Source organism: Tamandua tetradactyla, chromosome 18 (assembly GCF_023851605.1).
Source record: "Tamandua tetradactyla isolate mTamTet1 chromosome 18, mTamTet1.pri, whole genome shotgun sequence".
NCBI classification, from domain to species: Eukaryota; Metazoa; Chordata; class Mammalia; order Pilosa; family Myrmecophagidae; genus Tamandua; species Tamandua tetradactyla.
Window position 1 is genome coordinate 9,472,037 of NC_135344.1, and position 288,358 is coordinate 9,760,394.

The window sequence follows — 288,358 nt, forward strand, 5'->3', positions numbered from 1 at the left end:
GATTCACTACCTCATCACAAATCAATTGTCCATAAACAAGAAGGTCTATTTCTGAGCACTCTACTCAATTCCATTACTCAGCATATCTATCTTTATGCCTGTAGCATACTGTTTTGACTACTGTTGCTTCTCATTATCTTCTCATAATCTTCTCATTATCTTCCTTAGTTTTGCAGGGTCGGTAATTATGTCCCCCCTCCCATTTCTGATTTTGTTTATTTGCATCCCCTCTCATTTTTATTTTGTCAGCCTACCTAATGGTCCTTCGATTTTATTGATTCTTTCAAAGAGCTAACTTCTTTTTTTTTAATTTTCTCTATTTTTCATGTTCTCAATTACATTTATTCCTGCTCTAATATTTTTTCATTTATTTTCTTCTGTTTGTTTTGGGGTTAGTTTGCTGATCTTCCTCTAGTTCCTCTGGTGAATAGGTAATTCCTCAATTTTTGCCCCTTCTTTTTCAATATCGGTGTTTAGAGCAATACATTTGGTTATCAGCACTGCCTTTGCAGTGTCCAGAAGTTTGATACATTGTGATCTCATTTTAATTTGCCCCAAGATATTTACTGATTTCTCTTGTAATTTCTTCCAAGACCGCTTGGTAATTTAAGAATGTGCTGTTCATCCTCCATATATTTGTGAATTTTCCATCATTCTGCCTGTTACTGATTTCCAACTTCATTACATTATGATCTGAGAAAGAGTTTTGTATAATTTCAGTATTTTAAAATTTATGGAGACCTCAGTTGTGACCCAATATGTGGTGTGTCCCGGAGAATGATCCATGAGCATTTAAGAAAAGCAGTATCCTCCTGCTGTGGGGTGTAATGTTCTGCAAATGTCTATTTAGTTCATTTATCATATTTTTCAAGATCTCTGTTTCCTTGCTGATCCTCCTTCTAGATATTCTGTCCATTGCTGAAAGTGGTATATTGAAATCTCCAACTATTACTATAGATGTGTCAACTTCTCCCTTCATTGTTTCGGTGATTTCCCCATACTTTGGGGCACCCAGGTTTGGTGCATAAATATTTGAGATTGCTGTGTCTTCTTGTTGAACTGCCCCTTTCATTAATACATAGTGACACTCTTTGTCTCTCTCAATTGTTTTACACTTGAATTCTAATTTATATTGATTAGTATATACTGAATTAGTATAGTGACCACTGCACTTTCTGGTTGTTGTTTGTGTGAAATATCTTTTTCCAGTCTTTCACTGTCAATCTATTTTTGTGCTTGGATCTAACGTAGATCCCTTGTAGACATCACATAGATGGATCTTGTTTTTTAATCCATCTGCCAGTCTATATCTTTTGGCTGGAGAGTTTAATCCATTGGCATTTAATTTTATTACTGTAAAAGCAGTATTTTTCATCCATTATATCTTTTGAATTGTATATGTCACACCTTGTTTTTTCTCTTTTTACCCTTTTAGTTACCCTTACTGATAATCCTCATTTCTACATCCCTCTTCAAACCTCTCTCTACTGTTTTTGTCCCAATCTGCTTGAAGTGCTCCCTTTAGAACTTCTAGTAGAGCAGATCTCTTATTCACAAACTGTCTCACTGTTTGTTTATCTATAAATATTTTGAGTTCACATTTACTTTTGCAGAACAGTTTTTCCAGACATAGACTTCCTGGTTGGCAGTTTTTCTATTTCAGTATGGTAAATAAATCACACTACTTCCATCTTGCCTCCATGATTTCTGCAGAGAAATCTGCTCTTAGTGCTATCAAGTGTCCCCTGTATGCAATAGATCACTTTTCTCTTGCTGCTTTCAGAATCCCCTCTTTGTCTTTGATATTTGATAATCTGGTTAATAAGTGTCTTAGAGTAGGTATATTTGAATCTATTCTGTTTTGTGGTATGCTGTGCTTCTCTGACCTGTAATTTTATGTCTTTCATAACAGTTGGGAAATTTTCAGCAATTATTTCCTCCATTATTCTTTCTGCCCCCTTTCCCTTCTCTTCTCCTTCTGGGAACCCATAACACATATATTTGCGTGATTCATATTGTCACTCAATTCCCTGAGGACCTGCTTATATATTTTCTCTATCTGTTCTTTTGTTTGTAAATTTCAGATGTCCTGTCCTTCAGTTAATTAATCCTTTCTTCAGCTTCTTCAAATCTGCTATTGTGTGTCTCCATTGTGTTTTTCCACCCTTCTGTTGTACTTCACACACCCTTAAGGCCATTTGTTATTGCAAGCTTTTGAGTTCTTCTGTATGGTCACACAGTATCTCCTTTATATATTTCATCTATTTTGTAATATTTTCTTCCAACTCATTGAATCAATTCAGAAGATTTGTTGGAACATTTTTAATTAGTTAGTTCAAGTTCAGTATCTCATTTGAAATGTTAGTTTGTTCCTTTGATTGAGCCATAACTTCATGCTTCTTAGTATGACTCCTAATTTGTTGCTGGTGCCTAAGCATCTGATTTTCTTGATTCATTTATTCTGGACGTCATTTTCTCTCCTTGTCTTAAGATTTTCTTGCTTGTTGGCTTTGTTCTCTATCTCTTCTTTGACATTTGGTTCAATTTATTCTAGACTGCTAGCATAGCTTCTGTTTATCTGACCAGAAATTTTCAGCTCTTGTTTTTCTGATTCTTGCCCTGCCTGTATGAAAGTTTTTTTTGAGATTGTCCTCTTTTGTGTGTGCACAGGTGTTTCATCTTCAGGAAAAAGCTCTCTTTTCCCTTTTCCTCCTCAGGGAATGTTGATCTGCAGTTTGTTTATTATTGTTTTGTGTTGTGTTTTTTGCCTCTATATGTTTTTAACCCTCCTTTCTTTACCTCTAGGAACTTTTGCCTGGAGGTCTGGCTCTGGGAAGATGGTCTCCTCAGATAGGATCGACACCAATCAAAATCTGGGAAAATGAGATTTTCCCAGACAAGACAGGCCCAGAACTCACAAAGAGGGTGTAATCGGTACAAAGGTTCTCTGGTGATGAGATCTAGTAAGGTGCCCATCTTTCCTGTGAAGCTTCTTACTTCTGTGCTTTTCTCGTCTGGACCAGCAGTTGGTATGTGTCAGCCCACTGCTCCCTGCCCCAGTATAAAGTGGTATACTGCCTTTATTTCTTAGCAAACCCTCTCCCTTCCAGAGGCATGGTTTAGACAGAGGCTGAAGCTGAAGGCAGGCTTAAACTGTTTCTATTTTCCAGCTTCTGGAGTCTGAATTCTTTAAATAACAGTCCTCACTTGTGCTGGGCCTTTTCCCCCCCTCTTTGTTTCTTTTCCTTTGTGTGTGAGGATGGAGAACCACTCTCCAGCCCCCTGCTCCCTGCAGGCTAGAAAAGTTACATGTCTCACCAGCCACCTTCTTTCTTCACCCTGCTGGGAATGTGTTTGAGACAGGTAGGCCTTCAGTTTTTGTAGGTTGAAAGTGCTGCTGGTATACCAGTCCCAGGGGTTTAAATTCTCTGAATTTGAGCCACCACTTGTGCTGGATGCTGATCCCCCCTTTTGTTGGAGAAGATACCCTTTAGGGAACCATCTTCTTCACCTGATTAGTTTATTTGTCTCTCAGTAACTCCTTAATTCCACCCTTGTCTGGGGCAGAGCTGAAAACTGAGAATTCCTGCTTTCTTTAATGGGCTGCTAAAAAGTAATTAAAAAAACGAAAGGAAAGAATCAGAACTGGTCCTCTGCCCCCTGGGTTCCTCAATCAGGAGCCAGAGTTCGTATCCAGCTCTATGTGCCCTTTTTTCAGTTTTCTGAGCTCAGCCAACTCGAGACTGTTTCTTTTTCAACAGTCCCACCTCTTCATTGCTAGAGAGAGACTTCCTTCTTTCTTTCATGCTTGCCTTGTAGTTTTATATTTGCTCCGATCTTATATTCAGAAGTCTAAATTTGTTAATAAAATCTGTGATTGGAGATTGGTTAAGCTCTCTCTCCCTTGTCTTAGTAGAGAAGATTTCTGTTTCCAACTAAGGGAGAATCTGAATCAATCTTCAGTGCCAGTGGGGGAGGGGCACCAGCTTTCACATAATGAAAGAATTTACTTACAAATCTGTTGCTCTGATTTCAGCCCTTTCACCCATTCCAGGATGGGTTTCGATGTGTGTCTTCAAGGAAGTTCCCAAAAAGCAGGTCAGAGCGTTCCTGGTTATTTACTAGCTGCCCTTGAGAATGAACCAAATCCCACACTCCCCATGCCACCATCTTGCCCCAACTCCTATTCACTTTTCCTAAACTCTTTATGGAAATAATCTGGTGTATGCAAAACACATGCTGTTTGAATAAATACCATGAAGTGGGTTGACTTAAACAATGGGAATTTACTCACTTATGGCTTTGAGGTTGGGGAAGTATCTAAATCAAAGCAATTTGAAGGTAATGCTTTCTTCCCAGAGACTGGCATTCTGGACCAGTGATCTTTGGTCTCTCTGTCACATGGCAAGTCACATGGCAGCATCTCTTGGACTTTTCCAGGTTCCATTTCAGCTTCTTGCTTCCTGTGAGCTTCTCTCTCTCTCACAAAGGGCTCCAATAATAGGCTTAAGACTCATCCTCACCTAAAGCAGCCTCATCAAAAGGTCCTATGTCCAGTGGGTTCACAACCACAAGAACGGATTATATTTAAGAACACATTTTTATGGGTACATACAGCTTCAAGCCACCACACTTTCTTTCCAGGTTCTGGAATTTTGGTATGTGCTAGGCAGAAGGTGTCTATGTGACCAGCCCCAAGTGAAAATCCTGGACACTGAGTCTCTGTGAGCTTCACTGGCAGACAACATTTGACATGTGTTTTCACAGCTCGTTGCTGGGTGAAGCACTGCACCTTGTGCACCTCCACTTGGAGAGAGCTCTTGGAAGCTTGTGTCTGGTTTCCTTTGGACCTTGCCCTATGTGCCTTTTTTCTTTGATGATTTTGTTTTATGTCATTGTGTTATGACAAATTATAGCTATATGCTGAGTCCTTTTGAGTCCTCCTAATAAGTCATCAAATCTAGAGGGGTCTTGGGGGCTACCCCACACAAAGACCCCTAAGTTCTCTATATTAAACCTCAAGTGCTGCTAAATTAATTTTTGAAGTTTGATACTATATTTATAATTTTTAAGTACTAAAAAAACCTGCTATAACTGTGGATTCACTTCTGTATAGTCCTATATTGCATATGTAGCATTCCCATGACCATTATTGCATATATGCTCAGCTGGAAACAATTGGAAGCTTTGTGAACAAGGAATGAAGGTTTGCCAGATAAATTAAACGTATTGTAATTTCTTAAAATAGGAAATATGTAAAACAAGGAGCAAGAGCCATGGTTAAGGATAAGATTAGATATAGCTCTTTATAAGAGCATAAGTGTCTTATTCCCTATATCAAGTTATTCTTTTAAAATTCTGCAAATATTTTCTTTACTGTTAAAACTTTAAATAATGTAACCATGTAGACTGATTTATAATTTATTTTCAAGGTACCCTCAATTCTGCATGCAATTTTCAGGATTATATTTTTCCATCTCTTAACTTAGATTGTATATTCTATCTTTATTTTCATAACTATACTGAAAAGAAAGCTCTTTCATTCAATAAATTACTCTGCTGGCAACAAACACTCTGTATCTTTTGAAGTCTTCACTTAGCTACAAATTTGAACTTTGATTATTGAGTGATTAAGAGACAAAAAATTACATTGTAAGAGATTTGACAAAAGTTTTTTAGTTATAATTTTCCTGAAAAAAGACCACATTTTCAAGAGAAAGGTGCTTCAAGTACTGACAGTTATCTCAATCTTAACAGTCTTAGTTTTCCAGAGGGGCGTTAGCCTCACATGTATTGCCTCACAGTTTTGAATGGTAGAAGTCTAAAATCAAGATGTACAGAAGGCCATGCTTTCTCCCAGAGTTGATAGCCTTCTGGTGAGAATAATCCTCTGTCACATTATTATTTTTCTCCTCTCTGGCTTCTTCTGACTTTCAGCTTCTTCCTGTAATTTTCTCTGACTGACTCCCACCACATTTCCTCTTTCTTTAAAGCCTCCAATCACACAAATTAAGACCCACACCATTCTTTAGGCCCTTCTGGCTTCTTCTGGGGCATTTTCTTTCTTCAAGCATCTTTGCTTTCCCCGAATATCTCCCACTATATGGACTCCAGTAAATTGATTAATATCTGCTTTGAATGGACAGGGTCACATCTCCATGGAAGCAACCTAATCCAAAGTCCCCACCCAACATTGGTGCACCCCTACAAGATTTGAGTAAAAGAACGACTTTTCTGTAATATCACATCATTTTAAACCAGCACATTCCACCCTCTGGACCCTCAAAAGACATGTTCCTTCCATATACAAAATTAATTCCACGACAATATCACAAAAATCTTAAACCACTGCAGTAATGATACAGATACAATACAGTAAAAAACTGTACAAAGTCTCATCAAAATCAGTCACAGGCATGGTTTGTCCTAAGGCAAAATTCTCCTCTGGCTGTGGACCTGTGAAACTCAGAACAAATAATCTGCTTCTAATATACAAAGGAGGGACAGTCATAGGATAAGCATCCCATTTCTATAAGGAGAAATTGGAAAGAAAACAGAGGTCACCAGATCCAAATTATTCTGAACTCCTGCAGGGAATACTTCATTAGATTTCAAAGTCTGAGAGTCATTTATAGAATGGGGCTTAAAAGAGCACCAGTCCCACCCTTTCTAAGGACTTCTGCAGTGGCCTTATCCTCTGCAAATGCTGGGGTGAGGGTTATAACACTGGGGAACATTGGCCAGAACACTTTGTTCCTCAAGCATCTAGGTGGCATCCAGACACTGCCATCTCTGGGACACATGCTCATCCCTTTCAGAATAGTAGGGTGGTAGCCAGGCTCTCTTTAATCCCCCAGGAATGTGTTCCACCCTCTCTGGGATGACTGAGGTGGCAACACTCTTCCAGAACAATGAAGCAGAAGGCCTGCCTGTAGGGAGAACTACCCTTTCCACTTGTATGGCTGGGGCCACTCTCCTGGTCCTAGATTTCTAGGCTCCAGACTTTAGCTTCCATGGTTCAACCTTTGAAGTCATTTATCATTCAGTCTTTCCATTTTCTGTCCCTTTTAGTCCAGACTGGCAGTGGTTCCATTCATACAAATCTAACAAAAAAATTATTGGCTTGGTACGTAGCATACAGGGGTCCTAACTGTCAGAACATAGGACTTTTCACAAATCCTATCTATATAACCTCATTTCCAATCCTGGCTTTGTCTGAAATGACTGCTTTTTTCTGTGTTTGGTTAATTCCTCACATGGGACACTATTCTTTGGGGTCTCACTTTCTGGAAGCCTGGAATTTTCGAGACCATCAATTTCTGGTTTCCTTGTACAAACAGTTGAGTTCAAAATGTATCCCTTTCCTGTCACATTTTTACTATAAGCTGCAAGGAGAAGCCAGACTGCATTTTCCACATTTAGTTTGGACATCTCTTCAGCTAAGTATCACAGCTCATTGCTTTCAAATTCTAACTTCCATCCAACACCAGGACTCAACTTTTCCAAGTTCTCTGCCACTTTAATACAAAGGTTGCCTTTCTTCCAGTTTGCAGTGACACATTCATCATTTCTGCCTAAGGCCTCACCGGGTTTATCTTTAAAGCCCATATTTTTACCAACAGACTCTTCAAAGCAATCTAGGCTTTCTCCACCTAGCTCCTCACAATTCTTCCTGAATCTTCTCCTTATCCATATGTGCCAATTTGAAGTTAGTATTTACCCCAGAAAAGCCATGTTTTAATGTTGGTACAATCTTGTCTGGTCAGGGCCACCGTTTATTTTAATCCTTATTCAACCCTGCAGGCTGGAAACGTTGGATTAGATTCGTTTTCAGAGATGTGACACACCTAATTGTGGGTTTTACCTTTGATTAGCTGGAAATGTACCTCCACCCCTTTGAGGTGGGTCTTGATTAGCTTACTGGAGTTCTTTAAAAGAGAAAACATTATGGAAAGAGTGAGAAATAAAAGAAACGACAGATGTGACATAACCAGCAGAAACGTCAGAGGAGCGTTGATAGGCAGAGAACAGAGACACAGATGTTTGGAGATGCTTGGAGTCCAGCAGATGCCACCATATGATGTTAAGCAAGCCAGAATCTGGAGAGAGCCAAGGGATATCAAGTGATATAAGCCATCCCTAGAGAAGCAAAGTGAGGGACCCACACAGGAACAGAGACTGGAAGCAATGGAAACCAAGAGCAAGGAAGCAGAAGATGCCAGCCACATGACTACCCCTCTGACAGAGGTGTTCCTGACCCATTGGCCTTTCTTGATTAAGGCTTTCAGCATTTTTGGTATAAGAAAATCACAGCACATCTGATATCAAAATCTGTTGCAGTTTGCTAAAGCTGCAGGAATGCAATATACCAGAAATGGATTGGTTTTTACAAAGGGGATTTATTAAGTTACAAGTTCCAATCCTAAAGCTATTGAAATGTCCAAATTAAGGCATCAACAAAAGGATACCATCACTAAAGAACAGCCAATGGCCCCTGGGTTCCTCTGTCACATGGGAAGGCACATACCAACATCTGCTAGCCTTTCTCTCCTATGTTGGTTTCAATATGGCACTCAGCTCCTGTGGTTCTTTCTGGCTTCTGCTGGGGTATTTTCTTTCTTCAAGCAACTGTGCTTTCCCCAAAATGACTTCCTCTTAAGGGACTCTAGTACATTGAATAAGACGCACCTGGAATGTGTAGGGTCACATCTCCATGGAAACAAACTAGCCAAAATTTCCCACCCAAGAATTGGTGTGCCCTTGCAAGACTGGATTAAAATAGCATGCCTTTTCTAAGTATAAAACAGTTTCAAACTGCACATTGTATTCGGTTGGTAGACAGATGTGCACGTTAACTCTACTCTGGCTTCCTTACAGATGTTACCCTTAGATTCACTTCTCCCTTGTGAGAAATAAATGAATGCTATAGTCCTGCCCTCTTAGGGTCACTGTGAGAATTAGAGGTCTCAGTATTATTATATAAAATATTCAACATTTAAATTTGGAAACCACTTAAGAGTCAGTTTGAGTGAAGTATAATGATTTAATTCAGCATTGGGTTCAGACCAATTTACATTTGAATTTTGAGGCTGTTGTCTGTGATATGATTCTAAGTAAGTTCTTAAGTCTCTCTCTAATTTCAGTCTTTTTTCTACAAACGGTCATCAAAATATTTACCCCACAGGTGTTTTGTCATAAGAACTAAGATTGTATATGCTTATGCCATTTGGGTGGTGGATTGAAGCTGTCATTGTTATTCACGTTTTCTCATAATGATGCATCTGACAGTGCTCTCAGCACCACATTTAAAGTGGAATAATCATTTCCTACTTAAAGCTGAGCACACCAAACCCTAGACCATTTTTGCTAAGTAAAAACCATGAGAATCAAAGTGATTTTTTCACTTTGTTCATTTATCTAAGATTTAGTTCTCATCAAATTAAAAATAGTAATGATATTTAACTATGTGAAGATGATGTAAAGTTTACAGAACTTCAGCTTTGTGCACACTTGAAATGCTTATGAGAGTAAGCACATGTCATCTAAGAAAGATGCTTGAGCTGACTCAGAGAGCTATAACTTATAAGAGGAGATTACGTAAGATCAGAGAAAAATATATCTGTTGATACTGCATTTAATTTCCTACTTGGAAAATTTTTCTTTTATCAGTTTTACTTCAACTAAACCCACAAACTTTGGGCCTTCCATAAATTATAACACACACATATTTTTGCATTAAAAAAGGGAAGTGAAAAATAAAATAGGATGCTTTCTGAGCAACTGTGTTTCAATAAATATGTAAAATGACATTTACACGTGTAAATGACTCATGTATGAATGTATGACCTATGCAAAACTCCATTTGAAAGAAAATGTCATTTTTTTCCTCTTTGGACTTTATATTAATTTCCAGTTGCTAAAACAAATACCACACCCTGGGTTGACTTAAACAAGAGGAATTTATTGGCTCATAGTTTTGAGGTTAAGAAAAGTCCAAAATGGAGGCATCAGTCAAGTCATGCTTCTTCCCAGAAAACTGGCACTCCGGGGCTGGCTGCCTACAATCCTTGGTCCTTGGCTTTTTGTCACTTGGGAATACATGTGGCAGCAGCTCCTGTTTCTCCTCCTGGTTCCATTGACTTCCAGCAAGTTGGTAGATTTCTCTCATTGTTGAGCACAACCTCTTTTGTGGATTGTAGCTGTAATCAGCTAATGGTACAAACAACTGACTAATGGTTTAATCCAAGAAATGCCCTCACAGTAAGAATCATGATAGTGCTTGTTTGAACAAACAACTGTACACCACACCCTAACCAAGCTGACCCACGAATGTAACCATCAGAGATACGATGCTCCCTCACCTCACATTTTCTAAGAAATACAACTCTGAAAATGTAATCTCTCTATAGTATTATTTTCCTTTTTCCCAACTTACCCATCTCACACAGACTTTAAATATACAGTTTATTTCAAATGTAAAGTATATCAACCTATTCATCATATAATTTTAATGAATAATTTATCATTTTTTCATAAATTTGAAGCAATCATCACCATACCATAACTTATACTACGTTTTCCATAAAGAAGAGCTCTAGTTTAAGAAGTAAAATCAATGAACAACTAGAATTTCCTTACTAACCAACATTAATATTTTTTTAATCTTCATATTTGATTGGCCATCAGTCAGCAATAACTACTAACTCTTTAAGCTTCACATTAATACAGTGTAGCACAGAGGGGAAAAAAGTAGCTAAGGATTCCTGAGAATTATTTTATATCTTGGTTCTGTCAAAGAGTAATATCAACACCCTTTATAATCAAATGGTGCTTGTGAACATCTGTGTATATATGTGCGAAATATGAGAATTTACCTTGATATTCTGTTAAGTAACTTCTAATTAAAAATAGCTAGTGTTTAAGATATAGGAAACACTGAATAAATAATTTAATTTATTACCATAAGTCCAAGAATTTAAGCTTTCTTTTCTTCGTAGTTGCTTGGTCATGTAATTATAGTATTTAGGCAATCATTCACATGTTCTAAGAACTCTCTTTTAATAAGGAAAATAATTGATAATAAAAAAATCAGCCATGGATATCTTCTTAGGAATTTCTAAATTCTTGCTTATCTTTATGTGTACCCAATTTCAATAAAGAATATAATTGTTCTCATGCATTTTATTTCCTCAAAATAACTTCGTTTTATTATCTCACATTTCGTTACATAATATCTAGTTTGCATTTTATACTGGTTTATAAAATATTGCCAGGCTATTATACATTATACAATTTTGAGGTAAACTGTTCTGGAAATGATTCACAATTCCTATTTTCCTAATGCTAATTGAATGCAATATTTAGAGTACTTAGCATTTTTTTATATGAATCAGTAGTCAGCAGTTGAGAGGCAATAATTTCCCTTGGTATTATGGTCAAAATCCTACTCAAGATTTCTAAAATTTGTCAGTCAAATGGAAATTTAGTACATTTTTATGTGGAATTGATATTTGTCCTATTTTATTCTTTCATCATGCATTTTACTTCAAAATGCAATTATCATATATAGTAAACTAAACAGGAATAAGAATGGTGAATATTGAGAATATTTTTCATTATTTTTCAAAATAAATGTCTCAAGTTTTACTTCTAGTCTCAAAAACTAGCTTGTATTAGACTCACTTTCCCACCAATGACACTAGGAAGAGCCACAAAAAATAATTGCAAGAATCCTTTAAAAAGCTAAAAGCACTGTCAAGGCAGCACTGCCTTGAAGAACTAGCTCAATGGTGGAAAGTCCATTGTGGGGTGGCCACCTTTGCCCCCAGCTTTGCTCTTGAGGCATCTGCCAATCTTGAGCTGCAGCAGAAATTCTGACTGGTCACAAGAGGCTGAGGGCAAGGTGCAAAAAGTAATGAATTCAGCATTATTCAAGGAGGGAGACTTGGTGAGGATATAAGGCTTTATTTTGGATCCAATAATGGCTCTGATGTAAGAATAAAAGGCAACCTGAATAAACTAATGTTTCAGTGTGCTAAAGCTACCAGAATGCAATATATCAAAAATGGGTTGACTTTTTCAATAGAGATTTACTGTCAGAAATTTACAGTTCTACAGCCATGTAAATGTCCAAATTAAGGCATCAAAGGAAGATACCTTTTCTGAAGAAAGGCTGCTGGCATCTGGGATTCCTCTGTCACATGAGATGATGCACGGCGACATCTGCTGTTCCTTATCTCCTGGTTCTGGTTTCAAATTGGCTCTCTCTATGCCTCTGTGGGGACTTCTTCCCTCTCCTGGGCCATTTTTTTTTTCTAAGCTCTTTGAGATTTCACTGTGCTTTATCCTCTTCACAAAGGACTCCAGTGAAGGATTGAGACCTTCTCTTCTAGTTTGCTAGCTGCCAGAATGCAATATACCAGGAACAAAATGTCTTATAAAAGGGAGAATTTGTTAAGTTGCAAGTTTGCAGCTCTAAGACTGTGAGAGTGTCCCAATTAAAGCAAGTCTATAAATTAAGGCAGCAACAATGCTTGAATGAAGGCAGCCTTCATCCAAGAAAGGCCAATGAAGTTGAGGGTTTCTCTCTCAACTGGAAAGGCCCAAGCAAAGCCTGCTTTCTCTCCAGGCTTCTTGTTTCATGAAGCTCCCTGAGAGGCATTTTCCTTCATCTCCAGAGGTCTCTGGTGGCATGGGCTCTTTGTTTCATGGCTCTTAACAAAATGCTTGTTTTTTAAAAGGATTCCAACAAACTAATCAAGACCCACCTGGAATGAACGGAGTCACATCTCCCTCTATTCAAAGGCTGATACCAACAATTGGGTGAGTCATAACTCTGTGGGGATATCTAATCAAGTTTCCAACATACAGTGCTGAATAGGGTTTAAAAGAAATCTTGCTCCACAAGATTGGATCAGGATTAAAAAATGGCTTTTCCAGCACACCTACCTTGAATGGGCTGGGTCACATCTCAATTGAAATAGCCTAATGAAATAGTTCCATTTACAATAGGTTTGCCCCCATGAGAACAGATTAAAAGAACATAGTCTCTTCTGGGATACATAACAAATTCAAACCAGCACAACTGGTTCTCACATATATTGAACATGAAGTTCAAATAGTTCAATCTTTACTTGAAACAAATTTCCTGGTTTTATTCTAAATGCTTTCTAGGACTATAACTTCTTTGGATGAAAATAACATAATCCAGATTCTTACATATCCTTAAAACTTTCAGATATAGCCTTTCATTCAATTAGAAGTAACTATGCATTAAAAATAAAAATCAAAAGATAAAATTGAGTAGAAATATGTCCATGAGACCTATTTACTACTGTGATTAACCATGAATTTTAAAATAATCATGAGCAATACAGAATATCTGGAGAGATTTTGACACTATGCTAAATGACCAAGTAGAAACTGTACAAAAGAAAAATGTGAAAACTCATAAAGTGAATAAATAACTTTAATGTTATTGTAGACACAGCTGGAGAAAGAAATAGTAAACTAGAAGACAGGTTGAGGAGATAACAGACATGAAGATTGTTTTTTTTTTTTTTTTTTTTTTTTTTTTTTTTTTTTTTTTTTTTTTTTTTTTTTAAATTATTTTTTTAATTTTTTTTATTAATCAAAAAAAAGAAAAGAAATTAACACAACATTTAGAAATCATTCCATTCTACAAATGCACTCAGTAATTCTTAGTATCATCACATAGATGTATGATCATCATTTCTTAGTACATTTGCATCGATTTAGGAAAAGAACTAGCAAAACAGCAGAAAAAGATATAGAATGTTAATATAGAGAAGAGAATTAAAATAATAATACTAATAAAATATATATATATAAAAAGGAAAAAGAAAAAAACAAAAACAAAAGATACAAACACACAAACAAACAAACAAAAAACCATATTTCAGGTGCAGCTTCATTCAGTGTTCCAACCTAGTTACATTACACTTAGGTATTATTGTGCTGTCCATTTTTGAGTTTTTGTATCTAGTCCTGTTGCACAGTCTGTATCCCTTCAGCTCCAATTGCCCATTATCTTACCCTGTTTCTAACTCCTGCTGGTCTCTGTTACCAATGATATATTCCAAGCTGATTCTCGAATGTCGGTTCACATCAGTGGGACCTTACAGTATTTATCCTTTAGTTTTGGGCTAGACTCACTCAGCATAATGTTCTCTAGGTCCATCCATGTTATTACATGCTTCATAAGTTTAGTCTGTCTTAAAGCTGCATAATATTCCATTGTAGGTATACGCCACAGTTTGTCTAGCCACTCGTCTGTTGATGGACATTTTGGCTGTTTCCATCTCTTTGCAATTGTAGATAATGCTGCTATAAACACTGGTGTGCAAATGTCCGTCTGTGTCTTTGCCCTTAAGTCCTTTGAGTAGATACCTAGCAGTGGTATTGCTGGGCCGTAATCCATTCTGCCATTCTATGTCTTTTGATTGGGAAATTCAGTCCATTAACTTTTAGTGTTATTACTGTTTGGATAATATTTTCCTCTACCATTTTGGCTTTTGTATTATATATATCATACCTGATTTTCCTTCTTTCTACACTTTACTCCATACCTCTCTCTTCTGTCTTTTCGTTTCTGACTCTAGTGCTGCCTTTAGTATTTCTTGCAGAGCTGGTCTCTTGGTCACAAATTCTCTCAGTGACTTTTTGTCTATAAATGTTTTAATTTCTCCCTCATTTTTGAAGGACAATTTTGCTGGATATAGGAGTCTTGGTTGGCAGTTTTTCTCTTTTAGTGATTTAAATATATCATCCCACTGTCTTCTAGCTTCCATGGTTTCTGCTGAGAAATCTACACATAGTCTTATTGGGTTTCCCTTGTATGTGACAGATTGTTTTTCTCTTGCTGCTTTCAAGATCCTCTCTTTCTCTTTGACCTCTGACATTCTAACTAGTAAATGTCTTGGAGAACGCCTATTTGGGTCTATTCTCTTTGGGGTGCGCTGCACTTCTTGGATCTGTATATTTAGGTCTTTCATAAGAGTTGGGAAATTTTCAGTGATAATTTCTTCCATTAGTTTTTCTCCTCCTTTTCCCTTCTCTTCTCCTTCTGGGACACCCACAACACGTATATTTGTGCGCTTCATATTGTCATTCAGTTCCCTGATTCCCTGCTCAAGTTTTTCCATTCTTTTCCCTATAGTTTCTGTTTCTTTTTGGAATTCAGATGTTCCATCCTCCAGTTCACTAATTGTAGCTTCTGTCTCTTTAGATCTACCATTGTAGGTATCCATTGTTTTTTCCATTTTTTCTTCTTTGTCCTTCACTCCCACAAGTTCTGTGATTTGTTTTTTCAGATTTTCTATTTCTTCTTTTTGTTCAGCCCATATCTTCTTCATGTCCTCCCTCAATTTATTGATTTGGTTTTTGAAGAGTTTTTCCATTTCTGTTCGTATATTCAGCATTAGTTGTCTCAGCTCCTGTATCTCATTTGAACTATTGGTTTGTTCCTTTGATTGGGCCATATCTTCAATTTTCCGAGCGTCATCCATTATTTTCTGCTGGTGTCTGGGCATTTGATCAGATCTCCCTGGGTGTGGGACCCAGCTGGTTGAAAGGTTTTTCTGTGGAATCTCTGGGCTCTGTTTTTCTTTTCCTGCCCAGTAGGTGGCGCTCGTGGCGGTCGTTTGTCTGCGGGGCAGTCGGCCCGGGAAACCGCGTGTGGAGGCGGGGGTCGCTGGCCGTGGCTTGGGGGAGTGCCGGTCCAAATTGCCCAGCTGGCCCGAGACGCCAAGCGTGACGGGAGGGCCCCGCTATCCAATGTTCCCAGTCAGACCGGGGAGCCACGTGCGTGGAGGGGACCCCAGACGCCAGCCACCCCAGCTGGGAAAACGTGCACCCCTCGGGTATCTCACAGCAGTGGATTCTCCCTACCCGTTCAGTCATTCCAGAATGGGGTACGCTGTCTTTTTGGTCTCTGTCGTGACTCCGGGAGCTGTTTCGTATTGTTTCTGTTTCTTTAGTTGCTTTTCGGGAGGAGGAACTAAGACCCGCACGTCTTACTAAGCTGCCATCTTCTCCGGAAGTCCAAGATTGTTTTTTAAAGCTTGAATTATACAGAAATAAATGGAAGACACAAACTGGTTGTAATGAAAAGGTCTGAAACAATGGTGGGGGAGGAGAGGGGGGATGGAATGGAATGGAAACAGTACTTGAAGACATAATGCTGAGATTTTTTTTAATTAAATTAAAAACTGCAATAAAAGTGAGTTTTTTATTTCTACTGATAAACAATAATTAGAAAGTAAAGCTTTTTAAATGGGATAAAAAATCAAATATCTAGTCTTATAGTGAAATATGCTTAAGCCTTCATACAGAAAACTGTAAAATCTTATGGCAATTAAGATTTTCATTGTCTGAAAGAAATGAAAGACTGTAGGTTGTAATGATCAATTCTCCAGAAATTTAGCTATAGATTCAATGTAATCCCAATCAAAATTACAGCAGGATTATTTGTATGTTTGTGAAATTTGAAAAGCAAATTTTAAAATATATATAGACATGCAAAGGCCAATGATACCTGTGACACTTTTGGAAAAGAATAACATATTTGATATTGTACCCTGTATATTATTAATAATGTAACATTATAGCAATTAAAGCCTTGTGTTTTTATGCAAGGATAAAGAAATAAAGCAATGGTACACAATGCAAACTATAGAAAAGTTTATCCAGATACTGACACATGACTTTTGACAAAGTTGACAAAAAAGTACAGAGAAGAAAAAACTGGTCTTTTCACTATAAGAAGCTGAATCAATTGGATATCTATTGGAAAAGTATGGGTCTTGATTCCTATATCACAGCATACATAACATATCAAGCATATCACGTTAGATTTCAAATCTAAACATGAACAACAAAACAATAGACATTTAAAAATGATATGTTAAAAGATCTTTGAGAACTTAGGATGCCAATAATTTCCTACATGGACATTAAAAATACTAGCTTTAATGTTATTGCACATACAATAACCATTAAGGAAAAGGTTGATGAATTGGGCTACACTAAAATTAAGATGTTTCACATCAAAATACACTACTTAGGCAATGAAAATTGTGGAGTAGCAGAAATATTTGAAATTTGTATATCCAACAAAATATTCTTATGCCAAAAAATATAAAGAATTTACACACACAAATAAATAAACAACACAGACCACCATAGAAATTTGGGCAATGTATTTGAAAAAATACTACAGAAAAGAGGATACTCAAATGGACAATAAATCTATTAAAAGATGCTTAACCTCATTTAGTAATCAAGGAAAGAAAAAGAAAACCACAATGTGATATCAGTACACAGTGGCTACAATATCTAAATCTAATACCAGTTGTTGGTGAGGATGTGGGGCAGTGGGCGACTCTTCCCACTGTGCAGTGGGAAAGTAAATTGGTGCATCCACTTTGAGCAACTCTTGTGAATCATCTCCTAAAAGTGAATATAGGTATAATCTATCAACTAGCTATTCTTCTCTTAGGTAAATATCTAAGAGAAATGCATGCACTTGCACACCAAAGGGCAAATACAACTAAATTCATGCCATCATTGTTAAAAGTAGCCAAACATTGGAAATAAGCCATCTGCCTACAAGCAGAAAAATAGATATTATAGACACTGGGTATATTTACATGAAGGAATGCTAGAAAATGATGCAAAATTAGCAATTCCCTATATGGCTGTCTTTTGCAAAGATGGGATAGGGTAAAAAGCCAGAAAGAAAGAACGCATATGGCATGTGGGGAACTTTTGGGGTGTGACATGCCACATCTCCTCAGGCCACCTGCTTTCAGCACAATGACAGAGGATAGTTCCTTGCAATGGCCAGCTCCCACTGTGGGGTTCTCCATGTGTGATGTCTCAGGCATTGCCCATTGCAGTCTCCTCCTTGTCCAATATGGACATGAAGAGGATTGCAAACGCTCAGGACAACATTCAGCAAAGGCCAGATGGGGGTCCCATGGATAGATAGCTTGTCTCCCAGTCGATCCAGTTCTGTGGTTCTGTCTGCATAATTAGAGCCCCAGTTGCCCAATGAGGTAATCAACTCAGGAACAGAATCTTAGCTTTTCGTTGTAGCTGTTGGTGTCCTACCATACCCTCTCTACTGCCTCACTCTGCTCGCTAGCGTCTCCTCTAAACAAACTGTCTTTAACCAACTTCCTCACACCTGCTTTTTTGTTTGTATGCCAGGGAGGAAGAGCCCAAACCAAGACCATGCAATTCCATCATAATGATTACAAATTAGTGCATGTATTTGGAAACCGGAATTTCTAACTGGCTTTAGGTAAGGGATAGGGTAGTGAGATAAGTTCCCATCCTGGAATTTTGATATACTGAAGTCACTGGATTTTCCTTTTATGGCTCTTCAGTACTATTTGAGTTGATAAATCATCATTTGATAAGGAACTGGTACTGAAGATTCAAAATGAGTGTCTTACTTTGGAACAATAACCTCTATGTGATATCCATAGTCAGTTATTCCTACTTAATGCAACCATATAAGGCTAATCCTATTTATTTCAGCATGTTGTTATTGAGAATCTACTTTGTGAAATAATAAGATTCACTTACTAATGCCTACCTTTCGTATTTCTGGTATTGTTAGGGGTACAGTGATAAGTTTAAGTTTTCAAAATACCTTAAAATTTCGCTTTACCCCTCAGAGCTTACAGAAGTTTCCAATACTGTCTACAATTACATAAACCCTTCTGATAATGAGTTCTAAACCTCTATAAAAATATGCAATCCTGTGTCAATGTCTCAGATACTTAGATTTTTGAGGCATTAGGTTGTTTTTTCCTAAAACCAGACTCTTATTTTCCTCTTCTTCCTCTTCAATTTTGCAGCATTCAATTTACCCTTCTAGAATGCCCTCTTCTACAAATCTCAACACTCCCCTCATTGAAAGTTTCTTTAAGTTAAGGATTGTGTGTTTATCCACACTTTCTCTTGATATCAAGCATGCTGCTATTGCTTCCTTCTGTCTTTCCATCCACTCCCCCCTCATTCATCCATAGTACCTGCTTTGAGCTCAATGTCAAGTGCAGCAGTCTTGGAGTCAGGGTTTTAGGCCTCCTGGATCTGACAATTGCCTGCTCCAGAGATTTTGAGGAGCCACAGCCTCTCTGACTTTCAGTTTCCTCATTTTTATTTTGTGAGTAATATTTGCCCTGCCTAAAACATGGGGCTATCATGGGAAGGTCAATCAAATACATTGATTTTTTTTAATTATAAAGGTAATATATAATCAGATTAAAAGTGACTACTAAAGAGCAAGACAAATTGCTTGAAACCTTTCACGACATCCATATAGTTTACAGTCATGTTCTCATAGATCTGTTGAATTTTAATTCTTTAACTAAAATGTGAAATGTTGAAGTTCAGGTTAAAATAATTAAATATACCAGCAATGCTTACAACAGAGACATACTATTGTCCTTTAAATAAAAATGAACTCTAGTGATGTCTATAGAACATCTTGGGTGTAATTGCACATTAGAAAATAAAAAAGAGAATATATAAAGTGAAAATGAAGAGCCTTGAATGAATTCCAGGAGAAAGCACTTGAAAATATGAGAAATACCCAAGACTTGATACCTAAGATATACATGCCCATGCTAGTCACCTTGACCTAGCACTTATGTGATTATGCTCCTGAAATAAAGCCTTCAAAATAAGTGGACTCAACAACTTAAAAAAGAAATTTTATATTATCATGCTGAATTAGCTCTTAAGTAAATCTAAATTAATATTATGAACAAATAAAAATATAATTAGTTAATTTCAGTCAATTTCAATTGATTAAATAATTTGCAGTTGATGAGGTTAACATCATTTCTCATTTCATGCTGTTACGTCATGTTCTATGCACAATTTTTTGCTGCACCTTTGTATTTTAATAACATGGAGTTATTCTAATGAATCTACTTTTATTTATAAATTAGAAATTGTATTTCCAATTTATCAAATAACTAAATTTTAAGTGACATTCAGTAAAATGAAATGTGATTATTTCTACATTCTGTTTACATTTTCAACAATATGGAGTTTCTGCTTTGTGGGTATTTTTAAAAATTTCTTAGTAGGGTAAAGGTTAAAATACTTCCTTAAACTCTGTCAAGTATGATTTATTTGTGACTCTACAAAGATCTCAATTGAGAAGTTATGAAATATGATGCATGTTATGGATTTCTAAGATTTACCCAAAACATTAGAAAATGTGCAGGACACTTTTTTCTGGTGCCTCTCCTTTCCTCATCTGACAACATTTTAATGCCTGTCCTGCTCCAAGAATTTCAGGCTGAGCAAATCCCCCTTCTGTGGCTTACCTGGACTCCCCTTACTTGAGACTCTTGCTTCTCTGCCTTTTATCTCAAACTTGTCCTCATCCTTCTAAATCTGCATGATAGCTTATAGCTTATTTAATGTAAGAGCTTCTTACAACTTTTAGAGGAAATTAGGTTTGTAATGCACTTTTTAAAATTAAATTTCAACGTTTTAAACATCCTGCTCCCTGAAAATATAGAGTAGCATATGAAAAAAAATGCTCTAACATGTGCTTTTAATGTTAGAGCATTATCAGCCTTACCACTTCTGGGACCTTGTTCTCATAAACCTATTTTAATAAACATTCAGTGAACTTCAGTTAATGGGTGTGCCACCTTGCATTTTATTCTTGACTGCTATTATTATCAGTAAGATGCTAGGTTATTCCACTGTTAGGTTATCAATTTATGGTAAGCATTGAATGAAACAATCATGAGAGTAAAAAAATTGACCTTTGATTTGGTCAAATCAAATGAAAGTTTGTACTACCTCAAGTCTGCTTTGGCTACTGGTTAGTGTTATATACTGAACTTCTCAAAAGTTCTTATAGAACACTGCAGAAATTGTACATGTCTAGAACACCAGAAAAAATTAGTGGAACTTATTCCTTTTTTGCACTTATTCTCACAACAGGTGGTACCATACTTAGCATAATTTCAGGGGCCTTATCAACCAAAAATATCTTATTTCTCATTTTTTTCCTGGATATTCCTAGAAAAATAATGCCTCACTCCTTTGATTAAGGGTTTCAGATTCTCTGTACAAACTACTACGTGTGAGCAGACAAGGAGAGGAATAGATAGCATATATACTTTGTAGACACTGAATTGGATTTGGGATGCAGTAACACAGTATTGAAATTTCACTTCCTTCTGACTAGGCATTCCCAGTATGTCTAGGCCAAACCAATTTATGGAGAAAAAAAACAGAAAGCCTCTTTTAAGCGCTTACTTTAATTGTAAAATTAGTGTTGAATTTTCCATTTCTTCCACATGTTTTCTTATCCATTACACACATAGAGCTAAATGGAGAATTCGGCATCATTTTTTTAGTCCTAGCAAAAATAGTGATATTAAAGTGATTATCATAAAAATCTAATTCCAGTGATTTGGGGAATCAATTTTGTATTTATTATATTTATTCAATGATGTATTTATTTCTCTAGGTTGAATTTTATTTGGGGAGCTCTGTGCAAATTAAAGTATGTTACATTTTAATACTAAATATATACCCATACGGAAGACCCCAATTCAAAATGATTCATTGTCAATTATAGCAGGAAACTAGTCCTGTCATCCTGTTTTCAAGAAGCTGACATGATTATTTTTTAAGGTTGTGGTATTTTGAATTGAAATTGAAGAGATGTGGAACTCTTAAGTATGTACATTAATATTCCACAAGTGTTCTTGATGAGATATAGTGCAGTTTATTCAAATTCTTAAATGCTGAAACCTTTTTTATTTGTTCATCTAAAATCACATCCAAATGCCTTGAAATTATGCCCTTGAAATACTTGCTGAATGATTCCAAGTAAGTGATCTCTTTTCTAATAAAAAAGTGAGTGGATTTTTGGACTTGATATGAAAAAAGTGGGTCCTGTTAAACCTGCTGGAGGTGAATGGAGTGTATCACGGAGATGTAGCTTTTAGTCAGTTCATCAGGGCTGACTTTGGTTGCTAGACTGTAGAACCCAACTTAGGCTCATCCTCCAAGAATTCTCTGCACTAACCATACAGTGAGATCCCATGGCTTCTCTCTGGTGGTAGCCATGAAGCTTTCTCCATATCATAGGACCCTCTGCCACGGATGCAGGGTGATGCTACAGCATTTGGGGAAAGGACGTGCTTTCCCTCCAAAACTTAGATGTTTCATTCTTCCCATCTCCTTTCCATCACCATGGAGCTCAAATGAGATAACCCCGCCTATAGCCCTAAGACTGGGTCACCACTCACTACCCAGCCCATGTTAGCAAAAAGTAGTAGCTCTTGAGTTACTAATTAAGTTCTTAAGCTACAAGATGTGAGGGCAACTCAAAATGGTTGAATTAGGAAATGTTTTGGATGCCCTGTCTTTGCAGAGACCTTTCAGCCTCTTAGGAATGATGCATGTCTGAAGATGGGACATTTCAGAAAATAATTTTTGAGAATAAAAACCCTCAAGAGACTTGTTCTCCTTTTCATTTTCACTGAACTTCGAGAGTTGTGCTTCCCTCAGAAAAAAAGTACTTGGCAAAGAATCTTATTAAGGGCATTGTAATGGCCATGCCCTGCCACACCACCAGGGCAGCATCCAGATTTACTGGGTTAAGGCAGGTTAGAGAGAATGAGCTGCCCAGCAGTGACGATGATGCCAACTGTTTGAAACCGTTTTCTCATAGGAGTTAAGTCCACTCTGCAAGCTGCTGCTCTCTTCCTGATACTTATTGCAGCAGAGTCGTTTACTCGCCTTTAAACCATAATTCTAAAAGAAGTCATCGTTGCTTTCCAGCATGGGAAAGCGTAGTCTCTGGCTGCTCTGCTGTCCTAGCAACCATCGTGGAGGATAAAGGGAGCGAATCCAGAGAAAATGGAATTGGTTTCCAGAACCAAGGCCTCTTTCTTCCACAGACCAGGTGATCCTAGGCAAAAGCAGAAACTGAAGGCGATAACTTCAAAGCCCAACTTTCAAATCTTCTAAAAGCAAAAGTGAGCTTTTATAGGTCAGCAGAGAATGGTTCAGTCTTCCTTTGCGTGTAACGTGCACTGGCAGTGTCAGCATCACTGGGGAACTCCTTAGGACAGCGCATTTTGGGGCCCCGCCCCAGACCCACTAAATCACAATTGCTGGGGGTGGGGACCCCCGCCTGTGCTTTCAGGGGCTCTCTGACTGATTCTGCTGCAAGCTAAACTGTGAGAACCCCTGGCCTAGAACAGTAGACCATGCTCTTTGGTGTAAGCAAGGCCTGGATTTAAACCTCAGCTCTGTCAGTCTCTGGAAATGCTGGAAGTATCCTAGTATGGGTAAAGAGAATGGAAAGTGTTTGGCACCCAAGGACAGTTAACAACAGTCAGTTGTGTGAGTGCCACAGACCCTGAGAATGCCACCAACCCACCCATCCTAAAGGGGTCATAATTTCCTAAAGTGCATCGTAGTGAGTTTTTCCCAATCTACCAGGCATAGTCCCTGAAAAAGGGCATGGAGCTGCAGATCCACAACCCCTAGAGCAAGGCATGTCCACACAATTAGGGGGAGGGGGCAGGGACAGTTCTTTCTTTACTACCTTCATCAGACGAAGAGCGCTGCTGATGTTCACATTTCCGTGGGATGAGTTTTTGAGCTCACTCGAGCTGCGCTGCCTTCTCTCAGACAGTGCTTGAAATGGCATTTTTCTGCGGATGGATATTTAATGCACTGTAAACGTTCAGTATTCTCTCATATTCTGATATGCCCACTGAACCACCCATTTAGTCGAATTAGTAAGTATTTAGGATTTGTGCATGAGCCTGGAAGCTTAACAGCTATTTGTACTATTAATTTTAGAAGCAAACAGAATTTATATTCAGAAACAGATGACCTTTTCAGAGGCAGGACATTCGGGAGTCAAGGCCTGGGCCCTGTCACTAGGAGAGTGTTCCCAGGTCAACCTCACATCCCTCTTGGATCTGAACAAAGGGTCCCCTATCCGAAAAGCTTTCCCTCTTATTCTAACTGATATTTAATGTCTTCTTTTCCTACCCCTTCCTCCTCTTTATTTTTCTTTACAGAACTTATCAATATCTGATCTATTAAATATCTATTGCTGAAATTCTAAGCTCTACAAGGCAAGGATTTTGCCTGTCTGTTCTCTGCCATACCCCAGCAGTTGGAAGAATGCCCAAACGTAGGAGCTGCTCAACAAATGTTTGTTGGTTAGATTAATGAATTAGTCTCCTTGTTACTTACATCAATATATGATATTATCAATATGTAACTTCTTCATTTTGAAAAAAGCATAATGCCATTTAAATTCTCTCTGTTTTGAACAAGACAATTCCAGAAGTTTTACATTATTGGAAACTTCCTAATAGGCTATAAGCTGAAACATTAAGAATTCCTTCTCTAATTAGAATTTAGCATGGTAGCCACATTTCCTTTTTGTCCCAAGACACATACATTTGTTTCTGTGAGTTCTTTTATTATTCAACATTTGAAAACTAGAAATAAAAACACATGATGTTGGTGTGCGAGGGCAGTTCAGTGGTAGAATTCTTGACTGCCATACCAGAGACCCGGGTTTGATTCCTGACCCATGCACTTCCCAAACAAACAAAAGAAAACCACAAAAACAAATGAACAAAAATTCAATAAATGGTGCTGCAATAACGGATACTCACATGGAAAAAAAACTGAAATGTGACCCCGCCATATGGCATACAAAGAAAAAAAATGACGTCATATGGAAGTACAAAGGAAGGATGCTGTTTAACTTTATACAGTAAATTTCTATTTGGAATAATAAAGAAGTCAGGAATGCACAGATTCTGTGAAAAGAAATGACTAAGCGAATCTGCAGAGAAACAAGTGAAAGATCATTTGCTTTTACAACCGCTGGGCGAAGCAGCCAACTGAAGTCCAGAGCAAGAAAAGAAAGACAAGACAGAGCAGGAGGGCTCTGTCCAGGGGCTAGAAGCTCCCAAAGGAGTTTCATGTGAAGGGGTCCATCTCAGAGAGGCCCGGGACAGACAGACATCCTTGGCTTATTCAGAAACATATCCTTATTCTGTTGCATACAAAATGAAAATGACCAAAGCCTACTATGCAGTCAAGTATTTCAAGAAAGAAGAAGAAAATATCAAGGGTTCGATTTTTAGTTTTGCAGATTGAAAAAGAAAAATTAAAACTATTTTAAAGGAAAAATGAGAAGAAAATAAAGGCAAGAGTTTCTGATTTTATGTCAGGAAAGGAGCAAATGGAGCTTAATTCTCATTCTTAGAATGGGTTATGTAGAAATTGGTCGTTAAGTTGTCTTCTTCCTTGATTCTATCATTTTGGTTTCAAGGTATCATGACTATCAGAATGGGGATGGGTGTGGGAGAGGCTCCTGGTGGCATCTTTCACAGGTCCCGGCCTCACCAAGAGCTCTGTTGTGGCATTTAGGGGACAGGTCAGGCCAGTAAGCTCCTGTATCAGGAGTCAGAGCATCCCCCCAGCACCCTGAGCCACCAGATTTTAGGCAAGACCTGCCAGACAGAGCTTGGAATGTTTTTGGGGGGAAGACCGAGGACATCTCAGCCTCTGATTCAGATTCACAGTTCTGCAAAGCTTTGGAGCTGGGGAGGACCTGCCCCTGCTGTCCTCCAAACCCAGTCCTGTCTCTCCTGTAGGGCAAGTTTAGATGGCACCTTTCTCAGCCTCAGGGGAAACAGCGCTTATCCCATAATCTCTCTAGAATTAAGTGAGATAGCCTGCAAAAAGCACTGAGCTCGGTGCTTAGCCGAGAGAGCCTCTCTCCTGAAACAACTGAAGGGTTGGACAGGACACATGCAGTCATGGTCCCCTGGACGCTGGCTGTGAGGCAGCTGAGGGCAGAGCCTTGGAGAGGGACAACAAGCCAGGTGGGCGAGCTCTTACCCAGGGAAATCTCCAGACCCTTTTGTGGCCTGGGGAGACTGGACACAGCTCAGTGGGGTCTCTGAGGTGAAGACAGGGGGAGCTGGCTGGCTGGGGAGGCCACCTGGGCAGCCGGCAGGGAGGTCCCTGTGAGATCCAGCCGCGTGCAGAGACCTGGGACAGGCAGGGAAACTAGGCGGCCTGGCACCAGCACTCTGCGGAGCTCCCAGGGAAGTGGGGACTGCGTCCGCCCCACAGGCCCGAGCAGAGCCTCGCATTCTCAGGATGCTGTAACTTCTCCCAAGTGCTGGCTCAGTGCTGGGAGGCAGGGAACCCCTCCCCCCCTCCCCGGCCCATGGTCGCTCTGACCCCAGCTAACAAAGCTGAAAAGCAAGTCTCAGACACATCAAAACATTTCTTGGTAATGTACCTGCACACCGGGGAAAAGCTGAAGAACATTTACAAGGATATATGCCAGTTTTCTGTAGCTGTACTAACAAATTATCACAAACATGGGGGCTTAAAACAGCAAATTTATTCTCTCATAGTTCTGGAAGGGGGAGGTCCAAAATCCAGGTGCCAGGGAGGCCGTGTTCCCTCCGAAGGCTCTGGGGGAGATTTCCTTCCATGCCTCTTCCTAGCATCTGGTATTCCCAGCAATCCCTGGGATGCTAATCGAAGGGGGTGGATTTTCTGCCCCACGGGCTCAAATGACCAATTCCTGAGACACCGGGGTTTCAAAGAAAGAAAAAGTTCATTGCTAGTCACGAAGCTAGAGATGAGACCGCCTAAAATTCTGCCTCCGCAAGCTGCATAAATTCTGCTAGTTTTGTACTTGCCAAACGGTGGGCAGGCATTGGGATAATAAGCACAATGACTGAGATGAAGAGGCTAGAGATAAGCTCACTGTTGAGCATGCGCAGATTGATTACACACTTAGCCACAGAATGTAAGTAAACGGCAGCCTTAATAAGGTGATGGGTGTGATTTTTAGTATTATACTGAGTATAGCCTCACTCAAAGCTGAAAGTTTAAGCTGCTGCATGTGTCAGGCAGGCCAGTTTTGATCAGATCCAGCTTCAGTTATCAAGATAGCTTGGAATTATTCCTGGACTGACTCAAGGCCCTACATTAATAAACATTAGGGGCTATCTTTGGTGATCACAAACTGTAAAGTTGAAAAACAGGATAAAGGGTGTATAAGTGAGGGTTGTCACAAAGCTTTTACAATCTCAAGATAAAGGCTATGTTATAGTATCATTATAAGAGATCAAGGCAGCTGAGTTACAGTTCAATAATTTCAGGTATTTCCCTCTGGCTATTCTTATACACTAGAGAGTAAAAAACAAAAATCTATATAATGATTCAGTAATCATAATTGTCCCCTAATCCTTCATTGCACTTGGAGTTCCTTGGCATGTCCCTGCATCACTCCAGTTTCTGCCTCCACTGTTACATGACCTTCCTTCTTTTCTTCCCTTCCCATAAGAACATCAGCCATTGGGTTTAGAGCTCATCTTAATCCAATAAGACCTCACCTGAATTTAACTAACAAATCAGCAGCAACCCCATTTCCAAATAAGGTCAGATTCTGAGTTTCCTGGTGGACAAGAATTTGGGGGATATGCTATTCAATGCACTACAATGTATGAAAACAACCAACATCCACTAAAGTACAATTCACTAAGTGCCATCTGAAAGTCCTAATTAGGGAACGTTTTCACATCACTTTGTTCGCGCAAAATCATGTTGATATGATAGTCATTAAAGCATCTATCTCCTCTGTTTGTAAATGTAACATGCATCTACATAGTGAGACATCAGTCCTTCACAGCTGTAATCCATTGCCTATGAAAGGCCCATTGCATTCACTCTCATTTGTGGATTGTACTTGTCTACAGAAATTTTTATGCAAGCTTCTCATTGACAAATCCTTCAATAAAATTTAAAAAGTGTTTTGACTGGCAGGTTCATTGAATGCAGCAAGTTGATTAACAATATTATTTATTCTCAGATTCATCTGGCTTGAAAGTAATTATTTGTCTGTAAAAGAATAATTTGAATGCCATATTACAGCTTTTCATCCTCAGCAAGTAGCAATCACATTCTCTTGATGGTGCTGAATAAAGTAGATCCATGAAAGGAAAGTTCATATAATTTCCAGAAACTTGTGACAGTCCAATAGGCAGGCTGTTATCTGTGAGGCACTTATCTATGGAGAATATGGAGAACACACCAATGCAAATCAACATGCAAACACTTTGTCAATCATAATTTATTTCTGTTTGAATTATTTTCAACTTTTATGAAATTAGCAAGATGTATTTTGAAGAAAAGCTGCCATTAGATGCATTATATAGATGGATTAAAATTGAAGGTGAATTCACACTCCAGAATTAATAGTCAAGAAGTAATAATCTGGATCTTTGTAAGTAAAATAGAAATTCAACAGTTCTTTTATATATTTTAGAAATATTTTCTAAAAGTGAGGAGACAAGTGAGAACATATAATCATCTTCTATAATAATATTTGATTGCAACTACACATTTAAAGTTGACTTTTGGTTGTTCCCTTTTAGTCTCTTTCAATGTCATCCTAATAGCCACTCCCAGTAAGTCCATCCTGCTAAAACCATGTACAGAGAAGGACTCTCTTGCCACCCAAAGCTGTTAGCTTGTTGCCAGATCTGTCAGTGCGATGTTTCCAAGGAGATAGTTAACTTGCATTTAGTTTTCATGTCTCTTTTATTTTTCCCAAATCTACAGAAGTCCTCTTAATTTTTTTCTTTACGGCAATAATAATTTTGTTTTAACTCCAGGCTGGTTCTCTAGCAGAACCCCTCACTTTCTGGATTCTCTGTAATACTGTAGCCCTCATTTTTTAGAACACAGGTAAAAAAAACATTGTGAGCAAAAATACTACGGCTGATATCGTCCCATATACTTTGTACTTATGTATTCCCAAATCACTTAATCTATTCATTGCTACAGTGTATTGTAAATGCTGCTGACCAACTAGTGAGTTAAACCGTCATGCCATAATTTGATCATTCATTCATGCACAAAGATCAAAGAATCATGCCTTTTACAAGTATTTAAATATCTCATCAAAAGCATGATTACTTATATAAGTAATTTTTCTTAAATCAAGAATTTTTCTGTCGCTGTAACTCTCCATTGATGCCAAATTCACAAAGCAGAGAATGAATGACGTACTTGCGATGAGTGTTGAGTGTAGCAGGTGCCAGGCAGAGTTTGATTAACATCTCTTAACTGCCTTCAACAAGATAAACAGATGACTTTATGTTTTTTTTTCTTATCTATATAGTGTTTTGACTCTAAAATCTTTATCAGGATTTGTATAAACTTCTGTAGAACACTCAGTTGATTTTGTAAGCATGTTAGGGACCTAGAGGCCTCATGGGTTGCTATTTTAACATCTTATCATTTCATTAGCCTTTCAGATTTTTCAGTGATATTTATATCTTAGCTATTCTTCTCAATGGAAAAAGCATTTATTTCCCTTCTATCGAAATATCATTGTACATTCCTAAAGGATGTGAGTCTCATTGATTTCTTCCCCTTTCTTCCAATGAACTCATCAGTGTAGAGTGCTGTTATGTCTCATTATGACTATAATTCTTGTTCTTTCTATCATTTTGTGCATTTTGTTACTACTTGGCATTACTTTAATATCACATGATATTTTTTTGCATGGGCAGGCACAGGAAACAAATAATATCGAATGATTTTTGACATTCATAAATCTAACAAAAAATTTTCCACTGAAAATTTTCTACACTTCACCCTAGCAGTTTGGTAGGGTCCATTTGTTTTCAATACCTCTAAACACTTCCAATTTCACTAGTGCACGACCAACAAGAATTATAGTATACTTCGTATTTTCCTTCAAAAGGAGAGCAAAATTACAAAGTATTTGATGATATCTTTGTCAAATAATCATTTTTCTGAGAAATAAAAATAAATTGAAAGTGCTCTGTACCATGTGTACGTTAATATATTCATACATAGAAGTGAACCAAGACACTTTGAATGAGAATTAATTTTGCAATTATCAATATGTAATTTTTATTTAATCAGTAGTGAACTTATATAGTTGATACATCTATTGAGTATGTTTTTGCTGAAATGGAGTCTTTGAAAGGAATACAGTTTTTTGAGTTGTAGAAAATAAAATACTAGCTTTAAAGGGAATGGTCCTTATTCGCTAAAGCCACCGCATTAAAACATTTGAAGCAATTAGAAGATGATACACTATGAAAACGTTCTAGAAATAAGTGACATCTTGACTAATTAATATTAAGATATTAATCTACCCTTTAAAGGATTTATAATGTGGACAGGAACTTTTCCCTGATAGAAATTCACCGGTAGGTTGTGTCTACGGAGATGGGATCAGGAAGCGTTGGAAGACTAAATATAACTAAGAATAACCTGCAGAATCAAGAATTACTCTCTACCAAGGGTTAAAGAGTAGGATAATTTTGGACATGAAACCCAAGGAAAAACAGCTAATTTAATCTTACAACAAAAATTCACGGTATAAATTGGCAACAGCCAATACTCAAGGTACCTGTGCCCGTTAAGAACAAACTGAGTAAAATTATATTATGAGATTATTTTGTCATTAGCAGAACTATTTGCATATATTACAGACGATTTTTATTTTTCTAAAATTAATTTTGTCAAAACACATTTTAGCCTCTAAAAGCTAAGGCCCAACCTGAAATGTTATGAAAGAAAGGATATCTCAGAAATCATACTTTTAGTTTAGTATCTGTTCATTCCCATTCTCTGTTCTTTTTGAATACCGTGGACAGAGGATAAAGCTCATTTTCGTGTTGTTACTAATATTACCTAACTTGAGTTTGATTCCATTCCTCCTTTCTAGAATGGACCATTCCATCAGAAATCATCGTGAATTCAAAGTCCATTCAGAGTTAAAACCATATGATAAGTGACAGTAGCATTAATTTATCAAAGTAATAGCTTCATAAGTGACGCAAGGTAATAATTGTTAATATAATGTTCAGTGGCATATTTCAACACAATAAAATTATTCCACTCAAAGAATGGCAAAATTTAGAATATTCTTCTATGTTAAATGAATTTTAATAATAGTTTTCCAGTCTTGTGGGGGGGGGGGTCAAAGCATAAAATAACCATGTGAAATCAGAAATATGTTGAGAGAATTTTTCCAATTTCATTATTATGTGGTCAAAGAAACCACTACTTTGCTTTCTTCTCTTTAAAGTTCAAACCCGGAGGAATAAACTGATTCCTAAATGCACATTATTATTGTCCTTTTCCATAAATTAAAATCATAGGTTTTTTCCATTTCCCCTTGGTTCCCAGGAAACTTAAACTCAAAATATATATACATATACATGTAATTTTTTCAAACAATTTTCGGTTTTATGTAAAATTTTGTAAAATGTGGATATTTGATCATTTTATATTGATTGTTTAGATGTGTTTATATTTATTGATGCATTTTAGGTGATATTTCTTTAAGTTGCTTCCATCTTTAAAAAAATAGTCATGTTTAAAAACGTTACATGATGTTACATTTGTTCTATCAATTTAGTTAAAATACATTTTTCCTAGGGCATCAAGAATGTTCAATATATATCAGAAAGAGAGGTGGCATTGTACAGATTTCATTATCTCTGTTTAAAAGCTTGAGTTGATTTGTTTTTAGACTCATAATACTGAGAAAATTAAAAATATGAAAGTAGCCCCTTGAACAAGTTAAATACAAATCCCCGATGTGTACCCCCATCTGACTACTCTGTGGGTTTTGTGTGTGTGTGTGATGTCTCCATCTGAATATCTAATAGGTATTTCAAACTCAGTTTTTGAAATGTAAAGAGAACTCTCAAAATTCCTTCTCTAAGTCTGTTTTTCTCCCAGTCTTCTCCAGTTTACAATCCAATCAGTTCTGCAAGACTAAATACCTAGTGGTTTTCTTTGAATTCTCTCCACTCAGTTCTTTTTCCCTAATCTTGCCTTCACCTCCCCTCTCCCTCCCTCTCTCCTTCTCCTGTACTTCCTTCACCTCCTCCTTCTTTTTCTACTCACACCATACTCCCTGCACCTAACACCAAATCAAATCAAGCAGTAAGACTTTTTAAGTCTGCCTCCAAAATACATCTTAAAAGAGTTAGCTTCTCCCCATATGAGCTGCTACTGCCTTAGTCAATTATTGAGCAACAAAAAATGTATTTTGTTCAGCAAACATTTGTTGAAGAGGCTCAACATGCGAAGCATTGTATTTGTGCTTGGGACTGGCCTGTGAGTTCTCTGGAGAATTTTAATCCATTTCTTTTGATTAATGTTTTCGTGTTTAAGAAAATTTGCATTGATATAACAATGATAACAGACCGTAAAATAGGTGACCCTAAGAAAAATGAAATTAAAAAAAAGTGTCATATGCAGCACTTAATGAAAATTATGTAAATGTTGTTAGAGCATGAAACATATCTCCTTGCATTCTAATTCTCTGGGAATTATTTTGCAGGAAAATTCTGAATATTCAATATTTTCATTATCATACATTGAATACGATGATATGAAAAAAATGACTGTTGACAGCAAAAGGTAAGGAAACTATTGTAGCAAAAACTAAACCCCTTTAAAGATTTTTTATTAAGCAAAAGCAGAGTTCAGTGAAAGTTCTTCAATTCTTTATTTATGTTAGTTTTATTAAGCAAAATTGCTCAATTAATGGAGAGAATTTCAATGCCCACTTTTTCATTTTTATTTTGTTTTATTTATTTTTAATCTGAAAGAGAATTTTGTAGTTTAAATAAAAAAGAAACAATTTGGGAAACTCTGCTTAATGCTTGCTCATGACAAATCAGGGCTGAAGAAATGAGCTTTTAGTTACTTATTTTTTGTATATATGTATATACAAAATACATATTTCATGTATATATGAAAGATGGGTAACTATTTTTGAAAGTCCAATGAGACTGCCTCCAGGGATAGTGCAAAGATCAATAAAAGTAAATGGTTAAGAGTTCTCCCCTGTCATGCCAGAGACCTAAGTTCGATTCCTGGTGCCTGCCCATGCAAAAAAAAAAAAAAAAGTAAATGGTTAGTATAGAGTCTCACATGAAATAAACACTTAATAAATAGATTATAATAAATACAGTCTGTTACTATTTTTTAAATGAACCTTAACCAGCATATGTGGTTAATCCAAATGCTCCTTTTTAGTGCTCTCACTGGCATTTTTCTATATGCAACCTGTTGTTGCATATGACTCAGTGTTTAAAGTTATTTTCAAATAAATCATGTAATTTGTATCATGCATCAATGTGAATGTTATATTGGATATTTTCAGAGAATATCTTATTAAATTAGCTATGAATTTAAAGATGTGCTTTTAGGTATAAAATAATGAATAATACACTTGATATTCAAAATAACATGAAAGATTACAGTGTTCAACTTTGAGTAATGGAGAAATAAATAATTTGGACTAATGTTCCCAGTAATACAAACTAGAAATAGTGATCAAACTATTTTCTAAAAAATCAATTTGAAGTGACCCCCAACTTTACAATAGAAATACTCAATTTAAAATAACATTACAAAATATATTCAATAGTTAAAAATAAAACAATGTTGCATAATATACTCAAGAATTAAGACACAAGTTTGAGAAACTTGCAGGAAACTAGAAAATAAATTTTAAGTGTGTAATATTGAACAAACACAATATTTGAAATTAAGAAATAAGTGGATGGGTTTAGCAGAGTTTAGACATGGCTAAGGAGAGAACTAGTTGAATGAAGTAGCAGTAAGAAGAAACTATTCAAACTGAAGCATAGAGAGACAAAGGGAAAATATATACACAAAGGAAACTGTACCATGGTAAATGTAGAGGATATAGTAATAAGAATAACAAAAGATCTACCTATTTATCTATCATCCAATCATTAATCAAAACAGACCCCAACAGGATTAAAATAATGAAACCAATATACTATTTGCAAATGTAATAGTTAAGAACTTTATTAAATTGGCAAAATATATCATGATACAGTTTGAATAATCGTGGCAAAATGCTAACATGAGAAATATAAAGAAAATTACATGTAGACAATCATAGTAAAATTTTTAAAAACCAAAGACATAGACAAAAAATTTGAATGCTGCTAGTGTAAAAAAAAAAGCTATATTTTCCAAGCAGCAAGAATACAGCTGACAGCTGACTTCTCAGCAGGGGAAAAAAAATGAATCTAAAAGAAAAGAGAGTAGAATCTTTAAAATGAAGGTGAAATAAATACATTTGCAGATAAAACTGAGAGCTTTGATTAATAGCAGGTCTTCATTAAAAGAAATATGAGAGTATTTTTCAGAAAGAAAGCAAATGAATAGGAGATACATGAAGAGATCAAAAGCAAAGAAAGAGATGTGTGGATGTAAATCTAAATAGATATTTACTTATGAAATAATAACAGCAATAATGGTATCTTGTAGAGTTCAAAATACTTATGGAATTAAAATGCATAAGAAATTTTTAAGTTAACTGAAATTAGTCCATTTAACTTACTGTATTAATTGATTTAATTTAAAAGATGTGAACTGATTTTAAAGAGTTCTTAGGTTTTTGTATTGTCGGGAAAAAATAATTTAAAGTAGGGTTTCAAAAGTCAGGGAACTGTGCTTGAATTTAGGATAAGATTAAAGAATACTAAAAAAAAGTATAACTAATAAGCTAAACATATGGAAAAATGAATTATGAAAAGAAATCAATCCAAAAGATGACTATACATTTCAAAAAGTCATTATAGTCAAGTCTAAGATGGGCAAGCGCTAATATTAAGATTTGGAATCTTTTCAATCACTGCAATGAATTCAGGTGTGTGAATTTTTTTCACACATTTTCAAAGAAACAAAAGAGCTTTGTCTGTTAGGAAGGTTATGCTGAAAACATGAATATTAATAACCTCACCTTTTGCCTCTCAAAGTGTGATCCATGGACAATCGTTACCATCATCACCCAGAAGCTTATTGCAAATGAAAGATCCGGGGTTTCCCGCTGGCCTCCTAAAGAGGAATTACATTATCTGACCAATTACCTTCAAGTCCAGAATCCCTTCCTGAGCCACTGCATTCAAGACAGCAGTTGATGTTACTTCTAATAAAACAGTCTTAGCTACAGCTGTTGGGAAACTCAGTAGAGTCAAGAGCAGCTAGAACAGGCCAGCAGAGCTTCTACTGTACTCAGTTATTCTAGGTGTAGTCTCTTCCTCCATTTGGTACCTGGTGCTTTTCAGTCTCTTTATTGTTTCTTTTGAGAATAGAGGCTCTTTATTTCCAGCTAGCCCAATGATTTAAGACTTCCTTTATTGTTACTGTATTCTGTTTCTTATTTAGAAAATCTTTCCTTACCTTGAGAGCACAAATGATTTTTTCATGAATCCCAAATGAGAATCTTTATCATTTTTCTTTTTACATTTAAATCTCATTTTCACGACAAGGTACAGGTCTCCTCAAGAGTAGGAACAAACAAGTACAGGTATAAGTAAAGCTGTTTCTGTCTGAGAGTTGTCCAATATTTCCAACTAGTTGCCATTTCTCATTCCCCATGGCTGACATGCTAACACTTCTGTAGAGACTACAGAGCGATGGGCAGTGCTTTACATGGTTTAGGTGACTTCATTCAGTCATCCACACAACAACATGAGAGGCAAAAGTTATTATCATCCAGTCTTACAGACGAGGGTTGTAACAGCAGTTTCTATCATGGCTGTCCTCTTCTACTGCACTTTTGATGTTTGGTGGCAGGGGTAGGGTGGGAGGTTTCTTATAATATGTATATATTCTAGTCCATGGATGGCTGTACCACTTGGACTGGTTGAAGAGACTGTTCAAAACCCAAAATTCATGAATCAGATGCAGAAATTGGATGGAAACTTGGATTTCCTCCCTTGGAGGTAATATGTTCCTTAGTATAGAAACAGATGGCCAGAGAGATGGAATTTGGCAGAAATGAGCTTCTATCCATCAATATTTATTTAACCTTCCATGACTTTTGCTGGGAAGCAGTTGCTTACCCAGGGCACATTTTCCAGCCATTTGTACTTCTACAAATGTTGTGTAGACTCATCCACAAAAACCTCCCAGATGATTCTCTATATTCTTTCTCCCCCTGATATTGGCTGAACGTCAACCCCAGGGTGGCCTTGGAAGACATCTGTTGATGATGGCAGAGCTTCCATTAGCAGGACAACCTATATGACTGCGTGAAGCAGGGACAATCTCACTCCCTGGATATCAATTATATTTGGTTTGAGCAAGAAATACATTTCAATGTCGTCAGGCTGCTGAGATTTCAAAGTTGTCTTTTATAGAAGCTACTGTTTTGCCTTAATTAATGCACTCGTTTAATGGTAGTAGTGATGGGGGAAATATAGATTACTCAAATCCTTTTGTATGTCCTTTTTACCAACATCAGTGGTGTTCAAAATGGAAAAGGCAGGGCCAACAAAACTGGAAGCAAAATGAAGGTTAAAAATATAGGAAACTAAGGATTCTGAATGAGACTAAAGATTCAGAATGAAACTTATGAAAGTATCAAAGACAGTTATCCAAAGAGTGAAATAAAAAAATATTAAATTACTCAAATATTGAATATTTCAAAATTCAAATATTCAAAAGAGGTAAAACATAGTTCACTCGCTATTACCTCAACTTCCAGTGAAACTCTAAAAAAATTAAATGATAATTTAGAAACACTTAGAAAGAGATGAAGTTTTCAGTGAAGAGATATCAAAGCTTGCCCAGAAGAAATTATTTAAAATTAGTTTTATTTCTTTTTAAACTAGGGATGCAAACTAGAAGATGAAAAGAAAGCACTCATTAGAGTCCACGATGAAAGGCATGATGCAACATTTCCAAATAACTGCTTGTGGATAAGAAGTAGAAATTTCAGCCCCTGGTTTAATTTTGTCCCTCTGCTTTCCTTCCACCTCAGAGATGACGTCATAATTCCTATGGTGATAAATTTGGTGGGACTTAGGCCCGTCGCCCACCTAGCTTAAGGGTCACTTACCTAATGGACTTTTACTTTGTCCCTCCAGTTTCCTGGCAGCCAACTGGGGACCTGGCACCTGTCCTGCCTTGGATCACAGTTACATCTTTATTTTCCTCTCAAGTAAGCAGTGGCTCTCAGATTTTCATACCTATTTTCCATATGTGTTATCTTACTCATTCTGTAAGTCAGAGACTCTGGCCCAAACTTATTGCCTCCCAGTTATTTTGTGTATCTTGTTCTTTATTGTTGGAGCCATGTCTTATAGTGGACATAGTTCTTCCTGGGCCTAACTAGGTTTTAGATTTAAGCATAGGCACAAAACACTCTAATTTCCTGTAGTCATGCTCCATTCCCCGTATCAAAAACCAGGCACGCTTAGATTTTTCTGAAGAGTTTACGCCAGCTTTTGAGTATTTCCCCTTATCCTATGTCCTTCCATGCCTGCCTGAGACCCTCATTCAATTACTGCAAACCCTGCTTGTGCTCCATTCCCTGCTTTCCTACAACAGTCTGCTGAATTCCCATTCTCTCCATTTTCCTGCCTCTTCTGCAAACCTCTAAGCCTTATGATCTCTATGTATTAAACTTGAAATATAATATATATGTAGGCTTTAATAAATATACAGGCTTCAAATGGCAGATAGTAGGGTTAATTAGGAGAATAAGAATCTCATAAGATTGATGTTTAATATGTGTGGGCATCAGCCAGGGATGGGATTATAGAGGACTCTGTCCTTGGACATGCTTTTAGCGATATTTTTTCATTTACCTGACTGGATGTGAAATGTTAGTAAATAAAAGAAGATATTGATGGCACTAAGCTAGGATGTTCTCACATGGAATGATGGTGACAGTGTTTACAATGAACTTGGAGAGGATATTAAAAAACACCAAACTGAGAAATATAAAACACAATCTGGGAAACAGCCCTGTCTCATATCTAAGGTGTGTGTACACGTACATGTTGGAGAAAGAGGTCTGTGCAGAATTTAAGATGGTAGATTCTGAAGTTAGATAGATCTGTGTTCAAATCAATGAAATGCCACTATGAGCTTTGGACCTGGTCCAATTCTTTGTTTCTGAAGTCTGCTTCCTTTTCTTAAAAGGAAATGTGTGCAGTTAAAATGGAATAATATGCATGGATGATCTAGCAGAGCATGTAGCACTAGGTAAACACTGAGGAAATATGCATTACTGCTGTCACCACCATCACTATCATTGAATGGAAGGGAGTGGAATCAAAAGCAGTTTAGTGGATTTTTTTTTTTAAATCCTGGGAATGATCATTAATCACTAGCACTATATGAGCTATAATGGGATTTAGCAGCTAAATGAGGAAAATCAATTTTTAACTACCTTATCAGAAATAAACCCCCCCAGGACAAAGTTAGTAGGCAGCACTTGTTGTCCCGTGTGCCTCCCCCCACCCCCCACCCCGCACCCTTCAAACGTACCAGTGCCAGCGAATCACCTGGAACTCTTTCTCGGTCGGACCCCAATTCCACGCGGGTGGGTGCAGTCCAGGCTCCGGTGACGCGATGGGGTTGGCAGGGGCGCAGCACCCACCTAGAGCAGCCCCCAGGCTGTATTTCATGCTGGACACCAAACTTTAGGGGGAATATGGACAAAGCAGACCTAGTTTTCAGGGAAATGTTCGTGAAGTAAAAAAGATTAGAGATTTCATCATATGACAGGAGAAATAATAGAAGGACCTGGACAGAAAAACCTGGGAGTTAATTTCACTTGTTTGAGTTATATGAAAAGCTTTAAAATAATTATTGAGTCTTAAGTAAACTGGTTCTTTTCTCCTGTCTTCCACATTTTCAAGGAGTACAGGTCCTTACAAATACTGATTTGGGATATGCAAAGTCCATACAGAAAGAAACTGCTTGTTATTTGCTCAGTTTCCCTAATATTCTCTTGTTAAAGACCCAACATTAATTCAAAAATATTTATTAATCAACTAAGTTTATATATGCAATATTATGTTTGAGTAATAAATAATACAGTGTGCATTCAAAAATTGACAAGTAGACAAGATTCATAAATGCCTGCCTATGATTTAATAAATAAAACTAAGTGAATGAAACAAACTGATTTACTAAAGAGCTACCATAATAAATAGAATGTTTAAAGAAAATCAAAACTACAAAATATGTTAAAGCCTGAATTAGCAAACTAAATTTAACGAAAAATGTCCATAAGTTTCTATGAGTCAGATACAGAGCCAAATTCCACATCACGTTTAATTTGTTGTTCAGAATAATTGATGCCATGTATTGTTTCTGAAACAGTCTTAGTAATTGTATTATTATAATGTATTGCTGGATATAAATCTACAGGATATATTGCTATACCTGGAAATAGTATTTTGGAAACAAATGATCTGATAACCTTAGTTATTTTAAATTATTCTAAATGAAACAACTCCAAGCTTCAAGACCACTGCCTTTACTCGGATGTTATTACATCTTGACATTTATTTCTGCTTCTTTGCCAGAATCACTTTTAAATAGATTATTAGTGGCATGAATAATTGTACTTTACTTTCATATTGCTTTGCCAAAGGGGCAGAATCTCTGTTCTAACTTCAAGCAAGTGTAATAGATAATGTTGGGTACATTCTTCCAATGTTTCCATATTGCCAGAAATAGTCAGCAACTGGTAAGGGGGCTAAGAAAGGGGGCCATCAAAGTTTTGACACAGTCAGCATTCTCTCTCTCCAAAAACAATGGCCAACTCAAACCTCAGGAAGAGAGGTGAAGGCAAGTCTATGGAAGAGCTTAAGACATGTAGGTATCATGCCGTGACTGATATATTGGAAATAAAATATTTATCTCATTTATGCTAATATTTAAATTTTAAATCAAATACTAAACTAAATACTGCTGCTCTAGCCATCTTTAAAAAAATCTAAGAAAAGTCTTAATAGCCAAGGTATTGATAAAGGTGTGGCAATTATTGGGTATGCAGTTCTAGTTAGCATTATTGATGCACTAGATACTGTTCTTGATTGTGATGAGGGTAGCTCCATAAAAATGGTGAAAATTGGGAAATTAAGAACTTTAAATGCTTTTTTTGAAATGGAATCTTTTACTTCTGAGTAATTCTGAGATAAAAGGAACATACCACATTTAATAAGGAGAAAAAAATACACTCTGAAATATAATCATGGCAGCTTCCAAAATAGGTTGGTGTGCGTGTGTGTGTGTGTGTGTTTGTTCTATTTTGATTCAAAATAACTGTGGACACATTTGTATTCTTTTCTTGGACTTCATACCTCATTATTCTAGAGTCAGGTGAATCCCTGCGGCTTGTCTCAGCTTTATTTAGTGGTGTACAGCCTGAAATGATGGGTCAGAGAAAGGCTTGTAACTGCAGAAGACGCACAGTGGCTGAAGAGCTTGACTGTGAATCAGGTTGATTATGGATTATATTTGGGGCTCTATGAAGATAGAAATGCACACTTTAAGCTGTTTTAGCACTCTGTAACCCATGTGATGGTGGATATAATGCAGGCTGGCTCAGAGTAAGAACCACAAATAGCTAGCTTAAAGAAACACAGGAATGAACCAAGATGGAATAATAGAGGCCTCTGCGTGCAGTGAAGGGTGAATAGAAAGTCTCCTGAATTCCTTCTTCCAGAGCACCTTTGAAATATGAAGACAGCTTAGGTAAGCTTACGTTTCAAATAATGCCCATTTCAGCCTAATCTGGAGAGATCCAGTAAGTAAGGTGGGCAACAGAAATAATGTTAACTCTTTTCAAGTACATCTTAAAGGGACAAAGGAACAGCAGAAATTGTTTGGTTAAAATGTGCTGTCTATTCTTTTAAGAGAATAAATGTAACACCTTTCAGAGTAACACAACTCACCTTTAAATATGCTATTATATGCAGAGTGAAGAAGTCGCTAGATATTTCTTTAAAAGGTATCTATTATATACACCTGAGCTTTTTGTTTTATTTTAGTTTGAAATTGTCACATTCTGGAGCGGTATTTGTTCCATATGCCTTGGGTTTGGCCCCTCCTTTGTAAACGTGGATACACAGAGTCCTCAAGGGTGAAAGAGGACTGCAAATGGCAAATGGCTTATGAACTGGCCCCCAGGAAGCTCAGCGTGCCTTTGCACATACAAACAGATGTTAAGCTTCTGTCTCAGGACTGAAACTTTACCATTTTCACGGTGTAAAACTGACTAGTTTGGCACTGCTATCTTAGTTGAAGAATTTATCATGACTATCTAATAGAAACCAAAGATTTTTCACTTCTAAAATTAGACGGATTTCTGTAATCAGACTGAATGATAAAGATGTATTTTCTCCTTTTGTGTTATAATTTAAAAGTCCTATTTATTAAAATTTTGACAACAGTCCAGCTTATTAAAGGTAGAGGCATAGGTGAAAAGGCTCTTCAAATACAGAAAAACTTTTGAAAGTGTAACATCAATGTGTAGATTTTTGGTTTACTGCTGACTCTTTTTAAATGTTTTAGCTATAACTACGACTTTTCCGTAATAGAAAGTGCTATGTGGCAATAATATTTTATTTTTAACATATACTTATTTTGCAGACAACCAACAGATTTTTTTTCCTCTGGATTCCACCTAATTTTCAAAATTCAATTCTTAGATTTTAAATAAAAATACCTAAATATAATTAAAAAGAAAAATGATTGAAAGGGAAGTTTCAAGAACACAACAAGGATGATGATAAAAATAAATTCTACTAAAGAGTTTAAAAAATTCTTGGGAATTCCTTGCAGAAATTATTGTTAACATTTTAAGGTTTGGCTGCCTATTTTCCTGTCTGCTTTGTTTTATTTGTTTCTATATAACATCATTGGTGTGATCATATCTATGAACACATAGACATTTTTAATATGCCTGTGAGATTTTATTTACCAGAAATCACAATATTCTAAATGTAATGTAGCCTTTTAGATTGGAATCCCAAAATAGGAAAAGAAAAGAAAAGGACGTTAGTGGAAAAAACAGTGACATCCAGGTAAGGCCTGGAGTTGACTTACTCGTAATGTACCCACGTGGGTTCCCAAGTGGAGAAAAAAGTGACATGGCAATGTAAGATGTTTACATCTGTGGAGTCAGGTGATGGACATGTGGAAACTCTGTACTATTTTTGCTACTTCACTGTAAAGCTTACACTATTCCTATAGATAAAGGTTATTAAAAATCATAATACCTCAACATATATTTTTGGACCCCAATTATGGCAATTGTAATTATATACATTGATCACCTGTCTTTGCTTTTAATAATGGATAGTAGAAATATTAATTGCAATTAAATTTGTATATGTTTGCAATGCTTCCCTTACAACAAAAAGCATTAAAAATGACAATTTGTTTTTTTCTGCAAAATTGTGCCATCCTAGTGATAGAAATTCAAACGAGTTTATTAATTATGAGGATTCATTTTCATGCTTTCATTTGTTTAAGAAATAGTATTTTCTATTTAATGTCTCTTACCATACTGATTTTTGAGTCCATAAGGCATACATTGCAAGGCAATAAACATTTATAAATGTTATCCTATAATAAAGTAGACTAATCCATACCTCAGATTCTAGAATTAGGATCATCAATTCTGATACTCCACAGCTATGTGAACGTTCATAAAAATCATCTGACTTCCATTATGATGATGGGTTATGATATTTCCTTTCCTTAGAACAGATATTGTGCCATAGAATGATCTATGTGCTACTTCCACCCACTAAACAAATAAAAATCGTCAAGGTTTGTCACAGGTAATACTCTCTATGTGCCAGACGTTAAAGAGATAAATCTGTTATGTGGATTCTGAATTGTTAATAGCCATCATGCATAAAACTCACTGCCTGCTGGGGAACAAAGAAAAAAGTTACATGTTTAGTGAATCTGCAGCCAAAACACTTAAAAAATGTCTACTTTCACTGACCACCTTGTCCAAAGATAAAGGATAACTGAGAGACATTTACTTAAGTCCTGGACATGGAGCAATAAAATATGAGCTGAAAGCTTGAGGAACTAGAGTATTTTATGGACTTTTAAACTGCCAGAAGCCAAAGACTTCATGATGTCACAAACAAACAGAGAAACAGACTTTGGATGGAGGAGAAAGAGTTCAACTCAACTTGAGATTTGCAACACACAGTCCAAGGCAGAGGAGAGGCCGAGACCGTGATTCCTCTCCTCCCACACGGTGGAGTGGAAGTCAGGCCGTGAAGGAATCATCAATATACAACACAGCTGGTAAAAGCATGCCGTGTGCTCAGGTGCCATGAGAGCTCAGTGGAGGAGAACTCAGAGGGAAGCGCCTGCAAAAGATTCTGTTGTAGGTGGAATTGTTTAGAAGGGAGAACTGGGGCTCCAGAGAAAAGAAAAATGACTTCAGTTTCTTCATTTCCTTATGGAAACTCTAGTACCCAGAAGGTGCTCCGTAAATATTCCATGAATTAAGTTAGATTAAAAATTGATTGATTCATCCAATACATTCACAAAGAAACTACCATGTGCAAGGCACTACTTACATCATTAAATTAGTACACTTCATGCTTCCTGAAGCTTGTATCCTAGTGGGGGAGAGAGAGATAAGTAACAAATAAATAAGTAAGTGTGCAACATGTCAAATAGTTCAAAGGACTCCCAGGCAAAGGTAAAATAGGGTGAAAGAGATAAGAAACATTAAGAGGAGAAATGCCAGTAGGATGTATTATCAGGATCCAGGAGAGGTAGGGAGAGCCAGAGACAGATAGAAGGAGGCTGGTGAGCAGTGGAAGCACGCAGCCTTGAAAGAGTTGGTCACCAAGTGGAGAGGATACAAGAGACTGGCGGCCTGGGAGACAGGTGAGGTGTGGAGGATCTGAGGAAGGAAGGACATAGGAAGTGTCTGAACCATGCTGGGACTCCTTCAGCCATCTGGGTGGTAGATGGAGAAACAGAAATGATCTCAAGGGCATGGCACCTCTTCTTTTTAAAGGTCGCCTCCTCTTAGTCCAGGAAGAAACCTCAAAGAAAACCACAAGGGCCAGCCAGGAAGAGAGAAGAGCCAAGAAGTGACGTCCTACAGGAAGCAGGAATCAACTCTGTGGATACTGGTGATTGGTCAAATGCAATGGGGACAAGAATAGAAGGAGAATGAAAATAAAGAGGAAGAGAGGTAAGGAAAAGAGAGCTCTTAAAAGAATCCTTTGACTTTAAGGCAGTCTGTTCCTTTCTGTCCTAATACAACACTAGTTTATTTATCAGAAGCACGCATCTTGTTCATTCTCAACTTATTCAAAGCAGTTACTTAAAATTGGAGATTACCTTCAAAAGTTGATGTAACAACTCCCGTTTCTTATAAAAGCATAAGGAACTTTCAAGCAGTTAAAACACCGATTTATACGACACTGTAATAGTCATGTTTAAGATTCTGAGTTTATTCCTCACACTTGATATTAACTAGTTTCTTAAACTTTTAGAAACGTTAAATTGTTAACAAACATTCACCAATACAGCATAATTTTAGAAGAATTTGTGTGGCAAACCCCAAGGAGTCAACATTTCACTTGATTTTAAAACATCTTTCATTTGGAATAAAATAAACACAGATCAGAATAAATTGGAAGATACTCACATTTAAAAACAAATACATCAAAAATTAAATCTCAAGGGCAAGGACGCCGCCAGCTCGCCTGCGCGTTCCTTCAGTGCAGTTAGTGTGCGTGCGTGAGTGGGAGGTGGCAGGCCTCGGACTCAGGCCTTCGCTGCTGACTGTTCCCAGTGCGTCGTCTTCGGTTATGAACCGGTTTGGTACCCGGTTGGTGGGAGCCACGGCAGCTCTGGCGCCGCCGCCGAAAACCCGCAGCAGTGAAAACCTCGACAAAATTGATATGTCTTTGGATGATATAATCAAATTGAATCGAAAAGAGGGAAAGAAGCAAAATTTTCCAAGACTAAATAGGAGACTCCAACAAAATGGTGCCCGGCAATTTAGGATGAGAATACGATGGGGAATCCAACAGAATTCTGGTTTTGGTAAGAAAAGCTTGAATCGTAGAGGAAGAGTCATGTCTGGAAAGAGACGTCCTTACGGGATTATCACTGGTTTTGCAGCTAGGAAAGCAAGTGGAATTCAAAAAGGAATTAGTCCTATGAATCGACCACCTCTAAGTGACAAGAATATAGAGTGGTATTTTCCTGTGTTAAAAAGGAAGGCAAACCTTCTGAGACAAAATGAAGTACAGAGGAAACCAGTTGCTGTTCTCAAGAGACCTCACCATTTAAACAGAAAGAATAATATTCCAGCCAATTTTACCAGAAGTGGAAATAAATTAAGCCATCAGAAAGACACACGTCAGGCAACTTTTCTTTTCAGAAGAGGCCTGAAGGTTCAGGCCCAGTTGAACACAGAACAACTGCTAGACGATGTAGTAGCAAAGAGAACTCGCCAATGGCGGACTTCTACAACTAATGGAGGAATTTTAACTGTCTCCATTGACAATCCTGGAGCAGTGCAGTGCCCAGTAACTCAGAAACCACGATTAAGTCGTACTGCTGTACCCTCATTCTTGGCAAAGCGGGAACAATCTGATATAAAGAAGGTTCCTAAAGGTGTACCCCTACAATTTGACATAAATAGTGTTGGAAAACAGACAGGGATGACTTCGAATGAGCGATTTGGGATCCTGAAAGAACAAAGAGCCACTTTCACATTCAACAGAGGAGGAAGCCGCTTTGTAACCGTGGGATAGATCCCATGTCAAAGGGACTTTTTGAATGACAGCTCTATTTGAAAAGTTGAATTGCTTGAAGAGTTTGTCATAGAAATTCAAGAAACTTTATTGCAAAATATTTGCAAGGCTAAATAACTCTTTATTTTTATTTGTGAAGTTTTTTTAAAACATGTATAAAATAATGCCCTGAAAGAATAACAGGGACTATATACCTATCTGTTCTTAAAGTTTTCATGGTTAGTTCAGCAGAACAACCCTCTGTTTGAGTTCTTTGGTTCCTCATGCAGCAGAAGAAAGAAAAAGATAGAAATCGATTATTTTTGTGATAGTGCTATTTAGAATTTCATCTCCTTTGCCTATTGTTTAGATTTTGCCACGGTAAATCTTGGTCTTTGGAAATATGAGTAGGGTCCCTTCATTGCTGTCACTTATACTTTAATAGTTTTGATGTAATATGTGCAGTTGCCTTTTCTTCAGTAAAAATGTTTTTTAAAAATTTCATTAGAATTCCAGTTTGGGGTTTTAAGATTCAGGGGAATATCTGTAACTCAGTTCTTTTTTTTTTTTCAGCTAGTGTTAGGTTAATTCCTCAGAATGATAATAAATCTTCAGTGAAAAACTTCTAATATGAAATATGGCTCTAGGCATTAGTCTCAGTTTAAGATGTTGATGTTAAAAGACTGTAAATGCATGTTTACAAAGTTATCTGATAGAGCCTTGTAGGAGAAGGTCCAATGTAAAAAAATCTCATAATTTGTGTTTAGTAAATGAAGAAAGCTTGAAAGAAAGTAGCAGGTTGAGGAACAGGTAACTGAGTGAAAAACTTTAAAATCCAGGTAGAGGCATTCTGTTTGGATGTAGTATAATCTTGGTCCAATGTCCACAAAGTATTTTTCAAATAATATTTAAAAGAACTATAATTATTACATAGATTGAGTCCCTTAGATATTTTGGTAGTAAAATTAATAACCATAAAGACCTATACTTCTTTCTTATTCAAAAAGTTGATTTTAAAACCTTTTGAGTTTGCCAAATTAAGCAGTATCCTATTCCAAAAAGAAAAATATACTTGTCTATGTCACAAAGGAAAGTAATGCAAAAGTGAAAAGAGAGTTGCAATATAACCTTGCTTTATACCTCTCACTTTGATTTAATTTATGGTATAAAGTTCAGGAATTTGTGGGGAGGATACAATTTGGTTTTTACCCCTACTGGCGTGGTACAAGGAGTTAGTCTTTTATGCCAAGATCTTAGAGTCCTCTGATAGTTGTATACTAGAAGTTATGGCATAATGCCAAAATGCAGCAAAATATTCTAGCTAGAAGTTATAAATTTGGTCATTACGAAGCTTGATCTTTTGGTTTTCTCTAAATGTGTGTTAGTTTCTCTAGGGTATAATATTAGTGTTTACTTTTCCTATTAAAAAAACATTTAGTTTAAAAAAAAATTAAATCTCCCTTACCCACAATCCCAGCTAAAACATGTAACTCCATTTTGCTTTTGATTTTTGAACTTGTTCTGCATTTCAGCATTTCAAAAGAATAGGAGACGGGAAGTCCTTTTAATACAGAAAGCACATGAATTTTCAAAATCAATGACTGTGAAGTGTGGGGAGATCCTAACTAACGCGTTCGTGTCAGGCTGTTTCTCTTTTTCTGTTTATGAAATCTTTTGAAAGGAGATGCTAAGTATAAACACTGTCTTATATGCTCATGTATGACTTTCCTGCAGCTGCTGTATCAAATAACCACGATCTTCGTGTCTTAAAACAATGGCACTTCATTCTCTTCCCAGTTCTGGAAGCCAGACTTGTGAAATCCAGGTGCTGGCAGGGCCGGTGCCCCTGGGGACTCGGAGAGAGCCCACCCCGGCCTCTCTGCTGCCTTCTGCTGATCGCAGTCCTGATACCCGTGGCTGCTTCTGCCTCCACAGTCACGCTACCTTCTCTCTAAACCATCTCTAACTTCTCTTTCTCTGTCTCGTATAAATGGGGCCCAGCCTCATCTTGATATCTTTACCTTAATTATATTTGCAAAGATGCTTATTGCAAATAACGTCACATTTTGCGTTTGGCATGAATGGGGGATGGTGGTGGAGGCACTTTTCAAACCAATACAGCTCCCATTAATATCAGTTCTTATTTTGAGAGATTTCTTGCTAGCTTCATTTGCCCCATTTAATGATTTCTTACACCTCTTTCATAATCCTCCTTTGACTAGGGTTATTATCCTCTAAGTTTATCAATAAGTTAGTTTTAAACAATAATATGCCTTTTCCTATGACTCTCTCAGGACCAGGGAAACTCTTTAGTAAGAATATAAATAGTGAGTAGCAGTCTATTTGTATTTACAATTGTTTCAATTAAACAACTTGTTATTCTGCATCTCAGAAGTACTTATTTATTGTGCTGCTTATCAATGTTATTGTTGTGATGTTTGGTCCATAAGAAACAGAATAGATAAAACTAAACACTATTTTACATAACTCGAGAAAAATGTTTTGTAGAAATTGAGCTATAATTGTTATATACAAGAACATATTTTTCACTTAAGCATAAATATCTGAACTGGAAAATTTTGTATACTTTAGGCTAGAATAAAGATAAAATCAAAGTAAAAAATTGAGCTTTCTTTAACATTAATAGTTTAGTGATGCTAAATTTTATTCTGACCAGGACTTAAAATATCATTGATTCCTCTATTGCAAATTCTCCTCTTTGGAGTTAAGGAACTTTCATCTATGAACAAGCATCTCTCTTGTTAACAAAAAATTTGAGGAAATGAGAGTTTCATGAACTAAGAATAGAATGAGTTTATTCTATTCTATCCTGAGAAGGATGTCAGCCTCTCTCTGTTTGCAAGTCATTGCCATAAAAATTATATAAATACCTTGTTTTGTTTCATTTATTGGATAAAATAGAGTCTTGAGTAACTAAGCACTCTGAACGTTTTCTTTCATACCAACACTTTTAAGGGTCAATCCATTCATAACAAGGTGGACATACGCATTTTACTTAGAGACTTGTCCTGTAGGTAAAATTTGAGTTTCATCAATAATAGAATAAACATATTTAGGAGTAAACTGTTTATTAAAGGATGTAGCTATGAATTATATTTGATGCATTTTTAAAACTTTTAAATGACCACATACGTTTCAATAACTCTCTAGTCTCAGTTGAATTTTCATTATAGTCTTCATGAATACATGCTGTTGTCTTATATACTATATGATATATTGATATAAATATAGGGAGATTATTGAATTTAATTATCAATACTTACATAGTAGCATTGTTGCCAAATGCTAATAGAGTTGTAAAGTGACCAACAAATTTTAAGATAAGAACATAACATATATTTGCTGCAAATTGTAATGATGTTAACTACTGTTTTTAACCTCTTTCATTTCCATAATTATAGTTCACATTCACCTCTTCCCTGTATAATAATCTGAAGAATAGCTTTATACTGCTCTGATGGAGTATAACTTTGATGTTATGTACTATTATGTAAATACAAATTTTCACTTTATTATCGGACCACACTGCAGCAAACATGAAATAATTAGTAGGATTGTTATATTGAAATGTGAATAATAACACTTCATGTTTAGGGGCTGTTATTAAAACAGACTAATGAAAGGAAAACTAAATAAAGTAATCATCAGCTTAGTCAACTTGGTCATTTTATTACAAGAAAACAACTTCACTTTTATTCATTACACCATAAGGCATCTAGTTGTTTACCTAAATTGATGCTTGAAAATTAGAAAACAATTTGTAGTCCTCGTGTCAATGAATGCTGATCCTCTCTGACCTCATATCTCACACCTCCACTTTACCTTCATCATGTAGTACAATGTTTATTTTGATTAAGTTACTTATCTTTATTAGTCCTTACTTTCTGCATTGAGAATGCAAGGATGACCTAAAAAAGCATTTGACGTCTTTCTAGTAAAGATGTGAAAATGAATAAGATAGGATGCTGTGAGAATGAATGTAACTGCCTGTAGAAAGAATCTTTTAAGCTTTATGAGACAAAGATCCCTGCGTTTTGCAGATTAGATGTTTATTTTAATCAATCTTTCAATTAGAGAGGCAAGCATTGAAAAGTTAGTACAAAAGACAATTGCTAAAATTTTTTATATTGAGCATTTTGAGCTCCATTTTGGGCACGCAGTTTCTGGGTAGGGTGAAAAGCAGCAATGAAAGGTTTTTTGGAATAACTGTATCCGTCTGTTCTTCACCTGCTATCTACTCTCCATGCCTGCCCAAAATAACCTTACTGCTTTAAAGGTTAATGACTTAAAAAGACCAACCATCTGATGACAGCAAAGTTCTATGAACAGATGCAACATGATTGTTCTTTAATGAAAACTAAATATGGTCTCCATATCCTGACTGTATTCTTTTGGGGTAAGGAGACTTTGTTCTCAATTTAAAACCAAATACTATTATCAATATCCCTTGGAAATTCTACTTAATTAAAATGCTCTAGTCATAAAATCTAACAAATGGAAAACTTAGTTAGGTTTTTCAATTAACTGCATTTAATTAGAATTACATAATATGGAGTGGATCTGCTTGTAGAGCTTATCCTAATCAAAGAGGTTGTGGGTTGGTCAAAATAAAGAGAACGTTTTTAAAAGTAATAGATATAAATAGGATAAAATACACTCCTTTCCAAATTAGGCCCTCATCTAGCTGACGAAATGAAGGAGAAAGCCTCACGTCCTTGTTGAGTCTAAGTGTCAGGAATGCATCCCTGGGGTGCGTCTGCTAGTGACAACACCTGTGTACACCTGTGTACACCTGTGTACCTGTAGCCCAGCTTTGGCCCAGACCGCAAAGAACCATTGTGTCTGCACCCATCACCACCCCATGTTCCCAGGCTGCTGCCGAGCCTCTGACTTGAGAAGGGAGAAGGGAAAACCTGACACGCAAGTTATATGATTTCTGAATTTTATTTTCTTCAGTTTAAAAAGGAAAAAAATACTCTCTACCAGTGTCCCATGTAGGAAGAACTTAACGCAATCTTTTAAAAAGAAAGAATAAAAGGTGTTTCACTAGGGAAAGTATGTGAGCAAGGTCTGCCATCTGCTCATCCATTTGAGGTCCTTGTCACTCATTTTCATGGGTGTCAACAACTCTAATGTATGAGCCTCCTCCCCCACCGCGAGTGGACTTGTGGACTTGCTCCTGTGTGATTACGGCTGGGAGAGCAGCCACTGCACACAATGTCCTGAGACTGTCTGGACAGTCCACATCTATCACTGTAGATTAACCTTCATATGTTTACATGAGAAAGCTTCCCAGGGCTCAGAAAAAAATTGACTTTTAGAATAAGATCTCTTTGTTGTTGCTGTCCAAATGAATACACTAACCTATACAAACCAACAAGATCTCACACAGTATTCAAGGTTACATGTGGTTATGGTGTTCAAGTAAACTGACCATGCAAGTAAACTTAAATTATGTGCTGCCCAAATGTAAATTTTGCACCAAATGAACATTTCTCTCTTTGGTCTTGCCCAGAAGTTGAAGTTAGAAAATGTGGGACATATCATCCTTTACCCAAAATTCTTCTTTACCTTAGTCCTATCCAGATCAGCGTCATTCATATCGCTAGATAAAGTCTGATCACTTTTTCAGCTTTTTTAACAGTTGCTGTATGGACTAAAGCTGACTTTTATAGCTTCAGTGCTCTAACTCTGAGTCTCATGTGTCACATAAATATCTGAAGTCTCAGTGAATGACCAGGTTATGTACAAACAGCTCAGTATCTCAGAATTTAGAAATTTCAGTTACAACTCCTAAATATATGTGACTGCTATAAGAGTTTCCCATCTAAGAACCTTTACAATAGGCTCCAACCTGATAACCCATGCTCTCAACCTCAGTTCTCTGAGTTCGCATATTATAGTAAATTCATATGAGTGAGGGAGGCATGATAATATTTGTCTTTCTGTTTCTGACATTTTATTCAACATACTGTCCTTAAGGTTCCATCACCTAATTATCTCACAACTGCAGTCCTTCTTGCAGGAGCTCAGTAGTCAGTTGCATGTATACACCATAAGTCCCCCTTCCATTCCTCAGTCGTTGTACCCTTAGGCCACCTCCATCCGTTGTGAATCACAAACACTGCTCCCATAAGCACCAGTGTGAAAACATCCATTCATATCCTCACTCACTCAGTGATCCTCCAGGTGTATACTGAGCAACACAATTGCAGAATCATATGGCAACCCCACCCCCAGCCTCTTGTGGAACCATCACACTGCCCTCCAAGGGGCTGCACCTCTCAGCTTCCCTACCGATAGTGAATAAGTACAATTCTTTCTTCCCATTTTCTCCAGCACTTGCTACTCTTTGTTCATTTTTAAGCAATTTTATTCGCACATCATACAATCCAACCTAGAGAAATGAACAAGCCTTCACTACCATAATCTATATGAAGACAATTCCTTTTCTTCTGCATAGAATCCATACCCCACCCCCATACCCGCTGACTTGTTGACATTTAGTTTTGGCATAATGCCTTGGTTACATTCAGTGGAAGCGTATTACAATGTAACTGTTGACTATAGACCCTAGCTTGCATCGATTGTACTTTTTCCTGTATACCATCCATTTTCAACCCCTTGCAATGTTGACATTCATTTGTTCTCCCTCATGAAAAAATGTTTTTGCACTTGTACGCTTAATTACCATCATTGTCCAATCTAAGCATTCTTAAATTATACTGTCTCATATTTGTTCTCTAACTTTCCTGCTGGTTTCAAATGTGCCCCCAGCCCTTCTCCCACCACCATATTCACACTCAGCTTCATTCAGTGTACTTATATTATTGTGGTACCATCAGGTAGTATTGTGTTATCCATTTCTGAAATTTTACAATCAGTCCTGTTGCACAGTCTGTATTTCTTCTGCACCAAATGCTCAGTCTCTACCCTCTATCTCCTGATAACCTATGCTCATAATTTTAACTCTAAAAATTCACTCATTAATATTAGTTCGTATTAATGAGACCATACACCATTTGTCCTTTTATTTCTGGCTAATTTCAGTCAGCATAATTGTCCACAAGTTTCATCTATATTATTACATGCTTCATGACTTATTCCATCATGTGTACACACCACAGCTTGTTTAGTCACTCGTGCGTTGATGTGATGGATATTTGGGCTGTTTCCATCTCTCGGCAATCATAAATAATGCTGCTATAAACATTGGTGTGCAGATGTCCATTTGTGACCTTATGTTCAGGTCCTCTGAATATATACCTAGTAAAAGGACTGCTGCATCATATGGTAATTCTGCACTTAGTGTCCTGAGGAATGCCAAGCTGCCTTTCAGAGAGGTTGTACCATTTTACATTCCCACCAACAGTGGATAAGTGTGCCTCTCTCTTCACATCCTCTCCAGGACTTGTCATTTTCTGATTTTCTGATTTTTTCTTTAGAATGGCCATTCTAGTGGGTGTCACATGATATCTCATTGTGGTTTTGATTTGCATGTAACAGCCAGTGAAGTTGAGCATCTTTTGATGTGCCTTTTAGCCATTTACATTTCCTCTTCTAAGAAAGTGTTCATATCTTTTGCTCATTTCTTAATTGTGTTATTCATTTTTTTATCGTTGAGTTGAAGGATCTCTTTACATATTCTGAATATTAAACCCTTATCTGATATGTGGTTTCCAGTCTCCTATTGTATAGGCCGCCTTTGTACTTTCCTAACAAAATTGTTTGATGCACGAAAGTGTCTAATTTTGAGGAGATCCCATTTATCTATTTCTTTTTCCAATGTTCGTGCTTTGAGTGTAAGGTCTAGAAAACACTCCTATTACAAGATTTATAAATTATTTCCCTACATTTTCTTCTATCAGTTTTAAGGTCTTACCTCTAATGTTTAGTCTTTGATACATTTTGAGTTAATTTTTTAAAAAAATTTTATTGTATAATATACATATATACAAGGCAAAGAAAGAAAAAGCAAGACTTTTCAAAGCACTCTTCAACAAGTAGTTACAGGATGAATCCCAGAGTTTGGTATGGGTTACAATTCCAGAATTTTAGGCTTTTGCTTCTGGTTGCTCTAAGATACTGGAGACTAAAAGAAATCAATATAATGATTCAGCAATCATACTTGTTTGTTAAATCCTACCTTCTCTGTGTAACCCCACCATCACTTTTGATCTTTCTCCCAGTCTTTAGAGGTATTTGGGCTATGCCCATTCTACCTTTTTCATGTTGGAAGGTCTGTCAATAATAAGGGGTCAGGAGATGGAACTAGCTGATGTTTTGGAAAGGCTGGGCCTTCTAGGTTTCAGGACTTATCTGGTCCAGGGACCCATCTGGAGGAAAGTTACCCTAGTGCATGGAACCTTTGTAGAATCTTATATACTGCCCTAAGTGTTCTTTAGGATTGGGTGGAATGGCTTTGGTTGGGATTTAGAAAACTAAGATACATAGCTATGACTAGATGAAGCTTGCATAACAATAGCCTCCAGAGTAGCTTCAAGAATCTATTTGAACTCTCCCAGCCACTGATACTTTATTAGTTATACTTCTGTTCCCCCTTTTGGTGAGGATTGCATTGTAGATCCCGTGGTGCCAGGGCCAGGCTCATCCCTGGGCGTCATCTCCCATCCGGCCAAGGAGACTTTCATTCCTGGATGTCATATCCCACGCAGAGGGGAGGACAATGGTTTCACTTGCAGGGCTGGGCTTAGAGAGAGAGAGAGAAGCCACATTTGAACAACGAAAGAGGTCCTCCAGCGGTAACTCTTAGGCACATTTATAGGTAAGCTAAGCTTCTCCACTACCTACATTAGCTTCACAAGAGCAAGCCTCAAGATCAAGGGCTTGGCCTATTGATGTTGGTGTCCCTAATGTTTGACACAGTATCATGGTTTCCCCAGTGGTAAAGTTTAATAGTTCCATATTTTTTCTTCCACCCCTCAAGGAACTTTGCCAATACATTTTGATTATTTACTTAATATATTCTGGGATATATCCAGGCATAGCATTAAGCTATACAGGATTAAAGGCCCTCCCTGTGTTTCAGCTGTTTAAATGAGATATCTAGACAGATTGAGTTAGACTATGTGCTACTGAAAATTTAGGTTCTGAACAAAATGACCTTCTACTTTTGGTCCCAAAGAATAGGTGAGGTTCTAAAATATAGACAATGTTTTCCTTACCCCTGTGTTCTGAATTAACTTAATCTTGACCTGATCACCTTTGTTCTTATCTTGAATACCAGGCTATACATATATGAAACAGCCTCTAAAAATCCAGACACAATAATTACCACTCAAGATAAAATATGACTGCTGCAAGAGCTTACAATCTAGGCCCCTGTTTTCTGATAAGTGTTTTCTAAAGGAGACCATACAATAATTGCTCTTTTGCTTCTTGCTTATTTTGCCTCACCAAATGTCTCACAGGTTCATTCACAAGGTTGCATGCCTCACAACTTTGCTCCTTTTCGTAGCAGCACAACATTCAATCATACACACACACACACACACACAATCCATCATTTGCCAGTCTGCTTCTCAGTCAGTGCATCCTGTAGCCACCTTCATTCATTAGGCATCATGTATAATGTCCAAAGTCCACATTCCATCACTCTCAATTTTAGATAATTTCATTGTTCCCAAGAGAAAGATAGCTAATAAACACACCCTTACCAAATAGGAAATCTAAACCTCCCCTTAACTCTTGTCCTCCTCTCATTATTTACCCCTGGTGTTGCTGTGGTGCTACTGATGTTTTCCTATTGAACACAGCCCATAGCATACAATAGCAGTTTCCCCCCATACCCTGAACGTAAACACTCTTTGTACAAGAATCATACCTTTGAAGTAGTTCATACAAGAACTTATTTGTATTTGTAGTGTTAATCCATGGGACTCAAAGGTCTATGCAACCCCTTTCAATCATGTTTACCTTCAATATGGTAATATTACTTATAGACCCACTAGAGAACCACCTTCACTTCTATCTATTCCCTTACCTTTGAGTTCAACCTCATTAGCTAAACGTTCACCATCTCTAGTTTCTGTATATCTCATTTTGAATTAATTTTTATATACAGCATGAGCTATGGATCCTCTTTCTTTCTTTTGCATATGGATGTCCAGTTCTCTAAGCACCACCTATTGAAGAAGCTGCTCTGTCCGAGGTGGGTTGGCTTGACTGCCTTATCAAAGATCAATTGACCATAGATAAGAGGGTCGATCTCTGAACACTCATTTCAATTCCATAGATCAGTATCTTTATGCCAGTACCATGCTGTTTTGACCACTGTAGCTTCACAATATGCTTTAAAATCAGGTAGTGTGAGACCTTCCACTTCATTCTTATCTCTCAATATTTTTACCTATTTGGGACATTCTGTCCTTCCAAATAAATTTGGTTATTAGTTTTGCTATTTCTGCAAAGTAAGTTTGTTAGGATTTTATTTGGTATTGCATTGAATCTATAAAACAATTTGTATAGAATTGAAATAGTAACTATATTTAGTCTTCCAATCTATGAACATGGTATGATCTTCCATTTATTTAAGTCTTACATGATTTCTCTTAGCAATGTCTTATAGCTTTTTGTGTAGGTCTTTTGTATCTTTAGTTGAATTTATTCCTAAATATTTTATTCTTTTTGTTGGTATTGTAAAGTGGAATTTTTTTCTTGATTTCCTTCTCACTGTGCTCATCACTAGTGTACAGAGACACTACTGATTTTTGCATGTTGATCTTGTACCCTGCCACTTTGCTGTACTCATTTATTAGCTCTAGTAGCTTTGCTGTAGATTTTTCAGGTTTTCGACCTATAGTATCATGTCATCTGTAAACAATGAAAGTTTTACTTTCCCCTTTCCGGTTTGGATGCCTTTTACTTCTTTTTCTTAACTAATTGCTCTGGCTAGAACTTCCAGCACAACGTTGAATAATAACAGTGACAGTGGGCATCCATATCTTGTTCCTCATCTTAGACAGATAGCTTTCAGTTTTTCCCCATTGAGGATGACTTTAGCTGCGGGTTTTTCATTTATTCCCTTTATCAGGCTGAGGTAGTTCCCTTCTGTTCCTAACTTTTGAAGTGTTGCCATCAAGAAAGGATGTTGAATTTTGTCAAATGCCTTTTCTTCAACAATTGATGAATTCATGTGTTTTCCTCTTTGACTTGTAGATATGGTATATTATATTAATTGATTCTCTTGTGTTGAACCAGCCTTGTATACCTGGAATAAGTCCCACTTGGCTATGGTGTATAATTCTTTCAATGAGCTGCTGGATCCAATTTGCGGGTATTTTGTTGAGGATATTTGCATCTATTTTCTTTAAAGAGATTGACCTGTTATTTTCTTTTCTTGACATCATCTGGCTTTGGTATTAGTGCGATGCTGGCTTCCTAGAATGAGTTAGGTAGCTTTTCCCCCTCTTTAAATTTTTTAAGAGTTTGAGCAGGATTGGTACTAATTATTTTCTTGAATACTTGGTAGGATTCACATGTAAAGCCATGTGGTCCTGGACATTTCTTTCTGGGAGCTTCTTGATGACTGATTCAGTCTCTTTCCTTGTGATTGGTTTGTTGACATTATTTATTTCTTCTCAAGTCAATGTTGGTTGTTCATGCCTTTCTAGGAAGTGGTCTATTTCATCTACATTGTTTAGTTTATTAACATATAGTTACTCATAGTATCCTATATTTCTGCAGGGTCGGTGGTTATGTCTTCTTTTTCATTTTTGATTTTATTTATTTGCATCCGTTCTCTCTCTTGCTCTCTTTTTTTTTTTTTTTGTTAGCCTAGCTAAGAGTCAATGGTTTTATTGATTTTCTCAAAGAACCAACTTCTAGTTTTACTGATTTCTCAATTGTGTTCATGTTCTCAATTTCATTTTATTTCTGCTCTAATCTTCATCATTTCTTTCCTTTTGTATATTTTGGGGTCAGTTTGCTGTTCTTTCTACTAGTTCTTCCAAATGAACAGTTAATTCCTTGATTTTTTTCTTTCTCTCTTTTTAAAAATATAGGCATTTAAGGCAATACATTTCCCTTTCAGCACTGCTTTTGCTGCATCCCTAAAATTTTGATATGTTCTGTTTTCATTTTAATTTGCCTGGAGATATTTATTGATTTCTCCTGTAATTTCTTCCTTGACCCAGTTTAATAGTGTATTGTTCAGCCTTTATATATTTGTGAATTTTTGTGGCCCTCTGCCTGTTATTTTTTTTAAATATTTTTACTGACAAATCTTCACACACATACAGTTCCTACACGGTGTACAATCTATGGCTCACAATATCATTACATAGTTGTGTATTCATCACCATGATCATTTTTTAGAACATTTGCAACACTCCAGAAAAAGAAAAAAAAAAGAAAAGAAAAAAAATCAAACATCCCATCCCCTTACCCCTCCCTCTCATCGACAACTAGTATTTCCATCTACCCAATTTATTTTACTCCTTATTGCCCCTATTATTTATTTAATTTTTATCCCTATTTTTTACTCATCTGTCCATGCCCTGGATAAAAGGAGCATCAGACACAAAGTTTTCACTATCACATAGTTACATTGTAAAAGTTCTTTATACAATTGTCTTCAAGAATCAAGGCTACTGAAACACAGCTCTACAGTTTCAGGCACTTCCCTCCAGTCACTCCAATACACCATAAACTAAAAAGGGATATCTATATAATATAATAACCTCCAGAATAGGCTCTTGACTCTGAAATTTCTCTGCCTCTGAAGCTTTATTTTGCCTCATTTCTCTCTTCCCCCCTTTTGGTCGAAAGTGTTTTCTCAATCCCTTGATGCCAAGTCCCAGTTCATTCCAGGAGTTCTGTTGCATGTTGTCAGGGAGATTTACACCCCTGGGAGTCATGTCCCACAGAGTGGGGAGGGCGGTGAGTTCACCTGCCAAGTTGGCTTAAAGAGAGAGGCCACATCTGAGCAACAAATGAGGTTCTCTGGGTGTGACTCTTAGGTATAATTATAAGTAGGCTTAACCTATCCTTTGCAGAAATAAGTTTCATAGTGGTGAACCCCAAGACTGAGGGCTCAGTCCATTGATCTGGTTGTCCCCACTTGTGAGAATATCAGAAATTCTTCAAATGGGGAAGTTTAGTATTTCCTCCTTTCTCCCCAGTCTCCCAAGGGGACTTTGCAAGTACTTTTTTTTATTCCCTGCCCATATTACTCTGGAATATATCAGGCTATCACACTAACCTGAACAAACCATCAAAACCTAACCTATTGTTTGTCCTATTCAAGATTCCATGTATTTATTGTGTTCAACTAAACTGACCATACAAGTTAAATTAGATAATGCACTACTCAAAAATATAAATTTTGCACCAAAATAAATCTTTCTCTTTGGTTTCACACATAAGCTGAGGCTTTAAGATATGGATGTCATCATCCTTTACCCTGTATTCTAACCTACCTTAGTCCTATCCAGATCAGCTTCATTCATATCTCTAGTCGAAGTTTGGTCATTTTTTGAACTTTTCAAACATTTCCTGTATAGCTTTCATAACTTCAGAGCTCTAACTCTGAGTCTTAGGTGTCACATAAATACCCAAAGTTTTTGGTAACAGCCAGGTTATATACAAACAGCTCATTATCTCAGAATTTAGAAATAGTAGTATAACTCCTAAATAGATGCTACTGCTAAAAGAATTTGTAAGCTAAGACCATTTACAATAGGCCCCAATCTGATAAGCCATGTTCTCTGAGTTTGCATATTAAAGTTAATCCATGTGAGTGAGGCAAGATATTTGTCTTTTTGTTTCTGACATTTCATTCAATATACAGTTGTTAAGGTTCATTCACCTAGTTGCATGCCTCACAACTTCATGCCTTCTTGTGGCTGCTCAGTAGTCTGTTTTATGTCTCATTTTGGCAATATACTGGAGGGGCTGCCTTTGGCCTCCTAGTGATAACCTCATGTTTTTTTCTGATATAACAAGTTGAGTAGCACCTGATGGCTTCCATCTCTGTTGCCCATAGGGTTGGCTTATTCTGTTGATCATCTGCATAACTTTCAGTGGATCAGTTTGCTTTGGCAGCAAATGATAAATTTATCATTTATCAGTATGATAATTGTGACCTACTGACCAACTGGTCTCTATTGTTTTAAGGTTCTGTCATCCCCATGTTACCAGTGACTCTGATTCTGTAATACCTCTCTTGCCATCAACCTTGGCAGAGGAAGGAGAGCCATCACTGGACGTTGAGAGCGTCCATTCCCTTTGATGACAGTGAATGACATTTCCTTGAAGTGCCGCTGCCGATCACAACCCTCTGCAAATCCTTCAGCCTGATCCAATATATCCACCCCAGCCCACTTACCTGTCCCTCTTTTTTCCCACCTGTAATCCTAGCATTTCAACTTGACCTATCATTGACAATGCAACGTTCCAAGAAAGGACGAAGTTTGTGAGGGCTGAAAAGAGGGTAATTAACTGAAAATCCGCATATACATTATGGATGGCCCTATCCCATCTTTGCATGCAGAATTCTGCAGGTCTGGTGTCAGTCCTCCAACCCATTCCTCATGCAGGGGATTTGAGGTTTCTTTCCTGGAAAACAAAGCTTTCTCATAGAATATCAATGTCAATGCCATAGTCTGGCATTTGCTTATCCATCAGCATAATTACAAATGTAATTATGTAATTGCATCTAGTTTATTTCTAATTATGTAATTAGGCATCTAGTTTATTTCCAATCATTCTAATGCAAATATGACAATGGACAAGTCATAAATTTACTCAGACTTCCCATTATCTTTCAATCACCTTATTCTTAAAAGTGCAAACAAGGCATGGACAAGCAAACACGTGAGGAAGTATACAGTTTGAAATGCACACTGAGGTTCCTAGAAAACTGAATAAATAGTAAACTTTATACCAAGGCACATTCTCATCAGATTTAAATAATGAGAAATAAAGAGAATATTATGAACGCTTCCAGAAATTACAAGGCAATGTATTTACACAAGAAAGAGTGTCAGAATATTTTTATACATTTTACTATTAGTAATAGACTCTGGAAGGTAATGAGTAAATACTTTCAAAATATTGAGGGAAAATATTTTCAATTTAGATTTTTATACCTCACCAAACTATCAATTAAATGAAGTCTAAATACAAGACTTTCTAGAATTGGAACCCAGAAAGTGGACTCTACTTACAGGCTATTTTCAGAATTTCCAAGAGAATGTGTCCGAGCCAAACAGAGAATTAAACAACAACAACAAAAAAAGTTAGATACTATGTATCAATTAGGTTCTTGTTAATTCTAAATAACTGGAAACCAAATACAAACCAACAAAAGCAATAAAAACAAACAAATGAAATGGGGTGGGAGTTCTTTACTCATTTGTGGAATATTAAAATTTCTGGACAAAGTTAGTTAGTTTTGGTCTCAAATGACACCATCCACAACTGAGTATTTCCATCTTTTGACTCGGTTTTCTCTCTTCCACTTGCTGCCGTGATCCCGTCTCTCTTGTTCTGACTGCAGTGCACTAGATCCGGGCACATGTCCCCTCGGCTTCATGTCCGTGGACTTGGGTCCCACAGAAAGCAAGTCCTAGCTCAAGGCCTGACTCTTCTTGGCCAGAACCGGTCTATGGAGTAAACCTGGAGCAAGAAGACTTAGCTGGATTAAATGAATTAAACTGTCCAGAGTCTGCCTCTGGTTCCGAAAAGGGGGGATCTAACCCCACAGAAATGACATGAGCAACTGATAGGACAAAAGTGATTTCCCCAGAGAAATCATGGATAGAGTGAGGACTGAGAATGGTTGCTGGGAGAGCAACAAAAGACAAATGTCCACCACATGTAAGAACCAAGAAGTAGTGTATCTATTTGCAAAATAATGAAGTCAGTGAAAATCTCACTGTTTAGAGGCCTATCAGATCAGTCAGAAGCTGGAGAACAGAACATTCAGGTTAGAGATCACCAGGGGGAAGAAAAGTCTCCTTAGGAAATCTTCTAGATCAAATTTAAAAAATTAAACCGAAAGAATCTTATTATAGAGAGGACATATCAATAAGAAAAAAAGAAGTTAGAAATTCAAGTGAAAAGCACAATGTGTCAGTGAAAGAAATGTAATCATGGTTCTCAGACTTTATAGTGAACACTATTTACATGATCATACTGTAAAAAATAAATATTCATTTTTATTTAAGCAAATATACTACGTGTTACCCTGAAGGGTAAAACAGAGGTGGTAGCATGTGTTGAAAGATAGCTGAGTACTTAGATCTCATTGCAAAAAGTGAATAGCGTGCAACTTAGAGAAATCAAGATAGAGCAGTCTATGCAATCTTAGAAACAGCTGAAGGAAGAAACATCTGCTGCCTCAAAGGGAAAGAGGCAAAAGCTAAAAGAAGATGTGATGTTTCTCCATAAAAAGTATTTCAAGATTATTTTATCTTTACATATATGCATGTTTGTGTTGATAAAATTAAATTATTATTTATAAATTTATATATATTTAATATTATAAATACTATTTTTATCTTATTTTTAAGATAAGTTCAAAGTGTGTCTACTGGTGCAAGGTGAGCTGCAGAACTAATCTTTCAAGTGAAGAATTACCCAATGCTATACTACGTCCTTGAAAGTCAAAGTCAATTTTCATTTCCCTTGGATTTGCCTTTCTGAACAAATTATGTCCAAGAAAGAATTTGGAACCAAAATACCTATTTTCCTTCTTGCCTTTTAATCATGCCACATTGTCAGAATGGGCTGCTCTCATCACTGCTCTGAAGTTTGTACAGTTCAGGTTTCGTTACAATCAATCAACAAGGAAACATTGAAAATGGTATGGAGGAAAAGGGCTTTGAGTCACCAGCTCTGTGCAGCCCCTGCATGGATTCTTCCAGGGCCCGTGAGGTGAAATGAATGCTCAGTCCTAACTTCCTCCATTTCACACGCGGATCAGAAGTTTTTCTCAGGCGATGGTGCCAGGACGGGAAAATAAAACATATCGAAATGAGTTAATCTGGTACTCTTCACTTTACTAAAGTTTAAATGTACAAAACCAACAACCTTGAATGACAATATAGGCAGGTATTACATCGCAAAAAGGAGCAAACGGCTTGACGGTGCATATGAAAGAGGGTGGAGAGGGCTGCTTCCATTCTGCCCAGGTGGCTCCTGAAAGCCTCAAAGCCTGTTTCAGTGTCTCCTTCTCCTCCACCTGCTCTGTTACTCCCAGCAAGTCCCTGCAGCACAGGACTTGTGGAAAATTCAGTTCATAACAATGGTTTCACTATTTGGAGGTTCTTGAAACTGATGGAAGGAAAGCAGAAGGGGATCAGAGATGGTGGGACTTCTGGAATTACTAGCCATAATTAATGCATTTGTATTTTGTTTTCCTGATACCTAATCTGCTCTACTGAGGGTGCCGTGGGTTACTTTGGCAAGACACCAGTATTCTGGAACTGTTTTTCATCACTGAAGATTATATTTCAATGAAAAGAAAAATCTAGAGACTATTTTAAAAATGGCATAATCACTTTCTAAATTCCAGTGCATATTGAATTAAAATTATGGTGAATTTTATTGAAAAATAAAGCGACTTAATATTGGCTTATGTTATTCACTTACTGAAAATTCTGGAGTAATTTCATCAACAGCCAGGCTCTTTCCATCTTTCCACCAGGTCTGCCTACTGGCTTTAGTTTAGTCCCTCATGGTCCAAGCGGCCAAGGAACCTCTCATTTACACGTCCTGGAAGCAGGTCTTTATAAGGATTTATGTGAGAATGCTTGTAAATACCAACATTTTGCCTCAAAATAATAATTAATGGATAATATAATTTCATGACTCAGTATTGCGTTTCCTTATACAAACAAAGCAACTATTTATCAACAACCAATCAGCTACAAGGCTTAAAAATGATGTATTGTCTTAAAATAATAAAATGCTAGAATTCTTATTTATCTTAAGAATGGCCCGTCAATGTCACCATCTCACATACATAAGTATATTTCGAACAGTTTCAACTTTATTGATTTGAGGTCAGAAGAAATAAAAGTTTTATTATTTGTGTTTTAAAAAGAATCCTTCCATGTATTAAGTGATTTGCTTTGCTTACACTGCTGACTTATAATAGCCCAATTTTAGCTGATGCATTTGCACATGAACAAAATGAACATGAACCATAGAGCAGGCTTTGACAGCTCAGAGAGAGATGGTGGAGGCAGAAGGGCTGAGCTGTCAGGGCTCACTGAGATAACCTTTCTTTGAGAGGATTATCATTTTGAAGATTTCCATTTGTAAGTAAAAAAAAAAAGTCAGCAGTCATGGCTTTAGCCATAGAGAAGTATACTCTCCCTGTTTTTTTGTGTGTAACAAGATGTTTAGGGAAAGAAAGCCTTCAGATACATTTCTGGGGTCATATCTCCTGTTCTCCTGGCTTTTGTCCACAATACACCTAGTACATCTTCCGATTCCCAATCGCCAGAGACTGGGACATTAGTTTTAAAACCTGCTGTGATAGTGGCAGGGTCACATAACAATAAGCCATTTATTTTTCTGAGTAGGCTTCTCTATCTCTTTTCTCTTGTAAGATCAAGATAAACTTTTCCCAGCATCACTGCCAGTGGTTAAGACACCACCATAGTCAATTTAAATCTTCTGTGAACCAAATTCTGAATGAAGGAGTGAATATCTTCTCAACGGCTGTGGTTGGGTTCACACAGCGATGGGTGTAGTTGATGCTGGATTAGAAGCTATCAGTGAATGCATGCATGCACCTTTGAATGTACCACATTCCATGCATACACTAAAACCTATGTTTACAATGAATGCATTCACCCTTTCCCCAAAGGGAGAACATCCCCATCTTCTCATTTTTTTAAAGTTTCAGTCAAGTCTAGGATTTCGTGGTCATGTGAAGTTTGCCCATCAAATCCAGAATTCTCTTTATAACTTTCTTTTGCAAGGGGAATGAAGCCAGTTATCCACATCTGATGCACCTAATGTGCAATGGTAGAGAAGGAATAGGGCAATGCAGTAGAAACTACCATGCATTAGTCGGAGAATGTAAAACAATGTGTGGGGAGTATTGGTCCATTGAAGACAGCAGCTCCTGTCTTAAAGGACTGGTGAGGGGAAAGGGAGCTCATTGTTCAGTCCCTCCGTGGGACTCCTTTCCCCTGGCCAGGGTTGGACTAAGGAACGGACATCTGATTATTGCCAAGGCGAGGTCAGGGGAGTGTCTCAGGAGCTTCTGCCCAAACTTTCCCTCACTGACAAAATCAGAAGTATATGATGAAACTGACTCTCTTCTGCTGAAATTTGTGTCAAGAAGCTACAACTAAAACTGCTACAGACATCATTTAATGAACATATTTTTTCTTTTAATACATTTTGCTTTCTATTATTACATGTAATATGTTAATTATAGAAAAGTTAGGCAGTACATGCAAGCAAAAGCAATACGTATAACCACAACCAATTTGGGGCTCCAGCTTTCCTTGTCTGTCTGACCATCTGCTGCGTCTCTGTTCTCTCTCTCAGGTATATGAAAGACACTCTGCTACCAAAGCGCTCTCTTAATATATTCTGATCATTACTATGTGACATTAAATATCCTCTAATTTATATAACTGCCAAGTCAGCATTTATTGGACACATTCTATAAGGAATGAGAGGAATTGTGCCTCTACTTGACTTTTAAGTTTACTGCTCACCCAAATCTAGAAATATACTATTATAAATCCCACTTTGTAAAGGAGAGAAATGAGGCTCAATTGGAGCCATTTTGCAATCATGAGAAAGGTAAGGCAATATGCAGAATTTGAGGAGGGAAGACCTGGGCAGAATTGGGAATTTGAGAGTGCCATCAGATCACTGGATGAACCAACCTTGGAGTTACACTACCTCTGGACTTCTTCTGATGTGATATATAAACTGTTCTTTATTTAAAACCTAGTTGATTTAAGGCCTTTTGTTCTTGCAGCCAAAGGCAATAACAGAGACTCTCACTGATAGAGTCAAAAGGTAGTCACAATTAGAATCATAAGTTCCTAGACCTCAGAAATTACACTGATAATTAAGAAACTGGAATCACCAAATTGCTTAGATCTCTTCCAGTCTGTTGATATGGATCAACTTTTTCTGTGCAATGGCTCAAGGATCAGAGAAAAGAAAATAGAACCAAACGAGACAGATGATGGGGGATGAGTTTTATATAGATAATATCAGTCCAGAATTTCCAAGACAAGTTGTGAAAGTAGAAAATAGAGGAAAGGAGGGGGTGAAGTGGATAAGAGGAAGGAAATTATCAAATGGCAGTATAAGAGGTTTGTCCAGAACTAAAAATCAAGGATTTGGGTTTTCAGATTAAAAGGGATGCCAAGTACCTGCACGGTAAAAGAAAATGTGAATGTTCTGAAAGCCAAAAAAAAAGAGGAAAAGAAAATTATGTACAAAGTTTAAGAAATTGACATGGCATCTGTTTTTTTAATAACTGGCACTACAATGAAAAGGAAGCCAGTTTTCTCATGGGATATAACTACTAATGCAGGATTATGAACTTAGCCGAATTATCAATTGGAAGTCGAATAGATATAGTCATTTTCAGACATAGAAGTTATCCAAAAACTCACTTAACCCTTGACCATTTTATCAGAAATAGTTTAAACTATAGTTTAGAAACTTAGTTCTTCAGTTTAGAAGAAAGGCAACAGACTGATTTACCTGTCATTTGATGAAGACAAAAGGGTTTTTCTTTAACACCATGGAGCAGAATAGCACTTTTTATGATAAATAATTTACCAAGCCATTCTGATCAATAATAACACCTTCATGCTTTTCTTTTTTTGGCTTTAAGTTATTGGCCACATATATTTAAAAGTGGGTAATAGCTACCAGTTAGAGGCTTCGTAAAACATTGAGAATCATGTGAACATGTAGGCAAAATGTCCTAATCCTTGAAAATCAGCTCCTCTATGAACATTTGTAAAAACTTTAGTCTGGCCCTGAGATCTCTCTTTAAATCTCTCCTGGGATATATGGGGTTTTATTTATTTCAGGATGGGTTAGGATAACAACAATAATTTGATCTTGACGTGATTTCCTACGTTTCCTCTACTGATAAATTTGCTAACCTGTGTATGGATCTTAGCAGGATCTAATGAAGAGACTGGATTCTTCAAAGTTTTCCAAAACGAGGAACAGCCAAACTCGATTTCATACTATTTTTCACCTATGTCTTCTTAACTCTTCTTTAAAAAGATTACTTGAGAGAGCTGCTAACAAATTCTATCCTGCAGAGTAATGAAGGAAATGGGATTTTCTCTTCAGTAAAATGTGGGTATCATTACATAAACTCACTGACTTATTTATATTTATAGACAGTCTCATGGTGAGTCATGTTGAGGGAATTGATAAATTTTGATTTAAGATATCTCTAAAATGCATGGAGCAGAAGTATTTATTAAATAATTACAATGAAAAGGTAAGAGTTGAATGAGTTTGAATGTCTCAGACTCAAACCCCTAGTAATGGATTAGGAGAAGCAAAATTTGTATGTAATATACACTGGACAAACAGAAGTTTTCTCCAGAATAAAGGCAAATGGTGCAGAAAGAAATTTGAAGACTGTTTAAGTTGTCTCAAATTAATTTTCTAAAATAAATAGAATTCAAGATACATCAGTGGTATATATTTTACACTGGTTAAGCAAAGGGAAGACATATTGTATTTGAATGCTTTTTCAAATGTTCAGTCTTTCATTTGTTTTCTTCATATTCAGCTTGCAGGGATGAGCTTTAATTTTACATTCAGTATCCCAGAAGAGCAGATTTTCTTTCCAAGCAGCTCTATCCATATGTATGTAGTTTTGAATCCTGAGTTGTGTGCTTAAAATAAAAGAATATGAGTCAAAAGTTTATACCAAGAATACACCGTTAAAAAAAAAAGCTCATTGCTAAGGGTAATAGAACAATGCACTCCATCTTTAAAGTAATATATCTGTTTTCTAGTGAAAGGCAAATCTTTCATTTCAAAAAGATAGATAGGATGGTATTTGAATCTAAATTCTAGATGGGTACAAATAAGGTACTGAAATTTCAACATGTAAATATTTCATTATAAAGAATGCCAATAGCTCCTTTATCCATCCATCCTTCCATCCATCCACCCATCTATCTATCTATCTATCTATCTATCTATCTATCTATCTATCTATCTATCTATCCATCTATCTATCTATCTATCTATCCATCTATCTATTAATCCTAACATCATTCTATTTCATTTATTGAATGTTTTTTCTATTTTTTTAAGACCAAAATTTCTAGGAAGTAATAATTTTGGTCTTTAAAAATCTCTATTATTATGTTTTTGCTCAGTTGCATTGTCCTGACCTTCTTCTATCACTCCCTTATAAATCTGTTTATTCAAACCAAAGTTTTCTTTAAAAAGAAAAGATAACTAAAAAAGGACAGCTTTATATGCAAACCATTCTTCCTTGGAGGATTTTGTCACTTGAAAAATCATTTGGGAGAAATCCTAAGAAAGATAAATGTTTATTTACTAAGGCGACTGTCATGAATACACATTTGCAACAAATAGTATATTTGGCATTAATTTCACCATCCATCTGTATTATCTGGAATTAATATATGCTGTAAGGCTCCGACAGCTGTGACAATGATTACAAGAATGTTTCTTATTGTCAGAGTTAAGAAAAATTTTCAGATTGGGTATAAAGTTTCAGGTGGAAACCATGGTAGCTATCTGAATGTCATAAGAAAAACCTTATCCACATCTTGAAATAAAATTGGTTTGCAGGGTAAAACGAGACAATGGGGCATCAGTTGAATAGACATTGTACTCAGTGTGCAAAAATATGACTAGCTCTATTTTCTTATTTCCAAACTCACCTCTCAAGCTCTCAAAGAGAGGAAAACATAATTATTTTCTCAACTGAAGGTAACACAATTGTTTAAAACTCAGTTCTCCTCCCCTACCCTCATTGATTCCAGACAACAATTAGGTTCAAGATTCAACATGATCCAAGCGGGGAAATTCTGTTCCTGTTCAGAGAATCTCAGAGTTATTAACAGTATCTGAGACTAGATCACAAGGTGCTAGATGAGGGTGGAGGGATGGGGGTCAAAACATCAATAGCAAAAAAATAGATTTTTAATACGGAACACATTCTTATGACTCAGAATTTAGTGCTTCATTAAGGTCACCTGAAGCAAATACTAAGACACCACTAAATGTCGCCCTGAAACTTTGAGAACACAGGCTTATCTCTGGTGGAGATACTGGTATGGCATCCTAATGTAGCATCCACAAGACCCATCTTCAGGTTCTGCTAACAATTCATTCAAACTCAAAACAGGGACAGAACCTCTCCAGACAGCTCTGCTGAGACCTGAACCTGGTAAATGGTCCAGAGTAAAAGGAAGGGAAGTGAGAGTAGGTGGCAAAGTGGCTCAGCATCATCTTAAATGCCATCTACCTGAGGATAGGTATTCATACTTTGGAAAAAATTCTGCAACTTATGGCGCCTATGGCAAATACTGCAGGTAACTCAATTTGATTCAATTCAATTCTGACTCTTAAGGACCAGACTGCCCACACTTCTGAAAAACTGGCTACAAATTCAAGGTTCCCACCACCTGCCCAGGGTCAGTATTTTGCTAGAATATTTCGAAGAACTCCCTGACAGAACTATACTTACATTTATAGTTTTATTATGGCAAATGAATAAAAATGAGATCCAGCCATAAAAAGAGGCACATAGGCCAAAGTCTGGAAGGATCTCCGATGCAAGTTTTTGCTTTCTCCACGTGGAGTCAGAACACATTACTCTCTCAGCACAGAGATATGTCTTCTCAATCATGGACAGTCTTTGAGATCCCCAAGTTTCTATGGCATTTCATTTAGTGGGCATGATTGGTTGACCTCAATCTCCAGCCCTCCTTTCCTCTCAGGAAGTCAGGCTATCATTTGGTGGGTCTTTCTGTTATGGGCAGTCCCCCACCCTAAGGCTGCAAGTCACTGGTCCCATCTGATCATTTATTAGCAAAGGAACCACCAGATGTGTTCCCAGGCACCCAGGAATAACAAAAGATTCGCATCTCCAGAAATTCCAAAGATTTAGAGGTTCCCTTCCAGGAGCCAAGAAGAAGGTTGAGCCTCTTTTTAGAGGCCCAATTCATTACTCTAAAGGCAATTGTATGGTTTTGAGGCAAGGGAGGCTGCTATCCACTAGCAAGATCACAGTTCTCAAGGACCTCCAGCAAGATGTCTCCACCACAGGTGTCAAGGTCCCACCCCTTCCCTGTAGGGCACTGACTTTTTATTAAAATAGAGACCCTGGAGATGTCGCATCAACCAGCACACCCTGCTCCACCTATTTTCTATCCTAACTTTCCACAGGTGAAAGCCTCAGCAGTTATGCTGCTGCAACATGTGGAGGCAGCAGTATCCTAAGCCCAAGCAAGGAGAACTTGCTTGCCCTGGACCCCTGAGCGGCATTTTCAGAATTCCACCCAAAGAGTCACACCCTTCAAAGGCTTCAGGAAGCACCAATGGTTTTACTTGGCTTTCTCCAGAAACAAACCCTGGCAGAGGAATCTGATTTAAGAAGTTTATTTGGGAGATTCTTCTAGGAAACACCTGAAGGGAGTGGGAAGGAAAGACAGTTGTGTTAAGAGGGCGTCATTAAGCAAGCCCTATGGTGGCAGCTAGTCCTTATTCCTGCCGGAACTCCGGAAGTCAGGACAAAGCCCACACTTCAGAATAGTACTTTGTAATGGGTGAGGGTGACCAGCTCTCTGCACTCCTTAGAAAGCTGCTTTGTGGACAGATGGGGGTGCTTATACTTCTCCCTGCTGCAAGCCTGGGCAGAACGGGCTCGGACAGCCAGGGAAAGACCTTTGAGAAATATCTGCCGTAGCTGACAGTTGGAGATTAGGTTTTGGGAAAATGTAATTAAAAATAAAATCTTCTCCCAACCCAGAAAACATCTCCATGATTGTAGAAAATAAATAAATACTGAATAAGCATTAAACCAGAATGCAATGCATCACATGCAATTCACAAGGAGATTGGAAACTGAAAGAGTGCTTTCTCTTTCCATGTGGCCAGGCAGCAACAGCCCATTATAAACACATTCTCAAGATGTTTTGGAGCTAGGCTTACAATTTGGAGCAAGGAATCCCCCAGAAGTTATGCTAGTCTCTTCTCAGGAAACTTGTGTGTAGGGGGCTCCTTCCTTGATTACATGTCAAAAGGAAAAGAGAGAACTTAAAATCACAAAGATACTAAGAGATGGGAGGGAGGAGGAAGTGTCTTCCATTATGGTCAACAAAGAAAATGGGGCCCTTTGAGTATTATTTTGCATTTGCCCTTAGATAGACCAGGGTGCACTGACAGGTGTGGCCTAAGGGAATAAGGGTGGGGCATCTAACTCCTGAGTCCACTAAATAAAGCCTTATTTAATAAAGGAGCCTACAAAATCTGGCCCTGATATAAGGTCATACTAGCCTCATGAAATGAGTTTTATGTCTTTTCCTAATTTATTTTTTCTGAAACAACTTGTATGAAAAATGAATGACCATTTCCGTAAAGGTAAAACCTGTCATAAAGCAAAATGCAGGTGAGCTATCATATTGTCCAGGAACTACTTATGTACTCATTTGTTCATTCACCCATCCATTCGTCCATCCATTCATTCATTTATGTGCTTGCTTTCCTAGGGTAAGAGTCTGTGAACAGGATTAGCAAGTCAAATGATTTAATGTTTATGGATAGGTTCAATAGTTTCTACTCTCTCTTCAGAAATGTCTGAATTGTATATTTTTCTACAAGTATACCCATTTGGTCTGGTTTTTAAAGTCTGTTCATATATTTTTTCGTGAAATTCATCTGCTTTGGTTTTTTCTTGCTAACTTCTCCCTATTTCATTCTTTTTATATTTATATGGCTCACATTTTCTTCATTGTTTCTGAGCAATCTTGCTAGAACTTTTATTAATTTCATCTTTCAAATAATGAGAATTTGGTTTTAATTGTAACAGCCCTCACTAAATTCTAGATTTTGTTCTTTCCCTCCCAATTTCAACTTTCTCCAAGTCATTTGTTACACAGAAATAGTTTTATTACTATCACTGTTGTTGTTTAAGTTTCCTGACATGTGACATTAAGATATTTGGATATTAGTTTCTAATATTAATATATTGGTAAGACATGATTTGTGTTTACTTTTTAATATGTCTTCTTTTTTTTGCCTAGGCTTAATTTGTTTTTAATAACTATTTCATAATAGTAGAAATTTAAATTCAACAAAATAAATGCATTTTAAACTCATATGCCTTTTCTTAAATATTTATTTCACGTACCATGTACCAAAGCTTGTTTCACGATTCAAATTGCATTTCATAAATTGGATTTAAGTACTGTTCTATATTAACATTGAGGGTTATTTGCAACATGCAAATCTTGGCTTTATTGTTTTCCATATCCTCTGCATAACACTCAACAAATCATAATAACAACATGGTATGCCCTAAACAGCCAAAAGCTTGTAAATTTAGGTGACACTATTAATTTATTTAATTGAAGAAAAAGAAAATGCTTACTAACCTGTAAGCAAGTAAATTCAGAGCTGATTTATCAATTTTAAGTGTTTTTGTTTGCTTTCAATAAAGGATGTTGATATGAAATACATAGATTTACTCATCAGCTGAACCTGTGTTTTCCAAGTATCATTTAACTCCCCTTTTCAATTACGGAAGGTGACTCTCCTTTTCACACATATAGATAGCAACAAGTGGTTATCTTCGCATGGTACTTGGTATGAAGACTTTAAAAGTGATGCACTTTCAATCATAGGATTTCTCTTTATAATTGTTCCTTTAGTTTATGTTGGTTTGTAGATAACTAGCTGTTAATCAGTTTGATGATTACAAAAAAAATTTAATGTATTTTTAAAGCCACTGTCAATCAAATATTAAACACAATGAAAACATTTCTCTAAATTTTAAAAATTAGAGAAATTTTAATTAGAGAATTTATAAATTGGTGGATCATAGAATTATTTTACCTGCTCGCCATTTCCTCCCAAAAGAGATACTACATTATTTCCAGAGCACAGTTCCACTTAATGTGAAACTACATGAATAATATCTGTCTGTAAGTACTAGTAACATATTGCTTAAATAATTTCATGTTATGGACATTGTTGTCACTGAAAACTAATATTCTTGTGATTTTCAACTATTTAAAACGGTCTACTTCCCAGGAAACTGCTTTTGATTTTCCCCTATGCAAGATCATGAAATTTACTCTCCGGTTTTTAAAAGCAAGATTTAAAAGCTTTTAATGTATTTTATTTTAAGAAGATTTTGTACTCTATCAGGATATACTACAGACTACTGAAGAAAAATGATCTCATCAATCTTGTTTAAAGTCAGTTTTATATTAGAGTATTATAGTTCATTTTCAAAAGTAGTCTAGTATTTGGCAATAATTTAATTATTAATAAATATCATTATAAACACATATTGATGTATATATTCATAATAAAATATATGCGGAATCTTATATTTCAGAATTATGCAGCTAAAAAAGTCATTATTTAGAAATACAACATTAATGCAATAAGGAATGTGTCAGAAGTGCTGATTTACTTGGTATCTTTTTGTAACAGCACCTCTTCTTAATGCAGAGCTGAAGAGGATGTCAGCACGGCAGATGAATGAATGAATGAACTAAGGAGGCTTCATGGGACCAGGAGCTTTATTATGTTCTGAAGTAAACTATCTGCATGTAGACAAATGTTACATTTTTAAATCAGAAGAGCAAAGGTAGAAATCCTACACCAACTTCTTTTAGAGTTTTGGAAATACTTCTCATCCTTCATTATCGTGCTCACACACATTTGGTGGGAGCCAAAAAGGATACCGGCGACAGTGAATGGGTTCAAGTGGCTTTAATTCTGCCTTATCTTCTACAGGGGACCCTATTTCTATATTAATCTTGAAGAGCTGTGACAAAGCACCTTCCTCCAGGATGAGCGCGTTAAACTTATAAAAGCTATTTTACAAGTTTACAAGCTGGCCCTTCCAATATAATCACAGCAGGACATTTGACCATATGTGTTCAGGATCTTCCTTTCCAAGGGCTGAGCTTTTCTCATATGTTGGTTTTTCTCAGAAAGAAAGAAAAGTCTCATGTGTCCCCGTTCAGGAGGTAGCATTACTCAGCAAGTGATGTTTTGGAACTCAAAAAATGAGAAGGCAGCTTGCCAAGGAAGCAGGATGTGGTTGGTGGATGGTTGAAAGTGTGCGCGCATGTGTGTGCAAGAAAATGAATGGAATCTTCAAAGAAAAGGTGACACTGGCCCTTAGGGAGGGATTAGTAGGCAGAGGGAAAGCCTCTGCATTGCCCTGACTCAGTCTCTTTGTTAGCAAATCCTGGTGAGGACCTCAGAGAGCCTCAGTCTCCCACTGCCTTCCTGCTGGTTCACAATTCCTCCCACATTTCTGAGGTTTGAGCAGAAATTCAGTCCCTCAGCACCAACAGCTACCAGGTGGGCACCAGGCACCAAATCTTAAAGAAGCCACTGTTACCAGAATCGGGATTTCAGACATGCCTGGCAAACAAAGATATACTGGCCGCTAGGGAAGGACGGTGGAATGAGAGATGGACAAAAAGTATGATGGATCCCGTTCAGGGATTTCCTGAACCTCGCCCCCTTCTGATGCCAGGAGGACATGCAAAGCTCTGTGGCAGCAACTTCTTTGTCCAGATTACAAATCTGTGTTCTGGGAACCGACCTGGGCAAACAGGAGGGAAGAGGTTAGAAATACTTAAGTAGATGGGTTTAACATAAGACCAATTGTTCATTCTTCTATCTGTACATAGTGCTTGAGAGACTCGCCCTTAATTTCCTTAAGACAGCTTAAACATTCACTCCCTCATTGAAGAATCCTGTCATTTTTTAAAGAAGACGTATTCTTAGACATAAAAAATAATTACCATCTCATCTGAAGAAAGACTTCAATATCCAGCTGGCAGTCACTGACCAGTTCTCAAGGACCCTGGTCACCTGGTCCACAGGTGACCAGGATCCAAGAAAAGGACATATAGTCATCCTTCCTTATCGGCTCACCCATCTATTAACCGGTCGGTCCTGCCATTCTGGACATTTTTGCTTCTTTTTAGTCGAGAAACCTGCTTTTCAACCCCACTGTCCCCACCCCCACTCCCTCCACGCTGGCACAGAAATTGCTCCTGGGTCGCAAGACACCCGACCTGGGGACCTCTTGCCTGCTCGGCTCCGTCCTTTTCCAAGTACGCCCGCCCGTGGGCAGATACCCTCCGGCTTTCCAAGACGCCCCTCCCGCTTCTTCCTCCGCATGTCCCTTTCTCTCTTTTTTTCTTGGGGTGGGGGTGGGTGCTCTAGCTCTTCTCACAGTCTTCTTGCTCCGGCGGAGTTGGCGCTCTGCGTGCGCTCGGGGTCTTCCCCCACCGCGCGCCCCGCCCTGCCTAACCCTCTGCTAGTAACTGGACACGCGCACCCCCCCCCCCCCACGCACGCACACACACCGCTCCAGAGCCGTTTCCCCTTCAGCCCGCCGTCGAGGACTTACAGCCACCGGGGGCCAAGGAACCACTAGCCTGGTGGAAGGCGTCTCAGAGGAGGCGTCCGGGCCCGGGCATCCCCCCCGGACCCAGAGTGATTCCGCACCTCACCTCAGTGGCAGGAGCCCCTGGCCGGCACCGCACACGCGCCCGCGCACCCACGTGGGCGTCCCGGCGCCGCCGCAGCAGGTGCGGGGAAGGGCGTGCTGGGCCGGGAGCCGGGTCTCCTTTCCCCTCTCACAGCCCTCGCCACCCTCCTCGGCTCCCGGAGGCCACCCGGGTCCCCAGAGCCCTGCGTGGAGCGCTCTGTGGCCCCCCTCGCTCCTCCTTGCCCCTCTCCTCGCCGCCATCATCCCCAACCGGAGCCCCAGTCTCGGCCGAGGAGCGGGGTCCTGCGGCTGAGGGACGGGGGCACCCAGGACCCCCAAGGCGGTGGCCGGGCAGCGACGGCCCCTGAGTCCCGGGGCTTCGGGCTGGCGCGGCGGGGGTGGGCGCGCAGAGCGGCCGCGGCGGCTGGGGGCGGGGAGGGGGGCGGCGAGCAGGAGGTGGGGGGGACGGGGGCGGGGAGGGAGGACGCCCCCACGCCCGCCCACGCCCGCGCTCCAGCCCTGCTCCCCGCCGCCTGCGCTGCCTGCCGGGGCGTCTTCATTTCTTCGCAGTTGGCGTTGCTGGGGCTTTTCCGGCGCGGTTCCCTGCGCAGCTCGGCTTTCCTCCCCGAGTTTACCGCGCCGCGCGTGCTCGCGTGTGCGTGGGGGCGGCGGCGGGAGGGGGGCGCTCTGTGGTTCCGATGGGGCTTTAAAATACCTGGAGGAGGGGGAAGGCAGCCGCGGGGAACCGGCGTTTTCGCAGGAGCGGCGGGATTGGGGCAGCCTCCGCCTCGCGCCCCGGGATTAGCCGCGAAACTTTTACTGCCGCCGGGTCCTCGGCGCGCGGGGGCCTCAGGGCCCCCAGGCGGGGCAGCGAGTCGATGGCGAAGCCTTCGCCCCGGGGCCGAGGCAGCCCCGTTCCCTTTAGACAGAAGGGAGGTAACGGGCGGGAGCAGGATTTCTAGCCCTTCCGAAGTGAACGACCCGCCCCCACCCCGCCCAAGAGGGCTTTTTTGCACCTGCTGGCCCTCCCCCTCGCTCGCCTGGGAGGCGGCCCTTGGCAGCCCCAGCTCGGGATCCGCCCGCTGCCCGCTCGCCCCCTCGCCCCCTAGACTGGCCGAGTGACGGCTTCCAGCCTGGTCCTCCCCCTTCCCCTCCCCTCCTCCCCCAGGATCCGAGCGGGTGCGATGTCCTTGCCGCCGCCACCCCATTGTGCCGCGCGCCAGCCCGGGGGCCGCCGGGCCACGCGGAGCCGCTCGGGCGCACCTCGGCGCGGGGCCACCCGGAGGGTCGCGCGGCCTCCGGCTCGGACGGCGGCTCCCGCCTGCTAACCCGGCCAGCCTCCCGCTCCCGGCCCCTCCCTGCCCGCGCCGCCCCCCGCGCTCCTCTCCGTCACCCCCGAGCCCTCCTCCCAGACGCCCACCCAGCCGCTCCTCTCTCCGCAAGATCGCAGAGGTGGCGCGCAGCCCGGCGAGCCGATGACGGACCCCTTCCTCCGGTCTTCAATGCCTCAGCGGAAGATCCCCAAGGGCTGGAGAGAGGAGGGCTGCTGCTGGGCATCCTCCCCGCGGGGCGGCTCCGACCTGCTGCTGGTCGTGGATGAAACTGGGGACTGAGCGAGCCGCCGCCACCGCCGCTGTCGCCCGCTCCGTCGCTGCCGTCGGTCGGGACTGGCCTCCGCCCTCTGGCCCGCCTGCCGCCGGGCCCCGGGTTCCGGCCCCGGCCCCGGCCCCGGCCCCGGGCGCCCGCCGCCGCCCGCCCGCCCGCTGCCCGCGCGCCGCGTCCTCCTGCCAGCTGCGGCGGCGGCGGTGATGCAGAGGAGGAGGGAGCTGCCCGCCGCGGCGCTGGTGGCGGCGCCCGGCGCCCGGGACTGAGCGAGCGTCATGGTGGGGAGGCGGGCTGCGCGGCGCTGACAGCCGGCGAGGCCCGGGGCGCGGCGGGGCCGGCGCTGGCTGCCGGGTGGGTTCCGACCGCTTCGTCTCCGCTCGCCCTGCTCGCTCGCTGCCCTGCGTTTGGCTCCCGGTCTGCCTGTTTGGATCCTCTCGACTCCGTCCTCTCCGCCCCCACTGGAAGTTGTCCCGTCTCTAGATGGAATTGGCGGAGCTCGGAGCCTCTGGTGTAAGGAACAGACATGATCCATGGACGCGGTTTGTTCCACAGTGAGTACCCGCCGCCGCGCTCCGGCCGGGCCCCCGCAGTCCCCGCAGTCCCCGGGAGTCTCTGGGGCAGATGGAAACTTTCTAGATTGCAGCAGGATAGAGCGGGGCGTGGGGACGGCGCACGGGCAGCCGGTGTCTGTCCCCCGGTGTGGCCGGGGGAGATAGGCTCTGCCCCTGCCCGAAGCCGCCCGGGCTGACAGTGGCCGGGGGCCCCGGGATGGGCACGTGCGGAGAAGGCGGAGACCTGGGCCCCAGGGAGGGCGCGGGTGGAAGGACCGAGAGCACGGGGGTGGGGGGTTGGTTGGGAAGACAAAGTAGCCCGGCTTCGGGCGGGGGGGCGTTTGGGACCGCAGAGACCCCACCTTGCCCCCCACCCCACCTCAGCGGGTACTCTTAGGGACACCTGAAGCCCAGGCTGAGGCGGAGGGCCCGTGCGAACCCCAACTCTGTCCTGGCCAGTAGACGGATGTTGCTTTATGAGAGTGGAGAACCAGGCGCGGAAGGGATTGGAGACAAATGACACCGAAAGTCATCAAGTAAAAGACAGCATAAGTCAGAAAACCGCCCTGGGTGGTGGAAATTTGACACCACAAAGCGAGGATTCGCGTGTGACTCGTGTGCCACGCAGCTGAGGGACCCGGCTTTGCTGGGGTGTTAATCATAGTACACGTTCTGTAGTGGGAGCCCATGGAGACAGGCAAGCAGAGTAGGGGAAAATGCCAAACACATCCTGATGTTGGTCGCTGTGCACCTGCGTGCTTGAGTGCATAGGATTTTGGCACGTTAGAATGTGATTTTTTTTTCTATTAATACACGCACGCAAATAATAACAAGAACAACCAACCGACGTCTGAATGTGAAAGCAGACGACCAGGCTAAAGTACAGTGTACTGTAACTGAGCTTATCTTCCCAAGTACTGATATCAAGACCCCAATACTTTCTTGGAATAATCTTTAAGGGTAAGTTTTTCGGTTCCTTTTAGTGGAGGACGAAAATGTGACATATCCTCCTTCCCTCGAGTTCATTTTAAGTGTAAATATGATTATAGACTGGATAGAATCTGTTGTAATTGAACAACAAGGTAATTAAAGTAAAACCGAAGAGTAAAAAGTCTGAGATCATGAAGACTAAAACACTAATATCTTTCTGGTTCTTGGTCTTGTAAAAATGTTGGATACATCGAGAATATGAAAGTAATATAGAAGTTCAGGTTATGGTGATCTTAGCAGATTTACCAAGTTACAGATCAGTACTTCCTTTTGACTGTAAAAAAAAAACTACTAAGGAGCGGGCGACGGTGGTTCAGCAGGTAAGAATGCTCGCCTACCATGCCAGAGGACCCGGGTTCGATTCGCCGTGCCTGCCCATGTTAAAAAAAAAAAAAAAACAACTACTAAGAAATGCTTACAAAATGACCTTTCTCAAAATAACAATCAATTTCCGGATAACACTAAATAGTAAATCAAAGGTAAGGCTAGAAGAGATTAATTTCATAGCTTAGAAAGCATGGTTCAGCACTTAATGCCTCCAGTGCAAATTAATGTTGCCCCTCCCCCACTAGAGGATTTGCTAAGAATGCATTTTCTAAACTATTACTACACTGCCAGTGTGTCCCTATCAATCATGGAGCCCTTTCTCCTTGTTTGCTTTTCCCTTTTCCTCCTGTTACGTGCTATCCCTGCCTCTTCCTTTAGAGGTACCAGCAAAGCCATTTCCAAAGGGCACCTTAGAAAAAGTATAGTCCCGGCACCGCACCACACTGAGCGTCACCTCTGAGACTTGAAGTATGATTAGCGTGAAGAGTTTGGGTCTCCCCGATTCTGGACTTGCACTGCTCCCTTTAGGGATTCTTAAGCTTTCCTGTCCTGTGCATTTTGGATCAGTTTTTGCATGCCTGACGTTGACGTGGAACAGTTACCAACAATAAAAGTTATCTGTTTTGATATCATTTTAGCTTTAAATTCTGTTATTGGATTTGACCATTTCAGTTAGGCTAATATTTTCTCTCTGTACTTTTTCTCTTCTGTTTCAGTTGTAGCAAGTTTAGTCATTCTCCATTTATCCGGGGCAACCAAGAAAGGAACAGGTACGTTCTTTTGGTGAGAAGGGAGTGGAAGACCTTTAATTATTTTACGTTCCCTCATTTGCCCATACGCTTAATATTCCAGAATATCTGTATAGTTTTTAGAGTGTGCCATTGATTGGTTTTTGACTAAGGAAACATTTAGAAATTAATTTTCTAATGGATTACAAAAATGTCCTCTCTAGCTTTAGTCTGATAGAAAATTGAATGATGGCTGTCTTTTTTTAAAAATGTACCTGCAGAGAAGCAAACCACCTCAGAAACACAGAAGTCAGTGCAGTGTGGAACCTGGACAAAACATGCAGAGGGAGGTGTCTTTACTTCCCCGAACTATCCCAGCAAGTACCCCCCTGACCGCGAGTGTGTCTACATCATAGAAGGTAAGGACAGAGCGTGCCAGAGAGCACCAGGCCAAATCCTGGGCCACCTCTAGGCTTTGGAAGGAAAATACAATTACAGACGTTATAAAAATTGGTTTTAGAGACCAGGGATACATATTTCTGAGTGGAGCAAATAACTGTAAAATCTGGAATTGAGCTAATAATTGACTTTATTAGTAATGGGCTATGAACAAGTGTATTCTGGGAAATCAAAGAAAATCAACAACTTTAAAACTTTATTTTGTAATTAATTTAATTGACCTAGAGTTCTAAAATAATGGCATGGAGGTATAGTTGGCATAGTATACCTAAGGAGAAACCGTTTTTGAAACTAGTATTTTAGAAATTAAACAATTTTGAAAATGACATGTATTTGTAAACTTTTCTTTAGTCATGTAAAGCACAGAGCTTATTTAATATCAGAGAACTCTATAAGAATGTTTTACAAACATCAATCTGGGTGACCATTGCTTTAGTTTTGGCTAACAAGTGACATTATCGTATTTGGATGTCAAAGTCAGGATTCCAAATTATGACTCTTCTTTTCATCATTTTATCCCAACTTGAAGAATAAACACTACTGGAAAAGAGATTTACTTTTCTTTGAACCTTTCCCTCTCTCCTTATAGGCATCTGTTTATTAAGTATGACATTTTTAAATATGTTGAGAATTTCGTCTAGTGGTAGATGACTTCAATCTGTGTTAGTACCTAACAACCAAAAACTTGCAAACCTCCTCTCTGCCTCCCCATGCACACGCAGAGAAAGCAGCCTTAAAGAAAAATATATGTATGCCTGTTATTTGCTTATTAATAACGTGTGTCTTTCAAAGAGAAAGGCTTTCTAAGCCATTTTCAACAATCTGTTTAGAAATGATTCATTTGAGATTTAAAGGTGAAATTATTAAATCGCTACTGTTCGTGTGTTATGCAGTATGACTAAATTTTTCTTCTAAACTCAATCCCAGTTTCTAAAGAAAGGTTTTATGGTTTTAGGAAGGGATGAATAGATTACACTATAATGAAATGTAAACTTTTATTTTTTAAATGTGACAATAACATAAAGTTTTTTTTTATTTTGGTAGACTTTTTAAAAAATGGTGTTTTGAAGCAATGGTAGTTTAAAACTCCAAATTATTATAAAGTAAAACGAACCATATATCTTAATTTGGAAGGATTAACTCAGAAGCAAATATCTACCTGTTAATTATGTTTTCATGCTTATTATTTAGTATTGTTAGTATTTGATTTTAATGTTATGTGCATATTCCCACTCATTCCTTGATATAGGAGGACAAAATTTAAAATGGGAAAATAGAGGTTTTACTCCTGTTATTACTGATGATGCTCTGTACACTATTTGAAATACTTCATGGTACCCAGTTTTCTTTTCATTCATGCATTTATTGAACAAACATTTATTAAGAAACAAATGCTCTTCTAGGTACAGTTTATAGAGAATTGAACAAAACAGACATGGTACTCGCCTTATGGAACTTAAAGTAGGGTGCGAGAACTGAACCCTCTTCAGTAAGCATTCTGAAGGGGCCCTAAGAGTGACACAAGTGTTTGGGGTAGGAAGAAGGGAGAGACGGCTCTAAGGGAGAAGACTTACTCTCTTACTCTCAGTTTTGAAGATTGGTCAGGAGGTCACCACTCTCCGTACTGACCAGTACCTGCACAAGTTCAGCCATATGGTAAGGTTGGGGGCTGCCAGTCAAATAGGGCTTCTGTGTATGGCAGGGAGAGGAGCAGAAGATGAGGTTGAAGAGATAGGCATTCTCAGATAAAGGATAACCTCATGTTCTGCCCTTCCGGTTCACGGAGTTGGGGCTTTATGTTCTAGACTATGGCTTACCATTGAAGTAATGAGACAGTAAATGAGGTAAGATTTGGGCGAGTAAGTAACTTAAGGAAAAGAACAAATGTAATGAAGCTATTGCAAAAGGTCAAATAAATCATAGTAAAGGCCTGAAGTAGATAAGTGACATTGGGGGTGGAGTAGAAGGAAGAATTGAAAGATATTTAGGATAATGAATGTAAGTGGCTGAGGGTAGGGAATGAGAGAATAGGAAATTCTAGGACCATTCCAAAGATTTTGTCTTGGTACTTGTTAGATAGCATTGTCATGCCAGATAAGAAATATCAGCTGACAAAGATGGCTTAAAGGAAAATAATGGGCTTCATTTTGGTGTTTATGGAAATGTCTCCTGAAGGGATCGGATCTATGGCTCTTTGTCTCAATGGAGTGATCTAAACTGAATATATATATATATAAAATAGGCCATAAAATTCAGGATTGTTGTTGAGGCTGTGAATATGAATGAGATTATCCAAAGAAAGTATTTGGGGCTCTGGTTTTCAGCTCTTCTCAACAATCTGGTTGCCTGGGCCTGACTCTGGGAATTCTGATTTTTTTGGTCTTGGGTGGAACTGCAGGTATCATATCTTAAAATAGTTCTCCAGGGGATACCAGGGCCCCCCAGAACACTGGTCTGGCTTGAGAGGGAAGAAAATATTGAATCTAGTTCTGTGCAAGGAAGGGACAGAGCGAGGGGAGCAAGGAGTAACTGGGACTGAGAAAGAACCAGAGACTTGGAAGGCAGAATCAGAGAAAAGATGCCATAGAAGCTAGGGTGGAGGAAGTTTCAAGAGGCAGGGAGTAGTTAATGTGCCAATTGTTACAGCAAAGAAAAATAAGGTAAAAACAGGAAGGACTCTATTGGACTAGGCACTTAAGCAGCTGTTGGTGACTTTAGGATGTGCTCTCCTATAGTTGGAGTGGATGTAGGAGCTGGCTCGCAGGAAATGCAAAAGTGGGAGGCATTGGTGGAGTGCAAGAGCCAGGGTTCAAAGATTTTCTTTCTCCTTTTCTCTTTTTCTTCTCTTGTAATGGGGTAGAATATACATTTATTTCTAAAGAGTATGGTCTGTTCTGGTGGTAAAAGACAAATTAAAAATGCAAAGAAAGAGGGGTAAATAATTGACCAGTGTCTTGTGATAAGATACATTGTGATGAGTTGTACAGGTAGAGGTTCAATCATGGAAAGCAGGACCCCTGTTAGGGATTTGGTAGTCTGAAATCTCCCTCGAATTGAAGGTAAAAATCTGTATATTTGTATTCTTCAGGTAAAAGTGCCCATATTCTTAGAGTGCCCAAAAAGTCTCAAACGATTTGATACCTTTCAAAAAGGAACCTACGTTTTAGATCAAAGATGGCCCATAGGAAATGTTGAAGTGAAAGGCAGCTGTGGATTAAGAGATTTGGAGATAAAGAAAATGTAAGTTTACGGAGTTGGGCCTAGATAACTTCAATTGGTTTATGTGTGCCATAATCACCAATTTTTATCTGCAAAGATTATTTTAATATCTCTTAAATTTCAGCTGATGGCATTTTCTTTGGAGTGGTGTGTTGAATTAGTTTCAGTGTGTTGGATGATGTGAAAAGAAATCATGCAAATATAGTGTGGTCAACCAAAAGCTGTAAAGACAGAATGCTTCCCTAAGGAATTTGAGGGATTGATTATCTATTTTGGACTGAACGTAAATGAGAATCAAGACATGAATAAGGAAATTCATGTTATATGGCCTTGTATTTTTAATAAGGGAAATCAGTGGAGACAGATAAGTAGATAGCAATTTCTAGGCGTATTTTCAGAATTGAAGATTTTAAAATACTCATTGAATAATTAATTTATGATAGATACTGTACTGTAGAATACTGTGATATGCATTAATGGCAAATAAACCATTTCTTATTTTATTGCAAGAGTTGTAAATATCTCTTTCCAATAGCCAGATAGCCAGAAATAAGATGTATTTTTAAAGATAAAATGTAATCCTAAAAGTAATCTTTTAACATGCCTTGACTGTTGACCAATTAATCTTCGATTTTATACCTGGAGAAAATCAGGGTTGCACTTTATTCCATATGTTTCTAATTTCCAGGTCATCATGACTCTCAATTCCATAAAATCTCTGCTATCCATGCCTGCAAACTTTCATTTTAGGGTAACCAAGGGTGATAGGCAATATATATTAAGAACTGGAAAGGCAGGGACAACAGCCACTCAGAATACTTGAAGACCACTTAGAAAGACCTGCTGTTGCAAGTCTTGACATTTGAATTTTTGGAGGGGGCTGGTCCCGGCAGGGACCCACGTGACCAGGAGGCATGCAGAGGGCTCAAGTATCGCTGCGTGTGGCTCATTTAATAGCTGTTGTGACTATCACTGGTGTCCTGGCTGAGTGTCACTGGAAACGCCAGAACTGCGCACTGTTTCGGATACGACAGACAGGAGGAGCACGTGAGCAGATCCATCCATGTGGGTCATGTGGTTGCTAACCCTATACAGCTCTTCTGTGGTTCCTTAGAGAGTTGTGTGAAGCTTTGTGAAGATAAGGCCATGTACAGTTCACTCCGCAAATGTTTTCCTTGAGAAATTCTCAATGACAGGTCCTGTGCAAAGTGCTGAGAATAAAAAATATGGTGAATGGGATAGGGTTCTTGTCTTTCATGAGTACATCTAGAGAAGAAGTTTCTTTTAAGCAAGATTTCCCTGGATAAGGAGGAGTTGGAAACTTGGGGGTATAGATGTTCAAGGAAATGGGACACGATATGAACACCTGAAAAGGTGTGCTAGTTTGGAAGAACATGTCAGGTGTGAAGTGGCCTGAGCTTGTGGCAAATGGGAGATGGGGCACAAGAAATCAGAAGTGGAGGTCATAGATTATCCTCTAGGAGCTTACGCGCTAAGTGCTTTGACCATGATCCTGTAGCTGATAGAGAGCTGAAGAAGAAATTCAAACCTGAGAATGATGTGTAGAAAAAATCCTCTTAATATCTTTGTGAAGCCCCTTTGAGCTACTCATGACACCCAGCTGGGAAGGTTTGAATGGTTGAAATGTTATGCTGCACAATTCTCTGTTCTCAAGTGGTTTTTGACCTTGGCCTGGATACTCCAGAAAATATGGGTAAAATGGCAGGAAGATGCTCTTCCAATTTCTAAAACTGAGTTAACAGCCTTTCGCAAGACCATGTGCTTTGCTCATGCTGTGTCAAACCTGAAAACAATCATTTTATCTCAGAATAAATAAATGTTACTTAGGTAACATCATCAATTAAACATCATCCTTAGACTGGTTCTTAGAATGCTATCATCTGTTTGCCTTGCATGTCTATGCATATTATGCTTAAACTTTGATAGAAAGCATACATGTAAAACCTGAAATAGAATCAGAAAACCAAACTAAAGAGTTAAGAAATGGCTTTCTCTATGTAATCTTATTTTTTTCCAGCTGCCCCAAGACAGTGCATTGAACTTTACTTTGATGAGAAGTACTCTATTGAACCGTCTTGGGAGTGCAAATTTGATCATATTGAAGTTCGAGATGGACCTTTTGGCTTTTCTCCAATAATTGGACGTTTCTGTGGGCAGCAGAACCCACCTGTAATAAAATCCAGTGGAAGATTTCTATGGATTAAATTTTTTGCAGATGGAGAACTGGAATCTATGGGATTTTCAGCTCGATACAATTTCACGCCTGGTAAGTAGGGACTTGTTTGTTACTTATGTCATTTTCTTCCTGAGTTTTCTACGTTCTTAGAGCAAAAGTTTTTGTAAGACAGCATTAGAATTTTTCAAAACATTTTTCATTTCTATTTAAAACCAAATATACAATGCTCTTCTTTTTTCCTTTCATAAATTCTGGAAGCAAAATAAATTGACCTTAAAATCTAGCCTACACTCAATAGAACTCAGGGGTCTACATGGTCATAGCTATGTGGTTAATTGAAAGGACTTTTTTTTTTCCATGGAATTTGAAATACAGCTTCTCATAAAGGAGCTAATTATACAAAGAATCCCAATAAAATTGAGAGGCAATTGTGATACTGTAAAATGTATCCACCACAATGATCTCTGGAGGAATTGAATAAAAAGTCCATTTGTCCTGAAAATTATAATAATTTTTAAAGCTACTGAATGCCACTGTAAGGCAGTCTACTTACTATCTTTTGATAAGTGAATACTCCAAGAGTTCTGAAGAAAGGAACACTGAGACCTGCAGCAGTTGAATATTCATTTGCAAGGTCTGGCAGAATTATCTGTAATTATAAAATTTTGCTTTCTATGTCAATTTTCCTTTTAACCTGCTAATATTGAAAAGGGCCTGTGATGTTGACTTGCTCATTCTATGATAAATTATCATTCATTGCAATAAAATTAGTTATCACATTTTTTGAACTGCAAGAGCAGTATGCTGTAGCAATTAGAGATGTGATGAATCAAAGGTCTTTTTTAATGGAAAAATGACTAAAATTACATGAAACCTATTATATTTATATATATATATATACTTTTTTCAGTTTGTACCGATTGCTTCACTTAGGATGTATAGGCAATAAGTGAATTTGGAATACATGCAAAGTTTGTTGAATTTGCTATTCCATGTTACAGAAGTGATATCTGAGCAAGGCCATGAATCTCAAGGAACTGAAATTAAAAAAAAATAATTAATAGACACTTGAATTTTGTCATGGCATTATGGTTCATGTTAAATAAATCTGATATTAACTGCATCATAAGTATTCCCCTTCAGCATTAGGGAATCCTTTGTAATGTCAGTAAGGAATTGTGATTCTGATTGTGTTTTGCTGTCATTGATTGCTCACAGAAAGCAAGGATAGTTGACATGTGACTGTCAAACTAAATCGTTGCATTCTAAATAGGTACATATATTTAGTTTTATGTTCTGGATTACTAGTGATAGACTTGTCAATGAAAGAATTTTTTTAACTGATGGTTTTGAATACAGCCAGGACTTAAAGATTGTGGTGTCTTCCTTCATCTAAGCTTTTATACATTATTTTTCTCCCTTCATTTGGTGATGGTGAGAATCATGTCTTGGTCTTAAATCGTGCTTGCAGGAAGAATGTGGGGTCAGCCAACACCCTGCATCAGTGTACGCAGCGCTGTCACCTTTCTAGCTCTACTTGAGGAAATGTAAGCGACCACACTCGGTCCCATCTCCTTAGTTAGAGACGGTCACTTTGCCCTCGATCGTCGTTCTTCCCTGCCGTTTCTTTAGGGCCACTGTGCCTTTACCTATAGCAGGGACATTTTGTTGCCAGAAGCAGCTGAATTAGAGGGAACACGAATGAGGGTTAGGGATGGGCCGCGAATTCTGATGGACTCAGGCAGACCAGGCAAACCCACAGTTGGCTGCTGAGGGAAAAGCTGGGCTGTGATCAGGAGACTCGGAACAACTGCCAGGGCTGTGAAAGTCAACATTAAACAGTGGGAGACCACTGCCCGAGGGGCATAGCCAACCACCCCCCACGTCAGAAGGAGATGGCACTGAGGGCCCTCAGGTGATGGGCTGGGGAGGTGCAGGCATGGACGACACTTGGACAGCACGCAGGGAACTGCACCAGCATGTAATTGTGGCTTATTTTTAATCTGGTATTATCACCCAAGGGGTGATCTGGGGAATTTGAAGGGGGAAGAAATCCTCAAGTCAACTGAATGATTTACATCATAAAGTACTCATGGGAGGATGAGCACTGGTTTTGGAAATACCTTTTTTGGACTTAATATTTTTATTTTTCAAGTAGGGATGCTATTAACCACCTCACAGTGTTGTTTGAAGGACAAATCTATCAATGCTTATTTTTAATTTATTTCAGTGCTTGTAAGAGCATAACCAATGATAGTTATTATTTTTAAATAGTTTGATAATGAGTTCTTTAAAAGCAAAGGAGGCTTGATAGAGGTTATTGGAAGAACAGTAAGTGTCTCCGATTTTTAAATTACAACCGCTTGTTCCCTGACTCTTGGGGAAGGCATCATAACTGATACCCACACTGTGTCACTTTTCCTTGTTGGGTTGGTTTAAATGGACCGATGAGCCAGGTGGCATTATAGTTATTTCTGATGGTGGCCATAAAAGATTTCAAAGCAGAAGTATCTGTGGGAAGGCCAGACCACAATCTGAAATCTGTGTCTTTGAGAGTGTACCTTTCTCTTAGGATTAGAATCATGTTAATTGAGCTAACAACACTGTGTACATACATAAAATGGACATTCATGGAAATACCCATTTTCATTGAGAATTTGCAGAAGCAAAAAGCCTTAATTTTTCTCAAATACATGTGAGCAGACAGATTATAATCAGAAGATTGAGTAGTGAGTATGGAATCCAGATGTTGAAACTTAACTATCTAACTTGCATGTTTAATTGCATCAAGCTGAGGTGGTTGATGATTCATCTCCGTTACATGGATAACTTTTTTGACAGTGATGCTTAGTCTCAAACCTCCATGGCCCAGTTCTCTCCAATCCCCAGATGCATGCTCAAAGAGTGTGTACCATGGACGGAAAGCATTCTAACCTCAGCCCCAGCGAAGGCTGACAAATGGCAAATGGGAGGAGCAAAATCATAATTCTTCTTGAGGCATATTTTTCCAGAGATGAATTAAAAGCTCAAGATTCAGTGGGGACTACAATATCCAAATAAGTTTGGTACCTATTACATGTACCTATGTAATGTACCTAGTACACACCAAACGTTTCTATTTCTTAATAGCTGCATTTCGCTGGCATTCTTTTTGAGTCAGCTTTGTAAATACTACCCTTGGGACCTCTGTCTCCAGTAGCCATGCTTTGAACGGGTAGAGATAAAATAGTCAACGGGAGGAGATGCAGAGACAGAGAAGGTGCCACAGAATTGCCCGTCAGGAGTTTGTATTCATGTCCTGACACATTTTGATGATTCCTCATTTATGGGTTTCCTGATAGTGGTTTTTTTGGACGCTGTGTAATCACTCAGATCTCTCGTGCAGGGATGAAAAGGACTGTGAGATGGAGCACTGATGTAGGAAAGGTTAGCTGGCTCAGATGCTGTGGCCTGCCCCAACAAAGGACAAGAGTGAACTTTAAGAAGGGTTAGTACCCACAGAGAAAACTGCTTTGCCTGTGTGAGTGGAGTGGAGCTGTGTACTCTCCTCACACTCATTTGCCTGCTTCTGGGAAGAGAAGTGAGCTCAGAATCACTGAAAATATCCAAACACAATGGAAAATTGATAATCCACAGCCAATTCAGCAAGAAAGCATGCAAAACACTTAATAGTCCTCATTATAATAGAAATATATTGTGCTTTCATCTTCACAAAACAAATATTTTTAAACAAAATGTTTACATTTTCTTTAAAACAAACAAAAAATTTAAACCAAATTTATTACGGAAAATTATTAGAAAATAAATTTGAAATAAAAGTATTTTAACAATACTGGAATAATACGTACCAAACTCATAACAGTAGTTGCCCTAGCCAAAGGGAGAGGAGGGGGTGAGAAATGTGGACTACTGGAAGAGAACAGGAAGGAGATAGAGTGAAACCTGACTAAGCTTTATCAGTAATATTTTAATTTTGGAAAGAATACTGTGTTTTTGGCATTACTTGTATAATTAAAAATTATTTAAGAGAAAGAAAGAGAAAATGTGATAGTTGGTAATGTTAACATTTTTAGAAAGGAAACAACCATTTCTTCATATTCCACAAACTTTATGCTCAAAGTGAGAATGGCTTTGAGCAGAGAATAACTTTCCCCTCTAGCCAGCTGTCTGCCTTGCCTCATTGATTTGTTTGTTTATTTGTTTTGCCACTTGAAAATATAAACTAAGGGGGGAAGTATAACAGTATTTGATATACGCCAGTGCCAGCGGCATTTCCCAGGACCTTTGGTCAGTATTGAGAAAGGAAAGCAGCAAGCACTGCTTGCTCTGCTTGGGGAAGGTCACTCTTTCCAGCTTTTTAGTACCAGGTACCTTTGGGAAGTCTTGGAGCATCCTTAACCCTGGAGAGCTTTTCCCCTTTTTACAAAGAGAGGGTGAGATGTTTCTAGAATCTTCCTCATTGAATGATGATGTTTGTCTGAATTGGTTTTATGAAACAAAGTTACTCCTTAGTGGAGATGTTTACTTTAAGGAATAGGCTTCAAAATAACAACCCTAATAAGGCTGAGGCAGGGACTGACATGGAAGAGAATAGAGTTGCTTCACACATTGGAATTTTCTTATGATACTTTGTGCTTTAACAGCACTTTCATCTGAGGAGCTCAAAGTGTTTTAGGAACATTCTGCCCAATTCATAGCCTCCTCTCAAACTCCGCCCTGACTCACCTCAGAGGCGATGGAAAGGATACTTTGCAGTGCAGCTGTTTAAATTGAGTATCTTAAAAAGATTTCTGTGCTTCTTAGGTGAAATACGCCATTTGTCATAGATTTAATATTATTTTAATTATTCAGTGCAATGACTTTGTCTCTTCTTACCAGAGATGTGAATGCACGTGATTATTACCATTTTATAAGTTCCAATATTTTCTTAGCTGGCTAATCAGAGTTCTGATGTTTGCTTGGGTAAGAAAGAGTATTCTGTGTATATAATGTGTGTGTATATGTATATATTTGTTCAACATCTAAAGGATAATTTGAGCTTTTCTCTAGGAGATGAAAGACACTTATAGTGGGTTTTACAGATTAAGATTGAAAGAAGAACTTCATATGATTACTTTGCTTTTTACATACAAATAAAAGACTGTGTATGTGTAGATTGGATAGTATACATGGTCTTTCTAAAGCTACTATATTTACACTGTAGATGCAAAACATTCTAATCTCAGCCCTAGCAGAGGCTGACAATGTAAGGAGCAAAATCACATTTCTTATCGAGGCATATTTTTCTAGAAATGAAATTAAAAGCTTCAGTCTCACAGTGGGGACAACATTACCCATATGCAGTAGGTTCTAAGGTGTCCCTGGAAGGACCGTCGTCCTCTGTCCCTTCTGCCCGTCCTCCAGCCCCTGACATGCGTGCTCTGACCTCGGTGATGAAGGGACTGAGAGGAGGAGAGGGAGATGGAATGCTGCTTGGTCTCGGTGGGTGTTCAGGAGAGAAGTTGAGAGTGGGAGAGAGAATTTCCAGGATTAGCTCCCATCTGTGCAGAGAATATTAAGAGGAGTAACAAAGGAGAAGGAAGATTCTTAAGAAGTTTCCTGTGCAGGAAGAATGCCTTCCTATCTTGTTTCTCAGGGAGAAAGAGCGAAGTGCTTGCCTTTAATTAGTGAGTAAGTGGTGGACCGCCTTTCTTTGAATGGGGGACAGATGGAATGGGATACTGTGGGGTCCCAGATGTATTCCTGTTATAAATGCCTTTTCTTTAGATCTGAAAGGTTCTTGGAGTTCACCTTGTCCAACCTTTAAAGTCTAGAGAGAAGGAGACCAGGTTCCTAGAGAAAATGCATCTTAGGGGTTCATGAACTGTGTGTGGAAGTTAAGCAGCTGCTTGGAAATCAGTTACATAACCCTTGTGCTGATGCAGCTACCGAGGGTTGAGATTATGAGTTTAATTGCATCACATATTGCAAGTGCTTTTAACACAATTAAGAAATTTAATTAAGCGGTAATACTATACTACTGCATCCCATCATTAATTGGTGTATGAATTTATAAGTCATCACCTTTCCTATGTTGTATGAAATGTCAATTCACAATGACCAGAGATGCACAAGTTTTCATGTCACCCCTCTGTCTCTACTATACAATGGCATTTTCAGCCCATCTGAGCTTTAGGTGCATGCTTTCCTCTGCTTCTCAAACATCTGCTCTTATTGGCTGTGCATCTCTCCTTACCTGTGGCACACATGCTGAATGCTCAACGGGAAGCCTTCATTCCATCTCCTAGCTCTGCCACCACACCAACACAGATGTCTCCGGCTTTTCCTCATGGAGTCAGTTGCTTCTAGTCATTGTCATGCCATCTCTGTATCCAGGGCTGCTGTGCACAGTTGTGGAGGTTAAAGATGCTCAGTCAGAGGAGTTGAAGGACTGCACCCCTTTGCATAATTGCATCTCCCCAGCTGTGTGTCCTGGAGCAGAAGTGGGTACTGTGTCTGGACCTATCAATCATAAGATTACCTCCACACCTGCACCAATTCACAGTAGCCCCAATACCATAGGACCAGCATCGGCCCTTCTCTTAAATTGTCCTAGAGAGAAATGGCATCATGTCGAGCAAGTGGGCCACTCAAAGAACCAAGCAAAGCAAAACATACAAAAAACCTGTGCATATATTCTAGCTCCATCTTGCATGCTCATGATTCTGGGTGCCTGTATTTATTAGGCATCTTGGTAGAATTGCTGCTGGAAACTTCTGCCAACGTTTAACTTATTACTGCATATTAGAATATACATTATGCCTTAGGAAATGTTATCAAAGCTTTTCATTCTCTAAACATTGCCTTTCATGACAATTAGCAGATAGTTTGTTTATTTTACTTATGTGCCAAACAAATCCAGGAATTACCGGGAATACAACCCACGGTGTTATTTTTATTGACCAAAAATGTTTTCCTATTTTGGACTTTGTATGCCAGCACAGCTATTAAAGTGTAACTTGTGTTACTACTCTTAAAGTAAATGCAGATAATAACAATTTTCACTAGTCTGTATTTGTTATCTATTCAACAAATATTTATTGATCCACTCTGCCAGTACTGTGAAAATGTTACAGTATGTATCAGATTCTAATCTTCCTAGAATGAGTTCATTGTACCAGAAGAGATAAATCATGTGCAGTAGGCAGAATGATGCCCTTTCTTCAAAGAGGACTGTACCCTAATCCCTGAAACCTATGAATATGTTAGGGTTTATGGCAATGGAAGTAAAGGCTGTAGATGGAAATACAGATGATAATTCACTGACTGAAAAATAGGGAGATTATTCTCCATCACCTGTGTTGGCCTAATGTCATCACAAGGGTCCTAAAATGTGGGAAAGGGAGGTGGAAGAGCCAGTGTCAGAGTGATGGGATGGGAGAAAGACTCAAATGGCCATTGCTGACTTTGAAGATGGAAAGCAGTCACGAGTAAAGAAATGTGGGAAGCCTCTAGAAGCTGCAAAAGGCAAGGTCCAGATTCTCTTCTAGAGCGTCCACCAAGGACCACAGCCCCGCCAACACCTGGATTTTTAGCCCAGTAAGGCCCGTTTCAGACATGTGGCCTCCAGAACTGTGAGGTCATGAATTTGGGGTTGTTTGTTGTAATTTGTGCAGCAGCAATAGGAAACTTACAGATTTTGGGGCCTGGAGTAAAGTGCTGCTGTTAAAAATACATAAAAATGTGGAAATGGCTTTGGACTAGGGCAGTAGACAAAGGCTGGAGGAGTTTTGGAAGGAAAAGCCTAGATTGCCTTAGACTGTGAGGGAAAAATATGGATATTTGTGATGAGGCCACTGAGCACTCATAAGGAAGTAGGTGAAGAGCTTGATAAGAAGATGTGCGTTGCCGTCGAGAATGCTGAAGTTACCACGCGACTGTGATGCCAGAGGACTGCTGATGAGGGGTCCCAGGGCAGTGAGAGGCCTGTTACTGGGAATGGAAGGAAAGGGAATCCTTCTCACATAAAGCCATCAAGCTTAGCAGAATTATACCCTAGAGTTAGGTGGAAAGTCGGAATTGAAAGTTATAAACTTGAGTATTTAGTTGAGGAGATTTCTAGGCGAAGTGTTGAAGGTTTGGCCTATTTTCTTCATGGGGCTTATAGTAAATGTGAGAGGAAAGAGATAAACTGAGGAAAGTACTATATATAGAACACATAAAAACCAAGACTTAATTAATTGGGGAATTCTCATCTAGTTCGGATTGTAGAAGATTCTAAAATTAAGAGATTCACTGTCAATTAAAACTGTGGAGACCTTGGAATGGGTTGGGTGGGTTGAGAAAAGTGGGATCCAGAGATAAAAATGGACTATATAGCTGGTCAGCCTTTTGCCAATACCTCAGAAAGATCAGAGGTCAGAATATTCAGTCCCACAGAAGGCGTTTGAAAAGATTAAGCCTGTGACTCATAAATCCCTTCAGCCATCTCAACAGAAGCCAGAAATAGAGATGGGGTTATCTAGGAAGGATGGTGGAGGAACCTCTTGTCTAATGGAGCAGATCCCACAACCTACTCAGGAGACGCACAAGGTTGTTGAGAAGTTCTGTTGACAGAAACACTGCAGGCTTGGACGTAAGGTCACAGAGAGGGTGCAATGAAAGGTGGTTGTCGGACTCCCCAAAATCTACAGGCAGGAGACAGGCTCATAAACTTCTCAGCTGCAAACCCACACTACTTCATGAAAAAGAAAGGCTGACTTAGAGCATGGCTGCAAGTCCAGAGGGTGGAACCTCCAGCCCAGAGCAGAGAAGCACGGAGGATTTTTCTGATGCCTTGAAATCATGTTTATTTTCTGGCTGGATTCCAAAATCATTTGGACTTGTAAATTTCTTTTTTTCCTTCCATTTTCTTCCTTTTAAACAGGAATCTCTATAAATATTATCCTTTCTCTGCCCCACCTTTGGATTTTTGGAGCAGATTGCTTGTTTCTTGAGTTTTAGGGTTCCCAGATTGGGTTGAGAGGGGGATCTGGGCCCCAAGATGGACGCTTCTCAGAGCCTCAGCCACACCTGATTTAGATGATGAAAATGATTAGAAGTGGGATTCTTGAACTGTTGGGATTTCGGACTTTGAGCTGATGCTGCAGTTGGCTCAGACGTTGGGGGACGTTGGGATGAGGTGAATGTATTTTGCATGAGACCTACCCCTGAACCCTTGTGGGCTAGCAGGTGACTCCTGCTACTGGACTCCTCATGGTGACCCCCAAAGATGTCAACATGCCAAACTCTGGAACATATAAATATTTTAGGCTTCATGGCAAAGAGATCGTGGATGGAAATCAGGTCACTAATCAACTGAAATAAGACACAGAGATTATCCTGGATTATCTGGGCTGTCGGAGCATAGTCACAAAGGCCATGACATGTGGAAGAGGGAGGCAGAAGAGCCAGTTCAGAGTGATGGGATGGGAGAAAGACTCAAATGGCCATTGCTGGCTTGTGAGATGGAAGGGGCCATGAGCCAAGGAATGTGGGATGTCTCTAGAAGCTGGAAAGGGCTAGGACCAGATTCTCCCCTTGAGCCCTGCCAGCACCTGGAATTTTTTTTTTTTTTTTTTTTTTGCTGATATTCAGGATTCTTAAGGTAGATCTTTAAAATATTTTTTATTGTTTAACTTTTTAATTGTATAATATAACATATATACAAAGCAAAGGAATGAAAAAGCAACAATTTTCACAGCACTCTTCAGAAAGTAGTTACAGGACAGATCCCAGAGTTTGTCATGGGCTACCAGACAATCCTCTCAGAATTTTCTTTCTAGCTGCTCCAGAATATAGGAAGCTAGAAGGCTTAAATATTTTTTTTTATCATCACAATCAACTTTTTTTTCTTAGTTTTTTTTTTGTGAAAAATAACATATATACAAAAAAGCAATAAATTTCAAAGCCCAGCACCACAATTAGTTGTAGAATATATTTCAGAGATTGACATCGGTTACAATTCCACAATTTTAGGTTTTTGCTTCTAGCTGCTCTTAGATACTGGAGACAAAAAAAGATGTCAATTTAATGATTCAGCATTCATATTCATTTGTTAAATCCTATCTTCTTTGTATAACTCCACCATCACCTTTGATCTTTCTCTCCCTCTCTTTAGGGGTGTTTGGGCCATGGCCATTCTAACTTTTTCATATTGGAAGGGTCTGTCACTAATATAGGGTAGGGAGATGTAACTATCTGATATTCTGGGGAGGCTGGGCCCTCTGGGTTTCAGGACTTATCTGAACCAGGGACCCTTCTGTAGGTTGTACATTTCTGAAAAGTTACACTAGTGCTTTGAACCCTTGTGGAATCTTTTATATTGCCCTAGGTATTCTTTAGGATTGGCTGGAATGGTCCCAGTTGGGGGTTGGCAGGTTATGATAAGTAGCAAGGTCTAACTGAAGCTTGCATAAGAGCAACCTCAAGAGTAGCCTCTCGACTCTATTTGAATTCTCTCTGCCACTGATACTTTATTAGTTACACTTCTTTTCCCCCTTTTGGTAGGATGGAATCATTGATCTCATGGTGACACATGGATTTTTAACCCAGAAAATTCCATTTTAGACTTTTGACCTCCCAAACTGTGAGATAATAAGTTTATGTTGTTTGAAGCCGCTCCATTTGTGGCGATTTGTTCTGGCAGCAATAGAAAATGAGTGTAGCTTGTAGCTAAGCTTTCAACACATGTGCTAGAATTTGAGAAATGATGTAGGAAGTAAAAAATGATGTCAGAATTCATTGGAGGATGGAGAAAATAATAATTGCAACCTATCAGTTCCAATAGCTTTTAGGTATATGTGTTCCAAATGCAGGGTTCTCCATCCTCAATTGGGTTCTCTTACATGCAGATTCTCACTGTCCATCTATGTGGATAGCTGCTTGTGTCTACTTATATCATCTGGTTTTATGTGGATGCCATCCTCATGAACAAATATCGCAGAAACCCCAACAAAGTAACTTGTGATCCTTTCTGAGGATGGGAAGTTGGTATTTTTGTTTGTGGCAATAATAGCTATTTGTAGAAGCTGGCACTGTTTAAGCCTCTGCCTCTTCACAGCATATCTGCCTGTTGCCTTTGCTTCAGAAGGGCTATACTGTCTGTTCTTGCATGCTCAGTTGGTTTGCTTTTCACCATTCCACTGCTATGCTGACTTGCTTGAAATTCTGCTGGTATTTCCTTATGGCGTTTTCCCTTCCCGAGTACTTTCAGGCACCTCATTTCAACTAGACAACCACAGAAGTTACAGGCACTTCCATTTGGTTGGCCGGTGCAGTCTGAAGGGAGTGGCTATTTCCTGTAGCAGGTCTGGCAGGCCACCAACTTGGAATTTGTGGCGTGGTCGGTGGCTGTGCTGATGAAGTGGGAAGCACAGATGAGGGTTGCTGTGGCAATGCGAGGTGAGCTTCACGTGGGCACAAAATCAATTGGCCTTCCGGAGAGCTAGTGTCATAGGTAACTGGTCAACTGGAAGGAAAATTACCCTAGCTTCCTTGCATATGTGTATTACCTTCAATAATCATTTCCCATTAAGTTTTGTATCTCAGGTTCTCAATAAAAAAAAAAAGAAAACGATTATTTAAGAAATTCTATCAGCTATGCTTATTCTCTCTGTTTCCAACAATTTGCCTTTTTTATCCATTCCATTCTATCTGTCTTCTTGGATTCTGGCAGTACTTTCTGCCGACTGTTCATTCCTTATCAGCACCTTTCACTCACCGGCCAGTAGTGGGTGCACTGTCCTTCCTTACCTGACCAGTAGTGGGTGCACCATCCTTCTCGCCCTGGGCAGTCATGAGTGCACCATCCTTCCTCAGCCTGGGCAACCATGGGTGCACTGTCCTTCCTTGCCCTGGCCAGTAGTACATGTACCATCCTTCCTCCCCTGGGCAGTGGTGGGTGCAGCGTCCTTCCTCCCCTGGGCAGTAGTGGGTGTACCATCCTTCTTCCCCTGGGTAGTAGTGGGTGCAGCGTCCTTCCTCCCCTGGGCAGTAGTGGGTGCAGGGTCCTTCCTCCCCTGGGCAGTAGTGGGTGCAGGGTCCTTCCTCCCCTGGGCAGTAGTGGGTGCAGGGTCCTTCCTCCCCTGCGTAGTAGTGGGTGCAAGGTCCTTCCTCCCCTGGGCAGTAGTGGGTGCAAGGTCCTTCCTCCCCTGGGCAGTAGTGGGTGCAGCGTCCTTCCTCCCCTGGGCGGCAGTGGGTGCAGCGTCCTTCCTCCCTTGGGCAGCAGTGGGTGCCCCTTCCTTCCTTGACGTTCCCTAGCCACTGCTTCTCCTCCCTTGCTGGGCCCTGAATCTGCAGATCATCTATCTCTGCCAGCACTTTTCTTGTTGTTGTTCTGCTCCCACAATTTCAAAAATTAAAACAAAGACAGCCCAGGTCTCATTTCCATATGTACTGTCTAGGAGCCTTAATATGGAAAAAAATTTAGCTATTATGTGACAAAGCATGGTATTTAGTTTATGTTCAAAAGGCTGATGCTGGCTTTGTGTTGTCTGTGCTAGACTTTTCAGGATCCGGCTTGAATTGGAAATAGATTTTCTTCTAACTGCAACTAACATGTTCTATTTTGGATGGTGAAGTGATCTAGAATAAAATAGCTTTCTGTTAACTTAGGTACAGTGGCTGTAAGGATGGGATTTGGCAGGCATTTCTCCTTATCTTTGGATATCATATTCCTTTACTGATGAGTAACCCTGTGCTAGTAAAGTTCTTCCAATCTTTCAAGTTATTTTCTCCATAACTTTTATTTCCTCATCAGAGAAAATGTTACTAATAATTTGAGGCCATAATTTACAGTTATGAAATAGAGCTTATTTTAGGCCTTTTCTTTCAATGACATTTAATTCCTTTCTGATGAAATTGACAAATTCTCCATGTAACTGATGTAATTTATTTGCATAGTTTTTAGTGGTTGGTCTGTGGAAACATACTTACTGTATCTCACAGAGATTATGATTTTCATGAAACATGGGTGAACAAAGGTGACACTGGACATGGATGCGTTTTTGCTATGTGAATTTTGATGACAGCAGTTTACTTAATCTCTCCCTGCTTCAGTTTCCCAATCTCTGAAGTGAGGTTCGTGACAGTCCAGCTTTGTGGAGCTGTGACTAGGTCAGCACTTGGCACACATCATATTGACGTTTGTTACCTAAATGTACAAATTGCTGACATCACTTCCCACGAGGCATGCTATTCCCACGGACCGCATCTCAACCTCGGATTCCTTATTTCATAGATTCCTTATAATAAGAATATTAATAACTAGTAAGAATAAAAGGGTATTGCCTAGTAATTGGTCCAGCCATTATATTAAATGTTGACATAAGAGAATGACTGAGACGCAGCACCTGCTCTCAAGGAGCGAGTAATACATATTTGTACAAAGAATTTGACCCACTATGGAGTGTGTGGCATGTGCTCAATGACTTGTCCACCCAGAGGAGAATGGGGGGAGCCTGATGACATGACCTGTTCTCTGACCTCAGTGGATCTCCGCACCCATGTCTCTCGCTGAGCCCACAGGGGTGTCAAGTGCCCCCTGTGCCCCTGCACTGGTAGCTCTACCTTTGCCCTTAGACAGGCAGGCCAATACAATAATTTTTCTCACCATGAACACTGACCTTCGTAAAGGGGAGGATGTTTGGTTTATGTCTTTGAAATGCCAGAATCTCGTCAGAGTCCAGCATAAGTAGATGTTTGATGAAATTTCTTTGAGTGAATGCATGAATGAGTTAGCAAGTGAATAAAGGAATAAATGGAGTTAAGTAACCAAAAGAGGTTGAATGAGTGAGCACCATCTGCGGAAAAGCTGGTTAATACATAGAGGTGTATGGGGTCATCAGGGCCATTTGAAAGTAGTTTTATATTTTTCAGCTATGGAAAGGGAGGGTATAATGTCTTATACCCAACAATTATGTTGGAGAGTTAAACATACATTTGGGATGGAAAATGTAGGTTTGCTTTTAAAGATGTTGAATGAGAAGTATCAAAGAGATATCTTTGTGGATGTATTGAAAAGGCAGTTAGCAGTTTAGAGCTGGGACAGAGAGTGCACAGGGAAGATGAAGAAGTGAGTTTGTGAGAGACGAAACCCAAATCCCAAATAATTGTGAACCCCTACATGGAAAAATAGAACATTAGTGGATTTGGGTCAGTATTTTGTCTTAGAAAATTAGAGAGCCCAAACTGTGCGTTTTGGAATTGCATGTTTCATCCAGCCTTGACCCCTTCCTCCCAGACAGCCTTAGCAGGTTCTCAGCGGCGTCCGTGTCTCTGGGGGGGATAGGTGGACTCTAGCAAAGCACTTCGATTTTAAAGGCCAGTGAAAAGTAATCCTTCTGTCCCATGTTTGGCATCTTCCCACGAAAAGGGATTTTTCTCCTCAATTATAGAGAGAAGGACTCTCATGAGACTGATTACAAAAAGAAGCTTCCTTGTGTTGCCTCTGAAAGCACAAGAGTAGACGTGAGTTGTATTGCATTTTATATTGCATTTACTGTTGGAAACATTTGTTTAATAATATTTTCCCTTTCCACACTTCCTTTTAGAAAGGATGTCACTTGTTTCTAATACCTACTTTTGAAAATATTATAGTATCTCTATTATGAAGATAATTTCAGATCTCAAGATCTGCAGAAATACATTTGTTCCAACTTGAAAAAATATGGGAAAGCAAAGATGAGGGTCACTCTTCTCTATTCATTATTTCCTTGTCATTTGGTTACTAGTTGGTAGCTTTGTTGCTTGAGTCACTGTGTTAAAATTTACACTAATTCTAATTGCAAGCAATATCAGTGTAAAATAGCAATAATATTCATATTGGCTACAGTTTAGACAGTTGCGTTAAGAAAGGGGAAAGATTTTTGGAAAAGATCTGAGAAATATAGCGTAAGTATTTTACAAAAACTAACTTCTTCTTTACAAAATGTGTTTGGATTTGTTTTTTAGATCAACACCTCTCCCGAAAAAAGTTTCCCCACAAAATTTCCCAGCTAAATAATGTATGATAAATGTAGACATTCCAAATTAACCTGAATGAAATAATGATATCATTAGGCAGTGATTCCGGATTTCTAAAAATTAATCCAAAAATTTATTAATTTCTAGGAAATCTTAATGAAAACAATAAATTATTGAGCGTTTTGTATATACCAGACATTGGTCTAAGCATGTTATATACATTATCTCATTCGGCTTTTTAACTGAACCTATGAGGCATAATGCTGTTGACATCCTTGTTTGGGGTTAAGAAAATAAGACTTGCCCTATTTAAATGATGTACACAAAATCATTTCTTTAGCAGGACTGAGATTTGAACACGAGTCATCTGTATTTTTAGGTTCTGAGCCCATTGCCAACAAGTAAACACCTAAATCCTCCAGAGCTTAACATCTCATAGACACTGGTTTTTTTCTCACCCTTTATGACTTTGTGGGGAATTTTTCAGATGTTTACAGGAATCTGAGAATTTATCTTCTTTTATACATTAACTTCTCTCATACTGCAACACCAGTATCCCTATATCATGATCAAACAACATTGGGCTTCCCTGAATTTTTTAAATTTCAGTTTCCATTTATCACTTTTGTCATTGGTATCATCTCATCTTTCATAACACTATGCTCTCATCAGTGTTAGTAATAATAATGTCATTGCTTATAATTTAGTAATAATAACATTCTTACAATTTATATCTGGTGAATCAATTTTAAATCATAAAAATAATTTTCCTATTTATCAAGTATATAATAATATATATTTCCCATAGATAATGAATTTACTCAGTCTATATGTTGACTAGTAAAAAACACGAATAACAATTTTTGTTGTTGAAATAATAATTGACTTCAGCCTTCTTCATTTTGAATATTTCCCATCCCCCACCCATCCTGGCACTGTGTGCTTTTTTAAAAAATTAATTTTTGAAACAATCTTGAACTTATAGAAAAGTGGTGGATACATTAGAAATAACTTCTTTTTTTCTTTGAACCTTTTTTCTATTCTTTTTATTTAATTGTTTTACTAAGCAGGAAACATAGTGCCAATTAATTTCATTACATTTCAGAAATAGCTAAATGTCTATTCTCTTGGCCAGTTTCTTGGCCATGAAAGTCAAAGTTGGATATCGTCTCACTTTAGTTGACAGTGGCAGGTGGGAGGGTCAATAAAATAGGGTACAGTTTTGGAACTGGGAACCCAGGCTGAAGCCTAAGCTTTGAATTTGGGAAGGCTGACAGCGTCATGGTTGATAAAAGAGATTTGGGGTGTCAGGTGGACCCTAATCAAGCTGTACTTAGGACAGAACAGCCTTTCTGAGCACCAGTTCCCTCATCTGCCAGGGGTTGTTATAACAACTGCTTTATCCAGTTATCACGAGGATTAAGTGAGATAACAGGTGTTAGCTGGTTGGGAGACTCCCTGTGCAGCACTTGTGCCCATCTTGTTTACCAACGGGTCCTTCTGCATCTGCTTCTCTCCCCATGCCAAAAACACCACTGTGTTATCAGTCATTGATCCACATGGGATTTTGCTGAAGGTTCTTGGGGAGCTGGTTAAGAGATACTTTCAAGCATCTCAAAGTAAATTCCCTAGATAGTTCCTTTAATTATCTCCCAGCCATCCCCCAAATTAAAAATTCTCTTGCCCTTCCTTCCTTCAAGTTCGTCTAAGTCTCTCCATCAGCCGATTTCAGCCTCCCCTCTGTCCGGACAGCTGAAACCACTGCTTTAAGAATAGTGGTCACCAAAACAGAAGCCTGGAGAAAACTACATGACAAACAACTGTTTTTAATTTTAAAATTTCCAAGTTACTCCTGCTGGGAGAGGTGAGGAAGGGAACTGAGTAGTCCTTCAGAAATGTCCTAGTGCAGCACGTAGGACCAGTGTTGGTGAGTCATCTACAGAGGTGGTGACAACCTTGTCTTTAGCTGCTTTGCTGGCCATCGTTCACTCCTATATTAGAGGCTGGCAGGCTCTCCTTTACCATCTTACACAGAGCATCTCTAGTGTCAGTCATTCCACCTTTGTGTCCCCAAAACAAACCTAACCTTAAGGGAGTTTACCTCCCTTTAAACGTCAATTGCCTACAATCTTGTTACTGGTTAAGTCCCACAGCATAATTTTCTAAGAAACTCTTTCTTTTTTCCTTTTCCTTTGAAATTGTTGTTGGAGCAAATTCAAATTTCCTATTGGGTTATATAATGCATATTTGTGGAAAATTTCTATAGGCTACCTCCAGGCTTTCTGAGATCTTTATAAACTACCCTTGATATCAGGCAAGAATGATCCTTGAAATATGGCATGATTGACTGGAACCCAAAGACTTGTTTGTTGGTTTATTTGCTTTTAATTAGCACTCTGATAATACTGATGATGGCTTCTAAGTCCAGGTAAAATGACTATATACACATAGCAATGGAATGTTGGTAGGTCAACACTGAGTATTTCAGGGCTATTCTGGCTTTCAAGGAGAATAAAAGGCAAAGGAGGGCCAAGTAAAAATAGAGAAGGAGAAATCTGTTTAACCCTTTAATATCCTCCACTTCTTTCTACCATGCCCTCCCCTATTTCAGTATGTACCTCAGAGTCCTATTTCATGTATCTCAGCCGTGCAGACATTTCTTCTGGGTTAGTGTCCCGGTTGGAGAAGTACCCTCTAAAAGAATCCTAACTAAGGAAGAATTTTACTTGGTGAGGAATATTGTTTATCCCAGGTAGGGCAATCTGTATTTAAATGAAGGAACCAGGAAGACTAAAAAAAAAAAAAAAAATACTGCTGGTCTCAAAGGGATGAAATATGGAGGCTCTAATTACGTGGGATAAACTAAGGAGATACAGAAACAACTTTTGACTATGAGATCATCGCAGAACCCTGGGAGTCCTAGTCCAGACATGTATTGCCTGGACATTCACTGAGCACCTGCTGTGTGTAGGCACCCGAAGCAATGGAGATGCGAGGACCATCATTCTCCAAGAAGAGGAGAGTGTGCTCATGGTAAATGCAAAGGGATATGGCTCAATTATAGATTGAAATACTTATTAATAGCACTTTTTTCTGTATGCTTGAACATTTGAGCCACAGGAAGACTTAGTCTCCTCCCTTCCCCATTTTTCATTCCTTTTGTATAGATAAAATCTCTATATTTACACCCTCCATATACTTTCAGGAGAGTCTGTACCTTGTTTGTGACAAGAACTAAAAGAATTATGCATTTTAGGGACATATGAGGTGCTTTACTAAATTAAGAGAAAGTTGTCTCACCTTCAGGGCCCTTATAGAACACCATGATCCGATGCGCCCTGCATTAAGAACCCGGCTGTGTGACCTTGGGCAAGTCCTTGACCCATTAAAGACTTGGTTTGCTCATTTACAAAAGGACTGTGTGGAGCTTAATGTCACTTGAGCCTATTAGGGCTTTAACTTTATAAAATTGTAGAACTACCAACTGTTACATGAAAACTGCTTTGAGAAACATCACTTATATGATTTTCAAAACAAAATTGTCCTGTTTTCCCTATTTCCTTGTTTTATGGATGAGTAAATTGAACTTCGGAGCAGTTAAGTGCCTTGTACCCACTCATGCAATAACTGATGGCGCTCATATTCAAACCTGCTCCTTCTAACTCTGAATTCTACACTTTCTTTTGTAAAATCAGAAGACAATAGCACCAGATTCTCCATTCTGCATATTCTGCAGAATTTTGCCTGATATTCTGTTTAGAGCATTTGCTCTGCATTAGGTAAATACGGACTATTTATCTTATTTACTTTCGACTTTACAGTAACATTTGTTGTAGGTGTGAAATTGTCAAGGCAATGGTAATAACAGAAAACAAAATAACAAAAGACAAAAATCTATTGAGATCCTTTAAATAAATTAGCTTAAAACCCTGACAACTCTAAAACCTTAAGCATAGTTATGAACAGAGCAAGTTGCAGTTTATCCACTTGCTTCAAAGTTTTAATCAAAACCTTAACAGTTGAGGAAAATAGGTGACAAACTAACCCTAGAATTCCAAAGGCGGGTGTTAGATAGACTCACAGAGAATTTAAATGACCGAACTGGGGCTTCAAGTTTCATACCCAAGTTCTCAACCGTTTTCATTAACTAGAAAACCAAACAGCCTCAAGTCTTAGAATAGGAGAATTTTCATCTGAATGAAGGATTCTCTACAAGAACCAGCCTTAGAGACTATGGGCTCCTGCAAGAAAGGGAGGTCGAGACTTCCAGATCTACAACTGCCCTGGAACAGTTCACCAAGAGAGATTTGGGGTCACCTGTGCCCTGGAGTTCGTAGGCATGTATAACAGATTGTGGGGTGCCTGCTTCTCACTCAGACTCTCACAGGCTAGAATCGGGATGTAGCAGCCAGTGATGGCGTTAGAACAGGGCAGAAAGCAAAAGGGTAAGCCTGCACCCCCCAGGCCTGCGTGGGGCAAGGGGGTGTAATGCTCCTCTCGGCCAAGTGGTCATTGTTCAACTCATCTTGAACTTTTTCAGTCAAATGGAACACGTGGCCAGTAAAGCCTCGCGGTGTCCCAAGAGTTATCTGAAGAGGCCAGTCACAGAGTGTGTCACTCATTTTTGAGCATGGGCCAGCAGAAGCATCCAAAGGGCCCATATGACTGTCCTCTGAGTGAGTGCCATGATTAAAATGCCTGTTTTTCACAGTGATTCATCACCAGTGGTAACTACAAAATACCATCAGCTAAATGTAGAAGACTTTTGCCTCATTTCCTATATTCCAGCCAGGGAGTTGCAGTAAGGGCGAGGGGCGTAAGGACTAGGAAGAAGGAAGAAAGATCTGTCTCTCCTTTCTGAATGGACAGAAATGGGGAAGTACGAAAGTCTTCATCAGATATCTCACTATTGGCTTTTAAAATATCCAAAATATCTGACGTGAGCCTTAATGATTATGAGAAGAAACTTAGAAATTGAACAGCCTTAGGCTTGAAAGCTATCATTCAAGGGCAGGGAAAGGAAGTGGTGTATTATGGTTGAAGGTAGAGGTTGGAAAAAATGAGAATGAATTTTTAATTTTTTAACCCCGGTGAGATAATCCCTGTTAATCAGTTTGGCATATAATTACATCCTTATATTAGAAAGAAGAAAATGGAAGCCTAGAAAAGTTAAGAAACTTACCCAAGGTCACCCAGCTTGCAAACTGTAGCAAGAAAATTCAATTCCCATGCAGTATGAACCTCAATGCTAGCTGGTAACTCCTATGAGGTACTTTTCCTATGAAAATTAAAGGAATGAATTAAATTTAAACATAGATACTCAATTTTTAATTTGCTGACCAATGCAGTGATTGTTTATACTCACACCAAAGGCACTTGTTTTTCCCTCATTTATCTTATTGCACTTTCTCTGGAAATCCAATACTTACTAGGAATCCCCCAGATGTCCTTTGCTTATTACATTTCTGCCGTCCAAACTTGAACTCATTAACTCCATATCCCCAATTGAGCACCACATACTGTCAAATACCCCAGACCTGAGTGGTTTTATTACGTTCTATTTGTTATTGATAAATGGCACCATGGCTCACCTTGGAATTCAAGTCCAAATCATATGAAACTTACATAACTTTTCCCTTCCGTACTGCTTCATAAATCACTAAGTGCTGGCAAATCTACATCTTATAAGTTCTCTGTGCTTTTTCTCTTCTTCTTTCCTACTGATGTTGATTTCCTCTGACCTTCCTTAGGTCTCACCTGCACAAGTGTGAGAACCTGTCTCTTTCATTCAGATAATTTCCCCCACTTAACTAAAGCCTTACTCTCTGTATTACATGAACCAGAAGCCTGACAATAGCCATCTCCTCGTAGCCAAACGCTGGTTTACTGTGCCATTTCTCAGCATGGCAAACCAAGGCTTTCTCACCTGAACCCTGTCCACACATCCAGCCTCCATTACCCTCACTCCTGCACAAGTCTTCCATTCACACAAAACCATTTGCAAATTAAATCTTCTGTGCTTTTGAATATGCTTCTCCTGCCTGGAATGGCTTCCTCAACACATTTGTTTAATTATGAATATATTAATCAAGCAAGTATCGTGCACGAGCCGTGGGTCAAGTTCTTGTGTCCTAACACTTGGAATCCAGTGATGATACAGACAAATACGAAGGACCTTCTATTTCTAGTTACGTATATTAAATAACGTAGTTTAAATGATGACAGTTGCAATAGGCGAGTAAAGGAGAAGATGATGTTATAAAGAGAATGTAAGAAGGGGAACTGACCTAGTTTATGAGGTAAGGATAAGACTATCTGAATTGAGGTTGATGGGTCAGTGGGACTCAACTATGCAAAGAAATGGCTGCAAATGGGCTGGCAGAAAAAAGGAGGAGCGTTCAACACAGGTCCACAATGAAAAGGAGCATGGCACATTTAGGAACTAAAAGAAGACAGGTGTGACTAGAGTGGCAGTCAGGCAGACAGGTGAAGGAGACAAAGCAAACCATGTCCAGCCTTGTTGATCATAGACACAATTTAACCGAAGCCTTAAGAAAAAGGGAAAAAGCTGACACATTAGAAAAGGGTATAGTATAATTTTATTTGATTTACCAAGATCATTCCAGCCCCTTGATCTGCTGGATATATTCTTATTTACCTTAGGGGAATCATTTTTAAATTCTGCCTCCTTGGTCATTCATTTCCATTTATACCTTCTGTCTTTGTCTCTCAAGACAGAGAGCTCTCCTTCCTAAGTGCTATCATATATATAAATGTAGAGGTCTATATATAAATATGTTATACACGCACACACACACTGTTGCTCTCTCACATTGTGTTGTAATTATTTGTTTACATAAGCTTTCTCTCACTATACTGTGAGATGCTCTGGGAAATATCTATGAGTCATATTTTATTCCGAACGTCACCCATCGTGTCAGCATATGGAAGGATACACTCCAGTCTTTAATTCCTTCTCACCCATTTGTTTTTCGGTCCACAGCTATTTTTACTTGCATGCTCCATCGCTTCCTCAAATTCAAGAAAACCAGCATACCCTTGGCCAGAGAATGGTTTTCCTTCCATGCTTCATATTTGGAGCAGTGGTTCCACCAACCGCTTTGTCCCAAGCAGTTAACTGGGGCAGTATCCTTTCTTCTTCTCTCCCACCTCACCTCCCTGCCGTTCAGAAATGCTGCTTCATTACTTCCTGAATCGCTGCCTTACCTTTATACCTTGGCGCTAACCTCACACCCTCTTCATTTCTCAGCTGGTTTATTGCTGTGACAGGACAGTGTTCTACCCTCTCATCTTACCCAAACCTCTCCAAGACTGAGCATCCTAAAATTCAAACCAGATTATCATACGGCTCTATTTAGACTTCTTCATTGGCACCTCTTTGCCGCCAGAATAAAATCTCAGCTCCTTAGCAGGATGCGCAGAGTGCATCTCATCTGCCCATCTTCAGCTTCTTTCTGATGTTTCAAGAATTCAGTCCAGAGGCTCCCTTGAGTCACAGGGAGGGCACCCAAAGCTCCATGATTTGTGCCACTGAAAATGCCATTTGCTCTTTCTGGAAAGTTTTCCACATTCTTTCACTTGATAAACTCCCTCTCCTTGAACTTCTCGCACTTTATCCCAACGCTAGCGTTCACGAGTTAATGGAAATTCTTACAACCCTCCCTCTCCAGTGTGTTGTGAATTGTTTGGCCAAGGAATTATGTTGACTCATTTTCTTATCCCCAGTGCTAGGGGATTATCATATATTTAACACATTTCTGTCTAAACAATGTAACAGTACAGATTCAAGATAAGATTTTTAAAAAGGTATTTCTTAAGTCACAGTGAAAATTGTAGCTGATTTTGAACCACAAATAAAGGAGTAACAATCAAAACATTCATTATGTACAGTTCCAACCTCATTCTTATCTGAACAACGTTGTGAAATAGACAACTAAATTATTTTTGTTATTTCTATTTTACTCATAAAGAAATGAACCCTCAGAATAATTGCCTAATTTTTAAAAAATATCTCAAAAAATAAAAATGGCATTGGAGTTTGTGCTCAGTTTTTGTTCAGTGTGTTTTTTTTGTTCTAGAGATTTTAATGTATTATTCTTTACTCCTTTTACTAGGCTCAGGTTATCTGGCCCCTGAGCATTTTCCTATTTACTGTCTCTTTTCCTCACTTTCTAAAGAGTGATTAATTGAAATATAACTTTGTTACTCATAAAGTTATTTCCTCAGTATTCTTATTGCTTTAGGGATAGTCAATAATATTTTCCTTGTAGGGATAGTGTGAACACAAATTGATTTTGCAATCCAGTAATAAAATATACTAATATATCCACATGTTGTATTTCATTAAAATATTAAAATTTCCATAAGTAAAAAGATTGATAGAAGTTCTGAATAACATGTCATCAATTTAAACAGACATTCTGCCAGGACAAAAATGCAGGCAGTATAATTAAGTCTGTAGTTAATAAAGCCAGCATGTAACTGAAAAAAGTCTGTCCCTTGAAAAAATGTTAGAATATTATATTTAGTACAGACCTGTTAACTTTAGCATGATGATGCTATACAGGTAGACTTCCATAAATTTAAAAATATGTAAAAAATGTAGAAGAAAGAAATGGAGTTGGCTGGTGAGATACATGATTTGGCATGCAGATACTAAGAAGCTAATTGAATGCAGGGACATTTGAATCCCCAGTTTTACACACGTATTTTGAAATGGAGACCCTTTGAGTACATCCTCACACAGGCTATTCATCTTTGCATTTTAAAAATGCATAAGATATGGGTATGACAAATATTTCATGCCATCTGCAGACCTTACACCCTCCCTGGCTTTTTCTCCAGCTCCAAAGATCTGGGATGATGGAGAGAATGTTTGCAAGAGGAGGTGAGCCCAAGGATTAGGTGAGAGCAAGGAGCACAGTGAAGACTTGAGGGGACCTTCTGGGGAGAGGAACAAGATGGAGGGGTGGGACTGGGGCAGTGCGTGCCCACAGGTGGCAGATTGGGAATGAAGGTCAGTGTTGGGGTCAGGGATAATATGGGAATCAGGAATGCCCTGGAGATCAGAGATCAATAGAGGGCAGCTATCGGGTAAGAAATTACTCATTAAACCAGTTTTCTTTGAGCACTATTAGTTGCAAGTACTGCCGTAAAAAGGGGCAAGCTGATATGATGAAGTTAGTCCTTACAGCTTAGTAGCCTGTAAAACACTAAGCAAGGCATTAGAATAAAGTGTTTGTATGTCCTGATGGAAGAATTAAGGAGATTATGGAGAAGGTAGCACAAGTACCTAACGACCTAGAGGCAAGAAAAAGCCTCTTTGAAGTGTTGGCATTCAGGGTCAGTGCTGAAGGAGGAGTCGGATTTAGTAGGTGAAGAATTACAAGTGCCAGAAAGGTCTTCTGTTCAAAAAGCTCGGCAATGAAAAACATTCGATACATATTTTGGTAAAGCTGTTTTGATAGAGCTACATCAAAAGAGAGGTGTCAGAATTTCCTATAGGGAAGTGAAGTTTCTGTCCTACGGTTACAGAGAATTTGGGTAATTTGTTTATGCACACTGCCCTTAAGTCAAGTTCACAAAATTATTAAGTAAATCTGCATGGAATCTTAGAATTCGACTATTTAAGTTCTACCCACATTTTTCAGGTGAGTACCTGCTATGTGAAAAACACTAGAGGAAAAATTTGCATGGCATTCTAAAAATGTCATCAGTTTTGGAAATAACAGCTTCTGTTCATGACCACATAAGATACCTGAGAATTTTTTTGTAAGTGTAATATATACTCAGAAGGCATTTATGGTTAATTGACATATATATTTGATTGTGCTTTCTGTGAAAGTCAGTTGTATTAAATGCTATAGATCTGGCAAACAGTTACACATGCCCAGGCCCTCTTAACTGGTTTTCTAATGATTTTGCTACACCAAAATATGAACAGTCATTCGGGGGAGGTGTCTCATCTCAGTTTGATTGAAATCTTGCTCCATCACTTGGTGGTCTTAGGTGACCTTAGGTGTCCTTTAGGTCACTTACCTACAAAGTGGGAGCAGCAGCATCCAGCCCTTTGGGTTGAAGTAATGGCTTACAGTAGGATGCATGCAATGTTTTGAGTACATCGCATAGCACACATTGCTTAATAAATGTGTAGTCAGGGTTCTCTAGAGAAACAGAACCCACAGGAGAGGTCTCTAAATACGAGATATATAAAGATGTGTCATGCAGCTGTGGAAATGGAAGAGGCCAGAATCCGTAGGGCATGCTGTGAAGCTGGCAGCTCTTATGAAGGGTCTGGCCGAATTCCACAGGAGAGGCTCACTGGCTGAAGAAGTAGTGAGAATCTCTCGTCTTCCTTAAAAGCCTTCAACTGATTGGATAATCTTGTTGTGGGGTAGCCTTCGTCGATCACAGATGTAATCAGCCACAGATGCAATCAACGGACTGATAATTTAATACACCGGTCTTGCAGTTTATCAGCCAGCCAGGAAATATCCTTGCAGCGATGGTCAGGGCAATGCTTGCCTGACCAGATAATTGGGCATCATCATTTGGCCAAGTTGACACCAGAACCTAACATCACAATAAATATTCATTATAGTTACTGGTTTTCTCTAGACTTGAGGTGAAAACCTGGACTTTTAGCAAACTTAGTAAGAAGCATGGTTAGGTGTGTCTTCAGTGTAGGAATAAATATTCTAGGGGCAGTTTTAGTCATAAGCTAAATGCAACCTGAAAATAACCCATTTTGAGTGAATTGATTATTCAGTGACATGAATGGTTTGTCTTCTTTTTCCTATTTTTGATTTTGTATATAAAATTTACCCTGGGCGGTTTTCATGGACATCAGTAAGATAAAACTAGGCAATGGGAAGTGATAAGGAGGAGCTTTTTATTTTCTCTGAAAAGCCCTTTCTCACCCTTTGCCATATTTTTTGTCAGATTCCTTATCATTTATCATGAAAAAATACAAAACTCCATGCATTTTACCATGCTGGGAGAAAATGTTCTACTTCTGCATAAAGCTTTTCTTCCCCAATCTTTCCTAAGGTGAGTTCAATCCCTGTTGCACACCAGCTTTACTCCAAGATTTGGCATATTTATTATCTGTTGTAGTATATTACTCTGTACCGTTTCATACTGATGTCTTAAATATTCCTTAGTAGACTTCATTTTCCTGTTTCTGAAACTGTAACTTATACCGGGCTTACTATGGGCCTTTTGAAATCGATACATTTAATTATAGATTGATAACCAGAGACAGTAAAGTAAAATAAATAAAATTTTAAATCTTTAATTAATAGCAGTGTTTCCCATTAAACAATATTCAAATTATCCAAGAGCTTACTAATGCTTAATCATTTTATTCAAGTTTTAAGTTACCAGTATTATAAATCCCACATTAAAAAATAGACTAAAATTAAAATAATTTATTTGTTAGTAAATTTGGAGCATAAGAGTGTTCTTTTTAAAATTACAATACTATAAATGTGAGAACAAAATTTTAAAAGAAAATTGGAATTATAATAATCCTTCCTTAGGTATATCTGTACTAACGGCCTGAATAAATGAGAGTAACCAGCAAAATATATTTGGGTAGTCTAGTCACACATCAGCTCCTTGGATGACACAGTGAAGCCAGAAAATATTGTGGCTTTATAAACATCAATTGCCAGATGTTACCCAGGAGCTCAAGAGACAGACTTATAAGACCTGCTTATTGCAGTGTGTGGGTTAATAAAAACCTAGAGAAGTCTGCCTGGCTATTTCTTAATTCTGTTGAAGTGTAATATAGAAGTGACTCTTCCTGAAGAATAATTGTAAATAAATAAAACCTAAAGTAGTTATATTGCCTGGAAAAGAAAATTTGCTCTTTATGAGAATGATGCAAATTATTGTCATTTTGGACCTGATACTTATTAACTACATCAAACAATAAAGTTTGTCCTAAAACTATTTTAAAAGTCACCCTGAAATTTCTAGAATGTTCTTAAATAGTTGCTTGCAAATTTGGGGGATTGAGTTTTTATTTTACTTCTGAGGATGACAAGCTATTTTGTCTTTCTTCAAAAGTTAAGAATATGGAAATTGCAGAGCTAGTAAGAATTTTAAAGGCATCATCTGCCAGTGATGGGTACTGTTTTATTCATGTGCCTGGCACAGGAGGCAACAAATAAATAAGACTCCAATCCTGCTCGTAACCCATCGGAAGAGACAGGGATTATGATGGCTGTATGTTATAGTAAAGGTAAGCATAGGGTTTTAAGGAAGTCAGGGACCTTTAACTCAGACAATGCCAGGCCGGATGGTCACATTTTCAAGAGACAATACCTATGATGCTGTTGATGCACTTGGAAAAGGAAGCTAGGAGGGAGGCAGGAAAAGCCCTTCCAGAATCTGGGTCAGCTGCCTGGTTTGGCTGAAACAAAGGGGATGCACAGCTGTGGTAGATGGTATGTTTGCAAGAGTTATTCATGGTTTGCTCTGCTAACCTATTTGAGTTTAGTCTTGAAACAACTGAAACCGCCACAAGATTGTATGTCTGCAAGTGATCAGAAGTAAAATATAGGAATACCTTTGGACCACAAGCTAGACTATAACTTGCGAAGAGGTGGAAGCTGTCCAAGTGGTGAAACAAGTTGGTGGTACTGGAGATGAGCTGGAAGATAGGGGTGCAAGAGTGATGTCGATGTGAAAATTTATAGTAGGTGCTGTCTGGTTGAATGTGAGGGGAAGAGCCAGTGAGTTATGTTTGTACATCTTCGCTTTGAGGTACCTCTGAAATGAAGTGAAATAACCCTGTATCTTTTATTATCTGACACACCAGACTGTAATTCTATGAGGAAATAGATCATTTTCAATGTTTTGCCATGGCTGCATTGGTTGGTAAAGTTTTCAATAAGGAGAGAGCGCTGATCTGTGGGATTAAATGTGTTAGCTCTTGGCACAGGGGTCATAGCAGAAATTGTGGGTGTGGATGACAATGTTCAGCAAATAAATATCAAGACAGACAAAGACAGAACATTTGAGTAGATGTGCTGGCAAGGCAAAAGGCAGGCTGCTGCATGAGAAGCCCCAGGAAAATATTGGCATAGCTGGCCACAGAGAGTCAAGGCAAAGTGAGATGAACATGGTGGAGTGGGGATCCTGGGAAGTAAGGAAAATAGACATATTTAAGTCAAATTAGTTGTGATGTGTGAAATAGAAGACAATTACCCATCAGAGTTTGTGTTTAGAAAGAATAATTAATGACTCTCCCCAGTGAAATTTTCCAGTGGTGTTAAAGGTAGGTGGTCAATAGCAGAGAATCAAATGGTGATGAAAACTATCAAATGGAGATGGTACCTGTCAAATAATCTTTAAGGAAACTTGTCTGTGAAATGGATAATGTAATAAGAGAAGAAGAGAGAGCAGGTGGCACATTTGAGGGAAAACGCTGCTTCCCCAATTCTGTCAGTGCCTTAGATACACGATGCTATAGGATGATCAACTGTGGCACCATTTTGCTTGTGGTGGATTGTGTCAGGTACCCAGTTTAGACATGTTCTTTGTCTTAATCCACTTCACTGTGGGTGTGAATCCATTGTAAATAGACCCTCTTAAAGATATCATTTTTAAATGACCTTGTTTGGTCCTTAATGTGGATTACTGGAGCCCTTTATAAACTGAAGAGGTTCAGACACAGAGAGAGATGCCGCAGACAGGAGCTGGAAGCTGGAAGTCAACAGAACCTGGAAAAGAAAGAAGAGGACATCGCCATGGGGCATGGGGCAGAGGCAGAAGCCATTGACCCCCAAGGACCACTCACTGGCAACCAACACCAGAACGACACAGGCTTTGGGGAGAAAGCCTTGCCTGGCTGATGCCTTGATTTTGGACTTCTCTTAGCCTCAGAACTGTGAGCCAATAAATTCCCATTGTTTAAACCAAACTCATTGCTGGGTAATTTTTATGGCAGCCTGGTAAACTAAGTCAGCACTCACTCTAAGATTTCAGCCACTTTTATAGATGCTGGAGCAACCTCAGTTGCATACATTACCATCTCTTCAAAATCACCCTCTTGAACTCCTTATTTATGAAAGTAGGAGCTTCTCTTTCATGGGGTGAGGTTTTTATGCAGAAGCGTCTAAACTTTCTGGACCTTTTCCTTGGGTGATACAGTGTCACCTCAGACTAGAATGAGGACATACTTGCAACTGGCTACACGTGAGGTGCCTGGAGAGTTGGACGCATTGGACAAGGCATCCCAGTAAGCGCAGTATCGTCAGACTCCAAGTGAGCGCACTGCACTGCCCTCAGTGGGAGAGGGGCTGACCAAACCCCGCTTTGACCCTAGGGGTCACCTTCTATCCTGCCCTTATTATCCCATTTTTTTGTGAATCTTCTTTTTTAGCAAAGAATCAAATATGCTGCTTATATTGGAAAAGATAAACACATGCTAGGGTAAAACAAACATCAGACTTTTAGTAACTGCAGTATAACTGGGATTCTGAAATATACCCTTAAATTGCAGTGTTTGAATTGTGCTCAGTTGTCAGGTGAATGTGTTAGGATTGTGAACAGCTTCAGCTTCCTAGTAAGATTTAAAAACGGATGGAAGTTGTCCCAGTTTGAAAGTATAATGCACCCCAGAAATGCCATGTTTTAATCCTGATTCAGGATCATAGAGCAGAGACTTTTGATTAGATTATCTCTGCAGAGGCATGGCACACCCATTTGTAGGTGTAAACTTTTGATTAGATGGAGATGTGACTCCACCTATTCCAGGTTTGTCTTGATTAGTTTACTGGAGTTCTTTAAAAGAGGAAACATTTTGTAGAGAGCTCAGAGCTGATATAGATGTCAACACTTGAAGAACAGATGTTTGGAGATGCTTGGAGCCCAGCAGATGTTGTCATGAGATATCAAGCAAGCCAGAACCTGGAGAGAGCCAAGGGAAGCCAAGAGATGAAAACCAGCCCCAGAGAAGCAAAGTGAGGATCCCCCACAGGAACAGAGGCTGAAAGCAATGGAGCCCTGGAACAAGATACTAGCAGATGCCAGCCATGTGCCTTCCCAGCTGACAGGTGTTCCTGACCCATTAGCCTTCCTTAAATTAAGGTGTCTTTCCCCGGGTACTTCAGTTTAGACATTTTTGTAGGCTTAGAATTATAAACTTATGCCTTATTAAATTCCCTTTATAAAAGCTGTTTAAATTCTGATATGTTACAATCCAGCAGCTTGCAAACTAATACAGGAGTCAACCCACATAATTTCTGTTAACCCTAAAGAACACCCAGGGCTCTAACTGAAATCCTACAAAAGTTTCATGCACTAGGTTCACTTTTCAAAAATCTAAAACTTTTCAGATGATTCCTAGGCCAGATAAGTCATGAAACCCAGAGGTGCCAGCCTCTCCACGAGCATCAATCAGTTCAGACACCCTATCCTGTGTTATAAGCACCCCTTTTCAACATGAGAAGGCAGTTAGAATTGGGCACACCAAATAATAGGAGAAGGATCAAAGGAGAAGGGGGAGTTATAACAGAGAAGCTAGGATGTAACAATTGAGTATACTACTGAATCACTATATTGATATTTTTAGTCTCCAGTTTCTTGGAGAAGCTTAGAAGGGAAAACCTGAAATTCTGGAACTGTAACCCATACCAAACTTTGAAATCTGTTCTATAAGTACTTGCTCAAATTTACATTGAAATTTATTGCTTTTTTTGTATATATGTCATATTTCACAATAAAAATATTAAAAAATAATGATGGGAGTATCTTGGGGAATTTTGGTCCTTTATTTTTCCATAAAGATAATAGAATCAGCTTATCCAGTTCTATTATGGGGAACCCCCATTGGAATATTGGCTGGTCTCTAGATCAAATTGTGGAGAGCTGGCATTTTCAATATGTTGAGTCTTATATTCGCTGAACCTAGAACATGGCATAATTCTCCAGTTAATGGAGGAGGTTGTATTTATGTCTTTCCCTGCCATTCAGGGATTTTTTTTTGAACAGTAAGTATATATTGCTTTTTTTTGTAATCAAAAGCATTCAATAGTAAGTTAAAATTTTTTCTTTAACACATGATTTCTTTGAAATGATTGCAGTTTTCAATTACTTACTAAATGAAATTAATTTATTTTTGTTATTGAATATTAACTTGACTCATATTGTAATCAGATACTGTGGCATGTCCTTAGTTGCCATTTCCTTTGCTGGCTGGTCTTTCTTGCATTAGAAAATTTTCTTCCCAGATCATTTCTTTTGTTGTTGAACTGCATCTGTTAGAATTTCCTTTAGAACAGGTCTCTTGGAGATAAAATCCCTCAATGTTTACTTACTCTGTAAATGTCTTCATTTCCCCTTCATTCTTGAAAGATATTTGCTGACTGACAATTCTAGGTTGACAGCTATTTTCTCCCAGCTAGTAGATATTATTTGACTGTTTTTCACCTGGCATTTTTGTTATCAAAATGTCTGCAATCATTCAACCTGTCGTTTCTTTTAATTGACATGCCCTTTCTTTCTGTCCTTTCAAGATTTTATCTCTGTCGTTGGGTTTGACTATTCCATTACCATGCGTTTTCTTTCTTTCTTCTTTTTTTTCCCTTAGAATATATGCCTTTTACTCCAGTGGCTGCTGGACTAAAAAATTAGTCAGTTCTGAAAAATTTTGCAGCTATTATTTCATTAGATATTGCGAATTTTCAATTTTATTGCTTATGCTTATGTAAATTCAATTTTCAATCTGTTTTTGTTGGGTTCTTATTGTATGCTTACTTTTAGAAATTCCTCTTTTTAAAACATTGCAATATACCCACAGCGAGTGCAGTGTATAGAATCTGTCATATGTTGTTTCGCCTCTCTTTCTTTAATGATTTCCCTTTCTCCTTTTGTAAACTCTTTAGTTGCTCTTAATCTCTTGCTTTTATGTGGACTAATTTTGGGAAACTTTCCTCCAAAGAGAACTTGCTCTGCCTCTGCTTTTGTTCCTATCAGATGTGGAAGGATAACATCGATGGAACCACTTCAGTGCCCCTCAAAAGCTTTGGAGCAGGCAATGGCCACTGTGTACTCTTCCAAAGTACAAAATCTCCACAAAATACTGCTAAAATCATCCTGCTTCAGGGCAGTGCTCCCTTTTCTCGTGCCCCCAAAGTCAGGCTGGTTTCGTGCCTCTCCTGCTTCCCCAATTCTGTGCTCTGTAGGGCTGGGTCCTTCTTCCTGAGTTTCTCTCCAGGCTCCTGCATGTCTCTCCAGCCAGGCCCAGCTGAGCTGCAGGTGCTCAGCTCTCCGAGATGTGAATGTGTGGGCCTGGGGAGTCGTCCTCCCGCTGGTGAGACAGGAGCCAACTGTCAGGGTGGGAGTGCATGCGGGTGGGGAGGGGCTCAGGGCCTGTACTCCTTCCCGTGAGAAGAAGCGGAAGTCCTCAGAGGAGTTTTTAAATAATTATTTACTCTAAATATATTAAACATACAGAAAAAGTAGAAGGAACAAAGATAAAATTCTCTGAACCTACTAATGAGCCCTTGTAAATATTAAAAATGTTACCATTAAGAAGAAAACTTACACATTTGAGAACAAGCAGTAGATGTATAGCTGGGCAGTCTCTGGTTTCCAAACCATCAAAGCATTAAAAAGAAATCCACAACTAGTTATCAACCAGATGGAAAATAGACAAAGAGAAAAACGGAAAAAGAATGGTATAAGGAAAACACAAAATACGATGTTAAAAATAAACCCATATGTATTATTCATATGGATTTAACAACAAATTCACAAATTAAAAAGTTGAGAGAAGTGGGTTAGATTAAGGAGAGCGTCCATCAACATAGTACCTACAAGAAACATTGCTTATACTTACAACAAATTAAAATAAACACGCTCATATATATATATACACACACACATGCACAGAAAGGTTGAAAATTAAGGAATACAAGAAAAGATACGGAGTCGTTGTGTCAGTTTGAAAGTGTTGTGTACCCCAAAAAAGCCATGTCCTTTAATACTGATTCAATATTGTGGAGGTGGCCTTTTGATTAGATGGAGATGAGACTCTGCCTATTCAAGGTGTATCTTTATTAGTTGACTGGAGTCCTTTTAAAGGGGAAGCATTTCAAAGAAACCTCAGGTGCAGACATTTGGAGAACAGTTGCTTAGAGCTGATGGAGACACGGATGTTTGGAGATGCTTGGAGTACCAACAGAGAGAGCATGCCTAGACACAGCAGGGCCATGCTAAGCAAGGCAAAACCCAGAGTTGTGTCCCAGAGGATCTAAGTAAAGGCCCACAGATGTGTAGAGTGGGACCTACTGGTATCAGAAGCTGGAAGCAGTGAAACGGAACGAGGACCAGCAGATACCAGCCATGTGCATTTACAGCGGACAGGGGTGTTCCACATAGCATCAGCCTTTCTTGAGTAAAGGTAACCTCCTGTTGGTACCTTATATTGGACATTTTTGTGGCCTTAGAACTGTAAAAGTGTAACATAATAAATCCCATTTATAAAGCCATCCCATTTCTGTTATATTGCATTCCAGCAGCATTAGCAAACTAATCAAGGCATTAACTAAAACAAAAAAGCTGTTAAAAGCAAATTTATTTCCAGACCTATTAAACTTTAAGCAGACATCAATAGCAAAGGAAGTAACTGCATAATGGTGATAAGAACAATTTTAAAATAAAATAGCAAACTGGTAGGTGCCCCAAAAATGTAGCCTTTAAATGCATTAATTAAAAACTGGAGAATCAAAATAAGAAATTGAAAAAGCATAACTATAGTAGAAATTTTGTCATTTCTTTAAGTGTATTTGGTGGCTTAAGTAGATAAAAGTAAGTATGTGAAAACTTAAACAAGACAGCTCATGTGTTTTATCTAATAAACGTGTTTAAACCTTGCATCCAATAAATGGAGAACATATGTTATTTTCAAGAATATGTAAAAATTTGCAAGAATTTGTTATATGCATCATAAAGAATATCTCAGCACTTATTAAGGAAACTAGTTTTTTGATCTCATGTTATTTTATTAAGCAGTATCAATAGAAAGATTGGTAAAAATCCTGAGTGTTTGAAAACTTAAAAATGCCCTTTAATGATTCTGTGGTTAAAAGAAGAAACCAAAATGAAAACGGCAAAATATTCAGAATTGCATGCTAGTGAAAATGCAACGTAACAAATCTTTCATTTTGCACCCAATGAAGATTTTAGGAGTTGAACACATTTCTTTAAAAATAAGGAAGATTGTTTAAAATATAAGCATTATCTCAAGAAGTTAGATTAATACACTTTTTAAAATATAACAATATGAGCAGTAATAAAACAACAAAATCTGAGAATTAATAAAAATCAAAAGGTACTCTTTGAAAAGATTCTAAATGTTAATCAAGAAATAAAGAAGGTAAAATTAATATTAATGTATTATAAGATATGATTTCAACTGGATTAGAAGTAAAGAGAATACTATATATGACTTTGTGCCAATATATCTTTTTTGTTTTTCAAGTGAAAAAGAGTTTGTTTGGGGCATTCTAAAGGTAATTCTTTTTAACATTTTTTTATTGTGAAATGTAATATGCAGAAAAGTGGTAGATTTCAAAGTACAGTTTAACAAATATTTACAGTACAAATTTCAAAGTATGGCATTGGTTACAGTTGTACAATTTCAGATATTTCTTTCTAGCTGTTCTCATTTACTGGAGAGTAAAAAGAAATACTGATATAGTGTTTCAGTCACCACAATCATGTGTTAAATCCTGTCTTCTGTGTTACAACACCCCCCTCTCATTTGATTCTTCTCCCAATCTTCAGGGATATTTGGGCAATGACCATTCTAACTTCTTATGTTGAAAACGAGTGGCAACATCATGTGGTAGGAAGATGTAACTAGTTGATGTTCTTGGAGAAACTGGTGCTTCTGAGTTTCAGGACTTATCTGGTATAGGAACAATCTGGAAGTTTTAGGTTTCTGAAAAATAAACTTTGTGAATAAAACTTTTTTTTTTATGGTGAAGGTCACATTTCATTATTTTTTCCATGTGAATATCCCGTTATTACAGCACCATTTGTTGAATTTCTGTTTGTTTGTTTTGCTTGTTTTATTTTTTGGGAAGTGCATGGGCCCAGAATTGAACCTGGCTCTCCCGCATGGCAGGTGAAAATGAGTGAAACTTTTATAGACCCTCAATTAGAGCCCTTGGTATTCTTTAGGATTTTAAGCAATATTGTTGGCTGGGGCTTGGCATACTGTGGCAATTAGAAATATCTGGCTGAAGCTTGCATAGGAGTAGCCTCCAGAATAGCCTCTCAACTCTGTTTGAAATCTCGTAGCCACTGATACCTTATTTTGTTACATTTCTTTTCCTCCTTTTGCTCAGGTAGGCAATGCTGATCCTTTGATGCCAGGGTCAGGCTCATCAAAGGGAGTCATGTCCCACATAACCAGGGAGACTTAAACCCCTGGCTTCCCCCATAAGTCAAGTCCCATGTTGGTGGTGGGATAATGAATTCACTTGCAGAGTTGAACTTAGAGAGAGAGAGGCCATGTCTGAGAAACAAAAGAGGTTCTCTGAAAGTGACTCTTAGCATATTTATAGGTAGGCTTAGCTTCCCTGTTACAGAAATAAATTTCATAAGAGCAAGCCCCTAAGATCAAGGGCTTGGCATACTAACTTGGGAGCCCCTAATATTTGAGATGGTATCAGGAGTTTCCCAGCTGTGGAAGTTTAATAGTTCCATTGTTTTTTTCTTCATTCCCTCAAGGGACTTTTGTGTGTATGTGTTGTATGGTGGGGTCACATTACATTGTTTTTCCATGTGAGTATCCCATTATTGCAGGACTGTTTGTTGAATTTTTGGTTGTCTGTTTTCTAGTTTGTTTTGGAAAATGCATGGACTGGGAATCAAGCCGGGGTCTCCCACATGGGGGGTGAGAATTCTACCACTGAACTGCCCCTGCACCCCCTGCCAACACTTTTTAATTATCTGCCCAACATACTCTGGAATGTATCAGGGTATTACAATTAGGTATATGGAATTACAGATTCTCATTCCAACTTCTAGGCTCCATGTGATTAGGTTGTTTAAGTGAACTAGCTGGGCAAGTTAAGTTAGATTGCATGCTATAGAAAATTTAAGTTTTGGACAAAATATACATCTCTGCCTTTGGTCTCATACAGTAGGTGAAGTTCTAAAATAAAGACAGTATTATCCTTTACCCTGCACTCTGATTTACCTTAGTTCCAACTAGATCAACTTCATTCTTCTCTCTAATTGAAGTCTATCTCTTTTTTTTTTTTTTTGGCTTCTTTAACACTTGCTGTATGGAACAATGCTTACTTTCAGAGCTGCAGAACTCTAACTCTTAGTCTCAGGGATAACATAATACCTAAAGTTCCAGGGCAATGCCACTTTTTACACATAGAGTATAACATCTCAGAATTTAGACATAAGACTTAAAGCTCAGGAATAAATGTGACTGCTATAAGAGCTTACAATCTAGAATCTAATTTTCTTATAAGTATTTTTCTAAAAGAGATTATATAATATTTGTCTTTTTGGTTCTGGCATATTTTGATCTGCATAATGTCCTCAAGTTTCAGTTACCTTGTTGCATGCCTCATAACTTCATTCCTTTCTATAGCCACACAATATTCCGTCTAATGTATATACCACAGTTCACCCTTCTGATGCTCAAAGTACCCTTTGGCGACATCATGAGTAATGGCTATCATGAATAATGCATTGGCTGTTGTGAAGAATGCTGCCGTAAAGCTCTGTAGGCAAATGTCTATTCAAGTCCATGCTTGCAGTTCTTCCAAGTATATTGCCGATCACAGGGTGGCCTAATCATATGATGACACTCCACTTAGCCTCCTGCGGTTCTGCTGCAGGGTCCTCCAGAGGGCTGCTCTGCTACGTTGGATAGCTATACCTCTCTCCACGTTTCCTCTAGAACTTGGATCTTTCTGTTTATTTGGTTATTTATTTATTTTGAATCTGCAAACTTGGTTGAGATATGTTCACATAGCATATATTCCATACAAAATAAACAGTGTCTCCGTATCCTCATTTAGTTGTCCAATCATCCATCTCAATTTTAGACCATTGTCATTGTTCTAAAGAGGAGAATAGTAGATAGACATACCCCACCAAATAGAAAACCCCAAACACCTCATAACTCTTATCCCCCCCCCAGTTATTCACCTATAGTGTTATGTGGTGTTAGTGAGGTATTCCTCTTAAATATAGTCCACAGCATGCAATAGGTATATTTTCCCATATACTCCTCTACTATTAATTTTTTGTACAAGTGTCATACATTTGAAGTAGTTCATGCAGGAATGTATTTATATTTGGTGCAGTAATCGGTGAGATACATGACTTTAAACAAACTGTCAATCATATTCACCTTCAAAAGGCACTATTACTTAGAATCCCACTAATGTACTGCTAACATTGAAGTTCAATCTTGTTAAGAAGTTTGTACGTATTAGGTAACTGCTCTCCCTTCTCTAGCGTCTGTCTATCTCTAAGTCCCCTATGATATAACTCTTAAGAATCTAAGTTTACATGTTCTAAGGGGTTCATATTAGTGAAGTCACACAGTAGCTATCCTTTTGTGTCTTGCTTATTTCTCTCAGCATTATGTCCTCAGGTTTCTCTCAGGTTGTCATAGGCTTCAGGATTTCATTTCTTCTTGCCACTGCATAATATTCCATCATATGTATGTATATATATATATATATATATATATATATATATATATATATATATATATATATATATATATATATCACATTTTGTTTATCCACTCGTCTGTTTGGACACTTGGATTTTTTTCATCATTTTGTAATTGTGAATAGTGCCGCTTGGAACATTGGCGAGAAAATGTCTGTTCCTGTCACTGCTTTCAGCTCTTCTGGGTATATACCAAGTAGAGAAATTGCTGGATTGTAGGGTAACTCCATATTGAGTTTCCTGAGGAATCACTAAACTGTCTTCGACAGGGATTGTACCCTTATACATTGCCACCAGGAGTGGATAAGTGCTCCGATTTCTCTACATCCTCTCCAATACTTGAAGTTCCCTGTTTCATGACAGCTATTCTTAGAGGTGTGAGATATCTCCTTGTGATTTTGATTTGCATTTCTCTGATAGCCAATGTAATGAACATCTTTTCCTGTCCTTTTCAGCCTTTGTATTTTCTCTTCAGAAAAATGTCTATTCATATCTTTTGCCCATTTTATAATTCGGTTGTTTGTTCTTTTGTTGCTGAGTTGTAGTACTTCTTTATACATCCAATGTATCTTTTCAAAGGTAAGTAAAATAGGTCAGTGTCTAGGGCAATTAGTAAAATATCAGAATTCACTCCAGAAGAAGTAGAAAGCCTTTGACCCCTATTATTTGAGAAAATAATGGTAACACTTTAAGCAATGCTGAAAGCCTGAGGGGAGGGTGTTGCTGCCTCCTTCAGGACTGCCAGTTTCCTTCTGACCATTCTTCTTACAAAAGCACTTCCTTGCCTCACTAGGACTAGTTCTTTCTAATCTCATATTGTAGCAGCCATGTCCTAGTTGCTACAGTTTATCTGTTTGCCTCCCATTTGTAATCTCTGCCCATGTCTGTGGTTTCTTACTTTATTAGAACATCTACAAGAATTTTCCACAACTTCTCTTGTGCTGTTATTCTAAAATCAAAAGGTAACTTTGTATTTGACCCCAAATCACTTTTCTTGTAATTTAAGTTTCTATTTAGTCTCAAGAGAGGGAAGTAATGTTTGGGAACTATTCTCATGTAATGATATTCTCAGCAGTTAATGAGTATTTTCCAGAACATTTTCTGTTTTTCAAAAGGGACATTTAATTCATCTGAACCAAGTGTATAGAGCCAGATAATTATAAATTCAATTTGAGAACCTAATTCCAAGACCAAAGCTCACAAACAAATTATCTGAAAGGGAAACATATTAATAATAGAATGCCATGAAAAGATAATAGAAATGAAGTTACCTGCAGCCAAGTCCCAGCAAATAATTCTAGTGCATTAACTCTTAATAATTACTTAATGAAGACCCAGTAAAAGCTAGGAATTCTGAGAGCTGTGTTTACCGAGATAAAAACAGAAAAAAAAAGTACCTACTTGCAAAGTACATATATAGTCTGCTAGGAGTTTTGGACAAGTAAGCATATCATCCCAGTAGAACAAAATGCTATAAAACATGCATAAAATTCTATAATAAAGTCAAGCCCTTGGTCCCCTAGAGAATATTTTCCAGATTGCAGCCAGAGTGATATCTTTATGCAATCCAAGTCAGATAAAGTCACTCAGTTGCTTAACCATCCGACGGCTCTTCATTTCGGTGGGAAGCCCTCCACTGCCCACCAGTCTGTGCATCAGTAGCTGGCAAGCTTCCCCTCCTGTGAAGGCCAGAGAGTCGGGATTTTCAGCTTTGGCCTCTGAGGTCTCTGTGGCAACTCCTGGACTCTGCCTTGGTAGCTACAATTGTAACGAATGGACATGATGTATGCCAATAAAACCTCATTAATGGACACCGGAATTTGAATTTCATAGGATTTTCTCCTGTCCTAAATATTCTCCTTTAGATTTTTTAATCCATTTTAAAAAGTAAAAATTGTTTTTATTTCTGTACAAAAGCAGGCAGTGGTGGGGTTTGCAGAGCCCTGTAGTTGCTGTGGGCCCACCTCTCTGATGCCCTCTTCTCACACTGCTTCTGCCTCGGTGCCCTCTGCTGCGCCCAACTTGGGTCGTTGCCCAGGTTCTTTCCCTCCCTGGGGTATTTCCCCCACCCATCCCCGGGCTTGCTCCCTCTCCTCCCTCTGAGTCACTCCTCAAATCTCACTTCATTCCAGAAGCCTCCTCTGCCGCCTGCTTTCAAGTAAAAGAGCAACCTCTCCCCCACCTACTACCTAGCTCCTTAATCCCAGTTAATTTGTCTCCTTAGCATTCATTACTCATCACCACATAGCGTTTTAGATATTTTTAACCTCTTTCCTCCTACCAGAATATCAATGCAGTGAGGTTAGAAATTATGATTACTATTTTACTTGCATCCAACATCCCCAGCACCTGGATAATGCCTGGTCCATAGAAAGTCTTTAATAAGCATTTATTGAGTAATGATAGAAGAATGGAAAGGGCAATAAAGAATTCAAAAGAACGAGAGTCTAACCACAGGCGGAGCTATATGGGGGATTTTTGCAGATCATACAGAGGCTGTTTTAAGTCTTGAAGGAAAAATAATAGTTCTTCCGGAGAAGATATTTGTGCCTTTATGTGCGTGGTGGAAGTATTATGTGCATCCAAGAAGTCACATAATACAGAGATATATGAAGAAAAATTAAAAGTTTTCCTGAAACTCCCTGCATACTGACTCCTCTGAGGCGTTTGCAGTAGTTTGAAATGCCGGGATCCAGCCCATTCCTCATCCTCAGCATCCATGCAGGCAGTACAGAGACACACCCCCATAGACACTCCCCTGCCTCCTATTCTCCACACTTCTTTTTTTAAAAGATTTTTTTGCTTCTGTGGCTGCTGATTTTAATTGCACCAAAATGTGATTACACTTTACAAATTTTATAAGTTCTAAAAAGCTCATAGAACGGTGCAATCACAAGTTAAGTCCTCAGCTTTTGTTCCCATGACACTCCATGTTGTTTTGATTATAGTAGGGCAATTATATATTTCACGGTTTCAGGATCCACAAAACTCAGGAAGAGAAAAATAACACTCTGTTTCATAACTGAGTGTAATTTTCTTGACCCTGAGCTCAGGTTTTGCTTGGCAGTAGAAAACATAAGTTATCCGGTAGGTTTTAGTCTGTGCCTTTTGTTTTTTCTTTAGGTCAGGTATAAGATGCAGCTAACTCGGTTGCTTTTAAGGCCCAGCTGCCAGGGACTCCTGCTCAGCCTGTCTCCCCCAGACCAGGTCTGGCCATGACCCCCCGCCACGCTGCCCTGCGTCCCCTGCAGGCGACTCGTGCCCACTGCGGGCTCTCAGCCCCTGCAGCTTTCGGGCAGGTGAGCCCCTGGGCAGTGGGGCTCTACCCGGTCCCCTTGCCACCTCTTGAACTTGCCCTTTTTCTGCCTACCCATTCCAGCCCCTGCAGCCTCCGGAGACTCGATCCCCAGACAAGCGCCCCTCTGCGCCCGAGTGTCACACACAGTTCCCTCCAGTTGTGAGGAAAAGTCAAGGGTGCCACCAAGTCTTTCCCCACCTCGTTGAACCCCTCCCACCCCCCCCCCCCCACAGTGGTTCTCCTTCCAGGCAACTGTGGCAGCAGGTGTGTCTGGGGATGCCCCTCACTCTTCAGACTCCAGCAGGGGAATCACGTCATCTACCCTCATTCTCAGCATCCCCCTGCCCACCCCACCATGGGGACATTTTAAAGGCTAGCAGGATGCCAACAGGTGACAAGGTGAGTGTAGGTTCTGTGCCTTTTCTGAGTCCCTTTAGTAGGACGTGTTGAAAGGCTGCTGTAACAGTGTAGCAGGTAAGAGCATGGGCCCTGCAATACGAAGACCTGTGTTCAGATTCCAGCTAAGTCACTTGTAGGCTGTGTGACCTTCACCAGTTTTCTCAATTGCCTGACATCACACTTTTCTGTAACTTCAAAAACTGAGGTGATGACAACTCTATGAAATAAGTATGACTGAGGATAAATGAGATCATCAAGGTTCAAATTTCTTAGCACAGCATCTAGTATAAAGTAAGGGCTTATTAAATATTGTATGATTTTTGGGGGGTTGATTCCCACATTTTTATTCATTTATATAAAGAAAAGGACAGTCAGGGCACAGTAAGAGGCATGTAAGAGGCTCGGTTCCAGCAGACAGAAAATGATAAGCTCAGCAAATGAGGAAATGACAGGATGTGGTTTGTCAGCCAGGGAAAGCTGTTTCAAGAACGAAAAGCAAATTCAGAGTGTTATGAATATATCTCACTTGGAAATAAATCGAATATGGACATCAAATATTTTTGAAATTAACATTAACTAATTATAAAATATTAGTCAGTTCTCAAGATTTCAGTAATTATACAGCTTTCAGGAACTCATCATTTTCTTTAGAGCAAGAGATATCAAATGCATAAATGATCCAAGGTTTGTTGTGTACATATATACACACGACACTGGAATGAACTGCATTAAATCTGTGGTAGACAGGTCTTATCCCTGTTGCTGAGAATATGATTGCCACAAACCACCAATGAGTATGGCTCTGTATTCTAGTCTATTCAGAACAATTCTCAGTCGATGTTGGCAAGAAAAGTGAGAGACAGAGAGAAAAGGAGAGAAGGCAAAAGTGATGAAAGAGAGATGGGAAGCAAAGAAGGAAAAGGGAGTGATGGTTTAGATTCACCATGTCCTTATAAGTCCATAGTAGATTAAAAAAAAGGAAAGAAAGGCCAATGCTACAGATTTTGCTATGGAAAAACACCTCTCATTAGATCAGTGGAAAAATTGGATTATCATTGTTTTTTTTAAGAATAGAGTGACTGCACACCCATATATACATACGTATGTATTCATATATATTATATATATACTTTTATCTTCCATGTTTCTAATTTTAGTTAATCTTTATTTTTCTCTCTGTTAATAATGAAAAATGATATGTGTAATATAATTGCAATGACTATAGAAGTTTTAAATTAAGGTAATGCTTGTTTGCTGATAAACCAGAAAATGATTTTTATAAAGTTATAATAGGTATAATTGTACTATGGTACAAAATGTTTTCCTAAAGAGATATTTTATTAAGAATATTTTTCTCAGTAAGTCAATTACAATGTCTCAAAATACAATGCTAGGGAGTACAAGGGTAGTTCAGTGGTGGGATTCTAGCCTGCCACGCAGGAGAACTGGGTTCAATTCCCAGTTTGTGTACTTCCCCTAACACAAACGAAAATAAACAAACAAAATTCAACAAATGGTGCTGTAATAACAGGATACACACATGGAAAAATGATGAAATGTGACCTTACCATACAGCATACAAAAATAAAAAAAATTAAAAAATGGTAAATCTTCTAGGATAAACAATGACTTGTTTCATTTGAAATCTAAAGAGACAATGCTGAGTAAAGTTTTCTTTTCTTAAGAATGATCTTGAAAATGGTGAAGGGAATATTTTGCCCTGAAAATGAAGCCATATTTTTTTTTTTAGTAAGAGATCAATGAGGGGCAATGACATTTTACCCTTTTCCAAGGCAAGGGTTCCATACCAAGCAGCGTATCTCCAAGATGCTTCCTGTTGCTTTAATAATTTTTCTTTAAATGTGGGGAAGCTCAGTGCCAGACGCAGAATCTATCAGAGATGATACTGTCAATAATTTCCTTAGTGTTCTGAAATCACAGGAGGCAAGCGCATGAGAGAACATGGAACATTTCCACTTGCAAATTATATTGCCTGTCGTCTTCTTGAAGAGATTGCATGCGCAGATGCATTTTAGTTAGTATTCCTGCTAGATGTGGGGGCTTCCTTTTTGTTTTCTTTTTGTTCACTGTGTGATATCTTTAATTAATAGGACCTGATAAAAGTCAAGCAGTATATGGGTTGGATTTTCTTACTGCGCACCAATCAAAGGCTACATTAAGGTGGATGTGTTATTTAGGACTGGGAAAAAAAAAAAAAAGATCGATAGCTTAGGAAGTGAGCTTGGTCCAGGCTGCAGGCATCTCACAGCCCCGCTGGGCACTAGAGCTTGTTCATGGGGCTGTGAACCGGCCTCAGCCCTCACCAGCCATTGATCAGAGACAAAAGCTCCACATTACAAGGGCGTTTTGCTGGATCGGTCACTACACGGCAAATAGCTTCTCTTGGAATCCAGAGAGAGGACGTGGAAGAGAATGGGAGCAGGAGAGAGAGGAGAAATGATGGGAGTCACACTTTTTCTAACCAAATCCTGGAAATGACAGCCCATCACTCACTGCTTGTTAGAGGTGGGTCACCAGGTCCATCCCACATGCTGCGAGGGAGATTAGCCAGGGGGAAACTTACCAGGTAGGGAGCTGTCATGCCCTCTTGGAGGCTACTTGCACACAGTGGTTTCTATCTCTGAATGCAGAACAGCAAAATCTTTCTGTAGGCATGTCAACGCTTTGTTGGATAAAAAAAGGCATCTCAAATTTAGTGGATTAAAACAAAAACAATGTTTTAGCTTGATTGGTTCTTCTGCTTTGGTGATAATGGCCTGAGCAATAGCGTATTAGGGATCTCCAGAGAAACAATATCTATCTGTTTGCTTGTCTGCCTGTCTGTCTCTCTCTCTCTCTCTCTCTATATATATGTATGTATCTTTCTTTCTATCAATCATCTATCTATATCCCCTGTATACCCATATGAATGTAGATAGGTAGATGTAGATAGAGAGATTTACTGTAAGGACGTAGCTAATGCCACCACATGGGCTGGCAAATCGGCACGTGCAAACTCCATAGGGCAAATCAGAATCTCTGATTGAGCTGATGTTGAAGCCCCTTCTCGAATTCCCCAGGGGAAGCAGCTGGCTGGAAATTTTTGGAAGAGTTGTTTGCTGAAATTGAGGAAGAAATTTTTTTGTGACCTTTGAGGCCCTCAGTTCTGGCTCTTAAGATGTCTGACCAATTGAATGAGGAGACTCCCACATTGCTAAGAGAAATTGTCTTTATTTATTTGTGGATCCATTCAAGTCAATATAGATGTATATCCCATCTCTGAAATACCCTCACGGTAACAGTCCCACCAGTGCTTGTCCAAACAACTGGGCACCATGACCTAGTCAAATTTAACACAACTGGGATGGTTAAATGGCCCAGAATGCCTGCCTTCCCGTGGCAGGAAGCGGGAGCTGGCTGCAAGCGGGGCTGTTGCCTGGATATTTGTGGTTCTCTTCTGTATGGATTTCCCCATGTGGTTGATTGAATTTCCTCACAGTGTGTTTGCTGGGCTCCAGGAAGGAAAATACCAAAAAACAAGTGCCCCAAAATGAAGGAGGCAGAGATTGCCACTTCTCTTAGTGTTTAGCCTCAGAAGTCCAGGATGTCCCTCTATTGTATTGGCCAGAGCAGTTCCAGGGCCAGCTCAGACCCAAAGGGAGGGAAAGTCAACCCCACCTCTGATGGAGTACTGTCATCCCTATAGAGTGGAGGAAGTGTTGGAGTGCATCTTTGAAGGTGATCTACCACATTTTGTCATCTGGCTGAGACAGTTCATAAATGCCCTGCAAGTTACATGAGCTCATGTTCGAGATCCCCGAAAGTCTCATCCCGTTGCAGCACCAGCTGTCGTCTATACCAGGTCTAAGCACGGATGGGACTCCTGGCCCGCAGCCTGTGCGCACGGCTCTACGGGTGTGGCTTCTTGCATGCACCTGCAAACTAGAAAAGCCTGTTCTGTCCCCAGTCAGCTAATATACAGTGCCGAGACAGGGGCAGGAGAACCCCAACACTCCCTTTCAGAAAGAGCTCAGATGGACGGCTTAGAATCAGGAGCACCCGAGGCAACTTGGAAATCAAGCCAGGCATGTGTGGCCATCCCCTCAACCCCAACTGCAGGGAGGTTTCCTTGTTCAGGACCCTGTTCTGCTGCCTCGAGTGGTTCCCCATCACTGTTGGCTCTGCCCTGTGAATAATCCTTCCTTTTGCCCTCCAGTGGCCCATCTTGGCAGGTGAGTAGCTTTCTCAGCCTTCTGTCTGTCTACAGGGACACTTTTAATCAAAGCTCATCTGAGATGCTGTGTGTAAACTGTGTCACAAAATACAGTCCACCCGGTTAGGAATATTCCAGCATGCTTTAGGACAGTGTCCTTAAGATTCTTAGAAGCCCCACTGCTTAGCCTAGAACTTTGATGAGGCACTCCATTACATCTTCCCACAGTCTCACCAAAAGTCTCACAGCTGCACCTTGCCCTAGTCCAGCCCTGAAGCCCACAGTTTATTGTCCACATCCTGGATTTGTTTATTCTACCTTTAGCATCTTTTGCAGGTTGGAGAGGTAAGAAATATAATAGTCCTGAGTTGCAAAGTTTCCCCTTGAGTCTACTTAAAAATCAGATGGTTTCTTTTTAGTCTACCACTATGTATTCCTTACACATCAGCTAAGAGAAACAATTTGGCACCGCCGGCATTCTACCCGGGAATTTCCTTAGTAAAATTCACAAGTTCATTGAATGTATTTTCTGTTTTCTGAGTTATCCAGGCAATAGTGCTGTGAGATCTTCCACCACAAAGTAACACAGCTGCCTGTGTCATATTCAATAAGGTATTCCTGACTCTTCTCCCAGCCACCAAGGCTAATTTGCCCCACTTTCTGGCCTGTAACCACTAGCCTATCCCAAAGCCAATACTGAAATTCTTTTTTCAAAAAGCTGTACCAGTGCCACGACCATCAGCCACAGATCAGAGTGCTGCTTGCTCCACATCCCCAGGAAACTTGCTGCAGTTGGTCTTATTTTTTTTCCCCCAATTTGTTGACTCATAAGGGGCTCACATTGTGATTTTAATTTGCATTTTTTATTATTAATCAGATTAAATAGTTTGCATTTTGTTTGCGGGACACTTGGATTTCTTTTTGTGTGAAATACCTATTCAGGTCCGCTGGCTCTCTTCTGTGTTGCTTCTCTTTTGCATTCCAACTTGCATTGAGGTTTTATATATTCTAGATTCTCGTGTTGCCCTGACCCAAAGGAGCTTTTCCAGCTGAGACCAAAGAGAAAACATCAGGCACGGACTGAGACGTGAACTTTATTATAGGGACTTAATTACAGGAGTGAGGAAAGAAATTAATCTAGGCGTCAGGCTGCTCTGAGGGAGGCGGATACAGAACTCAGTGTGAAAGCGTTCCACACTGATCAGCGTGGGGAAGCAGGGTGTTTTTGTCGGGCATGGTCAGAGGAGGCGCAGAGCCAAGAGAGGGCGTGCACATGTTTCTTGTCTCTCTGGGCACAAGTTCTCATGGAGTTAAACTTGGGGAGAGATAACAAAGGCATAGAACTGAAGGAGTCCATGTAGGAATGTCATAATTGCTGACCAAGCTGGAAGAGTTGCTTGCTACTGAAAAATGCAAAATATATCATTATGTTGCAAGTGTTCTGAAGGTTTTCCGTGTTGCAAATATCTTCCAGTAATGTGTGGCTCAACTTTACACTCTCATGATGGTGTCATTTGAGGACCAGAAGTTTCTAATTTTAATTTCATGGAATTGATCAATTTTATCTTTCAGTTTGTGATTTAAGAAAGCTTCTGCTATCAAAATCATTCAGATATTCTTTACTGTGTCCTGAAAACTTTAAACTTTACATGTTTCATATTTTGATTTTTGATGTGTGGTATGAAATAGGGGTTCTGTTGTTTGTTTGTTTGTTTGTTTCCTTATGAATGGATACCAAGTTATAGAAGTATCAGTAATAAAAAAGTAGATCGGTGAGACAGAGGCTGCTCAATAAATTTGAGCATTTCTATTTTTTAATAGCTGTATTTGAGACCATAAATTTCCCTCTAATTTCTACTTTAGCAACACTGAATGAATTATTTATGTAGTATTTTAAAGTATTTGTTTTCAAAGTATTTTCTAGTTTGTACTGTGGTTTCCTCCTAGTGATTTTGCTACAAGTGTGTTTCCTAATTTCCAAATTTATTGTTTTATATTTAGTGTTTTTAAAAAATTTATTGCTTTCTAGGATAACTGCACTGCAGTCTAAATATGCCTTGACATGTCAGTTATTTTGAAATTTTGCAAAGCTGCCTTTATAATCCAGTGTGAACTTGATAAAATTGTCTACCGTGCTGTTATTGTGAAGTAAACATATATACAGGCCAATTCTTTTCTAATTCATTGTTCAAATCATCTATGTAATTTTTAGGTTTTTACCTCTGTTAAAATCTGACACTATAATTGTGTATTTTTTATTTGTCTTTGGATTCTGGAAATTTCATATTCACATTATTTGAGGCTATATATGAATTGAAAATTTTTGCATCTTTTCAATGAATTGAACTTTATGGGATTTTGAAATAACTCAGTTTATATCTAATAATCATAAGGATTAAATTAATCAATGTTTATCCTTGTGATAATTGAGACAGAAGTTTCTTTGGGTTTGAATTAGTATGATAATACTTTTTTCTAACATTTTACCATCTATCTATCTTCTCGTCAATGTTTCTGAATCCTTAAGTTGTGCATATCTTTTGAGATTGGTTGGGGATTATGTTTCTCTTGCTCTTTTCAATCTTTTGATTTTTGTTTAACTGGTGTATTTCATTTGTTTGTATTCAGGTGCCTGAGTTTCTATCAGTCAAGGCATTTTGTGCTTTGCGTTTGTTCCTCTAGTCCTTTTTTTTTCTTTCATTTTCTGCTTTCTTTTTGTTTTTTCCCTCATGCTATCTTTCTATCATTATTTTTAGAATTAAATCAGTCTATTTTCTTATTCAATAAATCACAACATACACATTATATTTAAAAGTCTCTCCTTGGAAAATACCAGGAACTTTGAACTTTTAGAACCCAAGCAACCTTCTCTTCATCTATGTGTCATTATGTTTTACTGTTGCCATTTTATTCAATGTTCATTTATGCTTACATACACATTTTTGAATTCTTCCTTCTTGCATCTAAAATTGGGCATTAGTACCTCTTTCTGGCTGAAATAAATCCTTTAGAAATTTCTTTAGTGAAAATAGGTGTTTGACTAATAATCTTAGTTCTCATTTGCCTGAAACTAACTTTGTTAAACCCAAACTCTTGAAAGAGTTTGGCTGGATTATTGAAGTCTTGATGGGCACTTATTTTCTTGTTGAGCATCATGAATCCATCATTCCAGGGTCTTCTCGGGTCCATTTTACTCAAGTATCAGTTAAATTACTGCTCCTTTGATGAATTACTTTTCTTTTTCTCTGGCTGTTTTAAAGGCTTTCTGTCTCTTAACATTCTTATAAATTCTGAGCTGTTATATCTTCAAATAGTGCATGATCAGAAATCTGATAAGATTAGCATCTTTCACTTCTTTTTTTTTTAATTCTCCATCATGTTTTCTCACCTGTTATCTCTCTGTGCTGTAGATAAATCCTGGAGAATTTCTTCTATCTTTTGGTGCGTTAATTCTAATCTGATGTTAAATCTGCTTGTTGAATTTTTCATTTCAATTATTGAAATTTTCATTTCTGAGTATCTATTTGATTATTTTTCAAATATATTGAGTTATTTTTGGATGTCCCCTGATTTCTGCAGACATTTTTAATCTTGTAATTTCTTTAAAAATAATAAGCATAGTTATTTCATAGCCTACACAGAGTAGAACAGTGACCTGTATGTAGTCTTTGAGGTCTATTTCTTTATTTCCACTCTGTCTTATTACTGCCTTCCACTCTCATGGTTAACATTTTACTGTAAGCAACTTATTTTCCTTGGAAAATTATCTGTGGAACTTGTTTAGGGCATATCATAAAGCTACATTCCTCCAGAAAATAGCTGTATTTGGTTCTGCCTGAGGGTTCAACCTCTCCATGACTATGGGGCATTAAATGCTAGGTTTACGTATGTGGCTGCTCCAGGTAAAACATTTACTAAGGCTGCAAATCTACTGGAATAACACGCTTTGTTTCATACTTTTCATGCAAAATCTTCCCCCCTCACTCTGCTCAGCAACAGACATATTTCTTTTAAATTAGTGAATTGGTTTACTCTGGGGAGGGGTGGGGTGGGAAGTTGGACTGAGCCAGACATCCTTCTGGTCAACCTGTGTGGATGTTTGCACAGTGTCGGTTCCAGCTTCACGGAGGGTGGCTCTCACTGGGCTCCCAACCTTGGAAAGACCCTGGGCTTTGTCTTCAGTCCCAAGACAAGTGAGGCCCTAAAAACAGAAGCTCTGAGTCATGAACGATGTCAGATTCTTTTAAGGCAATGGCAGCTTGGATGCTGCTTTTAAATAACTGAGTTCTTACCTGTACTTAGATTTTGGCTGCATATTTTCTCCCTAAGTCTCAGATTGTTGACATATTTAATTATTTTCAAAAATAATTAATCTAAAATTTTAAGTTGTTTTCTATCGGATGGTCATGCTGAATTCCTAGCTAGCTGTATTACCAGAAGTGGAAATCTTCTGATACTTTATTAAGCAGCATATGCCTTAAGCCTTTATTTGTAATATCATTTTTATCCCAATATAATTTTTCTACGGCTTTATAATTTCTATTTGATTCTGCTCTCCTCTAATGTTGTTATGTTTATATAGAGTGGCTGAAAGTATAGAATTTAATGGATATTGGTGAACTTTTTTTTTTCACTGAAGCATATACATCATGATATTTAGAGGTAAGGTTGTATATCTTTTATTTTATTACTTTACTATAAATCTTCTGAAATGGAATTTTTACAATAGGGTTATACATATTTTTATGTATTGTTGCTAGCTACCTTGCAGAAAGTAAATAACTGTTATGTCTAGCAATTTTTTATATTTAGTGCCCATATTTCTAATTCTAACTCTTGGTACTCATTTTTATTATTGCTAATGTGAGGTACAAAAAATGTTCCTGAATTGGTCTTTCTTATTTTCATTGTATAGGTCGCACATGAGGATATGTTATATTTTATGTTTTGGGCAATTTATATCATACATTTTACACCCTATTTTTATTTTATTTACTTTATTGATAATAAAGATGGTACTTTTGTATTAGAAATACTATCTATTTATTTTCTATATATATATATTTCTATTTTGGGAGCTTCTTAATGTAAGGTAGATATTTGAAATGCTTATGTATTTCTGGGTTGGTTGTCCCATTTAGAAAGCTAGTTTTGCTTCTAAATGTCTTACTTAAGAGAGAAGACAACTTTTTCTTTCCTTGTCTTACGTCTTCTGATCAGATGTTGTTATTTTAGGAGGGTATCAATTCCAGTAAGTGATTTGAAGTTGGGATCCTTAATATGGCCCTGTTCTGACACACTCACTCATACACACACACACACACACACACACACACACACACAGCACACCCATAATGAACATGATTGTGATGCAAGTTTTTGGCAAAAAATAAACACAATGCTTTTAACAGCAGAAAAGCACCCAGTAGGAAATATGTGGAGAAGTATTATAGGGCAGATTGTCCCAACTTCTAATTCAAGATATTTAAATGTGTATTTTGTCTCTCTAAATGTTTGTATAGTGTTTCATTGGGGTAGAAGATTTAAATCAGCAAATACAAAGATTTGTATTTACTTGGCTCCTATGATACAGCCATCCGGTTATTTTTGTTTCTTTCAATAGGGGCCTCAAACCCTTTTATGGTGAAGTAAGAGAGTAGGTGGTGTAAGTTAATGAAACCAGTTCTTCCATTAATCAAATAATCAAATATGAACTACATTTATGGTTTTATATAAACATTTCTTGAATTTGTATTTGACATTTCTTGTTATCAAAATGTTCATACGTTCTCCAGGGAGCATTGCCCCCTATTTTCCCAGGGACACGCTCACATCCTCATATCTCAATAATTATTAAAGTAAAACATGGTCATCATATTTTTCTCCAATTCAATTATGCTTTTTTATCTACCTTCCTAAACAAGTCTTCCCACGCCTACTTCGTTTCATTGTGCTTTGACTTTTCCAGTTCTTGCAATGAGTCCTCAGTGTGGGCACCAAATATCTAGCTGTGGTTTAACTAGAGATTTGAGTACCAGTAGAAGGACGTCTTGTCCCACAGCACCCCAGGGAACACATGGCAGTGTAGAGTGAGACACATGTCCCCAGCTTCCAGGGCCCATGGGGGAAGCTGGGCATCACCAGGGAAAGCCTATATTTAATCTCACCCCTGTGTAGTCCCCTTAGGCAATGTGCATAGAGTGGTTCCCCAGTCCTAGTTCATTAGTCCCATTGTGACATGAAGTAGCAGTGGCACAGAATGGTAAGCAATTTGCCCAAGTCCTCTCAGGTAGCATCTAGAGTGGCTGGGACTAACAGACCTCAGCATCCTGGCTCAGGCATGTCCTCTTAATCTGAATTCATGCTGTCTCCACGGAGAGCAGGTAGAGGATTCTGACAGGTGGCTTATCTAAAATGCTCCTTCACGACAAACACACACTGAATTGATTATTATTGAGTGAGTTCCTGCACACCTCATCGTGGAACACAGGCTCAGGCACAACAGAAACTTTTAGGAGATGACCGTTTTATCACTTACATAGCACAAGGGGTCTGGAAGAGCAGGGGAAGGGAACTCATCATGGCTGGCCTTCTGGGGAAGCCAACTGTTCATTCCAGGGCCAGTTGACAGCATCTCCACTGGCCCCACTTCTCATTGAAGGGGAGAGGCAGATCTAGATCTGTCCTGTCTGAAGATTATTTATCTACCTTGGGAGGTGGGGTGAGTGGCTGCCACTGAGAGTTGTTGCCCCAATAAGCACCACTGGCTGCTTGGTCTTGATTTAAGGTCTGGCCAGACCTTTTCATTAGATGCAACATCTCCCCTGGCTTTGGAATGGAAACTAAAACATTTGTGGCAATAGAAAAAGAGGAGTCGGTACCAGTGACGCCAATCCTAATATTTGAAGTCGCTCTTGAATTACTTTGAGCTAATTGAGTAAAAGTGCTAATGGTGGCAAAATCTTTTAATTTATATATTAGACTGTGGTCCTGGGACCTGGGGTACTTAATTTACATAGATAAATCCAGTTCTACTGAAAAAGAATATTTTAAATTTGTGCCCAATAGCTGAGTCTTAAATGGGCTCATGAAGGACTGTATATGTACATTACAGGTTGAGTATCACTGGTTTATGAATGTGATTTATTAGGCACTTTATTATTGCCCCCAAATAGCTTTCTCCTCAGCCAATCAGGACCCCCTGGAATGCTCATCATTTTATAATCCTGAATATGCCTCCTATTAAGATACAGTATTAAAGTATAGATATCACTCAAGAAACATAAGCTAGTAGAGTTATGAAGAATTAAACTGAGTTTCCCATTAGTAAAAGTCTTTGTTTTACTCTCAATGAACCTACCACACAATAAGGGTGCTGAAGCTTACCTGTAAACAAGGTTCACTGAAGGCCAGTTGTGAAGCGGGGCTGAGACGCTAGGACACTGCTCTTGGGATTCAGGAGATAGAACTCACGGAGCATAGGAATGCTAGAAATTTCCATCTTCACATAGTGAGGGAGAGCATGTCATCCCCGCTGAAGGCTTTGCCTTGGATGCTAGAGGATTAGAGGATATATTGTGATGTTGAAGACGTCAGCTCATAGTGGGCTGTTGACCCCAAGAGGAATTTTAGGGTATGGGATTTGATTGATCTGTACTAAAAGTTATCTAAGAACTTTGAACTCTATTCTGCATTTATTGTACCAGTTGCGTGTTTTTTGAAGAATTTGGCAGCATCAAAAGGATACTTCAGAGACAAAGAGGTGGAAAGGGGGGAGACTAAAATTAGGAAGATCGGGTGGAACACACTATTTTCCTCAAGCATTATTAATGTAATACTAGTGGGAATTGAGAAAAATAATAAACACATGAGGACACAATAGAAAACTTTACATGCCTTGGTGATTAAAAGGCAAGCATGGCACGCAATGGTGAGAGAGTGAGGGAGAAATAAAAAAGCTTCTGAAATGTAAAGCCTGAATAACTTCAAATTCACTGGTGACATTAATTAAAATTGGAGAAACTTCTGGAGGAAAGATAATGAGCTTTCAGACCTATAGATTCTGAAGTGGAAAATAAATATCAGGCAGAGTTGTCAAACTGGACATGAGTGAAGCTCCTGCCAGTTTTGGAAATCTGTGATGCCCAGGAGGATTGTGGCAAAGGGCACAGCTGTGGTTCAAAGGCTGCCTACCTCCCCATGGACTAATTCTGTGACTTTGGGTGAGCTACTTAACCTTTCTTAATCTTCAATTTTCTTGTGCATTGAATTGGAATAGTTATGCACTTTCATATAATTATTTCACCACTTAAATACCGTGTGTCCCATCCAGCTCAGCTCTACATACAGTTGCTCCCCATTGAGATGATCTTTAGAATTACAGTTATGATTACAGACTGGTGGTTGCCATCCCCTCGTGGGCACGATGTCTTGCTAACTCGTGTTTGTGTGTTCGGGGCTGCCTGCTGAGTTCCGACACAGTATTGAAGTGGGAGTCATCGACCAGTGTTGAAACATGCGAATCAAGAGAGTCAAGAGAGACGGTACCAGGAGGCAAAAAAATCTCAGAACCCAAATGCATGGATTCCTTAACAAATTACTTTGTTGTTCATTTCATACAAATCTTTTAAATTAATTATCTGGTCCCCATTTGAGTGATAAATATAATGAGGTAAAGGAAAAGTAGTTTGCAATGCAAAGCATTCAAAAGAAAGAGTTTCAAAAGTCAAAGGAGAGACACTAGATTATTCCAGTAGCAACCTGGTGGAGGAAAGTCTCTTTTGAATCAGGTAGCGTGACGGTTTCTAAGTTGAGAGGAAGCTGTCTTTAGAAAAGTGGACAGCGAATAAAAGAAACAGGATCCCTGATGAAATGAGATCCCAGAGATGATTCAAGAACTTTGGATCAAGGAAACAGGTGGAGTCATTCCATGCAGCAGGTGGAAGAGTGAGCTTCTCAGAGAAAGTGCAGTGGCAGAGGACCACCTGCCCTGGTGAGAGGGGTCAGGGCAGCGAGGCTGTTGGGGTTCTGATTCCCAAAGTGATGAAGGCTGTGATGGAGGAGACAGTAGATGGATCGGGGGGCGTGGGGTGAGGGGTTTTACAAAGAAGTCATTGAAAGGTTTTAGTATCTTTCTGATGAAGGGAAAATGGAAGGAGCCAAGTCAATTTTGTTTTGAAGCTTTCAGCCCAAGTAATAAGGAGAAGGCTAATGATTGATAAAAATGAAAAGTCTGGGAGAAGAAGGCTCGAGGGAGCACATCAATCTTATTCTCTGAGAAAACGGGAGAGACCTATTCTTTCCTTCAACCAAAATGGAACCTAAAACTTGTGTTATTGATTTATATTGCTTTGCACTATTATTCTGGGGAAGCCTTGGATTATTTTCACATCTCTTAAAGAAATAACCCTTGGTGCTCTTATGGTTGAATAGTAGAAAAATGAGCAAAGAATCTGCAGGTTTAGCAGGTGTCCAATAAATAGGTAGCCTTTAAACTGCAATATAAGGGCAAACAAATCATTTCAAAGTCCTTTTCTATTGCAACCTCATATTCCAATGATTTTTGAATGCCAGTGCAAAGAAATATGGGTATAGCAGTTTGAAAAATTCTAAGACTTACATTTCAAAGCACACTGAAGGTGATATTCAGTAGAGACTGGAAGCGGTCTTGATTCTAAGCACTCTTGAGGAAATGATTGATTTGAGTGTGGAGGAGACTCTGCCAGACTCTCCCCATGGCTCCAATGTCTAGAATGCAACCTGGTTCTCCAAGGTGGAGAACATCTTTCTTAGAGGTTGGAGGAGTTGAAGGAACTATAGGTTTTTCTCAAAGTGTGGCTCAAAACTACCTACCTGACTTGGCTCAGTCCTATTTTCAAGTGGAATGCTTACAAAAAGACCTTTTCGGCACCCATTCCAACCTTCTGAATCATGGCAATGCTTGTGAAAATGAGAACTAAGAAGATGAAAGAACAAGAAATGGAAGTGAAGGATTGTGAAATGTGGTCATGTGCTCCCCGTGTCCTTCACATGGGGCAGGTCACTTGGTAGTGGGGACTGCAAAGATGTGACGATTCTTTCAGCCTCAGATATTCCAGGAGACCTCAGGTCTTCCAGACATCCTCTAGGAAAGGATGTCTTATAATGCATGTTGTGACACTAGAGATGATGCTTTTCTAATCACTTCATACTTATTTAGATTCGCTCAGTTTACCATTACCCCCAGTTCTGGTATATTTTTTCAGACAAATTGACAAAAAGGGGCTTTGTGTAACTACTGTATGTTATTGTATATAAAGAGAAATATGGCTTTTTGGACATTTACCAGGTGACTAGCAATATTTACATGTTTGTGAGCATTCAGTAAGAACTATGCAATGAATTTTCTGCAGGAATACTCCAGCCAAACTCTGATATTTGAAGAAGTGAGAAAAACTCCTTCGAGGTTAAATCTCATCTAATAAAAACAAGTGCACTGTACAGAGTAGTTTGGGGAGCTACATCTGTATATTTGCTTTGTGAATGAATAGCTAGCTTTGTGAATGAATAGTATTTCAGCTATTTTTTTAAACTAAGATAGTTTTAATCCATTTATCACTCAGGAAGCTCAAATTCTGAATTGTACATGGATGGGCTACCTTATATTTGCATAAGACTTTATACCTCAGCAAGTCTATATCCCATCCAGTATCTATTTGATATTTGCTTTTTACCAAGTTTGGTTGATAGTTTTTATTGCAACCTTTTAGAAAGGAGGTACTTGAGGCCCAGGAAGGTAGAATTCTGTCAACATTGACTGTTAGAAACATGTAAGTTCTGAGTCTTTAAGTCTTCCTGGTGAATCATTCTTTAGTAAATTGTTTGAGGATTCTTTTTGATTGTACAGTTTGGTTTTGCTTTGAAATCCATTCTGTTTAAAATAATACCACTTTATCAGATTTTTAAAAAGTAGTTATCATTTGGTATATCATTTTGTGTCTTTTTAATTTCAACCACTCTACACCACCATGTATTGTGCATGGCTTTTATAAAAAGTAATTTTGTGGATCCATTCTAGAACTCAAAGATTCTGATCTTGTTGAAGGTGGAAAAAATGGGTGGCATAAGAATAAGGACATACTTTCTTTTCAAGACAAACTATGCACACTTTGGCCCCTTGTCTAGGCTGGCAGAAATTCATCCTATTCAAGCATTCCATGGGCATCTCTAGGATGCACTGAGTGATGCTGAAACGTGCTCACATCCTCATGTGTTCACAGAGACAGCACTGGGCAATTCACATCGTTCCTTCCTTCCATCCCCTCCAATGGCTTGGCCTGTCCCTGTGCACTGCCAGGGCCAGGCCTGGAGACTCTGGTGTCCTTGTGAGGGCACAAACTCCCACAATTTCCATCAGGAAGCAGTTCCAGGGGCCTCGGCTCATCAAATTCACTGGATGGACAAAACATCTGCCTTGATATCACATTTGCAGGCCTCCTGCAGCTTTTGTGCTTCCTTAATGTGGGGACTTAGCTAGTGTGTATGAACTTTCTTCATTCATATTTGTAAGTAAAGTTGAGAAAATATACCTTTTTCTTATTCAGTGTTTTATTTTTTACTTTTCGGTGACATACGTGGGATGAAAAGGATAATGTAGGGATAAAGCTGTTTGTCCACTAGACGCACACACACTCAACCTTGAACGCCACTTTCAGGTCTCAGCATGTTGGGGCCCGGAATCTTCTCCCTTGCAGCTCAGCCAGGCCAAAGCAGCACAGTTAGTTGACTCTCATACTTTTCTCCACGAAAAGCCATTTCTTGCTTTCCTTCTGGGCATAAAACCTCAGTCACAGTCCCATGCTACTAGCCAGACTTTTGCTCTAAACTCTTCAATTCCTTCCTTCTTGCAAATTACTGAACCCGTTTTGTGCATCTCAGAAGCATTGTGGATATGAGAGAAAGAAGAGGGCAGTGGAGGAGATTGTTCACTAACAGTGGCAGTGAGAAACACCCTCTTAACCAGTTCTAGGAGAAAAGGTGGCTCAGAAGATGGACTCATTTATTTTTGGTTTTGTATAATTTAGGGTGTATTTCCTGGCTGAGTCCATGAGGATGTTGAAAGAGAATTCAGGGGAAGGGGGAGGTTACTAATAATTAATCAAGAACTTCCCTGGTTGTCCTGAGTAAAAAATATGATATGTAGACAGCAAACATTGGTTTTTGGATAATCTAGTTCTTTTTTCTTTATCATTCCATCTCTGTCTCTTTTTAGTCTCCTAATGATTTTTCCTTCCTTCCTTCCCTCCCCCCAATTTTTTTTCTTCCTATTCCTTCTACTAAGGAATTCTACTAAGGAATACACAGTTTCCCATAGAACAATACTACTGCTTTGTGACTATATATCAAAACAAACAAAGCAAAAACCTATTTAATGTGAACATTAGCAAAATCCAACTACTGTGTAATCATTTTAGTAAGGAATAGTTACATTTCCTCAATCTATTTAAAATATGAAATCAAGTATCATAAGGAAGCATCATATGCTACAGTTAAATAAATATAAGGAAGCAAAAATACCATGCAAACATCAATAATATATTGAAGAGGCTGCAAATTTCTTTCCTGTAATTCTTGTGGGTTTTTATTTCTTACATTCACATATGAGTAAATTCAATGCTAAAATAAAAAGAAACTGTCCTAGCATGTAACATAACCTCAAAATGAGAAGCTATCGTTTCCAACTTAATATCTAGCGAAAACAGTATACCCTTAAGAGAGGTTCAAAATATTACAAACTTTATATAAAGGCTGTAGCCTATAGAAAAGAGTGAAATAATGTGGATTTTAAAAATAATATGATGCTGCAAGATATTTCAGTACAGCACTCTCAAGGTTTTTTTTTTTCCCATTGATTTTGAAGTTTTATTTAGAACATCATTTCAATTCAGCTCAGCCCACTTATTTCAAGGCCTGAAAACACTCTAGCTTTTCATTTCCAGCAGGAAAAAAAGGGGTCAACACTCATAGACACATTGTCACTCATAGAGAGACTGGAAAAGGGGGAAATGGGAACGTGGCCACTGAGGTAGGGAGTTAGTGTCAATTAAGGTACGCTCACAGACAGAAGAGGGCTTTCGAAAGTGAGACAAGAAAGTGAGGAGTAGCCATTCGTGATGAATCTCTCCTGCGGGAAATTTCACCTGGAAAGTGAGTGATGAAAGTTAAGATGATAGAGGAGGAAGAGAGAAATGAAAGTGCCTTTAGTTTGTGTTTTATATAAGAAGGGACCTTCGCAGAGTTATGATCTGCAAGGACGTAGAAAATAGAATGTCAGTAGGTTGGAAATGCCAGTGCATGAAAAGATAATTGATGTGTCACACCTACAAGGATGGGAAGTTCCAAGAACTAGTCAAGCATTAGTTCTAGAGAGGAGAGATTTTCCCGAGATGGATGGTAAGCCGGTAAGAATGAGTGTAGATACAGATGTGCTTAGAGGCTGTGGAGTTGGAAGTTGAATAACTTCCCAACCAATGGATTCTATATATTCTGTGAAATAAGAGGACTAATAACCTTCCTGTTTATTTTTCCTCTTTCACTTCCCATGCCCAAACCATTGGCAAAACAAAACAATTGCTCAAAAATACTTGTTGAATACAAGAATAAGGCAAGATCCAAACAATAAACAATTTTAATAAAATTATCTGCCTTTTTTAAAAATGAAGATTGCTTGTCCCTACCTCTGTCTTTCTCTCCCACTTGGAAATCAGGAAAAAAAACATGAACATAGTTGTAGCCATTTGAGTGAGAAATTTTCTGACCTATAGTTTATTGTTATCTAAAATATGATTGCTTTTCAGGTGATTGCTTTTTAGATAACACACAGCTCTCTTCAAGCTATTTCTTATTGTCTGAGCACTAATTTACTTATTATTTGCTATTTACTTGATTTTAAGGACCCATACAATTTCCACTTATCAATAATGGTCATTAACTTTACACCATGGACATTTTTTGTAACATATACCTAGTTTCTCTCAGACATTCATGGCTGATGTGATATGATATTCCATGGAATTTTTTTGCATCATAATCATAGGTCTATAATCACAACATAAACCTTTAAAATAAAATTTATAAAAGGAGTATTCAGATTCTTCTTTTATGTTCCGCTACTGTAAAATCATTTTCACTTTAGGACTCAGCCCTATCATACCAGCCTCTGAGATCACCACTGCCTTGTTATGGGCAGAATTATAGAAATCTGGTTTAATGCTCATTGACGAAGATGAAATAGCAGCTTCTGTCCTGAAGCTTTGACTTGCCTAAAGCTCTGAAGTTAACCCCATATTTGAGGAATTGGACATCTGCTCTACTCCTGAAATCAAAGCCCTCTTTGTTCAGCAGCTTTGCTAACTGAATCCTTTCTTATTGAAGTCAGTAGTATTTTGTGAAAGTCATCCCAGGGGACCAGAGGGATCTCCAGAAACCAGTGATTGGGACGTGCTCCTCGGTGGTGCGCTTTCTGCAGGACCCTTACCCGCGGGTCCCATCTTTCACCTTTCTTGTCCCCACATACCATCTTTCATCTCTGCCCAAGTGTTAAGACACCGTAATGCCTAATTTAGAGAAGCATCATATTTTACATGTGTATCTAATTTAGCTTAAGTGTCTTTAGCCTTCTTTATCTTGTGTAGTGTTTGAAGGCATAGCTCAGAACATGGAATCCACGTGAAGTATATGATTTGTATAATACACAATCCAGGTTTTCTTCTCACAGATAAACATAGAATCAGTAATGGGAGCCAGATCTTTCTATATGATACATTTTCTGTAAGTGATTCATTTTCATGTGATTGTTGACACATGGATAGAATTGCTAATTTGGATTTTTGCTACACAGTTTATAAATGGACGCAGGTTGGAAGGGACTCTGTAGGTAATTTATTCTAAGTCCTCTACCCCCAAATGCTCATTTCTGTGTGGCAACATGAAGCACGCCTCACCATTAACTTTCTAATTATTCCTTCTTAGTACAAATGAAAGATGTCTACTTCCTTATATGTATCTTGGTCTTTGAAATATTTGAACATTTTGTATTTTTCCCACCATAAATCCAACATCATGGCCAAACATATTTTCACCATGCCAACAACAACAAAATCTGTTTCATCATCATTTTAAAGTCACCTTACTCCCAACTCAAGGGAGAACTGAGAACAATTACCAGTGAGAAATCCTGTCCTGCCCAGTAGATCAAAAGATATTCTGGGCATATACACAAATAATTTTCTGTTACTGATTTTGGGATGTTTTCTATAAGTTCATCAGTTATATTTATGTGTACACCTAGAAATTGGACAACATATTATTCTGGAGTTAGACTGCCCAAGTCGGAATTCAAGCTTTAACACTTAAAAACTGTGCAACCTTAGGCTAGTTACTTAATCTCTCTGTGCCTCAGTTTCCCTCATCTATAAAATGGACATCATATTGTTGTCTATCTCACAAGTTGTAAGGTATATAGGAGTTATGATATCTAAAGTGCATATTAATTATTATAGAAGCATTAACTATTACTACATTTCTACCTAAATAAAAGCTAATTGCATGTTAACATGAGAACTATAATCTTTGCTTTAGTTGTGGTTAAATAGACAAATGCACAGTTTTATTCTCATTTTTACCTTGTGCACAATATTTGAGAAACTTTGTGCCTCCTAAAAATCTGATCCGTTTTTAATTTAGAAAAGATCTAGAAGATTGTACTATAAATGAAAACAAATTGCGGAACCAATTCTAAAGCATACTTTCCCTTTTTTAGTAAAAATACTAATTTCTGACAAAATATTTGATTTATTTTTTTCATGGCAAACTAATGAAGGTTTTGCCATGAAATTTGGTGCTAGATTATTTCAAGATTTTGAAGACATATCAACAACACTATAACATGTCTTTAGTTCCCTCACATTTTACATGTGATTTATTTGATAAAAATACGACAAGTTTAAAGACATTAATAATTTCCGACAAAAATGTAGTGATTGTTAGGTAACTCTGGAAGTATCAAATGTATTGTCTACTGTAACTTTCAGTATTGACTTGTCAGTAAGTGGGGTTAAAATAGTGATAAATGGCATGATATCTGAGAGAGTGGAAATTTGGGAAAATATTTATTAACTTTCTCTAAGAATAGCTGTTAAGTAGTTGACCTGGACATTGCAAACATATCAAAGTGGATTTCTGCAATCAGAAGGCTTTGTAGAAATACATGGCCTGGGCAGGCAATTACATTTATCCATTAACTGTTGTAATCTAGAATACTACTGTGTTCTGTGGTATAATGGCATATCGGAGCTGTAAAACCTACACCAAAGGCATCCTTATTTTAGCTAAGGAAAATATGTTTCAGAAAGATTTAGTGATTTTCCCATAGCCTGGCAGCTAGCTGTGGTTCTGTTTTGTTTAGGCCTTAGGTCAAAACAAATTGTATCATTCCAGTGTTGCTAAACCTACGTGTTGTTCATTTAAAAAATGAAGGTGTTTCTAATATGAAACCTTTTGGTCTCAAAATCCCTAGCCTCACAAAACTTACTGAAGCCAAATGCTCTGGCCTGTACAGTTATATTCATTTGATATTTATCATAGTGGACATTTACACTGAGAAAAATTTAAATGCCTATATATCCATTCATATAAAATGACAATAATAAAATAGTTACATGTTAGCACAGATACCATATTTTATTTTGATCAATATTAAAATATTAATTAATATACATTAAAATATTAATGAGAGCAGTGGCATTATTTCACATTTTTGCAAATCTGTGTAGTGTGTGGTTTATCAGATGACAATAGGATTTGCGCATCTGCTTCTGCATTAAATCTGCTGCAGATTTTAGCTGAGGTATTTGAAGAAAGTGCCAGCCTAATGGAGATGGGTAGTTGGAACAGGGATGTGAACTCTAAGTCTTCCAGATAATACCAACTATTTTTCTATGATATCTCCCCAAATCTCAATAAGGGATAGTCAGGTGAGAGTTTCCTAAAGGTTAGTTGTGCTGGAGAATGTGAATCTATATCTAAGATTTTCTTGTTTTAATCCAGTAACTATTTTTCAAATGGTCCTTTTTATAGCAGCCTGCATTTTTCATATTGGATTACTGAGTTATGAAGATCTTTCCAATGTTGACCGATTTCATTATTCAATATAAAAATCATATTTGTTCACATCACCAACAATCTCATTTAAAAAGTTGCTAAGTATAGGGAAGCTGTCAAGAATACTGTTGTTGATACATTTTCTTTGCCTGAAGCTTGCGTTTCATCATTCAGATATTGTCAGCTGTATTCCTTAAAGTGAATGGATTTACTTTGTTTATTTTTGAGGAAATGTCAGCCGGATACTCAAATATGATTAGCTATAATGTCTTTCAAGCAAAAATGATGCTCCATTGAAAAACAGTTCAGCTCACAACTCGAATGATTCCCTAAATGCTTTATCTCAATGAAGCTTTACATAATTCAGTCTGCACCGGAAATTCCTTGTGTATTTAATGCTTCATCCTACTGGAGTTTAAAGAGCTGTGTACTCAAGAGTTGAGATTTAGAAACATAAGAATAATTTTTAGTGTTTTATATAGGAGATTTTAAGTTAGCCCATTTTTTTTTCCTGCAAATTCATGGATTAAACACTGGCCACCAACTGGTAAGGCCTGGGGCCTCTGTTTTGATTCCCACTACAGCACCATCAGTTTCATCACCATTGCTTTTGTACCGTCAATGCACATGTCGACACAGATGTTCCAGTGTAAGCCAGGTGGTCCAAAAGTCACCCAACACTTTGAGTTTTCCAGCGCTATTTGCATTTTTGCCAAGCATTCACGTAAAAGAAGGCCTTTGATAATTACCCCATGCTGACACTGGACTCATACAAATAAAAACAGTAAGACTGGCCATGTCTGTAATATCATCCATTTGTGAGGCAAAAGTAAAATTGAGCCCTCGAATTAGAAACTCAAAGTCCCAGGGAAATACCAGCTGATACACATAGAGCACGGTACCCCAGGATCCAGAAATACATTTACAATTCAGAATAAGTTTGGCTGCTATAAGGGCCTGCAATCTAGGTTCCAGTTTTCTTATGAATATTTTCTCTTCTTTTGTCTCTGGGTTATTTTGTCCCAACGACACATTGTCCCCAAGGTTTATTCATTCAGTTCATTGCATGCCTCTTGACATCCTTCATTTTTGTAGCTGCACCATATTCCAGCATATAAATGCATCAGAGTTCGCCATTCTTCTTCTCAGTCAGCACCATTCGGCTCCCTCCATCTACTGAGCATGATGGATAGTGTCCAAAACAACCAGACCACGTGTTACAGTATCCTCATTTGTTTGTACAGTCAGCAGCACTCTCAGCTTTAGACAATTTTCATTTGTCTTTACTAGAGACATAATAGCAGAATCACGTGGTCTCTATCCTTTCATGTCTGACTTCTTTCGCTCATCATATGTCCTCAAGATTCATCCCCATTACTGTATGCTTTGGGACCTCATTTCATCTTATTACTGCATAATATTCCATCATATGTATAAACCAAATTTTGTTTATCCGCTTGACTGTTTCTGGGCATTTGGATTGTTTCCATCTTCTGGCAATCATGAATAGTACAACTAGGAACATCATTGTGCAAATGTCTACTCATATCACCACATTCAGTTCTTTTGGATATTCAGGGTACTGGTATTGCTGAGTCATAGAGCCACTTAATATTAATTTTCTGAGGAATTACTAAACTCTCTTCCATAGAGACACAACCATTTTACATTCCCATCAACAGCAAATAAGTGTTACAATTTCTCTACATCTTCTCCAACATTTGTAGTTTCCTGTTTGCTTAATAGCAGCCATTCTTCCAGGTATGAGGTGGAATCTCATTGTAGTCTTGATCTGCATTTCCCATATCATGGCTAATGAAAATGAGTATCTCTTCATGTGCTTTTTAGCCATCTGTATGTGCTCTTCAGAAAACTGTCTATTCATATCTTCTGCCTATTTTATTATTGGGTTGCTTGTTCTTTTGTTGTTGAGCTGTATAATTTCTTTAATACAAGGATATAAAGGATATCAAGCCTTTATCCAATATGTTGTTTCCAGATATTTTCTATCATTGAGCTGGCTGCGATTTCAACTTTTTGACAAAGCCCTTTAAGGCATAGAAGGTCTTTATCTCAAAGAGTTCCCATTTGTCTATTTTTTCTTTCACTGCTTGTGCTTCACATATAAAGTTTAAGAAGCTATCTCCTATTACTAGATCTTGAAGATGTTTCCGTGCATTTTCTTTTAGAAGTTTTATGGTACTGGCTCTTATATTTAGGTCTTTAATACATTTTGAATTAATTTTTGTATATGCGTATGGTGCAAGATAGGGGTCCTTTTTCATTCTTTTAACTATTGGTATCCAATTCTCCTGTGTCCATTTATTAAAAAGACGATTTTGTCCCAGTTCAGAGGATTTGGGGGCCTTCTCAAAAATCATTTGACCAGATTTGGTGGTTTATTTCTGCACTCTCCATTTGATTCCATTGGTTGACACTTCTAATTGTGTGTCAGTACCAGGCTGTTTTGACCACTGTGGCTTTATGGTAAGCTTTAAAGTCAGGAAGTGATAGCCCTCCCATGTCGCTCTCTTTTTTTGTAGCATATCTTTTGCTATTCTCTGTCTTCTAAATAAATTTGATAGTTTTTCCAGGTCTTTAAAGGAGATTGTTGGGACTGTGGTTGGTTTTGAATCTGCAGATCAATTTGGGTAGAATTGACATCTTAATGACATTCAACCTTCCTATCTATGAGCATAGAATGTTTTTTCATCTATTTGGATCATTTTAAATTTTCTTTAGTAATGTTTTGTAATCTTTTTGTATACAAGTTCCTGACATCCTGGTTGGCTTATTCCTAGATATCTGATTCTTTTGGTCACTATTCTGAATGGAATTTTTTCCTTAATTGTCTCCTCAGATAGCTCATTGTTTGTGTACAGAAACATTACTGATTTTTGTACATTAATCTTGTATCCCACCACCTCGCTGAATTTAATTTTTAGCTCATGTAGCTTTGCCATAGATATGTCAGTATTTTCTAAGTATAGAATCATGTCATCCATAAATAATGAAAGTTTTACTTCTTTTCCAATTTGGAGGCTTTCATTTATTTCTCCTATCTAATCATTCCAGCTAGGTCTTCCAGTAAAATGATGGCTAATAGTAGTGACAGTGGGCATCTCTGTCTTGTTCCTAATCTTAGCAGGAATGTTTTCAGTGTTTCACTGTTGAGTATGATGCTGGCTATGGGTTTTCCATATATGCCCTTTATAACACTGGGAAAGTTTCCTTTGATGGCTACCTTTTGAAGTATTTTTATCAGGAAAGGATGCTGAATTTTGTTAATTGCTTTTTCAACATCAGTCTATATGATCATGTGATTTTTTTTCCCTTTCGATTTGTTAATGTGTTGTGTTACATTGATTGATTTTCTTGTGTTGAACCACCCTTGCATTCCTGGTATAAACCCCACTTGGTGTGATGTATAATTCATTTAATGTGTCATTGGATTTGATTTGTTAGCATTTTGTTGAGAATTTCTGCATCTATGTTCATTAGGGAGATCAGTGTGTAGTTTTATTTTCTTGTAGTATCTTTATCTGGTTTTGGTATTAGAGTGATGTTAGCTTCATAAAATGAGTTACAAAGTGTTCCTTTATCCATTTTTTGGAAGAGTTGAGCAGGATTGGTGTTATTTATTTATTTATTTTTGAAGTGTTTGATAAAATTCCCTTGTGAAGCCATTTGGTCCTGGGCTTTTCTTTGTGGGCAGATTTTTGATGACTGATTGAATCTCTTTACTTGTAATTGGTTTGTTGAGATCCTCTATTTCTTCTCAAGTCAGTATAGGTAGTTTGTGTGTTTCTAGAAATTTGTCCATTTCATCTAGGTTGTCTGGTTTGCTGGCATATAATTAATTGTTCATAGTATTCTCATATGATTTTTTTAACTACCTCAGGATCCATGGTTATGACCCCCCCCCCCATCTTTTACTGTTTTTACTTGCATTCGCTCTCTTTTTTCTTTGTTAGTCTAGCTAAAGGCCCATCAATTTTATTGATTTCTCTCAAAGAACCAATTTTTGGTTTTGTTGATTCTTTCTATTGCTTTATTGTTCTCCCATTTGCTTATTTCTGCTTAAATCTTTGTTATTTTTGTTATTTGCTGTGTGGTTAGATTGCTGTTCTTTCTCCACATTCTCCAAGAGAGCGGTTAAGTCCTCAATTTTTGCTCTTCCTTGTTTTTTAATATAGGCTTATAGGGTGATACATTTCCCTTTCAGCACTGCCTTTGCCACATCCCACGAGCTCTGATATGTTGTCTTCTCAGTATCATTTATCTCCAGATATTTACCAGTTTCTCAGGCAATTTCTTCATTGACCTACGTATTATTTGAGAATGTGTTGTTTAATTTCCATATATTTGTGAGAGTTCTGGTTCTTTGATGATTATTGATTTCTAGCTTGATTCCATTGTGGTCAGAGAAAGTGCTTTGGATAATTTCAATCTTTTTAAATTTATAAAGACTCAGTTTTATGATGTTTCTTGAAGAATGTTCATATGTGTTGGAAAAGAATGTATATCCTGGAGTTTTGGGGTGTATTGATTTATATATGTCTGTGAGATCTGATTCACTTATCAAATTGTTTAAGTTCTCTATTTCCTTGTTGATCCTTTGTCTGATTGTTCTATCTATAGAGGAGAGTGGTGTATTAAAGTCTCCCACTACTGCTGTTGAAATGTCTGTGGCTCCCTTCAGTTTTGCTAACATTTTCCTCATATATTTCGGAGCTCCTTGATTGCGAGTGTAAACATTTATGATTGTTATTTCCTCTTGGTGGAGTGTCCCTTTTATTGATATGTAGTATCCTTCTTTGTCTCTTGTGATGCCTTTTATTTAAGATGAAATATTATTAAATTCCATGTTAAGTTTTATATGAAATTTTAAAATTTAGAAACTTTCAAATTAATTTATATATATGCAATTATAAAAACAGAACATGTATTTAATTATTTTGTGTTTCTATGAAGACTCAAGGGAAACTCTGCAATTTCAAAATAAGTTATTGTACAAAACTGTCATAGGGAGTATAGCAGGGAAAACTGAATAGAGCTAGTAAATGCCTAGTAAAATCACTGAGAACAAGTTGAGGTACTCTCTGAAAGAAAACCTCATTGTATCCTAAGTACACTACCTTGAGTATTCAACATGCGCAGACAAATGCTTCCTTAACCATAATAGGGATGATGTTGTGTGGGATCTGGAGAACTCTGCTGTACATTCTGGAGACAATGGCAGTGAAGAAGACAAGGAACATTTTAGTGTTAGCATGTGTGGGGACCCAGGGCCAAGGAGTCCCCTCCATATTGAGAGCAGGTCATTTTACAGAGCCCGTCCACAGGATCTGGACAGACATTAAAAGTCATCAGGGGTGGGCCATGGTGGCTCAGCAGGCAGAATTCTCACCTGCCATGCTGGAGACCCGAGTTTGACTGCTGGTGCCTGCCCATGCAAGAATAAAATGTCATCAGACCTCCTCAGAGGAGAAGAATGCACAGATGGTATCGTAAGGAAGGCACTGAAACTCCCCTCCCTTGATCACTGTTGGTAACAAAGCCCTGTGTCCCCACCCCTGCTGAAATTCAGTGATTACACCCTGTCCTAAATCCTTATAAGCCCTTGCACTCCCTCACCCCTTTGTGGAAAATGCTAACCTTCATTTTCCATGGTCAGCTGCCACCGTGGAAGGTTTTCTCCTGTTCATAAGTCCTAAGAAAATTCATGTCTAACTCTGCCTGGTGTGAACTTTGGTCTTTGGGTAGCCCAGCCCAAGCCCTCTAAGAGCTGGACTGGAACAGCATGATGATAGTTTCACTTTTAACCCCAGTTTGAGCACCTCTGAGTTAAAGAATAATAGATGCAATGACGTAAAAATCCCCAAATCTCAGTAATTTCACGAATTGGAGTTTATTTCTTGCTCACATAGAGTCTAAGCAGAGGCAAGGAAGAGGCTGTGCCCCACATATTCCTTTAGCAATTCAGGTTGCTAGAGTGCAGTATCTACCATGTATGACTTGTGAGGTTGACCCTGGAAGAGAGAGAGAGATTTTACAAGGAGTTTTAAAGAGCCCAACCTGCAAGTAAAGTTCAACCTATATGCTCACGTTTCACTGGCTAGAACTCAGTGACATGCCTACTGGGAATTGCAAAAATTGTGGGAAACACAGTCTAGCCATGTGCCTTGGAAGAAAGAAAAATGAGTTTGGCAAGCAGGAGGCCAGTCTCCAATATCAGTTCTAATTTTTTATATTTATTGTAAGAATCTGGGCTGGAAAGTAGTAAGTATAAATCAAAGCAGAAACATCAATAATATGTGAAATCGACTTGTGGTGAAGTAGCTGAATTTTTGTATATACAGAGGATTATGCTAAATACGCGTTCAGTAGCATTAATTCTGCCCTACTATACCCTACACTGTTCTGGATCGTCGGTTGGGAGAGAAGAGAGGTCAAGTCCTCGTGGAGCTTACTTCTCCAGGCTAGCTGAAGTAGGCAGTCAACATCAAAGTTAAGAAATGATTAGCAAAATTAGCAAGGAGATAATGAGTAATAATAATGAATATAATTAAACATTATGCAAAATAGTAAAGAGGTTATAATGAGCAATAAAGAAGCTAGATAACTGGTGGGGAAGCTTGCTATAAACGTAAGGAAAATATGGATGGGTTTCTTCAGTATCCATGAAATTGCTAAATGCTGATAAGGAATCTGATTAGTCCTATACAAAACATAAATCTTTTCTTGTACACAGTAGTTAAGTATAAAAAGAATAATCAACTATTAATTAATTTAGGTGAAAGAAATGAATTCCTAACAGGATACATCCTTATCCAAATGACACTAAACTGTGATCAGAGCCACTAAGTGGGAGAAGAAACTGTGAGATAATGCTGCTTTAGAGGAGGCAGTCAGGGAAGGCTTTTGGAGAAGATAGGTTTGGGCTGACAACAGAAGAATGAAAAAGATGCAGCCATGCAAAAAAAACGTGGAGGAAAGTCATTGCAGACAGAAGAAAGAGTGTTTGAGAGATGGAAAGGGGGTGTTTGCTGGCTAGAAGGGAGAGGGGAGGGAGGGGCATCTTGGGGCTCATTGGACAGGTGGGCAGGCATTAGCATCCAGACAGAGCTGTGGCTTCATTCCAAGGACATTGCAAAGCTGGGTGAGTATCATGATTGTGTGTGTGTGCGTGTTTAAGTTTATTCAGCTTGCTCACTGGAGCATAGATTTTGGAAGATCCAGAGTAGAAGTCAGCTTAATAAGTCTAATCTTATTATGCTTCTGCATAAGAATATATCATTGCTCTCATAAATCCTTGGGCAATAAATCAATCTTAATATTCTTAAAATTCAGTGTATGCTGGTGTTTTATTTTATGATTTTGTTGCTTGTTACTTTTGCAGGTAGCATGGGTCTATATTATTGTAATATTATTGGTGACTAATTCAAAAGGAATTGCAGAAACACTCTGTTTTTTTTCCTAAAGTTCTTCTTCTTTTTTTTAACCACCAATGCTCTCACCATTATTACCAAGACAAAAATAAATTTTCAATTCCCAGAACTGCCATTTCTCTCAAAGTTGTCTGGCACGAGTTATAAAAATGACAAATGTTAGCCTTCAAACTAGAAAATAGAATATCAACTACTCTTCCACAATCATCATAAGTATGGCCTTGGAAGGCTGAAGCATTCTAATCAGCAAGTAGATAATGAGTAATAATAATAATGAATATAATTAAACATTATGCAAAATAGTAAAAAGGTTATAATGAACAATAAAGAAACTAGGTAACTGGTGGGGAAGCTTGCTATAAAAATAAGGAAAATATGGATGGGTTTCTTCAGTATCCATGAAATTGCTAAATGCTGATAAGGAATCTGATTAGTCCTATACAAAACATAACTCTTTTCTTGTACACAGTAGTTAAGTATAAAAAGAATAATCAACTATTAATTGATTTAGGTGAAGGAAATGAATTCCTAACAGGATACATCCTTATCCAAAGTAACCATGAAAGTCCTCATTTCTGGAAATTTTTTTTTTTCTGAAAAGGTCGAAAAACTGTTTTTCAAAATAGTTATGCAAAGGAATTTGTATCTTAATTCAAATTGTAGTAACACATTCCAAGAATGGCCTGTACTAAAATAAATCTTGTAGCTGACGTAGCTAGTTTGTGGCTTCTGGACCCAGGCCTTTCTTTTTTAACAGATCAGCTCGTATCGCAGGCAACACATAAAATAAATCTGTAAGGAAGATTGGTGTGACCTGCCCGTGGTGCAGGGTCAGTGCGTCTGTGCACAGACACGCAGAGTGGCTCACTCAGACACACACAGTCTGCAGTTGGAGCACGAACGCAGCCTCATGCTCCAGATGTCATTCCCTCCAGAAAGAGGGACACATTTCAGTTCTAGACCATGGCTGAGTGGTGTCTCACAAAAGGTTTCTAACGGTCCGACTTATAATTTATAGCTAGTAGCAAGAACACATTGCATTTCACAGTCATCTTGTGAATTGGATACTGTTTCCAGGACGAGAGGTATTGTCATCGGCGCCTCCACCCGTAAGTAGACAAGATCCAGTCAGAGTGGCTGAGGCCATAAGGGTGGGCATTGCTTCCGAAGGGCAGTAGTAGGTCTACAGAACAGTTTCTCCCCATCGTCAGAGCGAGCAGCGTCTTACACGCCACCCACGGGACAGGACAGCTGCTGCAGATGACTCTACCAGCCTAATGCAGACACTACTGCTGTGCAAGTCACAGCCTCTAGGAAGCGCTTGTTTCTCTATGTAAGACTGAGAAAATGTTTCCAGGAGCCCTGGCGCCGGCTTACCTTTATATGCCATTGACTGCATACATGGTAAAATCAATTCCAGGAAATGAGGTAAAGACCCCCTTTTTTTTTGGCATGCAACCAATTGGGATGCCACTGAGGCTCCTGGCATGACAGGCCTCCCCAGAGTACACAGCTGGGCAGCGGACAGATTCCTGAACCTGGGGTGAAGTGGAGAGAAAAACTGGGGAGAACTTAAGTTTGGGTTGGCAAAGTGGTGTCCCAAGGAGTACTTTGAAAGCTGATGTATTACGAAATGTTAAGGAAGAAGAGGTGATGAAATCAGAATGAAATCCGTTGGAGGAAAGTCATCCTAGCCTTTGCACCTTCACTTTGTGCTCCAGGATCTCCAGTGAAAATTGTGTATCAGTGATTTACAGAGTCTTTTGAATCAAACAAAATAGTCATTTCTATTCTAGAAGTTTATCCAAATGTTAATTTACCTATGAATCCATTTTACAAAAACATCTACTGTACAGTTGTGGAGATAGAGGTAAGAAGTAAAAATTGTATTTGATGATTAGATGAAGGAAGGACATTGGAAGGTTTTTTAAAACGGCTTCTTATGTGTGGAGAAAAATTGTGTGGTAGTGCTATGTAAATTAACACTTCAGTCCTAGCACTATTTCTTTAACTGTTTAATTTCCCTAATATAATTTTTTAGATGGGATCCTGAATAAACTTAATGGGAAATTACTCAATATCATTTTAAGTCATTAATGCAGGATAGGACTAATTGTCTTTTTCTCAATTTTTAAGATCCCGACTTTAAAGACCTTGGAGTGTTGAAACCATTACCAGGTGGGTGAAATAGATATTGAATAATGTTCAGAAGTCTGTGCTTTCTGCTATGAAATCTACTTTGGGTTTATTATTCAAGCTCCGTTTCTGTATGTTTGTTTGGCATTCTGTTATTTAGTATGTGAGTTTGAGATGGGCGGTCCTGAAGGAATTGTGGAGTCTATGCAAATTATGAAGGAAGGCAAAGCTTCTGCTAGCGAGGCCGTTGATTGCAAGTGGTACATCCGAGCTCCTCCACGATCCAAGGTCAGTCTCAAGGGAAACATAGATTTGGCAATCATCATGAAAAGCGTCTATTGCATGCATTTTTTTTTTAACCAGCTGGACATGCTTAGAACGTTTCAGAGTGCAAACATGAGATATTGATCTATTTTGGTTTTGAAATGCAACTTGTCCTCCTTTCTTTGATGAAACTTTCCATGACGAGTGTGCTGGGAAGAGATTGTTTGATAACCTGGGCAAGAACCTTTAAAGTGATTCTGCAAGTCTGAAAAGTGAGTAGAAATGGTATGATTAAGTTATGGTTCTAAGTTTCTTGACATTCATGCCCTTATTGTCAATATCTGCATTTTTAAAGATAAAATCCTATGTATGGAAGAAATTGTCAGTCCTTACAAGTTCATGTATCTCTGGCATATAACATACAGGTGTGACAAAACTGGGGGACGATGGTGGACAAGACCTAGAGGAAGAGACAGGCACAGCTTTCCTGCTAACCAGGCTCCTTTGGAAGGTGGTTATGAGAAAATGTGGGTCCAGGATTACCTTGGCCTCCATTTTTTTAATAAACTAGAAACCTATATTTTATATGAATTCTCTTGAGTTGTAAATGTTGGCGATAGAAGAAAATTCAGAAGTGCCATAAGGACTAAACTCTTGTGGGCACGTTCAGACTTGGGTCAATATTTCAGAAACACTTCTTTAGAACAACCATAATTCATCCACTTATGGGTATATCTGAAGAAATATGGGGATGAGTAATTTTGTGCCAGTATCTATCACTGGTGTAAGCACTGATTATTTTCCCTGTTTATTCTCGTTCCTCAGGGAGTATACTCATGAGCACATATGGCTGACTGACTAGATTTATGGTTGGCATTTTATTGAGGTCGGAACTTCTCATTCTTTAATTAATTAATGTAGGGACTTGTATAAAATTCCAGAAGCTGGAGTTGGAGTGATGAAAAGGCATGATATCCCCTGCCTCGTGTGTACAATTCAGTTCTTAGACAAATATGCAAATAACATAATTTGATTCAATAAGACAAGATCATTGAGCTATACATAAGGTGTAATAAGAATGATGAAAAAGAGTATGTATACCTGGGTAGGGTAAGTCAAAGAAAGAATCAAGTGGCAGTAAGGGCTCAGCTTAATCTCAATGTGGAATATTATCTTGACAGGTAGGCAGGATCAGGTGGGTTTGCAGGTGGAGGCAGCAGCAGTAGCATCTGTGAAGTCACGGAACCACAGTGGAGTTTGCTTTTTCATGAATTTAAACAATCACCTGTAACCAAATAAAAACCCAAGTATAGAGGGGGTGGGGAATAGGTCTCCTTAAAGGGCTTGACATGTATGTGGAAAGGCTTGAAGCAGGAGAGCGAGTGATCAGATTTATTGTAGAAAAATGGCTTTTCCTGTGAAGAAAGGAAAATAAGAGCTCACAGCGCTAAGCAGAAGACTAAATAGGAAGCTCTGATAGCTGTGGCAGCCAGCCTAGAGTCTCAGACTAGGTTACAATGGTAGAAAGCTGAAGGGAATATTGCAGATAGAATCAGTGGAATTTGGTGACTGCATATTCAGGGTGAGAGGAAGGAAGAGTCTCCTCTGTGGGAGTTGGCATTTCAGGAAATACTTTTTGTCTTTCTTCATCTGATCTGAATGAGAAGTTCCAACCTCAACAAAATGCCAACTATAAATCTAGTAAGTCAGTAATCTCTGGGCACAACTATCCAGAGTTTCAGAGGTTATGGTTCAGCTCCAGCCTTGTGGGTTTTCAGTTCTCTGCATCTGAGCAAATCTGAGAAAGAGTTAATTTCATTATCAAAGCTGTTGGGGACGTCAAATTAGTTACTCATTCTTGATTATAACAGTGCTAAATTGCCGTCTATTATGCTCTCTTACATGATGTATAGATTCACATGTGAGTGTTATCCATTTTTATTAAACTCTATGAATGAAAGATTTTTTAAGTAGGATTTTTTTTTCTACAGGAAACATGTCAGCCCCACCTGACAGCCGTAGCAAGGATGTTTGTCAGTGCAGTTTTAAAGAGAGGGTTTCATGAGCATGTAGATGCACACCCTTTCCTTCCAGCGGTAAAGAAGCTGTACAGCCCCAGGACAGTGAGGCCAGGTGTACCTGTCTGTTACAGAATTTGGCATTCTGTGACCCAGGGGGGAAGCTGCCTGCAGAGCTGGACAAAGATGGCTCTATTGTGACAGGCTTTTCTCTGTTCACTTAAAGGTTAGAGGAAAAGAAGTAGCCTTGTATAACCGGAGAAAAGCAAGAACTGGAGATAAGTGTGTATGTGGGCTTTTTAATTTCATGGAGTTCCTAACAGCTCAGAGAATAGTCTATCAAAGCATAACTCAAACTAGCAACAGTTCACGTTGAACATCTAAATGATAACTGGTTCATACTGCACAATGAAATTGCTAAGTAGCTTACTTTGGGTTCTGTTAAAATTCATATGAATTAAATATTGCTTGTCAGCATTTTGGCAAACAGAAAATATAATATGCAAACATTGAGTTTAGTAATACATATATTTTACTTGGATTTTTAATTAGAATGTAGATAATTCTCAGGATTTGGAATACAGGATACAAAAAGGACATTAGAAACCTTTAGTAAAATTCTGGTACTGATTAGCTCATTTAACAGTTGAATAAGCTGAGCCAGGAAAGTGAAATCCTATGGGTTAACAGTGGGATGTAGAAGTATGCTCTTTAAGTATACTTATAGCATGCATGAAGATTCTAGAGGAAGGATAATGGAAGTGACGGGAGGGTATGATGTCTGATTCTGAACCTGCTCCAGAAAATACCACCAGAATAAGGAGGGGAAATAAATCATGGTAACTACTGAATGTCAATTCTGGGGAGGCTGGAAACTTATTTGTCTTTAAGATATCCAGTGCCAATCTATTAAGACCTGTGGGGGAAAAAATAATGACATATCTGAGAGAAAAGACATGATAGCAATCTTCAAACATTCGAAGGATTGTCAGATGAAAGAATAATGAAATTAAAAGACTTAATCTGCATAGTTTTAACTGTGGCAAATAATTTAAATGGTTGAAACTAGAGGAATATTAGCTTTTGATGAAATATAAGCAAGTTTTCTGTTGTTGCTTGTTTTTTAATGTTGGAGCCATCCAAAGATCAAATGGCATTCTTCAGGAAGAATCCAAGCAGAGTGTGGCAGGGATTTGGTATAACTAAAAAATAAAGTGATTTCTTGGCATAGATATTTTAAAGTCCTTTCAAAACCCAAACTCCATGAATTTATAACAAAGGGCTTACACAAGTGTTTGGCTCATTAGCAACAGAGCTGGGACTAAATTGTTTTATCCTGATGCCCAGTGCAGTGTGATGTCACAAATCCATACTATTAAGGGACTGCAATTTATTAAGACAGGGCAAGAGATAAAATGAAAGGAGTTTTTAAAATGTGTGGATGAATGTAATTTGTATAATGATTAAGGTCTTAAAAGAATAACTCTCTAGCCTTTAATATTTACCCATCCTTTAATAGTTCAAATTAATTTCTTTTGTTATTTATCTAATCCAAAATGACTTGAATCAAATTAGAAAAAAATAAGCATAAAATCTGACAACTGTAATAAGTCGATCATCTTTTATGGTGAAGTTGTCTTAAAGTTAACTATTTGACGAACACAGGTGTGGTTGGCAGAATCTGAACACGGCACCATGTCTTCCAGCTGTAATCCCTGGAACTGTGAATATGATATTGCTACCCTGATTTTGTTGCATGGCAAAAGGGATTTTGCTGATACAGTTAAGGTTATCAGTGAGTTCACTTTCAGTTAATCGAAGGGGAGCCTAATCTAATCACACAGGCCTTTTAAAAGTGGAGAGTTTTCTCTGACTAGTTGCAGAAGGAAAGGAAGTAAGAGAGGCAGAGAACCTAAGAGTGTCTCCTAGGAGCTGAAAGCTACCTGCAGCTCACAGCCATCAAGGAAATGGGGACCTCACTCTCAGACTGCAGGGAACGGCACTGAATGAGCTTTGAAGCATCTTCTCTAGATCGTTCGGATAAGAATGCTCCTCAGTTGAACCACTGGGGTTTGCCCTGTCTGTCCTGAGCAGAGATGCACTTAAGCCCACAAAAATTTCTAACCTGTAGAATGTAGAACTCTGAGATAATACCTGAGTATTGTTTAAAGCTGCTGATGCAATAGGCTAAGGATAATAAATATAATTGACTACTGTCATAAGCGTTAATTAAGGGTTCTATATATGGAGTTTACTCTCATTGTCTCCCAAAATGAGAATCATAAAATTTTATAAACAAAATGAAAAATTTAACTGACGCCATAAGTACCAACATTTTTTTCTTAGGGAAATCTCATTCTTGTACCATCAGATCTTAGAAGTCTAAGATCTAAAGGTACTCAGATGACCTTTAAGTATTTTGATAATAAAGACCGTGTTGTCACAAATTAAAAAGCAAGAGCAGAGGTTCTGGGCTACCCTCTTTTTAGATGCTATTTCATTTACAAAATTGCCTAGTAGTACTTAAGCCAAGGACAGTACTTTTTAGATGGTAGTATATTTAATTTTTATTTCTCATGGAGTAAACTGTTCAGGTAAATCTTTGATAATTGCCCCAAACAATGCTACTATCTACATACCATCATGACATGAAAGGGGTGAGCAAGTTCATAGGTTAGTATTAGATTTTCTAATTTGTAAATATACTGCTTAGTAAAGTTAGCTAGGATTTTCGTTTGCTAATGCTGTCAGAATGCAATATACCAGAAATGGGTTGGCTTTAATAAAAGGGTTTATTAACTTACAAGTTTATAGTTCTAAGGCCTTAAAAATGCCAAATTAAGACATCCAGAGAAAGATACCTTGACTCCAGAAAGGCCGATGTGTGTCAGGTGGGAAGGCACCTTGCTGGTGTCTGCTGGTTCTTGTTCCCAGTTCCTTTGCTTCCAGCTTCAGGTTCCAGTGGCTTCATCTCTAAGCATCTGTGAGTCCACACTTAGCTGCTTCTGGGCAAAACTCTGGTTTTCATCTCTTAGTTTAACATCTCCCAGGACAAGATATTTCTTCTCCTCAGGTTCTGGCTATTCCTGTGAGTCCTTGCTTAGCACCTAGGCGTTTTCTGTCTCAGTCTGTAAGCATCTGTGCCAGCTCTGAACTCCTTCTCTCTATGTGAGCTCTCTTAAAGACTCCAGTAAACTGGGGGTGCAAGGGAGTTCAGTGGTAGATTTCTTGCCTGCCATGCAGGAGACCCGGGTTTGATTCCAGGCCCTTGCATTCCCCCCACCAAAAAAAAAATCAACAAATGGTTATGCAATAACAGGATACTCACATGGAAAAAGAATGAAATGTGACCCCCACCATACAACAACAACAACAAGACTCCAGTAAACGAATTAAGACCCACCTGGAATGGGCGGAGTCATATCACCATCTAATTGTGATGCACAATTAGATGCGTCTCATCTCTGTGGAAACAATCTAATCAAGAGGTCAGACCAGAAACAACAGGCCTGGCTTCCTGGGACTGGATCAGGACTGAAAGAACATGGCTCTTCTAGGGTACATAACAATTTCCAACCAGCACAGCTAGATTTACTTGCTTTGAGTACGAAAAAATGGGATTCTGTTCTCCATACTAGTATGATTTGGAAGACAGATAGAAATTGCTTCTGTGGTCTGAAGCTTTCCATGTTCTGTTTAATAAATCATCTTGTCATTTCAAACTCCTTGCAATTGATTAAAAAGAAGAATGCATCAAAGTGATTCACGGAGAAGAGATTATAATCTGACTATTTTACTGGAGTTATATATTATTCTTATCATTTTCCCTGTTCTTCAACAGATGGACTAAAGAGCTTTCTGTAGTTTTCTAAATTAAGTAAAAACATTGTCAGGTGGCAATTCTTTCCTTTTGTATTATTATAGCACAAATTTTCAGCTGACAAGACACTAGCTTATATTATAATAAAGGAAGAGCTTTTATATTATATAGAAGTAAAGCTCTTATATATATTATTTTATATTATATAAGAGCTAATATGGGGAAATTTGATCATTTTGCTGGCTAAAGGCATTCGGTATTTGCACTGACAACTCTGGACCCAGTAAAGCTAATTCTGCACTGGCATATTTTAATTTTATTCTAAGTAATAAAAAATGACATTAAAATCATTGAATGCTCCAGAAAAAATTATCTAAAATGTAGTGGCTGTAATTGTTCACCCTCTCTATAAATAGTGTCCTGTTTAATAAGAATGACCTTTAAATTTAGAAGGCACTTAGATTTCACTCATTGCATTTGATGTAAGAATTCAAGTAAATCATCACAGATGAAAATGCCACACACTCTCTAGAATTGTCAAATGAAATATATGGACTAGAATATGCAAAATGACGTTCTAACTATAGCAGTTCTCTTATTCTATAAAACGATATTCCTGAAGAATTTGGGGGCAGCCATTTATTTCAGAGGGACATGTTTATTTTCTATTAATCTCATTTATCTTGATAGGCATTTGTTCCTCAACCTTTCTAAGAAAATGGAAACAATTTTGCTCTGCCTATTTATTAATGTAGTTATTTATATATTTGCTTATAGTTTATTTTGTTAACATTATAATTTTACTTCTGACATGTAAGTCTGTTAACATTTAAAATAAATATGTGACACTGTATAGTATGGTAGTAAGGAGCAAGGCGCTAGACTGCTCTGAGTTCAGTACCCACTCATTCCTTAAAGGTTGGTATTCTAGTTTGCCAGTTGCTGAAATGCAATTTACCAGAAATGGAATGGCTTTTAAAAAGGGGAATTTAATAAGTTGCTATTTTACAGTTCTAAGGCTGAGAAAATGTTCTAATTAAAACAAGTCTATAGAAATGTCCAATCTAAGGCATCCAGGGAAAACACCTCAGTTCAAGAAGGCCAATGAAGTTGAGTTTCTCTCTCAAGTGAGAAGGCACAAGGCGAACACAGTCAGGGCCTCTCTTTCATCTGGAAGGGCACATGGCGAACACAATGTGATCTGCTAGCTTTCTCTCCTGGCTTCCTGTTTCATGAAAACTTCCCAGGAGGCATTTTCCTTCTTCATCTCCAAAGGTCGCTGGCTGGTGGACTCTCTGCTTCTCGTGGCTACGTCGTTCTGCTCTCTCACAATTTCCTACATTCTCCAAAATGTTTCCTCTTTTATAGGATTCCAGTAAACTAATTAATACCCACATACAATGGGTGGAGACACGTCTTCACCTAATTCAGTTTAACAACCACTCTTGATTGAGTCACATCTCCAGGGAGATGATCTAATTACAGATTCAAACATACAGTACTGAATAGGGAGTAGAAGAAACAGCTGCCTTTACACAATGGGATTAGGATTAAAACATGGCTTTTCTAGGATACATATATCCTTTCAAACCGGCACAGTTGGTGTGACTTTGAGGAAATTACTTAAACTTTTTTTAGACCTCAGCTTTCTCTTCTTAAAATGGTTATCACTAGTTGCCTATTATTGCTGAGAACCTGGAATGAAATAATTCATTAGCACATTTCTTAAGTTACTGTCAATATACAATGTGAAATTTCTTTTCCAAATTTTAATAAGTTTGTATTTTATTTGGTATTTGTGCATACAGGGTACATAGGAAACATGAAATCATTGTTCAGATTAAGCCACTGAAACGTTCAACCTGAAAACATAAAATGACCAAATATTTTTCCTCCTTGAATTTGTCAAATTAAGACTTTATTTTTCCTTCTGTGTGAACAGGGGTTGGCTTTTATAACTTTATAAGAATATTATAGGAAGGGATCCTTTTGTATTAAGCTCAAAAGGAACTTTTTCATTTGATCTTAATCAATATTTTCTCTCCTGGTAAATCCATGTATTTAAAATTGTAATTTCATATACTTTTGAGAGGTAATAAACTGTGTTGAATTTATTAAATGATATTTTAGAATCTGAATAAAAATACACTCATTAATAAAACCTTGGAAAGTTTAACATTTTCAGATATGTCTTTTTAAAAATTGGCCTTTCTGGAACTATTTGGATAGTATTTCAGGAATATGAGATTTTCTTGGGAAGAGTAGATCACAGGTGGGCTATGAAAGTAATATTTGAACTTTTGATGTACTAAAATAAAGCAATAATCTAGATATGAAGAAAATGCAGGCTTTCTTAGGACTTACGTTTCATAAGCCTGTGGCAGTGGTGGTGAATTTAAAATTAGCATCAAAGTATTTGGAAATTTTAGGATAGCTTCCAACTGACATATTACAGATTACCTATATAAGAAAACCTTACCATGAAGAGCATATGAAAACTCAAGTGCTTTCCAGTGTTTCTCAATTTGGTTAGTTCCTCATTATTTCTCTGTTTTCATTCTTCCTCCTCAAAATTACATTTCTTCCTCTGCAAAATTATATGAGGAGTTTTTCAGTATTCTTCACATTTTATTTTGACTCTGCTTCTTCCAAGCCTGCAACATAATGTCACCTGCTTTTGTGCCATAGCTTAGATCTCTGCTGTAAGTACCTTGTTTTGAGAAATAGTGCATATTATTTCAGACTGAAAATAATAAAACGTCAGTGATCACATGTAATTATTATTTGTAGCATTTAAAAGAAGGTCTGGCATATAGGTCCAATGTCTGATGAATGCTGAACAAATGAAGTCACAAAAATAGAATTTCTAATCAGTTATTCATTCTCAAGTACATCCGTTCACAAACTTGTATGGAATGCTTGCAGAGTGAAAAACACTGCTATGAAAATGCTTCCTAATTCCCTAGCTTTTGAAGAGCAGATAGTTTAGTTGAAGGGACAGATAATATAACCCGTAACTAAGCTGAAAAGATGTTCAACATCATAATTTATCAGGGAGGGTGTAAAGAATGCTTTTGCAATGGGTGGGGAATGGGAACAGTGAAAATTCTCCAGTGAGTAGGTAACAATTGAACTAGGCCTTGAAAAACCAGGAAGAAGTTTGGTGGGTGGAAAATGGAGGATGGTTACTTCATGCAGAACTAATGCCATGTGCAAAATGTAGAGTCTTTTTGAAAATAAGCCTGCAATGCCAGGATATGAGAAAAAGGGAAATTTTCTAGCTTTAAGGTTTTAAAAATATGTATTGTAACTCTTGCAACCCAGTTAGTGGTGTAAGCTAATGGAATATGATTATTATATTTGTTTCTTAGAAATATAACTGGCTGGACTAGGCTGTAGGGATCAGTAGAGTTAGTAGCTTAGAAACTTCCAGGCTAGTTGGGCGATGCTTTAAATATCACAGAAGTGCTCATTTGGGGTGGGATGGACAGGAATTGGTGCCCGATTCATTAATAGAAGACAAAAGAGAAAGTTTTAAAAATTGAAATAGTAAAACTTTTAAATTTTAGGACAGACATACTGGATCTAGGGAGATTTTTTTTTCTTTTAAGATTCACATTTTATGACGTAAATAAGAATAATGCATATAGAGAGAAGATAGATCAATTTGAAATTGAATGCATGTCTCTAGTTTATATCAAGAGAAGTGAGTTTAATAGAATATAGTGTATAAGCATTTGGGTTTAAAATAAAAATGCAGGCACTTTAAGAGATACCTATATGAAGAATGACTACTTTATTCTAGATCGTTCTAGACTTCCCTTTCATGGTGCCTTTTTTTGTTCATATGGCTTCTCACTGTTTGAAGTTAACTGTGTGCTATGAACTTATTTTCAGCAGTGGTTCTCATTGCCTCTTGTTCACCATTCTATCATCAGTTCGTTGCATGGTGCCTAGGTAAAGTAGGAAGTCACAGATGTTGCTGAACGGACATACAGCTTCTTTACAGAATTATCTTTGGTGAATTAATTATATGTGAATAATTAAACGCACATTGGTAGCTAGCCAAAAATTCCTGTTGCTTTTATACACTTTGCCTGATGGAGTGCAATATTATAGAAGCATTATCATCCAGAGAGCCAGCAGGACTGATGGCTAATTTCCAGTTCGAGCATCTGAGAGTTTCCTCATCTGAATCTGAAAATGAAATGAGCTACTTTATAGAGTTGTTGGGAATTTTAAAAGATAATTTATGTAGTAAGTAGCACAATATTGTGTTCTCCTTACATGTACCCTAATTTAATTTTCTTTTATGTGGACATATCTAAATGGCTTGATTTTATATTATTGTAAGATCGCTCTTCAGTTTGTTTTGCTTTTCTTTTCATGTACTCCACCTTGAAAATCAAATAGTGTGATAACGTAAAACAAATGACCACAGTGAACTCAGAGGCTGTCTTTTAGATCCCAGTTTTGTTTTCTTTTAGTATTAATACAAATAATTTCCATATTTTTTGGAAGTAAATGAAAGTCATGGAAATGTAACAGCAATGCGTCAGAAATATGTGAAACATGTTTGTGTGGAACAAAAAACAGTGCATACATGTGCAAAATTAATAACTAATTCCAAATAAGTTAAGAAAGGATGTAACAATCACTTGGAGGGGGGTATTTAGTTATGGGAAATGGTAAATTTAGGGAAAGAGAGGATGATAACATTAAAAAAAATTAAGCCTGTTTGTCCTTACTTGCATGTCATTATTTCCTGCCACCCACCTGAGCAAAATAATAAGAGTGATTGCAATCAAGGCTCTTTTATGAGCCCTAACAAAGGAAGGGAAGTTCTGGTACTTTGCACCACTTTTCAATTTTGATTTAGGGAAATTAGTGTGCCTTTGTTGTTTTACAGATCTACTTACGGTTCCTGGATTACGAGATGCAGAATTCGAATGAATGCAAACGGAATTTTGTGGCTGTGTATGATGGGAGCAGCTCCGTGGAGGATTTGAAGGCGAAATTCTGTAGCACGGTGGCTAACGACGTGATGCTGCGGACAGGGCTTGGGGTCATCCGCATGTGGGCGGACGAGGGCAGCCGCAACAGCCGATTTCAGATGCTCTTCACTTCCTTTCAAGAACGTAAGACTCTGCGCTTGATTGTTCGTCCTTCCAGTGGGTGATGTGCTGCAAGTCTCATAAGCTGTTAATGGTGTTTTCTTCATGCAGTTTGAGCACAGCGGGTGTTCTTTAATAAGTTGTTAAAATCACTGATTTCCCTATCCTTCATTTTGGATCCGGTGACACAAGGGAGTTGCATATTACATTGTGATTACTTATTTCAGCATATGTCTCACAGCCTTGCTTAAGACAGGTCCCTCTTTCAACTGGGAGATGATGGATTTCGTTTGTCTTTGGTTTAGCTCTTACGAAGCCTCTGGAACTGATGTAGCAGCTTCTGGTGAAGTATGAGTTTAAATCTTAAAAACCTGCATTAAAATACTTGCAGGTTGTCCTTAGTAAGCTTTCCTTGCAGTTCCGTTTATTTCAAACAGTGTTATAACTACAGAATTTCAAGTAAAGTATATGAAGAGGAAGAATTGCCTAGGAAGATGGCAAATAGCAAAAGTTTCAGAAACTTCTTACAATGATGCATTGGATGATCCCCTGAGATATGTGCAAAGCAAAGCAATTTTAGTGAACGATGTTCTAATACATAGAACCATATAGACATAGGCATGTGTAGTGTTCTTTAGAAACCTTGAGTATTTCGTGTTTTGTAAATGTATGCACATAAGATAAAAACTGGGAAATTCAGCTTTACAGGAAAACTTGCATTTTGAAACTCTACATTTTTGTTTGAATAGAAAAGGTCATAAGAGTATTTTTGAAATTTCAGAGATTTCTCTTATTGTCAGGAGCACAGCTGCAAAGATTCTTTTAAATCAGTAAATTTAAATGTATTAGGTCAAGTCTTTCAAATAATAAATATAAATTCCTTTAAACTTCTCTCTGATTACCCATTGGAGAATTCTGGAGCACCAAAATAACTGAATACTATTCAATCTCTAAATCTTAGAACCATCATCCAGTGGCCTAAATATCTTTCCCAGGCTTGAGCCAGCTATAAATGGCCTGCTGCTATCAACACTTTCATGTCAGTATTGATTTAAACATTGGCTGGCTAATAGGTTGGATGCTGTAATCAACATTTTTAAGTATCATAAAAATTTGCAGTTTTTACCAAAACTATAACAGGGATAAATGAAAAAAATTATACTTCAAAAATTAGCCAAATGATAATATAGAGGACCCCTGATTCCTGGGAGCCACTGAGGTTTTATTTCATTCAAAATCAGTATGAGCCAATACTTTCTTTTGTAATCAACAGAAACATCATATACAGGATTAGCCTATATTAAAAAAAGGGCAGGAAAGATTTCATGGGAAACTGTGCGGGTCAAAATGCAAATGACTAGTCTGTTCTTTTCTGGGTTTTATTAATGAGAGTAATCAGTTGGGAAGAGACTGACGAAGATGCAGAAACATCTGAAATCATGAGGCAAGGCTAAAGAAGAGATGCTCATTTTAGAGATTTTCGTTCAAACTATGATAACCACTTGAATTTCTCTTGGTAATATGGGATTCATGTCTGAAAGATAACATTAATGTTTAAAAATCATAAGGAAGCATTTTAGTGCAATTGAGGAGGAAAAAAGTCTTGTTCATAGATATTGTGATATCCAAAAATGGAATGAATATCTACAGAGTATATGGACTCTGGATAGAAAGGTGATTTGCTATGAAAATGGGGTATTATCTGGCATGAAGGGTGCACTGGCTACATCTATGCTGGGTAAAGGATAGGTAAATAACCTCTAAGGTCCCACTCCACTCTAAGATTGCTTGACTTCTATGAATCTTTAAAATATGACTATACAAGAAATGGTGAGTTATAGCACACCATGCATATATCATTAGAAATATGTCTGTTTGAGCTAAAAAAGAGTCTCAGTGCATGTGAATGATCATCTCTGGGAGTCATTGAAGTGGGTGGACTTTGTAAATGAGTAATCCAGAAAGAAGAAATAGGGTGTTTTTCCTACATAGGAAGAAAGAACAAGCTGTCCTTCATGTTCCTGCACAGTGGAAGAAGTAGAATTCTGATTTGCAGGATGAATATCATCATGTATTCTCAGTGACCATCTAAGGTCATAAATTTACAATAAGTTTTTTGCTTAAACCTATATATCTTCTCTGACATGTTACCTGTGTAATTTTGTCATTATGCTTTCCCTGCGCTGGCTAAGAAGTGTGCAGGATTCTACCATCTAAGGGCAAAGTCGTTGTATGCTGACGTGTCTGGGTATGCACTGAGTGTTTATGTATTTAAATCTAGATATTCCAGACAAGCGATGAAACTTTCAAAACAATAAGAAGTGGGCTTTAACCAATCTTGCTACTTGGAAATCTGTAATTCAAACTTATTTTCAGAGTCTTTAATAAGAAAATGAGGAAATTCTATTAACCTGAATGATTAGAGAGACTTTCAAGTTTCCCAGATGGTGTTATCTTATTCAGTATTAGCAGTTTAGAGAGAATTTTGCATTGTCAAGAATGACATGCTTATATGGATTACAGTAAAGATTAGAGCGTAAATAAGTCATCAAATCACCTTACTCAAATAATACGAAACTATCTTTACATTTTCTGACTCCTACCTTTTTATAAAGTGGTTTCTCATTAAAGTGTTGGGAAGTGTTTAGAATGTATTTAATAATATTACAGTATCTGCTGGACTATTCCCTTAGAACCATAGGATATTTATAGGTATTGGAGAACAGTTTAGAGACCATCTATATGAACACATCACATTTTATGAATTCAAACAGAAAACAAAGCCCAAGTAAGTTGATTGACTTTCCACGACTTCATAATAATTTTTTTTGACAGAACTGGGGCAGAAATTTAAGGCCTGCCCCTTAATCATATGAGTTCATTTGTTTAGAACTTTGCTTCTTTTGAGGGAATGGATGAAAGCACCCATTTTCTGAAGATGCTGGTGATGGTGATGATGTCGGTGATAATGGTGTTGGTGGTGTTGGGGAATGTGGTGATAATGATGGTGATGGTGATGATGGTGAAGATGATGATGATGATGGTGATGGTGATGATGATGTTGAAGATGGTGATGGTGATGATGAGGATGGTGATGTTCATGATGATGGTGATGATGGTGATGTTGAAGATGATGATGGTGATGGTGATGATGATGATGATGGCAATGATGATGATGGTGATGATGATGATGATAGTGATGGTGATGATGGCGATGATGATGATGGTGATGGCGATGATGGTGATGATGATAAAAACTGCTGTCACTTTTGCTCTGCTCATCTATGCCAGCATTGTTTTAAGTGCTTTACAAACGGAAGTTTGACTCTTCTGTCCCCATGGAGTGCACATATACCTACCTGTTATGCTTATATGCTATAGTTGTATAATATCCCATTTTCACATGACTGCAAGTATAAGACTAAAGTTAAATTATAACATGGAGCTTCTATTCTAGAACATATTAAATTCTTGGGATTCATGGGTGGAAACATGAATATGCTTGCAAATAATCATATTTTTACATTTGTACCTGAGTAAATTATGGAAAAGGGAAAGAATGAGGGTATTGAGGGGGTTCCAAAATTCTTATTATGAAATTCACCAGAATTTTAGGTCTTGTATATATATTAGAAGCATTTTATAAAGACTGCATTAATGCCAGCATTTCCAGTGAAAATTACTGCTATTAGTAATGGGTAGATCATAGGACATTGAAAAGGAGAAGTGTTGACCTTCAACTAAGGCTTGAGAAACGCCTCCACCCTCAGCTGCTCCCTTAAGTGTCATATTCCTGCCTCTCCTGACTCCCTAACTCTATGCCTCTGCCTTTCCTCTGCTCTGCCAGAGATCAGTGCCCTGCTTAATGACATCACACTGCTGCTAGCATCTGCCGAGATGTTTTTGTTCAGATGAATAGTGTACAGGCATTACCCTAGAGAGCAAATTTGAAACCTAGGAATAAGACAAAAAGTCAGTATTATCACCAAAGGGGCACTCTCTTACTTTATTAGGTTTAAGCAGTTTTAATACTCTCCATGGTACTTTGCATTTGAATTACTTAAAATGCTCAGTCTGCTCTTAAACCGTTCACCCAAAGGAGAAGGGTATATGCATGAGTAATGCCAAAGAGGAGAAAAAATCATTTTAAGTACTCATTTTGGCTTTTATTCTCTTAGAAAGATGATTTATTTTACTATTTTGGTTTGCTAATGCTGCTGGATTACGATATACCAGAAATGGATTGGCTTTTACAAAGGAAATTTATTAGGTTATATAAATTTACAGTCCTAAAGCCATGAAAATATCCAAGTGAAGGCATCAACAAAAGGATATCTTCACTCAAGAAAAGCCAATCGTCTTTGGGGTTTCTCTGTCACATGATAGGGCATATGGTGATGTCTCCTGCTTCATCTCTCCTAATGTATACTGTCTCCAAGCCTCTGTGGGTCCTAAATTAGCTTCTTTGGGGCAAACTCTGGATTTCATCTCTGAAAGGACTCCAAGAGGCAGATTAAGACCCACATTGAATAGGCGAGGCCACATCTGCATGGAAACATCCTAATGAAAATGTCCCACCCAACAATAGGTCTGCCTTAAATGCATTAAAAGAACATGGCTTCTCCGGGGTACATACAAATTTGAAACCAGCACATTTACATTTAAGTGTATTCTAAGACTAGTAGTAAAATTTATTTGCCATAATAACAAATTTGCTTTTCTGGATCACAAAGCAACAAACATCAAGGAGAATCAGCTTGGAGACATACCAGTAGATAAAGAAAAAGGACTCCTGTTTGAGATAAATAGGCCATACATCAAATAGTTCTTACCTGGATTATTGAAAATATGCATCTTTATTTTTGTGGCTCTGTTGAAGATTGCCTTAGGTCATAGAGCAGTGCCCACTTGCATCATGTTCATTGATTACCTGAATCAGTACTTCACAGTGGAATAAAAGAAACTGAATGAATACATTTTCCTGTACCAAGATATTAAGCAGTTTGGGAAATAAAAAATTTGAAAATACCAATGCCTGAGCAAAAATTATATCTCTGAATAATATCACACACTGTGTTAAACAGCATTCTATTAACCCTTCAGTAATTAAACAGCAGTTCTACAGTGACAACAAAAAAATACTGTTGATCATGACGACCCTGACATTCTCTAAAAGAATCATCCATTTTTTTAAAAAAGTGACTATAGTTAGTGTAATTTCTTAACTTTTTATTTGAGCTATTTTCAAACTCACCGGACAGTTAAAGAACCATCTGAACTCCAGCATACCCCTACCTTCTGTACGTAGATCTTCCAGTTTTAACATTTTGCCACATTGGCTATACCATTCTCTCATCTATCAACCTTTCTACCCATAAATTTGTTTTCTAAATACTGGGTGGTATACATCGTGTTCCTTGAACACTGAACGCTGCCGTGTACATTTCCTAAGAATATCAACATTCACTTATGTACCCACCTTAAGTGCAGTTATCAAGTTCAAGGAATTTAACATTGGTATAAAACTTACAGTCTGTATTCAATTTTTTCATATGTCCCAATAATTTCCCATTGAGCTTTTTCTTCTCCCTTGCTAAATTCCTTCCAGGATCATGTATTGTATTTAATTGTCATTCTCATTTTAGTTACTCTCTTTTTTCTTTTTACGGGAACCTACATACAATATAAACTTTTCCTTCTCAACCACTCCCAAACAAACTATTCTATGGGATTATTCACATTCACAATTTGTAGTACTCCCACAGCCTTTGGTTATTAAAGCTTCCTGGTCTCCCTATACAGAAACCCTACACCAGTTATGTGTTACTGCTCCATTTCCCGTGCCACCCCCGTGCCACCCCCACCCCCCCACCCCCCACCCCCACCACCCCCACCACTGCTGGTAACTTGTACTCTGATTTCTGTCTCTATGAGCTTGCATATTCTCCAATATTTTCTTTGTAGTTACCGTGGGACTTAAATGTAACCTCCTAAATCAGTAACAATCTCATTCGCTTTGATACCAATTTAACTTCAATAGCATACACAGCTATGTTCCTGCACCACTCCATTTCCTAACATTTAAGAACGTTTTGGGCACAAATGACATGTTTATACATTTTGAGTCCCAAACCACTGATTTCTCATAACATTTTATGCATTTTCCCTTTAGATTCTGTAGGAAGTAAAAAGTGGAGTTATAAGCCAGCAAATATTAGAGTACTGGCATTTTTATTTACCCATGTTGTCACCCTCACAAAAAAATCTTTATTTCTTCATGTGGTTTTGATCTGTGTCCATTGTCCTTTCCTTTCAACCTGCAGAATTATTCTTAGCATTTCTTATAGGGCTGGTTTAATGGTGATGAGCTCCTTCAGCTTTTCGTTATCTGAAAATGCCTTCATCTCTCTCTTACTTTTGAAAGAGTTTTGTGACTATAGAATTCTTGGTAGGCAATATTTTAGTCTCCTACTTAACATATATCACCCTACTTCCTTCTTGCCTGCATGGTTTCAGATAAGAAATCAGCACTTAATCTTGCTGAGTGAGGCTCCATTGCATGTGATACATTGCTTTTCTCTTGCAGCTTTCAGAATTCTCTCTTTATCTTTGGCATTCAACAATTTGATATAATATGCTGTGGCATGGTTCTATTTGGATTTATCCTGTTTGGAGTTCATTGAGCATCATAAATGTGTATATTCATGCCTTTTGGCATGAATTTGGGAAGTTGTCGGTAGAAATTTGGAGTTGGAGTGCTTGTCGAGTGAGGGCTCAGAAGGAAGTGGAACATATTATTAGAAACAGGCAGGAGGTATATCCTTGTTTTGGTGGCTGAAAGCTTTGCAAAATTGCCTTGTGTAACGGATGTTTATGGTGGCAGTGTTCACGATTTGAAATGGATGGAGGTGGCATAAGTGTACGTCAACTGATGAAGGGAAGGACAATTCTGTGGTGTATACATACAATGGCATACTGAGCAGCTGAAGAGGGATTGAGTGGCTGAAGAAGGAATGACAATGTGAGACAGGCAGCTAGGTGAATGAATCTTGAGGATAGTATGTTACATGAAATAAGCCAGGAACAAAAAGATAGATATTATAATACCTCACTAATATTGACTAACTATGGTGTGCAAACTCTGAGAATTAAATTCAAGAGCACAGATTATCAGGTGAAGACTTATTGTAAATGTTCCTATACAGTAAGCTCTTACAGCAGTCACATCCAATCCTAAGGTGTAACTGTTATTTCTAAAAATTCTGAGATGCTGAACTGTTTCTGTATAAGGTATAAGCACGTCATTTCTAGGGACTTCAGGTATGTATGTGACACCTGAGACTCAGAGGTAGAGCTCTGCAGCTATGCAAGTCTGCATTACCCCATATAGCAACTGTTAAAAAAGCTGAAAAAGAGATCAGACTTCATTTAAAGATACGAATGAAGCTGACCTAGTTAGGACTAATGTAAATCAGACTAAAGGTTACCCTTTAGGATGATGTTGACTGTATTTTAAAACTTCAACTTCTAGGTGAGAATAAAGGAAAAGATGTTTATTTGGTGCAACATTTATATTTTCTGTAGCACACTATCTAATTTAACTTGTATGGTTAGTTTATTCGAACACCATCATTACATGGAACCTTGAACAGGGAGTGAAATTTTGTTGGTCTCTACAGGTTAGTGTGATGCCCCAATATATCCCAAAGTAATCTAGGCAGAAGATAGGTAAGTATTTGCAAAGTCTCCTTGAGGGACTGTGGAAAAATATGGAGATATTAAACTTCCCACCTGGGGAAGACTTGATATTCTCACAAGCATTGGGGACTGCCAGTCAATAAGCGATGTCCTTAATCTTGGGGCTTGCCCTTATGAAATTTATTCCTGCAAAGGAGAAGCTAAGCCTAGTTATAATTAGGCCTAAGAGTCATGCCTGGACCCTCTTTTGTTGCTGAGGTGTGGCCTCTCTCTCTACGTCAACTCCACAGGTGAGCCCACTACCCTCCCCACTATGTGGACCCCATGGGTAGAAATGTCCCTGGCAATATGGGATCTAACTTCCTGGGGTGAGCCTGGCCCTGGCATCCTGGAATTGAGAAAGCCTTCCTGACCAAAGGAGTAAGAGAGAAATGAAGTGATTTCATATAGAGTTGCGAGGTCACTCTGGAGGTTATTCTTATGCTTTTTATAGGTGTCCCTTTTCAGTTTTTGGTGTATGAGAATAGCTAGAGGGAAACTCCTGAAACCATTGAACTGTAATCCAGTAGCCTTGATTCTTGAAGATGACTGTGTAACTGTACAGCTTTTATGGTGTGACCCTGTAATTGTGAAAACTTTGTGACTGGCACCCCCTTTATCCAGTGTATGAACATAAATACATACTAAGGGGATAGGGAGTATGGGACGTTGGCGTGTTCTTTTTTGCTTTATTCTTATTTTTATTTTTTGTGGAGTAATGAAAATCAGTTGTGAGATGAATGTGAAACTATATGATGATACTGTGAACCACTGATTGTACATTTTGGATGATTAGGTGGTATGTAGATATATCTCATTAAAATCGCATTAAAATTTGCATCGTGCAAATGTGTGCCAAGCAGGACTCATAAGTGAAAGGAGAATACTTAAGTAGATTACTGAGGAAAGTGCTGAAGGTCTGGCCTGGTTTTTCCTTGCTGCTTAGAGTAAACTGTGAGAGGAGAGAGATCAAATGAGGGGAAAACTGTTGAATAGAAAGAAATTAGAACTGGATGATTTTGAAAATCCTCAGCCTCCCCAGATGTCAAAAGATGTTAGAAGACTGCTTAATGCATCACAAGGCAGAAAGACTGAGTGTGTGACTGTGCAACCTCTTTTGCAAGCTTCAGAAACATAAACAAGGCAGAATATTCAGGACAAAAAGACTGTTTTAAGAGATTGTGCCTTGCACATCTCAATCTACATCAAATTAGAAGGCCTTCAGGAGTTGGGTCACTGACTCCGTTTCAGCAGAAGCCAAGGAGAGAGAGACACGATTCTCTCCAAAAGATGTTTCCAGGTGGACTTTTCCTGTGCGGCAGAACCCATGGCATCTAAGTAAGGCCCACGAGATTCCTTAGAAAATGATTTCAGGAGTAAACTGCCAGCTTGGACAGAAATGGACAGAGAAAGTGCAAATTGAAAAGAGGCCATCAGAGCCCCCACATTTTAAAGGCAGCAAGCAATCAGATAAAACTACTCACGTGCAAACATGTGCCACCTTTTATGGAAAAGGAAGGTCAATGCCAGGAGAGAACCACGAATCCCAAGGGCAGAGTCGAAAGCCATAGAGGGTTATTCCCTGACCTTGAAATTTGATCAAGAAAAACTGAGCATTTATGATCCTAGTTTTCAAAGCTAGTATGGGCACCGACACACCTTTTTGAAATTTTCCATTCTCCTTTTTTTGGAACTGGAATGTCTGTTAACTATTATCCTATGACTTTCTCACCATCTATGCTGGAAATGTTGGGGGAAGATAACTTGTCTCTTCAGTTTCATGAGTCCACCTGGAAAGGATTCATACCTCAGGGACTGTACTTGAAGGGTTATACCCAAGAGCCTCATCTGTACCAGATTTAAATGATTTAGATGGTGAGATTTGGACTTTGATGCTGTAATGAGATGGTACTCTTGGGAACCTTAAATGCATTTTGTATTTTAAAGGGACTTGAAGCATTGGGGGTGAGCAGGTGGGCTGTGATTCACAGAGTTCTGAGATGACCTCAATATTTCTGTCCCCGGGTATATACCTTGATATAAATACCTCCCCTTGAGTGCAGGAAGAAACTGTAAATGTGATGGCCTAGCCCTTGAAGATTCTGTGACACAGTGTGGAAAAGGGATTTTGCAGATACAACTAAGGCCCCTCATAAGTTGGCTCCGAGTTATTCAAAAGAGAGGTTCACCTGGGTGGGTTTGACTTCATCAGATGAAGCTTCCAGAAGAAGGTCTAATGAAGGATGGCAGAGAGATTCTACGCTGCAGCAGGTATGCCTGCTGGCTGTAAAGGAGCATGTGGCCATGTTAGAGAGAAGGCCATGTGGCAGAATGGCTGGTGGCCTTGGGAAGGTGAGATTCTCCCCCAGGTGACAGCCGGCAAGACAGTGGGGACCCAAAAGGATTGAATTCCTCCGACAATCTGAATGGGCTTGGAGGAGGATTCCGTGCTGCAGATGAGACCCCTGCCCTGGCTTCCTCCTTGATTTCAGTCTTTTGAGATCCTGAGAGCACAATCAGCTGAGTCCTAACCTGCCTTCTGAACTACAGAACTGTGAGATAACAAATGCGTGTTGTTTTAAGTGACTAACTTTGTGGTAAATTTACTCAGCACCATAAGAAACAAATACACGTTCCTATTGCAGTGAGTGTTTTTTTTAACGCAATGGGTGACTTCATGTCCATCTTAATATATTATTGTTATCAGTCCTAAATTTAGTAGTGCTGGAGATGCAACAAAATAGAATTATAAGCAAAATTTTGAAGAATCACTCCAATACAACTTGACCCTGAAAGTTGAGTAACTGTTTTTAGTAGTTCTGGAGATGCAACAAAATAGAATTATGAGCACAATTTTAAAGAATCACTCCAATATAACTTGACCCTGAAAGTTGAGTAACAGCTGCTGTTTATTAACCTAATCACCAGGTAGCTTCTCATTTTGATCCTTCATTCATTCTGTGCCTGGCACTGCTGGCACCCAGATGAATAAAATGTTTGTTCCTCCTAAGGTGTCACCACACACATTTAAATTCAATTCACGTGTGTGACTCACTTTCAGAAAATGTTCATTTATTTCTAGTACTTTGCTCCGCGCTTCTACCACACATTTCCCCATCTACTTTAGTGAATTACTTACTGAAATATTTTCTCCTAAGAAGGCTAATGCTCTCCTTACAGTGTTTCATTTCCCCAGCATTTTTCTTTTCCATATTAGTTGGATTTTTGCTTTACTGCCACAGTGATTGATTATCATTTCACTGTTTAATTTTATTATCTATTCCTGTTCAGGAACACGCTATGACCTACCAGCTGCCTCTTGTTTACAGAATTAGCATCTGTCCGGTTATTGAAATTCCTTATTTTATAATACATACAAAACAGTCATGTTATCTCAGTCCATGTACCTCTGATGAATCCTAAAAGAGAAAAAACACCTTGTAGATTGTGATTTTATTATTAATGTAGAAAGGCACTGAGTTGAGTGTACTGGGTTGAATATACACCAAAAGATACACCAAAAATTATGATAAAAATCAACTCACGGGCAGGCCACGGTGGCTCAGCAGGTAAGAGTGCTTGCCTGCCATGCCCAAGGACCCAGGTTCGATTCCCAGTGCCTGCCCATGTAAAAAAAAAAAAATCAACTCACTCTGATCCGTTCTAATTCCATTCAGATTTGAAAGAGAGATGGCCTCATGTATGATCAGAATAGAAAAATAAATTAACATAATAAAACAATTTTAGACTTCATTATTTTAAAGAATCAAAGAAAGGAAGGAGGCAAAAAAAAATCTTATTTAATTTTTCAAGCAATATTTAACTTTCCCTCCAGAACAAGCAAGACCAAAAGCATTTAAAAGTTTAATGAATGCTAAGATCAAAAGTTAGAATACTCACTTTGTATTTCACTAAGGAAAGAGAATTTTACGTACTAGAAGGAGCTCTGTCACCAGTTATAACACAGAATGAAATGAAAATAGCCGTCTTCCTGCCATAGATCCCAGTGACTCACCATTAGGAGTTGGTGAGTTTTGAAAAGCTTAAGCCCACTTTCTCAATATAGTGCACATTTGCATTTATGTATATGCAATATGTATTCTATATGTGTATATATTTGGCTAGCATGTGCATGTTATGCATGTTTGGAACACTTTTAGGTAATTAAGTCAGAAATAAGTCCCTTGGAAAATATGTTTTGCTGTTAATCTGAAACAGGATAACAAAATGCGTCCGAGCGTAAGTCCGTAGATTCTTTCACGCAGTTATCTATAAGCATCAAGTCCCTGCGAAGCATCACATGACAGCTGCAAGTTTTCAACACGTGTGTCTGTAACAAAGCGGTTTCTTACTTTAAAATATAATGAAGCTGCTAAACGAAGGAAATGATATGAAGTTGTACAATCTGTCGAGGACTATGTTTTCCTTTCCGTCCTTCCCTCTCTTCATTCTTTCCTTCCTTCCTTCTTAATCTCCCTCTCCTTTTCCTTCTGTCTTTGTCTCTTTTTTAAGAAAAAATTGGGTTGAATCCAATTGTACAATAAAGAAAACAGTTGTCAAAGCATTATTATATGAGGTTGATTTCTGTTAGAGTTTTAGTATCAACTTGGTCACTAAACTCAAATCACTGAAAAACTTTTATGCATATAGTTCTGTTCTTGAGTGGAATAGATGGAATTTAAAGTCAATTTAAATTTTGGGTGTTACATATTGAATATTTAATATTGCATATTGAGTTTAAATACTTAAATTCCTCAAGTGTTTTTTAGACTGAAACAGTTGACTTAGTGTAAATATTTTTTGTCTCTATGTTTTCTCATTGAATTGCATGTAAAATGTTGCAGAATTTTTATGGAACTTTTTGGGTTTGAGCTGTCTGTAGTAAACTGTGGGTCTGCCTGTGTTCAGGTGGATTAGAATAAGGATAGCAAATTCCTTGCCATTCTTGGTAGGTTCTCAGGATAATGTTGATCTCACTGGTTCTGCCTGTAGTGCTATCTTAGTTTGGGTCTGTCACTAAATAGACGGGACACGTTTGTTAAATGGAGACATAAAGTTATTATTCTGAACCGTCAGCATTTGAGCTAGCAGAATCACAAGGCTGATGTCGCGGTGCTCCATCTATGCTTGTCCTCTTTTCGGACTTGGCAAATTTAATAATATCATTAAAGAGAGTCCCATTCCAAGAGCCACGTGCCTGTAACTATCAGTCACAGACATGGACGCAGCAGCCATGGAACAAACTCTGATAACACTCATACTAATAATATCATAATCTATAATAAAAATATAATAATAATAATTATCAGAGGGCAGGCCCCAAAACTGACCTGAGCGCATATGATGAACAAAGCCTCTGTGTGGGAGGGCCAAAGCAAACACAGTGACAGTATAAAAATGGGTACAAATATACTGGAATCCGGAAAGAATGGATAAACCACGATGTGAGTCACACCCTATGTACATAAAAAAAAAAAAAAAAAACAGTCTCTAGCTGAGGAATATAATGTTCATGTGAAGATGACTCTCTTACTTAGCCTGATGTCTTCTGGAAGAGTAAAAGTATGGCATTTTAGCAGAAAGATTGGGAGAAAATCTAATAAGTGTGAGCTAGAGCGAACTACAATTTGTGAACAGAATTTCTTGTATTAAAAAAGGAGATCATGATGTATCTTACTCAACATACTGGATAATTTAATGATGATCTCAATGCATTGAAACAGAGAGTTTTGGAAGCTGATATTGATTTTCTAAAAACTACAAGAAGATGATAAAGGAGAAGAAGAAAATGCATGAATCTGTTTGTGACCTCAAATCTGGTCAGTATTTTTCCAAATAAAATGTCATTTCCTCTAATTGCGTAGCCATTTTCAGTTTAAGGCACAGTGACAGGGGCAACTGTTTCCTCTCATTTTGTAAAAAGAAAAATGGTTCGGGGAGTGATTCTGATGGCCAAATATATTTTATAATTTGTTTCACAATTGCTTCTCATGTAATTAGAATTCCTTGATTACAAATAAGTTTCAGCAACAAGCTATACTCTCTTGAATCCAGGTTTTAAAGCTTGTGTGAGTCCACACTCAGATGCCTCCTGAGAATTGATATTTCTGACGTTTTCATTGTTTTATTCCTTCAAGTTCATTAAGAAAAGTGCTGTTATTCCTTAGACACATTAAAATCATTGTGAGAATTTAGCAAGATAAAGGCACTTAAGAAACTTTCTTATTATTCTATCTTATCAGTCAACAAATATTTATTGAGCACTTACAAAATGGCAAGTGTTTTGAACCATCAAAACAGCAGTGAGCAAGAAAGATTCTGTCTCACATTCTGATGAGAGAGGCAGACAGCTCAGGACCACAAGTAAAGAAGATGAGCTCGAAAATAAAAGGAGTGATGCGTGGGCAAGGATGAGGTTGGGGTGTGTTGAGGCCGTACTGGGTTCAGGTTTGGGGTGAGCAGAAAGAAGGCTTTGAGGTGCCTCCTGTGGGCGAGGGGCACTGGGAGGGTGGGATATAGTCTAATTTTATTGGAAAGGTTTTGGGGAGTTTTAAGCAGCGGTGAAAGGGGTCAGGTTTAAAACGTGCAGGGTGGCTGAGGTTGCTGAGGTTGTGCTGTCTTGGGGGGCAGGAAGGAGGCAGTCCCCGGGGGACAGCGGGGGCTCAGTGGCAGCCGTGGGGAGGGTGGGGAGGGAGTGGAGGTGAGGTGGGCGCCACCAAAACCTACAAGGACCTCGGGTGTCTGGGAGAGAAAGGAATCCAGAGCGTCCGGAGCCCCTGTAGGCTGAGCTGCTGGGGCATGGGGGTGCCCTCCTGGGTTCAGGGAGGAGCGGGAGAGGGCAGAGGTCAAGAGGGGACAGCGGGGGAGTGAAAGTCAACCCCTGTGCCAAGCCCGTTCCCCACACTGCATTGGAAGGTTACTCAGGCTTCCTGAGAGGAGATGTCCGAGAGAGAGGACATGCAGCATGGTGGGGGGGGGGGGGGGTAGTTGGGGGCTCAGAGTCCGAGTTGGAAGCGGAAAACTGCACTCAGGTCAGCAGAAAAGGAGAAGCCCTGAGGTTGGCTGAGCTGCCCCAGGAAAGAGGGCGGGTAGAGAGGAGAAGGGACCACAGCCTGGGGGGCTGGGCTCAGGGGTCAGGGACACCCCCGAAGTGGCCTGGGAAGGCAGGAGAGAAAAAAGACATTTGCGTCTGCTGAATTTATAAAAATTATTATTGAATAGAATAACCAAGTTTTCAAAAATTGCTATTCAGTATGAATTCATTGCCTACATATGTGTTGTGGATCATTTTGGCATATTTTAAATAATTTTGAGTTTTTTTTCCCATCTCTCAGCGAAAAAACTCTGTTATAGAGTCTAGAGCATCTTGACAGCAGAACATTTTAATAAATCTGTATCTTCAAGGTTGCTAAAATTTGAATTCAAGAAGTAAAGCACCGACATGGAAATATACGTCAAGACCTCTGCTTTCTTGCTGCTTTCCACCTGTTTCTGTAGCATTTCCATTCACATTAAAGGTTGGGGAAATAAAAAATTTAAAAAGTAAACGTAGAAGACCCAAAGATATGAGTATGAAGGGTGTGTTTGTGTGTGAGTGGGTGTGTGGGTGTAAGTGCATGTATCACTGTGTGAGTTTGTGTGTGTATAATAGAGCATGAGGGTCTGAGTGTGAGTGGGTATGTGAGTGTGGATGCGTGTCGCTATGTGTGTGTCATGCGTGAGTGTGAGAGTTTGTGAGTGTGACAGAGTGTATGTGTGAGTATGTGTGTGTACATGCAAGTCGCTGCGTACACACAGGACAGCAGAGAGGGGCGGGTTTTTGAGGACCTGAAGCTGAAAGAAGAGAATTTAAGAGAAGCCACACAGGAGGCCGGCGGGAGTGGGGGCGGAGACGGCACCTGACGCCGAGCCCTGGCACTTGGTTAGACAATGTAATTTTTTTGGAAGGAGGGTATTATCAAACATCACTCCTGTTTCCAAATTTCCTCGACTTTGAACCAGGCTACCTATGATAATTATTAAGCACAAAGCGCTGGTGTTTGACATCTCAGTGTTTCAGAGAGAAATCTTCCAGTTTCCATTTTCATTTTGTCTTAATATCTTTTGTAGAGTGTGTTCAGGGGATCTCTTCATTTCCAAAATAAGTCAAGAATTTAGGCCTAATATTTAGAATGACAAGTTTTAGTAGCTGAAGCATTAAGATAGCAGTTGTAAATTTAGGAGTTTTTACTCGCAGACTCAAAGCAGCAAGTATCAGGCCGCTGCAGACACCTAGAACGAATGGAAGAGGAAATCTTTGACATTATAAAATGAGTTTTTCAGTTCTCCATTAAGGAACAACAACAGCAACAAAAAACCCTGCTTTATTTTGAGAATTGGAGACGCTGTTCTTTCTTTTCTCCTGCCTTAGCTAATGCCGACATGCTCAGCATGCATTTGCCCCCCGCTGCAACGCGCGCGTTTCTTTCGAGCCCCCGTGGGCTTGCGCAGCGCTGCGGTTCGTCCGGCTGCAGTCGCTCCCGGGCCGCTGCTTTCGCGGAAGCCTGGTGGCCGCCGCCCCCTGGTGGCCGCAGTGCGAATCTATGACGGTTTCAAAAAAGCATTCCAAAGAAGGCGGTGAAAGTACTCAGTGCAGTACTTTTTAAGTTCATCAACAGTTTAAAATACAGTGCTGTGCAGGTGTCATTTCAAAACTTTTATTTTACTGATTCAAAAATCTGAAATTCAAAAGTGACTTTTGGATTAATACTTTTTCCCATTATAAGTTGGTTTTTCCCCAATTATAAAAGTATATGTGCTATTGGTATATGTTTATTTATATGTATATGTGGATGTGGAGAATTTCTCCATAAAAGCTACATGTAACTTGTTTTTTTTTTTTTAACATGGACAGGCACCGGGAATCAAACCCAGGTCCTCTGGCATGGTAGGCAAGCATTCTTGCATGCTGAGCCACCGTGGCCTGCCCTGTAACTTGAAATCTTAGAGCTATCCATTGCTTCCATTTAGGTTTATGGAATTCTAGGGTATGAGTTTTGATAAATTAAACATTTCATGTCATCTTTTTTACTGATATCCCATACTCACCTATATTTCCATAAAAACAGTTCCTAAAGTTTGGTTTTGATTTGTTTTATTTATAATGTAATAAATAAATAAATTTGAAAGTATTTGGATTAAACAAATTTAAGCAGGTATCTTTATCTCAAGACTTCTCAGAACCCTGAAAGACTGAAATTCAGCAGTACACTGTATGTCTCAGTTGTTATGGTCCACAAAACTCTCTTCTGCACAGCAAATGTTGCACGAAATTTTGAATTTCCAAGTATTTGTGATGAATATTTGCATAAATATTCACTGAAGACATTTTAACTGGATTTTTTTTTAACTGGAATTAAACTACCTGTGAACAGTCTTGAAATCTGTTTCTACATATGTTCTGAAAGCTGTGTTGCCACACTTGGGGGACACTGGCATCACTTTCACCCTAGCCTTCATTCTGTCGCATCAGTGAGAACTTTGGATAAACACTCCTGGACTTTACCTTGGAGCCTAAAAGCCAAGCCCCACACATAGCTTTTCTTGGCTTCGCAAGAATGGACTTGAATATCTCTCGTTACAATTTGGTGCCCAAAGCATCGACTGTCTCGAAGATCTTGTAGTCTGATAAAAGAGAAATATCACAACTCTTTTATACAGCTGAACCTTCCCTTCTAGTAAGTAGTGTAAACACATCTTAAAACCTGCATCATCAAAATCTATTTAATGCAGAAACTCTATTTTCTGCTTCTCTTTTAGAATTGAACTTTGGATGGTATTTTACACGGGCTTCGACTGTAGCAAAGGAATATATGCTCTAAGAATAAAAATGCCTTAGCCAGGAGGAGGCTTAGTATCAGAACAGTCTTAGATGTATCTTAGAATTGTGGTGCCTTAATTTTCTAGGGCTGTTGTGACAAATACCACACTAGGGCTTAAGCAACAGGAATTTACTGTCTCACGGCTTTGGAGGCTGCGAGTCCAACATCTGGGTGTTGGTGGGCCACGCTTTCTCCGAACCTGCGGTGCTTTGGTGGCACCTTGCCACAGTCCGGAGCTCGATCTCTGTGTCCGTCACAAGGTGACCTCTCTCTCTCTGTCTCCTCCTCTCGGTCATCTCCTTATAAGGACTCCAGGCATTGCTGATTAAGGTTCACTCACAGTCACCTTGGTCTCACGTTAACTGACAGCGACTTCAAAGACCTCATTGACCAATGGGTCACACCCTCGGGACCGGGACAGGACTCGAACATGTCATTTGCGGGGGACGTGATTCAATCCTGGATGGTTATGTTTTTATACCCTTGGCTATAAATAAGTTTAATAGGTATAAACTTAGTTTTGTCTTGGGTACATGTAATCGGTGTAGGAATGTGGAGTCAGAGAGCTTGGAGCTAGAAGTCTTCAGTGTACTACTAACTTGGTTTTCGGGTTCAGATCTCTCTCTAAATTCATGCAGTAAATTTCAGGAGAGCAAGAGGATATAAAGCTTAATAGCTGCAGGTTGTAATGTTAATTAGTTGTATTACCTATTGTGGTACTATTTGGTGTAATAGAAGAATTAATTTCATGCCATTTTATGAATCATAGAAGGGGTTGTCAATGTCACACTTAGGATTGAAGAATTGTCAAATAGTTGTGACTATTCAAATATTGAATAAGCGCTTGGAAGAAGATATGTTGGAAAGAGCATTAAACAGATACACACTCCCACATCCACTTTTTTGAGACAAGACCTTTCTTTATACATTGGGTTCTTTCCCAGTTTCTTGGAGAGGCTGGATTTGAACCTGGGACACTGTGGTGTGGGCCTGGTCCCCCTGGTCGCCTGCCTAAGCATGGCCAATTGCCAGCCATCATCCTCATCACCTGGTTCCCAGGAGGTTGGTAAATGTTTAAATTATATCCCTAGATGTAGTAATTCATAGATCTATGTATTCAAATTCATTTCAAATTATATTATTATTATTGTTAATTTGTTCTGACAATTTTGTACTAGCTAAAGGAACACAATTTGCTTCTTTGTTTCATAAAAGAGTCAACATTTCTGTTTCTAGTTCTCATTTTTTTAAAAAAGCATTTATTGCACACTATTATGTATAAAATGCTATGCTCCATTCTTTTAAATTGCAGTCTCATTTAATGTTAACAAAAGATCTGTGAGCTGTGTATGATTACTTTACAAATTAGGAAATTGAATATTAAGTATTTATTGTATCATATCTCCTTCATATTGCAGGGATTTTTTTGTAATATCATGGTACTTCAAAAACAGCTAATATTTATGAGCATGCCCCATATGAAACTATCTGTGTTACAGTTTCTAAAGCTTTATTACATGTAATTCTCAAAATAACTTTATGTGGTGGTTAGGGTTATCCCCATTTTGTGGGTGTGAACTGAAACCGGGTCCCCAGCTCAATGGTGGTGAAACCAGGTTTTAAAGCCAGAAATTTTGACTAAATAGCTGCTGTGTAACGCTTTTTCAAAATAACAGCTTATAATTGAGCCCATAGTGTTAGCCTTCATATATGTAATTAAATCACTTAGGTAAATGTTCTTTAATGCCCATTCTGTAGATATGGTAATTGAATTAACCAGCTCAAGAGCAAAACTGCTTAAAAGAGGCAGAACTGGGGTTTGAAGAGCTGCTGGCCAGCTCCACGGCCCCTGTTCTTGGTCAGTCCCCTGGCTCCACTCCTGCTTTGCTCATGGAAGAAGCGCTGCCTTAGGAATGGTCCCCCTTTCAGCCCCAGCCAGCTCTGCCTCTGCAGCATGTTCATGGCACTGCAGCACTGGCTGAAGCATCTGGAAGGAGTCCCTCTGAATGTCCTTTTAATGTCCGGTGTGTGGCACTGCCACGCAAATGCACTTGACACAGATGTGCAGGTGTCAGTGCCCGAGGGAAGAGGCAAAGTGAGCACAGCCTCCTTGTGTGTCTTTTGGCTGCGTTATAATATCCATTTTCTATATTATATGAGTGGTTTCAACCCAGAGCCATGATAGGCTTACACATAAATCATCTTTTGGCTGACTAGCCTATTCCACTGCAATTTAAAAAAAATAACTTCTTTCCATCTCTGTGTGTGTGTGTTTGTGTGTATGTTTTTTGTTTTTTGTTTTTGAGAAACACTTGGCACTGGATCAGGCAATAAAAAGACAATGGACTATAAACCCTTCCAGTGCAGTGAATTTGCAATTGTTGGGTCATTGTGCCCATCCAAAGGCATTGCCAAAAAGCAGTGGCAAATAGTTTTAAACATTAATATGAAACTGCATTTGTTATTCTGATAGAAACAGAGAGCGTATTTCTAAAAATAATGTATATATTTTTCTGATCACAACTCTGCCTCTCTGCGGGACTCTAGATTTTAAGTATTGTTTTCTTAGCTACTACTTTATTATACATAAATTTTAACTTTGATTAATTTCTAGATAACTTTGGGAAACAAAAGGGCTGGTTCTTAAAAAAAGGCAATAGCTCTTAATAATGTATATTGAGTTTTCTCTAAGTACAGTAAGTCCTTGTCAGTTGGCAGAGTATGTCTTTCCTCAGAAATAGTAAAAGCCACAGAGATTTTGCAGAAATTTAGTTCTGAGACTATCACGGTGCACATTGCATTTGAAGACCGTGGCCTTGAAGGCTAATTCTTCTCCACCAAAAACACACTAGTCAAATGTTCTGCTCCCTGGAACACCTAGATATGCAGTCTGGTTGGAGTTAACCTTTGCTAAGAATACTGATCAATTAAAATATCTGTTGAGTACGTACTACAAGCCTAGAAAATGCTAAGCCATGCCAGAGATTACAGATTTTAAAAAGGCATGTCCCCTAGCCTCAAAGAACTGGTGGGGAAAGATAGTAAACATGCATTAAGTGTCGGATGCCTTAAAAATCATTGGAAGAATATTTTAAAATTGTATAGATGATACTGTGCTGATCTCATTTGGATCGGGAGGGTGGAGGACAATGGGTGTTCCAAAAGGAAATGTAAGTGAGTGCTGAGCAACAGGGGTCAGCAGTGGGTTGGAACAGTGAAAAAAAGTTTTCAGGAGGAAGCAGATCCTGGAGAATCCTTGAGAGAAGGCAGTGAGAACGTAGTCTTAGGTTGGTGGGCAGGAAGTTACCATTTTAGTTCTTAAGCAGGAGACAGAAATTAGAATCTTTCACGAACCATTCCATATTTGAATTGGCATGGGAAATATTCAGGCATGCAGTATCAAGAAAATTCAGAACCCATTTCAATTCATTTCCAGGGTCTATAAAACAAAACTTCCTTTGCCCAAGGAGTAGAAGATGTTACAGATTTGTTTCTTAGCCATATCAGGGTTTGCTTGTTTGTGTTTTTAATTGTAATTAATCACATATGATTAATGGACATCCTTGGAGTACCCACTGCATTCTCAGTCAAACCACAGGTAATGACTGATAGTGGTACATTGATTTATAGTGCGCAAGACATTTTCACAACTACTAGGCAACAGGAACAGAAAAAAAATCATAATATTCTGAGTGCTTGGAATCCAAATCCCAGTGCTTTTATCGGCATACTGATGTACTTTACTCATTTACAGAATGTAATGCTTTTTTAAAAATTTCCATATTCGCATATTAAAATTTTAATTTAACCCATTGTTTAATATTAATCATAGTGATTTTTGACTCATTATGGAAGTTCAATAATTATTTATACTCTTTTAAAGAAGTACTTTACTTGATCTGTAACTGTACTTTCAAAACAAGTGCAATTCATCAGGCAATTAAGGGATTTTACATTTTTATTAAAGCACTTTGCATCCATTCTAATCTATTAGCTGAAAACCTTTTGCTTTGTGTACACATTTTGATGACATTCATAATTTGCTTAACAGACCATATCAGTTCTGAAAAGCCATTAGAACTAGCTATAGAAATTCAAATTTAGTTACTCACTAAAAAGCAGATTTTTGCAGTAATACATCAGATCATTAAATTTGACATTATAAAATTGTATAGGGTGTTTAACAAATCACTAGCTCAATAGAGCATTAAGAATGTTATTTTTATTTTCAAAAATATTATCCCATAACTTGTGCTCTTTATGACTTTTTTTTTCTTTAAATAACTACTACATGTATTTTGTTCGTGGACCAGGAGTCTGAAGTCAGACTGCAGCGGGCACTCTGGTTGAGGGGAGGGAGGTGGCCCGGCACGGTGGGCCGGGAGGGGCCACTCAGGCTTGTCTGAGTTGTAAGTTTGTTTCGGTTATCAGGATTGGAGTGTTTGAGGGATTCTGTTTAGGGAGCCCCGAGGAATGTTATAAACATACTAAGCCACCCTATGCAATGTATTTCCTGGCAATTTTTATTAATATAGCAAATACATCAAAGACAGTAACTTTCTAGAACATCGGCAGCACCTGGTTTTGAAGCAGAAAATCCATTGTAATATGATTGTCTTGCTTAGATAGTATTGGTCATTATTAAAACCTTACTGAATGACACTAACCACTACAAATTATGCATTTTGTTTGTAAATTTTCTAGAATGCCTATTCTTAAAAGGGTGACAACTATTATTGAAAGAAAAAACACTAAAATTCTATTTTATAAGATACGTGCCAAGGTAAAAGCAAAAGGTAACCTGAAAACTCTCTCTTTAAACTATAATGCATAATGCAAAATTACTCTAGATACTTATTAGTTTAAATATCCTATTACCCTAATGAAATGTATTTTTCCTAATATTTACACCATCTAACATTTTACCTTGCTATATTTACCATCTCACTTTTTCTCCTAGTTATCTTTTATCCTTCTTGGGTCCTTATTTTACCTAAATGTATCTTAATATGCAGTGTAATTTGTAGACATGGATCATTATACCTCAGATCACAAGAATATATGAAATGGGTGTAAAGTAGGCTAATTTCATCACCATATATATGTTAAATGTTGATAAATATAATATGGACTTTTTCTTATGTTATTCAGGATGAATTCTACCCTGGTCCTGAATTTCTATGACATCATTTTTCCTATGCTTAAATGGTATAATAGGGTTTGGTTTAATATATACTTTTTTCATTAGTACCTAGTAAGCACATTCAAAAAATATTTCAATATTTCAACTAAGCATTTATGCACAGGAATACTAAATTTATACATACAGAATTGCAAGGCAAAGCATAACTTAAGGATTTGCTAAATGAATGCATTAGTAAAAAGACAAACCCTGCATGGATAATGGACTTCATTTTAATGATGAAAAATACCCTGTGCCAGTTTTTAAACTGAGCATCTGCTGAGGAATTTCAACTCCAATACTTACACAAGAAATAATTACCACTACTGAATACCACTAAGAATCTCATGTCAGATCATTTATCTCAATTTAATAGCAAATTATCATTCTGATCTTTTATTTTTTTAGATTTGAAATGTGAGTGATTCACTACTGAACTTTGCTTATATATTTTTTCCCTTTTTCTTATTCCTCTTGTTTTCAGCTCCCTGTGAAGGCAATACCTTCTTCTGCCATAGTAACATGTGTATTAATAATACATTGGTCTGCAATGGACTCCAGAACTGTGTATACCCTTGGGATGAAAATCATTGTAAAGGTAATGATTAGTCCTTGACATTTGCAAAATTTCCCTGCCTGTAGCATGGGATGGAAGTTTATTCCAGTATATATTTGCACCCCAAAATTTTGGAAATAGACTATTCACTGGCTTTTACGAGCTCTGTGTACGTTTTACAATTGGATGGTAAGTATTTTTCTTTGACTTTATCCATACAGTTTCCAGAGGTTTCTTCATTCATTCCATTGTCTGGTCTAGACACAAAGGTTTGTTTCTGTAGACAGGGCTTCATGGCTGGATCAGGAATGCTGCCTGTACTAGTTCAGTTGGAAATGCCAGGTATACTCTTTAATTAAGATCCAGTACTAATTTCCAAAGGAAGGGACCCAGGCAAAGACGTCTTTCATGCTTCAAGTCCAATCTGAGCTACTCAACGCTTCTGTGAATCGAAGTAGAGAAGCGTGCCCACAAACAGGCGGTCTGAAAGGCAGTCCCATGTCAGCTCCTTGATGGTGGGGTAGAAACAATGGCCAGTTTGTATCCAATGAACCACTTTGAAATGGATGGCAAATTGGGTATTTTGTGAAGAATTCCAGTGCCGCACTGATATCAGTGGTCACAATCTGCTTTGTTCACCTGAAGTGGATTTGCACTTACATACTTGCGGGGAGACAAGACAATGTGAATTCAGGTGCCTGGTGACCCTCCAGAGGGCAAAACCACTGGGGGGTCAAGGCAGAAATCGAGCTATGCTGGACACTGGACATAGATAGAAAACCAGCCTCAGAAAATGAAACAAATCCACCAAAGTGAAATGCAAGTTGGAAACATTTCCCCATTTGTGTTGTTTTCCTTTTAAAACAATTTAAGCAACAAAGCACAAAGAGAGAGAACAGTCTTACTTTCCATTGCAAGGAAATAAAAGACAACTGAACACATTATATATTTAATCGCTCCACCCTTAAGCTATGATTAGACTCATTGTTTAATTATTGTTTTGGTTCTATTTCATCTTATTTTAACATCCTGCTACATGAGGTTTAGGAAAGATGTTAGCTTTGGTGCTTCAGAATGCAGAATAGGAAGGTGAGAACTGAGAAATATTAAAAGGTCAAGATTCATAACCATAATTACATGATGATAATGATAATCATAAGGGTAAGAGCTACTCCTAAAACACTTTATTTAATCATATTTTTATATAATGTGTTTATTGAAATTATTCACATACCCTATATAATGCACACATCTAAAGTATATAATTCAATAGTTTTTAGTATATTCAGAGTTGTGCGGTTATCACCAAAATTCTTTTTAGAATGTTTTCATCACCCTCCAAAGAAACCTCATACTCATTAGCAGTCACCCCCCATTTATCTCCCCCACCTGTCCCCACCCAACCAGATGTAAGCAACCACCAGTTTCTACCTCTATGGAATTGCTTATTGGTATACATACAGTCGGTGATTTTCCTCACTGGTTTCTTTGATTAACATGTTTGCAAGTCGCATCCATATTGTAGTATGTGTCAGTACTTCATTCCTTTGTATTGACAAATAACAATCCATTGCATGGATAAACCAAGTGTTATTTATCCATTGACCATGTGATTGGAAATTGCGCTGTTTCCATTTTCTGGCTGTTGTGTACATGGAGCCTGGGGTGGGGGTGGGGATATGAGAAGTGCTGGTGGAGCTATAGAGTGGGAGCTGGCGGAGTGGGGTGGGGGTGGGGATATGAGAAGTGCTGGTGGAGCTATAGAGTGGGAGCTGGCGGAGTGGGGTGGGGGTGGGGAGGGAGCCCTGTGTTCTTGCTGCACCCTCCCTCCCTAAATGGAGTTTCCATCCTGCTGGACTGAGGGGAGCCGGGTTGGGGGGAATGGTTCACAGTTCAGTTGCCACGGAACCCCACTGTTCTTAGAGAAAGTTCATAGAGGTTCTTGAGTAAATGTTTCTCCATTGGCTAAGTGCCATCGGTGCTGTAGGCCAGTAGGACAGTTTCCAAAGAGTTTAAATGGCTGCCTTTTGAAAAACACTTTCCACGATTATGGGGAAATAGTCCATGGAGGCTGTGGTTTTCCTTCTGTAGGTGTCTCCCTCAGAGTTTCATGACTTTCTGATTTCAAAATATTGTTGCTACTTTTGCCTCCATTTCAAATATTGGGAATAAAACAGAACATTTTGGAGATATTCATGTTTCCAGTCGTGGTGGGGGGAGGTTTCTTACACCTGTGATAAGAAAAGAATGCACTTTTTATAAAATTGTGCTGCTTTTCAACATTATATTTGTAAAAATTGTGTAAACTATACTGTTTTTAAAATTACAAGTTCATTCCCAAATGCTATGCTGCAGCTCTCATAAGACCTTCCTCAAGCCAATAAACACACACACACACGCCCATGCACACTCAAATCCAGGAGGGGTGCTGGGCAATACTTTCAAGGCCTGTGAAACGTGAGACTTTTTTTTTGGAGGGGAGGAGGTGTATGGTCTGGGAATTGAACCTGGGTCCCCCACGTGGCAGGGGAGAATTCTCCCACTGAGCTACCTTGCACCACCTGAGACTTTTTGTTTCAATGTTTGCTCCTGCTCCTTTAAGAGGCCTACAAAACCTCCATCCCTGGCCTATTTCATTGTTTTTAAACTATTTTATTGTAAACGATGACATACATACAACGCAAAGAAAGAAAAAAGCAGTCATTTTCAAAGCACATTTCACCAAGCAGCTACAGCACAGGTCCCAGAAGTCGCCATGGGCTACCGTTCCCTCATCTCAGGTTTTCCCTTCTAGCTGCTCCAAAACACTGGAGGCTACAAGGACTAGTGATTCAGCGGCCATACTCACTTGTTCATTCCCATTTTCTCTGTTATACCTCCTCCCTCTCCTTTAATTCCTCTCCCACTCGATAGGGATTCCTGGGGAATGCCCCTTCCCACGCTTTCATGCTTAGAAGGGGTGTCCCCGCTGAAGGATGGGAGATTGTAATCAACTGATGATTCTGGAGAGGCTGGTCCCTCTGGGTTTCAGAATTGATCAGACCCAGGAATCCTCTGGGAATTACAGCTTCCAAGAAGGCAAACCTAGTGCATGAAACCTTTATATTGCATCTCAGTTGCAGCCCCAGGTGCTGTATATTCAGAGTTGTGCTGTTCTCACCAAAATTCTTTTTAGAATGTTTTCATCACCCTCCAAAGAAACCTCATACCCATTAACAGTCACCCCCCATTTACCTCCCCCACCTGTCTCCACCCCAACCAGATGTAAGCAACCACCAGTTTTCTACCTCTATGGAATTGAGACAACAGCAGTGTGGTTGGTTGGGGGTTAGCAAACTGTGACCATTGGCCACGGCATGCATTTTCCCTCCCCCCCCCCCCCCGTGTCCCTCCACCGTCCACCCCCTGTGCACTCTTGGACCATTGAGCCAGCTCATGTGAGAACCTCAGTGGCATCGCATTGGGCCCCGATCCTGACTGCCCACCGTCTGTTTCTTTTGTGCCCCTGCCGTGGCGGCCCCGCAGAGAAGAGGAACACGCACCTGCTGGACCAGCTGACCAACACCAGCGGCACGATCATCGGCGTCACCTCTTGCGTCGTCATCATCCTCATCATCGTCTCGGTCATCGTGCAGGTGAAGCAGCCGCGGAAGAAGTACGTGCAGAGGAAGCCCGACTTCGACCAGACGGTTTTCCAGGAGGTGTTCGAGCCCCCCCACTATGAGCTGTGCACGCTGCGGGGGTCGGGGGCGCCGGGCGACCTGGCGGACGTGGGCGACGGCCTGGACGGCTTCCACCAGCTGCGCAGGGCCTCGTCCAGGTGCGTCCACGACCACCACTGTGGCTCGCAGCTGTCCAGCGCCAAGGGCAGCCGCAGCAACCTCAGCACAAGGGACGCGGCGGTGCTGGCGGAGTTGCCCCCGCCGCCCGCCAAGGCGCTGCTCCCGGCCACGAGCAGGCGGAGCGTCGTGGTGATGAAGCACAGCTACTCGCAGGACGCCGCCGACGCCTGCGACATCGACGAGCTCGACGAGGTGCCCACCACCAGCCACCGGCTGTCCAGGCACGACAGAGCCGTCCAGCGGTCAGTATCTGTAGATTCTCTCATGGCAACCATAACCTGAGGACTCAACCACCTCCGCTATCTCGAGCTCCACTCTGTCCTCCTATTTCATTTCCTTTTTATGTATTCATGTATTTATTTTTCTATGAAGGATTGAAACCCCACCAGGGTCTCAGCTTTTCCTTTTGCTCCGCGCCACCCACGCTCTTGCTAAATCCCATGTGCGTGCGGGAGGTGTGGACGTGTGCGATGGCCTATGCACACGCAGACCAAAGACGATTTATTTACTTCCCTGCCTATGCAAAGTTTACTTCTGCACAGGTCCGGGTTTTGATTTCTAATGCTAATCGAGATTGTTGTTTTGCTCCTGCGCAGTTCAAAGGAGGTCAGAATGCTGCTCTCCCTTTAATCTTTATATATTTTGAGATGCGAGAAATCCAGAAACAGTTGCCTTACCGAGATGGTTAACCCATCTCGTTGAATAACTTTAATGTCAAAATAATGTATTTTGCAATATAATGTATTATATTTTTGGTATTAACATGAAAATAGAATCTCCCACATATCATTTATGACACAGATGGCATATGATAGCATGGCATGCTAAAATACTAAACACTTCTATTTACATGTGCAACATCTAATAGATAAGTTTGATTCATTTTTCCTTTGAATATACACACAATATTGTCTGTGCTGTATCATTAGCCCTAAAAAGAGTAAAACTTTTGAGGAAGGAACGTTTAAATCTAGAAAAGATATATATATTTTAAATTTCAAAGCTAAAGTAGTTATATTTTGTTCTGCATGTTTACTAGCATTTAGTTTGTCTTATAGATTCATATTCTTCTTCAGTATATTCTCAAAATCTAAAATATTTTAGTTGATTTAATTATTTTTGCATGCCAAAGGAAAAACCTATTTCTGCAGTTTTAAGAAATTTTTAGAAATGCTTTAAAGTGCATATTTTTGTGGATGTATTTATTTTTGTGCAAATATTGCTTTGTTGAATGAAATAGCCATAACATTCCAGGTTCTGCCTCATTGGGTCTCTAAGCAAACATGAATCTGAATACAACACAACTAGGGTCTAAAAAGAAAATTCAAGGTAAGCAAACACCTTGGTTCCTACTCCCACTTTGTTGTATTCTGTTTTGTTTTGTTTTGTTGCGATTCTGTCTGATAGTTTTTAGGGTTGTGCTATTTATTCATTACTTCTTAAGATATGTGTCTTGTGACATTTCATCATTAGAACTATGATGGATACAGTGCTAATAGGATAGCTTTTACATTATGCATCTTTGAAATGAGTCCTAATATTCTGTTCATCAAGCATTGAGCTAAAAGGTTAAAAAGGACCATTGAATTAATAAGCCAAATTTAAAGTTTTTTAAAGTAAAGATGCTAAAATTAATGAGCTCTTCAATGAAATATCAGAAGAGATCCAGGGTTTTATGACTCAAACTTTGAATACTCAGTTTCAATAAAAATGAAGTTAATATATAAAACTGTTGGTTACATTATTCCTTTAATTGACTAACACTCTATTAATTGGGTAATATCACTATCCAAACACTAGGTATTTGGTAGTTATTATACAAGTGGTGCACTCTTATTTTTGCATGAATGTGTATCTTATCTCACCCAAATTAAATGCAGCATGCTGTCAAATTTTATAGGATAAAATTTGAACACTTGATAATGTAAAATGTTTCATAAATACCACTTGTCTTTGTGTACATCTATTTTGTCATCAGATATCATAATGACTATTTTTTTTGAACTTGATAGTCTATATCTCTAGTAGACTAATTTGTCTCCAATTAAATTTGCTTGACAGCTAATGTCTTCAAAACTCTTCAAGCCTATCAACTATTCTTGAATTAGGTGAACACATTTCCATGCTCTATATACCTTGATAAATAGATGTATTTGTATGCATTTTTCATTGGGAGAAAATGTTTTAACTGTGTTTTATTTTCAGAGAAGAACTATTTATACAAACATGGGGACTGTGAAAAGAAAATTCTATAGTGAGTTGTGAAAAGTGGACATATTTCTAAATTCATTCCACTGCCTTTATCCAAACTTAAGAATTACAGACATTTGTCATTCCTTCAGCAAGACATCCCCGCTGCACAATGAATCTGTTCATTTCCTAATTTGGTTGCTGGCCACCAAGTGCTCCTTAGTCTTTAAATACATTTTGAGATTTACCGGAAACTTGAAGAAGAAATTAGTTCCTGATTAAGACTATCCCAACTTTATTTTTACTGTCAATTTCACTTTTGTTTCTATGTTGTTTTATGTCTTTGTTATATACTTGTACATGTGTAATATGTGAAAAAAAACGATTGCAGATGAACTTTGTGTTACATGTACATTGTTTTCATTATATAGACTGCTTGAGAATAGTGCGTTCCTGGGTGATTTTGAACATGCTACAGTGAAACGTGAAAATATGGACGATGGAAACAGCAGCTAGAGGTTTTATGGACTATGAACATCTCTTGTCGAATTATGAGTAAATGCAGTGAAAAGTAACGAGTAAAATTACTGGCTTGCAATAAGCAAATTCTCTCTCTCCTTTTGTTTATTTTTTATTTTTTGGTTTTTCCTTTATACTCCCAATTTCCTTTTTGTTTTATATCAAAGGAAGATACCGAGTTTCAGAAAAAGCTTTTGAAATCAGGTATTTTACCATGTATACCCGACGACAGAATTTTTTTTAAGCACTAAGCAATATGACTGAATTGACAGCGTGAGAAAATAACCTGCATGTCAGTACTGGATATTTGAGTTGGAGAAATATCCTTTTTATTAGACACATTGTAAAAAGCATGCATTCTCTCCAATATTGATGTTACTCTTCCATTTCTTTGTGACATATGCTTGCTACTTGTAACTTTTTTATATGAAGATATATAAAAATGTACAATAATTTCCTAACCTGAGTTAAGAGAACTGTTTTCTTCTATTAGAGAGATAAAAAACTGATTACATAAATACACACATTATATAAACTCTTTCCAGGTGTAAGACTATAGAAGGTCCTTAAGTAGTGAAGTTTACTTTCCTTCGTACTTGATTTCTGAAATTTTATGGAATTTTTTCTCCTTTTGAAATAAGAAAATCTTTTTTAAAGGCTTTAAAATCACAGGCCCTTTATAACCAAAATTACACCATTCTGAAGTATTCCTATACCAAAGCACACATATGATATCCCAAAGCTTACTGATTATGATTGTTTCATCCAAATAGAGTAAACTCCTTAATTGCTGTTGAATTACAGACTCTGTCTGTGAAGTTTGATTTAATGAATGATTACTTTTTAAAATATCAAATGTGTATTTGCAGAAAAAAAATAAAAAAAACAGATCTTCTATTTTCAAAAGTGCTGAATTCTGAAGGTTAAAATAATTCTTTCCTTCAAATAACAAAGCACTCATACCTACCACAGTTCAAACCTTGTAAATGAAGCATGCTTTGCAAAGTAAATAGATCAGTTACTAAAACATAGCCCTGTTTAGAAAGTCGATTTCATAAACATTACTAAACAAATTAATGGGAAAGAAAATATTTTATTGAAAAATTACAGAATTACCATGTGAATTTTGAGTTTTCTATGTTTTAAAAAGGTCAATATGCACAAATAATCACTTTCATGAATTTGATAAGCTGGTAAGTAGGAAATAATGTATTTTATGCACTTATAATTTGAACAGGATAAAGAAAATTATTTTTTTCAATGTTCTGCTACCTATTTTTATACGTTACTTGCGTTAAAATTTACCCTTTTAGTATGGCTTGACTGGTTTATTATCATGTTTATTTTCATGCCCTTTATTACAAAATGTATACAGCCAGAGATTACTTTCTGAAATGAGCCATATTTGAATCGTTTTCTCTCTGTAGAAACCTGCATAGGGCCCTTTACACTTTGAATGAATACTCTCAGAAAATATATAATAGAAGTGAAAACATTTTTTTTATTTATAACAACAAACAAGACAGTAAGATCAATGAGGTGAGGCATTTACAATTCACTTGTCTTGTCGCTGTCCGCAGGGCTTCGTCTCCTACAGTTTTTCCTGAACATTCAGGTGCTTCTGATGCTGCTGGCTCTCTGCTTAGGGGCTATTTGCACCAAAATCTATCAATGAAACTTTTTCTTTCTTTTTTTTTTTAACATCAAACTCAACTCTGTAATGATAAAGTTGGATATCTAACAATAGATTCAATACACACAGCTCCAAAGGTTTTATATATATATATAAATGAACATATGGCACTAGGCAATGACTCCTTAAGAAGGAAGATACTGATAATTCTTGGGCAGGATATGTCCTCAGAAGTAGCTTTAACTGCTGGATCTTGGAAGTGAGGGGCTCCAGGGGACTTGGGAGAGGTTGTATGAGGGACCCTGGAGGCGGCTATTTAAAAGTCAGTATTGAGAGCTAACAATATATTAAAAACTCGTATTTACTGTCTTCATCAGTCCCTGTCACCTAAATACCAAACTTTGACCAACTTTCAAATGGGGAAATAAATTATAGGTAAGAGAAATCAGTTGATTCAAAACTTTTAAATGAAGTTATTTTAATAAATAATTCTGCTGATTTGAGAACGTGAATTTGAATATTATCAATGGAAGTGCTTTTAAATTCAATGAGGTGTCTTCAAATGATGCAATAAGTTAACTCAGTATGTTAATTTGATGAGCTACTTATGTTCATGTTAACTATCTATGTTTGAATTCACTTTTCAATATCTTGGAGGCCTATTATAATCGTGTACAGTACCTTTTAAGCCCTGAAATAAGTTGTATCCTTCTCTCCAAGTGCGTCTTGGCTGCCCTGTTTGAGGTTTGTATGCCGATTTGAAAATCAGATCCTTTGGTATCTGATTTCATACACATACCATTTTTATGCATCAAATTGCAAAATAGACCTATCTGTATTTCATTTGCCGTAAACTTCAAATAGATATCTCCAACATCTGTTGGATGCTGGGCTTTTGGAAGAGAATTTAAGGGAGACACGGTGGAGGTCCTGTCTATTCTGTCTCACATGAACTTTTTAACTGTCAACAGTGTCCCAGCAGTCTCACTGACTCCAAAGACTGTGATTAATAAAGTCAGGTTATTGACATGTCTTCAGTATTCATTTAAGCTATTGTATCAACTTTTTCTACATTTTTTTCCCTTAAGAATTTGAGTTTTTCTCAAAATCTATTTATTTTTAAAAATTATGAATGGATTTTCCCCAACATCTGAATATCATAACAATTGCAAAACTATGATACGGATTTCCTGTTACTTTTATTAAATAATGGAAAGTAATCAGCTGACGTTTTGGAGAGGAAATAAATAGTAGCTTTTATTTTATGTATGAAGTTTATAAATTTTGGTGATGATAATAAGTCATTTCAGATTCCAGTTTTGGATGGAGGTTAAGTAAGTAGTCTTTTCAACTCTCTGTCTCCTAAATATATATGACTGGAAAAGTGAGTTTAAGTTTTGTCTTACTTTACCAAAGCAACTCAATTTCCATGTAATGTTGATTGGAACATCTTTTCCTTCTTTGCTCCCTTTTATCTATCACAGTGATGGCAAAAGGGATCCAGACAATTAGCAATTGTTACATCAATAAGGTAATCAAAGAAACAGGATGTGAGATAAATTTTGATCTCATACATTTAATTACTGGTTTGTTTCCATGCCACTTTGAAAGGTTGAATAAACTTTCAAACTAAAAATATATTGTTCAAATAGACAGAGATGTGGTGTATAAATAATCTTGTTCTATAATTCGAGGGCCTTGCATTAATTTATTTTTAATTAATTAATTTTTAATTTCTTTAAGTGAATTATATCATTCGAGTAAATCAAAAAGGATTAATAAAAACAAATATAGGTGATTGATGGCAAATGCTCACATCTCATTATTTTTGCTTGGAGCCTCTGGTTCTGTGCTTTCTTATGTATTTTTTAAGAAACAAGTGACCTCTTATAGGTCTTTAATTTCTCAGAGGTGAGAATTGTAAATCAGCTGCCCTCAGACTTCTGCCTTTTGGTTTCCATAAGGTTTCCGTTTCTGCACTGGCATGATGGTATGCTTAAATATGCCTTTGCATCCATAATAATTATGCAGTCAACATATTCTTATTTGTCTCCAATTTCTACCACCTTCCCAACATCCACATCATGACATTGTAGTGGTTGATTTTTTGAAAAATTGTTCCATGTGTCCTCCTCTTTGCAGTCACAGATACTGATGCAAAATTTGAAAGTGACCAGAAAACATAAGATAAAAAGCTTTTAAAATAAAATGATCCAGGGCGGGCCATGGTGACTCAGCAAGCAGAGTTCTCGCCTGCCATGCCAGAGACCCGGGTTCGATTCCCAGTGCCTATCCAAGCAAAAAATACAAAAATACAAAAATAATCCTTTTATGTCACATTATAAAATGTGTGCTATTTGCCCATTTTCTCATGAATTAAGGTCAACATCAACATAGCCTGCCTCTGTATAGTTTATATAATGTTAAACAAGCTTTTCCCTCAAAACTTAGGGGATAAGAAAGAAGAAGAGAATCTAGTCATAAAGCCTTTAGAATGGAGGATTCTTGGGGGAGCTAGATAAGGAAAATGAGGCATAAAACGACTTGCTAAGTCGACTCTCTAGTAAAGTTAAGTAATGATATAACACTGATTACCTCCTTAAAAATCTCATTTGAAAGATAAAATCTGTGTTTTATGATCAAGAAGTTAGTAGCATAAAGCCAGAGATAAAAATATCTTAAAGGGATCAAGGGAGGCTTTATGACTAGTTGGCTTTGAAACAAGTCTTAAAGGATGGAGCCATTATCAAATAGGGGTGGGGGGCTAAGTCCTGCCTAGAGGAACTCCAGCAGAGAGGGGTCCTGGCAGGCTGTTGTTGAGTTGGCTGGAATGGAGGTGCAGAGAAGAGGAGTCACAGTAAATCGGATTGAATGAGTAGGTTAGCGTTCACGTTCTGATTTCTGAGCACATTGAATGCCACTCAAAGGAGTTTGTATTTTATTTAAAGAATATTTTAGTATTTCTTAGCAAAGTGTGGCTTAAGAGCTGTCCTTTAAGTTGTATTCTCTGACAGCAGTGTGCATGTAGAATTGAATGGAACTTGTATATAATGGAGATCAAAACAGTGTAGGAATAAGAAATTTTAAACGTTCCTCATGGATTGTTGTATATTCAGGAATATCTCTGTTGCTTTCCTATTTATTTCCGAACTAGTGTCATCATCTCGGGGTTATGGTTGGCTAACTGAAAAATTTAATGAGTGCTATATGCCGAACACCGTTCTACGTGTTTTACATGTAAGAATTTCCTTGGTCCTTTTGACAATTCTATGAATAAAAACAATAATAAAATAATAATTATAATTTTACTTATTCCATTGTACAGATGAGGAAGTCAAAGAGAGTTTTAGTAACTTTTCTAAGTTTGCACAGGAGGAAGTGTTGAATCCAGCTTTGCACCCCATGGACTAGTGTTCACTTATTACGTTTCACCGAAAGATGATGATAAGGAACCCACGTTATCTGCAGAGACTGGTGTTTTCTCTTCTGTAATAATGTATCCTTTAATAACTTCTCTCCATCTTATACAGTGTGAGGGTCAAATGACAATTTTTTGTAAGATTTTGTAATAGTGTGTAATGCATGATAAAAGTAAATCGTTTTTCCCAAGTCATGTAAATTTCATCGGATAATCAACATAGACCAAACACATTAGCTACAAAGATCTGCAATGAATTACTTCCATCCTGCCCTTTTGCAAACATGGTGAACTATATGACTTCCAGTACCTGCGGATTCTTATGTCGTCTGAAAGACTTTCTCCAGCGCTCATTTTATTGCATCATCTTATTGAACAATGTTGGATGCTGGATTTATGTGATCTCAAAGGCTCTGATCAGCAAGTATACTCAGAAATAGCAACATTTGAAAGCAAATTCTTTATTTTCAATCCCAGACACTCATTTCTTGTGAATTCACAGGCTGGCATATTATAAACTAGCAAATACGTTGTGTGTTGATAAGTGCAGTCTGGTAATCATAATTCTGATATTTAAAAATGTGGTATTAAAGGATGCATGAGTAGTTCAGTGGTTAGAATGCCTGCCTTCCATGCGGGAGACCCAGGTTCAATTTCTCAACCATACATCCCCCCCCAAAAAAAATATGTGGTGGTATTAGGCAGCGAGAGTGGTTTTTCAAGGACAGGCATGAATTCACATTCTACTTTCACTTCTTAGTACATATGGGCCCTCAGGAATTTATTTGAATCCTCAAGAACTGGAATTGGTGTATATAAACAAACTTCATGAACTATGTGACATCAGAATGGCAGCGCTAGTTTTTCCATTTGTGTTTTACCAGTGTGCATGCCAGAGTGGGAAAGTGTTTCATATGTTATACTTTTACGTAACTGTAAACCAAGCATTCCTGACAAAAATCAAGCACTCCATCTCTCTGACGCCAGTGGATTTACACAACTCAAGAAAAAACCTGGCAGGTCAGAGCCACTGGGAACATCTGGTATCAGTGTATGCAGGATTATGAAGACAGGACCAAATGGAGAGAAAGTAGGTATTAGATGGAGGGGGCTAAAGATGGCAGAGCAAGGGTCTGACATTGACTGTTGGGTTTAGCTCCACCACCAGAGAGAGTAGATGAGGATATTGAAATGGGAAGAGACATCAGCCCAGTCATGTTATTAACAATGTGTAGTTGAGAATCATTAATCAGGGCTGACCAATCTGTTTGCCCTTCAAAATAACTGTAAAGTGTGTTACATATAATTGATAGTCATTAGGTATCTTTTAAATAAGCAATGAAATGAATTAATGAAAAATACATGTAATTGGTAAGTTCCATGCCATATACATTCCTTTATTTGACATGGAAGCACAATCCTGAGAACTGGTACAGCTTTAGTATGAGTCTACACTGTTCTGTACTGAATTATTTTTATTTTCCCATCATTTGCCATCTTATTTGTTAGTGCAACTAACAAAACTCATTCATAGTTTTGTTAGTTGCAAGAGAAGGCAACAAGGAGAAAACATGAAGAAGTTTATTATTCAAAATCTAGTGCAATGTTTCCAAGTCATATTATGCATTTGTGAAGTATTATTTCTTATTACAGAGGAGATCAACACACGTAGAAATATGAATTAAAGTTAGAGATAGCATTTAGAGTTGCTAATAACTCCAGACACCATTAATGAACTCTTTTTGCCACAATCTTATTCGATATAAAATAGGTATATTTTCCTTTATGTTAATTACCATAATGAGTAAAAAATTGTATTTTCTGCAGATTTTTAACCAAAATTATCTGAAATAGTTTTAGCAACATACTAGAATAATTTGTAATATATATGCATATGTATACTGTGACTTTATTTGGTAATCACATTTGTATTATTTTGGTCTCCATCTCCTTCTGTAAGGGAATATGTATTTGAAATTCCCATAAAAAGACTCATATATTTTCAGTGTTCTTTATGGACCCATTTTTAGATAATTACATTAAAAAACTAAAGAATTAAATCAATAACTATTAACAAGAAAGAAAGATACAGGATAAGGAAAGATTTTGCAAAAAAATTTAACTGAGTTGCTCTCTTACTAAATTATATTGTAATCCAAGAAATATGCATGTCCTAAAATATAACCATGGAAAATGTTTTTCTAATTCATTTCTGTAATTTTTTTCAGACTATGACAATAATTTTTTTAGCTCTCAAACTGAATGTGGTTTCACTGTTCACAGAATTAGAGAAAATTATGTCATTATTATTATTATTATTGGTAATATCATTATTATTATTATTGGTAATAAGGTGCAATACATTAAATTCTGCTTTTGGAAGAATGTCTGAAAATGTAGACTAGCTAGGCTCATTTTGCATTTTTCTTTATATGGTTAATGGCATGGGAAAGAAGACCCTTAGCAATGGCAGATGTAGTTTGATAGCCATAAAACTATCAATTCACTGAAATCAAATCCATAATATCATTAATTCATGATCAAATGATGTTCTGTTTGTAATTTTATCTGTCCATTTAACTACTTGAAAAAAATGCTTTTATCACTAATAATTGTCTCTCCTATCAGTGTTGTTACACTATACATTTGGTAATTATATAGCTACATTTCCTTTAAAATATCTGAAATTTGAACTGTTTCTTCAGCTAGAATCCTATTCCCATAATCCAAAATGATATGGTGATAAATAACTATTTCTATTTATACTGCAGAAGGTTCTTTCTTATTCACAAAGTTGTTCAAACCATAGACCAAGAAAATCACTATAACATGAAAGCATCTGAAAACCCTACTAAGCAGCTTTCTATTATATCACTAAATCATCTAATTCTGATTGGTGATATGCAAATTCTAATATCCCAGGAAAATGCAGCCTTGCCATGTTCAAACCTATGTATCTTTGCTGTTCACACAAAATGAATGACGGTACATTTATATGCATCATATTCTCTATCAGGGCGATAATCTGGCTTCAATTAACTGTCCACTATCCTAAAAATAAAAAGATGATTTTTTAAGAAACCATGATTAAAAGTATTTTGGATTTATTTAACCTAAAATCCTGTTACTCTATTCTACTACTTATATGAATCTATTACTCAGTTTATATGCTACTGAAAACAGCCCAGATAGTCAAGGGGTATGTCCAGGATGTTTCCAATTTATCAGTTAAAATCAAAGTAATCTTTGGTTCCATGCTCTAAAATTCCAACTGTAAAGGCAAGGCATACCTTGGGACCATGAAAATAGTTCTCAATTCATAGCAAAATAACACCGGTAAATGTTGTGCCAAAAGAAGTGTGCATCCACTTGGACTCCAGGGAAGAACAAGACAGAATTGTGGATTAGCGGCTGAATAAGGAAGGAAAGTATTTTTTCACTAGTTAAATAGAATAAAAATTAAGCATTAGTTATGTTAATTATGCATTCAAGACTTTTTTAATTTTATAAAGAAGAAAATAATGGCCATTGCTTATCTGCATTTTCAATCACATTGTACATTCTACTAAGGTGCCAGTAAGTGGCTTTGTCACATTGGAGTTGTAATAATATTATTCAAACTAAAGATGAAACTCATTCTTCTTCAAACTTTCTCTCTCTTCTGTTTCTCCAATTTTTTCACTAACTTCATCTCTTGATTGAACTTCCTTCTCTCCCTACCTCACTCTCCCTTTTTACTTATTTTTTGAGTCCTTTAAAATAAAATTTGCCTATTTTTGGCTTCACTTTGGTTGTGTCACTTCTTTCATATTAAGAAATTTGCTGATTTTCTCATATTTTTGATTGTATGTAATAACCCCTGGCAGTTTAGTTTGTGTGGCTAGTTCTCACAACATTGTGAGGAGTTGGGGGTAAATGTTAACTATCTTTTCCAGTGAATATGCTGCTGGCATTCTCCGTTCAATGCTCACACTACAGTATTGTCACCGTAGGACTCAACAGAATGTGCATTCCTTTGACTCCTGCTTTAGGCGCCGTTCTGATGGGAGTGTAGCTAAGAAGAGAAGTGAGATTTGTCCCCTTATCTGGGGACGCTCACTTTCTTTTTGCCTGATGCAGCATCTCATGTATAAAACATTATACCTGTTTTGAGTTTTATGTTGATCTCTTTTCCCAACAGAGTTGGATGACAGGGAATTTGGGAAAGACAGATAGACTAAAACGTAGGCATTTTTATTTCAACATTTTGTCTATTGAAGATTTCCTGTCTTCCTATGATTTCTCCCTGTAGCAGATATTTTTAAATGTCCTAAAAATCCAAATTTTAAGTGTGTCTAGCTTATTCTTCAAAGGTAGGATCTGTTAATTTTGTATTAGTTGCCAAAAATAATTTTCATAACTATGTTTTATGTTCATGCTTGTTCAAAGTGAAACTTAAAATGAATATTAGTAATTATTTACATAGAAATAAATACATTCAATAGGCAATAGAAAGTAGTAAAATGATGGATATTCCATTTGTTTTCTTAATAAATGTAAGAGAACAAAACATCTATGTATTTCTCAAAAGAGGCAAATAAAGGGAAAATTGTGCCTGTGGATTACTTGAATGTAGACTGGAGTTCCTTAGACAGAATTTTCAGCAAACTGGTCACTGATATCTCAATACACCTCTCAGTCATTGGCAAGGGTAAAACTACTTGCAAACATTTAAGGTAAAACAGAACCGTTTCTTAATGCCAGCTTTCAAATAATTCTAGAGAAGACATTTTTATTGCAATTTTTTGGGTAAAATGTTTAAGTTGTCCTGCACAAGTCCCTCTGATATAACTAACAGTAAATGAAATTGCATCTCTCACATTCTACTACTGTGAGAAAATGAGATAAGCACAAAGACAAACCTCATTCTAAATCCAGTGCTCTCTCCAGTGATGAAAAATATTTATCTCAATATGTCTACCTATTTAGATGACACTCAAAAAAGAACAAGATAAATCAACAGCCTTAGAAGAACAAAATGACATTTTTATTGACATTTCTCCTACTATTACATTCATATTCAAGTATTGAACTTGACATCTTTTGGTTAGCAATTTACAAAATGTAGAACATGATGACACAGAAAAGGAATAAACTGCTAGGCCATTGAGACATTCTTACCTAATTAAAGTATAAAGTTGCTTGTGAAAGTGATAATTCTCAGATCACAAAGCTGATAAAAATTCCATGATTTTACTAAAAAAAGGCCTAGTGAAGTGTTATGATGATTGACATTTATATTGTTATGAATTATCACAATGTCTGGTTCATATTATTTGATAACTAAATTAATGTCAATTTACAATCACACTTGATCAAAGCTTTCTTCAATTTTGAAGTTTTTTATTACTCCAGCAGTTTTTGTAAAGCAGATGTTCATATTCTACAAATCAGTCTCAGCGTGTGTCTTATTTGAAAGCCTGATTAAGGGCAAAGAGAGAAATACTAGATAGATGGATGACAGAAAGATACAGATTAAAAAAACTCTATTTACTTAGCCATGAAAGCCTGCCTTCTAAATTATTCAGAAAAAGAACTGCACAATACATTTACCTTAATGGATTTTGAAACTAAGTCTAAACTCTTTTAATACAACATTTAAAAAGCATTAGTCTAACTCATTTCAAATAAATTCCAAATAGTGATGGGGTACATCAGATGTTGTCAACTTCATATCACAATTCTATCCAAGTGGATACTAACTAAAGTAGTAAGAATTAACAACTTTGGCTTTCAAAATCTAATGTTCTCTTGTTTTTCCTTCTATCACACTTGCCCTCACTTCCTTCTTTGAAACCTCTCTTAGTTTGTTTAATTATTAGGCTCTGCACTGGAATTACTCAGATTGTATATAAGGCCTCTCTTCTTGTGCATTCTCTCTACAGGTGAGTTTCAGTGACCATTTACAGCAGTTTCTTGATTAAATTATTTCAATCTCCTGTGGGTATTTATGTAAATCAAATACAAAAGAAAATATCACAGTGTAGCCAGTTGAATGAGGATGAATATTTTTTAGTAAAGCTTATGCTTCTATTACCGGGTAATGTAAAATGTATTTCTAATTCTAGACTACATTACAAAACTAAGTTAGAAAACATTGATTTATATGCCAGTAACTCTCACATTTATATATGCAGACCGTAACTCTTCTGAACTTCAGGTACCTAAATATAACTGCAAACAATAGGCTTTTACATGGGTTTCTCACACGACTTGAAATTCAAGCGCGTCACAGCTAAATGCATCACCTTTCTCTTCAAATATCCTTCTTCTCTAGTACTCTGGTGTCAATAAATGGAATGTCCATGGGTTTCATTGCAGACATCTTCTTCTACACACTGTACAATAGCCATTCAACGTGATAGGTTCAGTCATCTCAATATCTCTTGCAACTTTCTGCTCTGTCAATTCACATCATGACGACTAATGAATAATGAAGTTGTGCAGTCTCCCCACCACCTAATTCCAGAACATTTTCATTACTCCCATAAGAAACCCTGTACCCATTAGTATTCACTCCCATTCTCCCTTCCTCCAGCCTCTGACAACCACTAATCTATTCTCTGTTTCTATGGGTTTACCTATTCTAGACACTTCATGTAAATGGAATTATACATGTGTGGCCTTTTGTGTCTGGCTTTTTTTAACGGGTATAATGTTTTGAAGGTTCATACATGCTGCAGAAGTTGTCATTACTTCTTTCTTATGGCTAAATAATAATCTGTTATACGGCTATACAGCATTTTGTTTATTCATTTATGAATTGATGACTTTAGATGGTTTCTACGTTTTGACTGTTATGAATAAAGTTGCTATGAACATTCATAAACAAGTTTTTGATTGGACATGTCTTTTCATTTATTTTGGGTATATATCTGGAATTGGAATTGCTGGGTCATATGGTAGCTGTTTTAAACTTTTGAAGAATTGCAAGCTTTTTTTTAAGAGTAGCTGCGCTATTTTACATTATCTTCAGCAATGTATGGGAATTCCAGTTTCTCTTCATCATTTGTTATTGTCTGTATTTTTGCTTATAGCCATCTTAATGAGTAAGACCTGGCATCTCTTTGTGGTTTTGACTTGCATTTCTCTAATGACTAGTGATATTGAGCATCTTTTCTTGTGTGTATTGACCATTTATATGCCTTTGGAGACATACCTATTCTGATCTTTTGACCACTTTTTAATTGGGCCTTTTGTTTGTTTTTTGTTATTGTATTGTAAGAGTTCACCATTTTTAATTTATTTTCATATCCATTGTTTTCAAAAATAAATTTAAGACAATGAATTTGTTCAAATATTATTTTGCATCCCTTAAGTTTGATATGTAATACTATTAAGGTCAACAATACCAATTTTGACATATATTTTTTTCTTTAGTTGGAGAGATATTTAGGAGTAAGAGTAAAGGAGTTTGTATTTATGTGTGTGTATATATGTTTTGTTTAGGACAATCCTTATTTTATGATTGGGCTCCACCAAGGAAAATGTCAGTTTGCAATCAATTTTCTTCTTTAGTTACCAGACTTATCCTGATATTACTTTAAGCCTATAAGCTGTAAATGAAAATCAAGTTGATGGAACTTCATAGTATTGCAGTAATTGATGATTAAATTACCTATTATTTTTTAAATGTAAGGATAAGTTTGACTTTAGCAAAGTAATTATAACATTCAGTGAGTGCTGTCTACATGGCAGTCTTGTCTTCTGAGTGATTTACATGTATATATAAAGCTTTCAATATTATTTTTCTCATCTTACAGATGTAGGGAACCAAGGCTTAAAACCAATAGTAATTTGCTCATGTTTATACAGTTAACAAACGGAAGAGTCATGCTTTGGACACCGAATGTCTTACTCCGGAGTCTAATATGAAAGGACTGATGGTGTACTTCTGTCGTGTTGCTTAATCCTTGATGAAAACCAATATTATATGCTGCTTGCTCCTATTAAAGCAGCACCCATGACTCTCTCTCCAAGGAATGCTAGAATGTTCTAGTGCAGGAGTTGGCAAACTATGGCCCACACACTGAATCCTACCGCCTACCTATTTTGTAAATAAAGATTTACTACAACATAGCTGTAGTCCTTCACTATGTGTTGTTTTTGGTGGCATTAAGGGTACAAGGTCTGAGCAGGCAGCTGTGACAGAAGCTTCTGGGCCTGCAAAATAGAAAATAAATACTTTCTGGACTTTTACAGGCAAATGTTGTCAATCCTTCCTTCTACTAGGCAAACTGAATGCTAAGATGCTAAGAGAATCATTAAGAAGAGCAAGTTGAAGAGGTATATACAAAAGTGATCGACGTTCCCCTTTTCAACATGAAGAAGTTAGAATGGTCATTGCCCAAATATCCTTAAAGGAGACGGAGGAGTTGTAACAGAGAAGATAGGATTTTAAGAATGAGTATGGCTACTGAATCATTATATTGATACTTCTTTTTAGTCTCCAGTGTCTTTTTAGTCTCCAGTGTAACCCATGCCATACGTTGAAATTTATTCTAAAACTACTTGTTAAAATGTACTCTGAAATTTATTGCTTTTTTGGTATGTATATTTCACAATTAAAATGTAAAAAAAAAAAAAGTGACCAATAAGGAGAAATATCAGCCACATGAAAATTACATGATGATTGCAACTTGAATGAGGTTTTGAGGAAGGTATTAGACATAAAATGCAAAGGGGAAGAGGAGAAAAATATTTCAAAGGAAGAGGAATATTAAACCAAAATTAAACTATATGCAGAGAACAATCACTTTAATACAGCTGCAAAAAGTTTCAAACATATTTCACTTTTCTATTAGCTTTTTCATCAAGGGACTCTTTCAACTATCCAGGATGAACTGAGAGAAAACTAGGTTAAAAGATTTATATCCTCAATGTTTACCATGCATAATTGAACCGTTACACTTGCAGTATGTTTTTCAGATATCTTTACATTTGCTAGTACAATACCTTGCAAATTGACAGATCAATCTTCTTGTCAAGTTCTATAAGGTTTGATCTCTAAGAAATGATTTTGGAAATGGTGCTTATTAAAATTCATTCATGCTGGGTAGGCCACGTGGCTCAGCAGGCAGAGTTCTCGCCTGCCATGCCAGAGACCCGGGCTGATTCCCGGTGCTGCCTATGCAAAAAAAAAAACAAAAAAAAAACGCAGTCATCCCATGAAAGCAAAACCCTTCCAGAACCTGAGCGGGTGCTATTGAGTCCCATGGGGCTCCTTCAGTTTACCTGATGGTCCCAGGAAGGATCGGGAAAGCAGGGACTAGGGCTCGGCCACGATGAAGGCTGATGATAGGAGGTTCTAGTCTCTTTCACAATGGACACCTCCATTTTCTACTGTCCTAGAGTAGCTATTCATGGCCAGTGAAAGTGATGTTACTCCAAAATGAGATAAGGTTGACCCTAAAGATGATTCTTGAGCATACATTATCTGATTTCATTGTATCCTGACTAATCGTAGAAGAAGATCATATTCCACTCTGTTTTATAGGTAAGTAAACTGAGGCTTAAAGACATCTACTGATTTACTCAGATACATAGAGCCAGCAAATGGAGGGACCTTGATTTTAATCTAGGTTTCCTAAGGACAAACACATTTTCTACCGAAATCATTTCATGCATTGCATGTCTGATGTGTGCCATTGCTTTACATGCATTATCTAATTTAATCCTCACAACACACAATAAAGTGGGTAGAAGTGACCCCAGCTTTTTCTTAGGGGAGCTGACATTCAGTGCATTATATAACTAATGCCAAGGAAAGGATTAAAACCACTTACAGGGAATAAATTATAATGTCCCACACATCCTTAATCATTTCTCTATGAAAATTTATTTTCCTGTCAACAGTGAGCTATGTTTTTGTTTCTCAGATGGATTGTATTTAATGAAACACCATATAGTAAGACTGGAAAGTTGGTTTTACAGAATCCCCTTCTTCTCTGGTTCTGAGTGAGAACTTGTCAGAGAGGAGCTCACACGGGGTTCGGGAGGAAGGATGGAGTGGGCACCATTCCTTCAGGATGTCACGGGGGGTAGATTCTCAGCAGCATCTACAAGACCCAGTTCCCACCTATGGTGGCCAGAGCTGGACACTCCAACCTCTTGGGCTCTGGCTTCCCTGTCCCCTGCCATTGTCTGTCCTAAATCTTCTGTTTGTCCGACCCATTCAGCTGCTGCCTTCCTGTGACATACTCCCCTGGTTTCATTGTGGAAGCCCTGATTTATGCATTAAGTTCTTCATTCTCCTAATAAAATAGATGTTTCCTGGCTGAATCAATTTCAGATAGCATATCTGTCCCATGACCTAACCCCAATAGTTTAATGGCAAATATAGCATATAGATTCCTTTCTGGAAAAAAAATGGTCATTGAAAAAAAATCCATAACAATAAGTTCACTTATTTCTCTGATGCCTTCTATCTTTCTTTCCACAATTAACTGGGTAGAATAAATCATACAGAAACCTGTGGAAATGATAAGGTGGTTGCTTGACTTTAACTGCTTTCACTGGTCATTCAGTGCTTTGGGGAAGAGAGTAATTACTTGCATGGTGTTGACGTGAGGTGCATTGCACACATATGTATACTAGGGTCTTGCCATCATAGACACAGACATAGAAACAATTTTCACACAAAGATTTAGGGCTAAGACTAAGGATTTAAATATGTCCATAATGATACCGACTATAAAGTTTAAGTTAGTACCCTGAAGAAACTGCTAGTTAATATGGCTGTCATTTTTGAGTACATATAAAGCCTGAGCCCACTGAGTTTATAGGAAATTATGTTTTGTAATGGGTAATTTGGATCAGAATTATGAAAATAGCACATTCAGGTGAGCATAATTTTAAATGTTTAGATTTTCTGTTGTGGATCATAGGATAAGCCCTTACTCTACACCAACTGGTGGTATATTAAATTATAAAAGGGGAAAAAACAGCTTCTTGTGTGCAGAGTATACAAATCTAAGCATAGGAACTGATGGCACTGTCACCGATGCCACCACAAAGATTAATGCAGAAGTTGTTTGAAAAGAAAACCTGTGATTAAGTGCTGGACACAATCACCATGATGAGACTCAACCCCGCCCATCAGCATCTACTAAGCAAAGATGAACTGCCCTGTCTCTATCCTAGGGGCCCTGCATCCTCATTTTACCCATGTCTCTAGGGAATGAGAGAATCTTTATCCATAATACAGATGGAATTTAATACTGAATGGAATTGACATCAAGGTATACACAAGTCTATTATTAAGCTCGTAATATTCTGATCAAAATGGTTATAAACCATGTTACCAATCTGCGAACAAACAGGTTATAACAAATGTTTTCTTCCACATGAAGGGCTACTGATGAGTGAGCTGGAATAGGATCAACTGAGTAGAATATTTTCAGGAATAGGATGAAAAGGACCTAGGTGTCCCATGCGGTAAATGGCCAGTGACGCTTCCTTCACAGTGCCACCAGGAATGCATCCTGAGCCGACCCCACTTCACGCAAAGCCATCGAGCTTCTACCTCTTGACCTGAAATACTGAATCGCGTATTATTATCACAATGAATGAGGCTGAATTTCACAAATTCCCAAGGGGAGTAGCTGGTGGTCTTCACCTCACATGTGAACAACCCATGGTAATGACAAGTTACTATCTATACATCTGAAAAAGTAAAACACTTATCCCAGGAAAAAGGAAAAAAAAAAAACATACATTCTGGGGAGACTTCCCTCTTGGTTCCTGTTTCATAGTTTCTGTAATGCCCACTGTCCTGTTTATCTGCTTGCTTACCTATATTGTGGCCACATCACCGTATACTTCTGGTCTGGAGTCATCTCTCTACCATGCAGAATGACAAATGCCTTCATCCCCAGTAGTCAAGCTGGGGTGCTCGCTTCAGAGCTTCTCAGCCACCTCCCATCAAGAGAAACATGATTCGAATGTACCAACAGTTACTATGGAAAGCAATTTTCCCTCTATTGCAAACTCCACATTGGACATGCACCCTGGATTTATGCTTTAATTATCTCTCTATACAAATTGCCTAAACAGGTGCAGGTGCCTAGAAGGCAATCAATATGTACTTAGCAAACAACCACATAAATGATGTAGATAGCGTATGGAAAAATCATAATTTAGGGTTAAGTTTCTTATAAATATTGTGGGATGTCACTAAAACATTAAGGTCAGCCTGGTGGCTTCGAGCCCCAAGGCATTTTCCTCCAGGGCAGCTGGATATGTGCCCGTCCCCAGTGTGCACACAAACACATACCTACTTCTCACTCCCATCTTACACCAGAGACTCCTGCAGTTCTGCTCCTGTGTCATCTCTTTTGGAATCTAGTGTGAAGGGGGAGCCCTTCTGAGGGGCACGCCATTCTGATGGGAGAAGAAAAAGCAAGCGAGTGGAGGAAACTCAGAATACATCTCCAGCTTCTGCTTGCTCTTAGCTCATGCTGCATTTTCTCACATTCCATTTGCCAAATACCTGGTGTGGCCAAAACCAGATTCAGTGGGGGTGGATGAAAAATCACCCTACAAAGAAGGGTGGTAAGTGTGGTTGGGAGGGAATAGTTGGAGACAATCATACAATTTACCTCACTCCTCTATAAAATTCATCCTGAAAATAAGTACTATGTTCTAGGAAAGTATCCCTAGTTTAAGTAATAAATTAAAAAACCAGAATGTTTTATGCAAAATTTGGTCTATAAAGACCAAAAGGGCATTTGGTATCCAATGCACTGAATTCAAGCTTTGAAACTAAAATATTTGGGCCATTTATAAGTTTTATGGTTACCTGACTTCTCTGAATCTTACTATCAGTATCTGTAAAAATAAAACTAAAATAAATACCTACCTTATAGAGTTTTTGTGCAATCACATCACATGTAAAAAGTCCTAAGGAGAAGTCCTTGCTTACAGTAGGTCCGTCTATTCTGTCTCTTTCTCTCTCTTCCTTTCTCCAAAATATAGTTATGCTAAAGTAAACACTTAGGTTTAGGGCTTTACTCAGTGATGTTTTGGCTTTCTGAAATCTGTCATTGTAGCTAATATCACCAACTTCCTTCGATATTGGGAGATGAGGGTTTACTCTCTGGTACCGTGTCCCATGGCTTCAGGCTGCTTTCTAGGCTGCCCCCCAGTATGCCATATTAGATACGAATGAAGAGATTTACTTTGCTTTTCCACTTTAGCTCTAGAGATCTCCCTGGTCACTGTCATTCCTTCTTTCCCTCATGTAACCTTCTCGATAAGAAAGGTCTTGAAACAGGTGTATAAGAATAGAGACACTGCAATATAGAAAACTCAGAATTTCAGTTTGATTCTTAAAGAAGACACTATTGCCATCACACCCATATCCTTTCAATACATCTCAGCTTCAAGCAACTATTCATCTTATCCCCCAACCTAAAACAATTTAATAGATTGCTTCTGGAATGTATCTAAAGCATAAATCAAAATAGAAACCTTTAATTAACAAATATAAGTGGTACTGTGTGCATAGATTTTACTTAGCTTCATGCCAACTGGACACTTTCCTTCATTGCTTCTCTAGCTCTTGGTAAAACTCAAGAGTGTTCGTTAATTTGACTTTTGAATAGCAACAACAACAAATATCTCGTAACTATTTTAAGTTTTACAATGCGAAGTTCTTGAATAAAGTGATTTGATTGTGTTCATGTGAAAGCTTTTTTCATTTTGATATTTCAAATTGGATGTACAATGTAAATTTATCCAGTAAATATGTAGGATGTGCTCACTCTGTGACAGACGCCCCTTCTGTGATCTAGGAATGTAAATACAAACATTCCAGGTTTAATGAGGAAGGCAAGTAAATAGATTTTACAATACCAGGAAATCAACTTGCATAGAAACTTAAACATAAGTACATTCATGCTTAAACTTAAACGTAAGTACATTCATGCTTATATTGTATAACATAAGTAAAAATTGAATGCTATGGAAGCAGTTAATTCTCCTGAAGAAAATTAAAGATTTGTGGCTACATGTCCGATACTGGGCTGGTTTTTTTATATACATTGTCTCTTCTGGACTCACAAAGACAACTGTCTCCTCCATTTAGAGCTGAAATATAAAGGCTCAGGAAGGAAGTGGCATGGGTGAGAGAAGCAGCCCAGCCAGGAATCGACTGCTGTGTTGCCTGGCTGCAGAACCAGTATCACTTAGGTGACTTTTAAGCTGGTAGTCAAAGGAAAAGTCAGGAACTTTTCAGGTGATGAAGCCTGCCCAGAACCCTCCAAGAGGGAGGATACTACTGCTCATGGTTGTGACTGGGAACCATGTGTTCCAGATGCTGTGACTGCCTGGGGAAAGCAGAGAGGAACTGGAGGTCAGGCTCTCTTCATTTCCATCTTGATGGCCTTGTTCATTATAAAGAAAACTATTATATTAACTCACTCCTCAGACCCTTCAATTGAAATGCCTAAGTCCCTTGTTAGGTCAGAAAGAAAAGTAGATAGATGGCTCTCTACTGTGAGAAGCCTATAACCTGGTCACTTTGAAGAAGTTATCTGATATTCCCACAAACTTATGAGAGATTGTGGGATGAACAAGTTCAGACTTTCAGGGTTTATATTGGATTGATCTGGGTGATTTGGAGACGTCTGTGAAAAACTCAGGAAAAGTTCAAAATAGGTACATGGATATTAAAGGTCTCTAGATCCTAGAAGAAGGCTGAGCTGGAGCTATCAATTAGTGGATCACATGTCAACATGGAATCCAAGGGTTTGAATAACCTCACTTGATATAGACCATGGAGTAGGAGAGAAGGAGGCCAAGGGGTAGAAGCTGTTCCTTAGCCTTTGATGGGGGAGGGTAATCTCCTTAGGGTTTAACCTCAGGATGTAGTTTTAGCACCCCATGGGGCAGGTGCAGGGATCATCAGAATGGTAGCCTCAAGTTGATGGAAAGGAATTGGGGGGAGGATGCAGCAGGATCTTAGGACTAGATCCCACATTTCCTAATGATATGATTTTTATATTTCACCAAGGAGATAAAAGCAAACACTCAAAAAACAAAAGCAACAAAATGAAACACCCCCACAAAATATATATAAATCTGTTTTCTCTTGCTCCAACACTATAAAAATATATAGACATCTGAAATGTACAGCCAAATTCAAATTAAAATTGAAATGAAGGATACTGTGTTGGTGAGCTCTGATTAAATGTCCTATAATAACTTATAAGGTAACCCCATAAAAATAGCTTATATATTTATGAATTTGGAAAATTCACGGAGTTCTGGGTTAAGCCAACTGAATTCAATTGTCCTTGCTTTTTTTAAATTTTTTACATTTTTTATTGTATAGTCTGACATATATACAAAGCAAAGAAATGAAAAAGCAATAGTTTCCAAAGCCCTCTTCGACAAGTAGTTACAGGACAGATCACAGAGTTTGTCGTGGGCTACCATACAATCCTCTCATATTTTTCCTTCTAACAGCTCCAGAATATAGGAGGCTAGAGTGCTTAAATATTTTTTTTATCATCACAATAGACCTTTTTTCCTTCTTCTTTTGTGAAATATAACATATATACAGAAAAGCTATAAATTTCAAAGCACAGCACCACAATTAATCATAGAACATATTTCAAAGTTTGACGTGGGTTACAATTCCACAATTTTAGGGTTTTACTTCTAGCTGTTCTAAAATACTGGAAACTAAAAGAAATATCAATTTAGCGATTCAGCATTCACATTCATTTGTTAAATCCTATCTTCTCTGTATAACTCCACCACCACCTTGGATACCTCTCTTTAGGGGTATTTGAGCTATGGCAATTCTAAATTTTTCATATTGGAAGGGTCTGTCACTAATATGGGTTAGGGAGATGGAACTATCTGATGTTCTGGAGAGGCTGGGCTGGGGTTCAGGACTTATCTGGACCAGGGACCCACCTGGAGGTTGTAGCTTTCTGGAAAGTTACTTTAATGCATGGATCCTTTGTGGAATCTTATATATTGTCCTAGATGTTCTTTAGGATTGGCTGGAATGGTCCTGGTTGGGGATTGGCAGGTTACGATAGGTTGCAAGATCTAACTGAAGCTTGCATAAGAGCAACCTCCAGAGTAGCCTCTCAACTCTATTTGAACTCTCTATCACTGATACTTTATTGGTTACACTTCTTTTCCCCTCTTTTGGTCAGGATGGAAGTGTTGACCCCATGGTGCCAGGTCTGGATTCATCTCTGAGAGTTATCTCCCACATCACCAGGAGACTTTCACCCCTGGATGTTATGTCCCATGTAGGGGGAAGGGCAATGATTTCACTTGCAGAGCTGGGCTTAGAGAGGGTGAGGCCACGTCTGGGCAACAAAAGAGGTCCTCCAGAAGTAACTTTTAGGCATACCTATAGGTAGTCTAAGCTTCTCCACTACCTACATAACTTCACAAGAGTTAGCTTCGTGATTGAGGACATGTCCTATTGATTTGTGTATCCCTAAAGTTTGACATAATATCAGGGGAGTCCCTGATGGTAAGGTTTAATAGTTCCATTATTCTTTCTCCCATCCCTCAGGGGACTTTGGCAATAGTTTCTGATTATCTGCTTAATATACTTCTAGGATGGATCCTTGCATTGCAATAATCTATACAAGATTAAAGAACCTCTTTCTTAGTCTGTGCTTCCTGTGTTTCAATTGTTCAAATGAGCTATACAGATAGGTTGAATTAGATTATGCACTACAGAAAATTTAGATTGACCAAATAAACCTTTTTCCATTGGCCTCAAAAAGTATGTACAGTTCTAAAATATAGACACTGTCTTCCTTACCCCTATATTCTGAGTTACTTTAACCCCAACCTGTTCGGCTTCATTCTTATCTATAAATATCAGTTTATATATATAAAACAGCCTCTCAAAATCCAGAAATAATAATCATCACTCCAGACTCAACGTGTCTGCTCTAAAAGTTTACAGTCTAGGCCACTGTTTGCTTATAAGCATTTTCTAAGGGTGACTATACCATTCTCGTTCTTTTGTTTCTGGCTTATTTTGTCTCACCAACTGTCCCACATCTTCATTCTCATTGTGGCATGCCTCATGACTTTGTTCCTTTTTGTAACAGTACTACCTTCGTTTATAAGTATATACCACTGTTCACCAATGCACTTCTTTGTCAGTGCATCCTACAGCCACCTGTATTCATTGGGCATCATGTATAGGGCCCAAAGTCCACAGTCCATCAACATTCTCAATTTTAGATAATTTCATTGTTTCCAAGAGAAAGAAAGCCAAATAGTCTTGAAAAGACTATTTCATCTTAGTTCAGAGGACTTGGGGCCTTGTCAAAAATCAGTTGACCATAGATTTGGTGGTATATTTCTGCACTCTCAATTCGATGCCATTGGTCAATGCTTCTATTTTTGTGCCAGTACCATGCTGTTTTGACCAATGTTGATTTATAATAGGTTTTAAAGTCAGGAAGCGTTAATTCTCCCACTTTGTTCTTCTTTCTTAAGATGCTTTCACCTATTCAGGGTCTCTTTCCCTTCCAGATGAATTTGGTAATTAGCTTTTCCAGATCTTCAAAGTAGGTTGTTGGAATTTGTATTTGTACTGTGATGAATCTGTAGATCAATTTGGGAAGAATTGACATCTTAACTATATCTAGCCTTCCTATCCATGAGCAGGGAATGTCTTTCCACGTATTTAGATCTCCTTTGGTTTCTTTTAGCAATGTTATGTAGTTTTCTGTGTACAAGTCCTTTAGGTCCCTAGTCAAGTTCATTCTTAAGCACCTGATTCTTTTAGTTGCTATGTTGAATGGAAGTTTTTCCTTAACTGACTCATCAGTTAGGTCATGACTTGTGTATAGAAATGTTACTGATTTTTGCACATTAATTTTATATCCCGCCACCTTGATGCATTTGTTTATTAGCTCAAGTAACATTGCTGTAGATTTCTCAGGATCTTCCAAGTATAGTATCATATCATCTGTAAATAATGAGAGTTTTACTTCTTCCTTTCCAATTCTGATGCCTTTTATTTCTTTGTCCTGCCTGATTGCTCTAGCTAGAACTTCTAGCACAATATTGAATAATAGTGGTGGCAGTGGGCATCCTTATTTCTTGCTAATCTTAGGGGGAACGCTTTCAGTCTCTCTCCATTGAGTATGATTCTGGCTATCGGTTTTTCATATATCCCTTTGTCATATTGACGTAGTTACCCTTGATTCCTATCTTTTGGAGTGTTTTTATCAGAAAAGGATGCTGAATTTTGTTGAATGTTTTTCAGCATAAATCGAGATGATCGTGATTTTTCCCTTTTGATTGGTTAATGTACTGTATTACATTAATTGATTTTCTTGTGTTGAACCATCTTTGTATTCTTAGTACAAACCCCACTTGGCCACGGTGCATAATTCTTTTAATGTGTTGTTGGATTGAATTTGTTAATATTTTATTGAGAATTTTTGCATCTATATTCGTTAGGAGAATTGGCTTGTAGTTTTCCTTCCTTATAGCATCTTTACCTGATTTTAGTATTAAAATGATATTAGCTTCATAAAATGAGTTAGGTAGAGTTCCTTTTTCTGCAATTTTTTGGAAAAGTTTGAGCAGGATTAGCGTTAGTTCTTTTTGGAATGTTTGATGAAATTCCCCTGTGAAGCCATCTAGCCCTGGTATTTTCTTTGTAGGAAGACTTTTAATGACTGATTGAATCTCTTTACGTGTGATTGGTTTGTTAAGATTTCCTGAGACAGTGTAGCTTGCTTGTGTGTCTCCAGGAATTTGTCTATTTCAACTAAGTTCTCTAGTTTATTGGCATATAGTTGTTCATAGTACCTCTTATGATTTCTTTTATTTCTTCAGGGTCTGTGGTAACGCACCCCTTCTCATATTTTATTTTGTTTATTTGCATCCTCTGTCTTTTTCTTTGTCAATCTTGCTAGTGGCCCATCAATCTTATTGATTTTGGTTTTATTGATTCTTTGTATTGTTCTTTTGTTCTCCCATTCATTTATCTCTGCTTTAATCTTTGTTATTTCTCTTCTTCTGTTTGCTTTGGGGTTAGTTTGCTGTTCTTTCTCAAGTTTCTCCAGAGGTGCTGTTAAGTCCTTGTTTTTGCTGTTTCTTGTCTTTTAATATAGTTATTTAGGACCATAAGTTTCCTTCTCAACACAGCCTTTTCCACATCCCATAAGTTCTGATAAGTTATATTCTCATTTCTATTGATCTGCAGAGAGTCACTGATTTCTCTAGCAATTTCTTCTTTGACCCACTGATTGTTTAAGAGTGTGTTATTTGATCTCCATATATTTGTGAATGTTCTTGTTCTTTGGTGGTTTTTTAGATCCAGCTTCATCCCATTGTGATCAAAGAAAGTGCTTTGAATAATTTCAATATTTTTAAATTTATAAACACCTGTTTTGTGCCCCAGCATATGATCTATCCTGGAGAATGCTCCATGAGCACTAGAGAAGGATGTATATCCTTGTGCTTTAGGGTGCAAGGACCCATATATGTCTGTTAAGTTTAATTCATTTATCAAGTTATTTAACTTCTCTATTTCCTTGTTGATCTTCTGTCTGGTTGTTCTATCTATAGAGGAGAGTGGTATATTGAGGAGTCCTACTATTACTGTTGAAACACCCATCGCTCCCTTTGGTTTTGCCAATGTCTGTCTCATGTACTTTGGAGCTCCTTGATTGGGAGCATAAACATTTATGATTTTTATATCTTCTTGGTGAATTGACCCTTTAATTAGTATATAGTCCTTCTTTGTCTCTTATGATGTCTTTACATTTACCGTATATTTTGTCCGATATTAGAATAAACTACTCCTGCTTTCTTTTGGTTACAACTTGCATGGAAAATCTTTTTCCATCTTTCATTTTAAATATATTTGTATCCTTGTGTCTAAGATGAGTCTTTTCTAAGCAGCATACAGCTGGATTATGTTTCTTAATCCATTCTGCCAATCTGCACCTTTTAATTGCTAAATTTAGTCTGTTCATATTCAAAGTAATTACTGAAAAGGCATTTCTTGATTCCAACATCTTATCATTTTTATTTTATTTTTCAGATCTATATGCTCTTTTTCCTCTTTTTCTTTGTATTCTTTAACTTACCCTTAGTGGTACTCTTCAATTCTGTGCCCTCCTCCAGACCTCCCTCTCCTGTTGTTTTTTCAGTCAGCAGAACTCCTTTTAGTATTTTTTATAGGACCGTTTCTTGTTGACAAATTCTTTCAGGACTTCTTTGTCTGTGAAAACCTGAATCTCTCCCTCAGTTTTGAAGGACAGTTTGGCTGGGTACAGACTTATTGGCTGGAAGCCATTCTCTTTCAGGATCTTGAATATAGCATACCACTGCCTACTCACCTCCAGGGTACTAGTTGAGTAGTCTGAACTCAGTCTTATTTGGTTTCTCTTACATGTAGTAGATAGTTTTTCTCTTGCCACTTTAAGGATTTTCTGTTTCTCTTCAACATTTGATAGACTGATTAGTATGTGTATTGGGGAATGCCTATTTGGATTTATTCTGTTTGTAGTTCATTGGGCTTCTTTGACTTGTATATTTATGTCTTTTATGAGGGTTGGGAAGTTTTCCCCATTATATCCTCCACTACTCTTCCTAACCCTTTACTCCTCTCTTCTCCTTCTGGGACACCAATGATTCTTACATTTATGCAATTTGTTTTGTCTATCATTTCCCTGAGATCCAATTCAATTTTTTTCCATCTTTTTTGCCATTTGCTGTTTTGAGTCTTCAAAGTCAGTTATCCTGTCCTCTAAATGACTTATTCTTTCTTCTGTCTCTTCAAATCTGGTGTTATGTGCCTTTAGTATGGTTTTTATTTGGTCAACAGAGTATTTAATCTCTGTGATATCTGCTATTTTTCTATTTATTCTTTCAAATTCTTCTTTATGCTCCTCTACTGTCTTCTTGATCTCCTTTGTGTCATTTGCTATCCCACTTATTTTATTAAGTAGAGTTGTATGAACATTTTTGATTAGTTGTTCCAATGTCTTTGTCTCCTCTGTGCTTTAATTTGATCATTAGGCAGGGCTATGTCTGTCTGCATTGTGATATGCTTATTGATCTTTTGCTGTCTTCGTGGCATGTACATATCTTGATTGATTTACTTTGGGAGTTGATTTCTTTCAGTAGTCTAAGGCCTTGTGTTTACAGGATGGATCTACAGCAGGGAGTAGTGTATGGGGTGGGGCTCTCAGTGCAGTGCTTTGTTTCAGGGCAGGTATAGGCACAGGTTGGGGATGTTACACTGATGCACATGAACATGGGTGCCCAGCAGCCAGGGAGGATGTAGCTGTGTGGGTGCACCAGTCTGGGGCACGTAACCCTGGTGTATGCTGGTCTAAAGCATGGGGTCTTTTGTGTGCATGAGTATAGCTGTGGCAGCAGGTCAGTGTTATGCCTTCATAGATTGGGGGCAGATGTCACCCAGCTGCACAAGTTGGCATTTTCTCAGAGCTAAGAAGTGAGGCTGAGGGCCATGTGTATGCACAATTCTAGGGCTGCTGTAAAGTGTGGTTCCCAGACCTGAATAACGTGATTGGGGATCATGCACATGCGTGGGCCTGGAGTGCTATAACCTGATGTGTAGAGTTTGGGGGGGGGTGGCAGGGAGAGACTTTGTGACACTATGGGCAGGTGGGGCAGGGGTAGCCTGTGTATGGACGTTAGTGCCCATAGCCTTTGTACTTTGGCCACAGTCTGCAGGGATAGGGAGGTAGTGCTCGATAGGTGTGCTGGAGAGGTGGGTTGGGCTACACTACGGGTATGGGTGTGGGGCAGGTGTGTGCACTGAGAGATGATGGGGTGGGGGCACCTTAAGCAGAGGGAACGGGAGCAGGTGACCTGGTTCAGGTGCATGGGGTGTGGGGTGAATTTCTGGTCACAGGGCTGTGCTGGTGAGGGTAGTGTACCCAAGGAACGCAGGCTGGCTTAATTCTTAGTCCCCAGCTCCCATCTGTACACTCCTGTGGGCTCTGTGCCTCTGTGTCAGGCCCCAGCTTTCTGCCTCTCAGTTCCTCAGCCTCTGCAACTAAGTCTGCCTTATGTGGAGAAGTCTCTCACAGATCAGCTGTACTCCAGAATTGCTGCCTCAGTTGCCCTCCTGTCCCTTCTCTAACTTTACCATGGAGCAGGGCTAATCTCGAGCTACTTTATTCACCCATCTTTCCAAAAGTCCTGTCTTTGCTTTTATAACAAACATGTGGAAGAGATCAATGTACTTTAGCCAAAAACTGTTTTAAATTTTTTCAGGCAGTGCTTAATAAAAAAGAAATAAATTCCTATGTGCAAGAAATAAATAGGAAAGTCTAACATGGTAAAGTATTCTGTGTGCTCAAGCTCAGAATTAGGCCCCAGTTGGTGATTTTAACAACTTCCTAAGAACAAATGTGTTGCTCAGTGAATTTGCAGAAGATGGGAGGCTAGAAGGCAGCTCCTATATAAAACTAGGACTCATTTTGTGTCTGGAAAGAACAACACCATTTCTGTTTGTTATCTCCAGGTATATGTAAAAAGAGATTTATTTTAAGGATTGGATCATGTCTTTATGGGGGCTGGCAAGTCTGAAATTTACAGGACAGTCTCGTTGGCTGGACACTCAAACAAGAGTTGATTTTATGAGCTTGAGGCAGGATTTCTTCTTTAGAAAAGCACAGTGTTTGCTCTTAAGGCTTTCAACTGATAGGATGATACTCGCTTTCCTTATCAAGTGTAGTCTCCTTTACTTAATGTCAACCAATCACGTGTACAAAGCACTTTCACTGCAAGATCTAGACTGATGTTTGTTTTGGCTGAGCTGAGCTGAATTAACTGTCAAACTATTATTAGGATTACTAGGGTTCAGCTAAAAAAAAAAAAAACTCCTACACCTACAAAAAAAAATTATTTTGAGGAATCTAAATGCCAAGTTGTCTGTAGATATAAGATACAAATTTATTTTGGCTACGTAGTTTGAAATCCCCAGATTTCTATACTTCAAGGTAAACAAGACATGGGACTGCAAGTTTGGGCAAAATAGCTAAGGAAGAAATTAGTACTATAAATTAAAATCAGTGAAATATCTATTACTTGGATCTGGGCAAGAAGGACAGCAAAAAAGAGACCAAGTATTCAAAGGACATGAGATAGAAACAATTTGAATGAAACTAGAAAATAAGTGTATAGAAGAAATCTTAAAGACAAGGTGTGTAGCTTTACAGCTCAAATAGAACTTGAAGAAATACACATGTGTGTACTTAAATGCATGTGTGTGCATGTGTGTTTTGGATAAGGTAAATAGCAGATTAAGTACCTCAGAAGACTGACTGTATAAACTGAAAAATAGCCTTGAGGAAATTATCCAGAATTCACCTCAGAAAAAACAGATATGAGAAAATATTTAACAGAAGTAAAGAGACATAAAGGATACATGAGGAAACAGATATGAGAAAATATTAAAAAGAAGTAAAAAGACATAAAGCATACATGAGACTGCCATATACTTACATACATAGATGTATATGAGTAAAGATATAAGAAATAGGGGGGGAAAAGCAATATTTGAGGATCAATTGCTAAGAAATTCCAGAATGATTGGAATGTAAAAACTGCATTCTCTGCAGGATATCTGCACAACTGAGCGATGATACTGTGAGCCAGGGACTGTATAGCTCAGATAGTTTGTATGGTGTGTGAATATATCTCAATAAATTGCATTTTTTAAAGTAAATACATATCTAGACACATTGCAGTAAAATTTCATATCACCCAGTGCAGAAAGAAGTTTTAAAAGAGCCAGAGAGAAGCTACATAATAATTGCAAAAAATAAGTAAGTAAATTGATGCTAATGTATTTCTACAGGCAAGGACCCTGGAGCCAGGCATCCACCTTGGTCACTTCTGAGACTCCCCCCACCACTGTAATTTCTATTTAATTCAGGAAGCTGTTGTTTATTCCACGTGGAGTTGAGAGCATTAAATGTGTTAATGAGCATAAAGTGCTTAGAATCTTTCTTTCTGTCACTGTTGTTTCTGCTGTGATGATTCTCCTTGGAAGATTACCAGCCACATTTGAAGCAGCATACAGCGAAAGAATGTCCAAAGGGTTCAGGGGAATGGACATCAGCCCCAAAGTCTATACTCAGATAAACAGTCTTCCAGGAAGGAGACTGAACACACTGGCCTGGTTGGTTCTCAGGCTTTTACTGAGATTGGTGTCCAATCTGAGCTGCGAAATTGCAGGATTCACCTCCCTCCCATTGGGAAAACATGGGTGTCATTCACAATTGTTCTTATCCCTTCTGACTGGACAGCAGGATGTGTCTTTTCTGATCTGTTCTATGTCTTATTCAGATCTGTTCTTGGGACAAGGGCAGTGATAGTGCTTTGTAGTGAGTTACAGACGTCCCCAGAGAATTTTCATAGGTTTGAGGTCCATAATATTCCCATAGGTGCCCCCTGGGCCCTCCACCCTATTCTTAGATAACAAGTGTTAAATTTTCATTTGTAATTGGCTATCACACCATACTCTGAGGACATCATGGTGTGTCCATTCGATATGTTATTTCTTTGCCTACTATCAGACACTATAGCCGTAAAGTCTGAGAAAGTACTCTGAAGTTATGTAACTCAACAGTCCAGATTGGTATAATAGCTTCTGTCCCTGTCCTTTCATAGTACTTTGAGCATTTGCATCTACTGCTAGAGATGCAGAGCCCTGTCCAGGGTAAGTGTCTCCCCCTGTCAGTACCCTTTTGTAGCCTCCTGGGGCCACCAACTGTGCACTGATTAAGCCTACTTGGCAAATGTGCACAGAGTCTTCACCCTGGGGCATAAAGACCTCACCTATCCCCAAGGTCTGTCATTCTTGCTGGCAGACAGGACAGTTCTTATTGGTATTTTGTGCCCTGAGGGTGCTGGATGAATATGCCTACATTGCTGTAGTTCCTCCATACCCACTTATTTCATGGACCCAAGTGGCCACCTCACGCAAGTGCAGCAGGATATTCACCTGCCAGTTCCAATCACTTGCTGATCCTGGAGGGATTCTTCCTACAGGCATCAAGCTGTTCTATTCCAATATGCCCCTTAGGTTCCCAGACGGATTTCCATAGGGTCATGCCTCATAGAGGAGTCCCTTTAACAGTCTACTTTCCCACGGCCTATCTGATTAATGGTCCAGGCCATTGGCTACCACCCTTGATTTGCTGAACACCCAAGCACAAAGGCTCTTGCTGTTCAATTCTTCCATCACTGGGAGGATACAGCATGCAGTTCACACCCTGACTGATTTTTCCTTACCTTCTTAAGTCAAAGTTTTTCCACTCGTCATTCATAAGGCAGAAGCCATCTGTCTACCTTTGAACTGCCACCTGTAAACCTAGCAACATTTATTTTGGACAACTGAGAGCTGTTCTTAGGGCACTGCTTGTGGGACCTTAGGGCCCACCAGCTTCTCATGTGATTTAGGTGGTTCCAAAGTCAACCAAAGAGGAAAAGAGCTCTTCCTAAACACAACAAAGATCTCTTTGGGTTCTTTCAGTAGCATGTTCCTAAGTAAACCATTTCCATTTTATTATGGAACACTTCTGGCTACAGCCTTCCTTCATTATAATGTTCCTCTGACATTCCCAAGACATGATTGGTATTTAAGGTTTTAAGATTATTTTATGTTCTTCAATCAAACTGGCAATTTCAAAACATGTCCAATAGTACATTAGTGATTGTCTCTTATGCCTCTCATCTGGAAATTTTCTGGTACAAAATTCCAGGTGGCACTCATGGCTTTTGCCAAAAGTGTCAGTTTGTGTCTATAGATAGTAGTATTTTATTCAAGCAAGCCTTGATAATTTACTGATAGTCTCCTTGGACCAACTGCCTTATTTACGAGCCATATGAGACAACTGTCTAGAGAATTTGTTTCTTACCAATGCTCCAGCTTCTAACATGTCATTAATTAAAGTGGCAGACTTTTGATCCTCAGATATTCTATACTCTTTCAAATTAACAATCTGTGTGGTCTTGGGCAATTCTACAGGGTCCCATTATCCTGTGTAATAAATACTGCTCAACTTGCATGCCTTCACTTTTATTGTACTAGGTAGGGCAATGGTCCCATCACATGTATTATCCATCCCAAGAATATATTCAGATACAGGAGATGCTACTATTTCACATAAAGTCAATTCAGCCCTTCCAGTTTTCATCAAAACTTTTATTTAATCCCATCAATCATTCCATCCTCATATCCTCCCAATCTATCTATCATTCCCAATAATATTTTCCCAATAGGTTGTACAAAACCAGTGTATTGGATTTCCATGTTAAGGGATCCAGAATTTCTTCTCCAATCTCTGGCCATTTGACCCACACATGTGTGCATAACTTTGGATAATCAGGCAGCGGGATTTGTAAATCCTCATCCTGATTAATTTGCTGGGCTGTTGCCTCAGTGATTCAAGATTAGGTTTCTCATCATCATCTTTGCCTTCCAGCTTTTATAATGACTCCAAGTTAGGGTAAATCAAGCAAGTTTGGGCAGGGCCCTTCAGTGATGACATGGGACCAGTAGGGGCTCCCTTTGGCCCACCCAACCTTCAGACTTGTTGCATTATGATCCTTGTTTCCATCTCATCAATACTGGTTTTATTAACCCTGTTTTTGAATACCCATTTAATGATTTTCACCCTGTTGGAACCAATCCCTTGACGATCCTTTCATCTCTCTTGTTTCTCTAATGAAAACTAAATTTCTTAGCATCTGAAAGACCTACATGGGGAAATCGAGATAGCAAATCCAATATGGCTTCTCATACCATTGCTCAGTTTCTTGGTATTAAGATAATATTGGGTGCACATTCAAAGGGTTCCCCTTGGTCATAGCATTTACCTTGGGTAAGGGACAAATTGATTGGATGAATATCCCAATAATAGTAAATCCAATCCAGCATGGCTTGCACTCTCAGCCTATCAGCTGCTTTATCTGGAAAGTTCTAGTTGACATTTAAAGAAGAGGAGACAATTACACTTTGCAGAGTAGAAGAACTTTACAGTGACATTTTTTCCAGTCTGCCAGGCTAGCTGTCCAGGCAATGCAGAGCCGTTGGTGATTGTTTAATAGTGAGATATCCCTCCATACTGCAATATTCAATTTGCCAAGAATCCTGCATCAAAGTTACTCACTCTCACAACCCATGTTAGTAAATGTTCTTCAAGAAGCCAATTACAATTCATCAACAAAAATGAGAAAACTCATTCACTTTACACCCCAGGTTCCAATAGTTTCTTGTTTTTCCCCTTTCGAGACTAGTTTCTTGCTGAGCAGAGGTCATAGATCTGCTACCTATTGTTCCAGCACCAACTTTCCCTTCAGCAGTGGTTTGAAAGATGACACCCAAGGGTTAGAATGGCTGACAGCTGAGCTTGAGTTTGGCACAATGCCAAGATCCACCCAACACTCTCTTTAAATTTCTTTTTTGTTGTTATAGAGAACAAATACCAAGAAATAGCATGTTTAGGTGGCTTCTCACTATTTTGTATTTCTTTTTATGTCTCCAGGAGTTGGTCCATCATTTCTAAATTCCACTGGCAATTTCTAACTCCAGTAACTGACCCCAGTCCAGCTGCTGTCTCATATCATGGGTCACCTGATATATATCCAAACATCAAAGGTTTGTCATATACCATCCCTTCATCCTTCCTTCTCGCAAACCATGCTTTTGCTATGTTTCCTGGAGTTAGGACCAGTCAAGCAAATCCCAGACACCAACTGTGTTGGAGTTCCCCAAGACTAACCTCAGTTTCATTTATTTCCTTGAAGGACTTGCTGGACTTGGAAAAAGGTGTTTTAACTTGTGATGGTTTGAATCTGTTATGTACCCCAGAATAGATCGTGTTCTTTTAATCCATTCCAGTAGGTATTGACCCTTTGTGGGTGGTACCTGTTAAAAAGGTTATTTTAGTTGAGGAGTGCCCCAGAGTGGATCTTAATCCTCCTACTGGAGTCCTTTATAAGACCCAGAAAAAAGCGCTGGAGAAGCTAAGAAAGGACACACAGAAAATAGAGAAGAAGACACTGAAGCCAGAAGCTAAAAGCGATGAAACCTGGGAGAGAAGGACCAGCAGATGCTGGCCATGTGCCTTCCCATGAGTCAGAGATTTCCTGGATGCTAGCAGCGTGTCTTCAGGGTACAAGGATTGTCCTTGATACATTGAGCTGGGCATTTTCATAGCCTCAGTACTGTAAATTGTAAGTTAATAAATCCCCATTGTAAAAGCCAACCATTTCCAGTATATTGCATTTTGTCAGCTTTAGCAAACCAAAACATAACTCATGTCAACGGTTCATTACAGCAAGAGAATACAGATTAGAATCAGCAAAGGGAAAGTGTACAGAGGGTGAATTCCAGGAGAAACAGGAAGTAAACTTCCAGACAGCATTTAATCCTCAATGTATGAAAACATACTAGAAGCATTGGTGACTGGGAGTTATCTGCCAGGGAAAGCATGATGTCTAGGGTTTGGTTAGGGTAGCTTAGGGTAGGTTTGGTTAGGGTAGGTAAATAGGCGCAGTGAGCCCATGGGACTGAACTTAATTACTCATTTTCCACACTCTCCAAGGTCAGGCTGATACAGCATGGACCAAGGCCTTAAGCATATAAAAACATCTGAAATTTCATTTTCTCTCTATTAATTCAAGAATGGCAAATTCAGATATATATATTATGGTATATCATCTGGGAACACAGAACCAAGAATTGTTGCTTTGTATTCTACCAGCTGTCTATTCAATTCATTGTTTCACTCATTCCTTAATTTTTCTTCTTATCTTGAAATTATATATTCTACTTTTATTCCTTTATTTTCACCCTTAATTTTTTCATGTGCATAATTGATTTAAGGTAATCTAAATTTATTTAAAACATCTAATCTCCTTTTTAGCAATTAAAGATCTTAATACCCTTTATCTCTGTTTAATTCCTAAGCTAATGGTGCATATGATTCTTATATGTTACTTTCATGCCACTTTATTTTCTCATAAATCTATAGTTTTCTTAAGATAGAAACTGACAGTGTGTTGTGAAGTTTACATTTAAACAAAGTTTTCACAGAAATCTAACGCATACCTAAAAAGAGTGTACAATGCAGCTCTAAAGGCACGTCTAACTGATGTTAAGAACAGATGGATCTCATGATTCAAGGCAGAACAACTTTGGGTATCAGTTAATTACTATGGTTTATTTTTAATGCATTTTTTTGTTCATTTGTTTATTTGAATCAAACCACTGCCTCAGTGTGAGCTACTTTGTGTCCAAGCACCACTTTTTTATTCAATTGTTTGTTTTCATGATTTAAATTTTGTTTTAGTTGTTAGTACTTACAAAAAATGTTCTGAGTGTGACTTTCTTTGCATTTACCTGCTGTGTGTTCATAGTACTTCTTGAATCTGTGGTTTGGTTTCTTTTGTCAGATTTGGAATGATTTTGGCCATTATCCTTTCATACTACTTCCATTTTTTTCTTTGGTGTTTCACTGTTGTTGCTTTTCTGTTTTCCATTTTGATTTTTTTGAACTTATATTCTAATTTACCAATTCCCTCTTTTGCAGGGTCTAATCTGCAGGGAAGAGTTTATATTGAGTTATCGATTTCAGTTATTAAAATTTTCCTTTTAGATTTCATTTGGTTCTTTAATGTTATTCTTTAATTATCCATTTTTGTCTATTTTCTAAACATAGTGATCAAAGTGATTTGATGGGCTATGCCTTATAACAAAAATATCTGAATCACTTGAGGTTGTGTTTCTATTGTCCCTTTTTACTTTTTTTAAATTTCATTCTATGTTCTCAGATGACTAGTACCTTTTTTATTACATTACACATGTTTTTATCAGCCAAAATTGTAAAAGTCATGGATGATATTGTCTTTATTCTGAGAGGATTTTACTTTTCTTCAAGCAGGATGATGCAGTTTGGGCTGTTCACCCTGATATGATAAGAATTAATATCAATTTCAGACTTCTTAAATGTCTACTTCCATTTGTCCTTAGGACAAAACCCTCTTTGGCCTCAGCTGAAATTTCGGGGTTTTAGTGGGAGGTCCTCAGCTCCCACACTGTGAGGCTGACTTAAGGTCAGATTAGTTGTTTAACCTTTCTGTTTTCCGCTTGTGTTTTTGCTCCCTTTCCCCCAACGATTTAGAAAGGAGGAATAATCCAACACTCAAAGTAGAAAGCTGTGCTGAGTTAGGGCTCACTGATTTTGTTTAGACTAGAACTCCAGTGTTTCTATACTCAGCCCCTTGAGAATTCTAAGAGCCCCAAACCATCACTTTCTACTTTGTCACTAAGCCTATCCTGACTCCCTAGCAGGGGAGAGGACAGGCATCTGATTTCCCTCTTTTCTCTAGGGTCTTGGACTCTCTGCTCTTGGTTGGATGGATTCTTTTCTGATGTTTTCAAAACAGAGGAATTTTATATTTTTATTCAACTTGTATAGCTATTCTTGGAAGGTTGATATAAAATAAACTACTCTGTTAGAGAGGAAGGCAGAATTGTAATTAGTCTAAACCAGTTGAATGTCAGTGCTTTTCTTGGGTTCTTAATATGGAAACACCAATTTCTCTCATTTTGCTGGGCAAAGATTTATGTGTCCTTTTTCAAATCATGCATCTGCTCTCATACTAACTTCCCACTCTGTCTCTTGTTCTTCAACCATCCGAAGTTGCCTAATGCTTCTTTACACTTCATTCAGCTCAGACTAGAGTTAATCAAATTTCTACATAAAACATTCCACCTGTCTCTAAGTACCTTGAAAGTTTCTGGAACCATTGCTTTCTCAGACACCATATACATTATTTCCCCTCAATCTCAATTTCTGACAGTCAGCCAGCCATGTTTTTTAATCTAATTAATTCACCCTCCTTTAGTTGAAGAACATTTTGGTCTGTGTATTTCTTTGCTGCCAGATTAGCATGTTGGCTGTCCAGTTTGCATCACAATAGCTTCTATTTTAACTTAAGGTCTTCAGAATGACCTTTTTCCAGAACGACTGTTGGTGACCCTGATATGGATTGATTTGTTCAATTCCTCCCCAAATATATGTTTAAGTACTAATCCCAGAGTGTGAGCCTGTGAAGAAACAGGATCTTTGAAGAAGGTATTTGTTAAGACAACGAGTGTCCTTCTAAGGACAGGAAATCTGGACACAGGCCAAGAGAAAAGACAGCCATGCGACAGAGGCAGGGAGTGAGTTACTCTCCAGGCCGAAGAGCACCGTGGCTTGCTGGCACGCCACTGCCTGAGCGCTGCAGACCTTAGAAGGAGCAGGGCCCTGCCAGTACCCTGATTCAGACTTCTGGCCTCCACAACTGTCAGATAGTAACTTTCTGTGGCTTAAGCCACCCAGTCTATGGTAATTTTTTAGGTTAGCCCCAGGCAACTGAGAAGCAGCCCCTTGAGAGTTGGTGTCTTTCCTCCTGGGATAAACCTGGTTTTGCCGGTCTTGCTCCATGCCCATGTTTTCTGCTTCCCTCTCCTGGAAGAACACCTCTGCCATAGCCTCTGCAGAACTGAATGACAACGGCAGGTGTCCGGGACTATTTCTCCCCATTATATTTGAATCCTCAGGAGGAGGGGCTGTTCCATGCATATTTTTTCACTAGAATGGATTGAGAATATGTCAAATAAGTGTTTGTTGAATTTATGAGTGAACAATTATACTTTGGGGGTAGTGAACTTCCTCCATCCTTTTCTAAGATCAAAATTTTAGTAAGCATCCTGGTCATGATTGCCTGTAGGTGTCTTCAAAAACAACTCATCATGTATTGATGATTAATGTGAATTGTGCATGAATAGGCACTTTCTTTTTTTATCAATTAACCTATTTGAACTGCTTTACTGTGAGGGAGAGAATGACTGGGTCTATTTGTCTTTCTGTCATGGAAATTCCTCAGGAGTGAGGAGATGTCGCGAGGGTCTCATATTCCTTTTGGAACAAAGGGACTGAAGCAAATCCCTTCAGCAGGAATAGCACAGAGAACTTAAATTAAACATGCTTCCCCCAAATTAAATTGTTAATAGATATCAATTTTATTATTACTTTATGTGAAAATGATTAACATCATGAAAGTGATAATAATGCAATTTGCATTTCAGAGAATGCGGATTGAAGGGGACAGGATGAAGCAAAATAGTAAAAACTTTGGTATAGTAGTTAATTTACTTATGTCTTATTTCCATATTAACTTCTATTTTTTCAACATCTTGGGTTATTAACATGATTCATTTTGAGTTTTATTTTTTGGTAATTTATTCAGCTGGCCTATGGGTCAGATGTTTCAAAGCATATGCTTTCAATCAGAAAGAAAGACAGTTGCTCTCAATTCATTTTCTATAGCTAAACATAGTGTGTTTGTATTTTCCTGGTTTTTCATTTCTAAGCCATCACCACTGCCCCATCTCTCTCTCCAAACATCACAGTGTTACGTCATCAGGGTTACCAAGTTGATTGTTATGAACTTATGTAATGAGAAATGTTGTATATAATGCATTTTCGTATAACATGTGTTTTTATCCCTTATTGGGAATAAAGATTTAATTACTTATATAATTATATATACAGCTGTGACTAAGAAGTTGATAACACTGACGAGATGAAGTGCTTATGAGTGTTCGAATTGCCACCAAGGTCTCACTTGGTTAAGTTCAGATGCCAGTACACATTTCTACATTATGTTTGTTTCATGCTGTTGCTGAGATTTTACTGTCTTCTCTGTCTTCTTTGGAATGGCTAGAATTTTTGAAGGAGAAGCAATTTTTGACCTCTAATGAAAGAAAACTAAGTCAACTGACCTACGCAGTGTAAGTGTTGGTGTTTCTTTTACTGGACTGAAGAGTAGGCAGTCAAGGTCTTCCCACATGGAAAGACGCCAACTGAGGCATCTGAGAGACCTGTATCTCAGACTACTCTCTTTGTAAATGAGAAATTGAGGGAGAGAAGTCAAGACACTTCCCTATCATCATTCAGCAGATCAGAGAATTACAACGCCAGTCTGCTAATTACTAGTTTGATGTTCTTTACTTATCACCCTGCACAGTCTATAAGCTGCCAATGATAGGAAAACATGAGACACAACCCAGTGCAATTGGAAAGCAGATTTCATGATACTACAAAAATCTAAAAGGGGAAAATATGTCTTTAAAAAGGAAAAAAGTAATTGCAGATTCCCTGGCCACAGTGTTTTGAAATTTAGTAATTTCTTGACACATCACGGAGGTGACACCTTGAATGCCCAGAAGAAATGTTTGCTGCAGTCAGAGATCCTCGGGGGTTGCGATTGTTGAGAGCAGATCAAAAACATCCTTTTGGCTTGTAAAGACTTTGGAGTTCTTTCCTGAAACCAGATGGACTCGAATTAATGTAGAACTGTACACAAGACTACTTCTTTTTTTCCTAACTGGCAGCCTGAGATACAGTTGCGATTTACCTAATGAGTCTATTTCTGGAAACTACCATTGACATTAACTCTAAGTTTTGTCTAGGGGCAGCATTTAAAGCATTGCTAAGATTTAGGAGAGAATGACGGGCTTTCACATCTCTGTACATGCTCTTTGGATTAAAGAACTGCTTCCTCAGTGAAGAATGAAATCCCAATTACTGTTTGGTGTTTCCCAGCTCTTAAGAGTGATGCCACAATTTCACTCTCTTTCCGTTTATAACAATTCCAATTTTATTCAAAGCATAAATGTGCCCCTTAAAAACATTCACCTCCCCAGGGCGCCATGGCCATGAAAACCAGTTTCAGTGAACGATATGCATTAAAAGTTTGCTGACTGGAGAGGTTTGATAATGTTGGTGTTATTATTGTTTTGTTTTGTTTTTTAATATATTTGATGAAGTAAGATAGGACTCAGTTGGTCCATACTTTCTGTCTTCTCTTCTTCGTTGTGTCTGCAGTTGGAGCAGTCATTTTGACTTCAGACAGACTCGCCAGGACAAGATAAGATGGCAGAGCAGAAAAATGGAGGATCCGGGATGGGATGGCCTCATGTATCGTGCTCCAGGGCTGTCCATGGAATCTATGAACCCAAATCCCTCTTAATCCTTCTTTATCCCTCTTTGCCTAAGCAGTTCCTCATTGATACCCAAATTCTGTTCATGACAACAACTCTTCCTGGGATATTTGTGTCAAGTTTCAGAAAGGTTTGTATTCTGTTGGTCATTCTTGGTTGCACATGACAATGCGTTTGTCCTTTGTTATGAAGATACAGAAAATACAGGTGAAAAAAATTCAGTTTCCCCTTATCCCATCCCCAGTCTATTCACACAATTTGGAAATAAAGCAGATTTTACTGAACAATGAAGTATTTCATACTGGCGAACTCTCAGCACACGTTCAAAATCACATAGTTGAGATTTTAATTTTGTATACAACTTCATGGACCCCACAAACTGGAGATCTTCTTGATAATTTCCCATGTTATTATACGACCCCCTGGATCCTTTCTTCATTCTCTCAATGTTCGCTTTTATTTTATTTTTTAACCTCTCCTTAAGATCTTAAAAGCAGACCCCTCTTTTTGTCTCAGAAGAGGCAATGTCATTCTTCTTTCTGAAGTCCTGATACCAACAGAAAGTTTGTCTATCCAAAATGCATATCAAATTATTATTTTTTAATCTTTTTATTCTTGTTTTACTAAGAGGAATGCTGGTACTGGTTATTAAAATATAATTTTTTTCACTTTATTAAAAGGAAAGGAGCAATTGATGTACATATGTTTCAAATATGTATTTAGACCCAACTTTATTTCGTATATGTAGAAAACCACTCTCTTTGTGTGCTTTTGTAATTAAATCTCTACTTCAAAGGACCAACACATTCCTTAAAAATGGCTCTTAAAATATAGAAAGCATCTCAGCAGATTTTGAAGAGGCAGCAAAGTCCTGTGCAGTGGGAAAAAATCAAACAGACCTGTCATGCCACTTTCTTGTGAGGTAGAGCCACTAGATAAGTCTGTTTTCACTATTAGGTGGAAATAATAATGCTGTGATCATTACATGTCCTCAAAGATTAATGAGAGTATAAATGCAGACTGCCTGACACAACCAAGAAATCCCGTAAATGAGAGCTGTGCACGATGATTTCCTATTGAGAAAAATGACACATCTCAGCTTTTAGATGTAGGGACTCCATAATCTTTTAACCTAAATAGGCCTTAATTTTGATAATGTATTTGTAGTTTGCCTCATATGCCAATTCTCAATATACACTCTACTGAGTATTAATTCAGAAAATCAGTTTGTTATCCCAGGCACACCAGCTGCACCTTTTCTGTAGCCTGTTGCTACATGAAGATTCGGGCTAGAATATGACACAAAAGGCCACGGCTACTCTCAAACACAAACCCAAGAGAGTGTGCTGGTGTGGGACACATCACATCAGGCACCACCTCCTCCACCTCTACCCTAACTCTACTGGGGCTTGAGGACTCATTTTTAAATACTCCCTTTCTCTGCAAGTGGGATCAGCTGTAGGAAGTTAAAGTGAGAGCAAGAAAATGAAAAGGGGGCTAGTTATAGGGTTAGGAATGCAGCTGCCCCTCTTTAACCTAAAGTAGCCTCTGCCAGGCAAGAGGCTCTGAGCAGAGCACAGCTGTGAAAGGTTATTTAGAGCTCAGAGCATCTACAGCCATGCGGGATGGCTCTCCATTACTTAATACTTTTGGAAGAGTTGAGTTTTTATATTTTAGAGTCAGTCAAGATTCTGTTTTTAATGCTAAATGTAAAAATATATTTGCTTTATTCTCTTTATTTCTCAGAAATAATGGACAAGGATATCAGCAGATTAAAAAATAGGGAGAAGAATGTTTCTCACACTTATTTCCTTCTGCGAAAAAAAAAAAAAAAGAAAACTCCAGTTTCATCTTGAATTCTTACATATTCTTCAGATTAGGTAAGCAAATATTTTCTTTCTTTTCCCACCTAATGATTTTGGATTGAGATATAGAGTTGATCTATATTTGTAGGATGTATATAAGTTTAGGAAACAAATTTGGATTAAAAATGTCCTTGATAACAAATAGCTCTATGGTCTTATCAGAATTATTGTCATGATATGGGACATCTCTCTGTCAATCCTTTAATATGCTGAAACGATGTATAGAAAGAAAATGAGTCTAAGGGTCTCACTATTTACTATTTTGTGCCTTGTTTCTTCATAGGTATATTTATGGTAATGCTAGGTGGAAAAAGATATTTCAGCATTGTGCCCAGTAATCTACCTCTTTGTCTAGCAGGGAGTCCTCATGAAAAAAGTTTTACCAAAAAAAGTTTTACAATATATAGAACCTATATTCTATGATACTCTAAATGAAAGGAAGTTGAATCAACTGAAATAAGGCATTGAAATAAGATCATTTCATTGATCTTTTCAAAGAATTTGGTGCAAGACTTTTAATTATAGTTCTGAAAAAAGAAACTTATTTTAAAAAGGGTTGCAATTTAGTTCAATAAATTTTATTACCTGAGTTTATTGAATAGAATCATTGAAATTTTTGACTAATAGCATTAGAGGCTTACGATATACTAGGGACTGGGCTCCACAAATTATAGACATTATCATATTCAACATCCACAACAACTCCATAAAATAAATATAGTTTTGCCCATTTTGAAGAGAAATATCTGAGGCTTAGAAAGCTCTAGAACTTTGTCAAAAATTGTGCAGCTGTGATTGGACCCGCAACTGTTTAACTCATAAGTTCACATTCCTAACAACATGAGTCCATTCCCAAGATATTCCGCCAATGTTTTATTTCCTTTTCTGCTCTTCCTACGGCTGCTGCTGCTTCCTCTATTTCTTCTTCTTCCTCTTCCTCTTTCTCTTCTCCTTCTCCTCTCCTTCTTTGAATGCAAGTCTTTTGTCTCTTCTGGGGAGTGTTCTTTATACTTTTTTTTAATCATTTCTGGAGTTTATGATAGAAACATGGCATTTTAAAGATTTTCTTTGATGCCAACATCGTCATCCTAACAATTACATTCTCAACTTTGTGTTCAAAAGTCCCATGGCTTGTAGGAACTTCACCACGCAATTCTCCATGTGAGGAGACAGCCCTTTCTGCCTTAAACCCCAACATAACCACTTGAATAGAAAATCCCTTGAGAGGGGGTCTGTGGTTGAAACTCTGGCCCTCTGACTCATAAAATGTTAAGTGCCCCTGTTCATAATGAGCCAGGTAGGTTTCCCATCTATCTCAACTGATGATTTGAGATTTTCCAGCCTAATATAACATATAACACAATTAGTAAGCCTAAAATTTAAACAAAACTTAAAAACAATTTCCTCAAGCGAGACTCAGTTTCTCAATATGGAAAATGGAAATTAGAATACTTAGGTAGACCTCAGAGGGATGTTTTGAATGATTAATTGTAGCAATTTTAATTATTAAAGTCCTAGCTGATTGCTAACTGTCCTCTTAGCTTCTTCTCTGAACTGCGGTAAGGATAGATACAATGGACAATGGGTCTTCTCCATTCTGAATAGAGTGATCTTGAAAAAGTTTGAACATCTGCCCTAGAATGTACTAATGTACTTGCTAGTCTAAATTAAACAGAACGAAACATGTTATCAAAATTCAAAGGGTTCATTGGTTCAAACAGGCCATTCAGTATTGAATATCACTTTTGTGTTACATCTTCACTACCTATAAAATCTACACCATCTTTTCCCAGCTACCTATTTCTCTCTCTTTCTCTCTCCTCTTCAGTCACAATGGGCTTCCTGCTGTTACTCAAAATCTCTACACTTTTTTCAACCTGGACAGCCCTTCCCGAGGATACCACAGCTCTTATTTGCTCGCTGCAGTTCTCTGCTCCAAGTTTCTGCTAACTGAGAGCACTTCCATAACAGCCCTACCTAAAAGAGGCCACTCCATCTGCTTCAGGCCTCAACATCATTCTTTAGTGCCTTATCCTACCATTTTCTTATCATAGTGTATGTGACCCTTTGATACATTATTCTTGGTTGCTTTTTATCTATTGTCCACTCTAGAAAGGACTGTTCTGTCAAAGCAGGGAATCTATTTTGTTCATTACTATATTCTTAGCACCAAAAGGGATGACTGACACATTGAAGACATTCATTAAATACACGTTGAATCAATTAATAAATAAGTGGGGAACATTTCTATATCATGTATCCTTCCATCTTTTTTCTCGTGTCCCTCCAGTAATCACGTATGTGTTCTTTATTTTTATCTTTGACATTTATAAAATAGAGAAAAGTCTTTTCCTTTAGAAAGTCTTAAAAAAAAACTCATAATTTGAGGAAATAAAATTCTAATTCATTGCATGAAAAAATGAAAAGAGGGCAATGCAAATAGAAGTCTCTGGCCTCAAGCATTAATTTTAAATATACATATTTCAGTTTAATTTTCATTCTATTTAGGATTAATGGTCCAGAGCAGGTTTGAGGCGCATATAGACTGAGATCCAAAGTGCATCGAACAGCTGAGTGCTGCTTGAAATAAAGAGGGGTAATAATGCCTATTTTCCATCTTTCACATGAGGGTTAAATAAATGAGATCATATGCAAGACATCTACTAAAATGTCTGCTGAATACTGGTGTCCAAAATGTGTTGTTTTTCTTCATCAAAATGCAAGATATATAAGTTTTTTATTCATTCAGGAAACTCAGTAAATACTGCAAGTCTCTATTTTCCTCCTTCCAAATTTCAGATAAATCACCCTTAGATCCTCTTGCAGATACATCTTCAATTGATCATCCCTACTTTTAAAAGGCTCTTTCTGCTAGTTACCCAGTGCTTAGCCCATTGTTCTTTATTACTCTACAAATACCACCTACCAGTCACTTCATTGAGCCTCATGATTTTATTAAGATCCCTAGCACATGACTGCCAGCTATGCTTTGATGCCTCTGATTATGTTGAAATGTGGGTCATCGTTTCCCCCAAAATAGAAGTGCTCTCCTTGCTGGATTATTTAATGGGAGGAGGTAGGAAGGGAGAGGGATCAAAGCTGACTTCCACATTGCTAGCTAATCTGGCAGCAGCAACTGACAAAGAAAATGGGCTGGCAGAAATGCCATGAATTTCAAATATGTTGTTAGTTACATGGGCGTGTGAGATGTAGAAAAGCCTGGCAGATGCCACCTTCACTGAGCACCCAAAATCAATATCACCAGTGATGAGACAAATCAAAGTTGAAAGGATGCATCATTTTTGGTGATAGTCTTTGCAAATTATGTATAACCTGAGTCTAACCATATAAAAATATCGAATAAGTCAAAATTAAAGGATATTTTAGAAAACAACTTGCTGGCAATCTTGGAAAGTGTCAAGATCGTGAAAGTCAAGGCAAGACTGAAAAAGACACATGACAATTAATTGTAAGACATGAATCTAACCTGGACCATTTTACCATATGGAATGCTTTTGGAGCAACTGTCCGAACTTGAATTTGAATAGGGTCGGGAGATTATATGGTATATGAATTCATGTAATTTTCTGATTTTTTTGTTGGTTGTAATGTGATTACATAGGAGAATGCCTTTGTAGGAAATACACTCGTTATTTGGGATAGTGGAATGATGTGTTGCTAACGTTTTCTGAAATAGTTACGGGGAGAAAGATTTGTGTTCTGTATTTGCAACATCTCTGTAAATTTGAAATTATTTCAAAATTCAAGAACTTCTTAAAAGGAGGCTAAATTTTTTCTAAAGGTAAGATAACGCCATTGAAAAATATAAGCTTTATACCAACATGTAAGATTTATATCTTTAAATGGTCACCCCAGCTGCTCTGTGAAGTATATTTGAGAAAGAAGAGAGAGGAAGCATCAGAGCACACCTGTCATGTATAATGCTTTGGGGCAAAATTACAAGAAGTTTCCAACTGGAAAGACAAATCACCAGCCGGAAGCCTTTCCTCCAAGTTGATTTTGTCCTAGGCCAGGTTCTGGATGTACATGATCATATATGGAGTCTCTGGGAAACAGTGAGAGCAGGCGGAAAGATATAGCAACTGTCCAAGCCATGGCTGATGAATGGATTGGGAGAAGATGACTTTCAGATGTATTTTGGAGATACAGTGGACAATATAGGCTGATATGAGGTGAAGACTCAGGAAAAGATAGAAATAAAAAATAACTCTTAAAGTTTTAACTTTTAACTTGAGCAATGGCCAAGTGGTATCATTTACATCTTTATTTAGACAAGGTGGACAAGCAATTTTGGGAGAAGGGCAGGCTGTGAAGCTGGTGACTCCAATGAAGGATTGCTTTTTTTCTTTCTTCGCTTTGTATTTATGATATATTAAACAGTAAAAAAAAAAAAAAATTAAAAAAAATGAAGCAAGGAGAAAAAACAAAGCACTATTTCCCATCACCCTAATATAATGTTTTGAAATTCCCAGTGCTGCCTTCTAAAAGTCATCTTTGGGGACAAGTATTTTTACACTGAGCTCATGTGAGATTATGTGCTTTGCTTGTTCACTGGATATATATGCAGAGATTTTCAATGTCACTCAGCATTTATTCAACTAGTTTTTATTGTGTGCCTACTGTATACCACGCACTATGCTATGCTGTAGAGATAAAATGATGTACCAAACCAACACTGGCCTTGTCAACCAAATAGGGGAAACAGGTTGATTAAATAACCAAACAACTGGATTATAAGAAATTGTGGTAAATTGTACAAAGGAAAAGTATAGAGTTTTAAGACAGCTTGTAATAGGAACTTAACGATAAGTTAAGTGTACCATGTGCATGTCTTGTAAGTTACCTGCCCTTCTCCATTTATGTTTGATTCCAATTTTTTATTATCATAAATAAAGCTAACCTGGAGTATCTGGAATGAAAAACAAAAATTAAAAACTGGTCTTAAGACCTTCAGCCTCATTTGAGAGAAGATGAAATATTAAATGGGAGTCATCAGAGGATAATAATAAAAAGTTTTCTTTGAAGAGATTTGCCATTAGGGATTACAAAATGCCATCTTCTAATTTTCTAGGAAAGAAAGGAGATGCCTTCTCTGCACCTCTGCAAGGATAAGTGAGGCAGGATCAAGAAAACCATTCACAGAGACTAAAATTCCCTGAAAACAATAAATAAAACAGGCTAACCCTTCTGCTCCCAGCAACATGTTTTCTGACCCTGCAGAAAAATGTTCCTTGGCATTGGTCTGCTCACAAGATTGCTGGAAGAATGTGAACCGAGAGTCAGACCAATGACACTGAGTGTATTATCTAGTCATGGGGGTAAATTGTGCTGTTTCAGAACAAAATGAGAAAGCTTATCTCCAGTCAGGATACGCTGACTGCTCTAGCAGACACCCCAATCCTAGTGGCCTAAGATCGCAATCCTGGGCATGACTCCGGGAAGAAGATAGGTTCACCACAGACATTCAACACCCTGTCTCCATCCACCAGTGGCTCACCCATCTTCCAGGGCACGCTGGCCTCCCAGGAGCCTCTGCAGACAATTTGAAGGAGCTTCTGGAAGGTTCTGAAGGTCAGGTCTGGAAGTGGCAACCATCAGTTCTGCTTACATCCCTGAGCTGCCCACAGCCACATGGTCCCGCCAAGGGCTGGGGTTGTCAGCTAGCAGGGTGTCCCAAAAAGAAGGCCATGGGTATCTGTCAGAAAGCAGCCAGTTTCTGGCCTCAGACTCCCTTCCCTCCTCTCTGGCTGGTCCTGGGACCCAGAGGAGGAGTTAGGGAGAAGGAGGAGGACAAAACTCAGGGACAAAAAAAGAAAAGTCCCTCTAACCTCCTGTGTGTTAGGCCTGAGCTGGGGGCAGAAGTGAGAGGACAAGTTTTGAACTGTAATTGCCTACTATGATTGGGGGTAACTGGATTTTTTCATAACTGAGAATAAGAGAATTCTAAAGCAGGAAATAACTGAAAACACTCTGATATCTTCCCTCTATGGGATGGAGAAGGGTGAGCAGGCTGTCTGAAAACAGTGGGTAAAGAACAAAGTTTTTCTTCTTTTACAGCACTAATTCCAACTCAGTTGATTAGCCTGTTAAATTGTTACTGCATAGAATGGAATATAATACTGCCATTACAATTTTTGATGTATATTTTTATTTTATTTACATGGAAAGAGACACATTAAAAGCAATTAAAATGATATGAAATCATTCTTTCGTAAAATAAGTGTCTAATTTATATTATATGTGTAAATATGTGATTTTGCATATGTGTATAACTTACATAAAAAAAAAAGATATACACAGAAAGCTTAATGCTGATCATTTCTGCATGCTGGCATTTATAGTGATCCAGTGTTTTCCTTTTCACAGTATATGTTTATTAAAATTTCTTTCCCTATCATGGCTTAGAGAAGAAATGAAAACAAAAAAAAGGCTAATATTGTGAAATAAATATTTCACAGATATTCTATTTTTACATTTTAAGTATTCTTTACATTATATGAATGCTTTAGTCTTAATCACTTTCAATGTTAACTGATAATAATAAGCGAAAACAGTAAGGGAATTTGCCTTTTAGAAAAAAAAACTTATGCATATATCTTTTCTCTCTCTACCAGCTTCATTATATCACTTTCATAGTTTACCTTCTCTGTTGCTATAATAGATGACAAGTAAGAATTTGAAAGCGTGTTGGCTAACTAACACGTGCCTGTGGCTGGAGCCAACGCTACACCTCGTTTTAGCTGCACTTTGCAGGGCTGCAGACCCCCTTGCGGCCTGCAGGTGGCGCTGACGCCCTCGGCCCGTAGCAGGGTCCCGGCCGGCAGGTGGGCAGCCCCGGCCCAGCCCGCGGCGGGGACTTGGAGGACTCGGGGACAGTCGGGAGGCATCCCCAGCCGGGCCCCCGCGCCCTCCGCAAACGCTCGCTCCCTTCAGGGGCCGCCCGCTCCTGCTCAGCGACAGTCCCTTTCCGCTTCCGCACGTCCTAAGGAACTCGGGCAGCGCCTCACATTAAAGTGACAGCTTTGGTGTGTTTCCCTGGAGGCCCCGCCTGCTTGCGTTTGTGTGTTTGCCTGTTACACAGGGCAGGCTGGCGCTCCTAGCGGATAACAGCATGCTAATCAATATTCCCGCCAAAGCCCTTCAAACTTTTACTGCGTTATTGACCTTTAATGGGCATGGGGACCATTTGCAGTCACTCCCCGAAACACCAGCTGACACACAGTAATTCCGTGTGCTGATGTCCCAGACCCCAGACTGTCTTCATTTCATCAGAAAGATATTATACAATTAAAATATACATATTTATCTATGTTCTTTATGATCAACAACAGCTAGACTTATAAATTTCCATTATTTCCAACTATATTTACTGCCCACTTGATTTTTTATTACGTACAAGTTCTCCTAAAATACGTAAAATAATGATTGAGCTTATGTTATCTGAGTTGGCTGCCTACACAGCAAAAATAATACTTCGCTTTTTAAAAGTGAAAACTGTGCCAATCTTCTACAAAAATGCAGTTTGTTTCTGAATTATCAATTTATTATGACCATTTTAGTTTCTTAGAAATTGAGTTCCAACCTGACAGCTCTGAGAACTAAAGGTCTCCCTCTAAAAAATTAAATCTGCCCATCTACGTTATGTTTTATGCAATTCTGTGTCTCTAAAATATTCAAGACCCAACAAATGATATTTTAAAAGCACTCAGGGAAATCACTGTTTGCAAGAACCAAATGATGGATTTTCTTTGAATGTGGCTAAAGGTTCCCTAGGTTTGTCTTCTGTTAAGTTAAGATTGTGCTAAATCTTGACTTTCCTATCAGGGTAACTGGAAATAGTTTATGATATTCTAGAAGCTGGTTGTTACCTCACGTTTATTCAGTATAATGTGAAACTGTCTTGAACACTGTCCTAGGAAGTTTTTAGTAAAAGGTAAAAATAGCACCATTTTAAATACATTTTGAGAACGCATTGCTTGCACACCTGGCACCTGAGTCTAATTGACCGCAGTGGCCCCAGATCTGGGTTCACACCACCAGCAGGTGAGACCTGGCCAGCCTTCGTAGGCAGGCAGCATTTGATGGGGCTGCAGAAGTGGGGAGTGAGGGGTGGGAGGTGGGGAGCTGACCAGGGTACCACGTGTAGGAAGGCATGCAGTGGGGGAGGGGGCACTGTGTAAAGGCCATTCCCCCACCCCCCCCAAACCTGGAGTATTATATGCCTGGGGAGAGACCCAAAGGGTCTGGGTGTCTAGACCACTAAGGATTTGAGACTTTCTAAACTTGTGGACAAGTGGAAGAGGCTGAAGGATGGTGCAAGAAAGTATGTGAACAGAAGATAGAAGCAGCAGTGGATTATTTTGCAACTCTTTAATATTGCTTAGAACTGGAAAAGTTTGGAAGTGTGAGGACCAGACAGAAAGTTTTATGAGAATAATATTGGCTGATTTCATGCTTAATGATTAGGATGCGTTTTCACATAATATGAAGTTAAATATTTGTAGCAGTTCATACCTGAGATGGATAAGGCCCAATGAGGTTTTAAAATGCTTGCAAGGGGCCAAAGGGTTAGAGAGTGGGTTTGAATATAGACCTGAGATTCAGGGCACCAAATTCTACCCAGTGCTTTGTTTTTCTGTTAGATTATTGTGTTAAGGAGAGAGAATCTATCCTCCCACTGGCCAATTCCATTCAACGTAACAGCAGAATTTGTTAAGAAATTTGGAGTAAGTTTATAGGTTAAAAACAGCCAACCCTCAGCCGCCGTATCTACAAGAATGGGATTGCTAAGCAAAAAATCTGACTTTCTGTAAAATTGTCTGCTTAGACCTGAAGTACGTGTGCATGTACACAACCCTACCTATGTACACGCGCAACCTCTGATGGATACACACAGCCTACGATTCCAGCAGGTTCACCAAGCAGTGTGTCCAAGACTTCTCGTGCCTGTAATGACAACAAGCCTGGTTTTTAATATTGAAATGGCTACGCATTTAAAAGAACGGAGGTCCATAATTACCTAAAATCATTCTTGTGTGCATTTTCTATTCATTTCTGTTTCATTTCCAGGTCAAATTTCTTTTTTGACACTTGTGTAATTTACTGACATTGGTGTAAAAAGCACATTTGGGGAAAACTCCCTTTCTTGGATGCCATACCTATGTCCCTGGAATTAAAGCCACAAACAAGGATACTTATATTATAAATATTTATCTGGGATAGTGTAAATAATTTAAATTCTGTAAATAGCATTTGTTTTGACATGTGTTTTGGGTCTGTCTGGACATGTCTTACCTCTGATCTCTGCTACCTCAGGCCAAATGTCTCCTTCTCATAGGAAACTTTCCTCTCCGCTGTTCCAGGGACCATCTAGAACTTTTGGTTTTCTCTCTGGAATTGGTGTGGTTGTTCGTGTGCTCTCTCTCATCCTGTCGGGATGTGCCCTCCTTTGCAGCAGGGGCGCAGCCTGTCTTGGTTGCTTCTCTGTCTCCAGGAGTGATGACAGTGCCTGCACAGGGTGGACATTTAAAAGATGACTGTCCAATGAATGACTGGACCCACCACATCCTCCATTTTTAACTTGACACTGCATGGGGACAGCACCCCGAGCGGGAGCTGAGAAGACCAAATAACCAACAGCTAATACCCCCAAGGGGGTTGAGGGTTTTTCTCCTACCACATGCCATTGTACCATTGTTCCAGAATTTTCTAGAGAATGTCATTACTTCCTGTCAATCGGTCTATACCAGTAAATGGTATCCTGATTTTGCTGATGCAGAATTAAATATAAACATAAATACATCTAATTATCCTAGAGAATAGGAAGCTAACAATCTAGGTGGTGAAACAACTTGCCTAGCTACTCAGTGACCAATTAAAATCCACAGTGTGTTTATGGGAAACTGGAAGTTCCCTTGTATATTTTCATTCTTTTTAAACATTTTACTTTGAAAGAATTTCAAACTTACAGGACAGTTGCAAAAATACTACAAAACCCATCCAACATACCCAGAGAACTCCCACATACCCTCACACCCCTAGATACCCAGATCCGCCAATTTTAACATTTTCTCCACTTTGCTGTTTCTTTCTTTCCTTCTCTCTCTCTCTCTCTCTCCCTCTCTCCCTCTCTCCCTCTCTCCCTCCCTCCCTCCCTCCCTCCCTCCCTCTCTCTCTCTCTCTCTCTCTCTCTCTCTCTCTCTCTCTCTCTCTCTCTCTCTCTCTTCTTTCTTTCTATCTGTCTGTCTATCTCCATCATCTATTTTCTGAAGATTTGAGAGCTGGTCATACCCATCATACTTGAACACCTATTTCCACATGCTTCCTATAATCACATGCAATCACCTTAAGTGCAATTATCAAGTTCAAACAATTTAACATGGATACAAACTTACCGTCTATATTTCCAATTTCCCTTACATCCCAATAATGTTCTTTTGAGACTTTTCTCCTCCATTCTTAGTCCCATCTAGGATCGTGCATTACATTTAACTGTCATTATATCTTTAATTTATAGTTCTTTTTTAAAAAGTGCTAAAATATATACAACATAAATCTCCCCATCCCAATCCATCCCAAGCACATGACTCAGTGGGATTAATCACATTCACAGGATTGTTTTAGGACCCTCACCACCATCCATTACTAGAATTTTCCCTTCATCCCAAACAGTAACCCTTACGTTCCTTTTACATTAATTCATTGCCAATGCCCGGTTCCCCAACCCTGGAAACCTCTAGTCTATTTTCGCTCTTTGTGAGTTTTCATGTTCTCTGATATTTTCTTTGTGGTTACAATGAGGCTTAAACTTAAATCTATAAATTCTAAATCTATAACAATCTCATTTGCTTTGATGTGGTTGCCATGGGGCTTAAATTTAACATCCTAAATCTTAACAATCTCATTTGCTTTGATACCAACTTAACTCCAATAGTATATATAAACTATATTTACAGTATAGAATGTATAAACAATACTTATATAAACTCTCAGTCCTTCCATCTTTATGTTGTTCTTGTCACAATTATATACTTATATATTATGAGTCTAAAACCATTCATTCAGTTGTCCAACATCCTTTTCTTTCAATCTGCAGAATTTTCTTTAGATTTCTCATAGGGCCAGCCTACTTGATGTCAAAATTTCTCAGGTTTTACTTACCTGGTAATGTTTTAATCCCTCCCTCCTATATGAAAGACAATTTTGTCAGATATAGAATTCTTGGTTGGCAATTTTTTTGCCCTTGGAACTTTAAGTATGTTTTCACAGTGCCTTCTTGCCTCCATGATTTCCAATGAAAGATTAGCACTTAATCTTCCAGCCTTCCTTGTATGTGACACATTGATTGTCTCTTGTATCTTTCAGAATTCTTTTTCTTTAGCATTTGACAGCTTGATTATAACATGGTGCAGTGTGGCTCTATTCTCTTTTATCCTGTTTGGGGTTCATTGAGCATCTTGGATTTATATATTCATGTCTTTCGTGATATCTGGAAAGTTTTCAGACAATATTTCTTTTAACATTCTCTCTTCCTCTTTCTCTCTTCCTTCTCCTTCTGGAACTCTGCAGTGTGTACGTCGATGTGCTTGAGGGTATCCTACAGGTTCCTTTAGCTCTGTTTACTTCTCTTTATTCTTACTTCTTTCTGATTCTTGGACTGGATGATTTTAATTCTACTGTCTTCAAGCTCTCTGATTCTTTCTTCTGCCAGCTCCAATCTGCTGCTGAACCCCTCCAGGGAATTTTTAATTTCTGTTTATGTGGGCTTCAGCTTTCTATTGATACGGTCTGTATTATTCTATCATTTTCCTTGTAGCTTTTAGTTCCTTTTCCATGTTTTCTTTTAGCTCTTTGACCATATTTAGAACCATTTTAAAAGTCCCTGTCCCAGGTCTGGTCCTCCTTGCTGATGATTTCTAATATTTTAATCTTCTGCCTTGCCTGGACCATCATTCCTTGTTTCTTTTATATGTTTTGTGACCTTTTGTTGAAAACTAACCATTTTGAAATTTTAATTTATAAACTTTAATGTGTATTTTAGACTCTGAGACATCTGTTCTTAAGCTTGTATCCAGATAATGTTATGAAAGAGATTTCTTTAAATGACAGACTCTAACCAAAAAAAGGTGCGGGGTGGGGGGCATGAGGGGAAGAAGGTGGAGATAAAAAAACAAAAAGGAAACACCCCTCCCAGCGTTAGTGGCTTGCCTGCGCATGCGCACGCGCACGTGCTCTCTCTCAGGGCGTACCTGTGCAATGAGTTTAAGGAGTAGCTCCCGGCCAAAGTCTGGTCCCTCTTACATATTAATCTTGTCTTGGACGTGCTCTTTTGGCTTTAGGAATTCCTTTGTATACACAGTCCTGAAGGTCTCCCTTCCCTCAGAAACAGTTTCCTCTGTCCCAGCCACTGCCCAGCATGGCCTACAGTGGGCAATCCCTTGCCCCAAGCAGAAATAACTTGACTGCTTTCCTGCAGCATTCCTAGGAAAGCCCAGGAAGTTCCTTCCAAAGACAGGGCAGGTTCTGGAGCTGTGAGTCCCCTAGGCCTCCACTAGCACACATGCTCCCAGCATTGGCACAGGGCTACTCTGCTCCCCCTGGAACTGGGACCTGGGATCCATGCACAGATCCAGCTCTGTGCTGAGCTGGAGAGCAGTGAGGGAGGGACCAGCCAAGGCACCTACTGATCCTACGGGTTTTAAGTGACCTTTTTTCCTTTTATTCAATGCTTGCCTTGTTCCTATAGCCCTTTAACTATTTTCTGGAGCCCTGAGAAAGAGGTTTCTGCCAGTTGAAGCTGTTATGTACCCTAGAGAAACCATGTCTTTTTGCCTGATCCAATCTTAAAGGAGCAGCCATGTTTCTTTAACCCTTACTTACTATTGTAGGGCAGAAACCTTTGATTGGGTTATTTCCATGGAGATAGGATGTGCTCTGTTGTGTGTGTGATCTTTTATGAGATCAAGATGTGCCCCTGCCCATTCAAGATGGGTCTTAGTTAGTTGACTAGAGTCCTTTAAAACGGGAAACATTTTGGAAAGACCAGATGAAGAAGCTTATAGAACAGCTGCTTCAAAGCCAATGGACATGCAGACATTTGGAGATGCTTGCAGTGCTGAGAGATGGAACAGACACCTGGACATGGACATTTGGAGATGTAGAGCCCAGTAGACATCGCCATGTACCTTCCCACGAGATGGTAGGCAAGGCAGAACCCAGCGCTGTGTCCTGGAGGAACTAAGTGAAGTCCCACAGGTGCTCAGAGAGGAAACCACTGGCATCAGAAGCTGGAAGCAATGGAACCAGGGGTAATGACCACTAGACTCCAGCTGCATGTCTTCCCATGTGACAGACATTGGCCTTTCTTGAGTCAAATATCTTTGTCTGGATACCTTACTTTGGACATTTTTAGGGCCTCAGAACTATAAATTTGTAACTTAATAAATTCCCTTTTGAAAATCCATTCCATTTTTGCTATATTGCATTTAAACTAATGCACAGTCCTTGCAGATTCAGAGCCCTGAAGCACCTTGCTCCACCACTTTGATTAGGGCCCTCCCTTCTTTATTTTTCACTACCTTCTTGTTTCCTTATGCAGTTTTGAGTTCTTACCATGTCTGCTGAAAACAGAAGCAAAGGTGGGGTGCTTATTCTGTTTTCAGTGCAACCACAGGTTTTCTCTGTCAACACAGGATTCAGCAGCAGGATAAATGAGAACTTGTCTCCTCTCTGGCCAGTTGGCTGCACCCACTGCTCAGCAGTTTCTGGACTAATAGTCCTGTGTGTCAGCCCAAGGAAGCATGAGCCTGAATGTGAAAATTTTAAAAATATGTATATATAAGTTCGAGTTGACACCAGCCATTTTGGAAGAAGGATAAACAGTCTGTTCAGAAATGAAATAGAAATTGGAGGAAGTGAGTCCTATCATAAGCTCTGCTATAATTTGCTGTAACCTTGAATAAATCTGTTAATTCACCAATTTCCCCCATGTGTTAGAAAAAAAAAAGTGATTTGTGAGGTTCCTTCCAGCTCTAACATCCAGAGTTTATATTTCAAATTGAGCTTATTTGCCTAAGGGTATTAATATATTGTTCACAATTTTCCAATAAACTAAAGCTCCTTTCTCGGCCAAAGGCAATTTGAGTAATGTTTCCCACCCCTGTCTCTCTAACTAGTTTCTCCCTCTGTCCCTCAGTCCCTCCTGTTAATTAATTCTATACCAGTTTTATTTCCTATTGTGTTGCCCTGATTGCCAATCTGCTGCAGACCCACTTCCCTTTAGCATTGCATCTCTCTATCTGGAAATGGCAAGCCCTGTGCTCTTAGGCTGTGAGCTGTGGGTGAGGGTGGCAGCTGCTGCCCAACCTGCCAGGGCTCCTGGGAGGCAGCATTTATTGGCATGGCCACTGCTGGAATGATGCAGGTGGCATGTCTCCAGGGAACAGCTGGCTGGTAGAACTTGCATGTGGTACTGTTTGATCTCATACATATTTTGAAATATGTTTGTACCCGTTAGTGGGAAGTTTTATAACATCACCCATCCATTTTACATCAACAGTATTAACCAGAGCTCATGCTGTGCATTTGCTTTTGGGAAAAATAGATGCCATTTTAAGTTTTTTTGTTTTGATTTTTTCTTACTAAACAATCCCTAGCTGGGTTTTAAAGGTATCCACTCTACTGAAGAGGACCAGGGGCAGTTATACAGAGCTGTGGTGGTTTGAAGCTGTCTGTATAAGCAGAATGAAAGGCAGACACAGAGAGGAAGCCACAGGAAGCAGGAAACTGAAATTCACCAGAACCTGGAGGAGCCGGGAGACCAGGAGATACCACAACAAGCCTTGTCAAGTGGCAAACTAAGACCCAAAGCTGCAGCAGCCAGCCCCAAACGCCCCAGGCTTTGGGGAGGGAACATCACCTTGATGCTGCCTTGGACATTCTCTTGGTGATTTGGACATTCCCTTAGCTTCAAAACCATGAGCAAATAGATCCCATTAAGTCAAATCGCCACATGGTATTTGCTTGAACAGCCCAGGAAACTAAAACAAGAGTTCATCATCGTATCAATTTGCCAGAAATTTGTCTTTAAAATGAAACAGCCCTGGTTTACATGCAGAAAAGAAAAAAATATACCTCCTATATCTCCCCCCACCCCCAGTGTCTAACTCTGTGTGCAAAAAAAATGCAAGTTTAGAAAGTCTATGGGCTACTTCCTTTCCTCTTTGAAGCCAAATTGTCCTTATTACAGTCAGAGATGTGGAAATAAGTCTCTGCGGTTTCTCTAAAGAATAAAGCCATTCACAATGGGAAGCTGTTTCTGAAGATGCAGAAAGGTTAGAATTTAGTTTTCTAGAATTGTCTAACTGGAAGTTAGGTATCAGTTGAATGACTTCACTGAAGTGCTATAGTTATTTGGTGACATTCCCTTTAAATTATTTCTTAGAATAGCAATAAAAAATCAAAGCCACCAATAAAACCAGTACTCAGTGGGAGTAATTATTGCTAATCATTGAGAGACTGTTTATAATGATTTGTAAAATCATATCATAATTTTGAGAAACTGATTCTCTGAGACAGAGATGCTCATTCACCTTGGCTTGCTATTACAAAGTTGAGTTTGTTGGCTTTAAAAACATTCTCTAGGGCAACAGTGGCTCAGTGTCAGAGTTCTCGCCTGCCATGTCAGAGACCAGGGTTCGGTTCCTGGTGCCTGCCCATGAAAAAATTAAAAAAAAAAACAAAAAAAAAACATTCTCTAGGAGTTATTCTTTGAATCCCATGAATAAATTCAGCTCAATGCCTCCAAGGGTGAAAATCTGCCTGGCAATGTGGGATGTGACTCTTAGGGACAAGCCTGGGCCTCACACTGTGAGATCCATGACACCTTCTCACCAAAAGGGGGAAAGGAAATGTAACAAAATAAGGCATCAGTGGCTAAGGGAGTTGAAATAGAGTCAAGATGCTACACTAGAGCTACTCTTAATGCAAGCTTTAGCTGGGTATTGCTAATTACCATAGTTTCCCAGACCCCAACCAAAACCACTCCTGTGAACCCTAAAGCACACTTAGGGCTCTATCTGAGATGCTACAAAAGTTTCACATACTAAGTTTACTTTCCTGAAACCTACAGACTCCAGATAAATCCTGAAACCCAGAGGGTCCGCCTCTCCAGAGCATCAACCAGTTCCATCTCCCTATCCAGTATTATTGGCTCCCCTTTCCAACATGTGAACATTAGAAAGGGTTGAGCCCAAATACCTGTGAAGATTGGGAGAAAGATCAAAGGAGAAGGAAGAGTTATAACACAGAAGATAGGATTTAACAAATGAGTATGAGTGCTGATTGAAATATTGATATTTCTTTTAGTCTCCCATGTCTTGGAGCAGCGAGAAGGAAAAACCTAAAATTATGGCACTGTAACCCATACCAAACTCGAAATTTTGCTCTAAAACTACTTGCTATAATGTACTTTGAAATTTATTGCTATTTTGCATGCATTATGTTTCATAACAAACATAAAACATTTCAAAAAAATTCAGCTCAATGTCCTTCATTCATCTTGGTGAATCTTTTTAATTTCCCTCAAGACTTCCTCTTTGACCAATGGATTACCCACAAGTGTACTTCTTCATTTCCAAGTGTTTGGCTCTGTTATCTTTTTGTTATTGATTTCTTGTCGGATTTCTCTGTGGTCACAGCACATGCTCCCTACGATTTCAACTACTTTAAATTTACTGAAGTTTGTTTCATAGCCTGGAGTATGCTCTTTCTCAGGGTATGTCCCGTGAGTGTTTGCAGGGACCATGTGCTCCCCTGGTGGTGGGTGCACCATAAATACTGATTTGATCCTACCAGTTGCCGTTGTGGTTGAGTTCTTCTAGCGCCCTGATGATTTTCTCTCTAGTCATTCTATCAGTTATTGAGAGAAGAGTATTGAAGTCTCCATCTATAATTGTAGATTTGGGTATTTCTCCTTTGAGTTCTATGAGTTTTTATTTCATTTACTTTGTATTCAATTGCCATTATCTAAAGGCAGTTGGTTGACTTTGGTTTCTGTTGTTCATTTGCATCAATGTTTATAAAAGTATTTCAGTGCACATAACTGGCAGTTGAAGAAACCTTTCAAAGAAAGGTAAATTTATTTATCTGACTTGAAAAGCCCATGGTAAGTAATATCATAAAACTTCTGCAATTTAAATTAAAGAGATCATTTGGGATTCAACCCTTTCTCTAGAAGAGATTCTGGTTGTCTGGTTTACATTCACTTCTTGAGATTATTTTAAAAATTTGGCAGGTAAGAAAACTGTTTATTAAATCAAAGATAAATTAAGTGATTGACATATATGTGCTTTCATTAATTTTAGGTTATCTTTTTAGTTTTCCTCGTGACTTCCTCTTTGACGCATGGACAACCTAAAAATGTGTTGTTTGCTGATTATCTATGTTAATTTTTATTTCATTTGTTGATTTTTTTAATTAATAAATAAATTTTTAAAAAGAGGAAACATTTTGGAGAATGAAAGAGATTTCTGAGAGAGCAGAGAATGGCATAGCCATGAGAAGCAGAGTCCACCAGCCAGAGACCTTTGGAGATGAAGAAGGAAAACGTCTCCCAGGGAGCTTCATGAAACAGGAAGCCAGGAGAGAAAATGAGCAGATGATGTTGTGTTCACCATATGCCCTTCCAGATGAGAGAGGAACTGTTGACTGTGTTCAAGTGGAAAGGCACTTTCTCAAGTGCCTTTCCACTTGAGAAAGAAACCTTGAACTTCATCGGCCTTCTGGAACCAAGGTATCTTTCCGTGGATGCCTTAGATTGGACACGTCTATAGACTTGTTTTAATTGGGACATTTTCTCAGCCTTATAACTGTAAACTAGCAACTTATTAAATTCCCCTTTTTAAAAGCCAAACCAAAAAAAAATGTTTTGTTTGATTTCCAAGTATTTGGACTTGTGTATATAATATGAAGTTTGATTGTTTTATTCCTGAGCCTATGTATACATATAAATACTAATACAAAAGCAATGAATCATTCAGACATGGCATATAGACATATATTTTGGGTTTAAGAGCAGAGTTTCTTTTTGTAGTGAAGGGTATTTGGTTTCAGAGTCATAACAATCCTGGATTAGAATTTCCAGTTACAGATATTTGATTTTGATTCTGCCACTTAAGCTCCAAGTTCATGGCTTCTCTTGTAAAATGGGGAATAAAAAGAGTTATACATTTTGCCGATTTGAGTGATTAGGAATATCCTCCCATTGGAGAAGAGTACCTCAAAGCATTTTTTATTTTCCACATGGTCATCCTCAATATTCAGTGAAAGCAAATGTAAAGGAAATCACATTTCAAGAGAACAACCTCCTACTCAGCTCTCAAGATTCATTTTACTCAACTAAAGGGAGATCGCAGCTGTCAACCTGCAGCTGTTGCCACATGCCCTTTGCCAAGTAAAACAGCAAAATGAAGTTTAACCAAGACCTGACAAAATGTGACTTGATGCGGGAGTGAGCAGTGCATTTTGCACGCATTTCCAGAATAACAGGCCTCTATACTCATCTTTTTAAATGCAGTGGAAATAGAGATTGCAAACATCTGGACATGTAGACAATCTATTTCTTAAAGTTTAGTCACCATTGCCTAAGGATTTGGTCACCATCAAAAGTAACTTAAAGTTCCCTCAGCCTTTTAAATTCTGAGAGTCATTCTACAATGTTGCCCAAAGTAAGATGTAAACAGCAGGAAAATATTTCCCCAATGATGACATGATTTGTAATTGATTTTCCAAAAAACACACAAAACTGAGAAAAGTGAAAATTATCACTGAACATCTGTAGAAAACTCTTTTTTAAAAAAATCCATTGTCTAATGAATTTTTAAGATTCTTGGGAAAGCATAAGAGAGACATCTACTGGGGAAAACAGGACATGTCTTATTACCAAGTGAATTTTCTGTTTTTAGGAAGTACCAAAAATATATTCCATTACTTTTAGATTTTATGTCGTCCACCTCAGTGATCAACATGCTGACATAATTATGCAAACTCACTTCTGAAAATGCGTGAACTCCTTATTGTAAGTTGTCCACAGAGGGCTGAATTGGATAGAAAAGCAGAATACAAACTCCGTGAAGGTCAAGGAAAGGTTTTCTTTATCAAAATCATACAGAAGCAAGCCCAACCAGGATTAACAGCAGAAAATCGAGCAATGTTTTCTATAAAAGAATGAGGTATAAATACCAAATCCCATTCCCCCACCAACTGGAGAAGCTATTGAATAATTTTAAGTGATTGTCACACCAAACTTCCTGGAAGCTCAACTGTACTTATCTCACAAGTCCTGCCTTAATCAAATAAAGATGGAACAGTTCTTCACTTGGGTTAGCCTTAATATACGCTGAGGGCATTATATCTTTCTTGCAATTATACAAAATGCAGTGTGACTACAATGCACTCAGGTGTGCATGCATTGTCCTCATTTATTTCGTCTTAGTCAACTCATGCTACAAAAATGGTCCCATATAGTGTATGTTTGTATGTCAAGATTTACAATGTTCCCCACATATTGTAAAGTAACTCTTTAGAACTAGAAAAAGAATCCTTTGGACCATCATGCTTGGGACTATGCTAATAGATACTATTTTCTGACCCAATAATGTTAGAGATTTGTAAAATGGAAGCTGAAAACATTGATGGCATGTGATATTCTTAAGGTGAAAATATATAAAGTTTCCTTAAATCTTATGGCTTTACATAAAGTACTTTCATTAAATTTTAATTGAAATTTTTATTGAGATAATTGTAGATTCAAATGCAGTTGTGAGAATTAAAGCAGTTGTGTTTCATTTCCCTAATGGTAATATTCAGCAAAACTATATATAATATCAAAATCAGGATATCGACATTGATACGTTAATACCATCCATCAACCTTCCTCAGATTTCCCTGATTACACTTGAACTCAATCCCCTGCAAATAAAAAGTTCTGTACAGTATCATCTGTGTAGGTTCATGCATCAACCATTTTCATTAAATGGAGCCATCCTAGATAATATAAAGTGATTTGCCATTTTTAAACATTCATTAAACATTAACTTGTCATTCATCTTTCCAAACAATACTTGTAGACCACAAAACTAATTCAGATTGTTTAAAAATAGAATGGTAAAGGACACAATGTATTTAGAAAATTCAGGAGCCAAGGTAGAATTTAACTAATTTAAATGAAATTTACCTTCTCTGTAAAGTTTGCTAGAATGTTTAGTGATGAAATGATATGAGTATTAAGTTAAAAATTGTGAAATATCCAAGATGTTAACCTACTTGCCAGCCAAGAAATGAAACTCAGATCAATAGAAAGAAAATAAGATACGATAGATAAGGTAAATATGAGAAACATGAGATCTCAGAATCAGGAAACAGATTATTTATTTACTCAGAGCATGTTTTGTGTCTGTCTCCCACACTCCAGTCCCCTTGAGGCAATGTAATGAAAGCAGAGGTCAACTGAATCTGCAATAGAATTTGCACTAAAGGAGGGGAATGCTGAAATTATGAAGTTAGGAGCTTATGTAGGATGTTTGGCACACCTGCTTCTTTCCAGAAAGAAAGGGTAACCTTTCTCTAAAATGTAAACTATCTTCTCTGGGGAGAAGGGAAAGTCTTTAGTTTTCCTTCACTGCCCTGGAATATAAATAAATGACTCCAGGGGAGAGCAGACTTTAAATCTTGTCGGAGAGATGCACCATCCTAGACTTCCAAGCTGTGTTTTCTATAGACCCACCCCTTACCTTAGGCTTTCAGTACTCTGTGCTCAGTAAGCCCTGATCAGGCAGACATGTGAAGATACTAATTGAACATTGTCACCCAACAGACAAGACACTTCTACTAGGTATGCTAACTAACTCCTATCAGGCCAAGGCTACCAGTGGGGGAAGTAGGAAAGCTAGAAAAAAATGATTTGAGACACTGAAGTTCCAGAGAATGAAGAACTGCCAGAAGATTGCTGCAGCAGCACTGTAGAAATAAGCAGAGCTTCTAGTTGCAAAGATGCATGGTGGCAAAAATTTATTTGCTATTCTATAAACAAGAACAATTTGCACTATTATCTATGTTCTATAACTTCAAAAGTTACAAAAAAGACAATGAAAAGCAGACAATATAGAATCAGATGACCCTGGAGTATCTTGTTAAATAAAACCCAGCATTCCATTGACAAAACAGCCAATATGGGAGTGCAAGGGTAGCTCAGTGGTAGAATTCTCACCTGCCATGTGGGAGACCCAGGTTCGATTCCTGGCCCATGTACTTCCCAAACAAACAAACAAGAAACCAACCAAACAAAAATTCAACAAATGGTGCTGCAACAAGGGGATACTCACATGGAAAAATAATGAAATGTGACCCCCACCATACAGTATACAACCATAAAGCAAAAAAAAAAAAACCAAAAAGCAAAAAACAAAACACCTGATAACATTTCTGCTCATTTAAAATATTTTGCATTTTTCCCCTGACTGAAGCCCCTCTCCTTGCTTTGATCACAATTCCCAGAGTTTATTTTAATCATAAACCAGAAAGGGTTGGTTCTGTTAATTTTGTGTCACTTATATACTGTTACATAATATATTATCCCAGATGTAGTGGCTTAAAACAACACCCATTAGAGACTTAAAATCACACATCCTTATTCTGTAAGAGTGTCTGTGACTCAGGAGTCCAGCTACAGGTTAGTGGGGTCCTCTGCAGCAGGTTTCCCACAAGCCTGAACCAAGGTTTTGGCTAGGGATGCAGTCTCATCTGAAGGCTCATCTGGGGAAGAATCTGTTTAAATGCTTCCAAAGAAAGAAGTAACAATGGTTAGAACAGAAATTAATGAAATGGAGTATTAAAAAAATACAGTAGAATCAATACAACAAAAAGTATTTCAGCTTCTCTCTGTTTGTCAGCCTAGCTGAAGGTTGTTGATTCTATGTATCTTCTCAAAGAACCAACTTTTTGTTATATTGATTCTATTGTTTTTTAATACTCCATTTCATTAATTTTTGTTTTAATCATTGTTATTTCTTTCATTCTGCTTGTTTTGGAATTAGTTTACTGTTCTTTCTCTAGTTTCTACAGTGGTTCAGTTAGGTCATTGATTTTGGCTCTTTCTGACTTTTTTAATGTAGGCACTTAGGGATGAAAATTTCCCTCTCAGAACTGCCTTTGCTGCATTCCATAAGTTTTGATCCATTGTGTTCTCATTTTCATTGTTCTTCTGATATTTACTTATTTCTCGCAATTTTTTCTTTGATCCACTGATTGTTTACGAGCATGTTGTTTCACATCCATGTATTTGTGTATTTTCTAATTCTCAATTTGTTATTGATTTCCAGCTTCATTCCATTATGATCAGAGGAAGTACTTTGTATAAATTTTATCTTTTAAAATGTATTAAGACCTATTTTGTACCCCAGCATATGGTCTATCATGGAAATGTTCCATGAGCACTTGAGAATAAAGTATGCTATGCTTTTTGTATTGCAGTATTTTATATGTGTCTGTTGGGTCTAGTTCATTTATCATATTAATTTACTTCTCTGTTTCTTTATTGATATTCTGTTCAGATGTTCTATATATTGGAAAGAGTGGTGTGTTGAAGTCTACCACTATTGCTGTAAAGTTATCTATTACTCTCTTCAGTTTTGCCCATTTTGCCTTATGTATTTTGAGGAACAGAGATACATATGGTTGTTATTTCTTCTTGGTGAATTGCCACTTTTATCAATATATAGTGTCCTTCTTTATTTCACAACATTTTTTTTTTTTTTTTTGCATTTAAAGTCTATTGTGTCTGATATCAATATGGCTGACCCTGCTTTCTTTTGTTTACTACCTGACATGGAATATCTTTTCCCATCCTTTCACTTTCAACCAATTTGCATTTTTGGGTCTAAGATGAGTCTCTTGTAAACAGCATATAGATGGATCATATTTTTAATCTAGTCTGCTAATCTGTTCTTTTGATGGAGTAATTTAATCTGTTAGCATTCAAAATTATTACTGTAAAGGCAGTTCTTGATTCAACCATCTTATCCTTTGGTTTTTGTCAGATTCTTTTTTTTTTTTTTTTTTTTTTTTTTTTGCGTCTCTCCCTTTATCCTTTAAACTACCCTTACTAATACTCTTCAAAATTCTGTACCATCCTCCAGACCTCTCTCTGCCATCTTTTCTTTCCACCTGGCAGGACTCTCTTTTGTTCTCATAGGGCTGTCTCTTATTAATGAATTCTCACAACTTCTGATTAACTGTGAATATTTTAAAATCTCCCTCACTTTTGAAAGACAGCTTTACTAGATTGAGAATTCTTGGCTGGAAATTTTTCTCTTTCAGTACCTTAAATATATCATTCCACTGCCTTTTCACACCATGATATCTGATGAGAAATCATCACTTAGTCTTAAGTCTGTGGGAAATTGCTTTTCTCTTTCTGCTTTCAAAAGTTTCTCCTTCTCTTCAGCATTTCACAGTCTGATTACTATGTGTCTTGGAGTGGATCTAAGTGGGTTTGTAGTATGTTGGGCTTCTTGGATTCGTATATTTACATCGTTTATAAGGGTTGGGAAATGTTCAGCCATTATTTCTTCAAATATTCTTTGTGGCCTTTTCCCTACTGTTCTACTTCTGGGATACCCATGGTGTTTATACCTGAGTGCTTTATGTTATCACTCATTTCCCTGAAACCCTGTTCAATTTTTTTCCATTTTGTCCTCCATTTATTCTTTTGTCTGTTTAAATTTGATGGGTCTGTCTTCTAACTCACTGATTCTTCCTTATGCCTCTTCAGAGCTACCGTTGTGTGTCTCCAGTATATTTTTTTATTTCATCTACAAGGTCTTTTATTTCCATAATGAATGATATTTTCCTATGTATTCTTTCAAATTCTTCTGTATGCTCTTCTAGTGTCTTCTTAATATCCTTTAGCTCTTTATACACATTTTCCTTCATTTCTTTGAATTGATTCAGGAGATTTGTTTGCACATCTTTGGTTAGTTATTCCAGATTCCATATCTCCTCTGACTTTTTGATCTGTTCCTTTGTCTGGACCATTTTGTCTAAGTTTTAGTATGCCTTGTGATTTTTTGCTAATATCTAGTCATCTGATTATCTTTTTTTTTTTTCATCTGATTATCTTGACGGGTCTATTCTGAAGGTAGATGTTTCACTCTTTTCTAGGATTTAGTTGTTGCTTGGGCTTCTATTAGAGCACTGCTTTGGCATTTGGGTCATCTGTATTTCTCAGCCAAAAGAGGGCCAGGAGCCTGTGCAGGGGGTATAGATCAGCTCCAATGGGCCTGGGAGATCGTCTAGAGAGTCTCTGAGCAGCCTTGCAACTGGAACTGTTTGGTTACTTAATTGTCTGCAGAAGATATTTGCCTCTTGGAGCTCTGTAATGTCTCATTGGGTGGGGCTGAAAATGTGGGGTTCCTGTGCCCTCACTTCACTGGCCAAAATCTGGCTTAGTGCAGGGCTGTGTCTTTTCCTGTGCTTGCAGCAAGAGGACTCCTTCAGCTGCCCCAGTCTGCAGCCAACCCAGGCAAGGATTGTGGCTCCAATGGCTGTTTTCCTCAAGGTTTGGGGAGGAGCACCAGACCTCAGATCATTGTTTTCTCAGACTCTTCATCCCTCATTGATGCGGGCCTTGAAATGTCCTCCCCTGTCACCTGGGTCCCCAAACAGTTGATTTGGATAGTTTCTGCTTTAAGGAAGAGTTTGCAGTTCCCTCCCTGATCCTCCATTCTGGAAGCACATCCCTGCTGCTCTCCCCGGTGGCTTAAGTCCTGCCATGGCCCCTGTGGGCCGGAGTCCCTTTGTCTGGATATAGGGGGTCTTTCTCACTGCTGTGAGGGATTTCATAATCTGTGTCCCCAGTGGAAGTAGGTGGGAACCCAGCTACCCAGCTGCCATCTCATGCATTTCCCAAGTTGTGTGGGACCAACTGAGGGGATGGGGATGGCTGGTTCATGAGGGAAGTTTCCTACCTGATATTTTTCTCCTTCTTTGATTCAGCATTTGTGGGATCCTTCTCCAGTCTTTACCTAACTCCAGAGTTCTGAACAAATGAGTATTGTCTTATTTTTTGAATTTCTGGGGAGAGGTTTCCTCTAGATGTCTTACATCATCATTTTGATGATGTCACCTCAAGGCAGTTTTGATCACCGTTTCATCTGCAGTAAAAACCTACTGTGGACAGGACAGTTCAACAGTGGCTCAGTGGCAGAATTCTTGCCTGCCATACCAGAGACCTGGGTTTGATTCCAGGTTCCTGCCCATGTGAAAAAAAAAAGAAAAGAAAAACCTACTGTGGACAGAAGGGGCACTGGCAAATCTCTAGGACTTACCCACAAAATATATTTCTGAAATCTTAACTTAGTTACATTTTACCTCTACAAACCTAACCTAGGTAAGAGTAAGTGTCACTCTGAATAAATGTCTCTCTCCATGCAGCTCCTACATTAGCTGATCTAAGTTAGGTTTATGGGACACATCAAACAAACAGTGACTTCTCATATCTCTTTTATAAGATAAAAGAACAAATCTTAGTGTTTTTCTAGAGTCCTTCCGAAATACCAAAGATCTTTTACGATGTAAAAGATATTTTTGTTGTGACTGCGTTTATTATCCTGTTTTAGAAAGGCACAAATCAAAAGTGTTGTTGAAGAAATGTGGATGTATGGTCAGACAGGATCACGTGGGCTTGGTTACCTGTCAGTCAAGGTTAAGAAGAACTTGTCTAGGACAAGCACAGTCGTAGGGAACCTGAACTCTACATTCAAGTGCACAGCACAGTCAGCATCAGCGGAGAAGATTTTTCTGGTGAGACGTGGAACTTCTGCCGTCTGGGCAGCTCATAAAGTGGATGTTACACTCGTTAGAAGCAGACTAAATGCTCTATGGCCAATGTGTCATTTTAACAGAAAATGCACCAAATTCTAGGCTATTATTTACTTTCTGCAAGCATTCTATAACTTTCTAAATCTATTCAAGGTTTGTCTTCAACTCTCTTCTTTCACATGCTGGAACAACTAGACACTTGAGAACAAAAATACTTATATTTTATTTTCTTTCACAAAGCAAAACTTCTTTCACAGAGCAAGACTTCTTCCTCCATTGCCTCTAGTGTAATATCAATCCACTATATGAACTATAAATTTTAACTAAAATAACGAACTTCATTTTTTACCAAGGACACTAGGAGTATGGATTAATAAATGTGTGCTGTCTTCAAGGACTTTAGAAAGCTGGAAATCTTCATGCTCCTTTTTCTTTTTCACTTCCTTAAAGTGGAAAAAATGGAAATGTTCTGATGATAGAGCCTCTCTAGAGCATTTAAAATTAAGGAGCAAAGGTATCTAGGCTTAAACATCTGCTTAAAATCAATGATGCCTTTAGAAATCACCCAGGTAGTAAAAAATGAGCCACTAATTATCTCCAGTGAAAGTTGGACTAAGGTTTGAAGTTACCTAGAGATATTGGAGAGAACATGTGCCTGCACTTAAGTGGTGACCTCTGAGGAAGGCAGTGTCCCTTCCCTGACAGTGCATCTACCTGGGTGTTTCGGGGCGGGGGGGGGCATCTCCAGAACAAAACTTTTAAGAGATGTGAAATTGTGACTCTCACACAAATACATATTAAGGATGTCAAAGATTTTATTTAACTCATTAGGTTAATGATGGAACCAGTAAGATGGCAAAACCATTTCAAAGAAGACTCCTAGACAGATGCAAACCAAGACAATCAAGAATGCTGAAATAAATTTGCAAATAGATGCAAAATTATTCAATATCCACGGGACATAAAATGTAACATTGAAAACGTCTTTCCCAAAGGATGGAAATTAATTGACTCTCCACTTAATCAAACTCATCTGAATCTCTATGAAGAAGCATCCCTAGCATTGCCAACAATTTCCTACAACTGTTAAAAAATTGTGTTATAAAATAGCTCAGCCAAGACACTGAAAGGCCCAGACTCCTATAGCAGCAGCCAACCTAAAAGATCCACTAACTTTTCGTCATTTCATTGAAAAAATCACAAAGTCATCTTTTTCCTATCTCGAAGTCTTTTAAAATTTTCCCTGGCAGATCTTAATCAAATTGACTTATGGTGGATCACCAAAAATAATTTTATATCATAGATCACCATGTGATATATGTCGAAAAAATAAATGATATTGCTAAAGAAAATTCATTTTATTCCCATCTTTGTCAAACAGGATTCTTAGCACCTATATCTTGCAAAAACAATAAAATAGAAATATAATTGCTCCTACTGCTGCCTCGTTCTAGCAGGATGTGGTATTCAACCAGAAACATAGGAAATATTTGAAAACAAAAGACAGTGCATTCATCTGATTTAAAGATTCGTTTCCAATGAAATGTTCCTTCTTATGTCTAAAAAATATCAAAACATAGTATTTTTGTTGCTTTAAAGATGGTTTAGTAATTATAACTGCAACAATGTTAAACTAAAATAAAGTTTAATGATAAAGCCTTTTAGACACAGGGAATTTTAAAAATTAAATGTACGTGCTCAATTCTGTGGCAAAAATCTACGAGAAGGCATTCGATAAAACATACTGTATTAAAAAATGAAGACTAGAAAAAATAGTGTATTGAAGAAAAGAAGACAAAAATTATAAAACATGCTGTGGAAAACATGCTGAGGGAAAAGAAGAAAGGATATATAAATTCGAGAAATGGAGCAATTTCTCTGGCTTTTAAAGAACAGCTTATTCAAGTGTTTTAAATGGCTTATGCCCAGTATCTATTTGCCATGTTATTCAGAAGCTACTAGATACATTTAAAAGGATGGCCTAGTTTTATTTTGCATTTTCAAAATTCACCTTGTGGCAGAATATATATCCTTTGCAACAATTTATACTGTGATCTACAAAATACAGATATCCATTAAAAGTAGATAAGGAGGCTCATAGTAAAAAAAAAAAAGATAGTAATAACGAAGAAAGGAAATACAACAAAACATTGAGCACGCTGTCTTGGTTTAGTGACTTTGTTGTGAATTAACAGAGCTGTGCTGCCTGAGATGCCAGGAGGCAGCTGCAAGTCCAGAGGGCAGCTGGACCAAGGGAAGGAGCTAAAGCCTACAGGCACCATCAGTCCCCAAGAGACTTTTCACTGGATCTATCATGAAGATAATGGGAGCACTATCATCATTAGCTGTATTTGTGAACATTTATATTCTCCAAACTTCGAGTGTCCTCCTTTCCCAATAGGCTGTTCTTTATCCTCTTTGTGCCATGCCAGTATCATCTCCAATGTGCAGCCTGAATAATATTTTTCTATCAAGGTCTCATGAGATCTCTCACCTTCTTTATCTTCTCAGTGCTATTGGGCTGGACCATCCGATCCCACTCGGCTGCCTCAGCTCCCTTTCACAGCTCTCTCCTGTCAGCGTCGTCCCCATCCACCCCCTTGCTCTCAGCTCTTTGCAGTCACTGACTCCTCTCCTCAGGACTTGTGGTCAAGCTTCCATCTTCCTCCTGTCCATCAACACATTTCAGAACAAATACCTCTGCCTCCGGTAACTCCCTGTTTAGCCTACACAGAATAGAGGAGGTTCCCTGTTTTCCCTTCACCTGCAGGCTAAATATTTCTCTTTGTAGTGCTCATCAATGACTATCCTCAGAAATTCATTTGTGGGAAACTCTATTAACTCCAATCTCTTCCAGTAGACTATAAATTCATGAGGGCCGAAAGAGCATATATATATATATATATATATATATATTTTTTTTTCCCCATCACGCTGGGCCAGCATCTACTTCATGACCTAGCACACAGTAATCCTTCAACGTTTTATAAAGTAAAATGGATGAACATTTTATCAGACACTGCAGGGGTAGCCTCAGTCTGAGCTTCCGTCTCACAGAGGAACAGTATGTAGAGTCTGCACCGGGTATGAATGGGTGTTCATCTCCAGCCCAGAAATGGAGGATCGTGTCCAAGCATCACAGGGCATATAAAGCCTACGGGAGAAAGTCAATAACTGAGATAAGGAACTACTGAAGGTCTCCTCCTGTTGCTTGTTACCCAAGGTGATTATCTTTCTTTGTCTCTAACGTGTATAAAATCCAGTTGAGAAATCATTTTGGGGAGGCCGATTTGGGAAATTGCCCCTGCACTCCCACTGAGGTAAATAAACTTCTTTGTCTTCCTCAGCCCATTTGGTGTGTCTGTAGGTTCAACTATGCCTGAGAGATGATCCCAGATTTCGGGGGTAGGGGTGTGGGCTCATCTACAATACAATTACATAATAGAGGAAGAGGGAGAGAGTTTGGAGTATTTGAAGAACAGAGTTGGACTGGTTCAAAACCTTGCTTCCTACAGAAAACCCTGTGGCAGCAATATGACCCAAAGAGGCAGAGGCAAGAGTCCTGGGCACACAGAATGTGTCCCATGAGCGTGGCTGCTAACCAGCTTTAGACAGAACTGTGATCAGTCACCGTTCCTCTCTTGCTTGAGTTTCCTTATAAACTCAGTATTAGAGTCAATCTGCATGATTTCTTCAAATTCTGCAATTTAGTGGAGGAAAGGATGGGCGCATTTAAAATCAACTTCATCAGTTGTTTCACATATTTAAATTGAAAGGAAGTCAGTGTGTAGGGTGGGGTGGTTTGTAAAGTCCTAGAAACCGGCTGCTCAACACGAGTCATAAGCCCCGACAGAAGAATCCGAGCAGAGCTCACAGAGAGAGCAGCAGTGACTTTGAAGGCAGAATAGTCATTTTTCCACATAACTACAGAATTCAAAATGGACAAAATGGGGCTAGGCATTAGGCAAAATGGCCCAAAGCAGCTTCCCTAAGTAAAAGAAAAGCCAACAAAACAAACAACGATAAGCCAATATGTAGAAACTCAACTGTAAAACAGCTGCTAGTCGCACAGTTGTGCCTGGAAAGTGATGTATACAGAGTCTCTCTTTGTTCTGAAGAAATATTGTTCTGTATACAGGCTGCAATGGCCCGCGAGCGGCGCCTCCCTGTCCAGCTGCTGACCCTGAGCTGCCGGAATTGTGGACGTGCAGGGGCCCAGGGGAGCCGCCATTGGAAGTGCAGGATTTCAGAGGGGCGGTGCAGAGGCTGCAGTACCGTTGGTGTACCCATAGCTCCTTTCTGCAGTGTGTGTTTATGTAACTTCACATTTGATTGATTCACTAATGAATCAAGAAATATTTGTTTTAGGACATTTTATGATTAATTTCAGGCATAGCCCCAATTGCAGTTTTGAAGTCAATATTTAATCCACTGCAGCATCTGACCAATACCCTCCTTTCCCCCTGTGAAAAGGAAGCAGCTGTTGGATAGACCAGGGACTTTCAAGGGCAGGTACTATCTGGTTGCAGCCCAGGGGAAGTTGTTGACTATCGTTGCAGAAACTGGGACATCGTCACCCTCTTAGTGGATATCAGGGCAGAAACTAATAGGCTGAAGGGTTTGACATTCCCCTGTCATTTTGAGAGGAGCATGGCCAGTTGATGGCTGAAAGTTCATTGTCTCCTTCAGGTCCATGAGTCTGCGAAATCCTTATACAAAAAGGGAGTTTTCTGTGTTAACTTGGAAGTAATAGATACTTGCATTTATGTGTGTCTTTATGTGTGTGTGTGTGTGTGTGTGTGTGTGTGTGTATCTGCAAGCCTGCTTCTTTTGTTCTTTTGCAAATGAGCGGTCCCTAAATTTGGTCTAGTAGGAAGTGCTTTCACATTTATCAGCTAAGTACCAAGAATAAAAATTGCTAGTCATGGCGAAGTAATCAATATGATCTCAGTTTCACTTGGAAATAGCTTGTCATGAAGATAACTTCTTACGAAGGTTCTTAATAAGAGGGTAGAAGGAAGAGAAGCGATAAAGGAAATTGACAGCTAAAGGGAGTAAAGGCAAGGAGACTTGGAGAATTTGGGCATTACTTTAATCACCTGGTTTCCAGGATGAGGTGAAAACCACACATGCAGTCCTCAAAAGTACGACAAAGAGAACCAGAGCACTTTGAGAGAGAGATGCGGTAGAGAGAGAAAGAGAGAGAGAGAGAGGCTGTGATCAATAGGAACTGGAGGAGTTAAAACAAGGATGGAGTTTTCTTACATAAAACTTATGCTGATCTCGGTGTTTTACAGATGGTCCTGTGGGCATGTCTCCTGTAATTCTTTAGAACCTCTTTGTTCAGTGTCATATAATGAGGCTTTTTCTCAATTAAATACAGATAGCTGTTGGCTATAAAGGTCTAATTAGCACATACCTGCATCTCAGAAATAATGGGAATAAGTATTCCAAAGCCAGTTTTGCTCTACCATAATTTAGCTTCTATTCTGTTGTATTGGAAACATATTATATTCTTATTTTCATTATATACATGTCAAACGCTACAGAAAAAACATTGTAGTCACATAGACTGGTTCACTTAAGAGAGCGCGAGTGAGTTCCTCCCAAAACTCTCTATATTGCCTTGTAAAAGAGGAGTCCAAAGCAGGTCTTAATCCAAACTGATCTTTTTTCCTTCAAAACCCCATAGTCTTCATCTCTATTTTCTTATTCCCTAAAGGGATGAAAATGAAAATGTTTGTGCATCAAAGGACATCATCAAGACACTGGAAAAACAACCTACACAATGGGAGAAAATATTTGCAAGGCATACATATGATAAGGACCTCGCATCCAGAATATAAACTCAACAATAAAAAGACAAATAACCACATTAAACATTGTGTAAAGGCTTTGAATAGGCATTTCATCAAGGAAGACATACAAGTGACCCACAAACACATGAAAAGATATTTAATATAATTTGTCATTAGGGAAATGAAAATCAAAACCACAATAGATACCACTTTATAACCACTAGCATGGCAATAAACAAGCAAAATAAAAATTAAAATATGAAAAATAATAAATGGTGAGGATGTAGACAAATTAGAACCTTTTTCATTGCTGGTAGGAATGTAAAATGGTACAATCACTGTGGAAGGCAGCTTGGTGGGTCCTCAAAAAGTTCCATGTGACCCAGAGGATTCCACTCCCAGCTTTATACCCCAAGGAATTGAAAACAGGTATTCAAACGAAACCTTGAAACAAATGTTCACAAAAGCCAAAAGGTAGAAACAAATCAAATGACTCTCAGAAGATGAATGGATAAACAAAATGTGACCATACATACTATAGAATATTATTCAGCCATAAAAAGGAATGGGGCAGTGCTATGGTGGCTCAGTGACAGAATTCTTGCCTAACCAAGACCTGGGTTCGATTCCCAGTGCCTGCCCATGCAAAAAAAAAAAAAAAAAAAAAGGAATGCTGTAAGGATACATCCACGTGAATGCACTTTGAAAACATTGTACTAAGTGAATGAAGCCAGGTGGAAAAGGTCTCATACTGCATGACCCCTCTACATAAAATATCTAGAACAGGTAAATCTGCAGAGTCAGAAGGCATATTAGCTGTTGGTAGTGAATGTGGGGGTGGGGACAAGAGCAGAGGGCTTTCTTCTGGGGTGATGAAAACTGTTTTCAAACTCGATCAAGGTGGTAGCTTTACAACATTGTGATTTCAATTAATGCCACTCGATGTACAATTCAAAATGGTTAAATTGTTTGATATATGAATGTAACCTCAATTAAAAAACAAAAAACACCTGTTTGTGGATGATGTGTACTGCTTGGAAGTGCTTTCAACATTGGGTAACTATGAAGAGTGTGGCTGACCCACTTGGGATGGCAGAGAGAGCTGATGGGAGAATCTTGGGTCTTTGAGGATACAGTTGAGTTGGTGAATATCCAGCAATGGGACACCCCTACCTCTGGGTTACTGTCATTCCTCATTCAACAGTAGATTCCTTATTATTTAGCCCAGAAGGGCCACTTGCCTGGTACTTGCAGCCAAGAGCACCTTCTTTGTCTGCTGTGCTGCTCTTGTTCTCACATGTTTTCTATCTACTGCTTTCACTAATCATCACTTGATATCTCTTTAGATATCAGTTGATATCTCTTTAGATCAAGCAAATCTTCTTTTCCTGAGGCTGAACACACTGATTTTTTTCAACTGTCCTCAGGAGGAAGTATTCTGAGTCCTTTATCCACCTCCAAACCTGTTTGTTTAGGTCAGTGGTTCTTAAACTTTAGAGAGCATCAGAATCACCCAAAGGACTTGTTAAAACACAATTTTCATGTCTCCATGCCCAGAGTTTCTGATCCAGCAGATCTAGGGTGGGGTTTAAGATCCTGTATTCCTAAGACATTCTCAGAGGATGTCATGGTGTCAATACTGCTGACTGGGGAACCACAGTTTGAGAACCACTGGTCTAGGTCCCTGTGAAAACATAGCTCCCAGAGCACTCCTGAACTTCACATTCAATTAGTGCCCAGCAGAGAATGAAATTGACACCATGGTCCTATAATTGCAGCCGTTTCTCTAGAAACTGCCATTTCACAATGTTGCCTCCCTGTCAACCAAAGCTCTGAAGTCTGTTTCACCTGAGTCTGCTAACCCTCCACACCCTCTCTGTAAGATGGTTAGTTTCACCTGTTGGGAGCTGTGTGCACCAGGGACCATGACTAATGTTTCACCTGAGAGATCTCATTTACTCCTCACAACTACCCTTGCAACGGCCAACTCCTGTGAAGGCTGGGACCTAAGAGGGATGAAAACTGCCCAAACTCACTCCGATGGTCAATAAATGAGGGGCCCAGGATTTGTGCCTGAGTTATAAAGCTCCACAGTCAAGAACTACCTCCCAACTTATCAGCATCTGTTAATCAGTTATCCATTGGGGTCTGAGGCAAATCCCCTTAATTGTGTCTCAGACAGCTCAATTCTCTTTCTTGTTCCAAGGCCATCATCAATGACTGTTAAATCCCCCCAGTTTCTTGGGTCCCTAAAACTCCTAAATTCATTGGGGCTTAAGTCTATCATTTTACTGTTTTCTGCTTCTTCCCCCTGTTTCTTGTTCTTCTTTTTAATAACGTTTATGAGGGTTACCTGAACAAGTTTTTAGATTCAATCTTGGTCTTTCTGTAATGTTCTTTGAGTATATATTGTTCTGTATAGTTATTTAATGGTTGCTATAGGTATTACATGATACATACATATCTTATCGCAATCTACTGGTATCTTTATTTTACCACATTGACTGAAGAGCTGATATCTTACATCCATTTAAGTCATTTTACCCTCTCCACTTTAACAACATAATTGGCTTAAATATTGCTTCTATATACATTGAGGAGCACATCAAATGATGTTGCAATTATTCCTTCAATAATCAAATATGATTTAAGAAATTCATGAGATGAATAAATGCATGAAGTGAATAATTTATTATATTTATCCTATTTTTACCCATTCCAATGTTATTTTTTTTGGTCCTTTCTGAAGTTTCAGGCATATTTCTTTTGTCATTTCCTCTATATTTAGTGAATTTCTTTTAGCTGCCTTTAATGATAGGAGCTGTTATTTTAGTTTTAGTTCATCTGAGAAAGTTTTTATTTCCTTTTCAATCCTGAAGGATAATTTTGCCAGATATAACATTCACTATTGCCAGTTCTTTTCTGTCAGAACTTGAAAAGTTCCAGCCTCCATGGTTTTAGATGTAAAAAGCTATTGTCACTCAAATAGGCATATCCTTATGGATAATGCATTTTTCCTTTCTGACTGCTTTAAATACTTTTTCTTGGTCTTTAGTTTTCAGAGGTTGAATTGCGATGGATTTAGTGTGGCATTCATTGGGTTTATCATATTTGGGGTTCTCTAATCTGTAGTCTTATGGCTTTTGCTAAACTGGGAAATTTTTAACCATTAATCTTCAAATACTCTTTAGATTCTCCCTCCTCTCTTTCTATGAATCCAGTCATACTGATAGTAGTTGTTTGTTGTTGTTGACTGACAATGTCCCTCAGACTATTCTTTTTTTCACTCTCTTTTCTCTCCGTAGATTAGATTGGGTAAATTCTCTTCATTTGTCCTCAAATTCACTGATTCAATCTTCCGTTATCCTCACTCTAATACTGATCACATGAAGTGAGCTTTTTATTGTGGTTATTACATTTTTAAGTTCTATACTTTTTATTTGGCTCTTTTTATAATTTCTACTACCTTGCTAAAATTTTCTATTTTTTCATTTGTTTCATTAAATCAGTAAGTGCTAATTGAAGCATTTTTATGATGGCTGTTTTAAAATCATTGTCAGAGAATTTCAATATCTGATTCATCAGGGTTTTGGTTTGTTTGTTGTTGTTTTTGTAACTATTGGTTGTCATTTCTTACTCATGTTTTGACTTTCCTGGCTCTTGGTTTGATGAGTAATGTTTGCATGTATCCTGAACATTTTAGACATTTTATTATGAGTCTCTGTATCCTGTTTACTCTTCTTTGTCAGCAGGCTATGCCCCTGGGGAGCTGTGACATGAGGGCTGGAGGAGTGTGTGTTCAGCTCCCTGCTGGACCTCACTGGCCACACCTCGGCAAATGTGTGGCAAATGGCTTCTCCATTGAAGACGGTGAAGTGGATGTTCAGCTCCCCACCCAGCGTCATGATGCCCTCCCTTTGAATTAGGGTATTGGCTCATGATGCCTTGTTGCATCTGAATGGTGGTGTAGGCTCAGCTCCCCTATGAGTCTCACAGACACCAGGGGTAGGGGACATTGGATGCAGACTAGAGCTGACTCACAACACCTTGTTCAGACTCACTGACACTGGGTAGAAGTGGACTTGGCTCACTGCTACATGCAAATAACACTAGCTGTTGGGGCGTTCAGACTTCCACCTACTTCTTCTGGGCAGGAGTGGGAGGTCAACTGCCCACTCAGCCCCCTGACACTGCAAGGGAAGAGGGGACGGTTTTTCTCCTGGTGATTGGCTGGAGTAGGGAGAGTGTTTCCAAAAAGATTTTCTGTTGTTATGCCACCCTTCTCCTGGCTCTTAGGTTGGAGGAGTAGATGAAGCAGACATTTCTAGAGCTTTCTCTGTTGGTTCCGGTGGGCTGTTGGTGCATTGGAAACTGCTGCAGCACTTGTCCAGGATATATGGGATACAGTAGGGAAATCCAGGAGACTCATTGCCACATCATTTTTCAAACCCTGAGGTCCTTAACAATTCCATAATTTTCTCTTCTCCCTTGAGAATCTTTCTATGCTTGCTTGTTGTCTTATGTGTAGGGTTTTTTTTTAATTATAGAGAAAGGATCTGTGATCAGTGAGGCTAGTTCATCTTGGCTCAATTTTTCGGTCCAAAAATTACAAATTAGGAGTGAGTTTTGGAAAACTAATTCCAATAACAAAATGTAATTTAACAAAATGATTCACAGAATGGCATGGATATTTTAAGTGATTCACAAAGCATAATGAAATATATTTGCTTTGAAAGCATTGACGAGATTTCTTCAGAAGCTGAGAAGCCCCACATCTGTTCTTTCTTGTTTTTGCACATTTATTAGAAATCCTGTCTTTGAGCCAAATCTTTACATCTCTCTTTGAGACTGAGTGGCTGTCAAACTGAGAAGATGCAAGGGTGCCTGCTAAAGAGAAAAGAGAAAGAAAAACAAAAATAAAACAAAACAACAAAAAAAACAAAGATTAAAACCCTTCAAAGCAATGAGATATCTGGGTCACAGCATGCTATCTACCCCCTGGGAGAATTCCTAGTGACTTCTAAGGAAATAAGAGGGAAAGAAAAGTTATCTGCTCAAGAACCCCCAAACTTTATTTGAGTAAAAACAGTTGTTGAGGGCAAAGGCATCTGGCAGGTGGAAGAACTGCATTTTTCCACAGGTCTGTTCAGGGGACTTTGCTGGTGCATTAAGGTACAGCCTCGGATGAAAATGCCCCTGAGCTGATGCTGAGTTAACTGAAGAACCAGTAGGACCTGAGGCTTATATCCTGAAAGGCATATATTACCATAAATTCTTTCAGAATGGAAATGAGTCAGATTATGAAAGTTCAGAGGCGTGACAAAAATATACCCCCTTTTCCAATTTTGGCCAGGCCCTATGGGTGCAAGGATTGTCCTCAGTGTAAAGTGACCCTTTAGGAAAAAGGAGCAGAAGAAAATTTGCTGAAACAGAGACTGAGGGCACTACAACACCTTGTCACCATGTTTCTTGCAAATTTAGGTACTGAACTATTGGCTACATAAATCCTGATTTATATAGTTCAGGGGTGAGTCATGCGCACATGTGAGCAGCTTCTTCTCCCCAATTCAAACCAATGTGGAACTCCACATTTCGGTGACCACCATTTATGAAATATATGCTGATTTCCCTTATTTTCACTAGATGTTTATTACAAATACATACATGCAAATAACTTTGTGGGTAAAAGAAGGAAAATTAAAATGTGTTCTACATGTCCCTGCTTTACAGGCATTTTCCATTTTTGTATGTGTGTAGGGCTGGCAGACATGACAGAAAAAATAAAAAAGATATAATTTAGTCAAGATGATTTTACCAACAATACCTTTTAGGCTAGATGACTTTGGAAGGCAGAATTATATAGATGTTCCCCCAAGGTTCCTGTCACCTGGTTATTCAATAAAACATCAATCTAGGTACTAGATTAATGAAGGGATTTTACAGAGGAAATTAAGAACACTAATCACCTGACTTTAAAATAGGGAGATTATCCTGGATTGCCTGGATGGGCCAAATGTAACCATATGAGCCCATAAAACAAAAGAGGAAGCTGGAAGAGTTGTTAACGAGATGCAGCAGAGAAGAGATGTAGTGAATGGGGTGGTCAGACAGTTTTGCTGCAAGAGAAGGTCTCTCCCTGCCATTGCTGGCTTTGAAGGAGAGCTTGAGCCAGGGAATGAGGGTAGGCTCTCAGAGCTGAGAATGATCCTCAGAAGAGGGCCAGAAAAGAAATGGGGATCTGGTCCCACAGGCAGTGTGGAACTGAATTCTGCCAAAACCTGAGTGGGTCCATCCCCAGAGTCTCCAACATGGAATGCCACCCTGACGACACCTTGATTTTGACCTTAGAAGACTAAACAAAGAACCAGCTGAGTCTCTCTGTATCTGGGCTTTCAACCTATGAAGCTGTGAGGTCATAAATTTGCGTGATTTTCAGCTGCTAAGTTGGTGGCAATTTTCTATGGCAATGATGGAAAACTACTACAATGGACTACCCAGGAGAATTATAAACCATGTGCCTAGAAAGATCTCCTGTTGAATCTCTTCCTAGAGCAGTAGCCACAGAAAGCACCTCCACAGAAAATAACATGTAAAATCTGTTCATCTACATATTGCTTTTCTTTGAATACAGACTCTTCATTCATACTGCATATTTTTTTAAAGCAAAAAACAAATATCTCTTCTGAGAGAGTTTTAGCCCCTTGGGGGTAAAACTATGAGCTGTGTTTTTGGATGCCCTATGGAGCTTCCACAGAGGAATTCCGCATCTGTTGTAGAAGCTATCTTTTTTTGCCAGACTATCTGGAGTGGACACTGATAATCTCTAAAAATACCTATACTACAAGTCTTGGTGGAAGAAAGATTCTGACTCCTTGAAAGAAGCTGAAAAGACCAGATGCCCTTTTCTGATCTCACCAGTTCTATGCCTTCTCGTGACCTAGGCTCTGCCAACCAGTAGAAGGACAAAGAGGTCTTTTCTCTGGGTACACTGGTATTTGCAGCATGTGGCAGAGAAGAAGTGTGCTGCCAGCTCTTCCTACAAGAGTGGACCTACTGCCAGCAATGCAGCCAGCTGACAGCCCAGAGCTTCCTCACCTACCAGAAGTGGATGTGTTTCTGATGGGCAGTATGGGCACTAGAGCCCAGGTGTTTTGCCTGACAGGGGCCAGGAATCTGCTCTGAGAGTAACCTTTACCTTGAGCTGCTCACAGAGCAGGCCAAGACCTTCTCCAAATTGACCCGAAATTTGGAGCTCTTCCTACCCAATCATCCTTCTTCCCCTGTCTTCAGAACAGTCAGACCTACATCAGAGCCTAAAGTCTTTCCCGGCCTATTTTGCTGTCTCTCCTCATCTTTCACAGACCTTACCTCTAATGAATGTCTGGTAATTCTAATTCTCTTTGGCATCTGCTTCCTAGAGGACCCCAGAGGCTGCCTGAGCATTCAGTAGTGTTTGTGGTGCAGCAAAGGCGTTCTTGTGGGCAGTAGAAAGAGCTACCCGGACTTTCCACATGGTTTGACCCTGGCCAGTTTTCCTGCAAACTAAACTTTCTTGTGATTCTCTGACTTTTCTCATATCTTTTTAATAAAATCATTTTTTCCTACTTCAATTAGCTATAGTCTATTTCTGTTGTCTGTAACCCAGAGTCCTACAAGATCTCATACATATTATCCAAAGTTGGTCAAACATATCAGTTATTTTTTGATGATATGATAACAGATAAAATAATTTTTATTTGCTATATATGAGGACTATGAGAAACAGCTGCTATCCTATGAGGGAACACCTTAGAGCTTAGAGTTGCCAGTGAAACAGATTTGGGGGCTTTGATTCTGGAAGCGTTCTCTGAAAGTAGGTAAGCTTAGTTCTGCAGAAGGAAGAGTACACAAAATCACCACGTAAATTGAATTACTGGATTAGGAACACACTCCCAATTTTGTTTTTCAGCCTCTCCATATTTCCTTACCCTTGCCTGGCTCATAAATTTGCTTCTGATGGCAAATTTATAACTACAGCCACAACTTGCTTTGTCTTAAAGATATTATTTCTTGAAAGTGATTGTATAAATTTGTGATCTCATTATTATATGAAGAATTGACAGTAAAGAAGAACATTCACCTTGGGGACCATTACATACTTGTAAGGCTAAATTCCCTTGTCGCCAGGAAGGGTATTTGATGTGATTTGTCCCACTACCAGCATATTGTCTCTAATGCTCAGAAGAATTCTCAGGCCATGTGGTCTCCTAAACAACCAAATAACAGATGCTTCAGCAGCGCTTTACAGCTCACCAAACTTTGTACAGCACAGGACCTTGGCTAAGAATCATGATAACTTTGTAATACCCACTGCCACAATGAGGATGCTGAAGAGCTCTTAGGTTCGTTGACTTGAGGATGATCACAAAGCTTCTAAGTGGAGTAACTGGGACACAATGACAGATGTCTTTATTGCAAGTAATGATTTTGGTCTTCTGGTCTTCTGGAACAATCCACAGGTTTACCCATTGCATGCTCTTTTGGTTTTAAATGATTTCAGGATCTTGAATGTGTGTCATTCAACCACATCATGAATGTTTTGGTAGTTTTGATAGAGAGAACATGAACAAATTCTGCTTTTCTTATAACTTCCTTTTCTAAATATAAAATCATTCTTGTTTTAAAGATACAATTTTCCAGAGTGAATCCACGAAAGAATGTAGAGAGGTGAATCTTTGCGGTCTTCCTTTCTTCTGCTCCCCTTCCCCTCCTCCTTTTTCCCCTTACTTTATATTGTCAAGGAAAGAATAGAGATTATTGACAGCTTTGGTTTTTGAAGCTATTTAATTACCCAGCACATCCCCATTCATTGCTCTTTATAGAAACCATAAACTCTTAAAACAGATGAATATGGATGATACAGGCTGAGAAGATAAAATTTTGGTTTAAAAATGTGAACTGGGTGCCCTTGCACCCAAATTATGTTATTTAAGACACAGTGATCTTCACTTTAGGAAAGTGCACTGAACGACCATAACTGCCTTTTCTGGTCTTGAAAATAAGATCATTGTGATGGTTAATTTTAAAAGTGAACTTCAGTGGGTCACAATATCCAGTTATTTGGTCAAATCTTGGACTTTTTGTAGATGAGAGTGGCATCTACAATCAGTTGACTTTTAGAACAGAGCATTACCTTTGACAACGTGGGTGGACCTCATCTAAGCATCTGGAGCATTAATGGTGAAGAAATCAGGGTTCTTCAGGAAATAGGAATTCTGCCCCAAGGTTATACCCCCAACTCCTTTCTGAGTTTCTGGCTTAAGGAGTTTGAACTCAAGACTCCAACATCACTCTTCTTAGAATTTTTTACCTCTGGCCTGACCTACGAAATCTGGATCTGTCAGCCTCCACAGTTGGATGAGTGACGTTCTTATGGTAAATCTCATTATGTGTATACGTACGCACATGCACACCTGCATGCGTGAATGCATACGTATCGTATATCCATATCTACATAGACCCTGGCCCTAGATACGTTGCTTCTGTTTCTCTGGAAAACTCTGACTGATACAATCATACTCTGTTGGAGAACATCCAGGTATTGCATGAAGAAAATTAGCATCACAACAGTTGGATTAATGGGATGAGAGTGGGTAGAACTCATGCTGAGGGGAAGACAGTCCCTTCTTTCATGTCCAACTGAAAGAGAGAGGCAAAGAGGCAGTAAATACTTCTGCTGAGAGAGAGAGAGAGTGTTGATAGATTTAGGCTAAAAGTGTAGGGTTTTTTTTTTTTGTACTAATAGTGAACCCGTTTCTGACATATGGGATCAAGCTGGGAAGCAGCCATGGACCTAAGTAGGGGCTTTATGGATTTGATCCCCTCCAGTAGAGTCACTTCCACTAGTGAAATATAGGGAGCTCCTTTTGAAGCTTGTTCCATTATCATATAAACATTCAGTCAATATGTTTGCAAAACCAGTTTAGCTGGGATTCTGGAGGATTGATAGAAAATGAATGGTTTCTGTCCATAGTTGAAATAAGGGAGAACTCTCTGGAAAAATGATTTTTGAGATGGCTGGAGGAACAGCAGACTCTGCTCTAGCACAGGTTTGGGGCCAGTCTCAGGTGTTAAACCTGGAGCCGGGGCCATGGACATGTGAGAAGGGGCTGTGGCCTGCACAAACGGGGGAAAGCCTGGAACCTGCAGCTCTGTTCAGTTAGGGACCCAGGAGCACTGGAGTTGGCCCACCAGAAATGAGACTTACTCTCATATCCCAAACTGAAGTGGACACTTGAGTTATAAGCTAACGTTAAATATTTATATTTCAGAATTTGAAAGGACAATATCTTTAGATAACATGTTCAAAACCATATAAATGGTTTTATTACACAATCCTTCCAGATAATTTCACAGCCCTATTTTGATTGCATTATTCTAATTCACTCCTATTATTACTCAGAGACTTGACACTAACTTTAAAAATTTATAATGATCTAAATTCGTAGCGTCACTGCCTCCTCATATAAATCTGAACATCATCTGCATTGTGAGCACCTGATTTATGTGAGGTGTGAGTGGCAGGCTCAGCCTTCTCTGAGCTTTTGCTTTCACGGTTGGGTTGTCCCAAGGCGATGGCCATGACATTCTCAACATCTCAACCCCAGGCTTCACTGGAGAAGAACGAGGCCATATGTGGCTTCAGGTCTGGTTAACACTCGCCTACAGGCCCTTCCTCATGCCACATGTGAAGTGTGTGTCTTGTGTGCCCTTTCTGTAAGGAAATGCCTAGAAGGGGCTCTAGCAATCTTCCGCCTGGCCGGGTGGGAGGGAAGCTGGCTCCTTGTCTCACCACCTCAGCCTCAGCAGTTCAGCATCTGAGATGGCTGCAGACATGATTTTGCTTTTGTTTTAAGGCTCACTTGAGGTGAAAAAGATTTAGCAATCTTCTGCAACCAAAAGCATGCATCAGTCAAATTTATGAGAGACTCAGATTTTTTTTAAGAGAAAATTATCCTCTTTTAAAAATCCATGTAAATATCAATCATTTTAAAATTTTAAAGCAGGTTGCAGTTCTGAAAATAAATAAATAAATGGAGATAGAGATAGAGATATGGATATAGATTTTTTTTCCTTATTCTTTCTTCCAAATGGATTCTATAGAATAGAAAACCAGTGGACTTAATAACAATCTGTGGAGAAGGGTGCTCAGTTGTCAGACCTTTAAAATGCCACCAGAGGGTGCTAAGGAATTTCACATGGACTGTGTTATTTTTCAAGAAAAAAAAACGGAGGAAACTTTCTATAAACACAGAGGTTCTAAGATCTTACTTCGATTGCTGGATCTTATTCAGTAAACTCAAATTCTAAAATGGTGTATTGATTTTTCTTTTAATGTGATTAAGGGCTTAAAATAAAATTATTTTATGCCAATCAATGCCTTTCTCTCCCATCTCTGCCTCTAGACCAGAAGTAAGGGAGTAGAATGTGGATGAAAGTTGAAGAAAAAAATGTTCAGATGTTTAAAAACACAAATAAGTGCTTTCATCTTCTACATTCCACTCCCACCCCCTTCAGATATTGATCACAAATAAAATAAAATGCAATATTAATTGCAAAATACATCTTTACATCCTGTTTTCAAATCAGATTAAAAATTCATGCTTAGCTTCTAGTCCCTTAATGTATTAACTTCTGGTTATTATAAAAAAATTCTAAGTGTAATTGACTTTCCTTTTTGCGTATAGTACCAAAGCTGGTCTTCACCTCGGTGTTAAGAGGAGATTCTGAACCAATTTCTTAATGTGTCTCTTTAGCCAATCTTATATTTATGATGGGGAAGTCAAAGGACATTCACAAATGTCTATTTGTACAGGTGTGAGAGGTGAAACTTGCTTCCCTGTTCCTGGGACCATTATTCCTCGGTGAATTTATATATTAACCATTGTCTTAGGGATTTTAACTTATGTTTCTCAGAAGAGCATAGGGCACAATTATTTCAGAAGCTAATTGGAGTTAATGGAAGAAGTCTCTTAATGGACTGACATTTAAATCAAACTTCCTTTTGTATTTTTTTTCTTTTATGCATACTGACATCAGCCTGTGGTCCACAGCTGCTCCCGGCTAACTGAGTAGTATTTAGATTCTAGAACTTCTGTTCTATGAAGTTCATTTGTGTGCTTACCAAGTGATGGTTTTGTTTCTTCAAGAAACATTTGTAGGATTGAGCTTATTATTTTTAATCACATGATGTAATAAAATATTGCATAAAGAGATGAACTGTCAAGGCAAAATGTAGTGTTGTTTTCTCTGCAAAAATTATGATAAATGGGCGGGCCATGGTGGCTCAGCAGGCAAGAATGCTTGCCTGCCATGCCAGAGGACCTGGGTTTGATTCCTGGTGCCTGCCCATGTTAAAAAAAAAAAAAAAAAAAAAAAAAAAACTATGACAAATGACTTTGAAAGACTAGATTAAAGTAAGTGAAAACATCACTGTTTATGTATGAATGGAAATTTAAAAATTTGAAGAGAACATATAAAAATTCAAGATTCTGAAGTCACGTTGCTTCACGAGTATGCAGACTTCTACTTCATTTAAAAGAAAATGTATCTAGAAAGACAAAAAGATAAAAAGGAAAATGCTATCATTTACTCAAGACAGACTAAATCAAACTCCAGCAACTGGACGCAAATCCGAAGGAAGATTGTTTGCCCTCCACTGGAAGGTGGGCAAATGACCAAACACTGCATGTGGTTGATGTTTAAATACAATGTTTACTTGTTGTATTGCTTGATTTCCCAATTTACTGTTCTTTTGATTAACTGACTGACTACCAGATCATTTTGGACTGAGAGGATTAAAAGATGGTCAATTTTACTTTCTTCAAATTCTCTCAGAGAAGTAACTATCAATATTTAAGGCAGATAGTCTGTCAAATGCATCATGTAAATGCTGGGGACAATTGGGTAAATAAGTACTGACACGTTAAAAAAAATAATCCATCAACAGTTCTACAGGGGAAGATCAGTAATATGAGCTAAACAAGTGTGGTAAGAAAGAAGCTGAAAACTGCACATTTTTGCTGCTCCTTTAATTAGCTCCTTGAATGGATTCTAGTTTTGTTTGTTATGATGGGGGTGAGCAGATCTGAAGTTCTGCTCTTAAACTAGATGAATCCTTCTAGGATGTTAGCTCAACAGAGGGAGAAGGGAAAATAAAGGTTTTAGAAATGGTAATGCTGCCTTTAATTCACTGTGATAGTTTAGTAACGCCATACATTTACTTTTTACCATTGGGTGGCTTGGACTAGGTATTTCTAGAAACTTCCTTTAGCGTCTCTGAACATGCTGGGCTACGCAGCATATCATGTAGAGAGAAATTTGGGAGAATTCTGATCCTTGGTACCACTGTGACTGATAGAGGTTCTCAGAAGATGCTAGTAGTACCTTGTTTTGAAAATAATAATTAACATGCCACTCTTGTTCTTTTATTATAAACCCAATGTAGGTAACTCAGTAAAGTAACTGTTCTAGCAGGATTTAACCCAAACCTCAGATGGGGATGGTCGAGGAATTCCTTTACATTCAATAATTCAAATATCATCATTTTACCTGATGAAGAAATATTTCTCAGGCAAGAGACTTGCTATTTATGTGTGGACTGCTAGGCCTACCTCTCCACATGTAAAGATAACTTGGTGTTTAGATATTATACACAGTAATGTTATACCCCTGTTAATGTGTTCTGGCTGCAGATACGCTCTCCTTCCAGGAAGAAACAAGCAACAAAAAAAGACTTCCATGGCAGGACATATCCAAATTGGCGGACTGTTAAGCTAATATCTCATAATCTCTGACTCCCGCTGACTTTAGAGCTGAAAAGGAGTCATGCCAAATTGCCGATTGTGCAAGCCACAGAATGGGAAATCACTCTTCTTTGCTTTTCAATTTGCTTTGCCTGCCTCCAGCAGGATTTTGGTGTTTATGGATTTACAGACAACATGCCGATATTGCCTTAGGAAGCATTGGATTCAATGAGCAAAAATGCACATGTAGCCATCAAAGCCGGGAGAGCTGACGCTTCCACAGAACATCTTTTAATTTAGACTCACCCAGGGGGCCCACTGGAGAGCAGCGAGAAAAAGGTGATTCTGTGAGGCTGAGCCTCCCATGTCCTTCTCAGCCTCATCTCTTAAGTGTATCCCAATGAATTCTGATACCAATTATCTCTAGATCTGAGACTCAGAGGTGGAAAACTTTAATTGTTTCCCAAAAATGAGAAGCCATTTGAGCAGCAGAATCCAGTCCAAAGCCATTGCTTTTCCTCAGGGTATCCCTTTACAGTTTAGTGTTTGAAATGAAATACGATCCTTGAACGTTGCATGGGCCATGTGAATTGAAGTTTAGATATCAAAAGAATGTTTTCTGTAAGTAAAAGCAGGTTTACTCCCTTCTGTAGCTGAGGGATGACTGAGGAGGCAGAACTGTTTTCAGTTGTTTGCACGGTTCATTTAATGTTTCTGTGGGCTCAGTGCAGGCTCTGACACGAAAAGACCATGAGGTAGGGACTGGGCGGTAGCATCAGCCAAAATTCCACTTTTGTGTTTAATTCTCAGATAAATTAAACTTTCTTCTATTTAAATGTTTTCAAGAATTTAAAAATAATTCACTATTATGCATATTTATATATGTGTATATATATGTATATATATATATATGTATGTATATAAAATCAAACTTTTACATGTTTCCAAAGTCATCATTTTTTCCCATAAATTAGGAATGCGCCAATGCTGAAAATGGGCCAGAATGTTCATGGCAGTCTTGAAAAGTTTGTAGGTAGAAGAGGACAGCCAATCACTTTGGTGTTTCTCCATCTACTCTTCGGGCTCTGCCGGATGGCCCTATTCTAAGCCCGTTCCTCTACCTCTCACCTCCCACAAATGCCAACAGCACGGAGCGGTAGGATGAAGAGAGGGAGAGAGGGAAGGGAAAAGCCGATACCACCGCCGACGCGTTTCACCTGCATATGTCTCTGAAACATTTGCTCACCCTGTTGAGCAGATTCCTTAGAGTGAGACAGGGACAGTGGTGGGCAGGAAAGGGAAGGAAGAAGAATGAGAGTGGGGCAGAGGCGAGAGTCACCTGTCCCTGCCACTCTCTTTGCCCTGCCTTCAGCCCTTCCTAACAACCTCCTTCCTTCCAGAGCTCTTGTTCTAGTCTCCCTTCCAGAGACTGCTAAAATCTGCAGGGCTTCCCTCCCTGCCTCTCATCCTGGGGCTCTTGGCTAGATCGAGGGAGATTCCATGCCTAATTGATGTCAAAGGACAGAGAGTTGTTGAATGAACCTGGGAGTGAGTAGAGGTTGGAGCCAACGCGGGAATAAATGAAGGAAGGTTCTAGAACACTTATTGTAGCTTACAATAAGCATGATTTATTTTCGAACTCATATCTTTGGATGTGCAATTGGGGCTGTACTGTGTTCTACCTGGAGACCTGGCCAGGGACCCATGTTGGAAGGTGGGCAGTTTCTCTACCCAAGAACTGTCTTCTGGGGCCAGCACCCCCTTCTATTATTTCTATGACATCATCTCCTTCATGGAACTTTTCTAATTATGCAAGACATAATCATCACTATTTCTATATCTAGTACAAGACAGTTGCAGTAATAATTGAATCTAATTATCTCTTAATAGGTTTTTTGTCTCCATAAAGGGACATCAGAAATTGTTCAATTTCATTTTACCTTTGAGCCTAGCAGAATGTCTCACAAGGGTTGAACTGATCCCTCTCCTCACAGTATGTTTGTGGTGGACTTGCTCATGCTCTCCTGAACTGGTGACATGCCAAGTACCCCGTAAGGTCAGACCTTGGTGGGTGGGGGAGGAAGCAATAGAGTCCTACCTAATATTTATTTTCAATTTTATTATCTTTGAAATTTCTATTTTGTACCTGATTTGTCATATAAAAATGTATCCATACAGTAATATCATATTTAATTCATAATTTTAAAATGTGTATTTGAGAGTGGTTGTACAATTCTTTATTTCTGATGCTAGTGTGATCAAAAAACCTGGAGATGGCTACAGAGACTCCTGCATTGATTACCAGGAATCTTTGCCAGGCTACAAGTATCAGCTGTGGCTCTGCTAAAGCTAACACTGGGATTCCAGAGCTTGAGCCCTGGAAGGCTGTGGCCATGTGTCCTCATTTCTCTTGCAACTAGCTACGGACCTGTGACTGCATTTTAGCTAATGAACATGAACAGAAACTTCTTTGAGACATCAGGAAAGACACATTTAAGGAAGCGAATCGTCTGTGATGTGTACTGTTTTTGCCCTCTTTCTTATTCCTACAGCTTGGAATACAGATATGATGGCTGATAATCCAGCATCCATTTTGTGCCATGAGTCAGTCTTGAGATGGAAACTAAACAAATCGATTAGTTGGATTTACTAGAACTAAATCATTCTATTAACAGCCTGGCCCCTAAAGATATGGGGGAACCTCCACACTTGCCATCATTGTCTACCTCTCTGTGTATGTTACATGTGAGATAATCGCCCTTGCATCTTAGTGATTTGTTTTCTTTTACTTATTCTGTTAAATGCTCTCTCCTCAGTTTTCTGTATACTAGGTTGGAAAAGACAGGACATATCCAATCTCAATTATCTTTTCA

General features: G+C 38.4%; 1 protein-coding gene, 1 long non-coding RNA gene and 1 pseudogene across 3 annotated transcripts; 2 read left to right on the forward strand and 1 right to left on the reverse strand.

Annotated features, from left to right (window-relative positions):
* Positions 1 to 21,862: 21,862 nt before the first annotated feature.
* On the reverse strand, positions 21,863 to 40,796 carry LOC143661957 (uncharacterized). Its single transcript, XR_013165038.1, has 4 exons — positions 40,287 to 40,796; positions 38,461 to 38,613; positions 23,627 to 23,735; positions 21,863 to 22,984 (listed from the first exon to the last, which is right to left on the reverse strand). It is a non-coding gene; the product is annotated as an uncharacterized LOC143661957 (long non-coding RNA).
* NETO1 (neuropilin and tolloid like 1) lies at positions 32,481 to 197,604 on the forward strand. 2 transcript variants are annotated; one of them, XM_077135249.1, is made up of 11 exons: positions 32,481 to 32,556; positions 37,053 to 37,126; positions 79,643 to 79,696; positions 79,936 to 80,073; positions 85,371 to 85,619; positions 157,897 to 157,938; positions 158,057 to 158,184; positions 168,908 to 169,136; positions 192,376 to 192,489; positions 195,973 to 196,531; positions 197,544 to 197,604. In XM_077135249.1, the coding sequence occupies exons 1-11, from the start codon at positions 32,528 to 32,530 to the stop codon at positions 197,602 to 197,604; spliced, it is 1,677 nt and encodes a 558-aa protein (XP_076991364.1). In that variant the 5' UTR covers positions 32,481 to 32,527. The 2 variants fall into 2 exon arrangements, with proteins under 2 accessions (XP_076991364.1, XP_076991365.1); XM_077135250.1 differs by lacking the exons at positions 32,481 to 32,556; positions 37,053 to 37,126 and adding an exon at positions 77,519 to 77,609.
* LOC143661956 (UAP56-interacting factor pseudogene) lies at positions 44,694 to 46,206 on the forward strand (annotated as a pseudogene).
* Positions 197,605 to 288,358: the final 90,754 nt, after the last annotated feature.

Excerpts from the sequence above, each read along its gene's own strand:
- NETO1 (XM_077135249.1), top strand. The coding sequence starts at position 32,528 with ATGAAAAAAATGACTGTTGACAGCAAAAG. Across the intron at positions 157,939-158,056 it reads AGTGTTGAAACCATTACCAG|TATGTGAGTTTGAGATGGGC; the intron begins GTGGGTGAAATA and ends TCTGTTATTTAG. Across the intron at positions 158,185-168,907 it reads GAGCTCCTCCACGATCCAAG|ATCTACTTACGGTTCCTGGA; the intron begins GTCAGTCTCAAG and ends GTTGTTTTACAG.